The 258,620-nt window shown below is 58.6% G+C and overlaps 29 protein-coding genes, 1 long non-coding RNA gene and 4 other non-coding genes across 62 annotated transcripts in view; 26 read left to right on the plus strand and 8 right to left on the minus strand.

The window, feature by feature from the left end:
• Positions 1-780: 780 nt before the first annotated feature.
• On the minus strand, positions 781-4,784 carry LOC147573987 (uncharacterized). Its single transcript, XM_086685806.1, has 2 exons — positions 4,140-4,784; positions 781-3,484 (listed from the first exon to the last, which is right to left on the minus strand). Exons 1-2 carry the CDS (start codon positions 4,755-4,757, stop codon positions 3,194-3,196), a joined length of 909 nt encoding a protein of 302 aa, XP_086541932.1. The 5' UTR covers positions 4,758-4,784; the 3' UTR covers positions 781-3,193.
• Positions 4,458-10,444, plus strand: SLC2A4 (solute carrier family 2 member 4). The gene is made up of 11 exons (XM_086685800.1): positions 4,458-4,743; positions 6,119-6,235; positions 6,352-6,524; positions 6,612-6,736; positions 6,855-6,970; positions 7,079-7,241; positions 7,352-7,539; positions 7,712-7,816; positions 7,930-8,031; positions 8,740-8,943; positions 9,417-10,444. The coding sequence occupies exons 1-11, from the start codon at positions 4,711-4,713 to the stop codon at positions 9,621-9,623; spliced, it is 1,533 nt and encodes a 510-aa protein (XP_086541926.1). The 5' UTR covers positions 4,458-4,710; the 3' UTR covers positions 9,624-10,444.
• Positions 10,445-10,937: 493 nt separating this feature from the next.
• On the minus strand, positions 10,938-16,418 carry YBX2 (Y-box binding protein 2). Its single transcript, XM_086685804.1, has 9 exons — positions 16,120-16,418; positions 15,460-15,523; positions 14,032-14,065; positions 13,079-13,168; positions 12,523-12,807; positions 12,275-12,378; positions 11,802-11,979; positions 11,390-11,474; positions 10,938-11,306 (listed from the first exon to the last, which is right to left on the minus strand). Exons 1-8 carry the CDS (start codon positions 16,382-16,384, stop codon positions 11,424-11,426), a joined length of 1,071 nt encoding a protein of 356 aa, XP_086541930.1. The 5' UTR covers positions 16,385-16,418; the 3' UTR covers positions 10,938-11,306; positions 11,390-11,423.
• A 14,387-nt stretch (positions 16,419-30,805) lies between these two features.
• EIF5A (eukaryotic translation initiation factor 5A) lies at positions 30,806-36,098 on the plus strand. 4 transcript variants are annotated; one of them, XM_086685812.1, is made up of 5 exons: positions 30,806-30,874; positions 33,407-33,592; positions 34,696-34,800; positions 34,970-35,101; positions 35,195-36,098. In XM_086685812.1, exons 1-5 carry the CDS (start codon positions 30,806-30,808, stop codon positions 35,255-35,257), a joined length of 555 nt encoding a protein of 184 aa, XP_086541938.1. In that variant the 3' UTR covers positions 35,258-36,098. The 4 variants fall into 4 exon arrangements, with proteins under 4 accessions (XP_086541938.1, XP_086541939.1, XP_086541941.1 ...); XM_086685813.1 differs by lacking the exon at positions 30,806-30,874 and adding an exon at positions 31,352-31,510; XM_086685815.1 differs by lacking the exon at positions 30,806-30,874 and adding an exon at positions 31,703-31,831.
• A 189-nt stretch (positions 36,099-36,287) lies between these two features.
• Positions 36,288-38,977, minus strand: GPS2 (G protein pathway suppressor 2). The gene is made up of 11 exons (XM_086685805.1): positions 38,848-38,977; positions 38,525-38,687; positions 38,058-38,167; positions 37,867-37,979; positions 37,667-37,746; positions 37,492-37,574; positions 37,136-37,289; positions 36,954-37,043; positions 36,787-36,866; positions 36,595-36,690; positions 36,288-36,462 (listed from the first exon to the last, which is right to left on the minus strand). Exons 2-11 carry the CDS (start codon positions 38,616-38,618, stop codon positions 36,379-36,381), a joined length of 984 nt encoding a protein of 327 aa, XP_086541931.1. The 5' UTR covers positions 38,619-38,687; positions 38,848-38,977; the 3' UTR covers positions 36,288-36,378.
• A 126-nt stretch (positions 38,978-39,103) lies between these two features.
• NEURL4 (neuralized E3 ubiquitin protein ligase 4) lies at positions 39,104-52,427 on the minus strand. Its single transcript, XM_086685797.1, is given in 30 exon segments — positions 39,104-39,730; positions 40,109-40,274; positions 40,354-40,466; positions 40,627-40,771; positions 40,860-40,967; positions 41,053-41,140; positions 41,245-41,424; positions 41,828-41,986; positions 42,542-42,706; positions 42,900-43,061; positions 43,145-43,243; positions 43,348-43,572; positions 43,673-43,818; positions 44,207-44,338; positions 44,432-44,601; positions 45,173-45,251; positions 45,351-45,427; positions 45,518-45,716; positions 45,814-45,976; positions 46,098-46,183; positions 46,510-46,691; positions 46,941-47,205; positions 47,321-47,393; positions 48,418-48,506; positions 48,591-48,702; positions 48,870-49,109; positions 49,111-49,169; positions 49,321-49,386; positions 49,622-50,066; positions 50,995-52,427. Coding segments are annotated over 30 exon segments (4,683 nt in total). The 5' UTR covers positions 51,280-52,427; the 3' UTR covers positions 39,104-39,525.
• A 3-nt stretch (positions 52,428-52,430) lies between these two features.
• On the plus strand, positions 52,431-56,009 carry LOC147573991 (uncharacterized). Of its 2 annotated transcripts, XM_086685801.1 has the most exons (10): positions 52,431-52,953; positions 53,318-53,425; positions 53,560-53,631; positions 53,860-53,948; positions 54,046-54,300; positions 54,631-54,683; positions 54,937-55,090; positions 55,182-55,319; positions 55,567-55,723; positions 55,875-56,009. In XM_086685801.1, the coding sequence occupies exons 1-10, from the start codon at positions 52,463-52,465 to the stop codon at positions 55,876-55,878; spliced, it is 1,521 nt and encodes a 506-aa protein (XP_086541927.1). In that variant the 5' UTR covers positions 52,431-52,462; the 3' UTR covers positions 55,879-56,009. The 2 variants fall into 2 exon arrangements, with proteins under 2 accessions (XP_086541927.1, XP_086541928.1); XM_086685802.1 differs by lacking the exon at positions 55,567-55,723 and having other exon boundaries at positions 52,432-52,953.
• A 143-nt stretch (positions 56,010-56,152) lies between these two features.
• Positions 56,153-69,185, plus strand: ACAP1 (ArfGAP with coiled-coil, ankyrin repeat and PH domains 1). The gene is made up of 22 exons (XM_086685798.1): positions 56,153-56,787; positions 57,351-57,408; positions 61,322-61,441; positions 61,625-61,678; positions 61,782-61,840; positions 62,104-62,287; positions 62,401-62,445; positions 62,566-62,661; positions 62,777-62,851; positions 62,942-63,051; positions 64,821-64,872; positions 64,964-65,064; positions 65,422-65,545; positions 65,645-65,856; positions 66,399-66,468; positions 66,630-66,724; positions 66,809-66,978; positions 67,416-67,588; positions 68,031-68,140; positions 68,223-68,333; positions 68,658-68,707; positions 69,001-69,185. Exons 1-22 carry the CDS (start codon positions 56,735-56,737, stop codon positions 69,099-69,101), a joined length of 2,223 nt encoding a protein of 740 aa, XP_086541924.1. The 5' UTR covers positions 56,153-56,734; the 3' UTR covers positions 69,102-69,185.
• Positions 69,186-70,629: 1,444 nt separating this feature from the next.
• Positions 70,630-72,681, plus strand: KCTD11 (potassium channel tetramerization domain containing 11). The gene has a single exon (XM_025920277.2). The coding sequence runs from the start codon at positions 70,667-70,669 to the stop codon at positions 71,363-71,365; it is 699 nt and encodes a 232-aa protein (XP_025776062.2). The 5' UTR covers positions 70,630-70,666; the 3' UTR covers positions 71,366-72,681.
• Positions 72,682-72,726: 45 nt separating this feature from the next.
• TMEM95 (transmembrane protein 95) lies at positions 72,727-74,841 on the plus strand. 2 transcript variants are annotated; one of them, XM_086685810.1, is made up of 7 exons: positions 72,727-73,137; positions 73,266-73,322; positions 73,528-73,608; positions 73,709-73,729; positions 73,869-73,949; positions 74,076-74,163; positions 74,287-74,841. In XM_086685810.1, exons 1-7 carry the CDS (start codon positions 72,930-72,932, stop codon positions 74,318-74,320), a joined length of 570 nt encoding a protein of 189 aa, XP_086541936.1. In that variant the 5' UTR covers positions 72,727-72,929; the 3' UTR covers positions 74,321-74,841. The 2 variants fall into 2 exon arrangements, with proteins under 2 accessions (XP_086541936.1, XP_086541937.1); XM_086685811.1 differs by lacking the exon at positions 73,869-73,949.
• Positions 74,842-82,780: 7,939 nt separating this feature from the next.
• On the plus strand, positions 82,781-89,669 carry TNK1 (tyrosine kinase non receptor 1). Of its 6 annotated transcripts, XR_015243810.1 has the most exons (14): positions 82,791-82,910; positions 84,152-84,378; positions 84,520-84,590; positions 84,705-84,899; positions 85,035-85,190; positions 85,283-85,566; positions 85,750-86,023; positions 87,114-87,208; positions 87,542-87,706; positions 87,918-87,997; positions 88,304-88,602; positions 88,684-88,779; positions 88,872-89,104; positions 89,200-89,669. XR_015243810.1 is itself a non-coding variant. In XM_086685817.1 (13 exons), the coding sequence occupies exons 2-13, from the start codon at positions 84,216-84,218 to the stop codon at positions 88,983-88,985; spliced, it is 1,992 nt and encodes a 663-aa protein (XP_086541943.1). In that variant the 5' UTR covers positions 82,781-82,848; positions 84,152-84,215; the 3' UTR covers positions 88,986-89,669. The 6 variants fall into 6 exon arrangements, 4 of the variants coding, with proteins under 4 accessions (XP_086541943.1, XP_086541945.1, XP_086541942.1 ...); XM_086685817.1 differs by having other exon boundaries at positions 82,781-82,848; positions 88,872-89,669; XM_086685819.1 differs by having other exon boundaries at positions 82,790-82,848; positions 84,214-84,378; positions 88,872-89,669.
• PLSCR3 (phospholipid scramblase 3) lies at positions 89,626-94,466 on the minus strand. 2 transcript variants are annotated; one of them, XM_086685820.1, is made up of 8 exons: positions 93,947-94,466; positions 93,551-93,727; positions 93,057-93,292; positions 92,894-92,936; positions 92,574-92,794; positions 92,167-92,328; positions 90,466-90,627; positions 89,626-90,276 (listed from the first exon to the last, which is right to left on the minus strand). In XM_086685820.1, exons 2-8 carry the CDS (start codon positions 93,555-93,557, stop codon positions 90,220-90,222), a joined length of 888 nt encoding a protein of 295 aa, XP_086541946.1. In that variant the 5' UTR covers positions 93,558-93,727; positions 93,947-94,466; the 3' UTR covers positions 89,626-90,219. The 2 variants fall into 2 exon arrangements, with proteins under 2 accessions (XP_086541946.1, XP_086541947.1); XM_086685821.1 differs by having other exon boundaries at positions 93,551-93,731.
• Positions 94,467-101,016: 6,550 nt separating this feature from the next.
• On the minus strand, positions 101,017-102,085 carry TMEM256 (transmembrane protein 256). The gene is made up of 4 exons (XM_025920413.2): positions 101,949-102,085; positions 101,676-101,707; positions 101,345-101,425; positions 101,017-101,250 (listed from the first exon to the last, which is right to left on the minus strand). Exons 1-4 carry the CDS (start codon positions 102,031-102,033, stop codon positions 101,107-101,109), a joined length of 342 nt encoding a protein of 113 aa, XP_025776198.1. The 5' UTR covers positions 102,034-102,085; the 3' UTR covers positions 101,017-101,106.
• Positions 102,086-106,232: 4,147 nt separating this feature from the next.
• On the plus strand, positions 106,233-115,355 carry NLGN2 (neuroligin 2). 2 transcript variants are annotated; one of them, XM_086685822.1, is made up of 7 exons: positions 106,233-106,701; positions 109,551-109,601; positions 111,736-111,885; positions 112,059-112,244; positions 112,381-112,573; positions 112,925-113,521; positions 114,413-115,354. In XM_086685822.1, the coding sequence occupies exons 1-7, from the start codon at positions 106,248-106,250 to the stop codon at positions 115,284-115,286; spliced, it is 2,505 nt and encodes an 834-aa protein (XP_086541948.1). In that variant the 5' UTR covers positions 106,233-106,247; the 3' UTR covers positions 115,287-115,354. The 2 variants fall into 2 exon arrangements, with proteins under 2 accessions (XP_086541948.1, XP_086541950.1); XM_086685824.1 differs by lacking the exon at positions 109,551-109,601 and having other exon boundaries at positions 114,413-115,355.
• A 2,540-nt stretch (positions 115,356-117,895) lies between these two features.
• On the plus strand, positions 117,896-119,214 carry SPEM1 (spermatid maturation 1). Of its 3 annotated transcripts, none has more exons than XM_086685828.1 (3): positions 117,896-118,089; positions 118,187-118,244; positions 118,468-119,214. In XM_086685828.1, the coding sequence occupies exons 1-3, from the start codon at positions 117,946-117,948 to the stop codon at positions 119,184-119,186; spliced, it is 921 nt and encodes a 306-aa protein (XP_086541954.1). In that variant the 5' UTR covers positions 117,896-117,945; the 3' UTR covers positions 119,187-119,214. The 3 variants fall into 3 exon arrangements, with proteins under 3 accessions (XP_086541954.1, XP_086541955.1, XP_086541956.1); XM_086685829.1 differs by having other exon boundaries at positions 117,896-118,080; XM_086685830.1 differs by having other exon boundaries at positions 118,046-118,089; positions 118,443-119,214.
• A 111-nt stretch (positions 119,215-119,325) lies between these two features.
• SPEM2 (SPEM family member 2) lies at positions 119,326-122,875 on the plus strand. 4 transcript variants are annotated; one of them, XM_086685826.1, is made up of 4 exons: positions 119,326-120,985; positions 121,105-121,216; positions 121,313-121,370; positions 121,660-122,875. In XM_086685826.1, the coding sequence occupies exons 1-4, from the start codon at positions 120,950-120,952 to the stop codon at positions 122,807-122,809; spliced, it is 1,356 nt and encodes a 451-aa protein (XP_086541952.1). In that variant the 5' UTR covers positions 119,326-120,949; the 3' UTR covers positions 122,810-122,875. The 4 variants fall into 4 exon arrangements, with proteins under 4 accessions (XP_086541952.1, XP_086541953.1, XP_086541951.1 ...); XM_086685827.1 differs by having other exon boundaries at positions 121,798-122,875; XM_086685825.1 differs by lacking the exon at positions 121,313-121,370 and having other exon boundaries at positions 121,512-122,875.
• Positions 122,876-123,523: 648 nt separating this feature from the next.
• On the plus strand, positions 123,524-127,361 carry SPEM3 (SPEM family member 3). Its single transcript, XM_025920278.2, has 3 exons — positions 123,524-123,730; positions 123,853-123,910; positions 124,011-127,361. Exons 1-3 carry the CDS (start codon positions 123,593-123,595, stop codon positions 127,343-127,345), a joined length of 3,531 nt encoding a protein of 1,176 aa, XP_025776063.2. The 5' UTR covers positions 123,524-123,592; the 3' UTR covers positions 127,346-127,361.
• A 1,685-nt stretch (positions 127,362-129,046) lies between these two features.
• On the plus strand, positions 129,047-131,518 carry TMEM102 (transmembrane protein 102). The gene is made up of 3 exons (XM_086685832.1): positions 129,047-129,501; positions 129,817-130,049; positions 130,186-131,518. The coding sequence occupies exons 2-3, from the start codon at positions 129,836-129,838 to the stop codon at positions 131,502-131,504; spliced, it is 1,533 nt and encodes a 510-aa protein (XP_086541958.1). The 5' UTR covers positions 129,047-129,501; positions 129,817-129,835; the 3' UTR covers positions 131,505-131,518.
• A 1,891-nt stretch (positions 131,519-133,409) lies between these two features.
• Positions 133,410-138,438, plus strand: FGF11 (fibroblast growth factor 11). 2 transcript variants are annotated; one of them, XM_086685834.1, is made up of 5 exons: positions 133,410-133,690; positions 135,443-135,509; positions 135,717-135,820; positions 136,121-136,319; positions 136,603-138,438. In XM_086685834.1, exons 1-5 carry the CDS (start codon positions 133,544-133,546, stop codon positions 136,671-136,673), a joined length of 588 nt encoding a protein of 195 aa, XP_086541960.1. In that variant the 5' UTR covers positions 133,410-133,543; the 3' UTR covers positions 136,674-138,438. The 2 variants fall into 2 exon arrangements, with proteins under 2 accessions (XP_086541960.1, XP_086541959.1); XM_086685833.1 differs by having other exon boundaries at positions 133,420-133,736; positions 135,399-135,509.
• A 124-nt stretch (positions 138,439-138,562) lies between these two features.
• Positions 138,563-146,636, plus strand: CHRNB1 (cholinergic receptor nicotinic beta 1 subunit). Its single transcript, XM_086685843.1, has 11 exons — positions 138,563-138,684; positions 138,770-138,909; positions 139,501-139,545; positions 140,091-140,200; positions 140,306-140,414; positions 140,971-141,118; positions 141,452-141,661; positions 144,356-144,579; positions 145,083-145,264; positions 145,587-145,734; positions 146,025-146,636. The coding sequence occupies exons 1-11, from the start codon at positions 138,624-138,626 to the stop codon at positions 146,163-146,165; spliced, it is 1,518 nt and encodes a 505-aa protein (XP_086541969.1). The 5' UTR covers positions 138,563-138,623; the 3' UTR covers positions 146,166-146,636.
• A 1,053-nt stretch (positions 146,637-147,689) lies between these two features.
• Positions 147,690-162,783, minus strand: ZBTB4 (zinc finger and BTB domain containing 4). 5 transcript variants are annotated; one of them, XM_086685839.1, is made up of 6 exons: positions 162,627-162,772; positions 160,317-160,348; positions 154,830-154,925; positions 154,492-154,562; positions 152,999-154,095; positions 147,690-152,301 (listed from the first exon to the last, which is right to left on the minus strand). In XM_086685839.1, the coding sequence occupies exons 5-6, from the start codon at positions 154,084-154,086 to the stop codon at positions 150,333-150,335; spliced, it is 3,057 nt and encodes a 1,018-aa protein (XP_086541965.1). In that variant the 5' UTR covers positions 154,087-154,095; positions 154,492-154,562; positions 154,830-154,925; positions 160,317-160,348; positions 162,627-162,772; the 3' UTR covers positions 147,690-150,332. The 5 variants fall into 5 exon arrangements, with proteins under 5 accessions (XP_086541965.1, XP_086541963.1, XP_086541967.1 ...); XM_086685837.1 differs by lacking the exon at positions 160,317-160,348 and having other exon boundaries at positions 162,627-162,783; XM_086685841.1 differs by lacking the exon at positions 160,317-160,348 and having other exon boundaries at positions 154,830-154,917; positions 162,627-162,780.
• Positions 162,784-163,848: 1,065 nt separating this feature from the next.
• SLC35G6 (solute carrier family 35 member G6) lies at positions 163,849-165,484 on the plus strand. The gene is made up of 2 exons (XM_086685845.1): positions 163,849-163,963; positions 164,456-165,484. The coding sequence occupies exons 1-2, from the start codon at positions 163,961-163,963 to the stop codon at positions 165,467-165,469; spliced, it is 1,017 nt and encodes a 338-aa protein (XP_086541971.1). The 5' UTR covers positions 163,849-163,960; the 3' UTR covers positions 165,470-165,484.
• A 1,456-nt stretch (positions 165,485-166,940) lies between these two features.
• Positions 166,941-189,214, plus strand: POLR2A (RNA polymerase II subunit A). 2 transcript variants are annotated; one of them, XM_086685835.1, is made up of 29 exons: positions 166,941-167,447; positions 175,573-175,705; positions 175,822-175,958; positions 176,081-176,254; positions 176,372-176,653; positions 176,904-177,065; positions 177,164-177,384; positions 177,521-177,653; positions 178,134-178,258; positions 178,357-178,567; positions 179,376-179,585; positions 179,722-179,890; positions 180,060-180,154; positions 180,265-180,468; positions 180,594-180,816; positions 181,302-181,485; positions 181,865-182,036; positions 182,129-182,234; positions 182,331-182,536; positions 184,220-184,444; positions 184,582-184,828; positions 185,077-185,177; positions 185,894-185,998; positions 186,086-186,268; positions 186,457-186,660; positions 186,840-187,026; positions 187,116-187,229; positions 187,381-187,530; positions 187,636-189,214. In XM_086685835.1, the coding sequence occupies exons 1-29, from the start codon at positions 167,355-167,357 to the stop codon at positions 188,790-188,792; spliced, it is 5,913 nt and encodes a 1,970-aa protein (XP_086541961.1). In that variant the 5' UTR covers positions 166,941-167,354; the 3' UTR covers positions 188,793-189,214. The 2 variants fall into 2 exon arrangements, with proteins under 2 accessions (XP_086541961.1, XP_086541962.1); XM_086685836.1 differs by lacking the exon at positions 166,941-167,447 and adding an exon at positions 167,644-167,779.
• A 36,205-nt stretch (positions 189,215-225,419) lies between these two features.
• On the plus strand, positions 225,420-233,241 carry TNFSF12 (TNF superfamily member 12). Of its 2 annotated transcripts, none has more exons than XM_086685851.1 (7): positions 225,420-225,742; positions 225,901-225,951; positions 226,337-226,412; positions 227,112-227,165; positions 227,251-227,286; positions 232,206-232,330; positions 232,514-233,241. In XM_086685851.1, the coding sequence occupies exons 1-7, from the start codon at positions 225,584-225,586 to the stop codon at positions 232,763-232,765; spliced, it is 753 nt and encodes a 250-aa protein (XP_086541977.1). In that variant the 5' UTR covers positions 225,420-225,583; the 3' UTR covers positions 232,766-233,241. The 2 variants fall into 2 exon arrangements, with proteins under 2 accessions (XP_086541977.1, XP_086541978.1); XM_086685852.1 differs by having other exon boundaries at positions 225,422-225,742; positions 225,904-225,951.
• A 441-nt stretch (positions 233,242-233,682) lies between these two features.
• TNFSF13 (TNF superfamily member 13) lies at positions 233,683-236,693 on the plus strand. 4 transcript variants are annotated; one of them, XM_086685848.1, is made up of 7 exons: positions 233,683-233,786; positions 234,630-234,899; positions 235,249-235,327; positions 235,478-235,525; positions 235,671-235,789; positions 235,992-236,130; positions 236,371-236,693. In XM_086685848.1, the coding sequence occupies exons 2-7, from the start codon at positions 234,642-234,644 to the stop codon at positions 236,478-236,480; spliced, it is 753 nt and encodes a 250-aa protein (XP_086541974.1). In that variant the 5' UTR covers positions 233,683-233,786; positions 234,630-234,641; the 3' UTR covers positions 236,481-236,693. The 4 variants fall into 4 exon arrangements, with proteins under 4 accessions (XP_086541974.1, XP_086541975.1, XP_086541976.1 ...); XM_086685849.1 differs by having other exon boundaries at positions 233,685-233,786; positions 234,670-234,899; XM_086685850.1 differs by lacking the exon at positions 233,683-233,786 and adding an exon at positions 235,091-235,135 and having other exon boundaries at positions 233,865-234,899.
• Positions 236,694-237,673: 980 nt separating this feature from the next.
• Positions 237,674-245,272, plus strand: SENP3 (SUMO specific peptidase 3). The gene is made up of 11 exons (XM_086685846.1): positions 237,674-237,918; positions 238,746-239,471; positions 240,511-240,750; positions 240,846-240,957; positions 241,334-241,481; positions 241,610-241,657; positions 242,056-242,133; positions 243,710-243,847; positions 244,030-244,113; positions 244,231-244,281; positions 244,721-245,272. The coding sequence occupies exons 2-11, from the start codon at positions 238,757-238,759 to the stop codon at positions 244,829-244,831; spliced, it is 1,725 nt and encodes a 574-aa protein (XP_086541972.1). The 5' UTR covers positions 237,674-237,918; positions 238,746-238,756; the 3' UTR covers positions 244,832-245,272.
• A 777-nt stretch (positions 245,273-246,049) lies between these two features.
• EIF4A1 (eukaryotic translation initiation factor 4A1) lies at positions 246,050-252,050 on the plus strand. The gene is made up of 11 exons (XM_086685855.1): positions 246,050-246,157; positions 247,437-247,485; positions 247,870-248,002; positions 248,466-248,605; positions 249,582-249,750; positions 250,075-250,184; positions 250,363-250,506; positions 250,596-250,733; positions 250,826-250,915; positions 251,194-251,273; positions 251,384-252,050. The coding sequence occupies exons 1-11, from the start codon at positions 246,135-246,137 to the stop codon at positions 251,526-251,528; spliced, it is 1,221 nt and encodes a 406-aa protein (XP_086541981.1). The 5' UTR covers positions 246,050-246,134; the 3' UTR covers positions 251,529-252,050.
• Positions 248,042-248,176, plus strand: LOC112857169 (small nucleolar RNA SNORA48). The gene has a single exon (XR_003223307.1). It is a non-coding gene; the product is annotated as a small nucleolar RNA SNORA48 (small nucleolar RNA).
• Positions 248,901-249,042, plus strand: LOC112857170 (small nucleolar RNA SNORA48). Its single transcript, XR_003223308.1, has one exon. It is a non-coding gene; the product is annotated as a small nucleolar RNA SNORA48 (small nucleolar RNA).
• LOC112857174 (small nucleolar RNA SNORD10) lies at positions 249,844-249,988 on the plus strand. The gene has a single exon (XR_003223311.1). It is a non-coding gene; the product is annotated as a small nucleolar RNA SNORD10 (small nucleolar RNA).
• LOC112857178 (small nucleolar RNA SNORA67) lies at positions 250,962-251,102 on the plus strand. Its single transcript, XR_003223315.1, has one exon. It is a non-coding gene; the product is annotated as a small nucleolar RNA SNORA67 (small nucleolar RNA).
• Positions 252,051-252,194: 144 nt separating the features above from the next.
• CD68 (CD68 molecule) lies at positions 252,195-254,633 on the plus strand. Of its 2 annotated transcripts, XM_086685856.1 has the most exons (7): positions 252,195-252,411; positions 252,603-252,728; positions 252,811-253,223; positions 253,375-253,494; positions 253,620-253,692; positions 253,815-253,985; positions 254,305-254,633. In XM_086685856.1, the coding sequence occupies exons 2-7, from the start codon at positions 252,680-252,682 to the stop codon at positions 254,436-254,438; spliced, it is 960 nt and encodes a 319-aa protein (XP_086541982.1). In that variant the 5' UTR covers positions 252,195-252,411; positions 252,603-252,679; the 3' UTR covers positions 254,439-254,633. The 2 variants fall into 2 exon arrangements, with proteins under 2 accessions (XP_086541982.1, XP_086541983.1); XM_086685857.1 differs by lacking the exon at positions 252,195-252,411 and having other exon boundaries at positions 252,432-252,755; positions 252,892-253,223.
• LOC147574004 (uncharacterized) lies at positions 254,548-257,624 on the minus strand. Its single transcript, XR_015243813.1, has 2 exons — positions 256,331-257,624; positions 254,548-254,742 (listed from the first exon to the last, which is right to left on the minus strand). It is a non-coding gene; the product is annotated as an uncharacterized LOC147574004 (long non-coding RNA).
• MPDU1 (mannose-P-dolichol utilization defect 1) overlaps positions 256,240-258,620 on the plus strand; it is a 3,145-nt gene continuing 764 nt past the window's right edge. The window contains exons 1-6 of the mRNA XM_086685858.1: positions 256,240-256,378; positions 257,338-257,403; positions 257,588-257,720; positions 258,046-258,131; positions 258,256-258,374; positions 258,464-258,574. Coding sequence (XP_086541984.1) covers positions 256,276-256,378; positions 257,338-257,403; positions 257,588-257,720; positions 258,046-258,131; positions 258,256-258,374; positions 258,464-258,574 — 618 coding nt within the window. The 5' untranslated portion in view covers positions 256,240-256,275. The remainder of the gene's footprint in view (positions 256,379-257,337; positions 257,404-257,587; positions 257,721-258,045; positions 258,132-258,255; positions 258,375-258,463; positions 258,575-258,620) is intronic.

Below are 258,620 nucleotides of genomic sequence, written 5' to 3' on the forward strand. Positions count from 1 at the left end.
CCACTCTGGAAAACAGCATGGAGGTTCCTCAAAAAGCTAAAAATAGAACTACCCTACCACCCGCGATTGCACTACTAGGCATTTATCCACGGGGTACAGGTGTGCTGTTTCGAAGGGACACGTGCACCCCCCCTGTTTATAGCAGCCCTATCGACAAGAGCCAAAGTCTGGAAAGAGCCCAAATGTCCATCGATGGATGAATGGATAAAGAAGATGAGGTATATACATGCAATGGAGTATTACTCGGCAATCAAAAAGAAGGAAATGTTGCCATTTGCAACTACGTGGATGGAACTGGAGGGTCTTATGCTAAGTGAAATTAGAGAAAGACAAAAATCATATGACTTCACTCATATGAGGACTTTAAGACACAGAACAGATGAACACAGGGAAGGGAAGCAAAAATAATATAAAAACAGGGAGAGGGGCAAAACAGAAGAGACTCAGAAATATGGAGAACAAACTGAGGGTTGCTGGAGGGGGTGTGGGGGGGGGAATGGGCTAAGTGGGGGAGGGGCATTAGGGAATCTACTCTTTTTTTTTTTTTCAACGTTTATTTATTTTTGGGACAGAGAGAGACAGAGCATGAACGGGGGAGGGGCAGAGAGAGAGGGAGACACAGAATCGGAAACAGGCTCCAGGCTCCGAGCCATCAGCCCAGAGCCCGACGCGGGGCTCGAACTCACGGACCGCGAGATCGTGACCTGGCTGAAGTCGGAAGCTTAACCGACTGCGCCACCCAGGCGCCCCTGGGAATCTACTCTTGAAATCATCGCTGCACCATATGCTAACTACTTTGGATGTAAGTTTAAGAAAATAAAATTAATAAAATAGGATTTGTCAAAAAATAAAAGTAAAAATAAAGAAATGTTTGCACAGAAAACAACTGATGTTTTGCAAGAGCACAAACACAAGTGAGCATGAAATGCATTGGAATGGCTGCCTTTTGAGGGAGGACAAAGGGAAATGGGTTGTGAATCCAAAAAAAGTTTTGTTTTCCTTTTTTTTTTTTAAGTAAGCTCTATGCCCAACGTGGGGCTTGAACTCACAACCCTGAGATCAAGAGTCACATACTGTACCAACTGAGCCAGCCAGACGCCCCAAAAGAGAATAGCTTTTAAAATGAAAACAAGACGTATGGGGCGTCTGGGTGGCTCAGTGGGTTGAGCATCCAACTTGGGCTCAGGTCATGATCTCACAGTTCGTGAGTTCGAGCCCCGCGTCAGGCTCTGTGCTGACAGCTCGGAGCCTGGAGCCTGCTTCAGATCCTCTGTTCCCCTCTCTCTCTGCCCCTCCCCTGCTCGAACGCGCGCTCTCTCTCTCTCAAAAGTAAAGATAAACATTTCAAAATAAAATAAAAACAAGACATCAATCAACACAGATAATGCACCAAGAACTGTGTCATTAATTCAATCCTCTGCACCTCAGACCCTGATCTATGGACAAAATGCAGCGAAGGAGCGAACAGGGGAGACGGCATTGCTGAAGCTCGGGAATCCAGGTTGCCTTCCAGAAACTGGAAGCCAAATGGTCCTGTGAAGTAGGAGCAGAAGGTAGTGTGTGTGTGTGTGTGTGTGTGTGTGTGGCGGGGGCATCCTGGCTTTCTCCTGCCCCCTCCCACCTCCATCGCTTACCCATCACGGGCTGAACCCAGCCAGAAGGCAGTGGTCACAGGAGCTTTGGAAACAAAAGCCTGCAGGGATGAACTCCCCGTGGCAGAGGGCAGAGTTTGGGAAGGGCTACAGCTGTCTATCAAGAAGCAAGACACACACACACACACACACACACACACACACACACACACGCATGCACGCTAGCACGTGCGCTCCGATGTAAAGCCCCCCCCCCCAATGTCACGTGTCTCTCCTCTCCTTCCATCTTCTATCAACAACCCCTTGCTCACCTTCCAGGCCACCTTTCTTTCTCCCTCCCAGCTCTCCTGCCTTCTCTCTTGTCTAGAAGCGTCGCTGAGAAGCATCGGAAACACAGCATCTGAATGAGAGCAGGAATGTGCCCTCGTAGAACGGAGCCCAGAACCTCACCTGCTACACTGACTTTCCATCTGCCCCCAGTCTGCGCCCCCCTTTAACCCCTCTGTTCTAGGCACCTTGCTTGGCTTTTCCCCTCCTCCCCTTGTAGCATCCCCGAGTCCTTGGTTCCTCGTTGGCCCTTCCCTGCTTCTATCAATGGCCTCCGCTCCTTTCGGCTCCTAAAGGATTGGTACTCCTCAATGTTGACACTTTAGTTCTTCATCTATGCCCCCTTGGCCAGATAGGTGGAGCCAATCCCCTGATAGTTCCCTCTTTTGTGCAGGCTCTCCAGCCTGTGCTCTTGGTCATAGGGCCAGACCTTCATTCATCCATCCATTCATTCATTCATTCATTCATTCATCCATCCATTCATCCAACATGTACTGAGTGCCCGCCACTAAGGCTGGGTGCTGGGAGCACAGAGGGAAACAAGGTGAACTTCTATGCTCAAGGCTTAAGTACAGAGGGAAGAAAACAAATGACAATCTACTACACTGGGGACACGGGGCTTTCTTTCTCTACCCCGCCCCCCAGAGGAAGGCCAAGAAAGGTTTCAGAGAGGAGGTGGGCAGTTTTTGAAGGGTGAACAGAAGTCTTCTGGTTTTCCAGATTGAGAGATTCGTACAGCAAAGGCACTCAGGATAGAAATGACACCATGTGTTCTGGGTACAAGGGGTCAGGTATCGGGCCCCTGGGTGGCTCAGTGGGTTAAGCGTCCAATTTTGGCTCAGGTCATGATCTCCCGGTCTGTGAGTTCCAGCCCCCCTATGGGCTCTGCACTGACAATTCAGAGCCTGCTTGGGATTCTCTCTCTGCCTCTCTTTCTCTGCCCCTGCCCCACTTGTGCTCACTCTCTCAAAATAAATCAGTAAGCTTAAAAACAACAACCACCACCAAGGGGTTAGGTATTGCCTAGAACACGAGGGAAAAGAAGGGAAGGTGAGGCAGAGATAAGAAAAGCAGGAGTTTTCACTCTGAAAAGGGGTTTGAATGTGACGTGGGGGCAACAAGGAACCAGAGAGTTTGGGGGCAGGAGTGATGAGGTTGAACTTTTTGCCTTGAACGCCGTCCTCCGCCTCAGGGAAAGTAAGGAGCAGGAGGTTAATGGTGGTCTGGACCAAGGCGGCGGCAAGGCAGGTGGAGAAAATCTGATGAATGTGAATTTAGGAGGTCAGCGCACCAAGGCTGGTAACGCACTGGATAAAGGCGGGAGGCGGGAAGGGGAGGAGGGGAAGGGGCAAGGGAGGAGGAAGCAAGCAGGACCTCCGGGATTCCCCCAGGAGTGACAGGGTGGCCAACGGGACCATCCACTGGGATGAAGAGGTCAGACGGAAGAGCGGGTGTGGGCATGCTGACGATGTGAGCCGCCCGGCGCAGGCGGTAGCTGAATACTGGGGTCCGGAGCTCCCGAAGGAGGCCTGGGCTGGATGTAACGAAGCCTTTCCGAGGCGGACCTGCGAGGGACAGGGGGCCAGAGACGACTGTGCCCGGATCCGCTGCGGATCCTCGCTCGCCCCGCAGGTGGTGCTACAGCCCCGCGCTTCGGGGACCCGAGGGCTGCGCCGCGCGTTCCGCGGAACGCGCGGCGCGCCAACACTAGGTCGCGTCCTCCTGGCTGGGGGTTCAGACCCGGAGCGGCCTCTGGAGAGAGTGTCCAAGTCGTCCACGCGGCCGGCACACTGGTGGCGGCTCGGGAACCTCAGGCTGGTGGCGTGACTGGTGTGAACAGCTGTCCCTCAGGCCGCCTCCAGGAGCCAGTGTGCGGAACGGGTGTAGGGGGAGGGCCAGATAGGTGCAGGGGTGCACGGAAGGAGGACCTCCAGGCCCACACACGCCACCCTCTAGGAGCGGAATTTCCTGTCCCCCTCCTCCCACCCGGGCCGTCCCCGCGTGGGAAGCGCGCCTCGGACCCTTTAAGGCTCCATCTCCCTGCCCTCCCCCGCCCGGGACAGGCCGGGACACCCGGGACCTGACATTTGGCATCTCCCAACGTGGGAGCTAAAAATAGCCGCGGGGGGGTTACTCCAGGCCATTGCTCGCCAGCCACCCCGCGCGCCACCTCGCGCGCGCTGCGTCGGGCCGCCAGACTTCTCTCCCGGGCCAGCCTACCTGCCGCATCCCCTCCTCCCGGACCCCGCGGTCCCAACCCGCGGCGCAGGGCACCCAAGTTGCCTCTTCGGCCCCAACCCCGGCTGCGGGGCGGAGTCTCCGCACGCGGCGGGGCGGGGCCGCTGTGTCCTGGGACCCGGTCTCCAAACTTGCCCGCGGGAGGCGGGCGGGAACCCGCGGGGCGTGTCCCGTCGGGCACGTCGGGGAGGCGTGGTCTCGCCGGCCCCACCCGCTCCCCAGTGCCAAATCGTGAACACGAGGCTTAGGGAGGGGCGTGGCCTTCTGGGGTGTGCGGGCTCCTGGCCAATGGGTGCTGCGAAGGGCGTGGCCCGTGGGGGCTGCGGGGGATCTTCGGGTCTCTCCCCCCAGCCCCGCTGCGCCAGATCCCGGGGAGCCCTGCCGCTCTCTGCGTCCTTGGCTCGCGGCAGTGGGTCCCGCCAGGCTCGCCCTCCGCGCGGTCGCTCCGGGACGCCCGTCGCCCCGCGCCCTCGGCCCGCCAGGCCGGGACCGCCGACCCCCCAGTCGCCTCCCCGTTAACTGCTGCTCCTGCGCCTCGGGTTCTTGAGACAAGATGCCGTCGGGTTTCCAACAGATCGGCTCCGAAGTACGGTTCAGCATGAGGGGGCGGGACGGGGGCACAGGGCCCTCTTTCTCGGGCTGGGGTCGCCTTTGGGGTCAGCTAGGGGGCGGTCCCTGCGCAGGCGCAGGGGGGAGGGTGGGGGTGGGGGTGGGGGCCTGGCTATTTATACCCCTGCGGGGCAACCCGTGACTGTCGGATTCCAGTCCTTCCAAGAGGCTGAGTGGGTCTCGGGGACAGTTCGGGGACACGGGCCACCACTGGATTTCCCGAGTCCAGGGTTCGCTCCCTTCTCCAGTACGAGGCGCGCTGCGCCGGGATCGGGGACACCCTGCCCCCTCGATCCATCTTGAGAAAACAGATCCAGGCGAGCCGTGCCCTCCTGGAGCTGTCCGTCTGTCCCGGCTCTCTCGGGAAGTTTTTCGAGGACCGGAGGCTCTCCGTGGGCCCCCACCCCCACCCCTGGCCGTCCTCCAGGACGCTGAACTTTCCCTCAGCCCCACGGTTGGTGGAGGGGCTGAGGGGAGTGTCAGCCCCCCCCTCCCCCAGCTCAGGTTTCCGCTTAGAGACAGTCCGTACCGCCAGCGAGCGGCCACCACCGCCACCGCCCCTCACACCACCTTCCCACCCCCATCCCCTGGGCCTGGCTCCCCCAGGCAGAAGCCGGGCACGGCCCCCCGCCCTTCGTCGGAGCCTGGAGGGGGAAGGGAGGCCGGGGCGGGGACAGAGAAGGCCACCCCAAGGGCCATATGCGGGGAGGAATGACCGCGATGTCCTTTTTGGAATTGTCTTTTGTTGAGCCTGTTGGGCGCCTCCGGGAGCCCGCTGAGGGAGCCCCAGAGGGGGAGAGGAAAGAGGGCAGAGGCGGATGATAAGGCCCGCTTTGCTTTATCAACCCAGCAGTGTCCGGAATACTGTTAACACTTGACTTTGACTTTCTGACTTTTACTGACAGGTAGGCAAAGCAGGCAACATCACCCCTACCCGCCCCCCCCCCCCCAACCCAGTGGAAACCTAGGCTCAGAGTGGGGAAGGGACTCACCCAAGGTCACCCAAATTCCAACTCAAGTCTTAAGGCCAAGCCTGTCCCAAGGTCACAGAGGAATGGTGAGGCCCGAGGTCCTCAAACATTTCTCAGCTTGCTGGACCCAAAGACTCAGTTTTGGTTTTTTGTTTTTTGTTTTTTTTTTTTTTCTTTTTCATGGCTGATCACTGTTGGGTTCTTCCTAGTACTGTTTACACTGAGATCTTTGCTCTATTCCTAATATGGCCCAGTTTCCCTCACCCAACATGTTGGATAGAACCCAGCATCTTAAAGCTCCGGCTGGGCCCGGGCCCCTGGAGGAAAGAAAGGAAGCATGATTCTGTGTGACATGCCTCGTCTCTTCTTCTGCCTACCCAGGACGGGGAGCCCCCACGGCAGCGAGTAACTGGGACCCTGGTCCTCGCCGTGTTCTCTGCTGTGCTTGGCTCCCTCCAGTTTGGCTATAACATTGGGGTCATCAATGCCCCGCAGAAGGTGAGGGGTCTGTGGCTGGCAGGGTGTGGACTGTCTAAGCAAAGAGGGCAGGGGACAGCAAGGGACAGCAGAGGGAGCCGCCTCTGCAGGCAGTCACTCTTACGCTGTCCCCCCAGGTGATTGAACAGAGCTACAATGAGACGTGGCTGGGGAGGCAGGGGCCGGAGGGACCCAGCTCCATCCCGCCAGGCACCCTCACCACCCTCTGGGCTCTGTCCGTGGCCATCTTTTCTGTGGGCGGCATGATCTCCTCTTTCCTCATTGGTGTCGTCTCTCAGTGGCTGGGAAGGTATGGGCCTGGAGGGCAGGGGTGAGGGACAGGACCAGGGGTCACAGCATGGCACCCTAACTTCCAGCCCCACTCTTTGCCCGTCAGGAAGAGGGCCATGCTGGTCAACAACATCCTGGCGGTGCTGGGGGGCACCCTCATGGGCCTGGCCAATGCTGCTGCGTCCTACGAGATGCTCATTCTCGGGCGGTTCCTCATTGGCGCCTACTCAGGTACCGATGGGCGCCATGGCCCTGCCCAGTGCCCTGCTATCTTGTCCGTTCACCATCACTGGACCTGCAGGGGGGAGTGGCCAGCTGCCCTCAGCCCTCTCTTCTTCCCTCTGCCCAGGGCTCACGTCGGGGCTGGTGCCCATGTACGTGGGGGAGATCGCCCCCACTCACTTGCGGGGCGCCTTGGGGACGCTCAACCAACTGGCCATCGTCATTGGCATTCTGATCGCCCAGGTGACCGGGCCAGGCCTTATGAGTGGCTAGGCGGGGGGCGGGGGGGCGGGGGGCTGGGTGGGGCTCCGGGCTGAATGGCCTGTCCTGTTTCCCACCCTCGTTCCTCAGGTGCTGGGCTTGGAGTCCATGCTGGGCACGGCCACCCTGTGGCCACTACTGCTGGGCATCACGGTGCTGCCTGCCCTCCTGCAGCTGGTCCTGCTGCCCCTGTGCCCGGAAAGCCCCCGCTACCTCTACATCAGCCGGAACCTGGAGGGGCCGGCCAGAAAGAGTGAGCCTGCGCCCCGCCTTGCTCGCCGCCCTCCCAGGCCCCCCCCCCCACCCTCCCAGACCCCCTCCCCGCCAGCCCTCCCTCTCAGGCCCCACCCTCCTCGCCCCCAGGCCTGAAGCGCCTCACGGGCTGGGCTGACGTGTCTGGAGCGCTGGCTGAGCTGAAGGAGGAGAAGCGGAAGCTGGAGCGTGAGCGGCCGCTGTCCCTGCTCCAGCTCCTGGGCAGCCGCACCCACCGGCAGCCCCTGGCCATCGCTGTCGTGCTGCAGCTGAGTCAGCAGCTCTCGGGCATCAACGCTGTACGCGAGCCGCAGCCTCCGGGAAGGGCGGGGGTCGGGGCCCGGCCCGAGAGGAGGGGAGAAGAAGGGCGCAGGCTCCCTGTGTTCAAACTCGGGTCGGTCGGGCTTGGTGTGGCCACCGGGGGGGAGAGGGTCACCCCTGCCATCCCCTTCTCTTCTCCCCCGCTCCTAGGTGTTCTACTATTCAACCAGCATCTTCGAGACAGCAGGGGTAGGACGGCCAGCCTACGCCACCATAGGGGCCGGCGTAGTCAACACGGTCTTCACCTTGGTCTCGGTAACTGTGGGCGCCCACCGTCGCCTTCGTGTCCCCCACTAGCCCCCACCCGCCCAGTCCCTCCCACTCCCGTGCCCGGAGGCCCCCTGCCAAGCCGTGACTCCTCCTCACAGGTGTTCTTGGTAGAGCGCGCGGGGCGTCGGACCCTCCACCTCCTGGGCCTGGCGGGGATGTGTGGCTGTGCCATCTTGATGACCATAGCTTTGCTGCTGCTGGTGAGGCCTGGGGAGGGGGAGGGAGCCAGCGGCCCAGCCCGAGGGCACCGCCCCGAGGAGCTCTGGGGCCAGCCTCGGGCCAGGACCATGGTCCGCGTTCCCCTATGTTCCTGCACCTCTTCCTGCTCTGGGAGGAAGCTCGGGCAGAACCCTGGCAGCCAGGGAGGAGAGCCACTGTCTAGTTTTAGGAACAACAATTCCTAAGGACCCAGTTTGAGAACCAAGAGAGAACCAACTAGCTTTTCTTCTTTTTTTTTTTTTTGTTTTTTTTTTGTTTTTTGAGAGAGAGAAGGAGAGAGAGCGCAAGCAGGGGAAGGGCAGAGCGAGAGGGAGAGAGAGAATCCCCAGCAGGTTCCACGCTGTCCGTGCAGAGCCCAGTGCGGGGCTCGAACCCACAGAACCATGAGATCACGACCTGGGTCGAAATCAAGTCAGACACTTAACGGACTGAGCCACTCAGGCGCCCGGAGAAGCGACCACCTTGATAGCTCAGAACGTAGAACATTCTCTCTGCCCTGAATGGAGTAGCAGTTGGGCAGCCAGCTGGATGTCAGTGGTCAGAAATGCTCCAAGACCTGTTCTAACTTAGGGTGGCAGGCTCTTCCGTGAGCTGCTGGGAGGGGTAGATGTCAGTTCTCTGCACTGAGAGCAAAGGAAGATCCAGAAAGACGGGACCTGAATTCCTTCCTCTCCTTGCCCGTCCCCCAGGAGCGGGTTCCAGCCATGAGCTACGTCTCCATCGTGGCCATCTTTGGCTTTGTGGCATTCTTTGAGATTGGCCCCGGGCCCATCCCCTGGTTCATCGTGGCTGAGCTGTTCAGCCAGGGCCCCCGCCCGGCGGCCATGGCCGTGGCTGGTTTCTCCAACTGGACGTGCAACTTCATCATCGGCATGGGTTTCCAGTACATAGCGGTAGGTGCCCTGCCCCCGTCCCACCTCCTACCCGGTAGGCCAGGGTGGGGCAGGTCCCCGCCAGCCCCCTCGCTTCCTCCAGCCCCACCCCCATCCCCGACCCCAGGGTCGCTCTGGTGGACCACGTGGGCCCTGAAGACCACCTGCTCCACTAGAGTCGAAGGGGACAAGGGAGCTGAAGGGGTAACGACAGAAGGGCCTCCGAGCTGTGGTGTAACTGCAGAGTAACGCGCCCAGCTTCACGTCCACACTGCAGGTGGCTGGGGACCCAAGCTGAGCGGAAACGCTCTGGCCCTCACCATGGTAAAGACGGCGAAAAATTACGAGAGGCTGGGGAACGGAGAATCCTTTCCTCCCTCCATTCTCATTCCTGGTTGTTCCCCCTGCCCCACGAAGGAACCACCTGCTGTATGTGTAGCACCCCCCCCCCCCCGCCCTCCCCTCCATCAACACCTCTTCCTCCGCCTGTCCAGGAGGCGATGGGTCCATACGTCTTCCTTCTGTTCGCGGTCCTTCTGCTCTGCTTTTTCACCTTCACCTTCCTAAGAGTGCCTGAGACCCGAGGCCGGACATTTGACCAGATCTCTGCCGACTTCCGCCGGACGCCCTCTCTCTTAGAGCAGGAGGTGAAGCCCAGCACGGAACTGGAGTACTTGGGGCCGGACGATGAGAATGACTGAGGGGCCTGGCAGGGGCGGGAGGGCCGTGCTCTCGCCCACCCCCACCCCCACCCAGACCCCCTCCTCACCTGTGCACTTTAACCCTCTCTTCCCTGTTACTTCCAGGGCAGAGGAGCCCCTGCAGCCTGGGGGGGGGGGGGGGTCGGGAAGCTGGAGGGAAGGGCGGTCTTGGCAACGCCTCGTTCCCCTCGTGTGACTCGTGGGTTATTGGTGTGGTGTGATTAGGCTGTGGCCGTCAGGGTGGGCCGTTCTCCCGTCTCGCCCCCTCCTTCCTCCGTGGCCCACCCCACCCACCCCCCACCCTCAGTTCCAGAAGACGTGGCTCCCTTGCTAGAGAAGGAGGGCTGCAGGGAGGGGAGGCCCGGGGACCGTTTAGTGGGCAGACTGAAGCAGAGAGGACCGGAGCCGTGGCCCCTGCCACCTCGGACTCGCCCTCCTCCTCTGGCACTTTGCTCTGAGTTCTTGCCTCATAGACTCTGGGCCAAGCGGGTCCGGTTTCGACCCCTCCTAGGGCCTACGCCCCCCTCTCCTGGCAGGCTCGGCCCTCTGGGCCCAACCTTCTGGGGCAAGAGGGGAGCACGGGCCAACGCGCGGGGAGAGGGGGCCCTGCTCTGGTCTCTTCTGCCGACCCGAAGGGTGTTGTACCCACAAGCTTTTGACCAACTAAGGGAAAGAGGAATTTGAAGGGCGGCCTGTAAACGGGGTGGGAGGAGCCTTTCGATATTTTTGTATGTGTTTGCAAAAGGGGCAGGGAGAAGGAACCAAAGGTCTGTTGTACGACGTGTATATAGGAGATGCAGACATAAAGTCGCCGTACGAGACGCGCGTCCTGTCGTGGGGGCGCCCAAGGACCGGCTGGACGGCGAGCACAGCTCCCCTTCCCCCCGCTGTCTCTCTCACCCTGCCTTAGCTCAAGGCCAAAGAATCCTCCATAGGCAGCCACTCCGCCCCCACTGGTTTCTAGTCATGGGTTTAAAAAACACAAAACACACACCCGACACGGGGACTGAACCCATGGCCCTGAGATCAAGAGTCACAGGCTCTACACCGAGCCTGCCGGGCGCCCCCAGTCGTTGCTCTTATCGACGGCGAACGAGCAGTAAGTTGGAGCCGAAAGTGCCAGAGCTGCTCTCAGGACTTTCCAGACCATTCATCCTGCAGGAGAGACACCAGCCCCAGGTTACGGATGGGGAAGGGACTCTCACGGGCCAGAGACGCCAGGAGGAGGGCTCAAGGCCTGGCCCTGCCTCCCCTTCCACGGGGCCCCAGCAGTGATTCTCCACAGAAAAGAGGCAGAGACGAGACCACAGAAAAGCCTGTTTTCGTTTTTACTGGAGGCTCAGGTGGTACATGACGGTTCATAAAATGGCTTCAGAGGGACGGGCTGGAAGGGAGACGAAAAATAAACTGGGTGGGAAAGAAAACAACCAGGAGGAGGGAAGGGCCGGCCGGTTCCTTCTCAGGCTGATTCAGGGGAGGGCGGTGGGGCCTCTGAACAAGAAGGCTGGGTCCCCCTTCCCTCCACCCACGGTGGGAGGGAGAGAAACCAAAAGGCGGTTGTTTGGGCCCTCCTGAGTCTCAAGGAAAAGGGGAAAGCCGCTGTTTCCATGTCAGGAACTGGGGGAAGGGGGGAGGGGGTGCGGGGGGGGGGGTACAGAGCAGTTGGAAAAGCTGGCAGATAACCTGAGAGAGAGAAACGGATAAATCGTGAGTGGGGACTCCTCAGGCACAGCGACCCACTGCCCGGCACCGGGGCCGCCGCTCACCAGATGATAGCTCTACGTGTCCTTTGAGTTGGGGTCACTCCAGTATGGTGGTGGGGGGCTCCCCACTGTTGATGGGGGCTGAGGTCTAGAGAGAACAGGGGCGGTCAGCCCCCAACCCCAGCCTTCTCGCAGGCACCCTTTTTCTTTCCGCTCCTCCCCAGCTCACACCCACGAGCGAGCGGCCGCAGTGGCTCCAAGCAGCGCAAGAGAGGGGTCTGCAGGGGCTTGGGGTCGGGGGGGTGGGGAGGGGTCTCCTGGGCTGCGTGGCCTGGAGGATGGGGGGGGCTTGCAGTCTGGGCCCTCTGGTTCAGGTGGGGGGCGGAGCTGGGTGAGGGGGAAGGGCAAGAGGGCGAGTGGGCCCCAGCCTCTCCTCTTACCTGCCCCCCACCCCCCAAGCGGCCCAGGTGCTCACCTCCGGGGCTGCGGGCTGCCTGGGTCCGGACGGCTGCTGCCGCCGCCGCTGGAAGTAGGGCCGGTTTCGTGGGCGCTGGGGCTCGGGCCGAGACCCATCCGCGGGGCCCTGGCTGGGCTTGGTCTCACCATCCCCACCTTCTGTGGTAGGCTGCTGGGGCGGCCTGGGGCGGAAAGGCCTGGGGAGAGGAGCAGGGGGCCCGTGGGGGGAGCAGGGACCCAGTGTGCCCCACCTCCCTCCCTCCCGGGGCTCCCCCAGCAGAGGGGGACCGTGGTGCCTCCCCATCCGGCGCCCCCCGCCCCAGGAGCCAGGCTTCCAACGCCCTCCCCCACCGGGCCCCTTATCAGCCATCACGGAGCTGCCAGCCCCTCACCGCCAGCTCCAGATTCTCCTAGAGCTTGGCTCTTCCCCCTTCCCGGGAGGGCCCAATGCCGGACAGCAGAGGGAAGACAGCCCCAGAGAGGGACTCTCACCTTCGGTACCTAGGCCGGAATCTGGGTGGGGGGACCCGCTCGTCTCCCTGCTGTTGATCCCCCTCCAATGGGGCTGTCTCTTTGGGCTCCACCCCATCGGTGCCCTAGGAACACACGAAGGCCTGGGGGAGCCTGGGGAACGAGGTCGCCCGGCGCCGGCGGCCCTTCCCAGCCCTCCGGGGGGTCTCTGTTCTCGCGGGCGCCCTTCCCGGGGCGGTAGCGGCTCCCGCGTCCCCAGGCCCCCTCACCTCTATAGGCTGCTGCTGGTTGGGGGGCCGAGGGCCTCTCACAAAGCGCCGTCGGTAGAAGAAGGGGGGCGGGCGCCGCCGCCTGGGCCTCTGCCCGGAGTCCTCGGCGCGCTCCCCTTCGCTGCCTGGCTCCGTCCCGCCCGACGGGGCCTCGGCCACCACGGGCGGCGGGGCGGCCGGGCGCGGCCGGGGGATGAAGCGGCGGAACCGGCGTCGGTTGGGGGCGTAGCGGCTGCCCTTGACTGGCACGCCCCCCGGCCCAGTTACGTTCGCAGCTTCGGCGCCCTGGGGAGGGGGCGGGGAGCGCGCCGTGAGACCCTGGCCCAGCCACACGCGGTCCCGAACCTCCTTCCCCGCGTCCCGCTTCCCTCCGGCTCCTGCCTCCCCCGGGGAAGGAAAGAGCGGCTCCCGGACCCTCGGGGGGTGGGGGCCGGACGACAGACGCCGGCAAGTGCTGGGTGCAGGACGGAGAAGCCCGGAGGTCACCGGGTGCGGGGCAGGGATGCGGTCTGGAGGCCCCGGGCTCACGGGCCCCGTCCCCCGCCGCCGCCCGAACCTTCTCTCCCTCCACGACATCGAACTCCACCGTCTCCCCGTCGCCCACGCTGCGCAGGAACTTCCTGGGGTTGTTTCTTTTAATGGCCGTCTGGGAGGGGAAAGGCCACGGGAAGGTGAGGGCAGCGGGCCCGCGGCCTCCCTCCCCCCTCCCCCCACCCCCGCCGGGTCCGCCACCCCGTTTCTCGGTCTTCAGCACCTTCCTTCCTCGTGGCCGGGCCGCAGGGTGAGCGCGGAGGCGGGCCCAGCTTAGCGGGGGAGAAGCCGCGAACTAGGGCCTCCCGGCAGCCTGTGCCCTCAGCACCGCCCCAGGGCGCACTCCCTCCTCCCTTCGCCCCGCAGGGGTTTCCGAAAGGGCGGCCAGAGACTAGAACTCAAGGCAGAACACACAGCGGAGGCGTCCGAAGTGGCAAAGTGGGTAAAACGCGCCGCGCCTCTTACCTGGGAGCTCCGGCCGCCACGGCAGCGGTTCTCAAACTGGGGCCGCATCAGCATCACCTGGAGAGCTCGTTACAACAGGTGGGCGGGCTCCTCCCCCGAGCCTGACTGATTCGGCACGTCTGGGGTGGGGCCCGAGAATCTGGCCGCCAGGTGATGCTGCTGCCGCGGGGCCCGCACTTTGAGAACCAGCGCACCCAAGTATCGCTAGCCCGTGTCCTTTGCCTCTGAACACTGCCTAGGATTCCTTCTTGTGTCAGCGCGTCCCGATGTAGGTAGTGAGCATGCCGTGACCAGAGGGCAACAAGTGGCTTCTCACAAAGACACCCTGACACAAGTGGGGCCCATGGTGGTTAACACAGGCACCTGAGGCGGGTGGAGGGGGACCATTTCCTGCGGGGCACGCTGTGCGAGGGGAAGTCAGGAGAAACGCTGTGTGCGGCTAAGGGTTATGAGACAGGCCTTCCAGGAGAGGGTAGGTTCTCCCCCCCCACCCAAAGATGACCCAGCACTTACCTGGTGAACAAAGACGTCCTCCTTGGTGTCATTCCTGCAGAACAGGAGGGGTTGTTAGGGGGGGTGACCTTGGTGAGGCCTCCCCAGCTGCCTGTTCCTCAAAGCAGCAGGCCAGCATCCCCTGGCTTCTTGGGGGTACACAGGACGCATGGGGGGACAGGAGCTGGAAGCTCCAAAAACCTCCCTGAAAAGGCTGGGCTTTGTAAGGGCGGGGGGAGGGGTGCAAAGTCACCTTGAAGAAGCTGGGCCAGCTCTTACCTGCTGAGGACACAACCCTCCACCCCAGGGGCACCGTAGGACCTGGCAGGACTGGGTGCAACTGTCCCTGGCCAGCACCCCCTCCGTTCCAACCCCCATCCCGGCTGGAAAATCCCCGTGTCTTCCCTCCTACAGTCAAGGAGGAAGGTGGGGTGCGGGAGGAGGAGCAGAATATGTCTGAGAAGGGGACAACTTGTCAAGAGCCTGCTCTGAACATCCCCAAAACTTTATTCTCGCCCTCAGCCCAGAGGGGAACCCCAGGGTCAGGCCCCCACTCAACACACCCAGGGACCAAGGATGAGAAACAAGATCATACTCGATCCTTCTCTCTGCCTGCTCGCCCGTTACCCCAGTTTAGCTTAGCATCCCACGGCGGGGAGGGGAGAACGCAAAGGTTTTCCTTCAGAACCTCCCGGGAGTCCTCAGTTTCCAGAATTAGGGAGGGATCCTTCCCTAGATCAAATGTTCTAGCTTTAAAGCACTTGGATCTGTACAAAGGTCAGCCTGCTAAGAGGGAACTGGGGCCTCCCAGGAGGGCTGGGCTGGGCAGGGTGCCCGGGCTGGGGAAGGGCCCGCTGGGGGAGACCTGGCTCTGCTCACAATCAGCCACCACAGTCGCTCCCAGCAGCCCAACCGAAGAGAAGCAGCAGCAGCCGCCTCTGTCTGCGGGGGCTGGCTTCCTGCCTCGGCCCCAGCCCCCAGCCGGCACCGGCCTCCGGCCCGGCCCGTCAGGTGGGGGATTCAAATGAGCCAGCAGCCCTTTCTAAGGGCGGTGAGTCAGGGGACCGTGCTGGGAGCCGCCCTGCACGGGAAACGAGTGAGGACTCCAGCCCCGAGCCCCGAGGCGCAGACAGCAGGTACATTCGGCCCCAGAGGTGAAGCAAACCAAAGCACAAGGTGAGACAGACGAGCAGCGGGAGGCCCGGAGCCAGGTTGGCCAAGTTCCTAGATCATTAACTCTCTGCTGCCCTTGAAGATTCCGAGGCGGCTCCATCCCGCCCACGTTTGTGCTGTGGTTAAAGACTTTCAATCAGCGTCAGCTGGACACTGCAACCACGTGCCTCGGCAGGGGTAGAGATGGGGCTGGGAAGGTGTCCAGCCCCACAGGCCAGTCTGGAAAACACCCGTTCCCCCCCCCACCCCCCCCATACACCTGGGGTTCTCAGATACCTGTTGATGAATCCGTAACCGTTCCGGACGTTGAACCACTTGACGGTGCCCAGGACCTGGATCGCTGCCAGGCAGAAGCGCAGTGGGGACAAGAAGATGGGGGGAAGAGAGAGAGTCGGACTCAGTTTGGAGGCACTCCAGATCCAACCTACCTCCCCATGACCTATGAAGCGCCACTTGAAGCCACCAGTTTCGCCCAGTGGCTTCAAGGCAATCCTGACCCGGTTCCCCCAAATTGAAGCGCCCGTACAGCAGGGCTCAGGCTTTCATGACCTTTCCATCCCTACGCCCTGTTCCTCGTGAGCTACAAATCCGGGTCCTTCACCTAGAACTAGGTACTCACCAGGCCCACCAAGTCCTGCCCTAGGGGTTCCTAGCGCACCTGCTGCCCGGGCTGAGTCAACCAGGCCAAGTCTCCCGCCGCGGGGACGTGCCCCGGACCCTAGCTGGACCTACCCACCGCGCCCTTGCTGCCAGGGAGGCGCGGCAGGACTTCCCACCAGGGGAACACGCTTAGGTCAGCTCTCCCCAGCCCAGCTAGTCCTTCGAGCCTCCGGGGCCAGGCCCGCCTTCGGCTTTCTGGGTTCTGTGGGCTCCACGACACTCCTCCCCCAGCCCGTCGACACCCTCAGAGCCGCTCTGGCACGCGCCCCCCCTCACCCAGCACCGGCTTGTCCGCCTGACTCCGGGCCGGGGGCGCGGGGGTCCCCGAGGCTGCCGTCGCCGGGTTGCCCGGGGTGCGGGGACCCTGCGCCGAGGGGGTCCCGGCAGCGGGGCCCGAGGCGGCTCCGACCCCGCCGCCTGCCCCGCCGCCTGCTTTCTGTGGCTCCCCCGCGGGCACCGGCACCACCACCGCTACCACCCCTGCCGCCGTCGCGGGCACCGTCGCCGCGGTCGCCACCGCTGCCGCCTCCGCCTCGCTCATCCCGCCGGGTCCAGTACCGGCCCCCGCCGCCGCCACCGCCTCCTCCGCCGCCGCCACCGCCCCGGCCCCTCCCCCCGGCTCGCAAACCCGTCGCCCCGCTCAGTCCTCGCGCCCCGAGCCTCGCCCGCACGCCGGCAGCGGGCCCCGGGACGAGGCCAATCGCAGCCCGCAGCCGCGGCGCGCGCAGGCCCCGCCTGCCGCCCCCGGGCCAATCCCAGCGGAGCAAGCCCCCCGCCCCGGCCCGCACGCCGGCCACGCCTCCCGGGCTTCGCCAGGAGGCCGAGACCCGGGCTCGCCACCTCGTAAGTACACCTGGGCCCCGCCCCGAGGCCGTCACGTGACCTCCCCGCCCCAGCCCATTGGCCGACGGCCCCTTTCCCCTCCCCCTCCGCCCCTTTCCACCGGCCGCGGGAAATCAAACGGGCTGGTCGCGCCCCAACCGCCACCTGGCCTGTGCGCGCAGGGCGGGGCGGGGGGCGCAGCTTCGGGGTTGCCCCTGACGACCCGGGTGCGCGGCCGGCGCCCGCAGCCTCCGCTCTGGCTGCGCGCCGCACCGCTCATCTCCGCCCTCGAGACGGCACGTGCCCGCACACCGCCTCCTCCCGGCCCGGGGGATGCCCCGCACGCCCCGGGCCGGGGTCCCCGCCCGCCGAGCGAGCCTCCAGGCGCCGCGGAAGAACCACTCTCCCAGCTCGCAATTGCTCCCACTTTTATTTTTGAGGTGGGACGCACGGAGAGCGGAATGCACGACTCCGTTGTCCGCGCAGTCAGCGCCCTAAAGGAGAGAGCTCCCCCCGAGCCCTTTCCAGGCCTCCCCGGCCTCCCCAAGGACCGTCGCCGCCGTGATGTCCGGCTCCCCGCAGCTTCTCCCGCCTTCCTTCTTTGCCTGCACCTGCGCTTGCCGCCACCTAGAACGCACCTCCGTGATTTGCAGAGCAACCTTTTCAAGTACCGGCTGACCTATCACTCCTCACCATCACGTCATCCTTTCCTTTTCTCGGGGCGTTTTTGAAAATATAAGCGTATCTCGCCCTGTGCCCCCGCTGCGCTGGACGGAGCTGGTGGGCGTGCCTGACGCCTGCAGCACTGCCTGGCACAACGTGGACGCTCACTTGTTTCTTGAGTAATCGGATGGTCCCCATTGCACAGGTGGGACGACTGAGGCCCCGGCGCGAAGCTTGCCCCAGGTTTCCCCGGAGCCCGGGTGCTCGGCCCGGAGCTGCGATCTCCCTCCCGGAGTGGTGCGGCTCCAGAGTCGCTCCTCCCGAGGGCCGCCGCCCCGCCCCCGCTGCCGGACCCGGGCAGCGCGTATTTTTAGCCGGGACGGTGCGCGTGGACCAGCCTTCGTGCCCCTACGCGCCGCGGGCCCCAAGCGCGCCTCTCCAGCCCCGGGGTCCGCGCCAGGCTCGGCGGCGGCTCTCCGGCGGCCGTGCTCCAATCCCGGTCCCGGCGCGCCCTCTGCCGGCCGCTCCCGGAGGCGCCGGTGCCCCCTTCCTCGCGGTCCTGCCACCTGCGGCTTACTCCGCCCGCCCCACCCCTCCGGCCCTGTCCGAGGCGACAGTTCTGTGTCCCCGCGCAGCCGGCACCGCGGATAGAAAAAGAGAAAAAAGCGGGAGAGCAATTAAATCAAGAGGCAAGGCCGCGAAGGATGCAGAAATGACCACTCTCCCTCGGACTGTTAAGGATCCGTGTACCTGTGTCCAGCCCCGAGATCGAGGCATGCAGAAGAGGGCAGGGCTGGGGTAAGGCGAGCAGGAGACCTCCCAGTGCGGCCCCGGCAGCAGAGGAAGCACGCAAAAGGTACAGAGAGAGGGCAGGTGTGGGCTGGTTAAACCGTGACAGGAGAGGAAGCTCATAGGAAAGATGAGCCCTGTTTGCGGTAAGAGTTTTTAAGAAAAGATGTCAGGAGACCCCTGGGTGAGGGCGCTGAGGGGCAGGCGCCTGGCGACAGGAAACGACGCTTGCTCCTACAACAGTAACATCCTCCCTATCTCCACGGTCAGGAATTAGCTGCCACCGAGAGAAGCAATTAATTTCCCTGTTGCGTTGAAGGGTCTGCACGGGTGATTTTCTGGGGATTTACAGATGTTTAGGGGCTTGAGGTAGCCAGGGCTCTGGGCATCCCGGCAAAAAGGGTCCTCCTTTGTCGCTCTCTTTCCGTTTGCTCCCGTCCACTTGAAGTTCGCGGTCTCGCCCGTCTCGTTCACGGGTTTAAAACCAAACAAAACGCGAAAAACAACGCCTCCTTCACTGTGGCCCTTCGCGGCTCCTGCAGAGAAGATGTGCGATGTCAAACGGAGACGCTGTTTGAAAGATTTAAGAGCCTGTGCCAAATCCTCCTGGCGACACACGTCTCCTCGCAGCCCAAACCAGAGCTTCCGCCCTCTCCCCTCTAACACCTGCTCGCTCGCTCTTTCTCTCTCTCTCTCTCTCTCTCTCTCTCTCTCTCTCTCTCCTCGGCTGCTCCAGAAAGTGCCACAGACCCTGCGGCCTTCTCTTCTCCCGTCGACTCTTCCGCGGCCTTTGCCTCCGTCTTCCTCTCCTTCCAAGCTCTGCTAGGACTGCCAGATCCTTGACCTTTTCTCCGCCCTCTGTCCGTCTCCTTGTCCCATCTGCTGCATGGGATATTATTTACACGTCCTTCTTGAAACTTCCTCCTTGTCTTGTTGGTGTTTTTGGTTTTGGGGTTTTTTTTTTTTACCCGAGAGCAGTAAGAGTTGAGATTTTTTTTTTAGCACCTAACTATGTGCCACACACTGTGCTAAGCAGCCTAGGGGACTTCGGTCATTAATTCCTCACGGCAACCCTGGGGAGTGGGTACTATTATCGTTATACCCACTCTTCAGATAAGGAGACTGAGGCAGAGTGGAGGTAAGCCAGCAGCCCAAGACCACACAGCTCTGGAGCCGGCCAAGCGGGGGGTTCAGATGCAGAGCAGCCTGACTCCAGGACCTTTCTTCTGAGTCACCAGCCTCCTGCCACCGCGCTGGGACTACCCTTTTCCACCTTCCTCCTCCCCTCTAGTACTTTCCACATGTCAGGCTCTTCCTTCCCAACCAAGTGTCTTGAGAGGCCGCCTGCATTACGCAGGCTCTGCTTCTCCCCCAGGCCCGGCATCCGGGACCGGCGTTGATGTCGGTCGCACTACCTTGTTCGACGGACCCTTGCTTGCCCCCGTTCCTCCGCCTCCGTCCACGTGGCAGATGCCCACGGAGACCGTTTGGCTCTCAGATTTCTTCAGGGACTCCTCAGCCTCTCCCTCGCCCCTTCCTGGAGGTCAGAGCCCCCCAGTTCTTCTCTTCTTCTGGCTCTGTGACCCCTCCCGTGGAGGCCCCTCCACCCCCACTGCTTCAAATATGACCTGTTAGGGGTCTACCTTCTTAAGCACCGAGCTTGTGGCATTTCGTTAATGCCAGCCCTGGGGAGGCAAAGACAACCTGAACCCAGTGACCCCCCAGCCCGGACCACCTGAGCCCCAGACCCACAATGACCAGCTGCCAGCGGGAAATCTCCAGGGCCCCCTGTCCGGGGAAAAGGTCCCACCATATCGGGGCGCAGAGATGTGAACCCCACCGCCCCCACCTGGTTCACACCGTCGGCATCTCTCACCCGCATCAGCTCAGTGGCCTCCCCCCTGCGTGGTTTCCTCACCCTCAGAACTGCCCTCTCCAGCCCATTTTGCACAATGGACCTCACAGCAGCTTAGCCTGTCCCACCGCCGTCCCGCTGCCCTGCTTGATTTCCACCGTAGTATTTAGTCGTACCTGACATTTGCTTGTTTGTAATTTGTAAGCTTGGGATCTTGTCTGTCTTGTCCACTGCTATATTCTCAGTGCCTCAAACTGTACCCAACACATAGTAGGTGACCGGTAACTACTTGACTGGATAAATGAAGGCAGCCAGAAACATCTTTTATTATTATTATTTTAAGTTTTTTTTTTTCACGTTTATTTATTTTTGAGACAGAGAGAGACAGAGCATGAACGGGGGAGGGTCAGAGAGAGAGGAGACGCAGAATTGGAAGCAGGCTCCAGGCTCCGAGCCATCAGCCCAGAGCCCGACGCGGGGCTGGAACTCAGGGACCTCGAGAGCGTGACCTGAGCTGAAGTCAGACACTTAACCGACTGAGCCACCCAGGCATCCCTTAAGTTTATTTTATTTTGAGAGAGAGCACCAGCAAGGAAGGGGCAGAGAGAGGAGGAGAGAGAGAACCCCAAGCCGGCTCTGCTCTGTCCGCACAGAGCCCGATGCGGGGCTCGAACCCACCAACCGGAAGATCGTGCGTGACCTGAGCGGAAGCCGAGAGGCGGACGCTTAACTGACTGAGCCACCCCGGCGCCCTCCGAAACATCTTTCTGAAATGCATTTTGGTTTTCGCGATACTCAGGCACCTTCCACGTGCACATTGTCTATGGCCAGCAACTCATCCGCGGGGCACACGACACAAAGAGATTCCTTTCACAGATGTGCACGTAGACGTGCCTGGGAACGGGGAGGCCACCCGGGCGTCCATCGCTGGGCGCGTGCTGGGTAAAACGTGGTAGGTGTCCACCCAGAGTGTCATGCAGCACTTAGAAGTGACCCCGTGACAGGCCCCGTGCTCTGTGACAACACGGATGGACCCTCACAACACGGCCCTTAGAGAAAAAAGAATAGGAAACCAAACGAGAAAGACCGCAGTCTCACTTACTTAAAAAAAACACAGCCCCACAAACAACAAGTCACATCTGGTCAGAATACGTCAAAACCAGAAGGGAGGGGCGCCTCGGTGGCTCAGTCGGTTGAGCGTCTGCCTCTCGATTTCGGCTCAGGTCATGATCTCCCGGTTCGCGGGACCGAGCCCCACATCAGGCTCTGCACTGACAGCGTGGAGCCTGCCTGGGAGTCTCTCTCTCTCTGCTTCTCCCCTGCTTGCGCCCTCTCTCTCTTATAATAAACTTTAAAGAGATACACAACGGCACGATTCCCTACAGAAAGGCAGGGTAGAAGGGGGTGAGAGGTTAACAAAATAACCAAGCAAACTTATGAATGAATGAATGAAATACTCTATTCTGCCGTGACTTCTCATTAAAGGCTCACGGGTGACAGTCAAAGACCCAAGGTGAACTTAGCTCTAAAGACCCACCATCCAGCCCTCTCTCTTCCTGTTGCCAATGAGTCTCTACTCACCCTGGCACCTCACTCCCTCCTGACAGGTCCTCCCATTGTCTGAATGGGCCGATACAGCAGTCACTAGCGACCTGTGGCCATTTGAGTCCAGTTAAAATGAAATGAAATACGGAATCCACATTTGGCTCGGGGACAGGGATGGAACACGGCTGCGGAACACTTCTGTGGTCACGGAGAGTTCTAGCAGGCAACGTGGCTACACGTGCGTCTCTGTACATCGCAGCTTCCGTGACGCTAAATCTGTCCCCAAAGCCCAGGGATTCCTGCCTTGCCTTAATTTCACGGACACTTACGGACTACCTTCCTCTGGCCGCATAGCGAGGGAGGCCAGGGCACTAGCAGCTGTAACGGCCCCTGCAGTGCTTGTGGACCACTCTGCAAATCTCCTAAAGACGTCAGGTGGTTTTCGGTCAAATGTGCCTCTTCGTTTACGTCTCCCAAACAAACGTTTGTGGCGCACCTACTGTGTGCCAGGCGCTATAAAAAAAATAAATAGAAGGTGCTGCGGATACAGTAGTGAATAAGACACGCGCGTTCCCTGCCCCCAGACAGCTCACGTTCTAGAAGGCCCCACGATGAAATAAGGAAATGGATGCACACGATAATTACAGATATGATCACAAGCCATGAAGGAAAGGCACAGACTGGTGTGATAGAGAGTAAGATGTGGGGGGGCGAATCTAGAATCGGGCCACCAGGCCCCCCCCGCCAGGGGAGGTGTCACAGTCTATGCGGTGACCTGAAGCATGGGAAGAAGAGAGCCGAAGGAAAGGATGAGGAAAAGAGGGTTCCGGGCGCTTGAAGCCGCTGGTGCAAAAGCCCTGAGGCAGAAAAGCTTGAGCCCATTGGAGGAAAAGTTTAATGGACAAAGAGGAGGGCGAGAAAGGCAAAGCCTGAGAAATGAAAACTTTGGAATCTGGATTTTATTCCACAAGTGATAGGAAGCGTTTGAGGGCTTTAAAAGGGGGAGTGAGTCATATGGCCTGATTTATTTATATATTTTTTAAATAGGGGCACCTGGGTGGCTTAGTCGGTTAAGCATCTGACTCTCGATTTCGGCTCAGGTCATGATCTCCCCATTCGTGAGTTCGAGCCCCACGTCAGGCTCTGCGCTAACAGCATGGTGCCTGCTTGGGAATCTCTGTCTCCCTCTCTTCGTGCCTCTCCCCTGCTTATGATCTCTCTCTCTCTCTCTCTCTCTCAAAAATGAACAAACGTTAAATTTTTTTTAATTAACAAATTTATTTTTTAAAGATTTTATTTATTGTTTGCTTGTTTTTATTTATTTTTGAGAGAGAGAGAAAGACACAGAAGGTGAGCGGGGAAGGGGCAAAGAGAGGGAGACAGAATCCAAAGCAGGCTCCAGGCTGTGAGCTGTCAGCACAGAGCCTGATGCGGGGCTCGAACTCACGAAGCCTGAGATCATGACCTGAGCTGAAGTCCGACACTCAGCCGACTGAGCCCCCCCGGGGGGGGGGTGGCCCTACTCCATCTGTTTTTAAAACATCGTCTGGCTGCCCTGTGGGACATAGAGCGGCCAGAGGCAGAGGTGATGGGGGTGCGGATTCGAGAGGCGGCAGCGAGGGGGGAAGAACGGGGGCCGGTATGAGATACGTTTTGGAAACAGGGTCTGCAGGACTTGATGGAGGGCTGGATGTGGGGGTGAGGGGAAAGGAATCAAGAAATCTGGGTTTTTCGCTCCCCCCACTCCCACCGTGGGTGACGATGCTGATTTCACTGAGCAGCCCCCGGGAGGCGCAGACAGGCAGGGGCTTGGTGTGGGGCTTGTTGGACACCCGGGCCAGGAGAGCAGGGGCGGGTGGTTGGAGGAGAGTCGAGTCAGGTTGGGGACAATCCCAGCCAGAGGCATCCACCTGGGAATCTGCCCACACACGCGGGCAGGGTCACGTGAGCTCTCTAGGAGGTAGAGGGTTCCTCTCTCTATTGTCATAGCTGAGGAAGCCGCCCCCACAGTGAGTGACCCAGGAGCAGGGAAGGTGTGACGCGGGCTGTGGGGGGTGCAGGGGGCCTGCACGCGCCCTGTAGGGAAGCGGTGGGCTGGGTAGGGCCTGAATCCAGGCGGGAACTTGTCCTCCACCGACCGAGCCGGCCCCTGAATAGTGATCTAAAGCCCTTCATTGGGCTCTTGGTTGAATCGAATGGTCCCAGAGGACTGACACCACTGATGGGGATGTAGGCCTCGCCGCCAGGCTCCAGGCTCCGGAAGGCACCGAGGTAGAGCAAACTCTGACATTACACCTCGGGCTGGGAGGCCAGGGGAGCCCCGAAGACCGGCTGCTTGGATGCACCGAGGGTTGGTGGGAAGAGAGACTCCCTCCTCTCTAAAGGGGCAGGAGACTTGGGCCCCAAGCGGGGAAGTCCCCTTGCTTGTCCGAGTCCCGTCCGGTATTCTTTTTTTTTTTTAATAAAAATTTATTTATTTTGACAGAGAGAGAAGAGAGGGAGGGAGAGAGAGGGGGAGAGAGAGAATCCCAAGCAGGTTCCGCACCGTCAGCACAGAGCCCGATGTGGAGCTCGAACCCACGAACCCTGAGCTGAAATCAAGAGTCGGATGCTCAAGCAACTGAGCTCCCCAGGCGCCCCAAGAATCTGGTATTCTAGGCTGGGTCGCACATCCTGAACAGGAGAGGAGGCAGCCCGGGAGGGAGAAGGGATTCACAACCCACCACATGCCAGACCCGGCTGTCGCAGTCCGGCGGGCTAGACGGCCACGCGCTCTGTGGGACAGGTGCTGGGCAGAGGTGAGCACGGGGGTGGTGAAGCAGGCGAGATGCCGATGCCGTCGAAGTCAGCCCGGCAGGGGCAGGAGGCGGAGCCAGATCCCGGCTCTGGCCAGGAGGCGAGAGGGTAGCCGGGAACGGGATTGGCATCGGGGTTGGGGGCAGGTGAACAGGCCTGGGACGCGAGCTCAGCGCGCGAGTCCCTGTCGGAGGTGAGGCCCCCGTCTGCCCTTGGACCTTTCTTCTCTGAACACGGATGTCATCGCCCGCTCACCTCCTCTCTCACATCTTGAGATATCCTTTTCATGGGTCTAGACCAGCCAAGAAGCTGGTCTATCGACGCCAAGAAGCGTGGGTACCCAGCTAAGCTTTCTTTATCCGCTGTCCCCAGAACTTGTAGACCTTCCCTCATCCTGCTGAGGGCCGGCTTCCCTCACGTTCCTCGGCTCTGGCTTCTCCGTTGCCAAAAGACCGGCTTCTGGGCTGGGTTCGGCCCGGTCCTGGCGCTCACTCAGCCCCCACGTTCCCCGCATTTGGTCCCACGTCTACGACATTTTCCAACTTCTCTCTCTGGCACCCAGGTTCAGCAAGGCCTCTGAGAATGGGGGATGAGGAGGGCTTTTGGGTAGGGCTTCTCCTCTGGGCCCAGAACCAGTCCTGCCTCCGTCTTCCGCACCTCCACTCTCTCCTTCTCAGCTTCCAAAGAGGCGAGGTCAAAGTCACAAAGATCCCTGTGGTATCTTCTTCTGAGGAGCTCCTCTGACTCTCGTAACTGCCGTTCATAAGCCCATCACTCACTGGTGGTAGACAGGTGGCCTGAACGCTCCTTACGTGTTATATATTTTGTTGACGATCGATTGTTTTCCCCCCTCCCAGCTGTGGGGAAGGGGCCATACGGCTAAGGTCACCACCCCTGTGTCTCCAGTATCTGGCACCTAACAGACGCAGATATGTAAAAAAAAATTTTGTTTATGTTTCTTTATTTTTGAGAGAGAGAGAGAGGGGGAGACAGAGCGCAAGGCGGGGAGGGTTCGAGAGAGAGGGAAACACAGAATCCAAAGCAGGCTCCAGGCTCCGAGCCATCAGCCCAGAGCCTGATGGCGGGGCTCGAACTCACAGACCACGAAATCGTGACCTGAAGGCCCCCCCCCTCAGATGTATCTTTTTTTTTTTTCCCCCAGTATTGTGTTTCAGATGTATCTTTTAAAAGGCATAGAAAAAAGTTTGCAGGCAAATACGGTAAAACATTAATAGTTGCTGCCTCTGGGTCCTGGGGGTTATGTTTTTGTTTTTCTTTCTTTTCTGATTTTCCCAAATGTTTCCACAAAGACTTGTATTTTCATGATAAAGAAAACTTGACAGAATCTTTGTTATCATGTAAAACCATTCCTCTTGATATGCCTGGAGCCCCTTTCCTGTCTGTGAGGGTCAGTGCTACTAAAAACAGCGGCCTTGTCCTCAACCCCAGTCCTACCCACCTTCCGAAGTCCAGCTCTGCTTCTGACTGGCTTGCACACCCCATCGCTCTGACGGCTTCCCAAGACTCTCAGAATCCTGGAATCCTTTATTTTTTAAAAAAATTTATTTATTTATTTTTTTGAGAGACAGAGCACCAGCAGGGGAGGTGCACCAAATCCGAAGCAGGCCTGACACCGGGCTCGAACTCACCAACCGTGAGATCACGACCTGAGCCGAAGTCAGACGCTTAACCGACTGAGCCACCCAAGCGCCCCTAGTGTTAGACTAGCTTGACCTAACACTACTTTCTATATGTCAGAACCTCCTTCCCAATCAGTGCGTGCTGCTAAATGTTACCAACCAGCTCTGGGAGATGGAAAACAACATCTGCCATAAACACTTCCACTGTGGTCAATTTCAAGCTTCCAGGAAGACATTATTGAATGTGCTGTTAGGAAGAGGTGTGCACAATTGCTTCTTACAAACCTACACATGCAGCCTCCACCGCTCTGTTGGTTCCCATCCAAAGCCTCACTGCTGCTGCGGTGCCCGGGGGGCCCAGTGGGTTAAGCGTCCGACTTCCGCTCAGGTCATGATCTCACAGTTTGTGAGTTTGAGAGCCCGTGTCAGGCTCTGTGCTAACAGCCCGGAGCCTGGAGCCTGCTTCAAATTCTGTGTCTCCCTCTCTCTGTCTGCCTCAGACCCACTCGCCGTCTGCCTCTGTCTCTCAATAATAAACATTAAAAATAAATAAATAAGCATTTAAAAACTTCAAACAAACAAACAAAAAAACCACACAAAACCTCACTGGTATTCCTTAAAGTATTTTTCATACCACTGTTGCGACTCTTCTGCATAGCAAAAGCTATTCCAAAATAGAAGGTTTGGAAAGTGTACCAGAAGAGATACAAACTTATTGGCAAACTTCTTTCTCAGCAGAACGCTAAACTCTTACCCTCTGAGAAAGAAATGAGGAAATAATGAATCCGATGGATTGCCAGGACAGTATCCAAAGGCATTGAAAATCTATAGATGGGTAGCTGGAGAGTTCTCCCCGAATATCTGAATTTTAATCTTGGTGAGTGGGTGTAACCACAGAAGGTGGGAAAGAAATGCCATCTTAAGATAGAATCTGATCAAGTGCATTCAAATCAGTTCTCAAGAGAGAAATTTCTATGTGACCTAAAGGGGGTTGCTTGGTATGTAAATCATAAAAAAAAAAAAAGAAGACAGAGAGGTTCTCCAATGATTTTCAGGGGAGTTCTGATCCAAGATCATCACTATTCCAGGATTCTTTTTTTTTTTTTAAAGGATTTTTAAAAATATTTATTTATTTTGAGAGAGACAGTGAGCTGAGGAGGGACAGAGACAGACAGACGGACAGATGCAAAGCAGGTTCTAGACTCTGAGCTGTCAACACAGAGCCCAACGCAGGGCTCGAACCCACGATCTGTGAGATCATGACCTGAGCCAAAGTTGGATGCCTAACTGAGCCACCCGGGCTCCCTTTCCAGGATTCTTTTTGAAGGGGAGACAGACTGGCCTTTTCACAATGAGGACAGAGGCACTGTGTTCTTCTGTTCTTAGAGCTGTGTGGTACCAAACGTTGGAGGACACGTAGCTAATTCCCTTGTCCAATGTCAAGGTTCCTTGACTAGATTTTGTCTTTCCACTTACATTTCCTTATAGACGAGAACGGAGAATGGGACCAGCCAACATAGACGTTCTGTTGCTCTTCCCCATTTCAGTTCATTTATAGAGAAGCTGATATTCCCACTTTTTGGCCAATCTGTCGTGAGTCTGATTAGCCAGAGCCTTTCCTCAACGGTACCTTTCCTCAACGGTAAATTAGGATCGATAGCGTACCGTACCGTGTATTTGCCAGGCACCATTCTAGTTGCTGGGAACACAATAACGAACCAGACAGGTTCCCAACCCTACACAGGTTATATTCCAGTGGAGAAAGCCAGACATGAGTAGAGCAATTGCACACATAAATGGATGTCACCAGTATGTGACGGGCTCTATGTCAGCTGTGCGGGCACATAACATGAGAAGCCCACTTAGTCTTGTAGCTCAGGAAAGGTGTCCCTCAAGAAGTGATTTGACTGGCCACGTAAACTGGGAGGGCTCCCAAAGCTGAGGACTCTGCCCTGGGCTGTGGGGACCCCACACAGGCAATGCTGTGGTGCTTCGGCCGGGTACCAGGTACCTCATCACCCTACAATACTGAACAGTATTTTGCCCTTTTCTTCCTCTGAGTATGTAGAACTCCGTCTTTTGTCAAGGTTATCTGTGCCTTTTGGGGTGCCCAGATGGCTCAGTTTGTTAAGCGTCTACCTCTTGGTTCCTGCTCCGGTCATGATCTCATGGTTTGAGAAGTTTGAGCCCTGCATCAGGCTCTGCCCTGGCAGCACAGAGCCTGCTTGGGATTCTCTCTCTCTCTCTCTCTCTCTGTGTCTCTGCGCACCCCCACCCCCCACCTGCACAGTGTCTTATCTCTCTCAAAATAAACTTAAAAAACAAAATTTGTTTTATTCATTTTTTTTTTTTACATTTATTTCTGAGAGACAGAGACAGAGCACGAGCAGGGGAGGGGCAGAGAGAGAGGGAGACACAGAATCCGAAGCAGACTCCAGGCTCTGAGCTGTCAGCACAGAGCCGGACACGGGGCTCGAACTCACAAACTGTGAGATCGTGACAACCAAAGTCAGACACTTAACCGACTGAGCCACCCAGGCGCCCCCAGAAAACAAATTTAAGATTATCTGTGCCTTTTTTGAGTTTTGGATGGAAGTTGGCAAGGGTTGTTATCACTCAGTGCCCTTGTCATATCATGGAGCCTGTGCCTTAGGTCAGTGAGGACACTTCACCAGTGTCTCAGGGAAATGAATCAATTAAGACAGGCACATGACACACAGGAGGTACAGTCACACAAAGACGACAGCACTTTTTTTTAAGGAATAACTTGATTGAGATATAATTCACATATCATCCAATTCAATTATTTAAAGTGTACAATTCAGTGTTTTTTAATATCTGAAGAATGGGACCATAGCTCCAATCAGTGTTAGAACATTTTCTTCAGCACAAAAGCCATACTCTGCCCCTCCCTCTACTCTTTAGCAGTCCCTCTCTGGGTCCCCATTTCCCTTTAACTTCTCAACACTAGGTGTCTACTGATCTATTTTGTGTCTCCATGGATTTACCTATTGTGGACATGTCATGTAAGTGGAACTCTATACTATGTGGTCTTTTGTGACCGACTTTCATTTAACACGTTTCAAGGTTAATCCATGTTGTAGCATTTACCCGGTACTCCATCCTTTTTTATTGCCCTGTAATATTTCGTTGTATGGATACACCATACTCTATTTATCTATTCATCAGTTGATGGGCTCCAGGAGTTTCTGCTTTTTGGGCTATGATGAATAACGCTGCTTTGAACATTCCTGTACAAGTGTTGGTAATTGAAGTGAAATTCACATGGCATGACACTAACCGTTTTTATTTTTGTTTTGTTTTGTTTTTTAACGTTTATTTATTTTTGAGACAGAGAGAGAGCATGAACGGGAGAGGGTCAGAGAGAGGGAGACACAGAACCTGAAACAGGCTCCAGGCTCTGAGCTGTCAGCACAGAGCCCCACGCGGGGCTTGAACGCACGGACCGCGAGATCGTGACCTGAGCCTATGTCAGCCGCTTAACCAATGAGCCACCCAGGCGCCCCAACACTAACCATTTTTAGATCAATGAAGTGCCAGTTAGAGCATTGGGTGTTGTGCAACCCCCACCTTCACCTAATTCTGAAACGCTTCATCATTCCAAACTAAAACCCCCTGCCCATTAACCCCACTCCCTGGTCCCCTCATCCCCCAGCACCTGGCAACCCCCAATCTACTTTCTGCTTCTAGGATTTACCTATTCTGGATAGTTCTTGCCATTCAAATCATAGGGTATGTGACCTTTTTTGTCTGACTTCTTTTACTTAGCATAATATTTTTGAAGTTCATCTAGTGGAAGCAGGTATTAGTACTTCATTCCTGTTTTGTGACTGAATAATATTCCATTGGACACCCCCCCCCCCTTTATCCATTCCTCTGTTGATGGATACTTGGGTTGTTCCTACCTTCTGACTACTGTGAATAACGCTGTTGTGAATATTTTCCTGCAAAGATTTATGTTTTTTTGTTTTTTGTTTTTTTTTTTGATGATTTGGGGCATACACCTAGGAGAGTTGTTGGGTCATATGGACAAACACATCTTTGAGAAGAGCAGGTAGGGGCTTTAAACAATGCGCCCAGACCCTTACGGGGGGAGGAGGGGAGTGGTGGTTTTGCGTTTTACAAAGGAAAACGCGGAAACTTCAGAAAGCTGAGTGGAAGGAACGGGGAGTGATAGTGGACCACGCCGCATAAACGTATTAATTCAAGCCGGTGTTTGCGGTACGCATCTACCAGGTCACGGGATTCTAAAACAAAACAAGAACCAGATCCAGGGTTGGGGACTCCCAGCCCAGGTATGTGGCTGCTCGTCTTCTCTACAGGACTGCTGCCCGCCTGGTTTGCGGAAGCAAAGCAGGTGGCCACGAGGGTAGTGCCGGAAACCTGGAAACTGGAAGAAGAGCACAGAGTTGCGGGAAAAGCGGCAGCTTTCTTCCCTAGGAGGAGGGCCAGAGAAATAAACCGCGAGAGACGGGTTGTCCCCTGCTTCGTGGTCGCCTTCCACGACCTGGAGAGCGTCAGCGGACCGTAACACGCCAGTCTGCTTTAGAGTTTTCCCAGGGTGCTCGCAGACAACTGCTGTGGAGCAGCCGGGGGACCGGGATCGGGGAGAAATAAATGCCTTACAAGCTCCCTAGAGCTCAGCCGTACGGCAGCCGCCCCGGCGGCCCCGCATCCAGGGAATCGACAAGATGGTGGCCGCGACCCGGGCGCTCTAGCTCCCGGGCGAAACTCTATGGCAGGCCTGAGGCCGGGAGGTGAAGCTGAGATGGGCGGTAACCCGACCACACTAGCGCGCTAGGAAGCGTGAGCGGAAAGAGCTCTTGCGCGCATGCGTGGACGGGGGGGGATGGGCTTTGAGACGAGGGGCCCACCCCGCAATGCAAGTTTTCTGAAACGTGTGAGTCGTTTAAGTCCAGTTAAAGCCGAGGTGGGGCGTTCCCAAGACGCATGCGTCCTAGCCGAGCCCAGCGCTACAGTGGCGTGGTCTTTTCAACGCCCGGCGTACAGACGACGTCTGAGGTGGAAGGGGCGGTCAGGATTCCCAACACGCATGCGCTCTGAGGCCGAGGCGTTCCCTTCGGAGGGTGTGGAGTGCAGGGCTCCTGATTGCGCAGGCGCGAGTCCCGTCCGGTAGGGGTAGTGGTCTATCACGGGAAGGGAAGAGGAGGTTGAAGGGCTTAAAAAACCGGGTGCGCCTGCGCACTGCCTACTGGTGGGAAGCGCTATGGGTTGGGGAGGGGCGGGGTCACGCGTACGCGTCATTGGATGGGAAGGTGGGAGGGAGGGTGGAGATCGGGGAGGGTCTGTGCGCTTGCGCAGTGCGGGGGTGGAGGGCGGAGGGGATAGATAGCACGCTTGCGCGGCTGTCACAGGGCTGCTTGGTTGGTCAGTGGGGAGTCGGCGCCTGCGTACTAAGACCCGTGTGCAGCAGCGGCGGCGGCGGTAGAGGCGGCGGCGGCGGCGGCAGCGGGCTCCGAGGCAGCGGTTGGGCTCGCGGCGGGCGGACCGGGTCGAGTCAGTGCGTTCGCGCGAGGTGAGAGCGGGCAGGGCGCGCGTGCGCGGAACCTCGGCTGGGGCTTGGGAGCGGAGATGGAACTGCTCGAGGGTCGGGGAGGGGGCAAAGGGGAGCGGCGGCGGCCGCCGCACAGGGTTCGGTCCGCGAGCGGCGCGAGGTGCGGAGAGGCGCGGGAGCGCGCCCCGGTTGGCGCGCGGGGTGACGGTTGGGGCCGGCCGGGTGACGTTGGAGCGACGCAGGGCGGGGGACGGCGAGCCGCGAGGCCGCCACGCGGGAGAGGCCGCCGGGCGGCCACGCCGGGGCGAGGGCCGGGGGCCAGATCGGCCCGGAAGGGCCAAGGTACCTGGGCCGTTGAGAACCGGGCGCCGCGCGGCCACGTGAGGTGGGGGAGGGGGCTATTCGGTGAGAGGGCAAGTGGGGGGGGGGCTGGCGGCCGGCCGGAGAGGGGGGGGAGGGGAGGCGGCGTGGCTCCGGCCTGGCGCGGCCTTTGAGGAGGGGGTGGCGGCGGCACCGGAAGTGTCCCCCCTACCGGAGGCTGCCCTCTGGGTCGGAGGCCGCATGGCCGAACGTGGACGGGGGCCGCATGGCAGCGCGGGGACCCCTCCCCCCAGATCCCGGCCACCGGAAGCCCCGGGAGGCCACATGGTGGGCGGGAGCCGGCAACCCCCAGCGCGGAGAGAGGTGGTCGGTCCTCGCGGGCGCCCAGGGTAGCTTGGAATTTTGGGGAGGAGGCGAAGGCTGAGGCCCGCACCTGATCTCCCGGGAGAGCCCGCTGCGGACATATGTTAGCGTGCCCCCGCCCCATGGGCCCCTGGCGCGCTACCCCCCCGCCCCGACTCCCCTGGGAAGTGAGGCGGCCAGCCAGGTGCGAGCAGCGCTCTCCCGTGCTGGGTGGCCGGAGAGACGGGGAGACTGAGGGCGATTGGACGGGAGCCCAGCTCTTTTCGGCCGCGCCGACAGCGCCTTAAAGTCCCGAGCAGAGGAGCTCCCCGCTGTGATCGGTGCTCTTCACCTTGTCACGGTCTTCCTCCTTGTGTCTGATTTGCGGGCTCCTGCTTTCAGAGCCCCACCTCTGCCGGCCTAACAGAACTTCTGCTACTCACTACTCCCAGCGTTTTGCTTTCATTTTATTGTCATTCACGCTGCCCACTCCTCCACTTTCCACTGAGAGCACAGGCCCGGCCTGAAAAGCCGACAGGACCGGTGCATCCTGGGAAAAGGGGGAGGGCCCTCGAGGAGAGGCCGGGTTCCCGGGTTCCCTTTGGGAAACGAGATGGAGGTGTTTGGCAGGGGGAGAAGTTAGAGAACAGCTTTACTTTCTCTCCCTCGGCTGTGTCGGAAAAGGCCTGTTGGAGAGGCGGGAATCCCCCAAAGAGGCCTTGTGGTTTCCTGTACCAGTGACTGGCGCGCGTGGATCGGGTGGGGGGTGTAACAGACGGGTGGGGCCCTGTCCTCCGGTCTCCACCCTCCCCTCTCCCCGCTACGGTAGCCCCGCCCTTTTGCTGGCTCGCGGCTGCTCACCTAATTATAGCCCTGTTCTGTGTGGGGAAGAGGGGTGGTTGGTTTCAGCGGCCAGTAACACCTGAGTCTCCCCCCGCCTCCCAGGAATTAGGCGTTTGCCCATCTTGGAGATTTGGCATCCTAACTCCCCAGAGCCTTCTGTTCCCGGGCCACCCCTTTAGCTCTCAGTTGGGCTAGGGGTCCGGCTTGTGTTCCCACCACTTCATACACACGCCCCATCTTAAGGTTTGTGGTCCCAACTCCGTGTTTAACCTGGGCACTTTGACTTTCATTTAGGCGGGTGATGGAACGGAGGGCTGGGGAAACCTGAAGCCTGTTTCCAGAGAGCAGTGGGGCAGATGGAGAGCTCTGTCGACCTCCACCTCTACTGACTCCGCTTCTCTTTGACTCTAGTTGGGATCGAAGCCTCTTAAAATGGCAGATGATTTGGACTTCGAGACAGGAGATGCAGGGGCCTCAGCCACCTTCCCGATGCAGTGCTCAGCATTACGTAAGAATGGCTTTGTGGTGCTCAAAGGCCGGCCCTGTAAGATCGTGGAGATGTCTACCTCCAAGACTGGCAAGCACGGCCATGCCAAGGTTAGAATTGGATCTCTCCATCTCTCGCCTTCCCCACACTTCCCTCATCCGTGGGGCTCCCGGCAGCAAGCTGCCCTCAGTCCTAGCCCTCTCCATTCCCGGAGCTCTCTTTTTACCCCCCAGTTCCTTGTGTAGTGCTCAGCCCTGGCTACCTTCCACCTTCCCCCGGCCTTCAGCCTTTCGTTACCTCCTGTGCCCCGTCATTGCCTTGTGCCCGGTCCTCTTCCCCACTGGTGAGTCTCTAACTTTGCCAGGTGGTCTGGTTAGCAGCTCCTTCCTTCTTGGCTTTCACTTGTGGTTTTTCTTGCCTGGGGTTCTAGTTCCCAGGCTTTCTCTAGTCCCACTACAGAGCAGCTTTCCCTGGAGGGGGCCAGCGTACCTTGAGCTTCCAGATCCCCTCCTGCCCCACGCCCCCGATCTCCGATGCAGCGTCACACCGTGTCTCCGCCTGCCCCTCTCCCGGAGTTTCCTGAGCCTCCACCTCGCTCTCTTGGATCTGGACATTGTTGCTAGTGCTTGTCAGTTTTTCCTGCCCTCCCAAAACTGGACCTGACTCATCCTTGCTGGGGTTCTTGTGGTTTTGTTCCCTGGTTGGTTTGTCTTCTGTTGGCTCGGGGTTCACCCTGGGTCACCCCCAACGTCTACGTCCTTGTCCGTGTTCTTTTGTGGCGTTTATTCCCTTTGCATAATTTTCTGTCCCCAAAGCCTTTTCTTCTCAGCGCTCTTCCTTTCTTGTTGCTTCCTGTTTTCCCAAGTTCACCTTTTATGCTGACGTCCAGATGCTTTTCCAAATGTGCGTAGAGTCCTCCCAGTCCCCTGGGCACATCGGTCCGTGTTCTGGTAGCTCAGGGTAACTGGCTGCTTGGAGCCTGACCTCCTGTTTTCTTTGTGCTGTCAACCCCAAAGTCAAGGGCAGTCTTTCTGCCTCCCTTTCTTAAAGGCTTTAGTGCTTCTTTGGGCTGATTGGTTTAGTTCCAGCTCCCCTGGTCTTTTCCCTGACAACCTCGTCGGACTTCCCTCACCAGTCAGGAGCACCTCGAGCCTTTCTCTTTTCCATCCTAGAGCTTGGTCGGGTTTCTCTTTCATGTGATGCACACATACAGGTCCACCTGGTTGGTATTGACATCTTTACTGGCAAGAAATACGAAGATATCTGCCCGTCGACTCATAATATGGATGTCCCCAACATCAAAAGGAATGACTTCCAGGTATGTAGGTGGGTTAGTGGTTTGTCGGTGGCCATAGACTGACCGGGAGAGAGGGGAACGGCCGGAGAAGGGGTTTGGTGCTAGAGGTTTGCCACCAGTTTGTCCTCAGACCCTTTATCGTCCCCCCTACCTGGGCCAACCTGCAGCTTCCTTCCTCCTCTGCCCCCAGCTGATTGGCATCCAGGATGGGTATCTATCGCTGCTCCAGGACAGCGGGGAGGTGCGAGAGGACCTTCGTCTGCCCGAGGGAGACCTCGGCAAGGAGATTGAGCAGAAGTATGACTGCGGAGAAGAGATCCTGGTACGCACCCCCGCCCCCGGCCTTGTGCCCAGCTCCTCTCCTCGCACTGCTTCCTCTGACCTCATGTCTGACCTCTCCTCCCCCCCCCCCCAGATCACGGTGCTGTCTGCCATGACAGAGGAGGCAGCAGTTGCAATCAAGGCCATGGCGAAATAACTGCTCCCAGGTGAGTGTGCCGGCTGCCCGTCCCCAGCCCCTGCACGTGCTCCGCGTCCCAGACAAAACCTGCCTCAGTCCTGTTCCAGGTTTCCCTTCCTGCCCCAGCAGGGTCGCCCCCCACCATGGACAGGACAGTCCAGTCTCACCAGGTGTCTCTCCTCCCCAGGGTGGCGGTGGCGGAAGCAGTGATCCTCCAGCCTGCAGAGGCCCCCTTCCCCAGCCTGGCCCAGCTCCGGCCCGGCCCCGGGCTGGACGACTCCTACACAATTTATTTGACGTTTTATTTTGGTTTCCCCCACACCCCCTCAATCTGTCGGGGAGCCCCTGCCCTTCATCCTGCTCCCTTGGCCAGGAGTGAGTGACCCATGGCCTTGGCGAAGTTGTCCTCCTCTTCTCCCCTCGCACTACAGTCCTGGTCGGGGAGAGGGGGCGGGTGCTGCTTGTGGTTTAGTGGGTTTTGTTTGGTTTTTGTTTTCTTTCTTTTTTTCTTTTTTTTTTTTTTTAAATTCAATCTGGAATCAGAAAGCTGTGGATTCTGGCAAATGGTCCTTGTGCCCTCCCCCCCTCATCCCTGCTCTGGTCCCTTGTTCCCCTTGGCCCTTTACCCCAAGCACCACCCCACAGACTGGGGACCAGCCCCCTCTCCTGCCTGTGTCTCTCCCCAAATCCCTTTAGCTGGGGAGGGAAGAGGAGGAGAGGGGAGGGGACCTGCCCCCTCCTCAGGCATCTGGGAGGGCCCTGCCCCCACGGGCTTCACCCTTTCCTGTGGGCTCTCTCCCCGACACATTTGTTAAAATCAAACCTGAATAAAACTACAAGTTTAATATGAAGGCCCCAATTCAGTTGCTTCTTTGAATTGAATGGGCGTTTGCGGACTGGAGGGGAGATGAGAACTCCTGTCCACCAAACTCGGCCATCCGTTCCCGGCCAGCGTTCACTTGCTGTGCATCTGCCGGCCACCCCGCCCCTCCAGAGAGCCCTGGCCGCCTCCGGGTGAGGCCACACAAACAGCAGCAGCAGCCAGGGGCACTGGCAGGTAGATTTTATTGGACCGGGACACACCGGGGACCCTCACCCACAGCAGGGGGTGGGGGGAGGCTGAAGATAAAATCTGACGGTCACTTGTGGTAGAATCGCGGGTTCTGGCTGTGCTGGATGAAGGGGAGCCGAGGGCCAGGTTGGCTGGTAGCCGCAAAGCCCGACTGGCGGCAGTGACGAGAGGGGGGTTCGGTCAGGGAGCACCCTCTCCCTCCAAGCCCTTGAGCCTGGCACCCCCCCCCCCCCGCCGAGAGTGGGAAGGTGGGGGTCTGGGTGCACCTGGCTCCCGACCTTACCTTTCCCGCCGGTTGCATCTGCACAGGGAGCTGGGGAGAGGCCAGCAGTCCAGGGGCTGGATGCAGAGCTTGGGGATGCATGGGGCGCAGGGAGGACTGCGGAGAGGAGAGTCAGGACCGGAGGCAGCCGGGGGCTCCCCGGAGCACAGCGCTTCCCCTGAACTCCCAAGACCCCATACTCTCCATACTCACAGAGTCCGAGAAGGCGGTCTGCTGGTTGGCGTGCTCCATCGGCTTCTGTAAGGACAGGGCGCCACCCGGCTGCAGGAATCCTAGGGAGGGAAGGAGGGGGGTGTGACGCAGCCGCCGGGGGCGGGGGAGGCGGGGAGGGCAGGGTGCTCGCACAGGGGTGTCGTCACCTGTCTGGGTGGGCTGGAAGTGGCCGTGCACCGCGTAGGGCTGTGGCTGCGGCTGCGACAGGTACTGCACTGCGGGGAACGCCGAAGGTGCTGAGGAAGGGACGACGCACGGCCATCAGAGCCTCCTCATCTGGGTCTTGCCAGAGTCCCGTCCCCCCCCCCCCCCCGGGCCCACCACTCACCTCTGAGCTGCTGGCTAGGGCTATAGGCTGGCTGCGTGGGGCCATAGTGCGGCGGGGGCTGAGCGGTCCCATAGGCACCGCCGGGGCTGCCTTGGAATTGACCGTGCTCTGGGGTCCCTGCGAAAGCCGCCGCTGAGCCCACGTAATGCCGAGTCTGAGGAGGAAGGACGAGAGCTGGCCGCTGTAAACTCCGAGGCGGGACCTCAGGGGCCCACCGTGCCCGGCTTTCCCCCACACCATGAAGGGTCCGACGCCAGTAACGCCCATCGTTTGAGTGCTGGGTCACTAAGGGCGCCTGGGTGTGGGTGGGACAGGTCGGGGGAGAACAGGGCCGGACGCCCCATCCTACTCCTTACTGTAAGCACTTGGGGCCCGAACATCTGTTTGGCCCTGTCAGCCGCCATGAGGGTGCCTGGGCGATTGTGTCCTCCAGGGCTCCCTAGGGAGGGACAGGGGCTTCATGAGGCCGGAAGGGGTGGCTGTGACCCCCTAGGAGGGCCCGTTTGGACACGCGGTCTCTCCACTCCTCACCCTGCATGCTGAGGAGGTGCGTTCCCGTGTGGACGGTCAGGCTCTGCTGGTACGCAGCTGATGTCAGAGTGGTCAGGTCACTGGGGCGAAAGGCGGGCGCGTCAGAGTCAAGCGCCCCCTTTTGCCACTAGACGCCGGTCGTTGTCACCCGATCCCAGTTACACCCTGCCCCGATTTTATTTTTAGCTCTCCAGTCCCACCTCTGCTCCTTTCGCCTCCGTTTCTCCTCCTCGTGTAAAACTTTCTTGAGCTGCAAGAAAAGCTGGTGCTTCTCCTCTTGTAAGGCCAAAAGCTTCTCCTGCAATTTCAGGATCTGAGAAGCGAGGGGAGCAGAGATGAAGGCAAGAGGGCCAGAGGGAAAGCGCTGTGAGAGATCAGGGGACTCGCTCACTTGCTCCTTGGTCTCCTCCAGAGACATTCTCTCTTCCATCTCCTTTTTCTTTCTCCTCTCCTGCTCCTCCTTCATCTTCTGTTCCATCATCTTGTCCACCTCTTCCTCTTCTGGAGAGAGAGTCGGGCAGAATGGGAAAACGGCAGGGTGGTTAACAAAGCGGCCTGTTGCGCACCGCGGGCCAGCGAGGCCCGGTCACCACGATGCCCCTCGTGCCTATCTCGGCAATGGCTCTTTCCCCGCGGAGGGGGCAGGCGGGTGGGTCTAGCAGGTGCTCTCCAAGGTCCTTCCCGACCCAAGGGTTCTGGAGCGGAGACCCGGCCTCCGGCTTCCACCACCCGCGGGCCTGTCTCATCCTTCCTGCGGCGCGGCCGCGGCGGCGCGCTGCACGGCCCGGGGTGGAGGCCTGCTCCGGGGAAGCGGCGCCGCCCCGGGGCCCTGTGTCCTCCCGCTCGGGCCCGGCTCACCTTGCCGCTTGCGCTCCCGCTCCATCATGATGTGCCGGTGCAACGCCCGGGCCATGGCGTTGGAAAGCTTGGGGCGCTCCAGGAGCGCGGGCATGATGCCGCCGGGGGCGCTCGGGCCGTGGGCGCCCGGCTCTGTCACTGACTGCCAGACCTCGGACCGGGCCTACCGGGAGGCGGGCGCTCAGGGCGGATCGCGCCCGGCCAGCAGAGGCGGAAGCCCTCCCGCCGCCCCCCTCCGCCCGGCCGGCCCCGGGGGCCCCCGCGTGCGCCGGCGGGCCGGGGTCTCCAGCCTCGGCGCTGCCCGCCCCCCGGCCCCTCCCTACCCGCCTGCTCTGCGCTTTCTCCGCGGCTCCTGCGCGCCTCGGCCGCGCGTCACATCCGGCCGCCGGGCCGACTCCTTCCGGAGCCGGGGCGGCCGCCGGCCTCGCGGGTCGGGCGCAGGGAAGGGCGGAAGCGGCCGCGACGGGTGCCGGCGGCGGTCAAACCCCGTCGCCGCGGCCCGCGCCCCCGGCGGGGCGGGCCCGGGGCTCGCGGGGGCGGTGCGCGCGCGCGCGCGCGAGAAACAGGCCGAGGCGCGCGCTCCGGGACGGCGTTTATTGGCTGCTTGGAAACCCGCGTCCGTAACAACTGTACAGAGGCCCGCCTTCCCCGCGAGCGCCCTCCCACCGCCCGGCGGCCCGGGAAGCGGCGGCCCGGAGGGGGATCCGGGCTGCTCGGGATTCACAGTAACAGGAACGAAAACGGAAATAAATTAAGTGGTACGGGGGAGGGAGTCCGGGGAGTCGTGCTCCCCAAGTCAGTGCATGAAAGGGGGGCTGCCGGGCCCGGCTCCCGCTCGCCCGCCGCGCGGTCGGGGATGGCTCTGCTGCCGCGGGCGCGGGAGGCAGGACTCGAGCTCCAGGGCCCCCTGCCTGTCCGGCCCCGCGCGCGCGTGCCGGGGCGATCGTCGTCGGAGTCCCGGGCCCAGGGCCCCGCTGTGCTTGTCATCGCCAGGCGGCCCCTCATTCCACCCGCACCAGCAGGGCATAGAGGAGCGTGGCCCCCTTCTCCTTGGTCACCCACTCGAGTTCAGCTGGGCTGAAGTGAGGGTCCGGAGGTTCTCTGAGGGCGGCCGAGGGGGGCCCGGGGGTGTAGGAGCCGGGGCGCACGCACACCTGGAACGCCACCTGGGCCTGGTGCGTCCGCTGGGATTTGGGGTCCCGGAATCTGTCGAGGGGAGAAGAAATCCGGCCGTGAGGCCTCTGGTCCCTCTCCTCCCCTTGCTAACTGCAGGGCCACACAGGCCCCGCGGGGGCACCCCCACCTTGCAGGGGCCTTGCCCTCCCCCCACTCCCCTCCCTACCGCCTTCCCCAACGACTGCTCAGCCGGCTCCCCGCTTCCGAGTGCAGGCCGCTGCCCACCCTGCTCCCCGTGCCCGCTCCACTCGCACTTCTGACCCACTGCACCCCCCTTTTGGTCACCTTTAAAAATAGAAAATGCTTCTTCTATAACAATGTTCTAGAGCAAGAGAAGACCCAAGTGGCACAGGTGAGAGAAGGGAAGGCAAAACGTGGAGACCCCGGGCGTGTCCCCCGGGTACTCACTGCACTTTGGATGCCAGGGTCTCGGCCCCAGCGTACTGCAGGGACGGGGACAGCAGCACGGGAGGGGGCTGCTCCTCCCGGGGAGGGGCGCAGTTCTCGCCGGGCTCCTCAAACCCCACCCCGGGCTCGCCCTTCAGCGGCCGGCAGCTCAGGATAGAGGCAGCGCCTAGGACGAGAGCTGCGTCAGGGCCGCCCTCCAGGGGGCCGGGCCCACCCGCCCCACCCTGCCCCTGCCGCCCCGGTACCTGCTCCCAGCTCCCCTCGGTCCAGCACCCTCCGCACAGCTGCCACGTGGCTCCCGTGATATGCCATGTGCCACTTCTTGGTTAGCGTCCCAGCTTCCAGACGGGGATTCACCCTAGAATGTAGACAGGGCAGACCGGACAAAGGTCGCTGGCTCCCCAACACTGTCTCCTCTACAGGAAGTTCTGCCTCGTCTTCATGCACCCCCTGGGGAACCTCCTTCCTCTAGGGGAAAAGAACAGTAAGGGAGCCGCGTGACCCTGCCCTGCGCACACCTGAGGTTGAACCTGCACCAGCCGAAGGGCAGGGCATATTCCCGAGGAGGCTCTCCCCGGCGCCTGTGGGCCTCGTCCCCTCGAAGCTTCCGGCAAGACTCACAGTAGCACAGGCTTCGCTTGGGTGGAGGCATAAAGTAATCCTCTGCGGGAAAGCGAGGGGCAGGCTGGGTGCCGAGGTGCCCAGCACTGCCCCGGGGAACGAGGAGGGTCCCGGGGGACCGGGGACTCACCGGGAAGCAACAGCAGTTCTTGGAAGCGGGAGCACAGGGCGTGATACTCGCAGCTCTTGAGAGGGCTGCCGGCAGGCAGCGGCCCCCAGCACACGCTCTCCTTCATACCTGCGCGGGCAGGAAGGGGCACAGGTCACAGGAGCCGGGGCGGCGCGGCACGGTGGGCGGGGCGGGGCTCTGCGGGCTGGCTCACCGTCTACCATGTCCGCCTTCTCCATGTCCCCTTGGGTTCCCGCACTCTTGCCACTGGCAGCCCCTGGTTCAGGACTCACGATGGTCACCTGCAGGGGAGGGGGGCGGGAAATCAGCCTGGGCGTGCCCCAGCCCCCGGGGCCTGCCCGTGCCCTCACCGGTCGCCCCCCCCCCTTCCTCCGTTACAGCCGACCTGCTCGCACTGGCCGTAGAGGTCCACCACCGCGTGGCAGGGCTGGGGCACGTCCGGTACGGCCACCCCCTGGTCCAGCCCATTGACGTGGAGGTGCAGCCCCCCAGAGCTGTCTAGCCGCAGTCCCAGGACGGTGCCTTCAGGACACGTGTCCAGGTTCGGCCCAAACTTCTCACAGATCTAGGAGGAAAGACCTACTGTCTTCCCAGAGATCAGACGCCCACAGGCAACAGCCAGGCTCGCCCTTCACTCTGCTTCCGGTTGCCAGGCCCCAGGCTTGGCCTCCACGCCAGCCTGCTGCCCGGGCTCCACCCCCCTCCTCAAACATCTGGAGTCCACGTCCCCGCCAACCCTCCCACTCCCCTCCCCCCCACAACATGCTCAGTGGCAGGAACCCAGGACAACGTGACAGCCTGAGCGTCCAGACAAGGCCCCCCACACTCTCGCTCACCCACCACGGGGTCTACCCCACTATGGGGCCCCTTTACGCCCGCAGTCCTACTGCCGGAGCCGGGGACCCTTTTGGCCAGACCCTCCCGACTCAAGGCCCCAGCCCTCCCTCTTCTCTCTGCCCCCTACTCACCTTGAGACCATTGTGGAAGATGCCACGGCCCCGCAGCAGCCAGGCCGCCCGCTTGAGGGCACAGGCAGAAGCGGGGAAGTTGAGCCTCTCGGGCGGGCAGGTGATGACGCCCAGGACCAGGGAGGACGTCCACTGCCGGTTCAGGAAGTCTATCCGCACCTGGGAAAAGGCAACTACTCCCCAGTCACGGCCTGCTGGGAAGAGGCCGCGCCCCAGCAGAACCAGGCTCCTCACCCCTGCCGGGTGGGAGGGAGGGAGCGACAGGACCTCCCACGGCGTGGCCTGGGATGCTGCCCTTCCCTCGCCCGGAGGGACCGCCAACTACAAACCGCTTGTTTCCTTCCCCACGTGAGCCTCGGCGCCGTCGGGACAGTAAGGGTCCCCATGCCCCGGCTTCCTAACTAAATCTCTCCGTTTGTGGCAAGCAGCAGAAAGGCCTCCTCCTCGGCAAAGCCGTCCACGCACCCACGCGTAGGGCCGGCGTCTCTCTTGGCCTCCCCCAGCCCCTGCCCGCTGCCGCCGCCCCCACCGGTCGGCAAGTAAGGCTTCCTGATAAGCGACCTACGAACCCCACCGCGGGCACGAGCCCAAGCCCGGGAAGCTCATCCGAGGGGCTCGCCTTCCACCTCGTCCTCAGCTGGGAAGGGGTTCCTCCAGGAGGGCTGGCCCTGGGTCACCCCGAGCCAGAGGAGCGGCGGAGAAGGTGAGGCCCACCTGGACCAGCAGCTGGGGCACCAGGGGCTGGTTGATGACAACGATGCCCTGGTTGTAGCTGGCCACCCGCGTGGCGGTGCGGTTCCCGTTGGACAAGAGGATGTTCTTCCCGTGGTTCTCCAGGAACTCGAGGGCTGTGGGCATAATGGCCACTTGATTCTGGCCCTGGTGTGGAGGAGAGACCGAGCTGCTGGGTTGCCAGTACAGCCACCCCCTGCGGGCGTTTACACGGGGCTCGCGCACAGGCGACCGGCTACCCGGGGTTGGGTCAGAGAGCCCCAGGACAGCCTGGTGTCCCGCGGACCACCGACCCCAGCCGCCCGTTCACAGGCCCCGCCTGCCCCGCGTGGCCTCTTACCCTCGGGCTGTGCTCCTCCCCGTCATCATCTTCCTCGCCCTCGCTGCCAGTGTCCGAGCTGGGGGAGGGAGGCTGGGTGCCTTCCGACTCCTCCAGCCTCGTGGAGCTGACCACAGACACGCTCCGTACGGGCCCGTAGAGGTCCAGCACGGCCCACACGTTCTGTGGGCACACACGACACAGGAGTCAGGGGTCCGCGGGAGGCCTCAAGCCCGCTCCCCAAGCCCAAGGTTCCCTGGGTCTACCTTGGCGACGCCGGTGGCCGCAGGCCCCATGTCCTCTCCGTCTACCAGGATGTGCATCGTGTCGTCCGCCCCCCGGCGGATGCCCACGCGGCTGCCCACCTGGCGCCAAGGTGAGACGGGCTCGAGTGCCTGGCCTCCCTCCCCGCCCCCCCGCCCCCGCCCCCGCTGCACCTCCACCCCGACCCCGGAGCCGGCTGCCTCACCCCCAGCCTCTCCAGGTTCCGGCCGTAGTTCATCCTCTGGAGCTGGCCGTCGCGCCTCACTTCGCAGCTGGACACCATCCAGGTGGTCTTTGTCCGGAGCTCCGGCAGGGAGGGCGGCAGCGCCGGGCCCCCGCCCGTGCCGGGCCCCATGTCCCCGGGCACCAGCGTGGTCAGTCCCAGGCGCAGGGAGCCCGCCCACTTCTCATCCAGCTCGTCCACTTTGACCTGAGGGAGACAGAAGGCGGCGGCCGGCGCTAGCCAGGGACAGGGGGACAGCGGGGGGGGGGGGGGCAGCCCGCCTCGCTGCGAGGGGCCCGCCGCCCACCTCGAACACCTCCTCCGTCTTGAGCTCCTTGGTGCTGAAGACCAGGCCGTGAGCGTAGCCGGCCGCGCGTACCGCCCTCGTGCCGTCCTCCTCCAGAGTGACGTTCTTGCCACACGTGCTGTGAAAGCGGTGAGCCACGCCAGCCACTGTGGGGAACAGGCGCAGCGGGAGGGGACAGTGGGACAGCAGGCTTCAGAAAGGACACGGAGCAGAGCTCTCGGGGGAAGCGGGAAGTTGCCGGAAAGGCCCCGTTTGCCATCAGTCCTCTGTTTGCCATCGGAGAGCCTCCGGCGCCTCTTTCCCCACGAGAGACCCGTTCCTAAAGCGGGCGTGCCCGGCTCCCGGCCTCCTGGTGGCCGAGAAGCGCCTCGGTCGTTCCAGCCAGCCGTGACCTCCTCCCCTCTTCTTGGCCGCCGCCTACCCTGGGCTCATCCCTCCCTTCAGGGGCGAGCCTGTCCTGACCCAGCTCCCTGAGCTGGAAGCGGCCCCCTCAGGCCCACGGTGAGGAAGCAGAGCCCGCCCCGCCGGCCGCACCTGGGGAGTGCAGGGGGAAGGACTTCTCAGTGGCCGTGTTGCTGGTCGCCAGGCTGTTGTCCATGGGGCCGGTGGCGTTGGTGATGGAGACTTGGACACACTGGCCGTAGAGATCCACGACCGCGTACACTTCTGGGTGGCAAAGGAAGGGGTCAGAAGTCCGAGAGCCCGCGGGGCACCGGCAAGAGGCGGGCAGGCCGAAAGCCACAGCGCAGTCACCTTTACCCGGAGGCAAGCCTGAGCAGGCGGCGCCTTGGTCCTGGCCGTTGATAAAGTAGTGCAGGTCGCCCTTGGCCGTTCGCATCATGCCGATGCGCGCGCCTGTGCCCAGCGCATCGAGGTCGCACCCGTAGTTGTTGCGCATCGTGTTTCCATCTTGCATGATGGCCGTGCCACTGGAGGGGCGACAGAAGGGGCCGGTGAGTCTCCCGGCTCTTTCCCACACAGGCCCCTGCTCGGTGTCTGCTCGTCAGAACCTTCCAGCGATGGGGCGCCTGGGTGGTTCAGTCGGTTGAGCGTCCGACTTCGGCTCAGGTCACGATCTTGCAGCTCGTGAGTTCGAGCCCCGCGTCAGGCTCTGTGCTGACAGCTCAGAGCCTGGAGCCTGCTTCCGATTCTGTGTCTCCCTCTCTCTCTGACCCTCCCCCATTCATGCTCTGTCTCTGTCTCAAAAATAAATAAACATTAAAAAAAAATTTTTTTTTTAAAAAAGAACCTTCCAGCGCCTTGGATCGGGATCTCGATCTGGGGTCTGGGACCCAATCCCGTTTCCTATGCCTCCGGGACAGAGAAAAGCGGGAGCTTTCCCGAGAGGAGAGGGGGCTGAGCTGCTGCAGGGTGCGGGGCGATGTGGGAAGGCTGCCCAGAAGCCCTCCGGTCTGTCACTGCCCAGGGCCACCGCGGGCCCCAAACCTCGCTTCCCTCATCCCTAGCCGGCCGCACGGCCCGCAAAGCAGGCAATCTGACCTCAGCATCCACGTGTCATAGTCGATATCCGTCATGGTGTTGGGGAATTCAAGGTCCTCTGGCCGAATAGCGGTCACTCCTAGGAGGCAGGGGTAGGTCAGAGCCAAGCCCCCAGCAGCAGGCAGCCAGCAGCCACCACCCCCGCCCCCGGTGCGCGCACACACACGGGTGCCCTCACCGGCCTCGATGGAGCCTGACCAGCGGTCCACCATCTTCTGAATGACGATTTCAAACAGCTCCCCATCCCGCAGGGCCCTGCCAGGGACAGCGGCAATCAGACAGGCCCTGCTCGGTGGCCGAGGCCGGGCAGCGGGAAGCTGGGAGCACGAAGGCCCAGGCACTGACCGATTGGAGATGACGATGGCGTCGTTGAACTCGCTGCGGCAGTTATGGCGGAGCGCGGTGCGGCCCCCGTTGGTGATCACTGCGTTACTGCCGTGTAGCTGGTGGAAACGCAGGTCGGAGCCCCCGGCCCCCGATGACGGGGAGCTCGGGGACACCTGGTTGTTCCCTTCGGGGAGTGGCTCGGGGACTGGGGGCACCTCTGCATGAGCGGTCATCACCCATTAGGCTCACGGGGGTCTCTGAGGCCCCCCCCAAGGCCACCCCGACCCCCTGCCCCTGCCCACTCCGGCCCTCACCCACGTCGTCCACGATGGTGGCCTGGGCCGCCTGGCCGTAGAGGTCCACGACTGCGTAGACACCCGGGGGCACGTTCCAGGCCGCGGGGCCCTGAGTCATCCCGTTGACAAAGAAGTGCAGGGTCCCGTCCTCCCGCCGCACCACGCCCACCGTGTCCCCTGCCTTGGAAGAAGGGGGGCTGGAGTGAGGAGTCAGGCAGAGCTCCCGCCTGGGCTGGCCCTACGGCAGCCCCGCCTTGCCCGCCTCCCGCCGCCGGGGCCCGGCCGGACGCACGCTCTCCCACCTTGAGGCGGTCCAGGTTGTGCCCGTACTCGTCCAGGATGGTCGTCCCGTTGTGCATCACCCCGTTCCCGGTCATCATCCAGGTCCCTAGGGGGACGAGGGGGGACAGAGGACGTGAGCGGGGATCAGGGCTCCTGTCGTGCAGCGGTGCCCGCGTCCGCCCCGCAAAGCCGCTGGCCCGGCCCGCCTTTTCTGGCGGTCGGCTCTCTTCCCAGAGCTGAACAAGAAAACCCTGCACGTCCCAAGCCAGCCGCAAGCCCCGTCCACGTGACAGGCAGGCCTCAGCCGCCGGATGCGTCGTCACAAGTGTGACAAGCGGAAAAGGGGCCAGAGCACGAGCATCCAGGCTCCGGGGGGTGGCTTCCTCCCGAGGACCCCGTCCCGGCCCCGCCCCGCTGGGGGGGGGGGCTCACCCGAGCGCAGGTTGGTCATGGTGGAGGGCAACTGGAGGTAGGCAGGGTTGTGGGTGGTGACACCGATCTCGATGGAGCCAGCCCACTTGTCCACCATCTTGTCGATGCGCACCTGGAACACCTCTCCGTCCCGCAGGGCTCTGCTGCTCAGCACTACGCCGTGATTGAAGTCATCGGTGGCACTGAGGGCACAGCACGTGGGGCCTCAGGCACGAGCGCGCGCTCTGAGCACGCCGCACCCCGGCCCGGTCGGTGCCTGCCTGACTCCTGCTGCCCCCAATCCACCTGCTGACCTTCGCCGTCCCGGAGGCTCCCCCCCTTCTCTGTCACGACGGTCCCGCTCAGAATCCCGCCGCCCCCCGCGTCCACGCCCCTCCCGCAAGCCCGTTAGAGCCCCTTCTGCGGGCTTCTCCCCACCCCCTGGGCCATACTGGGGCCTCAAGGCGGTGCGTCCCTCGTGGGTGATAGCCGCCTTCTGCCCGCAGTTCGGGTGGAAGAGCAGGCGCTCGGGCTCGGCCTGAGCGGCGGGGGCGGCGCGGCGGAGGGCGCCCTCGGGAGACAGGGCCCGCAGGATGGCGTTGTTCCGGCGCAGACGGTCGCTGTGGTTGTTATTATGGACGATGGTCACCTTCACCGCCATCCCGTACAAGTCCACCACTCCATACACCACCGGGGGCGTCAGCGGGGTGGCCACGCCTGTGGGGGTGGAAGGCAAAGGAAGGGGTCAGACACAGGGACACCAGCCTCAAAGAGAGGCAGGAGTGCGAGGACCAGACCCCTGCACCGAGCGCCCTGGCCGCGCGGCCCCTACCCTGATCGATGCCGTTAATGAAGAAATGCAGGGCAGAGTTGGACTTCCTCGTGAGACCGATGTGGTCGCCCTCCTGGTCAAAGCAGAAAAGACGAAAGTCTGGAATCTATCCCCGGTCGGGCTCCAGACTTGTCCTGGGGACCCTGGAACAACGCGGTCCTAAAGCCTGCCCGCCAGCCCAGGCCGCAGGGGAACTGCTCCCAAGGTGCCGGAGTCACAGAGCCGCCCCGAACGCTCACTCCGAGGCCAGCGCTGCATTGAGCCATCTCATAAACATCACCCCATCTACCTCCCAAAGGAGTCTAGAAAATACTAACAGGCTCATTTTATTTTTTTTCTTTAATTTTTTTTTTTTTTTCAACGTTTATTTATTTTTGGGACAGAGAGAGACAGAGCATGAACGGGGGAGGGGCAGAGAGAGAGGGAGACACAGAATCGGAAACAGGCTCCAGGCTCCGAGCCATCAGCCCAGAGCCCGACGCGGGGCTCAAACTCACGGACTGCGAGATCGTGACCTGGCTGAAGTCGGACGCTTAACCGACTGCGCCACCCAGGCGCCCCTAACAGGCTCATTTTAAACGTTAAAAGGAAAAAAAAAAAAAAAACCACCAAACTACCAAAGAAAACGAGTTTGTTGCCTCTGGTCACCACCACAAATGGCCAAACGATCAAGAAAAAGTAAAACTCTGACTTGGAAACCCGAGTGCCTTACTGGGCAGCCCTGCCTTCTCAGAAGGAACCTCTAGGCAAAAGCTAACAGGCCTTGGGGCGCCTGGGTGGCTCAGTCGGTGGAGCGTCCGACTTCGGCTCAGGTCATGATCTCACGGTCCGTGAGTTCGAGCCCCACATCGGGCTCTGTGCTGACAGCTCAGAGCCTGGAGCCTGCCTCGGGTTCTGTGTCTCCCTCTCTCTGCCCCTTACCCACTCACGCTCTGCCTCTCTCTAACGTTTAAAGTAAATAAGCATTAAAAAAAAAAGACTTTAAAAAAGCTAACAGGCCTTGCTCTGGGTCACAGGGGAGACCGTGGTGCACAGGCAGGGGCACAGGGAAACGGGGCTGCCCCACAGAGGGGCCCAGGCTCCACGCCCACCCTCACCTGTAGCTCATCCAGACTGAAGTCACAGTACTCCCGGCGGGTGCCCTTGCCGTTGGTCAGGATCCCACAGCCACTCATCATGATGGTGCCTGGGGGGGAAGAGGACACCCCGCTCAGGACACGGGCTTCCTCCGCCTTAGGAAGGTGCCCCCCGCCCTGCCCGGGGCTGGTACCTGACTGCAGGTTGGTCATGGTGGCTGGGTACTCCAGGCTGTTGGGGTTGTGGGTGGTGACACCGATCTCGATGGAGCCAGACCACTTATCCACGAGCTTGTCGATGCGGATCTTGGGAGGGGTGACGACAGAAGGGAGAGACGGGGAACGTGAGCACAGAACAGGGCCCCTCAGTCCCCGGCTCTTTCTTGGGCCCCACCCTTCTAACGTCAAGGGTCAAGCCCCGTCTCGAGCCCCCGGAGAGTGACGTGCCAACCAGAGCCTGGGATCTCGCACACCTCAAACATCTCGTTGTCCCGGAGCGGACGGTTGGTCATGACCACGCCGTTGTTGAACTCATCCAGGGGCCGGCGGCGCTCGGCCGTCTTGTTATTGTTGCTGAGTTTGATGAGGGTTCCGCACTTCTCGTGAAAGAGCAGGGCGTCGTTGGAAGTGAGGACAGGCGAGGTGGCAGCGCCGCTGGGCCCCGGTCCTTCCCCGGCCGGGGGGGAGCTCAGGTTCACATTTAGGAGCCCCCCCGTTGTAGGCAGACAGGATGGCGTTGCCCACCACCTCCGAGAGCTCCATGCTGGCAAAATCTGCAGCGGCGGGGCGGGGGAGGGAAGCTGGAATGAGGCCGTACGCCCTCTGGCTCGCCACTCGCCCCCTGGCCCTCTCCTGAGGTCCCTCCCCTCGCCTGGGCCACCTCACTTCCCACTGCCCTTCCCAGAGCCTCCCGGAAGCCCTCACCATTATGCGACTCAAGGCTGTTAGGAAACGTCTCCGGCCGGGCCTGCGCTGGGGACACCATGAAGGCTGGGGACCAGGCGGGATGGGAGGGGAATGAGGGTTCGGCCCCTGCTGCAGGGGCCCACAGCCAGGAGACCCCCTCCTCTAGCCCCTGCTTTCCCCTTCAACAGACTCGGGTGGGGGGGAGAGGGGTCGGAGCGGCCCTGCCCACACCCAGCCTCACGTGTCACTACACGTCACCCACTCCTTCAGCCGGTCCCCCTGCCCCGCCCCTCCACCGCTGCCCGAGCTGTATTCTCACCTTCGTCCCCCGGGGTCCCCTGTTCAGTCAAGGCAGAATCTTCAGGGGGCGCGGAGGGCTCGAGGGGGGGTGTAGGGATGGGAGCAGGGGGGCTGAAACCTGGCTCAGGGGGTAGCACGGTGATCTGCGTGCACTTGCCATAAAGGTCCACAACGGCCCAGACACGCGCGGGGAGGCCCGTGGCGGCCACCCCGCAGTCCCGCCCGTTCACCCAGAGCCGCAGCTCCCCGGCAACTGTGCGCTCCACGCCCACACGGTCCCCTTCACCGAGCTGGTCCAGGTCCTGACCATACTCCTCCAGCACAGAACGTCCATCCCTCAGCACTGAGCAGCCCGACACCACCCATGAGCCCCCCTTCAGCCCCGTGGCGCTGCTTGGGAAGTCCAGCACACTGGGGTCCAGTGCCGTCACCCCAATCTCAATGGAGCCACTCCAGGAGTTGACCTGCGATGAGAGTGGTGGACAGGGACTCAGGAAGGGCCCCCACGGGTCTCCCACCACTAGGAAACCACACTTCACAGACCACCGTGTCCCCCCCTCTTGCCACGTCTCAGCCAGCTGGCTCTTCTCTCTTGAGACGCGGGACACTAACCCAGAGGTGCGGTCCTACAAGCAACTTCCTGGACTCTGTCTCAGGGACCGTGGGCACCGCTGTCCCCTAGCAACTCTGCTCCCTACTCTGGCGGCTCGGTGTCTCTGACACCATGCCTGTCCCCACCGTCTGGGCTAAATTCCCTGGCTGCAGCCCCCTGCCTCCTCTAAGTGCCCGGTGTCTGTGACTTCTCAGCCACCCAGATGCACAGCTCTCCGAGTCCGTTCTCCCTGCTCTTGTACACCGCTCTCCTCCTCCCCTGGCCCATTTCTCTTCTAGGCCCTGGCTCCACTCAGATTCACTCACTTCCCAAATTCCACCTCTGTGCCCCCGGCCTCCTCACCAAACGACACACAAGAGGCACACCTCCCTCTCCCTGAGTGTCCCTCCCCACCCATCGTTCCGGCCTGAGTTTATCCTCCGATGGTTGTACTTCGCCTGGTTCTCTCTCCTCCTGTCAGGTCCCTGACATCTCTCCGTCCTCCGCCTGCCACAAGCCATTCCAGGAGACCTGTTCCCCAGCCATTCTAGTGGCTGAAGCCCGTGTCCCTTCCCTGCTCCTGGGTCCGGAGGAAATCAAGCTCTCCTTACCCGTTTCCCCTCCAGACTCAATGTTTCTACTTCCCGCTCCCCTCCTGCCCGTCACCGGGTGCCCATAAGGTCCGTCGGTTCCCTCTCGGTGCCCGGCGATGGGGCTGCCCCGGTTGTCCCCCATCCCGCCTCTCGCTCTCCCCCTCCCACCACCCTCCACATCTCGGTTCCGCGGACCCAGCTCCGCACCTTGCGGTCGATGCGGACGGTGAAGACGCGGCCGTCGCGCAAAGGCTCCCGGCTCAACACCAGCCCGTGGTTGAACTCCTGGCCCGGCTGCTGCCGCCGCGCTGTACGCCCACAGGCCGACAGGCTCACCAAGCGCCCGGTGCGCGGGTGCAGCTCCCCGCCGCTGCCCAGACCCCCGCCGGACCCCGGCCCTGGGCCGCTCCCGCCGGGGCCCCCCCCACCCCCACCCGGCCCCGGCCCGGGGCCTCCCCCAGAGGCCCCGCTCCCACCCGACCCCGCCGCCATCGCCGCTGACACCGGGGCCGCGCGACAGCCGCGCTTGGCGGCACCGTGGCAACCGCGGTGCACACACACCCGGAGGGAATAGGGCTCGGGGCTGGGGCCAGGTATGCTTTACGGCACTGCCGGGCAACGAAGCATCCCGGGCTAGGGAACTAATGACCACCGCGGTGGGAACAGAAGGACGACGGGGTCGGGCAGGCCTGCTTTACGGCACGGCCAGGTGACGGAGTGGCTCAGAGTGGGGTGCAGACTTGGGCAGCGAGCTTTTGCGACAGTAGAAGAAACGACCGCCTCAGGCATCTTTACGACGCAGGGGGTGCGGGCCCCCACCTTCAGCTTTGCGACAGCCGCCCCAACGACCCCGCCCCCGCCGAGGCAGGCGACGCCTTGAAGTTTTCGCTTTACGGCAACAGGAGGAGGTGTCTTGCCTTCGCGCTACACCCTTCGACGCCGTAAGAGCGGCGTCTGGAGCATCCAGAGAAGGGAACCGGTAGCTTTATAAATAAAAACCTCTGCCCTCGCACCGAGACTGGATATATTTTGCGACACTGTCGCAGTCCCTCCACTGTGTAGCGCACTTCTCGTGAGAGGCAAAGCGCGTCGACTTGGGGGGGGGGGGGGCCAGGGAAGGGGCTCGTGATATTCCTAAACAAGCCCACTTGAACTCCAATCTAGCCAAACCCTTAAATTTTAAAGCCACGGATGAAGAGTCCAATGAAACCCTGGCAGGCAGATTCAAGCAATGGCACTGACGGTCCTGCCCCCAAAACCCCGAGCTATCAAGGCCCCCAGCCCAGCGGTCCGAGCTCGCGCTGAGGTTGGAGGACTATGACGTCACAATGAAGGCTTCCGCCCCATGACCGGGACCCCTGACTATGATTGGATAATTCGGATGAAGGCGGTGATGGGGAAGAAGGGCGGGAACAAATCCCAGAGACAAAGAAAGAAGGCCTTTGGGTGGGGCAGCCGGAGGGGCCCCTCGCCCGAGGTCCCTATATAAAGTCTCGATGCCGGGGCCGCGTTTCCAGGTAGCTGAGCGGGAGGGGACCCGGGCCTCAGCCCGAGCCCCCGACCTCCACGCCCCTCCGCCCAACGCCACGGTGGGGGCGGGGCCTCGGGGCGGGGCTATGAGGAACAAGTAGGCGGAGCGGGGCGGGGCAGCTAAGAGAGGTCCCCGGATGGGGCCATGGAGAAGCCCGAGGCTCTGGGGGCTGCCGGCGGCCGCAGTGGGGAATCCCCGGGAGAGGCGACCATGGGTGTGTCCGGAGGAATCACGGTCGAGGCAGACGCCGGGCCGCCCTCCAGCGTAGTCCCGTTTCACGGTTCTGGGCCCTCCCTGCACCCCGGGGGAATCGTAACTCGCAGTCCTGAATCTAGCCGGCCCTCCGGGGGCGTAGCAGTCCTCGGTTCCGGACCCAACCAGCACCCTGGGGAGGTTGCGAACCTCGGCACTGGGTCTGGCCCGTACCCAAGCGGATTACATGGCCCCTTCCCTGAAACTAGAGTATCCGGGACCTACAGGTTCGGGTCCGAGGGGTCTGGGGCGTACAACTCCGGACGCAGTCCGCGCTCCAAGTCAACTTGCTTGCACTCCCACAAACCTTGTGAGGACCGGCCCCGGAGCATCCTAAAAAGCAACGGCTCCGTCTTGATGCAGAAATCCCCCATTGCGGAGAAGTAAAGAGTTCAGCTCGGCTGCCACCCGGGATCGGAGCCCGGAGGGAGGGGTTTCGGACACTGGAGGGGGCGGGGCTAGGAGGAAGGGGCGGGGTCCTGAGAACTAGAAGAGAGAGTAGCTGAGGACTGGGGGGGGGGGGGGGGGGGGGTGGAATCTGAGCTTCCAGGCCTACGGGAGAGCAGGTACAGGGTAAACGCTGGCTACACCGTGTGTGATTATCATTAGGCGTGACCCCCGCCCTCACTGCTACGCCTCTGAGACTAGGAGCGGTACAAGAAGTTTCTGAATGAAAGAAAGTGGGAGGGCTGTGAGGAGGAGGTCGCTGGAAGTTTTCCTACACCTTTCTGTGTCCTCCTACGCCAGGAACAAGTCTCAGCGGTGGGACGAAATGCATATCCTAGTCACCTACCACCCTGCTGACAAGGACTATGGATTTATGAAGGTGAATGAACCCAGCACTCCCTACCACAGGTGCTGAGCCCTCAGCCCTAACCTTTTAGCCCAGACCCTTCCCTATTCAAAGGCAGTGGGGGAGGCAGAGAGGCCCAGGGATTGGATACTTCCAGATGCTTGCCCCTCACCATTGCTTACTCCCTCGTCTGCAGGCTGCAGGAGAGTGATAAGGACCTGCCTGGGGCATCCTCTCCCTCAGTGACTCCGGAGGTGCTGGCCAAGAGGTGAGAGTCCTGCCAGAGGTCAGTAGGGATGTGGGGCTTCTTTCTCCCTCCACCCCTGAGCTCTGAGGTCTGAGCCAGCTCTGCTTTTTGGCCACCAAAATGGGAGGCACTACAATTCCCATCTGGACTGACCAAGGCCAAGGTGGGGGAATTAGCCAGCTACATCTACCACCTGCCCCTCCTCATTCTCTCTGTTTGGTGCCCGCAACCAGTCTCCCTCCTCTTCAGGTTGGCAAAAATGGACAATCTCTATCCCAAGGTCCTCCAGTATGGTGATACCAGAAGTTTGGGAGCTCCAGACCACTTTTCCAAGACACGTGAGATGAGGGGTGGGGATTGAGCGGAAAGGGGAGGCAGAGTGAACCGTCAGCGAGAGCCTGGCCGGAAAGCCAAGCTGTTTACAATGGCCCACAGACTCCAGTGACTTCATAAACCGCCGAAAGACACGTTACGGTGAAGGAAAGGTCTCCGAGACTCAGAAAAGTTTTTCCTTCAATGATAATAAGCACGACAACAAAGCAGGCCGTGCCAATACGGGCAGTGGCGGTCGGGGCGTGATGCTGGACCCAGAGCCCAGGCCTGTGGAGAGAGGCTGGACAGGAGGACTGGCCAGAGGAGTCAACGATGAGATTGGCCTGGTCACCGGGAACCACATCCGAGAAGCCAAGGGTTAGCTGTGGTGGAGCCCCAGGGATTTGTGGGACTTGTAGTCCAGAGTCTTTGCCATACCCTATCTTTCTCAGTGGCCATTGGCCCAGGGCCTTGCTACCTGGGAGGGAGGTAATGGCAGGTGACCCCCAGGGAAGACGGAAGGCGGGTGGGGTGGGGGCCTCATCAGAATAGTCCTCAGGAAGCCCAAGAGAACCATGGGGGATGGAGAGGTCACTGGGATTTTCTAATACGGGAAGAGGCCAGAGAAGTGAGATGAAAACCCAGGGCTGGAACTTCTCCCCTGTGGAGGGGGCCATAATGGACACCTGGGGGTCCTGGATACCCTAGGTGGCCATAAGACCCAGATGGACTTGGATGGTTCGGCAGATCCCCCTGCCTTCAGAAATCAGTGCCGAGGGGCGCCTGGGTGGCGCAGTCGGTTAAGCGTCCGACTTCGACTCAGGTCACGATCTCGCGGTCCGTGGGTTCGAGCCCCGCGTCGGGCTCTGGGCTGATGGCTCGGAGCCTGGAGCCTGTTTCCCGATTCTGTGTCTCCCTCTCTCTCTGCCCCTACCCCATTCATGCTCTGTCTCTCTCTGTCCCAAAAATAAAAATAAACGTTGAAAAAAAAAAAAAGAAAAAAAAAAAAAAAAAAGAAATCAGTGCCGAGCTTCAGCCACCATCAGGTCAGGCCAGGAAAGTGGTCTGCAACAACGAAAGGAGTATTACATCAAAGGAAGATACCTGAGGAGCTCCCCCCACCCCGAGCTCGAGGAGGACACAGAAGATGAGCATGAGGAGCAGGACAGTGAGAGCTGGGCCGCGTCAGCCTGGGGCGGGGGGGTGCTGACAACCCCAGACTGATGGGTGCCCCAGCCTTGACCCTGTGGTGTTTCCAGGCTCTGCAGACTTGAGCTGGGTGATTGAGAATCCCATAAGCACTGAGGTCCGTCTGCTGGGCCACCCAGGAAGCCCCATTCAGGATCACAAGGCCACCAAGGACCGCCTGAAAGTGACAGTGACAAAATCGCAACCTGGTGAGGGCACCAGGCCCCAATAGCTGGCTCTTGACAAGCTCCCATCCCCCCACCCCCCCCCTTCTTTGCATACCAGTATACCTTCAACAGATGCTAAGAGCGGCCTTGGGCATCCTGGTGTGCAGGGCCCACGTTGTACAGAGAGGAACGAGGGAGGCTCAGAAGGGGTTGGGACCGCCTCCAGCTTGGCACTAGCTGTTGGTCCCGCGCCTCCCCCTGATTCCCCTTTGCCCCCACCCCCCTCCAGGTACCGCCCTGTCCTCCAAAGACAACGGGTCCAGATCAGAGTCAGGCTGGTGTCGGTCAGTGCCTGGTATCCAAGGGGCTCACCTGGCAAAGGCCAGAAAGCTTGGAGAGGCAGCCTGGCAGCCACCGGAAGTCCCCACACCAAAACCAAAGCAGACGTGAGCCTGGGCGGGTGGGGGGCAAGGGGGCCGCCTGAACCAGCCCCGGAGAGAGGGCCTGAATGGGTGGGTTCCAGGGAGTTTCGGGGTCACGTGGGCCAGATCTCCTGCCTCCTGCAAGGAAGCCAGTAACCCAGTCATTTCTCCCCAGATGAAACCCTGCGTCTTCAATGGACACAAGAGGGGGAAGCCAAACAATGGAAAATGTAGCCAGCTGGGGATGGGGTGGGGCCCAGCCTCCCCCTGCCCACTGTCCTCAAGGTGGACAATAAAGAAAAGTGCGGGAGTCTGGGTGCTCCGAGTCGTTGGCCCTGCATGGGCCTGCTCAGCCACAGAGGAGAGGGGCGGAGGGAAGGACGTCTGCATACAGGAAACCACAGCAGGCAGAGGAGCGGAGAAGAAAGCTTGGAACAGCCTGGGGCACTGGACTCAGGGAGGGCCTGGGAGGCCCAGAAGGCCCCCCCACTGCAGCAGGGGGACGGTGGTTGGTGGGACCCCAAAACCACGAATGTACCAATGTCCTCTTTAATTCCTACGACATCTCTGGGCGGGGCGGTGGGGGGGGGGGGGGGAGGTTGTCGTGCCCATCTTCCAGATGAGGAAACTGAGGAATCAGAGAGCTTGCCCAGGGTCACACAGTCTCTGAGTGACAGAATCAGGACTGGAGCCTGTATCTGCCAGTCACCCCCAGCCCCCAGCACGGCTAAAGGAGAAAAGATCGGGGAAGGGGACTCTGGTAAGAAGGGGACTGCAGATAGTCTGTGTGGGTGGGGCTGTGGCTTTTCCTCCTGGCCCCGCCTCTGCCCCTCCCAGTACTGCCTGCAAGTGTGAGGTGAGAGCTCCTCCTTGCACACCCCTAACCCTTAGGGAAGGGATTGAGCCCCCTCCCCCACCCCCAGGCTCTCCCCAGGAGAGGACCCCCCCCCCTCCTCCTCACCAACCCCTCCTGGGGCAGGGAGCGCTTCCCCCTGCAGCCCCTGCCCGTCTGACCCCCCCGTGCAGCGGAGCAAGATGACGGTCAAGCTGGATTTCGAGGAGTGTCTCAAAGACTCACCCCGCTTCCGGTAAGTGTGCGCAGGTCTGGGTGGCAGAGGGGGTGAGGTCCGACCCCCATCCCCAATGGACACGCACGCACACACACACACACACACAGGCCCTTCCCCAGGCCAGATGTCCTTCCCCGGGAATGACTCTCAAGCGGGACAAGATGGAGCTTCTAGGCCACTCGGAGGACTTAGTAGCACCTCTACTATGAACCCCCCGGACTCTGATGCTCTCTGCCCCCTTCACATGCAGAGGGGGCCTCTCTAGCCCCTCTTACCCCCAGAGCGGACACTACCTCCTCGGCTCCTGGTACCCCCGCCCCTCCCCCAGCACCTGCTGGGGCGGTTAGCAACTTCCTGCCCTCGCCACATCCACCCTCCTCCTGCCCTTCCTGCTCTGGCCTGGGCCCTACTAGCTCTCAGACTGCGCGGAGTGAGGGAGGCGGCCAGGGCTTGCGGACAGGTCCCCGACCCCATCAGCCTTTCCTGTCTACGCCCTTACCCCCTCACCCCAGCCCCAGCCCTTCGGGGGCGCACAGACCAGACGGACCCAAGCTCTGTTCCCGTGACCCCTCTTTTCCCAGAGCCTCTATCGAGCTGGTGGAAGCCGAGGTGTCAGAACTGGAGACCCGGCTGGAAAAGGTGACATGGGCAGGGGACCCAGGATGGGGTAAAGATGAGAGAGGCGAGGCCAGGGAGAAAATTGGAGACCACGAAGGAGTTCCAGGGGTTTTTGAATGCTAACCGTGCGGGGTAAATACTTTGGGGGCCATAGAGAAGCAGATGGAAGTTCTGCACCCTCAAAGAGCTCGAGGTCCTGGAAGACAGGACTCACTTGTGGGCTTTACCGGGTCAGCTGTGAGCCCGGGCCTCAGGACCGCAAGACCGCTCTGCCCCCAGGGAGCTCACAGCAGCTTTTGGGAGACAAAGCAGTGGGACACTTAAACACGGGACAGTAGGGCCCTCCGTGGCTACTCTTGATAAGATGGGCACACGCACGTGTGAACACTCCCCGCCCCCTTAGCCCCTTAGCGGGTTTGGTTTTTCTCTATAGCATTTACCCCAGTCTCACGTGTTACATACGTATTGGTGCGTGAGCTTTCTACCGCCTGTGTAACAAGTTATGCCGAATTTAGTGACTTAAAACAACACACATTTGTTGGCATAGTTTCTGTAGGTCAGGAGTTGGGCGCGGCTCAGGGTCCCACGGGCTGCAGTCCATCTGAGGCTCAGGGTTTCCTTCCAAGCTCGCGTGGTTGTTGGCCGACTTCAGCTCTTTGCTGCTGCGGGACTGAGACCTTCACCTCCTCGGAGCTGCCCGGTGCCCTGTCATGTGGCCCTGCCCCTAGACAGCTTGCTTCCTCAAGGCCAGCTGGAGGAGCTTTCTAACTTTTTTTTTCATTTTCTTTATTTGACAGAGAGAGAGAGAGAGAGCACAAGTGGGAGAGAGGGGCAGAGGGAGGGAGAGAGACAAACTCAAGCAGGCTCCACACTCAGTCCAGAGCCCGTGGAGGGGCTTGATCCCATGACACTGGGATCATGACCTGAGCTGAAATCAAGAGTCAGAAGCTTAACCGACCGAGCCACCCAGGCGCCCCGATGACAAATTAACATATTTTTTAATTAAACTGTTGTCCTTTGAGTTAATTGCAGACTCACAAGAAGTCACAAAGACAGTAGAGGTCCCATGGACCCATCGCCCAGCTTCCCCCAATGGTGGCATTTGGGGTAATGCTAGTACTTTACCAAAAGCAGGAAATTGACGTCGTCATGGTACAATGACTGTCTGTGGACCTTACATGGATTTTACCTGTTTTGCATATACAGTTGACTTTTGAACAACATGAACATTAGGGGCACTGACTCCCCCCAGCACAGTCGAAAATTTACATATAATTCTTAAATCCCCAAAAACTTCACTGATAGCCTGCCACTGACCAGAAGCCTTACCGATAACGTAAACAGTTAATTCACACGTATTTTATGTGATATGTGTATCGTATGCTGTCTATACAATAAAGGGAGCTAGAAGAAAGAAAGTGTTATTAAGAAAATCATAAGGGGGCTCCTGGGTGGCTCAGTCAGTTAAGCGTCTGACTTGGGCTCAGGTCATGATCTCACAGTTCATGAGTTCGATCCCCACGTCGGGCCCTGTGCTGACAGCTCAGAGCCTGGAGCCTGCTTCAGATTCTGTGTCTCCCTCCTTCTCTCTCTCTCTCTCTCTCTCTCTCTGCCCCTCCTCCACTCACACTCTGTCTCTCTCTTTCTCTCAAAAATAAATAAACATTAAAAAAAAATACTCATAAGGAAGAGGGACACCTGGCTGGCTCAGTCATTGGAGTACGTGACTCTTAATCTCAGGGTCATGAGTTCAAGCTCCACGTTGGGTGTAGAGTTAAATACATACATACATACATACATACATAATTAAATTTTTAAAAAATCAGGGGTGCCTGGATGGCTCAGTTAGATAAGTGTCCAACCCTGAATTTGGCTCAGGTCATGATCCCAGGGTCATGGGATCGAGCCCCCATGCCGGGCTCAGACCTAAGTGTGGAGCCTGCTTGAGATTCTCTCTCTCCGTCTCCGCCCCTCCCTCCGTCACTCACACACCCGGACACGCACGCACTCTCTGTGTCTAAAAGAAAGAAAAAAAGCACAAGCAAGAGAAGATAACATTTACTGTATTTATCACAAAAAGTCCACTTCTACATGGACCAACGCGGTTCAAACCCCTGCTGTGCGAGGGTCGACTGTCCTTTTTTTTCAAAACAAAACAAAACAAAGTCTGTGTGTACCATTCAACGGCGCTCTGTCACATGCCAGCATCTCGTTCAAGCCCTTAAACTCACCGCAAGGAGCTCTTGAGATACCCTCCCCTGCCTGCTCTGATCCGCTCATCCGTTCTTCTCCGGACGTTTGTCATTGCTACACTGTTACTTAAGTGAAGCCATACGCTGTGTGACCTCTCAAGATTAGCCTTTTTTGTCCTTGTTCTCTCTCGGAATAACGCCCCCCCCCCCAAAGTTCGTTCGGTTTGCTACACATTAGTACAAGTAGTTCACGTGTGGATAGTTCCTTCCCTTGCGCGGCTCAGTGCTGCTCCATTGCATGGACCCCCGAAGAGGCTGAGTTGTGGTTAGTTCCCTGATTGTGACTGACCCTGTCAGTCACCTTCAGGTGAAGCCATACCTCCCTGCAGCCTTCGTGAGCCCTAGGAAGTGTTTTTCAGTTTTCAAAAATCCACTGAGAACCCACGTGGCCCAAGTTCTCTTGAGCCCCCTCTGCCCAGGATTTTTCCACAGAGGTTCCCTGGTGGTCTCCTGTCCCCGGGGCCTGACCTGAGGGGCTCCACAGACACTTGTTCCATCCCTGTTGGGGTGACTCGGGCCAGAGCCAAGTCGTGTCACCTCAGGATGTAATGTGGTGACTGGTGACCGAAGATAACAAGGGCCAGAGGTCAGGAGATCTCACTTTGGTTTCTGACTCAGCCACCTGGCCCTACCAGAGGGACCCTGCTCAGGCCTGTCAGCTGTCCCCTTGTTTATTTTATTTATGTATTTAATTAATTGATTAATTTTAACATTTGTTTATTTTGGGGAGAGAGAGCAGGAGCGGGGGAGGGGCAGAGAGGGACAGAGACACAGAATCTGAAGCAGGCTCTGGGCTCTGAGCCACCAGCACAGAGCCCGATGCTCAAACTTGTGAACCACGAGATCATGACCTGAGTGGAAGTCAGAGGCTCAACTGACTGAGCCCCCAGGCGTCCCGACTGTCCCTTGTTTCTCAAGCCTCCTCAGTTGTCAGTCAAAGGCGCCAGACAAAATGGGCCCTGGGAACACCCCAACATGCTATCCTTGTCCTGGTCTGTTCCTGTTCGTGAGGAAATTGCTCAGTGAGCCCAGAATGGGAAAACTCCTCACAGTAAAGACTGCTAGAATTTATTTATTTATTTAAAAAAAATTTTTTTTTTTTTTAATGATTACTTATTTTTGACAGACAGAGCATGAGCTGGGGAGGGGCAGAGAGAGAGGGAGACACAGAATCCGAAGCAGCCTCCAGGCTCCCAGCTGTCGGCACAGAGCCCGACACGGGGCCCGAACCCACAAACCGCGAGATCATGGCCTGAGCTGAAGTCGGACGCTTAACCGACTGAGCCACCCAGGCGCCCTTAGACTGCTAGAATTTAAGGCCACCCAGGCAGCACATCCATCCTGTGAGGCAGACAGTTGCGTGAGCAACTGGAGTTTCTGGGAAGTTCTGGATCCAGGCAGCCAGGGCAGGGCAGGGAGGGACACATGGAAGTGGGCGCAGAAAGACGGGCTGGAGCCAGCTGACACTGGCTTCGGTGACAGGCCGGGAGGACTTTTCTTCCAGGCACAGAGCAGTGCGAGCAAAGCAGCAGAGATGAGAAAGCTCCAGCTGTGTGTTCGCAACTGGGAGTACTGGGCTGGGCCGCAGAGTTGCTTGGGCGAGGCTGGGAAGGAAGGGAGAGGGAGGGGGGGCTGCTGTGAGGGGGTCACACAACTCCCTGCTCCCCCCTGTTGCTTCTTAGCTCCTCAAGCTGGGTAACGGCCTCCTGGAAAGTGGCCGCCATTACCTTGCGGCCGGCCGCACCTTCATTGCTGGCATTTGTGACCTGGCCCGTCTGGGTCCTCCCGAGCCCATGATGGCGGTATGTAGGGCTCCCCCCCGCACCCCGAGCAGGCTGGGTGGGGGGCCTGGAATGCAGAGATCCTCTGGGATGGGAGGGAGGGTCGGCCTGGGGTCTGCAGGGCCCAGGCCAGAGCGGGGCTGGGTCCGGAGACGGCGGCCCAGCTGCCCCACGCCTGCTCTCTCTCTGACTCTCCGTGCCCAGGAGTGTCTGGACAAATTCACCGAGAGCCTCAACCACAAGCTGGACAGCCATGCGGTGAGCGGAAGCGGGTGGGGCTGGGGCTGGGGCTGGGCTGGGGGAGCCCTGGGCTGTCTGCGGCCTGACCCTCACCTGCCAGTGTCTGCTCCCCTCCCCGCAGGAGCTGTTGGATGCTACCCAGCACACCCTGCAGCAGCAAATCCAAACCCTGGTCAAGGAGTGAGTGTGTGGGGGGGGGACCCGGTCCTCCGTCCCTCGTCCCGTTACCACGGGGGCCTCCTTCGAGGCAGGAGCCGTGCGGTTGGGGGTTTCGGGTGGCCTGACAGCTGTCCCCCATCCCGACACCACCTCGGAGGCCCGTCCGGAAGGCCGCGAGCGGGCCTCCACCGGGAACCACTCCGCCGGGGACCATTTTGCTGGGCCGGGGTTGGGGGGGTACAGGAGGGGTACCTGTGGTTGTGTGTTGTCCTTCCACCCCGCAGGGGTCTCCGGGCTTTCCGAGAGGCTCGCCGGGATTTCTGGAAGGGGGCTGAGAGCCTGGAGGCTGCTCTCATCCACAATGCCGAGGTCCCCCGGCGCCGGGCCCAGGAGGCCGAAGAGGCCGGAGCCGCTTTGAAGACTGCGCGGGCCGGGTACCGGGGACGAGCACTGGACTACGCACTGCAGGTGACCGCCCAGCCTGTCCCCCAGGACCCCTCGGGGCTGGAGAGGCCCCGGCGTGCGGTGGGCGGGGGCGCTATGTTTTCGAGACTCACCTGACGTCTTTCGGGGGCCCTCAGATCAACGTGATCGAGGACAAGAGGAAGTTTGACATCATGGAGTTTGTGAGTTGGGGGGGGGGGGGCGGCGAGTGCCACGCGATGAGGGGCCTGCTGGGCGGAGGGAAGAGGGAAAGACAGGAGGGTCCCTCGTCACCTCTGCCCCCTGCCCACCCTGTCACCCAGGTGCTGCGTCTGGTGGAGGCCCAGGCTACCCATTTCCAGCAGGGCCACGAGGAGCTGGGCAGGCTGGCCCAGTATCGCAGGGACCTGGGTGCCCAGGTGGGGCTCCGGAGAGCGGGCGGTGGTGGAGGGAGGGGGGCGCTCCAAGATGCCTCTCCTGGCCCGGTTCAGGAGAGGGGGCTGGGGACATCTGAAACGCCCCTCCCGTGCCCAGTTGCACCAGCTGGTCCTGAATTCGGCTCGCGAGAGGAGGGACATGGAACAGAGGCACGTGCTGCTGAAGCAGAAGGTGAGGGTCTCCCCGCCCGCAGGAGGGTGCGCGGGGCCCCGCGCCCCGGCCTCTGCCTGTCAGCTGCCCAGGACCCTCCTGTGCCCCCAGGAGCTGGGCGGGGAGGAGCCAGAACCCAGCCTAAAGGAGGGGCCTGGCGGCCTGGTCATGGAAGGACACCTCTTCAAACGGGCCAGCAACGCATTTAAGACGTGGAGCAGGTGAGGAGAGGACCCCCAGTCACCCACACCCGCTCAGGTAAATGTTTCTTGAGTGGTTTTGTGTGCTAAGCGCAGTGAGAAAACAGACAAAACCCGCCGCCTTCGGGGAATTTCTGTTCCATCAGCAAAGACACACGGTAAACACGACAGTGAGCTATGTTACGTTACAAGGGAAGAGTGGCATCGGAGAAAAATAATAAAGCAGGGGATGCAGAGAGCTGCGGGAGGTTGCCGTTTTAAATTAAAAAAAAAAATTTTTTTGATGTTTGTATTTGAGGGAGACGGAGCGTGAGTGGGGGAGGGGCAGAGAGAGAGGGAGACACAGAATCCCAAGCAGGCTCCAGGCTCCGAGCTGTCGGCACAGAGCCCGACGCGGGGCTCGAACTCACAGACCGCGAGATCGTGCCCTGAGCCGAAGTCGGAAGCTTAACCGACTGAGCCACCCAGGCGCCCCGGGGTTGCAGTTTTAAAGAGGGTGGTCAGGAAAGGCTTCATGAGAAGGTGACTTCTGAGTGAAGACTTGAAAGATATCTGGGGGGAGAACGTTCTAGGCAGAAGGAGGAGCCAGTGCCAAGGCCCTTGAAAAGCCCAGGGCATTGGAGAAACAGAGAGGGCACTTGGGTGCGGACGCGGGAGGGAGGAAGAAGCGGTCGGAGGTGCAGTCGGAGCTCACAGAGACGTGAGCCACGATAGGGCCTTGTCGGCTTCCGGCTTCCGTAGGGACTTAGGAGCCGCGACAGGTGTGGGGCAGGGGTGTCACCTGCTCTGACTCCGCTCCTTCCCTTTCCAGGGCCACTGCCAGCCCGTGCAGGATATTTGTGCAAAGTAGAAAATTGCGCCCCTTCCATAAGAAACTTCCATCTGTCAAAAAGTTGTGGCAATAGACTTGGGGCGCCTGGCTGGCTCAGTCAGTAGAGCGCGCAACCCTTGGTCTCTGGGGTTGTGAGTTCCAGCCCCATGCCGGGTGTAGCGACTATTTAAAAATATACTGCAGAGGAGCCCGGGGGGGCTCAGTCGGTTAAGCATCCGGGTTCGGCTCAGGTCATGATCTCACGGTTCAGGAGTTCAAGCCCCACGTCAGGCTCTGTGCTGACGGCTCAGAGCCTGGAGCCTGCTTTGGATTCCGTGTCTCCCTCTCTCTCTGCCCCTCCCCTGCTCACTCTCTTTCTCTCTCTCAAAATAAAGAAGCTTAAAAATATATATAGAAGGGGCGCCTGGGTGGCGCAGTCGGTTAAGCGTCCGACTTCAGCCAGGTCACGATCTCGCGGTCCGTGAGTTTGAGCCCCGCGTCGGGCTCTGGGCTGATGGCTCGGAGCCTGGAGCCTGCTTCCGATTCTGTGTCTCCCTCTCTCTCTGCCCCTCCCCCGTTCATGCTCTGTCTCTCTCTGTCCCAAAAAGAAAATAAAAAACGTTGAAAAAAAAAATTAAAAAAAAAAATATATATATAGAAATATATGTACTGTACACATTTTAAAAATTGGAGCCGTAGACCAGTTTTATCGGAAAAGCATTTTAGTGCCATCTGCTGGAGAGTTGTCTTCCCAAATGTATCCAATCTGGGTTGTTGGAGATGTGAACAGCACCGCCTTCCGGGTCCTGGCCTGCACGGCTCCGCGGCCCTGTTCTGGAGCATCTGACTGGACGGGACGGTCAGCCCAACCCTCCCAGCAAGATCCTTACGGGGCAGAGGGCGCAGCCTCTGTGCTGTTTCTGTCTCCAGCTCATCCCAGAGCTGCCCGTGTCGACAACTCTCTTTCCACCTCCTTCAGACGCTGGTTCACTATTCAGAGCAACCAACTGGTTTATCAGAAGAAGTACAAGGTACGGAGACGCGTCCTGGCTGCCCCGGGCCCAGGGACGCTCCGCCCTGGCTGCAGCCGGCCGGCTGGCCCTCACCACCGTCCCGTTCCAGGACCCTGTGACTGTGGTGGTAGACGACCTTCGTCTCTGCACCGTGAAGCTCTGCCCTGACTCGGAAAGGCGGTTTTGCTTTGAGGTGGTGTCCCCCAGCAAGTGAGTGCAGATGTGGGGGGCGATGCCCTGATGCAGCTAAACCTTTACCGACAGGAAGGCAGGCCAATCGCAGGGGCGTCTTGGGGGCCCCTGTGTAGCACCAGGCATTAACGCTTTGGTGGCTGGATTGGGGGGCAGCGTGGGGGGGGAGGGTGCCTTTAGGGGCAGGGGATGGGGTGACGGGGGATACTTAGAAAGATGGGACCAACTGGTGCCAAATTTCTATCCGGCTGGTATCTCGTTATCTCTTTACGGCGGGTACCAGTTGAATGGCAGGTGAGTGTCAGCCCGCCTATCCCCCCACGTGGCTCCCCCGGCCTCAGAAGCCTCCCCGCCCCACTGTCCCCTCCTGCCCAGGTCCTGCTTCCTGCAGGCCGACTCGGAGCGCCTCCTGCAGCTGTGGATCAACGCCGTGCAGAGCAGTATAGCCACGGCCTTCAGCCAGGCCCGTCTCGACGACGGCCCCTGGGGGCCAGGCCAGGTGCCTTAACAGGAGGGTGCGGGGCCCCGGCTGCCCAGGGAGACGAGGCACCCCTTCCCCAGGCCCCATGGCCACTCTGTCTCCCCCCGTCTCCCCCAGGGCTCAGGACCCCTGGCCGTGGGCTCCTCCGCCACGCTGGGCTGTGGCGGAACCGCTAGGGGACGGGAATCCGGCGGTGCTGGGCACGTGGCAGCCCAGGTGCAGAGTGTGGACGGCAACGCCCAGTGCTGTGACTGCCGAGAGCCAGCCCCCGAGTGGGCCAGCATCAACCTTGGTGTCACCCTCTGCATCCAGTGCTCCGGGATCCACAGGTCACCACCCATGACCCGAGCGCCGGGGGCTGCTCTCCTTCTGGCTGCGGGGGGGGGGGGGGGGGGTTGGAAGGGGGGGGTTGGGAGGGGGCGGGATTGAGCCCATCACACAGACCCCTCCCTCCCACCCTGTCCTGGCTTCCTTTCTTAGATCCCGGCCGGCCCTGGGCACAGGGTCCTGGTCTGGCCAGAGATGCTTAGTGGCTTGACCGTGGGGTCAGAGGTCTTGAGGGTAGGGGAGCCGATGGAGAGCAGAGAGAGAAGAGGTCACTAGGCCCCAGCAAGTCTATGAGGCCCTCCGCCCGGGTCAGCCTGGCAGAAGGAGGGGAGCGGCAGGGCGAGAGGAGGGAAACTGAAGGCCCTGAACGTGAAATGTAGGAGGGTGAAGCGGGACGGTGAGCAGAGCAAGGCCACGTGGCCCGCTGCCCTGCCCCCACCTGGCCAGCACCTCTGCTGCAGGGGGGCCCTGCCTCCAAGTCCTCCTGGGGAGCCGCGGCTGCTGCCACCCCACAAGGGGCCTGACCCCCGCTCTGGCCCTCCAGGAGCCTTGGAGTTCATTTCTCCAAAGTCCGGTCCCTGACCCTTGACTCGTGGGAACCAGAGCTGGTGAAGGTGACTGGCGGGGGGGGGGTGGGGGGGGTGGGGGGGGAGGTCTCCTGATGGGAAGGGGGACTGGGGGGGGGGGCTGAGTCCAGGGGCTGCAGAGCCCTGAGGACTCAGACACTCACCTCTCCCCTCCACCTGTCTCCGCGTCTGCCTGGGCCCACCCGAAGCTCATGTGCGAGCTGGGGAACGTAGTCATCAACCGGATCTATGAGGCCCGGGTGGAGGCCATGGCCGTGAAGAAACCTGGGCCCAGCTGCTCCCGGTGAGGTTGGGGTGTGTGTGGGGGGCTGCCCGCTGTGGGGAAGGAGGGAAGACGGTCCCCTCCTTCCCCACCACACTCTCACAGGCAGGAGAAGGAGGCCTGGATTCATGCCAAATACGTGGAAAAGAAGTTCCTGACCAAGCTTCCGGAGATTCGAGGGCGGAGAGGGGGCCGGGGGCCCCCCAGGGGGCAGCCTCCCGTGCCCCCAAAGCCTTCCGTCCGGCCCCAGCCCGGGAGCTTCAGATCCAGGCCAGGTAGAGGGCTGCTGGGGCATCGACTGAGCCCGGCCGTGTGCCCCGTGAGGAGGGCAGAGTACGGAGGCCCGAGCCTTCCCCTCGCCAGTACTGGGGGGTGGGGGAGGGGGCAGACCACGGCAACACTGGTTTTCCCAGGCGAGAGTTTGGGGGTTAGGGGGAGAATGGGAAGGAGTGTAGGGCTGGGAGCAGGCTGCTGAGGGTGAGTGACGTTTGAGTTGGAGAAGGTGGTTGGACAGGGAGAGGTGAGGGACGCTGTCTATCCCCCCCCGCTCTAGGGTCCCCACACACACATGCACCTCCCAGCCCGCACCATCCCGCCTGCACCTCCTACCGAAGTCCCCAGCGTCCTGAAGTCCCTCCCAAAACTGAGAAACGACCTGTCCCATTAGAGCATCCGCGAACTGTGCTGAGGGTCTCTTCCCACCCCCTAACAGAGCCCCCCTCTGATGACCTGGGCGCCCTCCACCCTGGGGCCCTGCTGTTTCGAGCTGCTGGGCATCCTCCCTCCCTGCCCACCATGGCTGATGCCCTTGCCCACGGAGCTGACGTCAACTGGGTCAACGGGGGTCAGGAGAATGCCACTCCGCTGATCCAGGCCACGGCTGCTGTGAGTCCTGCCCACTGCCCCGCCCCCACCGTTAGGCTCCTTCTCTCCCATTCCCACGGGGAGTCTGAGCCCTGCTCCTACCCCTCCTCCCACCCTGGAGAGAGTGATAATGATAACCCACAGACACTGGGTTGCGAAGGGTGTGTGATTTGGGGGCAGACAACCTGGGTTTGAATCCAAGCTCCCACCGCTTACAGTTGTGAACCTCTCTGTGCCTCAGTTTGCCCACCTGCGAAATAGGGACAGCATACCTCATGTGAGGCTGGACTGTGGCTTTAACGCATGACCTACTGTCAAAAGCTAGTGCAGAGCCTGACCCAGCCGAACCCTTACACTCCTGGCTCCCCTACCCCACCCTCTCAAGCTGATCCCATCCGAAAGTATCTTTGGCCTGCTTCTGAAGATGTCACCCTCTCTCCCCGCTTGCAACTTCTCGCTGCAGAATTCTCTTCTGGCCTGTGAGTTTCTCCTCCAGAACGGGGCGAACGTGAACCAAACGGACAACCACGGCCGGGGGCCGCTTCACCATGCGACCATTCTCGGCCACACGGGGTAGGGGCCGCGGGGATGACGGCTGTGGGAAAGAAGGCTCGGGTGGGCCGAGTGGCCGGCTGACCCTCGCTGTCATTTCTAGGCTGGCCTGCCTGTTCCTGAAACGGGGGGCCGACCTGGGAGCCCTGGACTCAGAAGGCAAGGACCCGCTGACCATCGCCATGGAAACAGCCAACGCTGACATCGTCACCCTGTGAGGAGGCCTGCGGGGCGGGGCTAGAGCTTGCCCTGCCCCCTTGGGGCGGGGCTAACGCCCAGGCTGCCTGGGCCAGCTCCGGGACTCGGCTGGAGAAGTGCAGTCCCCAGCGTAGATTGGGGCGTGGAGTAGGAAGGGGGCCGGGTAGGGTCCAGGGATGGTGAGTTCGTCCTGAGTGAGGGACGTCGATGTTGTTGAACGCCTTTAAGCACTGGACCCCGGGGGAGCGGATGAATTAAACCACCCAGCTTACAGGATGGGAAGTCCGAGTGGGGGGAGTGAAGCCAAAAGTCATTCATACGTTCATTGCTTCCCCTTCAGGCTACGACTGGCAAAGATGAGGGAGGCCGAAGCGGCTCAGGGCCAGGCAGGTAACGTACCCCCCGCCCCCGCCCCACACTGTAATTCTGGGCCTCTGGCCCCCGAAGCCCGGTCCCCGTCGCGCCCAGCTGCACTGATTAATGTCATACTTTTGCAACAAATCTGTGTGGGGCGCAGCTGGTGCGCCGGGTCCTCGGAACAAAACGGAGAACCCGCGAGGGCGGTGCGCGTCGGCGCTGCTGTCCCTCCGGCCACTCCTCCAGCGCGCCCGCGGGCCGCGGGTCCCCCCACCCCCACCCCGCGCTCGGCCGCGCCCGCCCAGCCCTCCCTCTCCCCCACCCAGGAGACGAGACGTATCTGGACATCTTCCGCGACTTCTCCCTCATGGCGTCGGACGACCCGGAGAAGCTGAGCCGGCGTAGCCACGACCTCCACACTCTTTGATCCCAGGCCTTCGTGGGCCCGCAGCCCCCAGTCCCCTCTCTCCGGCCGCCGGCCCCTCGGTCAATAAAGCCGCCGTGCTTTGCGCTTCCCGTCGTGGTTCTCTGGCAGGGCGCCGCCTTCGGGCCGGGCCGGGGACTGGGCGCCGCGGCTGCCAGGGTGCGCGGGCGGTTGGGGTTTGCGAGCTCGAGTCACGCGAGGGGCGCCTTCCGGACAAACTAGGTGGTAGCTTCGGCCGCAGCCCTGGCGCCGGGCGGCCCCGAGGCGGGGCTCTCGGGCTCGGGCGACGTGGCCAGACGAGTCCGGCCGGGGAGAGGCCGCCCGCGTGGGCTGGGGGCCGGCCTTCCGTAGGGGAGGGTAGCTGGCGTCGGGCCGGGACGGAGAGGCTGGCTTCGGCCACCCCGGCCAGGAGGCATCCCCGGAATGCGGCGGCTCAGCACCCGCCCCCTCGGGAATTCCCTGCGTGAGCGAGCGGGGAGGGCACCGCCTCCAAGCCGGGGACCGCCGGGCCTGGGGGCCCTCGTCGAGCTGCGGACGTGAGGCCCGGCACACCTGCGGGGCCTGCGGGGCGGACGCGGCCGCATCCGGAGCGACGCACCTGAGTCACCCTGCGGACCCCACCCCCGCCCGCGTCCGCCCGTGTCCGCTCGTCCAGCCCGTCCGCCCCGTCTCTCCGGTTCCAGACTCTCGGCTCCCACCTCCGCCCGGGCCGCGCGAGCCGGGCGGGGGCGGGGGCGGGGCGCCAAGGGGGCGGGGCTGTCTCTTAAAGGGCTCCCAGCCGCTGCCCTTAGGCCACTTCCTGGGGGCGGAGAGGACTTCGGCGGCTGCGGCGACACCCGTGCAGGCGGCGGCGCCCGGGTCCCGAGAACCCCGGGCGGCTTCCCTCAGAGTCCTCCGGCGCGCCCGGCTCGCTCTGAGCGTGCGCCCTCGCTCCCCAGCGGATCCGGAGCCGCTCCGCCGCCAGCTGCGCTCAGCCCCGCCTCCGTCGCCAGAGACCCGCGCCGAAGCCAGGCCCTGCCGGGCCTCCGACTGGCCCCCGGCGCCGTGCGCGGACTCGCCCGCGGCGACAGCCATCGACCCGAGAACTCGGAGGCTGGGTCCTTCCGAGGGTCGGCCTGTGCTCGCCACCGTCACCTGCTGGCTGGACTCCGGAAACCCGCTGTCTGAAGACCGCAGAAGAGACTTGCTGACCCACCGCCCTGCATCGAATGCGTCTGGGCCGAAAGCTCCCTTCCCTCTCTGGCTTCTGTTCTTTTCGGCCGGCCGTGTCTGTGCCCGGAAACCATCCCCCGCTACCAACGTAGCTGGGGTGAGCCCTAAATCTTCCTGCCTTGTGTTCCGACCTGTGCATCCAACCCCGAGAGAGTCTGAACGAACCTTAGGACCCAGTTCTGCCCACGCCCGCGGAGTTTGCGTTTTCTTCTCTGTCGGTGTCTCCTGTACTCCCCAAAATTTCGCCTCCTCCTGTGCCCTCTTCGCCCCCCTCTTTTGGGGGCCCTGTGACCCTGAATGTGGGGGGCACGCTCTATTCCACCACTTTGGAGACCCTGACTCGCTTCCCAGACTCCATGCTGGGGGCCATGTTTAGGGCGGGCACCCCCATCCCCCCCAACCTCAACCCCCAGGGAGGTGGCCACTACTTCATCGACAGAGATGGCAAGGCCTTCCGGCACATCCTCAATTTCCTGCGGCTGGGCCGCCTGGACCTGCCCCGTGGCTATGGGGAGACGGCCCTGCTCAGGGCAGAGGCGGACTTCTACCAGATCCAGCCCCTCCTGGATGCCCTGCGGGAACTGGAGGCCTCTCGGGGGACCCCCGTGCCCACAGCTGCCCTGCTCCATGCAGATGTAGACGCCAGCCCCCGCCTGGTGCACTTCTCCGCTCGCCGGGGCCCACACCACTATGAGCTGAGCTCTGTGCAGGTGGATACGTTCCGAGCCAACATCTTCTGCACCGACCCCGAGTGCCTGGGCGCCATGCGGGCCCGATTCGGTGTGGCCAGTGAGGACAGGGCAGAGGGAGGCCCTCACTTTCGTCTGGAGTGGGCCCCCTGTCCCGCAGAGCTCCCTGAGGTGGAGTATAGGAGACTGGGGCTACAGCCTCTGTGGACTGGGGGGCCGGGGGAGCTGCGGGAGGTGGTGGGCACGCCGGGCTTCCTGGAGGAGGTGCTGCGGGTGGCTCTGGAGCACGGCTTCCGCCTAGACTCCGTCTTCCCTGACCCCGAGGACCTGCTCAACTCCCGATCTCTGCGCTTTGTGAGGCACTGAAAACGCGGCCCTCCCGTCTGCCTGGGAGGGGGAGAGAACGGACAGCAAAGAATGAGAGAATGAGACTCCCCCCCCCCCCACCACCTCCGAAGCCTCTTCTTAGCTCTGCCTCTGGAGCTGTGAGGGTCAGGGCTGCACCTTGACTGGAGCCCAGATGTGGGCAGGAGCTCCCGAACCTGAGCCGTGCAAAGGGTCTGGCTCGGTGCTAATCCTGGGAGGGGCGGGGAAGATCCCCTGGCTTGCTCTTGCGTGAGGCTGGGGGCCTGCAGTGTCTCCCCGTTGGAGCTCAGTATTTCAAGGGTCTAGAGAAATAGGGACACCTCTCTGCCCAGGCTAGGCCTCGCAGAACCCTGGGGGGGGACACCGAAGTGTGGGAGAAAGGAGGACTTTGAACTGCTCTGATGTGGTCTCCTGGACCGTGGCTTCTCCTGTGGCTGGATGGCCTGGCCAGGCCTGACAGAAGACAGACCAGAACATTCTGGAATATGGGAAGGGGGATCCTTTGCTCTGTCTCAAGTCACCTCCTGAGGGAGACAGAGAGGCCACACCCCACCCCACGGTGGCCTAAGGGAGCTAGGAGAATCCCCATTTACTATGGGGCTGGAGCCCCACACTCTAGAAAGCCAAGTTTTTAAAGGACCCTCCATTGATGGTGGAGCTGGCCTTTGGGAAGAGGGTGGCATCTTCTTGGGCCTTGGCCTTACTGCCTTCATGTGTGCACGCGTGTCAGCCAGAGCGTCTGAGCGACGTCTGGGCCTCTCACATCCAGGCTCCCGTCCGTGTGACAGTCTCTCCGTGGTCTCTGCCTGTGCAGGCCTGTTTGGGGTTGCCCAGCAACTGCTTTGGCGCTGGGTATGTCTGCCGTATGGGTGTGAGTAGATTGAGAATTAGTAGTTGAATCACGAGGGGTTGTCTGTGTGTGTGTGCACACATGTGTGTTCGCCTCCCCGCGTAGGCACGAGGGGCCTGTGGAAGCCTGGGTCGCCAGGGGCTTCCTGGTGAAAGGTAAGAGAAGTCACTGGGCCCCGCCGGCCCTTGGAGGCCTGTGTAGAACTCTTGGTTGCTAAGGCAACCGTGGGCAGGTTGCTAGGAGAGAGCTGGGAAGGCCCAAGGCGGCCCAGGGCAGAGGGGAGATGAACAGAGGAGGCCGGGAGGGTTGGGGGAGGATGTGGTTTCTGGGTCCCCGAGGGATGGGATCCTCACGCACGAGTTCTTCACGGTGGGAGGCGGGGGGGGGGGGGGCGGACTCACTCGCTGTTTATCGCGGGTCACGAACTTACAAGAAGAAAAATAAAATTGCTTTTTGGAACCTCAAACTTGTAAAGGCTGCTGCTGAGGGCCAGGGTGGGGGTGGGGGGCACTGCCCCCTTTGCAGCAGAAGCCCTGCGTTCTCTGCCCAGTCTTCTTCTGGCCCCCAGTTCCTTGGGCCCCTGCTTTGCCCTAGCCAGAGATGGAGCGGTGGTGCTGTTCCAGAATGCTCTAGAACCCCGAACACCGGCTGTTCCGGAACAGTCTAGAACCTCCGGGCAAAGGGTTGGATCCAGGATCGACCTTCCCAGCCTACATGGGGCCAGCCTCCCTGTGCCACCCCCTAGCGGGCCTCATGTGGACGCTGGCACTAGGTGGGGTCTTCCTGGCAACCGCCCAGGCCTGTGTCCTCTGTCACCTCTCAGACCGTGACCTGTCGGGCCGCCTGGCTCGACTCTGCAACCAGGTGAAGGCTCGGTGGGAGACCTGTGAGGCCTCCTGGACCTTCCCGGCCTTTGCCTTAGGTAGGATCAGACATCCAGGGCCCGGCCCGGCAGCATGTGGCTCCCCAGCTGAGCCCCTCGGCCACCACCTGAGTCCCCAGCCCTGGGAAAGTCAGGAAAGAGTCACAGGTCCTTGCCTGTCTCCACAGATGAGGTGTCCACGAACAAAGTCATAGAGAAGACTCACAGAGTCCTGAGGGTCATGGGTGAGATCAAGGGCGAAGGCATGACCTAGGGGCGTGGATGGGCACCAGGGAGGGGGTTGGGAGGAGGGACCTGGGGAGGCAGGGAAGGGTGCAAGGCAGGTGGAGACGACGGGAAGGTGTAACCGGGGAGGTGCTGGGTGAAGCGTGGGAGGTGCGCCTGCCCTGGGGAGGCCCTGGGCAATACAGCTGCCCTCTGTCTCCCCAGAGATCAAAGGGTCTCCCTCCTCACTCTCTTTATATTGGCAATGGCTGCAAAAGGTCAAGTTTCCCGAGTACACCAGGGAAGGTACTGACGGGCAGGGACCTGGGGCACCCGGGCTGTCCGGTGAAGGGGTGTGTGGCTGAGTGTCTCCTCTCTCCCCACCCCTCCTTGTCTCTGGTTTCAGCATTCTGTGCTCCCGCCTGCCGTGAGTAGAAAAGGGAAGGGGTAGGTGAGGACGGGGGACCCGAGGAGGGCCTGGCGGAGGTCCCGGAGGGAGTGGGGTACTCTGGAAGGTGGGAGCCGGGACTCCCCCGCCCCAGCTCCGGCCCCGCTGTCTCCTGCAGGGGGCAGCACCGTCCTGTACAACTGTTCCACCTGCCAGAGCTTTGCCGTGCGCTGCTGGCCTCTAAAGCGCTGCCTCCCAGGTTCCGCTCCCCGCCCTCGCCTCACCCCTGCTCAGATCTCTGAGCTCGGGCTCCCCCCGACCCTGCCCCGCCACAAGGACAAGCGAGGTCCCCAGGATCACTCACTCCTTCCTGGGTTCCCTGCAGGAAGTCACGATCTTCGGGAAGCCAGGATTCTGCTCCTCTCTGTGTTCATAACTGTCCTGCTCCTGGGCGTTCTGAGCCTCGTGGTGGAGTGAGTGGGCAGATGGCGGGTGTGGCCTCGCCACCCTTGACCCCCCAGCACCGTCCCTGTGCCCTCTCCTCCCGGCTGCCTGCCCTGCCCCTCTCAGGCCCCCCATTCTCTGTGTCCCCTCAGGTCCAGACACTTCAAAGCAAAAAGTGACATGTGAAGACAGCCTCCCAGCCCCCACGTCCTTTGGAAGGGACCCGCCAGCCCCTCACTTCCAATCCCAAAGGCTCGGCCTTCCAGACCCTAAACCCAGCCGCCTCCGTGATCCCAGTGTCAGATGGCCTCCAGGGGCCCAGGCACCCACAGCTGGAAAGTTCCTCCCCTCCGGCCCTCAACTAATCAGCCAGAAGCAGTCACTGATTCCAGGAAAATGTCTACAGGAGGAAAGAACCCCCTCCACACACACACACACACACACACACACACACCGCCACCCCCACACCCCCTTCTGCCTGTTCTCGGAAAGCGGGGGCTGTTTGCCCCAGAAGCTGCTCTTGGCCCTCCTCTGACTGATTGGGAATCCGGGAACGAGGGTTCTGGAAAACTCCCTCCCTTCACAGTGGCGACCACATCAGTCAGCCTGCTGGCATGCTATCCCTCCATTTAACATTGTGAAGCCTTGGCCTCCCACAGAGGCCTCCCTCCTGCCAAGATCAAGTAAACCTGCTTTTCAGTGGCCTCCGCCCAGGCGTGGCCTCTGTCTACAACTGGGGAGGGCGGAGGGGGGACGGGAGACTCGGTGTAGCACAACGGTCCTCAACTGGGTGGGGGGTGGATTTCACACCCCAAGAGGCGTTCGGCAACATCTGGAGACATTTTTTATTGCTTCGATCGGGGGATGTGCTACTGACATTTAGGGGGTACACACGAGCAATGCCGCTGGCACCTTATGATGAACGTGGGCGTCCTCTGCGACACAGAGTTGATCTGCCCGACACCTCCGTCGTGTGTGGTTCAGAGACCCTGGTGTTTAGTCCGCTGGCCATCAGGAGCTTTGGGTTGGGTAGATGGACGAGGAAACGTAAAAAGAGAGGCCTGTCGCCAACCCCAAGTCTCCGTCGGAGGGGCTGGGCCTGGAAGGGATCCTGACACACACCTAGCCCGGTGGTTTTCAAACTGGGTACCTAGAGGCTCCAGGGCAAAGGTTCTCATCCGGCTGCACATCGAAGTCACCTGGGCCTTAGGTCCAGAGATTCTGAATTTAGTGGTGTGAGGTGGGGCCTCAGTGAATCTAACTTACAACCAGCCAGGGCTAGCACCGTTGTTTTTGGGGTGTCCATAAGGGTCCTGGGGATGGGGAGGGTGCCTACTCCTTCTAGGAAAGTACATTCGATATTATTGTACACATTCTGGTCCAATCCCTTCATTTTATACCAAAAGGAGGGAAGGAAAGAAGGAGGAAGGAAGGAAGGAAGGAAGGACAAAGGAAGGAAGGAGGAAGGAAGGAAGGAAGGATGAAGGAAGGAAAGAAGGAAGGAAGCAAGGAAGGAAGGAAGGAAGCAAGACCCGAAGATCATATGCCAAGTTCTTACAACCTGCCCAAGATCATAGAACAAGTCACGTCCATTCATCTGACGGACGCTTAGCGAATACGCGTCGGGCGCCAGGCAGCGTCACTGCCCAGCCTGGGGTGAGAAGCCACGACTGCCGACCGCCCGGGCACCACGGCCCCCTCGGGTCTGCAGCAGCCCTTCCCTAGCCCTTCTTGCCTGTGGAATACAATAGGCCTGGCCCTTGACCCTGACTTTCAAGACTCTCCATCAGCAGCTCCCCACGTCTTACTTGGTCCTCGTGCCAGAGCTCACCCATCTTGGCCCTAAGTGGAATCTCCACCCGAACGCCCCACAAGCCTGTCGGAGTCACGAGTCCAAACCCACCTTCCTCCCAGACCCCGCCTCCTCCTCGTGATCTCCCTCTGGGCTAATGGCGGTGCCAAGACCAAGGGACATCCCCTTCCTCTCCCGCCGCATGCCTGCTTCTCATCAGTAAGCCGTCCACCTTCGTAATCCTTTTTGGAATCTGGCCCCCATGTGTCCCCGGAGCTTTATCTCAGCTCCGCCCGCCCCACAGCCCCGCTGAATCACTTGCCCACTTTGTTTTCTCATGGCTCCTTGCCTCTGCCCAGGCTTGTTCCTGTGCCCTTCTCCTTTGGCTCCGACATCACCTCTTCTGAGAAGCCTTCTCGGAGCTCCTGAGGCAGAGTAGAATGTCCCTTCTCCAGACATCTGTCATGGGGCGCCAACGTCAGGTGGGGGGGGTTCCTTAAAAATCTTCCCTCTCGACCATGTGCTACCCTATAAAGCTGCTACCTGAGGTTTTGTCTCTGCTTCCCCAGAACCGGGCCCGCGGTGACAGCAGGAAGCATCTCTAGCCATCTTGATCCCTCCTCTTCTGAACCTTGGTGACACCCCCCCCCCCCCCGCACATGAGTTTTTCATGAACTTGTGACACAGGAGCCCGGCGGGGCTGGTGTTTTCTGTGCAGGGAAGGCCGACGGCCTGCCAGGGCAAGGCTGGCTCTTCTGAGCCCCTCACAAAATAAGAGGGGCCACGAGGGCTCTGGCAGTTTTAAACCATGGACCCTAAAGCCTTTGACATGGCTCCTCCATCAAGAGGTAGGGTCTCTGTAGCCTTCCCTTGAACGTGGGCTCTACGACGGGTTGACCAACCGAATGAGGCAAAGTGAACTGGGCCACTCCCTGGGCCAAGGCCTTGAGAAACTGGCAACTTCTGCCCTCTGCCTCTGAGGACATTCACTCTGAAACCCAGTGACCATGCTGTGACGATGTGCAGGCTACAGGGAGAGTCCACCCTGCGGCGGAGGGGGGGGGTGGGTTTCAGTCAAAAGGCAATATCTTCTGCTACCACGGGAGCGATAATACAGCCCCCAGCTGTCAGGTCACCTGCAGACTTTGCGTTTTTCCAACGATGGCCCCAGACCCAGTAGGGCAGAGAACTTGTCCCCACCTTGTCCTCTTGGAGTTCCAGACTCTCAGAGCCCAGGAGCGTGATCAAGTGGTTGGTTTAGGCCACTAGATATCACTACTCGGCAGTCGAGGACAGTGGGGACAGAAGAAAGGAGCCTGGGACTGGGCACCTAAGGGCCTCACTACACAACTGGCTGTGTCACCATCTAGCTACGTGCAGGAGAAACATCACTCGCCAGCTTCAGCCTTAGTCTTCCTACCAGTGCAGAGCCCGATGCGGGGCTTGAACTCATGAACTGTGAGTTCATGACCCGAGTGGAAACCAAGAGTCGGCTGCTTAACTCTTGAGCCACCTGGGCGCCCCCCTACCTGCAAAGTCAATGTTAATGGTGGCTAATGTACAGAGACGATGTGTCAGACACAGCCAGTTAGCTAAAGCTGTGTAACAAATGATGCCAAAGGTTAATTGCCTAAGGCAATAAACATCACCTCATAGTTTCTGTGGGTCAGAAATTCGGGAGAAGCTTCCCCGGGTGGTTCTGGCTCATGGTTTCCCATGAGGGTGCTTCAAGACGTCCATCAGGGTTGCGGAAGTCTAGGGTTTGACCGGGGCCGGGGGATCATCTCTCAAGACGTCTCACTCACGTGCCTGGCAGGTTGGCGTTGGCTTGTTGGCAAGAGGCCTCAGTCCTTTGACTCGCGGAGCCCCTCCACAGGACTGCTTGAGCATCCTCATGACCTGGTGCCTCGGTTCCCCCGGAGCGAGGGGTCCAAGAGAGCGGGGCAGAATCCTCGCGGTCTCGTACGAGCTCACTCGGAAGTCACACACCATCCTTTCTGCGACATCCCTCTGATGACACAGAGGAGCCCTCGTCACTGTGGGAAGGCACCACATTCAACAGTGCTGGTGCCAGGAAGGAGTTTCATCGGCAGCCACTTGGCTACCGGCTGGCGACCACCCAGCTGTGTAGACACAGCTAATTCTCCAATGACACTGAAGGTACGTACTGCAAACAGATGCATCTCGAAGAGGGGGACACAGAGGCCCAGAAATGGGAAGTAACTTGCTCAGATTCACAGGGGGGTAAGTGATAGAGTCACAAGATGCCAACTCGGGTGGTCAGGCTCCCAAGGCGGGGTCTAAGCTACCATGGCCCTGAAGACAGACCTTCAGCTCCTCTGTGGCCCGGAAGGAACAGGGTGGATTCAGGACCGCTTCCACTCCGGAAAGCCAACCGACAGACGCGTACAGGGTGGTGGGCTGGTGACTCCAAAAACTAGCAAGACAAATGCAGCCTGGGAAGGATGGGACCTGGGGATGGGGTGATGGAACGGGAGGGTTTCACCCAAGGGTCTAGGGAGAGCCAAACTTGGGGGCCCAAACAGTGAGGAAGCAGGGACGGTTGACCAGACGGTGAGGTCTGGGCACTCCTGTCCCCATCACTGCCAGCAAAGGAGCTCTTGGCGTCAAAAAGTCTCCTTGGCCTCACCCTACCCAGATGGCATTGTCTCACCCGCTTGTTCAACAAAGGTTACTGAGCACTTATTGTACGAGCCAGGCACAGGACTGGGCAAGAGGGACGCGGCAATACCCAGGCGAGATAAAGTCCTTTTCTACCTGGAGCTTGGAATCTAGCAAGGGAGACAGACAAGTTACCGGCAAATTCTACAAGAATGAGTATGATGATGGGAAGGCGCAGGGATCTTGGGGTTTGGGGGAAGGGAGCAGATCAGGGAGGGACAGGCTTCCTGCGCTCAGCCAGAATGGGATAAGGGTGGGAGGACTTCCAAGCAGAGGGAAGAGCCACACAAAGGCTCTGAAGAGAGGTGATTTCCCTCGTTGAGAGGTTGGCGTGGGTAAGGCGGAAGGGGAGAGCCCAGTGACTTCAAAGATCAGGGCAGGAAAGCGGGAGGTAAGGGGGAACGAACGTGGTTCCCCAAAGGAGAGGGGAGTTTTCCGCAGAGGGATGGGCCCTACCCCCGACCCGAACCCAAGGCAGTAGATGGGGACGACCCCAGCAGGCCTCTCCCTTCTGGTTCCCTGGCCTGTGGGGAAAGACTTGGCCAGTGGTGCCAACGTGCTCATCCTTCCCGGATACAGAGCCCACAGGGCAGGGCAGAGGTTGGGGAAAAGCAGACGAAGCGGGAGCGATGCCAGATCTGGGCCTCCAGGTTTCAGGGTGAGCAGGACGCCCCCATCGTGGCTTAGAAGGGGCGCCCCTGAGGGTGGCCAGACAGTGCTTCCCCACACAGGTGGGGATGACAGAAGCTTAACTCCAAAAGTAAGAGATGAATAGGGACAAGGGGAGGAATAAAGAGGCCTCTCCGATTCCCTGGGTTTTGTCCAAGCCCCAGATGAAGGTGGGGCTGAGCCTCTGTGTCTGGTTTCCTGCTGGGGCAGAGGACCTGGGCCGGGAGTCCAGTCAATAATGCCCCCTCTCTTCACCGCCTCTCCATCCCGTCGCCAAGGCCGAAGCAGGGCCAGTCTCTGTCTCCGGAACCAATGGGAAGAGCCCCTTCCCTGAACTCCCCGCTCCTTCTCCCTCACCTTTTCCCAGCCCCTTCCTGCAGCAGGGTGGTTCTGTCACTCCTCTGTTCAAACCTTTCAGTGGTTATCAGGGCCCTCAGGCAAGGCCCAAGCTCCTGACCATGTTCTCCAAAGCGTTGCAGAAATCCAACCAGGGCCACGGTCATGGCTGCTTGTTCACTCGGGTCCCCAAAACCTGGCATGGTGCAAGCTTGCTGAGGGGTGAACTGGTGCCCGGTCTGGCTTCCACCAACCTCTCTGGCTGCACCTGCCTTCATATACCCCCAAGCACGCTTCACGCACACGTTCAACTCCCAGAGGACCCCTCCAGTGCACCCGGATCTGTGAAGACACCGGACTCAGAGAAAACTCAGGCGTTGCACGCTCTTCCTCGAAGAAGCTCATGGAGCCACGTGTTTCCCACCAAGAACTTGGGCGACATCAAGACGAATCTCAAAAACGCGCTGAGTCAAAGCAGCCAAGTGCAATTATAAACAGTATGTGGCTCCGTGGATAAGAAGGTTGGGAGCAAGCAACAGTGATCTTTGCGCTATAGAAATCAGAATAGTAGTTGACTCTGGAAAGTGGAATTGGCAAAAAATGGGCACAACGCAAGTTTCTGGGATCGTTGAAACGTTCCGAGTCTTTTTGTACATTGGCTGACGTGCATTGAGCCACGTGGTTACATCTGGGCATGTTACTGAATGTGAGTTATACCTCAGTAAAGTACTGTCAGTATACAAAATAGAGTAACGTTCGCATGAATATAACAATAACGAAAGACCCTCAGTGTCTGGATTAAAGAGCACATCAGATGTAAGCAAAGAGAGAACAATGAGCTGGAAGATGGACCCAAGGAGATTATCTAGATGGCATCACAGTGACACAAAGATTGAAAGATATAGAAGGGAGGCAGATTACACGGAGGACGGGTTGAAAAGGTCTAGCATACTTTTTTTTAATTTATTTTGAGAGAGAGAGACAGACAGAGAGCGAGTGGAGGAGGGGCAGAGAGAGAGAGAGAGGGAGAGAGAGAATCCCAAGCAGACTCCATGCTGTCAGCACGGAGCCCAGCATGGGGCTTGAACTCACAAACTATGAGATCATGACCTGAACCGAAATCAAGAGTTGGCCGCTTACCCGAGAGTCACCCAGGCGCCCCTAAAAGGTCTAGCATACTTCTAGCCATAGTCCCCAAAGGAGCAAAGAATGGACGAAAAAGAATATTTGAGGAGATACTAGCTGAGAATTTCTCCAAACTGATGAAAGGTATGAATTCACAGATACAGGAAATACAAAATACTAAGAGAATAAATTAAAAAAGAATCTCTTCCTGGATACTTTGTAAAGAACTACAAAATACCAATGAATACCAATGATAGCTCTTTTTTCTTTTTTAGAAATGTTGACACTTTTTAAAAAAAAGTTTATTTATTTATTTCGAGAGAGAGAGAGAGAGAGAGCACAAGCCGGGTAGGGGCAGAGAGAGGGAGAGAGAGAGAATCCCCAAGCAGGCTCTGCACAGTGTGGAGCCTGACGTGGGGCTCAAACTCACGAGCTGTGAGATCATGACCGGAGCCAAAACCAAGAGTCGGACGCTTAACTCCCTGAGACACCCAGGTGCGCCACCAATGGTATCTCAAAAGCAGGGAGAAAAAGGCAGATCACCCACAAAGGAATGACAATGTGACTGAGCAGGCGTCTTCCCCAACAATATGCACCTGTTATATGCCTACACTGTCCCAGGTGCTAAGAACGCTAGGGTGAACAAGACAGCCCTGGCCCCTACCACGCGGAGCCCACGGTCTATCAGGAACAACAGACGTGGAGGAAGCAATTATATCGTGATGAGCTGGCCTGGCTGGAGGGCACGAGAATTGGGAAAAACATCAAACGGGTAGATCTGTGAACTGGGAAAAATTTCTCATCGGTGCCGCAATACCCTGTGTGTTTACCGAGATGGGGTCGGTTTTTTCCTCCACTGGACTCTGGGGGCAGCTCACACATCCTTCCGAAGACTTGGTGACCTCCTCCCTGGACCCCTGGAGGAAAGGGAGAGGGATGGTCCTCTTCAGACCCTTCTTCAAAGTCCTAGACTTTCTCCTGTGGCCACAGTCGAGGTAGCAGTGCGCAGAGGCTACGTGGGGGGAAGGAGGGTTATGCCAGAACGAGGCCACTTAAATGCCAGTGATGGGGAGGGGTGTCCCATGGGACGGGGCTTAGGAGCCCACTCCCAACTTCTCCCCACCCTGCACCCACACACAAGACCTTCCACATGCTCCCCAAAACGTCCCTTTCAGGGGCAGCACACTGGACCCAGGTTCAGAGCTGGGAAACGGACAATCCTCCAATTTTAGACTCTGTCTAGGCTGGGGGTTGACTTCCTGCACCATCAGCACCTCTCTGCCCTGGCTCCATTTGTTTTTTTAAAAAACTTTTAATGTTTATTTATTTTTGAGAGAGAGAGAGAGAGAGAGAGAGAGAGAGAGAGAGAGAGCGCGGGCGCAACTGGGGGAGGGACAGAGAGAGAGGGAGACACAGAATCCGAAGCAGGCTCCAGGCTCTGAGCAGTCAGCACAGAGCCTGACGCGGGTCTCGAACCCGCAAACCGTGATCATGGCCTGAGCCAAAGTCGGATGCTTAACGGACTGAGCCCCCCCACACACACCCCGCCGCCCCCCAGGCGCCCCTGCCCTGGCTCCATTTCAAAGCACTTGTGCACCTTGCCTTTCTCCACGTGGGGGCTAGGAAGCTCTCTCCCCTGATGGGACCCGGGGACTTTGTCCTGTTTAGCCTTATACTCCCAGCGCCCGGGCCCGTTATGTCCATCTGAGGCTGATTCCTTCGAGGGGTGGGACTCTGGCTGAGAGAGGTGATCTGGGGAGAGGGGAGCATGGGGGACAGGACACCGAGGACGAAGTCTGGGAGGGGCGAAAGGTTCTTTGAAAGAGGCTGGAAAGAGGGTGTGCAGCAGGGGAGAGGGAAAGGACGGAGAAGGGCTTCTCGGGGTCTGGCCTGGCCGAGGAGGGGCCCCCAGCCCGCGGTCGCGGGGCTCCAGGAGTCGGGCCCGGGGACCCGGGCATGGCGTGGGCTGGCCGGGACCCGCGCCAGGCCCCGCCCCTCGGTCCCAGGCCCCGCCCCATAGGCCCCGCCCCGCCGCCTCGGCCCCGCCCTCCCCGGGATTTAGCGCTGGCGGCCTGGGCGGCTCCGCAGCCGCCGTTTCCGCTTTCTCCAGGTGAGGGTCCGGAGGAGCCGGGACGCCCCGCGCAGGGGCTGGCGGAGCCGCAGTCACTTGGGGTGCGTCCGCGGGTGCCCTGTTCGCCTTCCCTCCTTCCCTCCTCCCCCTCTCCTTCCCCACACCGCGGCCGCGTTTCCCCCGGCCCCCCTTCCCGTGCTTTCTCCCTCTCACCTGGCAGGTGGTCCCGGGTCTCTCAGTGTCGTGGCCTCTCCCCCCCCCCCCGCCCCTCCTCGCGCCCAGTTCCTCGTTCAACCCTTCCTCCAGGTCTCCCTCGCGTGGGGGGACGGAGAGGTCCCGGCGTGTGTCAGGCAGAGCGCTGTGCAGGCAGCGGGCGCCCGGAGCACCGGGCCTTAGCGAGCAAAGATTGGTGGAGTTAGGTTGGTGACGCTCAAGGTGGCTTGAGTGACTCAGGGGTGCGGGCCGGGCGCTACCTGGAGCTGAGCTCAGGTGGGTGTGGAAGGGACTGTGCACCTGGCAGCACCTGCCTCTGTAGGCAGCGCCCGAGCTCAGCTGGCCTGCACTTGACCGCCAATCACAGACGCCCAGCGCGATTTCAAGCTTTGCCGCCTCCGGTGTAGGAAAGGCAGTGACCCTGGGCTTCTGTGGGCGGAGGCGGGGGGCGGGGGGGGGGGGTGATGCCTGAATGATTCAGGCCTGCGCGCCCAGCGTGCCCTGGCGTCCCCATGGGTTGTGGCTTTACGGGGACCTTCACGTCTCGGACACGTGGACGGCCGTATCTCCCAGGCGGTGAGCTGCCGGGTCACAAGTAGGCACAGGAGGGAGGGTATGTGGCAGTGTGAGCTGCGTTTCATGGCAGCGTCCCGAAGTGTCTCAGATCCGCGAGGCCACCTACCTGGGTGGCTCAGACACCCTCTGCAGCATGTTGTAGATCTCTGTGCGTGTGGCAGTGTTTTGAGCGTGGGAGGCATTGTACCTGTGTGTGTGTGGTTAGCATATCTGGGCATGCCTGGTAGGTCCCTGGTCCCTGGGCGTCTGGTCTGGGTGCGCTAAGCATACACAGGCTGCGTGCCTTCACAGCTCAGGAGTGAGCAAAGGAACGTCCCTGGGGTCTCCCGGGTGCTCAGCTCTCAGGTGTGAGGAGGGCGGGTTTCTCACTGCTGAGGCGGGTAGGGTAGTGGGTCTCAGGCATGGGGGGCGCTCTCCCTGGGGCTTGTGGGAGCGGCAGGATTCCTGGCTGCTCCGGGTGTGTCCCTCCCTCTGCCCCCCCCCCCCCCAAGCGTTTCTGATGGGTGGAAGGTGGAGGCGGCTGGCGAGCGTGTTTCTGGGGTCTCGGTCTCAGGTGCCTTCCTTGGGCTATGTGTCTGGAGGTGACTGCATCATCCTGAGGGATTCCTTCTCCAGACATGCTCCCTGAGGCCAGCTCGCTGTGGCTGCTGCGCCTGCTCCGGGACATCCAGCTGGCCCAGTTCTACCGACCCATCCTCGAGGAACTTAATGTTACTCGGCCGGAGCATTTCGACTTTGTAAAGCCTGAAGACCTGGACGGCATCGGCATGGGCCGGCCCGGTAAGGGGCCCCTGCGCAGAACCCCCTCTGCCCACCCCCCGACACACCAGCCCTCTTCTTTGCCTATAAATCCTTCTGCAACCTCCATCCCCACCCCCACCCCCACGTACCACCAAGTCCTCTGATTCTGACCTTCCCCAGCCCAGCGCAGACTGGCCGAAGCCCTGAAGAGACACCGTTCCGGGCTTAAGTCTAAGAACTGGGTCTACAAGGTGTGCATTTCCCGGTGGGGGCCGTGGACTTAAAGGGCCAGCTTAGGCCCGGGAATGGGGTGGGTTGAGTGTCAGGGAGGAGGGCACCCACTTAATTTCCCACCCCTGCTTCAGATCCTTGGAGGCTTTGTACCTGAGCAGAAGGAGACCACCCCCCCTTCAGACAGCCCCCTGTTGTCCCTCCCTGAGCCCGAGGGGGGACTCAAGTGTCTGATCCCGGATGGTGCTGTGTGCAGAGGGGAGCTGCTGGGCTCTGGCTGCTTTGGAGTGGTGCACCGAGGGTTATGGACACTGCCCAGCGGTCAGAGTGTGAGTACCCAGGGAACCCAGTGCATTCTGGGTGCTGGGGCGGGCTGCCCGTCTCTTCTGCGTGCCCTCTGTGCTCTGGCCCCCACAGTAGCTGTTCCCTAAGCGTCCTTCCCGCCCCCCCCCCACTCCTCCCAGGTCCCAGTGGCTGTCAAGTCCCTCCGCGTGGGTCCTGAAGGCCCCGTGGGCACCGAGCTGGGGGACTTCCTTCGAGAGGTGTCCATCATGATGAGCCTGGAGCACCCACACGTGCTGCGTCTGCACGGCCTCGTCCTGGGCCAGCCTCTGCAGATGGTGAGCAGACCCGGACAGCGGCTCCCAGGGCAGGTGGGCGGCAGGGTCCCCTGGGCCCGGACCTCTGCTCACGCGGCGCCGTGCTCCCGCAGGTGATGGAGCTGGCGCCCCTGGGCTCCCTGCACGCGCGCCTGGCCGCCCCGGCCCCCACGCCCCCGCTGCCCGTGGCCCTGCTCTGCCTTTTCCTGCGGCAGCTGGCGGGGGCCATGGCGTACCTGGGGGCCCGGGGGCTGGTGCACCGAGACCTCGCCACGCGCAACCTGCTGCTGGCCTCCCCGCGCACGATCAAGGTGGCCGACTTCGGGCTGGTGCGGCCGCTGCGCGGCGCCCGGGGCCGCTACGTCATGGGCGGACCCCGCCCCATCCCCTATGCCTGGTGAGGGCGCGGAGCCGGGATCCCCGGGCACTAGAGGGCTCTAGAGGGCTGGGGCGGTGTGGACGGCTCCCTCCGGGGGAGGCTGGGACGAGGATTCTGGGAGGGCCCCCGGAAGTCCTCGAGAAGATCACCCAGCTCCTCCGGGGAGGGACCCGTGCGGCCCGTTCAGCTGCGTTTCCACAGGTGCGCCCCAGAGAGCCTGCGCCACGGGGCCTTCTCTTCTGCGTCTGACGTGTGGATGTTTGGGGTGACGCTGTGGGAGATGTTCTCCGGGGGCGAGGAGCCCTGGGCCCGCGTCCCGCCGTACCTCATCCTGCAGCGGCTGGAGAAGGACCGAGCCCGGCTGCCTCGGCCTCCCCTCTGCCCCAGGGCTCTCTACGCCCTCGCCTTGCGCTGCTGGGCCCCCCACCCTGCCGACCGGCCCAGCTTTCCCCACCTGGAGGGGCTGCTCCAAGAGGTGGGAGCCCCCACCTCCCCAGATGCACCCAGTCTCTGGTTTCTCCCAGAGCTCCGCGCACAGGAGTGACAGATACTCCTGGGCTGGGGTCAGGGACCGGCTCTGGATAACCCGGATTCAGTGTCTACCTGCAGCGGGGCCCAGAGCCCTGGGGAGACAGCTTAGGGCTGCGGAGACGGATGCTGAGGGCTGGGGGACGGAGCACGGAACAGAGAGCAGTAGGTTTGACAGGCAGAGGGAAGAAAGGTCTGCATGCGACTGGGAAATACAGCTAAGGCGGCCCCAGCATCTCAGGTGCCCCGTGGAGGGCTATGCGAGGAATGATACGTAACCAGGGCCAGCCCTGGGAGACACCGTGCTAAGTGCTTCACATGTCTCCTTCTTGCACGTTGGCCCGCTTCATCCTCACAACAACCCCGTAAGGCCATTATTATCTGGAGTTTACAGATGGGGGCAGTTAAGGCAGTGACAGTTTAAGTGGAGGAGTTGGGATTTGAAGCAGTCAATTGACCCAAGAGCGCCGTCCCCTAAATCGGTAAACTGCGTTGTTGAAGACTCTGTCTTTACCCTGAAGGCACCTGGGAGCCATGGAGGGATTTTGAGCAGGGGAGTTCCCAGTCACTTTACGTGTTCTCTCACCCTGGCTTGGAGCAAGGAGGGATGAGAGGAAGGAGACTGAACAAGGGAATAGCAGGTGGCTGACAAGGATCATGAAGCAGAAATGAAAGGATGTCTGCGGTCAGGGTCAAGGCAGCGGGGCTGGGAAGAAAAGGAAAATATTTCCAGAGACACTGGGAGGCAGAGCGGTGCGTGGGAGGACCCTCCCTTGGTTCTCCTAGGCAGAGACAGCCCCCCCCCCTTTGTTGCTTCCTGACCCCTGGGGTACGTCCGGCTTGGTGTGGAACCCAGATCTGCCACCCCCTACTGGGGGATAGGGACAGTCCCCCCTGGGCCCGGGACAGAGGACATACCTGGTATGGGTTTGATGGGTGGGTGCGTAAACGGGAGTCTCCTTCCTCTCCTGCTCACGTGATCTTGTCCTTCTGACTCAGGCCACAAGCCCTGCCACCCTTTCTTCCTGTCTCTGCAGGCGTGGCCTCCTGAGGCACATTGTGTGAGGGAGGTCACAGAGCCAGGCGCCCTAAGGATGGAGACTGGTGACCCCATCACCGTCATCGAGGGCAGGTGACAGCCTCGGGCCTCCCACACGTCCCCAAGGAGGAGGACTCCCACCCGACCTGCCCGACCCTGGTCCCAATCTGCTGCCCGCCCCCCCGCCCAGCTCCCTGAACCCTGACCCTCTGCCTCCTCCCTTCCCCACTGGGCCCCGGGAGCGCCACTAAAGTCGTGGCTCCCACTGGAGCCACCAAGCCCGTAGAGCCCTTTTGTGTTAGGGAGAAAAGAGCCTCTCTTCTTCTAGGCAGCTGCCGCTGCAGGCACACAGCTTGCGAGCTGAATGTGGGCCGGAGCCCAGCCCCCCTCCCCCTCCGTCCCTTCTAACAGTGCCTCTTCCCACAGCCCGGACTCCACGACCTGGAAGGGCCAGAATGGCCGCACATTCAAAGTGGGCAGCTTCCCAGCCTCAGCAGTGACACTGGCAGACTCGGGGGGCTCGCCAGCCACCCGTCCGGTCCACAGAGTGTCCCCTGCCCGGGGCGAGCTGCACCAGGGAAGCACGGATGGGTGAGTGGGGGACACGAGCCCAGCAATGCCTCTGGAAGGGAAGCTTGGGGAGGGGGTCTGGGGGGGGGGTGGGCAGCTGGATGGAAGGCTGGACTTGCCTCCCAGCCGGGGCTTCCACTCTGGGGCTCAGCCTGCCTGGGAGCTTCTGGTGGGGGGGGGGGGCACACTGATGTGCCAGGTGGGGAGAATGAACCGGATTGCTCTCCAACAGGGATAGAGGGAAGGCCAAGCTTCGGGATTTGCCTCCGGCACGGGGCCAGAGAAGGAACGTGCCCCTGCAGAGGGCGAGAGGTGGGTGTGGTGCCGGGGACCCGGCTTCTCGCAATTCTGCCCCCCCGCTCTGAGTCCTGACCTTGGTGTCGGCGATGTGGCGGTCCCCCATCTGCCCTCTCTAGCGCTGTGCGTCTCCCCCTGCAGCGCCCGCCCTCTCCGTTCTCTGGGGCCTCAGCTGCCTGGGCTGGGGTGTCTGTTCCGCACACCCGTCTTCCTGTCCCCCTAACCAAGGGCCCCCCACGAGCACGGCACAGACACAACGGGGAGAAGGCAGGGCCCAGCATCTGGGCCTCCTCTCAGGTTGATTATTTCTCAACTGTGCAGTCATTTCCAAGAGCCTGGAGTCTGTTCTGTCCCTGGGCCCCCGCCCCACAGGGGGTGGTTCCAGCCCCCCCGAACTTCGCCATGCCAGAGCCGTGACCCGGGGACCCCCTGGCCTGCCATCCTGCCCTCCCTTTGCCTCCAGTCCTTCTCAGCCCAGCCAGCCCCCCAGGGAGCGGCCTCCGTGGCCCAGAAGAGAACCCCTCCCCAGCCACCCCCCGGGAAAACCTGGAGCCGGCAAAGCCACCGTTCCCTCCGGAGGCCTCTTGCCCGACCCCGAGTTGCAGAGGAGGATTATGGAGGTGAGAACTCCCTGAGGTGGCCTGGTGTCCCGAGGGGCTACAGGCGGGACCGTGGCCTAAGCCGGACTTCGTGCCCCGTAGGTGGAGCTGAGCGTTCACGGAGTCACCCACCAGGAGTGCCAGGCGGCGCTAAGGGCCACTGGGGGAGACGTGGTTTCCGCCATCCGGAATCTCAAGGTAAAGCCAGACCCTTCTCTCGGGTTCCCACCCCTCCCGCCTCTCCCGCGCCTGCCCTGTGGCAGCCACTGCCCTCTCTCCTGCCTCCACAGGTGGACCAGCTCTTCCATCTGAGCAGCCGGTCCAGGGCCGACTGCCGACGCATCCTGGAGCATTACCAGTGGGACCTCTCGGCCGCCAGCCGCTACGTCCTGGCCCGGCCCTGAGGTCTGCTCCCTTGGGTGTGGATACTAGCCTGGGTCAAGGGCCTGGCCACGTGGGACCAAGCAGAACCCGGACAGGTCCCATCAGGGCAGAATTTCCCACCTGGGGAGATCGTTGGCAGGTACGGGAGGAGCCCGGGGTCGCGCACTGCTGAATGTCTCCTCCCGCCCTGCCCCTTGGCCTCTGAGGGCTCATGCTCCCTCGGCTGGTTCATAGAAGGATCTCCTCCGCTCTGCCTCCCACATTGCCAACCACGAGGAGAACTCGGAGGGACACAGCTGCCACACGTCGCACCCACAGGAAGCTTCCACTTGCTACAGAGAGCGATCCAATGGCCATCCTGGGCCTCGGGGACAGCCATCCCGAACTGCCGTCAGCTGCCACACGGGTCTCTGTGGGAGCAGTCATCTCGGACGACGGAAGCGATCCCGCTGACTTGGGCTACGTGGCCCAGACTGCCTTGGCTTGGTCCGGGGCCATAATGGACGATGAAGTCGCCCTCTTGAACTCAGAGACGCTGGATCTTGGCAGCACGGATTATGAAACGGGCCAGCCCCCACCCAGCCCGGCTGTCCTACTTCCCATCGTGTCTTCCCATACCAACTCCCTTCTCCTCTCTCCCGTCACATACATCTTCCGAAATCCAAAAAGTTACAAAGTTTATATGAATATAACATACAAAGATACAGCCTCCTTCCTAAGGCAAAGGGCAGGATGGGGTGCTTAAGGCTCCGGAGGAAGCTGCACGAAGCACCGGCTGTGGGCAGGGCCTGGGGGAGGCGGGGATCCCCTCAGAGCGCCACGGTCTGAGGTTGAACCGATTGGCCAAGCTGATGCGGGGCGAGAGCGGTCACGCCAGCCATCTTTGGTGCTGCAAACCCTTGCCCACCCCGGCTCCTGCCAGAAAGCCCGAGGGCCCTGGATTCCCAAGGCCGGATCTGGAGCACAGGCCCCGGAAGGGGGCCGGGGGAAGGGAGGGTAAAGCTGATATGCCTGTGTGCCAAGGGATCGGAGAGACAGCGGTGCGAGGGAGAAGGGTTCTCATACATACCCTTCCCCAGGGGCCAAGGCGAAGGAGGCCAGGGGATCGGGGCAGGGGTAGGGCGCCGTGGCCCCTAGACTCTCAGGCATCCCCGTCTGTCCGCTGCGGCAAACGTCGCGGAAAGCGGCCGCCTCTGACAGGTGGCCATCCTGGATTCTGGTTGAGGTGGTGGTCTCCTCGCCCTGAGGTGGCCTCTAACTGGTGACGGCAGAGGGCCCAGCGCCTCCTCGCTTCTCGAAGAACATGTAGTCCTGACGGGAGGGCACGGTCAACGGGGCTGGCGGGGCTGGCCTAGCTCAGCTCTCACAACCCGGGTCCGGAACCTGTACCCGCCCCCCGCCCCCACAGAGCGTGTCTCTAATCTAGCAGGAGGCCAAGATGCGCACAGAGCCTTGATGGAGAGCGGGGTGGTGGGAGGGGAGGCGGGGCAGCCAACTCACAATGAGGAACGTGGCTCCCAGCAGCACCGCCTTCACCCTCACGTCCAGATCCAGCGGGAACTGCAGGCCGAAGTCATCTGCATCGGTGAGGGCTTCTTGGAGCAGCCCCCCCCACTGCTTGCTGATCCGGCCCACGCTGCGTGATTCATCCGGAGTCTTCACCTGTCGGGAAGGCAGGAGCCTACTGGGGGGGACGTGGCTGACCTCCCCTGCCGCCAGGCCCCCCCCTCCCACCGTCGCCGCGTATGAGCGGCGCCGGCTCTGTCCTGAGCGAATCCTTCCGGCGGTTTTCCCGGTGGCATCCGGGGAAACCAAGTCACCCTCGGTCATGCTGCGTGTGTATAGTGCAGATCTGAGTTCAGACTCACATCTGTTGCTCCTGAAAGGCCATACGCGAAAACCGAACATAAGTAGCGGCAGGAACGTTAGCACCGAGTACTCATCTCCGTGTAGGGCTGCTTCCCAGGTTTGTTTTGGTCACGAAAGTACCTGCTGCCCGTAGCTGGTGAAGTCAGCGCCCTGAACAGAGTGGCCTGGTCCAAGAGGGCTAGGGGGCTGTGCTCGGCCAGCCAGCCAGGTGCCTAGAAGGCTGTGCCTGCCCAAAGAGGTGCCTTTACCCCGCAAAGTAGCAAGGGCCCTGTCCAAGCTTCATCCAGAGGGGATCCAAGCCCGTCTGGTGGGGGAGGGGCAGCAGTAAGTGGCCTCTAAGGACCAGGATTTCCACTGGCCTCTCCGGGCCCAAGAACAACAGGCCCTGGTGACGGACGAGGTAATTCACTGTGATTTCCTGATCGTTTCCTATGCTTATTTGCAGGGGCTAGAACTGAAGTGATTGCCTTCTGTGCCCTCCCAGTCCCCTTCCCCCACTGACAGCTCTGCGGCACTTCCTGCAGACCAGTCTCCGGCTGGGCAGGGCCTCTCCCAGCCAGCCCTGCCATCCCCAGTGCAGCCCCAGAGAAGGGCTGCTCATAACTACGTAAAAGGGAGCCTGGGTCTCCCAGGGCCCCACGGGCTGCACGTTCCCATGCAGAGGTCACCCAGTCATCTTTCTATCACAGAGCCTCCACCCAGCTCCCGAGGTGACTCGATTTGTAAAAGTAGGCTTAGGTAGGACACCTCATCGGAAGCCTTGGAAAGTCTACGGGCTTCTCCCTGTGATTTGTCCCTTATCTGCCCTGGTGATTATCCCTTAAAGAACCACAGTGTCGGGGAGGTGCCTCTGTCTTCTGGAAACGAAAGCGCTTCCCAGGCCTCACCCCTGGCACTGTCACCACTTGGGTTCTGATGACGAGGACGTAGATCACCCGTGGGGTGGGGGCAAGCCGCAGGATGCTGACAAGTTACACTGGTGCTGGCTCCAGGGCCCGGGCTCACACACTCATGCATAGCAGCTAGCCCGCAGCAGACCCAGTGGTCATCCTGTGCCCCAAACCAAGCCTGGCCTTAGCTGGTTTCCCCCTCAACACGGGGCGGCAGGTGACAATCAGCATTGGTCCTTCAGAGGAAAGCCTCCCTGCCAAGCTTTCAGAAGGCCACCGGGCCACCCCCTTCTGAATGGAGAACACTGGAGATGTGCTAGGAGCCTCCGTGGATTTGGATCAGTGAGCTCAGGGTCTTGCCCTTAGTGTTGGCCATCGCGCCTCACAGAAGCTGCCATCTTGGTTTGTGAAGTTCCCAGGAATCTCCCCTTCTTCCTGGTACCTCAAAGTTGGTGTCTGTGCCACAGCCACAGGTCCAGCAGGGCCCCACCACGCGCAGGAGGGTCCGGCGATCGGCATCCTGGATGGACAACTTGGGGATGAAGGGATGCCAGGTCTGTAGCACGTGGCCAATGGTGGTGCCGGGAGGGGCCTGTACTTCCATCTGGAGCCAGGGGCAGGCAGGGTCACTGCCGAGCCAGGGCACCCTGGCCCGAGCTCTCAGCTTCCGGGTCTACCATCCGCCCCGCTCCCCCCTAGATCTCCCATCCCGCCTGCCACCCCCACCCGAGCTGAGCTTCATCCCAGGCCTCATCACGAGCGGACCACGTTCCATCCTTGGTCCTCCGCATTCCGGCCTGCCCCTCCCCCCACCCAACCCCGTCCCTGGCCCCAGCCCTCCCAGCCCACCTCCTGGAGGCCACATGGGCAGCAGCTGCAGCCACAGTGCAGGGGGCGGAGCAGACGCAGCACCTCTCGATCACTGGGGTCCACCACGCGGACACGCAGGGGCCGGCGGGCGCCACAGCACAGGCGCGCGCAGCAGTGGCTCTCTTCGGCCGCCTGCCCCAGGGGCTGTCCGGCCCCCGAGCGCAGTTCATACCGGTTACACGTCTCCCAGCCCAGGAGCGCTGCCAAGGGGGACACGCTGAGGCTCAGGCCCCGCCACCTGCCCAAGAGCCCCCTGTCTCTGCCCTCGTCACGAGACCCAACCTACTCCTTCCACTCACTTTCCACTCGCTCGGCCTTCTGGTGAATCAAGATCTGATCAATCTGGAAAGGCAGGAAGGTCCGCGCCCGATGTCAGCTGGCTGGTCTGGACGCCAGGGTCCCCTCCTCGTCACTCTCCCCGCCCCCCCCCCCCACCCACCCACCCCGCGCCCTCCCGCTCACCTGCACCAGGAATTCGAGGCCGGAAGGCACCCCGGGCAGTGGCAAGAACGGGGCAGCAGGCCCTGGGGCCCCGGGGCTGGGCGAAGGGAAAAGAGAGAAGCCAGGCGCAGGGGCAGGCATGTGGGGGGGCACTGGTGCCTGCCCGGGCCCGGGGTGCAGCGCCGGCTCCGGGTACCCAGCCGTCACAGGGTAGGGAGGAGGGGGTGAAGGGGCGTGGCCCTTGGGGGGCAAGTAGCCTGTTGGTGGGGGGACAGGGGTAGATTAGACGGGGACCCGCGGCCACATCCCCTCTCCCCTCGGGCCGCGAGGCTGCAGGGCGATGAGATGGGAAGAGACTGAGGACGACGGGGCGGGGGAGCAGGGCGGCGGCTCCCCGGGAGGAAGGGAGGGGCCCCACACGGCCAGTCGGAGCACATTCCCGCAGGGTGTGCTCGACGCCCAGCTCCCGAGTCCGTGGGGGGATAACGGAGACCCTCAGCCTCGCGCCCACTTACCTGCCATGGGAAAGGGGCGATGGTTCGCCGGTGTCAGTGTCCGGGAGGCTTAGTTTTGGAGGTGGTGGCAAGTTCGGACACAGCCAGACAGACACAGAGACAGACACAAAGACGGACAGGCAAACGCGGAGAGGCGGCCGCGCGCGGCGCGGGCCCAGGGTCTCTTGGGCGGCGCCTCTGACTCAGGGAGAAACCGAAAGTGTCAGCGGGCAGGGCGGGTACCTGGGACCCTGGATTCCCTCGGGGGCCCCAGAACCGCCCCCTCCCTTTGTTCTCCCATTCTCCGCGGAGGCGGCTGCTGGCAGACGGCCGGAAGGATGGACCCGCGGTCCGAGCGACGGCCTGGCCTCGAGGGAGGCCTCCCGGCCCCCCTGCGCCCCAGTCCCCCCCGCTCACCTGAAGCCCCTAGAAGAGCTGGCGTGCCCAGCGCTCGGCGGCTCGCAGGAGCTCGGGGAGGCGGGCCCGGGCCCCGACCCCGCCCCTCGACCCGTCCAGGCCCCGCCCCTCCCGGCCCGGGCGGCGCGCGTGCGCACAAAGGGAGCCGGCTCTCCTGCGGGGCCGCGAGCGGTGCGCAGGGGAGCTCGCTGGCGTGGCAGGCGTCCCCGTCCGCTCCGCCCCGCCGCTCGACACCAGAGGAGGCCCGCCTGGGGAGGGCCGCCGGCCCAGACCTAGCCCGGCGACCCCCGCCGGGTCTGCGGGCGCAGGGCGCTCGGTGTCCCCGGGTGGGAAGCCAGGGCGGCTGGCGCGGCGCTGGACCCCAGGCTCCTCCTCCCGAGGGCGGTTCGGGCCTCGCTGACGCAGCGGAACACCCTCCAAACTCCTTCTTTGGCTTCTAGGACTGGCCCCCCGGCTCCCTTTCCACCTCCCCGGGGGGCTGCCTCCGCGGCTGCTCGCCGTGACGCTGCGGTCATCCACACAGACACCTTGCTACGACAGTACGTCTTCCAGGAGCCCCTGGCCACGTGGGTGACAGGCCGCCAAACGGTGGCAACAGTGAGCGTGCGCGCAGTGAGGTCCGGGGGTGACCAGAGGACGCGGCGCGGTTAGCAGGAAAGCCTCCCCCCGTCCCCACTGCCAGAGGAGTCGCTTCTTCTGGGTCCTGAGCAGAGAGGCCCGCAGGTGTAAGGAGGTGCTGAGCCTGGGGCCCTATAGGCAGAGCAACGAGAGAAGAGTTGAGAGAGGGAGGCCACCCGCCTACCTGCACGGAAGGCCTGGTGGCAGCTGGGACTTGGCCCCAGGGGCAGCGGGGGGCCCACCGAAAGATGTTAAGACCCAAAGAGAAGGCCGAATTTGGGTTTTAGAAAGACACATCTAAACCACAAGGTGGAGAACCACGAAGGCGCCCGGGGCTGGGTGGTGGACGGCGGCCGGAGGAGCGGGTGCTGTGCTAGGTGCACACAGGAGTGGTAGATGGGGAGATGCTTACACAGCAAACCTAGAGCTTGTTTGAGGGGTGACATGTGCAGGTGAGGCGTTCCGGATGACCCCAGGTCCCTGTCTGGTGACCACGCAGGTGGAGGGGTCACCCACCAAGATGAACATACAGGGAGGGGCGGCGGCTGGGTGGCTCAGTCGGTTGAGCGTCTGTCTTTGGCTCAGGTCACCATCTCCCGGTTTGTGAGTTCAAGCCCCGAATTGGGGTGTCTGCTGTTAGAGCCCACTTCCGATCCTCTGTCGCCCTCTCAGTGTCCCTCCCCTGCTTGTGTGCGCGCTCTCTCTCTCAAAAATAAATCAATATTTAAAAAAAAAAAAAAAAAGATGAACATAGAAGCAGGTTTTCAGAGATGGGTCCAAGTCCTTTCTTCTGGGCTGGTCAGCTGCTCCCACAGCTTCAGCCATCATCAGCTTCGGACCCAACTGCCTGACCTCTCCCCCCGGGGGTGCTTAAGTACCCCAGATTCTACGTGGCCCAGACCATGCACCGGCATCCACCAAAATATCAACATACAGAAACTCGGTTACTCAACAAAGATTGAGTGAGCGCCTACTATATGTCAGACAGCTTTTGAGAGGAATATACAGCAGTTTTTTTAAAAAATTAACCAAAATTGCTGATCTCCTGGGGCTTACGTTCTAGCAGAGAAGAGACAGATAAGGTAAAATATACTAGAAGTCAGAAGGTATGTCAAGTGCTATGGAGAAAAATTGAGCAAGATGAGGAGGACAGAGAGTGGTGGGCAAGGGTTGCAATTTTGCAGAGGGTGAACTTGGAAGGTATCACCCAGAAGGTGGTAGGTGAGCCAAGACCTGACTGTAGGAGGTCAAGGACGGAACCAGGCCGGCCTCTGGCATAAAAAAAAAAAAAAAGTTTCAGACAGCGCGAACAAGAAACGCAAAGCGTGCCTTAGTCATTCAGTGAACAAGTGACACCAGTGTGGCTGGAATGGAACGAACCAGGCAGAAGGAATGGAGATCCCAGGAGCCCAGATCACATACAGCCTTGCAGACCATTGGATTATACTGAGCGAGACAGGAAGTGTTGCAAGGTTCGGATAGAGGTCCTCAGCTCTGGCCACAAGATAGAATCATCTGGGTGCTTCACAAAATACCTCTGCACGGGCCCCATGTCGTATCAACAATTTAATTAGAGTATTTGGGGTAAGGTGCAGATATCAGAACTTTCTGGGAATTTCTCCAAAGACTTTAATGTGCAGCTAAGGCTGAATAGCACTGTTACAGGGTCTCTCTCTCTCTCTCAGGCTGCTTTGTCTAGAGCAGGCTATAGTTAGGCAAGGGCAGAAGGACATTCTTGCAAAAAGCGAGGAGGGATGTGATGGTGACTTGGACCAGGGGCTGGAGCGGTAACAATGGAGGTGGTGGGAAATGGTCAGATTCTGGTTATGCATTCAGCCAATGACGTGTTGACTTGATAATGGCTTGGATACAGGATGTGAGGAAAAGGGCAAAGTTGACTCAGGCTTGGCCCAGGAGGCCATTCCCAGTGGGCCCTGCTCTTCCTGTTTGGTCATTTCCTGTCTGCCCACTCCATCCTGAGCTCCAGACACTTCTGCTGTCTCTCTCGTCTCGTCACCAGTATGGTGTGTCCCTTTTCTTCTGGCGAACGAGTCACGCTGAAAGCTGGCATATGGACAGAAGTCTGTACCAGGCTCCAAAAACCAAAGGAGCCCACCTGGGCCGTACCAAACTATCTCTTGAAAGGATCGGTCTTCGCTGCGGAAGATTGGAGTTTCTTGGTGCTCACGGGAAGGAAAGAGCTTAGCTCTGGGAATTGGGCAGAGGAGAGTTTGAACCCCAGGCCACGCTGGTCCCAACTACGATACAGAACAAGTTACTTCACCTCCGTGAGCTTTAGTTCCCACGCCGGACTATCGAGAAGATTGGACACAGTGCGCAGTAATAATAGAGACCGATTATCAAGCAGGCCTTCTTTATCCTGGTTCCTCAAGAGCCCCGCTCACGGGCAGGGTCAAAGCTAAGGGATCACATTACATGGAGGGCCATTCCAGATGTTGGCGCCTCCCCCACCTGGAGGTTTCCTCTGAGGCTGTATTTCAGCCATCACTAAAATGAAATATTGTGATCTTCTACTAATATACCTCAAATCATGCCTCCTCCCTGGATATAAATGTTTCAGTGGCTCCCCATTGCCCTCAGAAGAGAGTCCAACATCTCAGCCCAAGGCCCTCCATCATTTGCCCCTGCTGCCATCTTTCCCTACGACCCTCTCAAGGTCTTTCAAGCCAGCCACCAGGAATTTTTTGACGTCTCAAATGCCCCGGGCTCTCTTTGGCTTCAGGGCTGCCCGGATAGCTCTTGCCTGGGGTCTGGAACACACCCCTTCCCCTTCTGCATCACCGAACTCCTTCAAGGTCCCCACTGAACATTCTGGCACCCAGCAGCTGCTCCGAAGCTCTGGAGCTCAGTAGGGACTAGTTGGAGGGGAGACAGAAATTCTAGTATCCCTCTCATTTACAGAAATGGTCCATTTTTTTGTTTATTTATTTCTGAGACAGAGAGAGACAGAGCATGAGTGGGGGAGGGGCAGAGAGAGAGGGAGGCACAGAGTCCGAAGCAGGCTCCGGGCTCTGAGCTGTCAGCACAGAGCCCGACGCGGGGCTCAAACTCACAGACCGCAAGATCATGACCTGAGCCAAAGCTGGACGCTCAACCGACTGAGCCACCCAGGCGCCCCTGGTCCGTGCTTTTTTGAATGCAACTTTCTGAAAAGTTAAGCATGCACCTTTGATATATCACACAGATATGAACTTTATGAGGCGTACACAAAAATGGAAAGTAAAAAGACGGAAGTTAAAATTTGTGTACATAGGGGCGCCTGGGTGGCTCAGTTGGTTGAGCATCTGACCTCGGCTCAGGTCACGATCTCATAGTTTGTGGGTTCGAGCCCCACGTCGGGCTCTGTGCTGACAGCTCGGAGTCTGGAACCTACTTCGGATACTGTGTCTCCCTCTCTCTGCCCCTCCCCTTTCTCAAAAATAAATAAACATTAAAAAAAAAAATTGTGTACTGGGGCGCCTGGGTGGCTCAGTCGGTTGAGCGTCTGACTTCACTCAGGTCATGATCTCACAGTTCATGGGTTCGAGCCCCCACATCAGGCTCTGTGCTGACAGCTCAGAGCCTGGAATCTGCTTCAGATTCTGTCTCCCTCTCTCTGCCCCTCCCCCGCTCACACACACTCTCTCTCTCTCAAAAATACACATTAAAATTTTTTACAAAAATTTGTGTACTTAGGAGCTCTAACTTTTTTCCATTAAAATTTGAAAACCATTGATTTAAAGTGGATAGAGAAGCCAAGCCAGGCAGTCACAGCCAGAGGGAAAACCAGGAGGGGTGTCCTAGAAACAACAGGATGTATTTTAAGGACAGTGTGGCCAACTGTGTCAAATGCTGCAGAGGCTAAAGACAAGATTAAGTCAACCATTGAGGGCACCAGCCTGGCTCAGTCGGTACAGTGTGGGATGCTTGATCTCAGGGTTGTGAGTTCAAGCCCCACATTGAGCATGGAACCTACTTAAAAAAAAAAAAAAAAAAAAAGGGAGGTGCCTGGATGGCTCAGTTGATTGGGGTCCGATTCTTGATTTCAGCTCAGGTCTTGATCTTGGGGTCCTGTAATCAAGCCCCCTGTTGGGTTTCACGCCCAGCGTGGAGCCTAATTTAAAAAAAGAAAAGAAAGAAAATCATCCGTTGGATCAGGCAACCAAGACCTCTAAGCGATCCATGGATCCTTCTGAGGGCATTTGTGGGGAAGAGAGGGGATGGGAGACCGGCCAGAAGAGGGGTGCTGAGTAAACCTGAGTCCAGATCTTTCCCAAGCCCCCACACTTCCCCGAGCTCCCCAACAACCTACTTGGATGTGTCCCAGGCATTTCAGAAGCAACCTGCCCCAAACTGACTGCCTCCCCCTCATCTTCCCCCTCCTTCCGTTCTTCTCATCTGAGTAACAGCACCTCCAACCACTAGGTGTATAAACAGGAAGCCTCCTGCTCATTTCACCCTTACATCCAGTCCATTAGCAGTTCCTATCGGTACGACCCTCAAAATACATCCTGGATCGGACCCTTTCCACCACCTCTTCCACCCTAAGCCGAGCCACCACCATCATCTCATCCCTGGCCTTCCTGACTGGCCTGTGGCCACCCTGGCTTCCTCCAGATCTTTTAAGCATACGAATCACGGGCGCCTGGGTTAAGTGGGTTGAGCATCCAACTCTTGGTTTTGGCTCAGATCATGATCTCATGGTTTCATGAGTTCGAGCCCCAAGTCAGGATTCTCTCTCTCTCTCTGCCCCTCCTCCTGTCTCTCTCTAAAGAGATAAATCCATAAAAGTTACGTGTATAAGAGAGCCTAGCCTTCTCTTACTTGAAACCTTTCAACAACTCACTGTTGCTCTACAGACAGATTTCAAGCGCTTTACTCCTCCCTGCAAGGCCTGCACGGAGTACCTGGGGGCCCTCATCACTACCCATCAGCCACATGGTTTTTGCTATTTCTCCAACCACCCTCCCCCCTGCCTGATTTTCTCCTGCCTCAATGATTTGGGACTGCTCCTTTCTAGCCCGTCTCGCCAGCTTGTCTTTCCACCAAGGACATGCTTCCCCTCCAACTCTGTACCTGGTTAGCTCCAGCTTCAATGGGACCTCCTCTGTGAGGCCTTCCCATCGGAGGGGGGGACACACCCTCCACGACCCCACTGTCCCGCTGCCTCCCTGCTCTTTTCCTGCGCGTTCAGAGCACAACTCACAACCGTCCATTTGTATGCTGAGCTGTTAAAGCCCGTTTTTACTACTTTGAAACTCGGCCCACACAGATCGTGGAGCCCCACTCTGCCCCCCCTTCCCCACCTCTGTCTCTGTTCATGGTCTCCTCCACAACAGAGTCTTCTTTTTAAGTTTATTTATTTAAAACAATTTTTGTTAATATTTTTGAGAGAGAGAGTGCACGAGCGCGAGCAGGGGAGGGGCAGAGGGAGAGGAAGTGACAGAATCAGAAGCAGGCTATTGGCTCTGAGCTGTTAGCACAGAGCCTGACGTGGGGCTCGAACTCACGGACCGCGAGATCATGCCCTGAGCTGAGACAGGACACTTAACCAACCGAGCCACCCAGGTTCCCCTAAGTTTGCTTGATTTTTTTTTTTTTAATTTTTTAAAAAATGTTTATTTATTTTTGAGACAGAGAGAGACAGAGCATGAATGGGGGTGGGTCAGAGAGAGGGAGACACAGAATCTGAAGCAGGCTCCAGGCTCCGAGCTGTCAGCACAGAGCCCGACGCGGGGCTCGAGCCCACAGACTGTGAGATCATGACCTGAGCTGAAGTCGGACGCCTAACCGACTGAGCCACCCAGGCGCCCCCCCCCCCAAGTTTGTTTTTGAGCGAGAGGAAGAGAGAGTGCAGAGAGTGCAAGAGGGAGACAGAATCCCAACCCTGCTCAGGGCTGTCAGTGCAGAGACCGACGCAGGGCTCGGACCCATGAACCGTGAGATCATGACCTGATCTGAGATCAAGAGTCGGGCGCTTAATGGACTGAGCCACCCAGGCGGCCCCACAACAGAGCTCTTTTAAGGATCATCTCAAGCACTGAAGCCTTTTATGCGCCCCCCATGCATGATGATCTGTCCCTGCGTTGAACCCCAAAGAATTTTGTAACTAATGGCACCACTCCTGAGCTGCCTTGCCTTAACTCTGACTTCCAGAGTGAATGTTCAATAAATGTGTGGCCTGGCAGGCCTGAAAACTTTACCCTACAGGAACCTTCAGTTCTAGTGGGCAGCAGAACCGCACGGTGACTTGGGCCCAAAGAGTGCTTCCGAAAGATTCTGCAGTATTTCCAACATTCTTTAGGACTCTGACGCCCACCGGTTTCAGGACCTCCTAACAAGCTAACCTCGAATGAACAGAATCCCCAGACCCAAGATTCCGTCTCAGGAAAGGGAAGGAGTCCAGAGGCGGACAATGCTTACCCCTCTTTCTCCAAGAGGTTAGACGAACAAAGACTCGAGTTCTTTATTTGCCTTTCCCTTTTAATCTCCTCCCTGCTCCAACTCTTAAAGAAGTACCCAGCAATCAATTACAAAGAAGTTCAAAGGGCCAAGGCAAGCCAGCCCAAGATTAACAGGCTCCCTCCCACGGGGGCCAAAGTCTGGATGCTGGGGTCTCCACTCAGAGCCTGGAAGTAAAAGCTGGTGCAGAATAAGGTGGTTCCAGAGGCTAGCAGTAACCCGGCCTGGAGGAGATACAAGAATACAGGCCAGTAAGAACAGGGCGGACGGAGGGAGCTGGTGGGGCATGGTCAGGGTTGGGCATGGGGGCAGGATTACCCAGAGGGGCTTTCTGCAATGGGGCACCCCTAACAGAGCCAGGCTGTGGAAGAAGTGGTGTTTGTTGGCCTTGTCGAAGAGCTGTAAGAAAAAGAGAAATGGAAGGCGGGGTGGGGGAAGACACTTCCTAAGCAACGCTGGTGCCTGCATCCCGTGGGGGCACATCGGAAAAAGTTCGTCCCCCCGCTAAAGTCCCGGCTCGCCTGTCCCACCAGCACCCACGGCACATGCTCGCCGCCCTCGGTGCTCCGCCCCTCCCCTACTTCCCTCAGCGACCCCAGACTTGGGGCGCTCCTAGACCCGGAAGCTGGGCAGCCCCAAGTCCCTTCACCTCCTTCCCGTAGGCATCCGGGAACTGGGCGCCTGTGGAAGGAGAGGCAAAGGTTACCAGTCCGAGCACCTGCCTCCACCGCCCCGACTCCCGGGTGGAGGGAGGGCCCAGTTGGATGCCCCCAGAAGGCGTCTCATTGGTGGAAACGCACATGGGCGCTTCTGGGGACCAAACTGGACCAGGCAGAGGGCTGTCCGGTGGAGGGGAAAGCCGGCACTTCCCATAGACCCCGCCCCTGCACTAGACCCCGAAGGTCGACCCCAGCCCCCTGACCGTGCGCCCCGTAGGAGGCCAAGCCTAAGGCCCCGGCTCCGGACAAGGCGCCCAAGCGGCGGAAAGCAGCCCCCGGCCCGGCCATGGCAGTGGATGGTCACGCGCCGCAGGAACACCGCCCAGGCCACCCAAGAGGCCAGCCAATCCCAATCTCCCATGCAAATAATGTCCAAAAGTGCCCAATCCGGGACGTGTTCATTCCGGCGTCCAGGTCCTCACCCGGGTACTTGCGCCTTTGTAAAAGCTCTGCTGAGTGGCGAAGCCGCGTGGCGGGCGGAGAAACAAGAACCAATCAGGGTCGGAGGAGCGGAGCAGTGAGGGGCGGGGCGCGGAGGCGGGACTAGAGGATTTGCGTCACGGATTGGCCCACTTTCAAAGTTGATCGCTCCTTCCGATACCTACCCCCTCCCACCTCCGGCCAATTTCCAAAGATCCCGGTCCCCACGCGGAGTTCCGCCCCTTTCCCCACTGGCTCCTCCTTTTCAGCTTTAAACCAGGCCTACTCTCACAAGGAGGCGGCCGCTCGGGTAACCAAGCCCCACCCACCGCCGTCAAAACCCCGCCCACTGTCGAGATGGCCCCTCCCACGGGCCCAAGGCCCCGCCTTCTTCGTGTGATGCCCCGCCCCCTTGAGTTCACCCTCCCCCTCCCCCCCCCCGCCCCCAACCCACCAACCGCGGGAGCCCGGAGGGTGGGAGACCCGGTGGGGGCGATGTCTCCACCCTGCCCCGGCCTGCTCCGTCCATCCGTCGGTCTGTCCGCTCCCGCCCCCTTCTCCCGTCTCCAATCCCCCCACACTCTGGAGGGCGGGCGGGCAGGCGGGTACGAGCGAGGGGTGTGCGCCGCTCTCTCCGCAGGGGGCGGGGGAGGCGGCCGCGCGGTGACGCGCGGGGCTGCTGCGGCTGCTCCGCCGGCGGATCATCACTCTCGGGCTGGGATGGACGCGGGGCGGGCGGGCCCTGGCGCGCGGAGCCAGGAGTCCGGGCCTCCTGGCTGCTGAGCGTCTCCCGAAGCCTCCCCTTTACCCCCGCTGCCCCTCCTAGGAGCCCTGCCGACCCCCACCCCGGGGCTCCAGACCCGGCTCCCGCCCTCCTCTGACTCTCTGGACCTCCCCCTCCCGCCCGCCCTCGGGATCGACTAGATCCCTCCCCCTCCCCGAGGATTCCGGCTGGATCCCTGCCCCTGCGCCGCGGATCCTGCGCTCCCGGGCTCTGGGCCCCTGGGGATTGCCGTGGACACCTCTTCCCGCACCCGATCCCTTAGGATCTTCCGCCTGTACCACCTTCTGGTCCCTCGAAGCCGGCCCACGGAGCCAGTGGATCCCCAATCCAGTCCTGTCTCGTTGCCCCCTCTTCGCTCCGCCGGCCCCACTGCGGGGTTCCCTGTTCTCGGGTTCCTCCTGACCCCATCCCCTACCTCTCCTTTCCCCGGGGATCGACTGGATCCCGGCCCCGCCCCCCGGGGCTGGGGCGATCCCCCTCCCCCGCCCGGTGAGGCGCTGCGGGCGGGGGCTGGGCCTGCGGGGCCGCGGGGGCTCAGAGGCCGCCGCCCCCCTCCCGAAGCCCATCCGCCCCCTACTCGGAGCCCTGGATGGAGGCACCACGGCCCCAGGGCTGAGCCAGGTAGGAGCTAAGCCAGGCCGGGTGGAGGGGGGTGCGTGGCGGTCCACTGGGGTCTCCTTTTCCCCATCTCTCTCCCTGCGCCTGGTTTCCCCCCAGCCTGCTCTGTCTGCGTGTCTCCGCCTAGGGATGCTCTCGCCGTGTCTCTGCGTCTCGGTCTCTTTGTCTCTGCCTCTCTCCAGCCCATGAATGATCCTTTGAATGGGCCCACAGACCCCGTGTGTTCCCATCTCCCCCTCCCCCTCCTTCTCCCCTTCCCGGCCAAGCCATTTTCCCCACTGCAGGAAGAGGGGGGGGGGCCTGCGGCCTGAGCCCCCCTCCCTCAATTCTCCCCGGCTGGGGGAGTCAGGCCTGGGCAGGAATGGAGAGAGCAAGGCAGAGGGATAGGGAGAAGGAGGGGGAGAAAGATGTGGCAGACAGAGATGGGGCGAGAAAATGGGGGAGACAGAGGGAAAGAGGGGAGAGAGAGAGAGAAGTAGAAGGGGCTTAAGGGAGAAATTTGGGGAAGAGGTTTGAAGGAGAGAGAAAGATGAGCCACGGCGAGGAGGGAGATGTGGAAAGATTCGTAGAAGAGAGAAGGGGAAAGGACTGGAGGCAGAACCGAGAGCAAGCTGGAAGAGGCCGGGAAAGACGCTCCGAGGGAGCATCATGGAGAGGAGAGAGGGGAGGGGAGGGAAGGGAGAGAAGCTGGCAGTGAGGAGGCCAGGGGCCCAAAGTACCTTAAAGGGGGGGGGGGTGGCAGAAACAGACCATGTTAGTAGGAGGGGGAGGGGGAGGCAGGGCCATGGAAGCAGAACCCAGCCTGGCTTGGACAGAGGAGATCCTGAGGGAGCCAGCCCCAAGCCCCCTCCTGGTGATGGGGGAACAGGAGCTTAAGAGGACCTGAAGAGGGGGAGGGCACGATTGGGTGTGTGTGGTAAGGATTCCTGTGTCCTCAGCTCTGGAATAAATTGACACCTGCAGAGAGCCACCCGCGGGCTGGCGCCTGGCTCCGAAAACCCCGCGTCAGCAAACAGCTCTGGCGGCTGTTGGGGGGGGGGGGGGACAGGGGGCGCTTGCTGGAATGACCTGGGTGTCTGCCCCTTTGGTCTGATCTTGTCTCTTGTCCTGTCCCTGCTGTCCTGAGCATCCAGGCATCAGAGCAGCAACTGTGGGGGGGCTGGCAAGGGGAAGGGGACATCAGTAGCTGAGATGGGGTGAGCAGAAAGCCGAGGTTTGACCCCCCCCCCCCAGGACGGAGGTCAAAATGCCACGCATGGAAGAGGCGTCTGGGGTGCAAGGCTGTTGGAGACTGTGGGAGGGGGGCAGTGGGTGGACGCATGTGATGCCCTCCAAACCCACCTCAGCACCCCTTCTCCCCAGCCAGAGGCCTGGTCACTAGGGCTAGGCTCTGATTGGCCCACAAGGGGCAAGAGGCGGATCTTTTAGGGTTCTCCAGGCCCCAATCTCCCGCTCCCCTCAACATATACACTTCTTTCTCTATGCTAAGGTTGGGGAAAACTCACGCCTCTGCCCTCATGCCCTGAATGTACCCCGCGACCAAGCCAGCCCCTTCCCCTCTTCCTCCAGACCCCCCTCTAGGGTTAAAGCTGCAGCCGGTTGCCGAGGTAACATTGCGGGGCAGCATCCCGTCGCCCGGCAACCGGCCGCAGGATCACGCATCTGTCCCCGGATTTGCCCCTCCAACATCCCCTGCCTACTCGAGGCCCTGCCTCAAGGCACCTTAACTCCTGATGGAAGGAATGAGGAACACCTGGGGCAAAGGGGATCCCCCCCCCCCCCGACCCTGCTGCACAGATTCTTAGGGGATGGGCTGTGGAAGGAAGGAAAAGGTGCTGGGCTCCTGTGGTCCCAAGAAGGGCCCGAGCCTGGCCGGGGTCGGGGTTCAGTGCCTGGAAATTACAGCTGAGGAGTAATTAACACGTATAAACAAACCCGCCACTTCCTGCTAATTAATGGCTTGGTATTTTTATTTTCTCTTCCTTGTCTCTCTCATCCCTCCCAGGGAGGTGGGAACTGGGACTCCTGAGTCCCCCAGCAACGCCTGCCTAGGAGGGACAAAGCAGCTGGAAGGGTGGGGGGCAGGCTGGTTCTGGGGAGCTGGCCTGCTTCTCCTCTGGCTCTGTCCTGGACCTGTGCTGCATCTTGACCCTACCCTAGCCTTAGACTTTTCTATCTGGGTCCCTGCTTTGGGGGTGGGGTGCTGGGGTGGGAGGGGGAGGCGCTAGGGGGCCGGACGGTGGAAGAAGGGGGGCAACTTGGTGTGGATTCCAAGTCACTAACCACTTGTCTCTTGTTTTCCCCATTCCCTTCTGTCTGCCCTGTCCAATTTCCCTTCCCTTCTTCCACTTCTCCGTATTGTTCTGTCTGTCTGTCTGTCTGTCTGTCTGTCTCTTGCATACCCCGTCCCTCCTCCCCCCCCCCCCCCCCCGCAGGTCGGGCCTGCCTTCACCTTCTCCCATTTCTTTCCCCTTCCCCACCCCTCGCCCCCTCCATGGAGAGGAACAGACCCCTTCTCTGTCCAGTCTAACCCAGGTCCCTCCCCACCCCCCTCCTCCCTCCTTTCCCCCACCCCCTTCCCCCCTCCTGGGGCAAGGGGGGCCTCCCTCCCTCTCCCCCCCCTTCTCTCTCTCTCCGAGGGGGGGGGTCCCGGGGAGGGAGGGGGGGTCCCCCGATCAGCATGTGGCTCCTGGCGCTGTGTCTGGTGGGGCTGGCAGGGGCTCAACGGGGGGGAGGGGGTCCTGGCGGCTCCCCGGGTGGCCCGGGTCTGGGCCTCAGCAGCCTCGGGGAGGAGCGCTTCCCAGTGGTGAACACGGCCTATGGGCGAGTGCGCGGCGTGCGCCGTGAGCTCAACAACGAGATCCTGGGCCCCGTCGTGCAGTTTTTGGGCGTACCCTACGCCACGCCACCCCTGGGCGCCCGCCGCTTCCAGCCGCCCGAGGCCCCCGCCTCGTGGCCCGGCGTGCGCAACGCCACCACCCTGCCGCCCGCCTGCCCGCAGAACCTGCACGGGGCGCTGCCCGCAATCATGCTGCCTGTGTGGTTCACCGACAACTTGGAGGCGGCCGCCACCTACGTGCAGAACCAGAGCGAGGACTGCCTGTATCTGAACCTCTACGTGCCCACCGAGGACGGTAAGGGCGCGGGCACCAGGCGGGGCACCCCGTGGACGCAGGCCACCAACGCGCATGCGGACCCTCGGGCGCCGGCCCCTGCTGGCCTTTGGGGGGGGCCGTGAGAGGCGCTGTGTGCCTGCAGGCGCCAAGTGCCCTCCGAGGGTGGCCCCGGGCGCCTGGCGGGCAGTCCCAGGAACGCATCCCTCAGACAGCCACCCCGGACGTTCTCTGGGGGGCTTAGCGACCCCATCCCCGCAAAGGCGCGCACAGAGTGGCCCCTGAGGGTGACCAGGCATCGGAAGCACCTGTTACCCGCCTAGACGCCCACTCCAGCTCTGTGCCACCTCCCACGCCCAGGCCTGGGCTCCTCCCGAGGAATACCCACTTTAGTGACTTCTGCCCCTCAAGACAGACAGAGACTCCCTTTCCTCCAGGTGTGCTTGGACAGACTGCCACCTCCCACATCGCATCCAGAGGGCCTCACCCGAGCTCAGCGTCTCCTCTTCAGACAGCTCTGTCCCCTGACCCCTGTGCACCCCTGAAGGATCAGGGACCCCCCCCTCCCCCGCCTCGCCAGGGGCCCCTCCATTCAGAGCCCAGCACACCCATCCCCATCAGAACATCTTTCCCTCAGGGCTCTGGAGCGGGCTGCCCTCGTGAGGTGCGCCCCGGCAGGGCACACGGCCCCCAGCACACTGCCCGGAAAGTTCTCCCCGGGCCAGCCTTCAGCACACGGGGTATCTCTCAGGGTACCTTCCAGCTGTCCTTATATGATATCCTTGTATCACTGCTTCCGTCTATGTCCACGAACACCCCCATATCATTACTCCAGAACACCCCCACACCGCCACCTATGGATCACGTGACCTAGCGAGAGCGCTTACCCGAGTAACCCCGTACGTGGCCATTCACACCACAGTCCCCAGCACCCTCAACACTTCCCAGGCGTCGGTTACCCCAACCCTTCCTAGTCCCAGGAAGGGACTTGCATCACGACTCAGGCTGTGACAGTGCGCCCAATGGCCCTTTCCCCTACCCACAGATCCAGTGCTCGGACACCTCACGCCCAACACATTCCGTTCCAGCCACCCTGTGTTCCTTGTACCAGCCATGCACCCCAACACCGTAACCACCCTTCCCATAGAAACCATGCCTCCTAGCAACCCATGCCCACGACGCTCAGAAGTCTCATCTACTGCAATCCTACCCAGATTCCAAGCACCTCAATGCACCCCACACCTCCTCCCCAATACCGCGACCCCCTCCACGTGAGGGCCGTCCACCCCCTGCCCCCCTGCCCTCTCACGGGCCTCCCACCCCGACAGCCTACCTACCCCTAACGATGGCCTGTGAGTCGTCCACCCGGTACTTCCCACCAATGGGCTGTCCACCCTGCCCCCACGCCACCCACACCCACACCTTCGGTATTTTTAACCGTCTCTTATCACAGACCTGCTTGGGGCCTGACACATTCAGGTGATCTCACTGAATCCTCACATCAGCTCTGGGAGGAAGAGGTTGACTCAGGCAGGCGCGCCCTCGCGCTCGCGCACGCGCGGGCACGGACGCACTACATTCTCACGCCCACACGTGCCCTGCTGACTTCATCCCCAGTCGCTTCCTGATCCTACTGGGTCCCTATGGGGCCATCACCGCCAGCTGGGAGAAGCCTTCCACAGACTGGCTTAGGCCTTGCGGACCCATCCCTCCCCGCGCTGGTCCTTATGTCAATGCAGAGAGATCAATCAGCTGGGGGGGGGGGGACCCCTCCGATTCCTGGGCTCTAGCTCTCCCCTGACCATTCCCCAGTCTGGAAGAAACCTGAAACCAAACTGCGAGCCCAGTCTGGGGCCTTTCCTTGACAAGGGGCACACTTTGTGCCTCCCGGCACGTTCTGGCTGGCACCTTATGTGTCAGGGCACTGTGTTTCCTGTTCCCTATGTGGGGACCGAACCCCGAACTGGGGAGGGGGCGCTTTCTGGCGTTAGAGCAGTGGCGGGGTGGGGTGGGGGGAGGTGCTCATGACCCTGGTGGGAAGTTTATCGTTCTGGACCCGGGTGGGGGAGAGTAGGCCTGGGTAAGGGGGGAGGTTGGGGGGTGCAGAGGGAAGAGGTGGAATGGAGGGCAAGACCTGATGACCCCTTTCCCTGCTTCGCCCCACACTTGGGGAGGTGGGGTGAGAAGCCAGGCCCGTGAGTGCGGAAGGGAGAGGCGTGCTGGCGGGTGAGAGGCTGGGCAGGCGGGCGGGAGGCCCGACTGACCTACCCCCAGCCCTCCGGTGGGCAGCTGAGGGCCTCCAGGGGCTGCGAGCTCGGGAGTGGGGGGTCTCTGCTCTGCCCCCCGGATCGGTCCTTTCCGCTGCAGCCCCTGTCTCTCAGTCTGGGGGAGCAGGCAGGTGCCGCTCGGGCCCTGAAGAGGGCCTGTGCGAGTGGTGGCCCCGTGGTACAGCTGGCCTTGGTGACCCGGGCTCGGGTGGGCCTCCCCTCCCCTCCCCACCCCCACCTCTAACACCGCTTAATTTCCAGCGATTAGCAAACACTTCGACAAGCCAAGTCAATGTCTTTAAAACAGGCTTCAGCCCACTCAGGCCCCGCCCCCCCCCCCCCCCCCACCTCCAAAACCAGCCTTTTCTTTGGGGCATGACTTTTTCCGGGAAGGGGAACAAAATCGGGTTGTAGAAACGTTTTTCTCTTTTCTTGGTTTCTTTTTCTTGCGACCAAATTTTGCTTTTTTCGGCTTATTTTTTCTGCCCCCACCCTCCCCTTTTCTGCTTTCTGCCCTCCCCTCCCCATCCACCACCTCCCCCCGACCCCCATCTTTCCCCACAAAATTGTCCTTTTTTCTCTGTTTTGTGTTCCCGGTCTTAGGTCCGCTCACAAAAAAACGTGACGAGGCGACGCTCAATCCGCCGGACACAGGTAGATTTAAAAATCCGGCTGCTGCATGTGGTTGCTGATAAGAGGACGGTCACGGCCCTGCCCCTAACTAAATGCCCCCGCAGCCCTCCAGGCCCCTAAGTCGTTGTCCCCAACTAAACACGAAAAAGAAAAGAAAAGAAAAATTTGTAATAATTGGAAACGAGAATTGTGAAAACTGCAAACGCAATCTGAACCATGTTGGACCCACTAGCGAACCTGCAAGAAAAGCTAAACGCAGCAAAAATGAAAGTGAAAATACAATTGGATGTTTAGCGTTTGACAGAAATTTGGGCTGGCTTGCCACTCGTGACGAGTAACAGTTGAGGGAGAAAACAAAAAAGCCACACAAACTTTAATTTGGAGCAAGACTCCATTTGAAACAGACACAAATCTAAAGTTGGCAAATTGGTGGCCCAGTTGAAACGGCAGAACCAAAAGCCTGCTACGATTTCCAAAAGCCTAGCAGATGCAGGAAACGCAAACATTCGAAGCAAATTAAAGAATTTGGAAATTTTTGAAAGCAGGGCCCAATATCTTGGAGTTTCACCGCAAAATTTTGAAAAGAAAAAAAAATGCAAAGAACTTTTTTCTTTTTTTCTTTTTTTCCGGAAAAAAAAAAAATGGATCTTTTTGGTTTTTGGGTTTTTTTTTTTTCTTTTCTTGTCGAATCTGCCCCCCGAGAGCTTCTTGTTTTTTGGTTGTTGTTTTTTTCTTTCTTTCTTCTTTCTTGATCCTGTTTTTTGTTGTTGGTTTTGAATTCTTGTCGCCCCCCAGCTCCCCTCCCTGCTCCTTCCCTTTCTGACCCCCCCCTCCTCCCACACTGGGAGTGGAGGTGCCGGGTGGGGAGGAGGGGGAGAACTGAGGACTTTAAGAGAGAGCCTTGCAGGGCGGACTCCAGCCCGAGTCTGGAGCAAGGGGAAGAACAAGGTTTGGAGAGGGCGCAGACAGGGCAGAGCCCATCAGGCATGGGGAGGTGGCAGAGAAGGTCCTGAGAGACTGGAGGCTGGAAAGCTGTCCGTAGGGGTGGAGGGGAGGGTCTCAGTGGCCTGCGGGCTGACCTCGTGGCAGGAGCAAAGTTTCCAGCAGGAGGGAGGTGAGCAGAGGCCCTGGGGATGGGCTGTGGAGGCCCAGGCCCGGCTCTCTCGTTTGTTGAATGCCCAGGCTAGTCAGACATGGCAGGTGTCAAGAAGGAGGAGGGCCCGTGGGGCCACGGGTGACCCCAGCCTGGCGCTGTGGCTGAATCGTGTGGGAGGGGCTGCAAGGGAGGGTACTTGCCATAGCCCTGGGGACCACTGTGGCGGGCCCTCCCAGGCTCCCACCCTCTTTTGGAATCTGTCACTCCTCGGTGTGGTCTTGAGGGCCTCAAGGGCCTACCGCACGTGGCAGTGATTGACGGGATCCTTTAGGGACATGGCAAGAGGGATGTCCGGTGCAGAACCCAGGGTCAGGCCAGTTTGTTGCGGGGGGGGGGGGGGTGGGGGGGGGGGTCTGAGAGTACAGAGCCGGGCCCTGGCTTTATCAGGCAGGCTCCCTCCCACCCTGCCTCCTCCTGCACAGTAATTAGGCTGGGGGTTGCCATGGTAACTGGGGAGGTGACCTAGAAAGGAATTAGGGCGGGGAGGAGACCAAGCCCCCAGGGACCCTAGGCTGGCACCCCCTCACCCACAGACCAGGCTACCACGTGGATGTAAGGCCCAAGGCCTGAGTCTGAGGAGCGGCCAGGACCCTCCCAGCATCCCTAGCGCCAGACTTGGGAGTCTGGTCTCCCTAGGAGCGGGAAGGCGATTTGCTGCGTGTGTGTGTGTGGGTTGGGGGGTCCCCCGGGTCCAGCAGATGCCCTGGGGAGGGTCCCCCGCTCACCCCGGCCTCTTAGGCTTCTCGGAAGGTCTGTGTGGCATTGGGAGACGTGCCGTGGGGCAGACTGGCAGGAGGTGAGGAGGGACCTTCGGCCAGGGCTAGACGGGGAGGGGGGGGAGGGGAATCCGGTCTTGCCCCCCCAGGGATGGGAGCGACACGTCCCCTGAGCTCCGGGCCCCGGTCCTCCGTAGCCCCGGGAGCTGGGCGGTGCTGCTTCTGGTCTGACTGTGCTCTTGTCCCCCGACCCTGGCCCACCGCCCGCCCCCTCCCCACGCAGATATCCGGGACTCTGGGAAGAAGCCTGTGATGCTGTTTCTGCACGGCGGCTCCTACATGGAGGGCACCGGCAACATGTTCGACGGCTCCGTCCTGGCCGCCTATGGGAACGTCATTGTAGCCACGCTCAACTACCGACTTGGGGTGCTCGGTGAGGGTGGACGGCCAACTCTAGGGGCTGGAGTCTGGGAGGGGGCCCTGGCGGGCGGTGTTCCCCTCTACGCGGCAGAAGCGGAAGGGCTTCTGGGCTAGACTGGGCTGCCCAGAGAGGGGGCCGGGGTGCTGCGACACCCCCAGGAAGGCCCTCTCCTCCTCTCCTCCCAGGTTTTCTCAGCACCGGGGACCAGGCTGCGAAAGGGAACTACGGCCTCCTGGACCAGATCCAGGCCCTGCGCTGGCTCAGCGAAAACGTTGCCCACTTTGGGGGTGACCCCGAGCGCATCACCATCTTTGGATCTGGAGCGGGGGCCTCCTGTGTCAACCTTCTGATCCTCTCTCACCATTCGGAAGGTACCGGTGACCCCGCCGCCTGCCCCCTCTCCCCGTCCGCTTTGCCACACTCGGATGCTCCCGGCCCCCCCTCCCCCCCCCACCTTCCCGCCTTGGGCTAACACAGCCCAGCCTGAGGTCTGCCTGTCCCTGCCAGGGTTGTTCCAGAAGGCCATCGCCCAGAGCGGCACCGCCATCTCCAGCTGGTCGGTCAACTACCAGCCGCTCAAGTACACGCGGCTGCTGGCAGCCAAGGTGGGCTGCGACCGCGAGGACAGCGCCGAGGCCGTGGAGTGTCTGCGCCGGAAGCCTTCCCGGGAGCTGGTGGACCAGGATGTGCAGCCCGCCCGGTATGGGGGTGGGAGAGGGCCCGGGCCAGGCCTTCACTTGCCTTGTTGGTTCCAAGGAGGTTGAGGGTGAGAGGTGCCCGCAGGCAAGGAGAGGTGGGCTTCGGGCCCCCCCTACCGGCCCCGCCTTCTTCTCTCGCAAGCCGTCCCTAAGTGGAGGTGCCCAAATAGAGTGAGGGGGCGCACGGTGCCATGAGGTGCTTCAGGGACGACTTCCCGAGAGGCCAAGCGCCCTGAAGGACTCAGGAGATTTTTAAGTAGGGGAGAAGGGTCTTGTGAGCACAGGGCTCAGCGGGCTATGAGCTGAGAGGAGGCCAGGGGGCAGGTGATGAGACCCTGACCCCTTCTCCCCAGCTACCACATCGCCTTCGGGCCCGTGGTGGACGGTGACGTCGTCCCCGATGACCCTGAGATCCTCATGCAGCAGGGAGAATTCCTCAACTATGACATGCTCATTGGTGTCAACCAAGGAGAAGGCCTCAAGTTCGTAGAGGACTCGGCGGAGAGCGAGGACGGCGTCTCCGCCAGCGCCTTCGACTTCACCGTCTCCAACTTCGTGGACAACCTGTATGGCTATCCGGAGGGCAAGGATGTGCTTCGAGAGACCATCAAGTTCATGTACACGGACTGGGCCGACCGGGACAATGGCGAGATGCGCCGAAAGACGCTGCTTGCGCTCTTTACAGACCACCAGTGGGTGGCGCCGGCCGTGGCCACCGCCAAGCTGCACGCTGACTACCAGTCCCCGGTCTACTTTTATACCTTCTACCACCACTGCCAGGCGGAGGGCCGGCCCGAGTGGGCGGACGCAGCGCACGGGGACGAACTACCCTACGTCTTCGGCGTGCCCATGGTGGGCGCCACCGACCTCTTCCCCTGCAACTTCTCCAAGAATGACGTCATGCTCAGCGCCGTGGTCATGACCTACTGGACCAACTTCGCCAAGACCGGGTGAGGGCCGGCGGGGCCGGGTGGGGCGCCCCCTGCAGGCCAAGGCGCACACACCCTCCATCCTCCGCGCGGTCTCCCTCGCTCCCCCCACACAGTCATCATTCCGGCATCTAACCCTGACCCTTCTCCGCCCAGGCACGTGCTGGTCGCCTCCTCAGTGCCACGCACTGACCGTCCGCGGGGTCCGACAGAGAGGGCCCTGTCCTTCGCGGGGTGGGGCGGCTCGCTTGGCGGCTTTGGCTCCGGGTCTGTCTCTCCCGCCCTCCTCCCTCTCTCCGGACACTCTGCTCTCGGTCTGATGCTCTGGGCTGTGTATGTGAGCGCGTGTGGGGAGTTGTGTCTGTCCGGCTCTCTCTCACCGTCTCTTCGAATCCGCGGATGCCTCTCCCTCTCTCTCTTCTGTTTACCTTTTGCCTGCTGGTTTCTCTCCTGTGTCTTCGACTCTCGGTTTCTGACGTTTTTATTTATTTTTGAGAGCTACAGACAGAGCGCGAGCAGGGGAGGGGCAGAGAGACAGACGGAGAGAGAGGGGGATGGAGACACAGAATCCGAAGCAGGCTCCAGGCTCTGAGCTGTCAGCCCAGAGCCCGATGCAGGGCTCGAACCCAGGAGATGTGAGATCACGACCTGAGCCGAGTCCGACGCTTAACCTACTGAGCCACCCGGGCGCCCCTCTAAAATGTGTGCATCTCAGTCGCAACTGCTGCCCCTCTCACTGGCTGTCTCTCCTCCTGTCTCGTGTTCTCTGGCTTTCCTTCCATGTCCCGGGCTCTCCGCATCTCTGTGGGGCGCGCGCGCGCACACACACACACACACACACACCGTCCCCCACCCCCTCCCCCTCGGGGCCTCCCCCTCACTCCCCCTCTCCCTGCCCTCCTGTGCCCACAGCGACCCCAACCAGCCCGTGCCGCAGGACACCAAGTTCATCCACACCAAGCCCAACCGCTTCGAGGAGGTCGTGTGGAGCAAGTTCAACAGCAAGGAGAAGCAGTACCTGCACATCGGCCTGAAGCCGCGCGTGCGCGACAACTACCGCGCCAACAAGGTGGCCTTCTGGCTGGAGCTCGTGCCGCACCTGCACAACCTGCACACGGAGCTCTTCACCACCACCACGCGCCTGCCGCCCTACGCCACGCGCTGGCCGCCGCGCCCCCCGCCCGGCGCCCCGGGCACCCGCCGGCCCCCGCCGCCCGCCACGCTGCCGCCCGAGCCCGAGCCCGAGCCGGGGCCCCGGGCCTACGACCGCTTCCCCGGGGACTCCCGAGACTACTCCACGGAGCTCAGCGTCACGGTGGCCGTGGGCGCCTCGCTCCTCTTCCTCAACATCCTCGCCTTCGCCGCGCTCTACTACAAGCGGGACCGGCGGCAGGAGCTGCGGTGCCGGCGGCTCAGCCCCCCGGGCGGCTCGGGCTCCGGCGTGCCGGGAGGGGGCGCCCTGCTGCCCGCCGCCGGCCGCGAGCTGCCGCCCGAGGAGGAGCTCGTGTCGCTGCAGCTGAAGCGGGCGGGCGGCGTCGGGGCGGACCCCGCCGAGGCCCTGCGCCCCGCCTGCCCGCCCGACTACACCCTGGCCCTGCGCCGGGCGCCGGACGACGTGCCTCTGCTGGCCCCCGGGGCCCTGACCCTGCTGCCCAGCGGCCTGGGGCCCCCGCCGCCGCCGCCGCCTCCCTCCCTCCACCCCTTCGGGCCCTTCCCCCCGCCGCCCCCCACCGCTACCAGCCACAACAACACGCTACCGCACCCCCACTCCACCACTCGGGTATAGGGGGCGGCGGGGGGAGGCCCTCCTCCTCCCCAGCCGTCCCCCCACCCCCACCAACCCCCCACCCCCCACCCCCCGCCGGCGGGCAGTGCCGCTCGGGAGGCAGGGAGGACCGCTCGGCGACAGGCTTTTCCTGCGCGGGGAGTGGCGGGGGCGGGGGGAGGGGGGCGTCACGCGCGGAGGAGCATGAGGTGGACACGGGTTTTCCTCGCCAGGATGCCGAGAGGCCCTTTCTCTTCTCTGGACCTGGGCCTCGGAACAACTCGGGGGGGGCGTTTCGTCCCCTCCATTGGGACACCAGTCTTAGGTGTGCGGAAACGTGGAAGTATTTTCCCACGTGGAGGTGTGCTTTCTCACGAGGGGGTGCGTTTTGCCATGTGCAGGGTGAGGTTTTTTTTTTTGCCGCCCTGGACACATGTTGGCCCCCTCGAAGAGTTTCTGCGGGGATTTGTACCCCAGAATCCCGTTCCCTCCTGCCTTCTCCCACCTCCTCCCCTCCCCCACCCCATGGAGACCCTGGAAATGGCGTGTTCACGGACCCGTGACCCTTGGCCACCAGACAGACACAGCAGGGTGGTGCCTGGGAAGCAGCGAGGAAATCACAGTCCCCCCGCCCACCCCCACCCCGGCTCCCTGCCCCACCGCCCCACCCCCCTCTGCCCCAGCCAAGCATGTTTATTCCCCCCACCCCTGGCATATGTCAGATGAAGCACGTTCTCTGGGTGGGCCTGGCCTTCGCAGACGACAGACACAGATTCCCTGCCAGGGGAGGGAGGGAGGAGATCCGTGCACCCCCGTGCTCCCCGGGGAACTTGTTTCCCCACGGGTCCGGGACACATTTCTCTGGGTGGAAACGCCTTCTTGCATGTGGATGTGTGTGTTCCCATGCGGACGGCCCCCCCGGCTCTCCGGCGCTCCTCGGCCTCCCCGCCAGGTCCAAGAAGGCCTAGCGCCCCGTTCCTCCCCACCCGGCAGGTGGGGACAGACTCCCGACAGACAGAAGCTGGGGGGGGGGGGGGATGTACAACTCCTGGGGGCAGAGCTCTGCCCCTCTCCAAGAGATGCTAAGTTGGGGGGGCATGGCGTGCCACCCACAGAGGCCATGCATGTTTGACCAAAGCCCTCACTGGGGTCTGAGGACAGCCTTTCCCTCAGTCCTCAGATCATTGCTCATCCGTGCCAAACTGCGTAGGTGGGTTTGAGGGGTGGGGTGGGGGGAAGACCCTCAAAACGTGCCAAGGATTCCCCAGCCCTGGGCCAGGGCAGGTAACTGTGGAGACAGGGGGGGACACGGGGTGGGGGGGGGGGAAGCGGCAGCTACAAGGGTCCCGCCTGTGTCTCCGCTCTTCACTGTGTCTCATCCCCTCCCTCGGTGCCTCGGTGTCCTAATCCCCCAACCCTGTCTCCCTCTTTGAAGCCATCCCGTCTCGATGTCAGACCACCTTCTCCCCTTGGATGTCCTCCCCTTCTCTGACCTGGCCCCCCCTTCCCTCAGCCGGCCAGGGCTCAAGGAAAGGCGCGGGGGAGAGCAGGGGGGCGAGGCTTCGAGGGACAGGTTGGAGAGAGAATGAGGTCAGCCGTGCCCAGGAACAGATGGAGGGGCAGTGGGGGGCGGGGCCTGGGCAGACAGCAGCAGGGAGAATCTGAAAGGACATGTGTGAGGTGACTGCCCGGGAAGGAGGTGCCCCAGGACAAAGGGCTTGGGCCTCTGGGGACAGGAACGTCGTCAGGAAGGGTTTGAAGGGACACCAGCAGGAGGAGCATCCTCGCCTGCTGGCATTTTGCGGGTTTGTGCCAAACTTGAGTAGGGGGTGGGGTGCTGTCTTCCACACCCGGGTCCAGAACCCCTGGCCTTGGCTCCCCAAAGCCCTTGCCTCCTGACTGTCCCTTCTCCCACCTCCCCCCATGGAGACTTAGTTCTTTTCTGCCCCCTTCCCTTGCCTGGTCTAGCTCCTCTCCAAACAGCCACGTCCTCTAAATGCTAGGGACCTGGGCCCCGAACCCTGTAGACAGATGCCCCCCCAAGCTGGGGCACGGGAGGGGGGCTGGGGGACCCCATGATTCAGCCACGGACTCCAAATGCCCAGCCCCTCTCCCCAGAACAACCCCCTGACAATCCCATGTCCCTGCCCCAACCCTTCGCGGCTCTGTACACATTTTTAAACCTGGCAAAAGATGAAGAGAATATTGTAAATATAAAAATTTAACTGTTGTTCGTGCGTGCTCTGATGGGGGTGGGGGCCCGAGGAAACGAGCCGTCGGGAGGCCCCCCTGCCCGCGCCGGGGAGGCAGTCGGAGCCCACAGCCCATCTCGGCTGATGGCTTCGAAGGCTGAGAGAAAGGGGGAGAGGGTGCTGGGGTGAGGCTGCTATGGTGGCAGGGTTGTTTGGGGAGTTCCGTTTGGGGCCCAGGTGTGGGCAGGGGCTGAGCCTGGTGTAGAGGAGGAGCGGGCAGGGGCTGATGGGGGCGGGCAGCAGACAGGCCAGAGGGTCAGCCACGGGCCCAAGACTCTCCCTCTTGGCACATTGTGAGGGAGAGCCCCGGCATCATTGTGACCCGCTTACCCCCAGGAGCTTCTGGGACAGGCGGGTGGGCGGGCGGGCAGACGCTGTGGGCACAGTGGGCTGGGGGCCTAGGGGCCCCGGTGGCCCTAGGGACCCCCATGGCCATGGCTGAGCGGCCACGGCCTGGGTGGGCCTCATATCCCAGCTCCAGCACCAACAGCTGTCAGGACCTGGGCAACTCCATCCTGTTGCTGCTGGGTCTCATCATCTGCATTAACATTGGCATCAATATGGTGACGCTGGTCAGGGCGGTTCTGGCGGGAGGGGGACGGCAGGAGGGCTGGGGGAGGGCCTGGTGGCTGGGGCCTGCCTGGGGTCATTGTGTTCTCCATCGCCTAGCTCTGGCGCAGACTCCGCGCCTTCTTACATCGGATGTTCCATGTCGTTTATGAGAAAGGTAAGCGGAGGCTGCTGGGGGCATAGGAGAGGCAGGACCCAGGGGTCTCCAGGCCTGACCCTGAGCCGGCCCCTTCCTCTTTCCCCTCTCAGACCCAGCTTTCCCCTCTCAGACCCCACGGCGGTGCCCCCTCTCCCCCCACCCTGCACCCTGCCCTCCCCATCCCTGGAGGAACCAGCCTCCTCACCCCCCCCCCAGCCTCTCACCTCCCCTCGATCCACAGAAGCTTCTAAGCCATCCTCACCTGAGAAGCAGACCCAGCCTCCGAAACAGAGCGCCCCTGCGGTCCACCTTCGATGCACCATGGACCCCGTGAAAATGACCGTGACTCCCCCACCCACTCGCCGCCATCGCCACAGGGGCTCCTCGAGGCGCCGGGGGCACCACCCGGTCGCCTGGGCCCCCGACACCTACGACGAGGAGAAGCCCCCACATCGGCACCCAGCAGTCTGCTCCCACAACTGGGATCACTGCGCAGACTGGGAAAGCTTCCAATCCACCCAGGGGCTCTGGGCTCCCCACACCATTCGCTTCCAGCAGACCGTAGAAGGAAAGCCCCTCAAAGGAGAGATGCGGTCGGAGCTGGGCCTGGAGGCCTACGTGTACCCGGTGAACCCCCCACCCCCGAGCCCAAAGGCCCTGAGCCACGACAACTGTGGGGCGGGGGCGGGGGCAGGGGCGGGGACCCAGGCCGAGCAGGAGCAGGGCGCCCCTGCCCCTCCGGCCCCGCCTCCTGCCCGGGGCCCCGCAATCGTCCCAGACCTCCCCGGGCGCCCCTCCTCGCGCCGCGTATTGTATGACGCCCGAGAAGTGAGGCGGCGCCTCCGGGAGCTGACCCGCGAGGTAGAGGCCCTGTCCCACTGCTACCCGCTGATCTCCAAGTCCAGCAATGCCGAGGGGACGGGCAAGGACTGGGTATACCGTTCCCTGGCAGAGAGGTGACCGGGAGACAAATAAAAGGAAGAGAGGAGGTGGTTTGTGATGGTGTGGTGGGGAGGGGGGTGCCAGGGCCCCCACGGCACCCAAAAGCCCTGGTCGCTAAGACAACGCTCTCCCTGGCAACAGGGCCTAGAGAGCCCTAAGGACCCTCATCCACCTCTTGGCTGCCCTGGGCCCTGCCCACAGCTCTTTTTTCCTTCCAACGTTCCCACCTGTAGCTCCCCTGTTTCCCTTGGTGCCCAGAGCAGGTCCCCCAAATCCCTCCCCAGATCCTCAGGCAGACCTGCACTAGAGGGGGACCCCATCCCCATGGCCCTAGCCCTCGAGCGGCCTGGTTTCCGCCAGAGGTAGGCTGCAGCCACAGGGCGCGGTGTGGTTGCCTCTTAAGCCCTGGTTTCTTGGAGGGTGGCCGGCCGACCGAGAGATCCAGGCCTTCAGAATTTCCCGGCCGGGACCTGAGGTTCTCGTACCCCAGAGCAGGCTCAGAGCAGAGGATGAAATCCTGGGGACATTCTCTGTGACTTCGCTCCTCTGATTAGCACCTGCCTGTCACAATGAGGAGAGCGAGGCTCAGAGAGGATAAGGGACTTATTCGCGGTCACACAGACACCAGGGATCAACCTCGCGTCCCCTGAGGCTCCGGGCACTGCTCCCGCGGGTAGATTTCACGGCCACCGAGTCAGCCTGGCCCACCAGAATCTCCCACCTTCCTCAGCTTGCCGTGTGAACTCATCAGAATATTCCATCCACAGAGAGCAGGGAAACCCGGGCCCTACCCCACTCCTAGACAGTTGGGGTCACAGGCATGCACCCACGTACACGTGCACAGGCACGACCTTAGGGAAGGGAAGCCACGTGAGGGCAGGCGCCCAGGCGGAAGCAGCTTGGACCTCACCTTCCGGAGCAGGTGGAGTCCTGGAAGGCCCTTTGTGAATCAGCCTGCTTTAAGCTGATTCCCTTCAGTGAGCATGTCCCTACTAGGCGTTTGGAGGTTGGAGGGGAAACGCCCTGCCCGTCGGTTCTTCCTTTATTTTTGCTGAGTTGTTCCTCGAGCCAACAAAAGACTAGAGGTCCCCGGGGCACCACTTGCACAGACCCCCAGCGACGAACCTGGTTTAAAAGAAGACTCCTTCTGGCACATCGACAATTACATCTGTGCTGTGCTTTGTGTATTTCATGAGTTTTTTTTCTTAAGGTGGGAGCCAAGAGTGTTTCAACTTGGAGGGATGGGCCAGTGGGAGGGCAGTTGGTTAGGAAGGGGAGAGACCACGGTTGGCGGTGGTCCCTGGCCGAGCGACCCCGGCAAGGCGGTGGTCAGTCTTGCTCTGAAGCGAAGCGGTCGCTGGGTTCAGTGACCACCACGCCTATGGCTGCAGCCACTGGCAGGACAGGGAGCGAAAACTGCAACCCTAGAGGGGACTCTCGCTGTCACCTTAGCTGCTGGCCCCAAGTGGGCGCGGGTGGAGAGTTCCATCAGGCTACTAAGCTGCCCTAAGGTCTCGAAAGAACAATGCACTGGAGGAAATCCTTTCTGGCTGATTCGGTCCCTATGAAGACTGTCTTGTGCCCACAGCTACCATATTTTGCAAATCCGCAATCAGGTGTTGACTTAAGCAAAGCCCTATGGAGACAGAGAGACAAAGGGAGCTCTGGGGTATCTGGGGACTGGACTCCCATCAGGTCGCAGCCAAGGTCAGAGACGGCCATGTAAAGAGCAAGCCAAGTGGATAAAGGAGCTGCCAGACGCTCATTGTGACTCCCCTGCCATGTGCCTCATTGTGACCCAACAGCCTCACCAGCTGGTAGGTGTCCCCAGGTCCTGGCATGAGCACAGTGTGGTCGGGGCGGGTGGGGGGGGGGCGCGGTGGCCCAGGTGGCCCTAGGACCCCCCCACCATGGAAAACCAGCTCTATTATGACAGCCTGGGGTCCTGCAGTCTATACCAAGAAGCTCCCCAGGGTGCCAACGACTTACTGCTCCTGCTGCTGGGTCTCGTCATTCTTGTCAACATTGGGATCAACGTGGTAACTGCGGTCAGTGACAGCATGGCTGTGGGCCACCCCGTCCCCCCGGGGTGGAGAGGGCTGGGGGCGGGCGTGGTCTTCACTCCCACCCCACCGTACCCCCAGATGTGGCATGGACTCCAGAATGCCTTAGACAAGATGATACATTGGATTCATCTGAAAAGTGAGTATGGCAGCAAGAGAGGTAGGGGACACCCCTCCCCCCGATGCCACCGTCACCACCCTAGAAACCCAGGCCGCACTGTTCCCAACCCCGAGCTCTTCTGACATTCACCCTGTCCTCACGGACTCTCGTCACCCCCAGATGAAATCTTCCAGGCTTCCGAAGGTTCCCCCAAAGACGCCCCGGCCAAGACCCAAGACGTTCACATCCACTGTGCCCTGGACCCTGTAGAAGTGAAGATGGCCCGGCCCACCTGCCATCGCTCTTCCTCCTACCGCTGTCTCCGCAGCCCCCGCTGCAGCTGTCGCCGCCACCGCCGCTGCAGCCACCGCCGTGGCCGGCACCCCGGCCACCACCGCCCCTGCAGCCACCAGTGGGGACTGAGGAACCATAGGCATTTCCCCCCCAACCGCTCCGTCTTCCACAGTCACTGTCACAGCCCCAAGATGTCACAGCTGCGGCCAGTGCCCTCCTTTGATGAGGACAACCTAGACTCCTGCCTGGAGGAGGATGACCTATCCTTCCCGCACCCCAAGTACCCATGGCGGGGCTGGGGAGGGCTCTACCAGCCGGTGGGCCTGCCCTCCAACTTGGGGCCGTGGGGCCGCCAGGGTGGGATCCTGGCCAGCCTGCCACCACCTTCTCTGTACCTGTCACCTGAGCCGCGCCGCATGCCCAAGCGCGTGGAGGCCAAGTCGGAGCTGAGGCTGCAGTCCTACGGGCCCCACTGCCCCCAGTCCCGAATCTGGGGCAATCTGGAGGCTGAGCAGCGGACCCTGTCTCCACCACCTGTCCGCCGGCTGCCCCCCGGCCCCTCCCGGGTCCCCGCGGGACACAGCCCTTACCCCTCAGGGGCCCAGCTACTCCATGACTCCCGGGATCAGCGGTGGCGTGGTCTGGAGGGCTCCGGACCCCCCTGTGCCCTGGTGCCCTGGGGGTCCCGGCCCGAGGCCCGGGAGCCCTGCTCCCCCCAGGCCCACCGGCAGAGCCTCCCTGGCCACGCTCACAGCCAGTCCAACCGCAGCCCCCACCCATCCACGGGGCACTTGGGCTACGGCGCCCGGGACCCCCACGAGGTTCGGCGCCGGACGGGCGAATGCACCGAGGCAACGCCCGCCCGGCACCCTCTGACCACCGCATCCCTCACCGTGCTGGACGAGACCTCCCACCGACGGGCCCCGGCTCCCGGCTCAGCCCTGCTGCCCCGCTCCTCCCAGCCCCTGCCCGAAGTCCAGGCTCCGGAGCCGCCCCCAGCCCAGCCCACCTTCAGGCCACTCAGCCGGACCCCGGGGGCCAATGGCAGCTACCAGGTATACGACAGCCTGGAGCTGAAGCGGCAGGTCCAGGAGAGCAGAGCGCGGGCCAGCTCCCTGCCGCCCCCCTGCACCTCGGCCTCCAGGCCCTCCCTGCACAGGAGCCCGAACGGGAAACTCCACTGACCGGCGGGGAACACGGGCGGTGGGGGGGGCGTGGAGAGAGGAATAAAGAGCAACAAAGTCCAGGAAGCGCTGTGATGTTCTGTGGCTTGGAATCGCCCCCTCCTCCTGCCAGCCCGGGGCCCTGCTCTTGGCTTCCTGACACGAGAAGCCAGTGTCCCCTTATCCGCGTGAGGCTCCCCTGGGCGGTGGCCACGCCCCCCCCCCGCCCCCGCAGGCCCCACGGTCCCGTGCCACGCACTAAGGACATCTTGCAGCGGCAGACTCCAAACCACGGGTCCCTGAGCACCTACGCTGGGTCCCTGTCGCCCTGATCCCAAAGTGGGCTCAGAGGCACAGCCCCACGCGAGACCGTGAGGTCAGATTCCAGACCCGTGGGTTCCACGTGTGGGCAGAGCCGGGACCACGGCCCGGCGAAGGGCAGGAAGCATGCCAGGGCTCTGGGGTCCAGCCGGGCCTTCCCCAGGGCTCTGAGGCCAAGGTCTCCCCGGCCTCAGGAGCCGCCAAGGGGATGGAATGTGCGTGTTTGATGGAGTGAGGCAGCGGGCAGTGGGGGACCCAGCCAGGGCCGCGGGGCAGGCACGCCGGCTTCCAGGCCCCACCTGACCGTCCGGGCTCAGGTGACCTAGTTACCAGGGCACACTGTCCCCAGCCCTCCCTCATTGTGACCCCAGCCGCCCGGCCCCATTATGACCCAGTCCTTCTCCCCCTCCCCCGCCAGAGGAGCCTGGCTCCTAGCGAGTATGTGGGGGCCAGGGGGCCCAAGCAGTCCTGGGGCCCCCGGCCATGGGACAGCGAGCCCACCCCGGAGCGCCGGGGTGCTCTGGCACCCACCCCAGGAAGTGCCAGGACCTCGGAGACTCAATTCTTCTGATTCTGGGCAGCTTCATCTTGCTCAACGTGGGGATCAACGTGGTGACTCTGGTCAGGGCAGGGCTGGGCACCAGGGGCGGGGGGCGGGGGCCTCAAAGGGGCCGAGGCGGGAGGGCAGCGGGCCTTCGGGGCTCACCGCGCTTCCGGACTCCCCCTTTCCCCGCGTCCCTCAGCTCTGGAGGCATCTGAAGAGCAACCTGCGGCTCCTCTTCCGTCACCTCTTCCCCAAAGGTGAGCTGGCCCCAGCGTGGCCTCAAGGGGATGTGGGCCTGTCCCCCTTTCTCGGGCCCCTCAGGAAGCCGGGCCTCATCCCATCCCGATTTCCCTGCAGACAAGCAAGCCAGAGGCGTGGGCAACCGTCCCACGTGCGCGTGCTGCTCCGAGGACCCCAAGAACCTGTGCTCGAGAGTCTCTTCCGGCTACCATCGTCGCTTCCTGCCGGGGCGCTCCGACCACCTGGACTCCTGGAGAGTAGACACAAAAGACGAGAAGTCCTCCGGGTGCCGCTGGATGCCGCCTCGGGGTGGACACGCAGGGGGTCCTGTGGACGCACCATGGGGACTGTGGAAGGAAGGGGTGATGGGAGCCGGGGAGGCCCCTCAGGTCACAGCCTCAGAGGCCCGGGCGCCCTTCCTCTCCGGGCATGAGACACCTTCCCAGTTCCCCTGGATGAGCAAGGCAGACATGGCTCCTCTCCACTTGCCCGAGACCAAGACTAAGACCCCAGAGTACGACTCGGCCCAGGCCCCGGCCCCGGCCCAGATCTCCCCGCCAGCCCACACCCCTGAGCACAACCCCCTCCAGGCCCAGACCCAGACCCAGATCTCCCCCCCAGCCCACACCCCTGAGCACAACCCCCTCCAGGCCCAGACCCAGACCCAGATCTCCCCCCCAGCCCACACCCCTGAGCACAACCCCCTCCAGGCCCAGACCCAGACCCAGATCTCCCCCCCAGCCCACACCCCTGAGCACAACCCCCTCCAGGCCCAGCCCTCCTCCCCGGCCCTCACTCCTGAGCACCCCGACCCCCAAGCCCAGATCCTCTCCCCAGCCCCTGCCCCCGAGCATGCCTCAGCCCAGGCCCCTCCACGTCCCCCAGGCCTCACCCCTGAGCACACCCAGCACACTGCTGCCCAGGCCCATGACCCTGAGCACCCCTCAGCCCATTCCCTGGGTCACAGTCCCGGGCACACAATAGCCCATGCCCCAGCCTTCCCTCCGGCCCATGCTCGTGTGACCTATACCCCCACCCCTCACACTCTGCTCCCTGCTCCCGCCTCTGCCCCAGTGCCTCCCCCAACTGCTACCCCAGCCCCTGGCTCAATCTCTGTCCCAACCTCAGCTCTGGTCATGACCCTGACTACCGCTCCTGTCCCTATTCCTATCTCTGTCTCTGCCACCATACCTACCCCCATCCTAACTCCTATTCCCTCTACCCCGACTGCCTTCAGCCAAGGCCTCTCCACTGGCCAGGTGGTCTACGATGCCCGCAGGGCAAAGCAGAACTTATGCCACGTGTGCCCGCCCCAGAACTCTGGGTATTCCAGAAAGGACTTGGGCACCCTCCCCAGGGCCCAAGAGGGGCAGGGTCTGGGCAGTTCTGGGGCAGCGGAGCAAACACCGAAGCCACATAGTGGGGACAGTGCCAAGCCCTCCGCAGGGTCCATACTGGGTTACCTGGAGTTGGGGAATATGGAATGGAAGATCTCAAATGACGCCAAAGACAAGTTCCTACAGCCCAAGACCTTCCCTTACTGCAGCTTCCACCCTTGCAGCTCTGAGAGGAAACACACAGACTCCCAGACTCCAGTCTACCCCAAGTGCGTGGTCTACTCCAAGGATGCCATACCTTCACAACTTTGCGTTCATTCTCCAACCGGTGGCCAGAGCGTGCTGGGCACTATTCCTCCACCATGCACTCTATCTCTGCCTCTTATGCCTCCCAAATCCTTTGTCCTCCGTCAACTCTCCAACCATCAAAATCCCCCAACCTCCAAGTCTTCTCCATCCACCCCCTCTTCCCAGTTTCCCATCCCTCCCCAGCTCTCCGAGACGTTGCAACCCCCAATCCAACCCCAGGCCCCTGAACTTCACGAGAGTCCGGGCCTCAACCAAAACTCTGACCTCCAAAGGACTCCAAACCTTTCAAGAGACTCAAGAGTTCCTAGGAACCCAGGCCTTGCCCCAAATCCAGGCCCCTACAAGAACCCAGGCCTTGTTCAAGATCTTGGCCTGAACAAGCCCCCAGGCCTTCCCCAAGACCCCTATCTTTACAAGAGTCCAAGCCCTTCCCAAGACTCTGGACTTCCCAAGAATCTAGTCCTTACCCAAGATTCTGGCCCCCAGAAGAATCTAGGTCCTATTCAAGATGGAGGTATCTCTAGGAGCCCATGTCTCACCCAACCTTCTGACCTCCACAAAATCACACCATTTCCCCAAACTTCTGACATTCAGAGGAGCTCAGGCTTTATGCAAAACTCTGGAGTCTATAGGAATCTAGAACAAAACCAAGAGACTATACTCTATAAAAGTCAAGATTGCTCCCAAACAACTGGTCTCCATAACAGCCCAGGCCCTTCTCAAGATTCTGGAGGTTATAAGAGTACAGGTAATGCCAACGAGTCGGGAGTCTCTAGGAGTCTAGACCTTCCCCAAGATTCTTGCCCACGTAAGAGCCCATACCTTGCCCAAGACTCTGGAGTCAACAAAAGCCCAGGCTTGGTCCAAACCTCTGGCCTTCTTAAGGGCTCAGGCCTTACCCAAGACTCAGGAGACTACAAGAACCCAGGCCTTCCCCAAGATTCTGGAGTCTACAGAAGCGTAGGCCTTACTCAAGATTCTGATCTCCATAAGAATCCAGGCCTTACACAAGCCACTGAAGTCGAAAGGAGATGCGGCCATATACAAGATGTTGGAATTCACAGGAGCCCAGAACGCACCCAAGACCCTAACTTCCACAAGTACCCAGGAATCAATCAAGATCCTGGCCCCCACAAGGGCCCAGCCCTTACCCAAGACCATGGCCTCCCCAGGACTCAAGGCCTTACTGGGGGATCGGGCCTCTGCAAGGATTCGTGCCTTACCCCAAGTCCCCACCACCACAAGAACCCAGGCCTTGTCCTAGGTACTGACACTGTCCAGGTCTCGGGCCTACCTCAGACCCCAAAGGCAACACAAATGACAAAGTCATTTGTACCCGAGGAGGCTCCTCGGAAGGAGGGTCCAGAGCAGCACCTATCATGGATTTCTGTTCCACTGAGTCAGAACTACTCCTCCAAACCCCAGGTGGTCTACAGTGACCTGCACACCTTCTCAGAGGTACCCGTGCTGATCGAGCTGCAGCCATCCCCCCGGCGAGCAGGCAGCCAAGACTGGGTGTATCGTCCCGTGAACACCATCCCTTCAGCCTGCCAGAACCATCGCCAGAAGTCTATGCCTCCCCAAAACAACTGGAAGCCCTACTGTCCTGGGTCGGGCACCCGGGTAGGGCACGTGGTCTTTGACGCCCGCCAAAGACAGCTGGGCAGGGACAAGTGCGAAGCTCTGTCTCCCAGGCGCGTTCGCCAAGAGGCACCCAGCAACTCACCGGAGACCATCAGGGAGTGGGGACATCAGTGTGTGGTGAGGACCCTGGAAAAAGAGGGGACAAAGGTGCATTGGGAATAAAGAGACAAGAGAAGTGTTCTGTGGCTGATTGAGGACATCCACCCCAGCCCCATTCCCGACGCTGGCCAGCCACGGGGCCTCAGGAAGACTGGTGCTAGCCTTGTCCCTGCTCCTGCATTGCCACGTAGCGAAACCCATTGTCCCCAAGGCCCTCGAGCTGCATTGTCCGATACAGTAGCCACTGGCCACATATGGCGATTAAAACGTAATTTAACGAAAAGTAAACAAACTTCAGGGGCGCCCGGCACAGTTAGGTGGGGCGCGTAATTCTTGATCTCGGGCTCATGAGTTCAAGCCCCCCACTTTAAAAAAATGAAAGCAAAACAAAAGCAAAAAGAGTAAAATCCTGTTCCTCAGTCTCAGCATCTACATTTCAAGGGCCCAATAGGCACGGGTGGCTACTATATTGGACGGCACAGATTCAGAACATTTCCATCGTCGCAGAAAATCCTGATGGACGGCAGTGCTTTATTTAGAGTTTAGAGAAACTTTTCCTTTCCCTAGTCACCCAAACCCACCATCGTCAAAGCTCCCACAGAACCCGGAGAACTTCGGGTTGTTTTTAGTGTGAGTGAGAGGTCACCCTCTAGGGAGGAGGGAAGATGTAGGGGTACCCTTTGCCTGATCACCCCAAAACTGTGAGATAGAGCCTCATCCTCGGTTTTCTCAATCAGGTCTCTTGGGTCACAGCCAGATATATGGGAACCTGCCTCCCCAGTTCTGGGCTGTGTTTTGGGGCTCGAGGTGGCCGAGGGAGAAGGGTTCCCTCTGTCAATGACTAGGAACCCCTGATTTCTGGGCTCCCCAAATTGAGCTCTGGATTCTGAGAGGTCCCCTCCACAGGCCACTATAATTTTTCTCGGTGTCTCTGCTTCATTCTCTTGCCATTGACTCAGGCTTATCTCACTTCAGACTCAGTCCCCAGGGTGGGAGGAGAGGGGAGGGCACCTGGTCCAGCCAGGGGTCGCTCTGAGCTGTGAGCCTGTCCCTGGTTTCCTGTGGCTCTGTCTTCTCATTCTGGCTCTTAGTCTCATCCCCGACTTCAGCTGTGCCTCTGATAGCCGTGGTAACTGAAAGTCATTTTTTCTCTTGATAATTTCCCCTTGCCCTGCCCCAGCCCAGCTGGGATTTTCCTCTGGACTTGATTTTTTGGTCCTGATAACTCTTCCATGTACATACACGAGCTGGCAGATGTCAAAGTGGTTTTTTGTTTTTTGGTTTTTTTTTTCCTGCCCTCACTCGTGTCTGAGGTGGGCATCATTAATATGCAGGTCCCTTCCCTGAGCCAGATGTGTATTCCTGGGTCACCTCCTGTGTGTTCTTGCTTACCCCTGACTCCAAAGAGATGCCTCCCCACCCAGCTGCGAGCCGCTTTCCGACACCCCTCTGGCTCAGCTCTATCATGGGCAACCTTTGTAGGCTGCAGTCTTTTCTCTAAAACGCAGTTATGGGGGGCACCTGGGTAGCTCAGTCGGCTAAGCACGCCAATCCACTCAGGTCACGATCTCGAGGTTTGTGAGTTCCGGTCCCATATTGAGGGGTCTTCACCGACAATGCTTGGGATTCTCTCTCTCTCAAAATAAACTTAAAAAATAAAATAAAATGCAGTTAGGATCGCATGGACGAACCCTCCTAGGTCTAAGCGATTAGGGCTCCTCCACTCACACAGGGATGCGGAGACCCCTATTTCTCCCCGGGCTCTGGGGTGTGTCCCCCACTATTATCTGCTGTTCAGATCCATCCTCTGTCCCAACCCCACGGGATCTTTTTGTGCCTGGCTGACCTGGGCTCGAAAGTCACGAACAGTTCATCTCCATAGAAACTACAACTTCCATCAGGCACTACTTCAGCGGAACAGGAAAGGATGTGGGGGCGTGGCCCCAACGCCCTGGTAGCTCGGAAGACAAACTACAACCCCCAGGACAGCGCGAGATCTCAGCAGAGGGAAGAGTGACTGAGCTCTGGCTGGAGGCGAGGCCGGCCCGGAACCACCAGGCCGGCCGCCAGAAGGGGGCGTGGTCGCAATGGGGGGCGTGGCCCTAGGAGCTACAGGAAGAAGACACCTGTTGAACCTTTCCGTCCGTTCCCTTCCCAGCCCTTGCAGCTGCCCCTGAGAGGGAAGCCGCAGGCCACAAGCCTCTTCCCTTCCCAAATAGGTGAGTGGAGGTAGACAAGGGGCGGCGGCGGAGACTATTTCATCCCGCAGGAGGGGCCTAACGGCTACTTTTTACCTGCTGAGTCAGGTGAGCCGCTCCACGGGGGCGGGGACCAGCGTGTGAGAAAAGGGCAACGCCGGAGGAGGTATTTACTGGTTCGTTTTCAAGACTAAATTTAGAGCCCTCCATCTGCAGACCCATTGACGAACTGTGCTTGGGCTCGCTCCGCCTGGGGAAGCGAGAAGAACGCGGGCGACTTTTTGGCAGCAAAGGAACGGCCCGTCTAAGCTTCCTCCCGTCCGTGTTTTCCCCTAGCCCCAAACGATTGAGCTGCATGGCTTCCGCGGTCTGGGGGAGTGCGCCCTGGTGGGGCCCGCCGCCCCCAGCCCCCGCCCGGCCGCTCACGGACATCGACTTTTGCTCTGGGGCGCAGCTGCAGGAATTAACCCAGCTGATCCAGGAGCTGGGTGTGCAGGAAAGCTGGAGTGACGCGCCCAAGCCGGGGCCAGACCTCCTCCGGGCCAAGGACTTTGTCTTCTCTTTGCTGGGTAAGTAACTCTCCCTGCCTTCGGGTGCTCGCGGCTCTCAGTCCCGCCCCGTCCAGTCCCGCCCCGCCCCGCCCCGCCCCGCCCCGCCCCGTCCCGGCTTTGGGTCGTGCCCTCCTGATCCTGTCTTTTCTTGTAGGTCTTATTCACCGCCGGGACCCCCGCTTTCCTCCCCAAGCGGAGCTCTTGCTGCTTCGTGGCGGGATTCGCGAGGGCTCCCTGGATCTGGGACCTGCACCCTTAGGTCCCTACGTCCGGGGACCTCATTACGACGCCGGCTTTACACTCCTAGTGCCCGTGTTTTCGCTAGACGGCACCGGGCAGGAGCTGCGACTGGACGTGGACTCCTCTTACGCGTGGCTGTGCCTCCCAGAGCGCATACGAGGAACCTCGGTTCGGGAGGCATGGCAGGATTGCCTAGGACCTCCAGTCCCAGGAGGACGTGATTCCACCCACCGAACCGAAAGTGAAGGAAGTCCCAAGAGCCGGCAAAGCTCCGTGGACCAGCCGCACGGTTCTGTCACTGAGGCTGATCCAAACGTGGCTTTGGAAAAATCACCTCCTAACGTTTCCGGGCAAGAGCCGCCTGGGCAAGGCATCATGGATCTTGGCTTTCCCACCCCGCTGGAAAACCTGAATGGTGACGTCACGAAAGCAGCCGTCGTTAGCCCAGGCCTGCAGCAGACGGAGGGGTGGGAGGCATGGCCCACACTTTGCCCCGCCCAGGTGGCCGCGTGGTTCTTTGCCTCACTGGCCGCGGTCGCCGAGTCCCTGTTCCCGGTCCCGGGTGCCCCGCGCTTGGTCCACGCAGCCCGCCACGCGGGGTTCACCACCGTCCTCCTGGCTACGCCGGAGCCCCCGCGCCACCTCCTGCTCTTCGACCTGATTCCCGTGGTGTCGGTGGCCGGCTGGCCCGAGGGCGCTCGGAGCCACTCGTGGGCCGGCCCGCTGGCCTCCGAGTCGTCATCCTTCTACCTGGTGCCCGGCGGCCACGGCGAGCAGCCAGGCGCCTCCGGCTGGCAGCTCTGCTTCGCCCGCCAGGAGCTGGCGCTCAAGGCGCGCATACCCGCTCCGCTGCTGCAAGCGCACGCGGCGGCCCAGGCGCTGCTGCGCCCGCTGGTGGCCGGGACCCGGGCCGCGGCGCCCTACCTCCTGCGGACGTTGCTCTACTGGGCGTGCGAGCGGCTGCCCGCGCTCTATCTCGCGCGGCCGGAGAACGCGGGCGCCTGCTGCCTCGGGCTGCTGGATGAGCTGGGCCGTGTGCTCGAGGCCGGGACGCTGCCCCACTATTTCCTGAGCGGCCGAAAGCTCCGTGCGGGGGATGGCGCCGCTGGGCTGCTCGGGGCGTTGGCCGGGCTCCGCGGGGACCCTGCCCGGGCCCTGCGCGCCGCGGTGGAGGAGGCCAAGGCTGCGCGCAAGGGGGGCGGCTTAGCCGGCGTGGGAGGCGGGGCCCATTAAAGACGCTGCTCCTACCCGCGTGGAAAGTGCTTCTGTTGGCTGGCGGGGTGTGGTGGGGGGCCGCCGGCCCCTCGCCTGGAAGGCAGGCTGAGCGTCCTGGGCCCGAAGATCAGTCTAGAAGGCTTCCTCGCGAGTCGTTCCCCACCCTCCTGCCCCGTCCCCGGGCCCTGACCTGTGGTCGTCCCACTTCTGGCCTCTCTGCTCCTCAGATCTGTGGCGGCCAGCACCCCTCCCCGCCCGGTGCTTCCTCAGGCAACCATCTTCCCCAGTTCTTATGGGCTTTTCTCTTAGGAGTCAATAGGGAAGGGGGAGGGGGGCATATTGCTGACAAAACGCAGAAAGAAGGCACGGAGACCAGGGACTGACCAATCTGGCTCCCACAAAATCGGAGATTAAGAAGGCCGGATTCGGCCCCAGGCTAGACCTCACCACCACCTCTACCTACTCTACCCCACTTTCCCCCTTCAGTTCTGCCCTCCCATCCGGGGCAGTAGGGTCCCCTTCTCCATTCTCCCAGCGTCCGCCATTCCATCCATCTTAAGCCCAACCTCTCCTCCCATCCAGGGATCCGCTCAGTGGAGTCGCCTCCTTGCCCCTCCTCCTCTGAACCCCAAGACGTGCGGCCTTGCCTCGGCTCCGCCTGCCTCTGAGACCGTCCCCACTCCCTGCCTCCGAGGAACCCCGGGGTTCCTCCCGCCCGGCTTCACCCCCCCCCTCCTCCTTCCCGGCGTCTCCGCCCCCTGCCCCGCCCCCGGGCCGGCTCTCGGAGGAGGGGGAGCCGCTGTCGCCGCCGCTGCCTAGCTCCCCACTGCCGCTGCCGCTGCCGCCGCCGCCGCCGCCGCTCTGCTGGGTCCAGCCGCCAGGCCCGGGGCTCTGACTTCGCCGGACCAGGGCGCTCTGCGGAGACACCCTCCCTCCTTCCTGGGGGTCCGGGGCGCCTAGCCCGGCGTGGAGGGAGGCTCCGCTCGCGAGGGACAGGGAGGGAGGAGCCTGGAGCCGGAGCCAGAGCCACCGGTCGCCGGATCAACAAGACAGGACAGGTTGAGGGGCGTCGGGGAAGGAAGAGGGTGCTATAGGCTGTCCCGGGGAAGCCCTGTCGCAGAAAGCTCTGACGCGCCCTGACTTGTAGGGAGCCTGTTCACATTCGGGGACTGGTGATAACGTGGGTGCACGCCTCTCGGGGGGCTGGTTGGATTGGAGGGCGTGGGATCTAAACAAGCACCAGCTGTCCCCGAGGAAATTAAGGGGCAACCCGGGGGGGGGGGCGGGAAACAACGGATGCTCCTTGTCGCGAGGTGACAGAGGCCCTCCAGACAACCACCTACCTGGTGAACCCACTAGGAAGGGTGGATTTGGAGGTGACTTCAAAAGGAGTGGGGGGTAACAAGGTGAGGAAGGGGGTTCAGCAGCTGGGAACCATGTGAAAAAAGGTATTGCCCAGAGACAGGGTCGGGGAACCCCTAATCGCTGAGCGGGGGACAGCCTGGGCTTTCCCAGACATAGTTTTGGGGGACTTCAGTGGAAAAAAGTGGGGGACCCACTTAGAAGGTGGCAAAGACACCAAGGTTGGGTTCCTCCCTGACATTGGCAGTGCCCCAGTAGGGATGAGTCAAAGCTAAGGACCCACACCCTTTAGATTACAAGGGTGGTTTTGGCAGGAGTGCGGGTCCCCCAAATAGGGTGGAAAGGTGCTTCAGGGTATTGCAACCACATCTTGGAAATTTTGAGGGTCTTGACTTTGGGATAAGGGAAGAGGGGACAGGGACACCGGAGAACAGGGAAAGGGGGTCGTTTTCAGTAGGGGGCAAAAGTCGAGGGTGGGGTCAACAGAGATACATAGGCTGCTGGGTCCAGTGGGGCTAGCGCGGGGCCCAAGGGTGGGAGCTGGCGGCCGAGGGGCGGCGGGGGGCAGGGGCCCTGGGGCTTATCCTCAGCTCCAGTGGGTGGGGCGGTGAGTTGGGACCCCAGCGTCAAGAGCATGCCCCGGTGAGCGCGCTGGGGGCGCCTGCCGGTTCGGGGGTGTCTCCTCCCGGGGCGCCATGGCGGCGCTGGCCAGTAGCCTGATCCGGCAGAAGCGGGAGGTCCGCGAGCCCGGGGGCAGCCGGCCGGTGTCGGCGCAGCGGCGCGTGTGTCCCCGCGGCACCAAGTCCCTTTGCCAGAAGCAGCTCGTCATCCTTCTGTCCAAGGTGCGACTGTGCGGGGGGCGGCCCGCGCGGCCGGACCGCGGCCCTGGTGAGTGGCTGCAGCGGGGTCTCCGGGTGTGGGAGGTTGAGGCCAGGGACGCCGAAGGATGGGGCCCGACTGAGGGGGGCTCCCCGAAAGTGAGAGGTGGGGTGGGCCAGGACGACACAGCTCCTGCCAGATCGTGCCTCAGTTTCCCTTCTCTTTTGCCCATACCCCCGAGTCTCCTTGCTGTCGAGGGCAAGGGGAAGGCTTGAGGGGCTGGGTCTGGCGCTCCGAAGCCTCGCGGCTCCGGCTCGGCCCCCCACTCCTCCCCCCCCCAACACAGGAGTCCCCACCCCCACCCCCACCGTCCGCCGCCTACGTGCCGGCTCTCGCGATTCTTTCAATCCCGAGCGCAGGGGCCTGGGGGTTCCGGACGCCTGGGTCACCCCGAGGGTTTCTGCAGCTCTGGCAGCCCCGCCCCCGCCCCGGTTCTCCCGCCCCTCCACGCCTTGGCTCGGTTCCCGCTGGCCGAGCCTGCCTGGCGCGGCGCCAATCTCCCCAGCTCTCCCCCGGGTGTCCTTGCAGCTACCTCGCCAGCCCGCCCCTCTGTGCGCCCGCCTCTGTGACCTGCGCTTCGAGAGGGGAGCCGGCCACCCCCCCCCCCCATCACCCCCTACGCGACTCCGAAGGGGGCTCCCACACGATCGGGGGACCCTCCGGCGCGAGCAGCTCCGACCCAGTACAGGGCTGGAGACCCGCTGGGAGACTGGGGGGTCGTACCACCTACAAGGGGGTACAAGGAAGTCGGCCGAGCGCAAGCGACGGGGGAAGGAGAGTTGTGAGGGTTAGCGCGTGGTCCCCGTCCAGGCTCCGCTGGCAGGAGGCCCTCTGGCCCCGCTCCCGCCGGCTCCCAGCTCCCCCGGGGGCAGCCCCCTCGTGCCCTCCTCCCCCCGCCGCCGGCCCTCCGCTTGGTACGGTCCGCAGCCCACCCTCTGAGTGGGACCCGGCCCCCACGTGACTCAGCCTGCCTCGCCAGCTCCCGGGCCCCCTTCTCCGCTTTCCTCGCTTTGGTACCGCACGTCCCCCACCTCAGGCGGGTTACCTGGCTGAAAGGGAGAGGCTGAGCCTCGGGGAGGGCTGGGCCCCCCGCGAGCCAGCAGACTGACAGACAGACAGACAGACAGATGGGTCAGTGTCAGACAGGCCGGCACTGGGCCAAGGCAAGGCCCGCGCCAAGCGAGCGGCAGCCGCAGCAGCAGGTGCTGAGTCAGCGTCAGCCCCAGCCCCACCCCCACTCTCGAGGGGGCGCCCCTACCCCGTGGTCACCTGGCCGCCCCCCACGGCCGCAAGCACACTGCCCCTTCAGCGGTCCAGCCTGGCTCCCTCCGCCCTCTGCCTTTGGATGGACCTCCCCTTCCTTTTCCAACTCTTCTCCCCTCCCCCACTGGTGGTTGAGCTGTAGGGTAGGAATTAAGCCATTTCAATAAATTTCAATAAATTAAACAGAAAGCTGGGGGTTAGAGGAAGCAGAAGGGCCCCACCCCCCAGCTTCCTCCCGAGTCAAAGAGAGGTGGCTGAGAGCGTGCTTAGAGGGGCTGAGGGCTGGGGCCCTGGGACCTGCGTCCTCCCCTCCATTCTCCCCTGGTTCTCTCCTCTGATCCCGCCAAGTGTAGGAATGTTTCTGGGAACAGAGATGTCATTTTCAAAGATGAATGTCTCTCTCTCCAGAGCCTCAGCTCAAAGGCATCGTCACCAAATTGTTCTGCCGCCAGGGTTTCTACCTCCAGGCGAATCCTGACGGGACCATCCAGGGCACCCCAGAGGACACCAGCTCTTTCAGTGAGAGAGGAAGCCAGCTGCTGGGGGGGAGGGGAGGGGAGAGCGGGGCTAGGAGGTGGCCATCCTGTGCCTGCTTCAAGTGCTGTCATTCTCCGTCTGGCTCTTTGACACCCCCCACCACCACCACCACCACCACCAAGGGAAGCAGGGGAGCCAGGATGGGGGTCTGAGGCTCGGGACACTGACGCCCCCTCTCTCCACCCCCAGCCCACTTCAACCTGATCCCCGTGGGGCTCCGTGTGGTCACCATCCAGAGTGCCAAGCTGGGTCACTACATGGCCATGAACGCCGAGGGGCTGCTCTACAGCTCGGTGAGACACTGAGGCCGAGTGGCCAGGGGATCGCCGGCCCTGCCAGGGCTCCCCAGCTACAGCCTTAACTACCGCTAGGATTCCCTCTCCCTCCAGCTCTTGCTGAGCTGTCTGCACAGAGCCCGACGCGGGGCTCGAAATCTCGAGCTGTGAGATCATGACCTGAGCCGAAGCGGGACGCTCGACCGACCGAGCCACCCAGGCGCCCCCTGGCTGCTTCTTCTCGGGGCTCCCTTCTGTCCAGTGATAAGTCTTTTCGTCTCTGTCTCTGTGTGCCTTTCTGGCTCTTTGTCTCGTCAGCCGCATTTCACAGCTGAGTGTCGCTTTAAGGAATGCGTCTTCGAGAATTACTACGTCCTGTACGCCTCTGCTCTCTATCGCCAGCGCCGCTCTGGCCGGGCCTGGTACCTGGGCCTGGACAAGGAGGGCCGAGTCATGAAGGGAAATCGAGTCAAGAAGACCAAGGCAGCGGCCCACTTTGTGCCCAAGCTCCTGGAAGGTGAGTATGGATGGACTCAAGGAAAGGACGTCGGGGGGAGGGTGCTGGCCTCGATGTGAACATTGAGTGACACACAGCTAAGGTACTAAAGAGGACACCTGTTATGAGGGGTCAAACCAGGAAGGCTCCGGCCCCTGGCCCCTGGGACTTTGGGGAGCCCTTCTCCTGTGGGTTGGGATTCCCAGAGGAGGGGTGTTGGGGATGGGAGCCCTTTCAAAGCTGATTCTTCCCACGTCTCTCCGTGCCTAATTCTCCTTCCTGCTCCTCTCTCTCCCCTTCACAGTGGCCATGTACCGGGAGCCATCTCTCCACAGTGTCCCTGAGACCTCCCCTTCCAGTCCCCCTGCCCCCTGAAATGTAGTCCGTGGACTGGAGGCTCCTGGCACTTGCACGGAGCCAGCCACAGCCACAGCCTGTCTCCCAGCCCTGCTCCCGGCCCCGCCCCCACCCGTGCCGCCACACTCATGCCCTGAGCAGCCAGGTCCCACCAGGTGCTCGATCCTGAGGGAGCCAAGGGGCTGGTTGTGACTCCCCAGGCTTCCCTGCTCCTCGGGCCTGGAAGTTCAGAGAGGGGGAGGCTGACAGTGGTCCTCGCTGATCCCTTCTTTCCTTCCACACTCACAGCCCCGCAAAGCCTTTTCCCAAGAAGGCGCCCGGGTTCCCAAAATGACAGAACCAGGACATAAATATTCCCCACCCCGGGGCTCAGCCAGTTCCTGGAGCCCTATGCCCTTTTCATTGCCACTGAACCATAGATTTATAGGTCTACTGGAGCTCAGGATCAGTTTCCTTTTTTCCCTCCTCCACCTTCTGCCTTGTTCTGGACAGGTTCTGGAACACCAGGCACCCTAGCCAGGGCCCTTTTTGCACTCAGGCTCTGGGCTGGAATGCTGGCATGCTGCCAGGCTCTGTTCTGGATCCATCAGGCTTCTGTCCTTGACCCAGATGGACCCCCTGGTTTCCAGGTAGAGAGGGGCTGGGTATGAGCCCTGTCCAGCTGCTGGCCTTGGCCTGAACTAGGACCGGTCCCGGAACACCACAGTTTTAACTTTCTTATCCCAAAGACACCCACTGCTAGAGCATGGTGTTCTAGACACATATGGAGCCATACTTCCTCCTGAATCTCGGCTCTAGGACGTAGACCAGGACTCAGCCCTTTCCTCCAGGATGGAAACGAGGCCTGAATAGCCATATTAATGCTCATACAGAGGAAGCTCTAGACCCATCCTCCTACCTTCTCTAGTAATGCGTTTCTTGGTGAATCAAGAAACACTTCTTGTTTTTCCTAGGTTTTCTAAAAATCTGATTCTTCCTATAGAATGCTAACCTTATTTATACATGCAGTTTCTAGCTCCTGCAACTCAGCTGGGGTCCCGCCGGGGAAACAGAGTCTGAGGAAGGGCAGAGGAGTTTGGGCAGGAATCCTTGGCTCATAGTAGGGAGGTTGGGATGGGCAGGGGGCCACAACCATGGCTTGTTTCGGCTGTGCTTGGGGGGGGGGGGGACATGAACACTTAGCTACCTCAGCAGGAATTCCTCCCAGGTCCCCTTTAAAGCTGAGGTCTTTAGGGTAATGAGTCTAGAATAAAAAGGATAAGAGGAGGGACACAACCTTGATCCCCCAGTGCAGAGACCCCAGTTCAGCAATAAGTTCCACCCCACTCCCCTACCAATCAGGCCAAGGAGGGCGAGGGCCTCTCGGGGCTCTAGACCTCATATACCCCCAGAGCTTCTAACTGACTAGAACTTGCTTAACTTACAGCTTATAACCTCAGCTAAGTTTTAGGTACCCAAAAAGGACCTGACTAGATTTTCCCAAAAAAGCGTGGAGAGCTTGGGGCAGGCCTGGAAAAGACCAGGAAGCCACCAGTGACTAGGAGGGACACTCTGAGTAGCCTCAGACCTGGGCAGGGTAGAGGAGAGGGCCCTAAAGGGAGGGGCTGGAGCTCAGAGGCTGGTCACTTTTCCTCAGGCTCTATTTCTGGCTTGTTGCAAGAGGGGTGCATATTCCCCTCACCCACACAGACCCCGCTCAGGCTCCACCCGGCTCCTGGCTCTGCTCCCAGGGGACAGGGTCTCCACTCCATGCTTTCTCAATTAAAGACGATTTGTACAACGATTTACACGTTGTCTGTCATCTGTGGGTGGCGGGCATTGGCAGTTGCTTGGGGCGGGACCAAGTCCCAGGGGCGGGGCGGGTGGGCTGGCGGCTGCCCCCCAACAACAGGTGCACATTCCTGGGCGCCTCGTCACTTCCCCTGCGCTGGCGAACGGAGCGAAGTCACTGAGCTACGCGGCCGGGCTATGACCTCTGGGGCGCTGCTGCTGCTGCTGCTGGGGGCGCTGGGGGCGCCGCTCGCCCCGGGTAAGTGCGGGCCTCAGAGGAGCAGTGACAGGACCAGGGGTCGTGGCAGGGCACGGTGGCTTCACTCAGTGCCCTCCTCTTCCAGGCGCCCATGGCTCGGAGGCGGAGGGCCGGCTCCTCGAGAAGCTTTTCTCGGGCTACGATAGCTCGGTGCGGCCGGCGCGGGAGGTGGGAGACCGTGTCGGGGTCAGCATTGGCCTCAGCCTGGCGCAGCTCATCAGCCTGGTGAGGGCGCACGCCGGGGTTTGAGGTCCGACTTGCGGAACGGCTGGGGGCGTGGCCTGGGGCGTGGCGTGGCCGTCTGGGGGCGTGGCCAGGCCGGGAGATAGGCCGTGAGCCGAGATTGGGTCGAAATCGGGCCAATGGACAAGCTGTGGGCGTAGCCGCCGGACAGGCCAGGGGTGGGGCGGGCTAGGGCGGCGAGCCGGACTGAGGGCGGATCCTGAAGTGAAGCCGGGACTCCAAGGCGCGCTGGGGGGCGGGTCTTGAGGCGGGGTCGCAGGCTGGGGCGGAGCTTGGTGCGGGACCGGGTCAAGAGACCACAGCGGCCGGAGATGCAGGGTTGGGTGAACTGCAGGCTGTGGGCGGGGCCGGGGGTGGGCCGACTGGTAGATGAATTGGCTGGCCGGGTAGACGGCCGGAAGTTTCTGAGATAGAGGCGGGGCTCAAACCAGGGCAGCATCTTGGAGGCAGGGCTTGGACCCGAGAGAGTGGGACTCCGGAAAAAGAGGGGTTTCCAGAGGGAGCTTGACCCTCCGAGCCCCTTCATTGCTCTCTATTCACGTCACCTCTACCCTTGAAATTTTTCCCTTCTAGAACGAGAAGGATGAAGAGATGAGCACAAAGGTGTACTTAGACCTGGTACGGAGACCCCGTGGGGTGGGAAAGGGCGTCCCGCTGCCTTTACAATTTCCTCCAACGTCCCGCTCAGTAAGAGTATTATTTCTAAGAATCACGACCTCGGAGCACATGACCCAAAGGGAAGCTTCAGGAAACAATACGTATATTTACTATGAGAGTTGCATTCCATATTCTAATTTTTTTTCACACTTTGGGTACACCAAGTTTTTTATTTATTTTTGAGAGTGTGTGTGCACAAGCAGGGGAGGGGCAGAGAGACAGAGGGAGACACAGAAGCGGAAGCAGGCTCCAGGCTCTGAGAGGTCAGCCCAGAGCCTGACGCGGGGCTGGAACTCACGAACTGTGAGATCATGACCTGAGCCAAAGATTGACGTTTAACTAAGCCCCCAGGGGGTGCAGCCGGGATCAGAACCCCGACTTCCAGAACCCTAGTCCCTGCCTGCCGGCTTCCCTCCCTGGCACTCCCTTCCCGGGCTTCCTTCGGCCATCCCCAGTCCCCTCCCAGCCTCCAGCCCCGGACAGCCCCTCGGCCTCTGCTTCCACAGGGGTGGACTGACTACAGGCTGAGCTGGGACCCCGCGGAGCACGAGGGCATCGATTCACTGCGCATCGCGGCTGCATCCGTGTGGCTACCGGACGTGGTGCTCCTAAACAAGTAGGGTCTTCCCAAAGACCGGGAGGTGGGCGGGGTCTCCGGGGGGCGGGGTCTCCGGGGGGCGGGGTCCTGATCCCGGCAGCTGAGAAGACCCTTCACCCGCAGCAACGACGGAAATTTTGGCGTTGCTCTGGACTTGAACGTGGTTGTGTCCTCCGACGGCTCCGTGCGCTGGCAGCCTCCAGGCCTCTACCGCAGCAGCTGCAGCATCGAGGTGGCCGGGCTCCCCCTGGGAAGCTCAGGGCTCACAGAAACCTTGCTTCTCCCCAGAGGCTGACGCCCCTCCCTCCTCCCATATGCCCTCAACCTCACATCTCTCCCGCCCTCCTGATTTTCCGTTGTTGTGTGTGGTTTTTTTTTAATGTTTGTTTATTCTTGAGAGAGAGCCAGAGCGTGAGCGGGGGAGGGGCAGAGAGAGAGGGAGACACAGAATCTAAGCAGGCCCCAGGCTCTGAGCTGTCAGCACAGAGCCTGCCGCAGGGCTGGAACCCACAAACCACGTGATCGTGACCTGAGCTGAAGTCAGACACCTAACCGACTGAGCCACCCAGGTGGCCCGATTTTCCGTTGTTTCTTCTCCTCCCGTCACTGTCCCTGACTTCCAGTCTTTCTCAGTGATCCCGCTTCCGTTGGCCAAGGCCACCCCTAATAACCTTCCAATTCGTCTGTGACCTTCCAACTCCCCCAGCACCCCCCCCCCGCAACAGTTCTCTGGCAGCCCTGGTGACACCCCCCCCACCCCACATCACTCCCCCCCCCCCCCCATCCAGGTCACCTACTTCCCCTTCGACTGGCAGAACTGCACCATGGTGTTCAGTTCTTACAGCTATGACAGCTCAGAGGTCAGCCTGCAGACCGCGTTGGGTCCTGACGAGCAGAAACGGCAGGAAGTGTACATTCATGAAGGGACCTTCATTGGTGAGCGGGCATGGCTCCCACGTCCATGGGCTTTATGCTTTCTGGTTTCTAACAGGCTGATAAATACCGCCCCCTCTCCACCCCCCCACCCCCCATCAGCAACGCCCGGGACAGCCCTGTGGGGTCAGCAAGACAAGTTTCGCAGATATGGAAAACTGAGACTTGTTCACGTTTATCAGAGATGGGCTGCCCAGCCTGATGTCCACAGCTAGCCCTTATCACATCAGCCACCTGAGGGTTAGGATGTGGCAGATCAAGCCGTATCTGGCACCGGTAAGGTCAGGTCCTACATCTGTGTCCTGTTCTTCTCTCTTCCCCTCTCCTTCCTCCCAGAGAATGGCCAATGGGAAATTATCCACAAGCCTTCTCGGCTAATCCAGCCTCCGGCGGATCTGAGGGGAGGCGGGGAAGGACAGCGGGAAGAAGTCACCTTCTACCTCATCATTCGTCGGAAGCCTCTCTTCTACCTGGTCAATGTCATTGCCCCGTGCATCCTCATCACTCTCCTGGCCATCTTCGTCTTCTACCTGCCTCCAGATGCAGGTAAGGGAGGGAAGGGCCCTGCCAACCTCCCCACTTCTCTCCATCCAGTAACTTCTGCCTCTTCCCTTTCAGAATCCTAGGATCTCCTTCTTGGGACCAACAAGCTCCTGGGATTAGACAATTCTCCTTTATCCTTCTCCCATTCCTGGTATCCTCCCCAGCTCACTCCCCTCTTTTCCAGACACCTACTAGTCCCTTGGCCTCCTATCCCCCTTCGAAACAATAGTGACATTTCTCTAGGAGGCAGCAGAGTAACCTTGGGCAAATTCTTTCCTCTCTCTGTGTCTCAATTTCCTGATCTGGAAATGGGGACAATTGTTGTCTCGACCTGATAGGATTATTCTGAGGATGAATTGAGTTAATAGAACCGTGCCCGGCACCAAGTAAGTTCTGTGTAAGCATTAGTATTATTTTTACTATTTTTGAGCCTTGCTAGAAGTAGTATAATGAACACGTTGCATATATTAACTCAATTCTAATCTTTACAACTCCGTGAGATAAGTACTGAACTGTCTTCCCATTTTACGGAGGAAGACAAAGAGGCTGAGAGAGTTTAAGGCATTTGCCCGACATTAGGCAGTCAGAGAGAGTTGGTGCCAGCCTGATTCACAGACAGAAATCCTCAACTCTGGTATTTAAAGCATTCTTTCCTTCTCTCTGGCATTGAGTTCTCCGTCTAGAGAAGGAGAATGATCCAGCTCTAGAACACACTTCCAAATGTAACTTCTACTTCCTCCCTGAGCAGGGCAAATCTTGGAACCCAATATTATAGGACTAAAGTAGAACAGACCATAACAGTTATTTATTTCCATACCTTCCTTGAAGTTTGAGGTGCCTGTTGTATGCCCCGAGAATAATCAGCCACCTGGCACATCCTTATATACTTTGTTTCATTTTTAGATCCTTCAAATTGCTATTTCGTTCCTTAAAAAAGCTACAAGGGTTGGTCTATTCATTCGTGCAATGATATTTGTTGAGCATCTATAACGTGCGAGGCACTGGGGCTACCTCAGTGAATAAAAGAGACAAAAATCTCTGCCCTCCTGGAGTTTATGGTCTAGTGGGGGAAACAGCCAACAACCAAAATAAATAAATCTATTAGGGTGTGTACTGGGAGAGGACAAGTCCTAAAGAGGAAAATAAAGTAGGAAAAGCGGTTAGGGAGGATGAGAATAGGGGCAGGGGTTGTAATTTAAACTAGAATGGTCAGGGGTGCCTGGCTGGCTCGGTCGGTATAGCACGTGACTCTTGATCTCAGGGTTGTGAGTTCAAACCCCATGGGGGGTGTAGAGATTACTTAAAATCTTAAGGGGCGCCTTGGTGGCTCAGTCAGATGAGGGACTACCTCTTGATTTCAGCTCAGGTCATGATCCCAGGGTCATGGGATCAAGCCCCATGGCGGGCTCTTGGTGCTGAGCATGGAGCCTGCTTACGATTTTCTCCCTCCCTCTCTCTCTCTCCCTCTCCCTCTCTCTCTGTCTCTCTCTGTCTCTGTCTCTGTCTCTGTCTCTTCCCTGCTCGTGCTATCTCTATCTCTCTGTCTAAAAAATAAATAAAATAAAATCTTAAGGAATAGAACGGTCAGCCAGTGCCTCACTAAAAAGGAAATATTGGATCAGTATTTGAACAAAGAGTGAAGGGGTTGAGAGAATGTTCCCTGGCAGATATCTGGGGGGAAGAATGTATCAGGTGCAGTTAGCAGTGAATGCGGACTCTGGAGTGGGAGTGAGCCTTGCGTATTCGAGAAGTAGCCAGGATGACTGAATGAAGTAAGCGAGAAGGAAAACAGTAGGAGATAAAGTCAGAGAGTTAGCAGAAGGCCTTGTCAACCATACTAAACACTTTGGCTTTTATGCCGAAGAAGATGAGAAGCCACTGAAAGGTTCTGAGAAGGAAAGGGATGTATCTGATTTCCATTTTAACAGGATCAGTCTGGCTGCTCTGTTGAGAACAGTCAGCAGGGGTAAAGACAATGAAGCAGAGAGGAAGCGTTCTATTTTTTTAAAATTTCTTTATTTTTTAATGTTTATTTATTTTTGAGGAGAGAGAAACAGTGCGTGTGAGTGGGGGAGGAGCAGAGATCGGGGGGGGGGGGGCGGCGGGTACAGAGGATCTGAAGCGGGCTCTGGGCTGACAGCAGAGAGCCCCAGGTGGGGCTCGAACCCACCAACCGTAAGATCATGACCTGAGCAGAAGTCGCACGCTTAACCAACTGAGCCACCCAGGCGCCCCGAGGAGGTCTTTATAATAACTCAGACCTGAGGTAATGGTACTTTGTATGGTTATATTTTGAAAGGAAAACCAGTAGGGTTTGCTATGGATTGGGTATGGGTTAAGAGAGAGGGAGGAGAGTTGAGCAGGACTGAGAGCCACAGAAATGATGGATTTGTCACTTCTGAAGTGAGAAAGGCTGTGGGAGGGGTTGGTGGTCGAGGGATTAGGTTTTGGACAGGTTAATTTTGAGATGTCTCTTGGACATCCAGGTGGAGAAGTTAAATCGGCAGGTGGCTATAAATCTGGAGTGTTAGGAGAGTAAGTCCGAGCTGGAGGTTATCGTTGTAGGACTCATCTGCCTGCAGTTGGCCCTTCCAAAAGCCTGTCCTTGAGTGGCCTGGAGACATGGTCACTGATTATGCCATGGAAATCGCCTTCTGGCAAAGCCTAATCCTTCCACCTTCCTCTCTGCCCCGCAAGGAGAGAAGATGGGGCTCTCGATCTTTGCCCTGCTGACCCTGACTGTGTTCCTGCTGCTGCTGGCAGACAAAGTTCCTGAGACCTCCCTGTCTGTCCCCATCATTATCAAGTACCTCATGTTCACCATGGTGCTCGTCACTTTCTCAGTCATCCTTAGCGTCGTAGTCCTCAACCTGCACCATCGCTCACCCCACACCCACCAAATGCCCATTTGGGTCCGTCAGGTAAGATGTCCCTCTCCAACCAGTGTTAACTCTCAGTCCTAGCATTCGTCTTTTTGTGCAGGTGCCACTCCTCTCTCCTACCAACTTCACAGACCTGAGCGATAACTACAACCCCTGGTAGAGTGTTCCAAGTGCCAAGGCCAGTTGGGTGTTGAAAGGTTGCACAGTCAACTTTACCCTCCTGACATTATCATGTCCTAGATCCCCTTATTGGCTTCATCAATACTGCCCATCCCTGGGTCGCAGGGAAACATCCTCGGGCTCAGGTCCTGTCAGGGTGGAAGCCTTCGGAACTTTGTTTTCGGGACAGGATGCCTCCAACCCACTTAAGTTAAGGCCGTGTGGTTGCACTTCCTCGCTGTGCAGCTGGGGGACGCGCGCACGCATGCGCAGGGATGGGCAGGTGGTTGGGGACGGTGAGCTACTTCCCTTCCCGTCTGAAAGCATGAGAGCCCCCCCCCCCCCCCAGCCCCCCACGACCAATATGCCTTTCTACTCAGCAGATCTTCATCCACAAACTCCCTCCATACCTGGGTCTGAAGAGACCCAAACCTGAGAGAGACCTGATGCCGGAGCCACCTCCTGTAGCCCTCAGGGACTCTCCAGCAAGTGGCTGGGGTCGAGGAACAGATGAATATTTCATCCGGAAGCCACCGAACGATTTTCTCTTCCCCAAACCCAACAGGTAGTACCTACTCTCCGTCGCCTACAAGGAAGGGAGAGCGTGAACTACCGTTCCCAGAAGGCTGTGCAGAGGCAGGCGGCTTAAGGTCCCGGAAGATGCCCTTGAGCATCATGGGAAGTGTAGTACCCCTTCTGCCGCCTACTTTGCGGAAAGGCGGAAACTAAAGCGTAGAGGGATGGGAGGAATTGCGGAAGACTGGAGAGGTCGTCGCTGACGGGGAGAGCCTAGAGGGCCCTCTCACGTTTCGAAAACTGACAAGAATGTTGGAGGAGGGAATTGGGATGGAGCCTAGAGCGTGGCCAAACTGTCCCGCCTCTTCCAGGTTCCAGCCTGAACTGTCTGCCCCGGACCTGCGGCGATTTATCGATGGCCCAAACCGGGCTGTGGGCCTGCCTCCCGAGCTGCGGGAGGTCGTTTCCTCGATCAGCTACATCGCTCGACAGCTGCAGGAACAGGAGGACCACGACGCGGTAAGTCCAATGAGGGTGGAGCAGGGCAGGGCCTGGGTGGCCTTGGCTCCACCCGCCAATCCAGGCTCCGCCCCTAGCACTCGGTTTGGTTTCTGATTGGAAGCTTGCCTCCTTTGGTTCCGCCCCCTGTTTTCCGACTGGCTCTTCACTCCATCCATCTCCCGCAGTTTCGCTTTCCTCTGTCCCACGGCCCGCCCCTGTCTCAGAGCTCGTAGGACAGGGTAAGGGTAGCGGGCAGACCTTCCCTGGGGGTCTGCAGCTCAGGAACAGTTTACTCTGCCTACCCCCAGCTGAAGGAAGACTGGCAATTTGTGGCCATGGTAGTGGATCGCCTTTTCCTCTGGACCTTCATCATCTTCACGAGCGTTGGGACCCTCGTCATCTTCCTGGATGCCTCGTACCACTTGCCCCCTGCCGACCCCTTTCCTTGAGGACAGAGGGCCAAGACCCAGGTCCTCTGCGGGCTGCATTGAGAGTCCGGCGGTACTCTCGAGTCCTATCCCTTTCTGCCTCTCGACTCCACTAGGAATCCGGCCCTCCCAGGTCATTGCCTTTATGGGGAGCGAGCCGAAGTGGGACGGGGCCGACTGAAGCCTTGGGCCCCAATAGACATGCACTATCAGTTTATTTAGTCTTTGGTTTCTTGTAGAAGTTCCTTTGGATAGCAACACTAGCTTCCCAGTATAATGGAACAAAGAACAAGAACTAGACTGTAAGCCTTTTGAGGGCAGGAACTGTGCCTCGTTCACTGTAATATCCCCAGCTCCTAGCACAGGTCCTGACCTATAGGATTGTAGGTGCTTAACGTCTGTTGAGTGAATAGGGGTTTTGTTGTTGTTGTTGTTGTTGTTGTTGTTTTTTCCTGGAAGGAAATGCACCAAATAATAGTGCTTATGTTTGCATGTTGAGACTAGTGATCTTTGTTTTCACCTTTCTGTAATTTATTTTTTTGTAATAAGTATTATCTTTAGGATAAAAAAAAAAAGGTTATGTCTAAAAGGATGCATTTGTAATAAGGGGGGGAGAAAGAGCCCTTTAAAATCCTTCCTTCAGGTTTCAGCTTCGGTGCTCAAACTTTGGATAAGCTAAGCTATTGAACTGCTCTGGGCCTAAGTTTCCACATCTGTAAAATGAGGCGAATGACAGGACCTACTCCCTTAGTCTGAGGGTCATGTGACAAGATGGGAGCAAACGCACGATACAGCAGACATCAGAGGTTGCCAACTGGTGTGTTTTGTCTGACCTGTGTTGTTGACCTCACAGGTTTCAGTGTGAGTTCACTACTTTAAAAGTTTGGATAGCGCACAGAGAAATTTGGATGTCCGGCTTCCCTTGGGGGAGGGAAATTAAAAATACGGTGACACCAGGCCTGACTCCCCTGTTGGCAGCGACCTGAGGGGTAGTGGCTGCCTGGTCTGGTCAAGGTTATTTGTACCAGAATTCTTCAAAGCCCCCACCCACCTGACCCACGACTTCCCTCATTTTACTTGCCTGTCCCATTAGACAAAGTAAAGGGGAGGGGGGGGGGGGATGAGGAGCTGAAGGTAGTGGGGGGCTAGGAGTGGAAAAAGAAAGCTTGCCGTATCCCATGACTGTCACTTGTTTTGTGCGTCGGTTTCCTTTCAATTTGGAGACAGGGTTGCACCTGGTTTAAGGCGCATGGGCCACTAGGATCTTGTGCCCAGCAGGCTGTGTGAACTGGACTGAGTTCATGTTTCTTTCTGCCTGGAGGTCAGACCAAAGTCAGCTTGAGCCTGGTGGCTGCGGCCATTATGGTGAAGCATGTAGGGTCGCCAGGCCCTCACGCCTCCTCGGTTGCTGGAAGCTGTGGCCCCAAGAGGGATGCTACAGCTGCAGCTCCCAGGATCCCTGTGGGACAGGGCAAGCGTGTCCCTGTCCGGCCGACCCACCAGCCACGAAAACAAGTGCGCTTGGCGTACTACTGAGGAGGACAGTTTGTTTGTCTTGTTGGTTTATTGGCCTAGAGAGTTGGACACACACACAGATGCGGAGATAAATATTGGTCAGTTTCTCTAAATCTGGGTCCTCACTACATATAGAGCTATAGTCTGTAGAATTCTAAACCTTGCGTGCTGTGGCACAGAACCAGTGGCCTTCCCATTCCTCCGTCACCCCTCTTCCCAGGGAGCATGGGGAAAGAGGGCACAAACTGACAAGACCCGAATGATTTTCAAAAGACGAGATTGCAAAATCCCAAATTTCCAACCTCTGAAATTCACAATATTCAGGTTCCCCAGCTCAGATACATATTTTTAATCTCCGATTTTGCCACAATCTCATTGATTGCCCAGAACGACCACATTCTGGAAACTATTTTCCTAAATCGTCATTTAAAAAAAAAAAAAAAAAAAAAAGTCTACAATCTCAGTTCTCCCAAAATGTCCACAGTTTTGGAATTTTGACCTGTTCTGAAATTCGAATTGCCCGGTCCACCCTCAACCCCTTCCATTTCCTGTGCCTTTTTGCCTCAGAGGAGTGCAGGTTAAGGATCTAGGGGAAGTAATTGTAGCATCTGCTCCCTGCCTCCAAGGCCTTTCTGTCTCTCTTGTGGTTCCGCTGTGTGTATGTGTGTGTGTGTGTGTGTGTGTGTGTGTGTGTGTAGGTGTATATATATATGTGTGTGTAGATATATATATAAAATTTGTGTGTAGATATATATATGTATTTTTTATTATGTTCTTTTTTCGCAGTTTTTCTAAAGTGCCAGAAACAAGATTTGTGGGAATTTTTTAGTGATTTTTTTTTTTTTTGCATTTTCCCATTTTAAGCATTTTTCCCCCTTAAAAATTGGAACTTGGTACATTCAGTAGGAAACTCTTCACTCGGACTGTGGCCAAGACCAAGAAAAGTGCAAAGAGACAGAGGAGGAGTGGAGGAGTGATACTCCTCCATGGTTAACATTCAGGAGCCTGTCAGAAACCTCCCCCTTCCTATATGCTAGGAGGGTCAGATGCTCCTGGTCCTTCCCTCGAGCTCACCTCCCTCCAAAAGCCATGGTCTTGCCCTTTCAGCATCGTTGAGAGGGCGGCCATCTTGGCCCCAGAAAACAGTAGCTGGGAAAAAGCTGCCATTTAGGTGACGGCAGCCTTTCCCCTTTTTAAACTGCACTCCTGTAATTCCCATTTGTCAAATTTCCTCCCCCAAACTGGCTCTCCCCTTGTGAGCTGTTTTTATTTGGGGGGGGGGGGGAGGAGGTGGGTGGGATGGGAAATGTTCATCCAATCACAGAGTGGGGACGCCCGGTCATCAAAGAGAATTAGGAGCAAACGTTTCTTCAACTCCCCCGCTGGAAGGAAACATACGGACCCCTGACCAGGGTTAACTAGTGCAAATTAGGGATTAGGGACTGTTTCGGGTCCCTGCACCCCATCCCTAGGCTGGGATCTTTGGGTGTGGGGAACTGAGTCAAAGATGGGGTATAAGGTGCTATTTTGGAGGAAAAATTGGTGGGGATACCCCAGAGCCCACCAAGGGAGTAGGATGGTTCCCCAAAAACCACCTGGAGTGAATGGTGAGGGAAGCGACACTGGGGAACATGGAGGTAAAAGTAAGGACGGGAGGTCATGTGCAAATCTTGGGCTTACCCACCCATCCAACCCCCATCACTTTTCTGGCTATTTGGTCTAGTCTGGGAGAAACCATCAGGAAAAAAAAACAAAAAACCAGGGAGAAAGTAGATTCTCTTCCCCATCCCATAGGGAGCTCCTCCCTCCTGGCCCCCAAATCTGATTTAGCCCAGAAGAGGCCATAGGTAGAGGCAGGAAGAGGTGTGATCTACTCACCTCTTTGCCTTGGAAGAAGAATCTGGGGCTCACTGGATTTGAGGGTCAAGATAGGGCTGAGATTAGTGCTGCCCTGGGCTGGGGAAGTGCTCAGCCGTGGAACAGATGGGTAGCCCTCCCCCCAACACCTCCTTGACCTGGATGGGAAGAGGCCATCTCCAGAGTCTAGGAGAATGAGGAGGAATGTGGAAGATCCAAAGGCATGGAAGCCAAAGAAGGCATGGCGTCTTAACGTGAAGGGAACAGGGACACAGAACCCCACCCCTGGGAAGAATGGAACCTGGAGCCAAGCTCCCAGATGGGTGGGTGTCGGGTATCACAATGGTCTGGTCCAGGCCCTGGGCCACAGAGAATGGAATGTGCTAGGAAGCATCTAGGCAGGGTCTTGGAGAAAGCTGCACAACGAGGGGAGGTCACTAGGCGAGAGAGATGGTTCCCCCCCTCCCCCGGGTTTACGAATCAGGAGGGTGGGTTAGACATTCAGAGCTGGTGGGGGCCGTGAGTAGAGATTCCTAGAAGTATATTGCTCAGTTGCCCCAAGGGCTGAAGAAGGGATGGGGGCTGGCCCTGCCCCTCGCGGAGGCCATTCCTGGAGGAGAACAAAGATCCCTCCCCAGGAGACGGGAAAACTACAATCTCACACAAAGCAGCCTGACCCCTGAGCTCCAGGGGCCCCCAAGTCCCTGCACAAGAGTGTGGAGGGGCTCCCAAGGGGCAGGGAAGCCAGGGAGCTGGTAGTGGCAGGGGGTTCAGGGAGGGTGGCATCTGGTGAAAGGGGGGAGGTGGGCCCAGAGCTCACCCCACATCTCCCTTCTGGGTTCTCTCAAGCCCCGCCCTTTCCCCCTCTCCCTTAGGGGGGACTGGGGGAGGAAGAGTCGGGGGAGGTGGAGTCGGGGGCGTAGGGGGTGCTGCTTGAGGATTGACTGCGTAGCCAAAGACCCCTGGAAGGAAGGGGAGGGCGCCCCCACCCTTCTCGTCAGGTAGGACCATGTTGAGAGCAACCGGGAGTGCGGTCAAGTTGCTGAAGTTATAAGGATAGGCGGCAAGGAGCTGGGGGCCGTAGACCAGTGGGTAGGGCTCGGGGTAGAAGGTGACTTTGGCGGCCCCCATCCCCTCCACGCGGTCCCCCTCCCCGGCCCCCACCGGCCCCTCGCTCCCCGCTTTGCCCCTCCCACCACTAGGTTCCCTGCCGCTCCCGATCAGAGCCAGTGGAAATTCCTGCACGGGCGGATAGGCATAGGTGCCCCCTCCTGCCACCAGCGGGGGCTCCTCACCCCCGGAGATGACAGGGTCCTGGAGAGACGCGGTCTCGGAAGCTTCCTCCGCGGCCGCGCCCCCGCCCCCTGCCTCCCCGCTGGAAGAGGAGACTTGCATCTCCTGGGGGGCCTCCTCCTTGACATCCCCGGGTCTGGTGGCAGCGCTGCCCTTGGAGTAGGCAATGACGGGCGTGGGGGTGCCCCCGGGCCGCTCGGCGGCGTGCCTCTGCGCGTGGCGGCTCAGGGCGGCCGCCGTCTTGCACACCTTGGCGCAGTGAGGGCAGGCGAAGCGGGTGGAGGGCCGCCGGCCGGCCCGGGAGCCGTGCGCGCCGCCGCCGTGCGCCTCCTGGTGCTTGCGCAGCTTCCGCAGGGTGGCGAAGGTCTGGGCGCAGTCCCCGCAGCGGTGCCTCCGCTCGCCCCGGGCGCGCCCCGCGGGGCCCTCGGCCGCCGCCGCCGCCGGGGTGTCCTCCCAGCTCCGGCGCTCCGACTTCTGTCTCCAGCGGGGCTGCCGGCGGCCTCTGGGCAGCGCGCTGCCCCCGGTGCTGCCCGCGCCCGCGGCTCCGGCCTTGCGCTTGGGCTTGTAGGAGTAGTAGGGCCTCCAGAGCTGGTCCTCCCCGCCGGCGCTCGCTTCCTCGTCGTCGTCGTCGTCGTCGTCGTCCTCGTCGTCGTCGTCGTCCTCGTCGTCGTCGTCGTCCTCGCTCTCCTCCACCTCCTCTCCGCTCAGCTCCCCGGGACGCAGGTCAGTCTCTGAGATGCGGCGCTTGACAATGGCCTCCTCCCCGATTCGCACAGTGATCTGACACAGTGGAGGTGGAGCCTGTAGCTGAGAGGGGCCCCGGCCAGGCCCCGCGGGGGGACCCCCACCCCCGCCAATCCCGCCGGCTGGCTTGGCCGTGTAGGTCAGTGTCCTTCCGGCCCGTGGGTTCCGGCCCTTGGCCTCCTCCGTGGCTGTGGCCGGCCCCGCGGCTGTGGCTGGGCTGCCCGCCGTGGCGGGGCTGGTCGGTGTGGCTGCAGGCTGAGGGGGAGGAGGCGGGTACTCACGTTTTTTGGGGGGCCTCGGGGGAGCGGTGTAAGTGATGACCGAGGCAGCCTGGGCTCCCCCGGTGCTGGCCGGGCCCCCCCCTGCTCCACCACCGCTCCCGCCCCCGTGCACAATGACCGAGGGAGCTGGGTGGGCAAAAGTGATAACAGAGGGTGGGGGGCCGGGCTGGGGGGCGGGTGGGGGGCCGGGTGGTGGGCTGGCAGGCATTGCTACAGGGGCCGGCGTGTTGAGGCTTGGAGAAAGGGGGGCCTCGGGGGCTCCCTGGCTGTAGGTCTTATAGGGCCGCTTGGCTGCCCGCATGGGGAGCAGGCGGTACAGCTTGAGGGTATTGAGCTTGGGCTTGTAGCCTCCATTGGGTGTCTTCTCACTGGCTAAGAGGCCGGGGCTAATGCCATGGAAGGCTCGCTGGTGGGTCTTCAGGTTATAATAAGTGACAAAGGTCTCCCAGCAGAAGATGCACTGGTACCTGGGCCGGGACAGCAGGGAACAGGGCAGGGACAGAGACGCTGGAGTCAGGGGCCCGGCAGCCAGGGCCTCAGCTTCCCACGTCCTCCGCTCAGACCTAGAACTCCCCCAGCCATTCCCTCGCCCTCCTTTCATGCTGCCTGTCCTATCCTGCCAGCTTCCGGGGAGGAACACCCCCCCTCGTCCTAGCTCAGGGCCCCCCCGGGTGGCTGGGAGTCACCAGGCCCCAGCTGCTCCATCTGTGAACCGGGAAGAAGCACCCACCTCGCCTAACTCACAGCTCCGGGGACAGAACGGGGACACGTCTTATGAACGGGGACGTATTACGGAGACACGTGTCACAACTACTGGACAGGCCCGCGCTCCCCACAGTCTTGTCCTGGGAGGACAGCTTCTTCTGCCCTCCTCGGCCTCGGCCTCGGGCACAGCACCAGGCCCCACCCCACCCGGAGCATCTGGGGGCGCTGGTGAGCGTTCACGGAGGGAGCGGAGGCAGGGGGGAGGCAGGTGCGTGAGCGACCACGAGCAGGCGAGCAGGGGCGAGTGGGTGAGCAGGCCAGCCTCTCGATGACTCTCTCGGCCCCCCTCCTTCCCTTGTCAGTGGTCCCCGCGCGCGTGCGCGCGCGCGCGCGCGCGCGCGCGGCCTCCTGACCCTGCGCCGCCACCCGCACCCCGATCTCCAGGACCCCCGCGCTCACCTGCGCTCCCCAGTGTGCCACACCTCGTGCTTGGTTCGGTACTCAGCCAGGGCGAACACCTTCTCACAGTAGCGGCAGGGGTACTTCCTCCGCCAGGAGTGCACGTTGCTGTGCCGCTTCAGGCTGGACAGGGTCACGTAGGAACGCTCGCAGGCCGCGCACACGTACAGCACGTGGCCACCCACCACCTTCACCACGTGCTCAGGGCCACCTCGGAAGCCCACCGGCGGGGGCAGGGCTGAGGCATCCACTCCCGCAGGACCACTGGGGCCGGAGCCCCCGGAGCCCAGCCCCGCAGGCCCTCGAGGGCCGGCCCCCCTTCGGCACTGAGCCTCATGCGTCTGCAGCCGCTTGGGATGGATGAAGCTCTTCCCACATCGGGGGCAGGGGAGGGGACGCCGGGACAGCGGGGGCTGGGAGTCAGAGGCCTGGGCCTCGGCCCTGTCGCCCTCCCAGTCCCCTGCCGGCCTAGGCCCGGGCCCGAAGCTGTCGTCTTCAGGCTGCGAGCTGGCCATGGGGACTGGGGCAGGAGGTACCCAGGCATCGCCTCCCTCCCCCAGGCCCTGCAGGCGGGAGATGCCCAGACGCCGCCCCAGAGCCCCGATCTCTGCCACCGCTGCCCCGTCCCCTCCGCCGCCTGGGAGTGCGAGCCGGGCGCTATAGATGAAGTTGAGGACATCAGAGAAGGCGGCGGCCGGGACCCCCGGCAGCTCCAGGACCCGGGGTGGGGAGGAAGTGGGGGGTGAGGCCGGAGGGGGAGAAGACGAGGAAGAGGAAGAAGACGAGGAGGAAGAGGAAGAAGAGGAGGACGAGGAGGACGAGGAGGAGGAGGAAGAGGCAGCTGTGGTGGTGGCCGGGTTGGGGGCAGGGCCCCCAGTCACTGGTGGGAGGGGCAGCGGAGCCGAAGCAAGCAGGGCCTCTCTGAAGAAAGGACTAGACGCGGCCAGGACACTGCGGTGCGCGGGGAACTTGGTGTCTCCAGCTATGAGGGTGACGTCACAGAAGAGGCCACGGAGCCGCTGCTCGTTGAGCTGGCGCAAGACGGCGGGGGCATGGGACGGGTCCGTCACCTCTGCTGGGGGGGGCATGGCGCCAGCCTAGACAGACGAGAACAGGAAGGGGGGGGGCGGTGAGCGGGGAGGGCAGCGGAGGCTGTTGGTCAGAGACCAGTGGGAGACTGACAACCTTCCGGTCACAGAAGGCAGGGGTTAATCTTAGCCACGCGACTCTGGCAGGCATCCGACAGTAGTACGTCGAACCTCTGGGGCTGGAAGAGGCTAGGAGTGGCTCAGGTCACGATGAAGGTCAAGGGTGAAAGCCTCCAAAGCCACAGACAGAGAGGAAAGCAGTGGCCACTTCTCTCCTGGCGGGAGGAAGAGGGAGCCCCCACGGGGACTGGTGACCCCTTCACAGGACGCCCGCGTCTAGAGAAACATGACTGCCCTTGCCTCCCGTCCGACTTCTCCCAGCCTCAGACTCTCGCAACGTCTCACCTGAGGGCACAGTCAACATGGAGCAGAGCAGGGGCTGGCTCAGCGAGTCCCTTCTGTGGGGCCTCTTCCTTCTGCGGAGACACAGAAACCGTGTTCTCAGGAAGGGAGCCGGGAAGGAAAGGACCCCGGCCGGGGGGGGGGGGGGGGGCGGCCACAGCCCTTGGGGTCAAAGAGGACGCCCGGAGCTGCTCTGGAGACCCTGACCCTTCCGGGGACCTGTCAGGTTATTTGTCTAGCTGCATCCGATTGGACCTAGGAGGTCACACGCAGATAATTGCAGACCCCTGCCTGCCGGCCCAGAGTATAGGCACAAGGCAATTTGCATAGTCCCAATTCACCTCAAAACAACACGACGGCGGTGGCGTAGTTCAGTCCCATAGGTCCAGGGGAGCCTCTCGGATCAGTCTCAAGTCCCTTTGGCCCAATCTTCGGGGCTCAAAGAAAATCAAAGATTTGCATGTTGTCTTTCATTATAAGAGTCTCATTTCCACATCAAAATAGATTTGCTAGAGCTTTTTTTTCCATTGGACCAAACTGCTAGATATTCCACTTAGGAGAGGACTGCACACACGCACACACACACACACACACACACACACACACACACACACACACACCAGGCCCACAAATCTTAGAGGGGGTTTCTGGTGCCAGGTGACCACCAAAGACCATGGGTTCATACATACGTGCCAGCTCGCTGCCGTCTCTGGAGGGCACTGGAAAAAGGCCGCCAGACCGAGAGTGAGGAGGCTTGGGTCCCACTCCTTACTCTGAAAGCTGGTGGCTTTGGGACTTTGGCTTAAAAGGGGGGGGGGAGAGAAAGACACCCCCTACCTCACCTCTTGCTAGAACGCTCATCCGAAAGGAATAGCAGGCACCCCAAATTTGAGCCGTTGTGGTCACCGCACAGAAAGCACCTCACAGCCACTGTGGGCACAGTCAGGGCTTTGGGGTCCCATTTTTCAGTTGAAGATCCAAGTTCCAGAGCCGTACGGTGACATAGCCAAAGTCACACACAGCTGATAATAACAACCGGGGCGGGGGGGGGGGGCGCTGATCACAGAGCCAGACCTACAGACCCGAGCTCTGGGCCCCTCATCCACCCTGCATGAAACCCAGGAACACTCTCCTTCCAAATGCCCTGGGTCACACACGTCCTCTGAGATATACCGCATCTGGGGTTCCTCATTACCCGCCCCCAAAGGCTCTTTAGCATCTGGGCTGAAAGGCCTCCCTGCCACAGCCCACTTCATGCTCTGATTCCTCCTGGAGGAGGAAGGTGGCAATGGGGGGGGGGGGTGATATTCAAAAGTTCTAACAGCCCCCAAGTGCTAGGCACACAGCAGTACCGGGCCAGGTGTTTCCCGTAACATTGCCACATTGCACAGGGGTCGGGAATCCTGCAGAAGCGCCCCTGCCCCCTCCAGCCGCCCTGCATGTGGCCTGGGGTCCAGTTCTGGCTGTAAAGTGACAAGAGAGAAAGGCTTCCCACTCCCTTCCAAGGTAGCCGCTGGCCCCCTGGGACCCTTAAGATCCAGCACCTTCCTTGTATTACCTCCTCTGCTCCTCATCACTATCCTACAAGGTAGTGCTTAGCTTCCCCATTTTAAGGATTTTAAGTAACCCCTACACCCAACGTGGGGCTCAAACTCACAACTCTGAGGTCAAGCGTTGCATCGACTGAGCCAGCCAGGCGCCCTGGCTTCCCCATTTTTAATGGACAGACTTGAGCTAGAGATGTGTGGCCAGTTAGTAGGAGGGCTGAAATCTGATACCAGAAAAGTGTGGTGATAAAGTCTGTATTCTGGGGGCGCCTGGGTGGTTCAGTTGGCTAAGTGTCTGACTTCAGCTCAGGTCATGATCTCACGGTTCATGGGTTCGAGCCCCACATCGGGCTCTGTGCTGAGCGCTCAGAGCCCGGAGCCTGCTTTGGATTCTGTCTCTCTCTCTCTCTCTGCCCTTGCCCCTGCTCACGCTCTCTCTCTCAAAAATCAATAAACATTAACAACAACAACAACAACCCCAAAAAACAAAGCCGGTATTCTGGACTATAGCCCCTCACGATGAAGGACCAGTTTATAGCTGTGATATTTATGATACAATAAAAAATACGTACATAATTGGTCTTCATCCCCATTCCTGACACAGAGCTCCTCAAACTCCTCTAATTTCCCAAGTGATAAGGGTGCTGGGAGCATCTTTGTTGCTAACATTTGGTGGTTGACCCTGAGCCCTGACACAGGGCTCCTCAATCCCTTGGAATTTCCTGGGTGACAGGAGCGTCTTTTGTTCTAATGAGGTGACCTTGGTAGTCTCCTGGAAAGCTTCGGGATGGGGGCCGGTCACCAGAAATACCAAACCATGAGTGGAAGCTTGAAACGTTCAGCCCACATCCCTCCGCCACGGAGGAGAGAGGGGCTGGAGACTGAGTTAATCACGGATCGTGACTACGTGCTGAGGCTTCCGTGAAAATCTCTAGCCTGTGGGGTTCAGAGAGCTTCTAGGTCGGTGAACATGCATGGGACAGAAGGGTGGTGAACCCCAACCCGGGGAGATGGCAGGTCCTGTGCTCAGGGCCTCTCCAGATTTCACCCTATGTATCTCCTTCATTTGGCCGTTCGCCTGTATTACCGTATCCTTTATTATACAATAAACCGGTAAACCCTAAGTAAGCGTCTCCCTCCATTCCATGAGCCACCCTGGCAAATTGTCAAGGCTAAAGAGGGGGGGGGCATGGGGAACCCCGATTTACAGCTGGTCAGAGGCCCAGGCTTGTGGGTGACTGACATCCGAAGCGGGCGGTCTCACGGGACTGAGTCCTTAACCTGTGGGATCTGACGGTACCTCCAGGGAGACAGGGTCAGAATTGAGCTGAGCTGCAGGACGCCCAGCTGGCGTCAGAGCCTTGGTCGGTGTGGGAAAACCCCACGCATTTGCTGTCGCCAGTGTTGTGAGGAGAGTGGATAGAAAAACAGCACCCGCTAGGGCCCCCGCCGGCCCACCTAGTACCTTTGTGAAAATGAGAGGAAGGGAAAAAAATTCAAGGAGGGGCCCCTTCCTCCGGAGGTAGCAGGCCTGTCTGTACAGGCAAGCATGACAGAAGTTCAGTTCCAGCCCCCCCGGCCCCCCTCGGCCAGGCCTGGCCACCTGCACGGGCACGCGGGCTTGGTGCCTCCTGAGGCGTGGCTGTGTGCCGACTGCCAAAATGCTTGGACGAGGCCCGTGAGGGCTTCTTAGAACCACGGAGGTCCCAAGCTGGCCTGGCCCTCGGCGACCGGCCGGACGCATCATCATCATCATCATGGAACTTGTAGCTGCTGTGTGTGACATCCTTATGCGAGGAGCACAGTGCGAAGCATTTTATCTGCACTCAAGTGTCATTTCGACACTTGCAAGGCCCCCAGATGGCTGCAGCGGGGGCTATCGTCAACCCTGCTGTACAGAGGAGGAAACTGAGGCTTGAAATACGCCAACCCCCTCACCTGGGAGTGGAGAGAACGCGGTGCTGGGGGCGACCTGCCCCTGGTCTCGGGGTTTGGACCCAGCTCCCCGGAGTTCAACCGCTACCCTACAAGGTTTGACGGGAGGTGAAGACGGCAGTCACGTGACCCGGGGTCGGTCGCTTCACCCCTCCGTATCTCAGTTTCCTTGTCTGTAAGGCAGGGATAAGGAGCGGTTCCCACTTGGCAGGGTCGTGAGGACGAACGCGCTCCTGGCCGGCAGGACCCAGGGCAGTACTTTCAGTACGTGCTGAAAGTTCAGTTAATGCAGGTTCTTATTATCTCGGAACTCAGTCCCGGAAAATGGGGGGGCGGGGGCAGGGGGAAGCCGTAGAGAAGAAATTCAGCTTCATGGGAAGTTTGGCGGCTCTGTGGTTTTTTAGTTTCTTGTTTGTTTTCACGGGTCCCTCCACTCTTGACCAGCTGTGTGATCTGGGCGGCGTGACTGACGTGGGGCTCTGTGCACCGCCACCAGACGTGCTCTGTCTCTTGCTGTCCCCCCTGCCCAGAATGTTCTTCCCTCGGGCAGCCCCGGGCCTCGCCGCCCCACCTCCTTGAAGCCTTGACTCAAGTCACCATCTCCTGGAGGCCTTGGTGGCCACCCCCACCTCCCCAGACGTCCTACCCCCTCCCTTCCCCCTTCTCCTTGGCACTTAGCAAGGCGTACTATTCATGTATTTCTAGAACGTAAGCTCCAAGGGAGAGAGATCCTTACTGCTGTTTTCACTACTGTCACCGGTGCTTAGACCAGTGCCTGGTACAAGGGGAGATTTAAAATTGGTGAATGAATGAATCTGCCTTCTTCAGGGTCTTCCTGGGGTCTGTCCACCCTCAGGAAAGGAGCCATCCCTCAGTGCCAGACTGAGCTGGCCAGCAGCCGGGATGACGCATATAACTCGACCCCTTCTGGGGCCCTCACGCTTTGTCTGACATACTTCCAGTGCTTTCCGTGGGCTGTCTCACGGAACGACTTCCTCAAAACAGCCACCCAGAGTCAGTATTTATATGATCCCAGTTTGACAGATGAGGAAACCGAGGCTCGTGGAGGGGCACGTCCTGCTCAAGGTCACACAGCTTGTGAGCACCAGAGTCAGAATTCAAATCTGGGCTTATGTGAACCCAGATGCTAAATCTTTTCCCCCTGCCACGGCCCTGATCCTGCTCTGGAGGGGCCTACGGCCGGCCGGCGGGTTACAGAAATCACAGAAGGGCTCACGTGCTGAGTGCTAACTGTGTCACGACTGACCCCGCCCTTTCCTCCACTCCCCGCATCCAGCCGTCACCAGGCCGGGTGGGATCTGCGGCCCAGCTCGGGAATGGCTCTGGAAACCTTCCCTTCAACCCGCCTCTGGCCCCCGAGCAAGCTCAGGCCCCAGTTAACACTTGCGTGGCCCAAGGCTCTTCTCCCGCCTCCAGGCCTCCTCTCACTGACGGTCCGCGTCCCCAGAAACCTCCGCTGGTCTCCACTCACTCGGGAATGAGGTTCAGATTCCTCAGCCAGACACTCAAGGGTCCAATTCCAATCTTCCTTTCCAATCTTGCCCGGTGTTGGACTCCCCTCGAGCACCCAGGGCGCTCCCCCCGCCCCCCCAACGCGCCCCACAGCCCCCTGCCTTTACCCTCCTGGCATAAATGCAACCTTCCCTAACCTCTTCCAAAATGTGCAGATGTAACTCAAATGCCACCTCCCTCTCGGCCCTCCCTGACCCACAGGGCAAGGACAATCCCTCCTGTGCCTGGCTTATCAACATTCTGTGCCCCCATGGCCGGCACCCAGCAGCAGATATTAGATTAGGTTCTCACTCCCAAGGCCAGGACTGTCCGAGTCACTGTCTCAGCACACTGGTCTTCCGACACGACACCGACTGGTACAGGTGCTAAATTCTGGAGAAACTGGGGAGAAGTGTGTGTGTGTGTGTGTGTGTGTGTGTGTGTGTGTGTGTAGGTGGGGGGTGCACAGAGAGGCCCGCAGAAAGCTTCAGAAAGGCAGCAGAAAAAACAGTGTATAAGCACACAGGATCTAGAAGCTGACTGCCAGGGTTCAAATCCAGCTTTACCTCTTAGCAGCTAAGTGACTTTGAGCAAATTACTTAACTTCTCTGGGCCTCAGCTGTCCCATCTGAAAAAGGGGGGTAATCAGGACACCTACCTCCATGGGGGTTTGCAGAGAGTAAATGAACGATCATATGTGAAAGCACAGAGGACAGCGTCCTGGTACCCAGCGAGCGCCAAATACGGGCTTACTACTATTGTCATCAGCCAAGCCCCGAGGAGGGGACCCCCAGCGGCTGGCACAGGCGTAGCCCCCAAACCGTAGCTACTTACCAGGTACATCTCCCATAGTGCCACTTACGCCCCTGTTGGAAGATAGGCAGGGCAGGTAATTAGCCCCATTTTACAGATGAGGACCTGAGGCTCACTCGGGGAAAGTGCCGGTGAGGTCGAGGCAGGGCCAGAACTCCTCACTCCCAGGCCTCCTTCCCCCCCACCAGGCCACGGTGCACCTGTTGTTCAGGCCTCACACAGCAGACAGCAGCCCCCACTCCCATCTGACAAGAGGGCCCCCGCTGTGGTGCCCTCCCCACCCACCCCCTGCACAATCACCCTCCCCCCAGCCAGGCCAGGCACAGCACACACACACACACACACACACACACACACACACACACACACATCTACAGAAGGGCCCAGGCACCAAAGGTGAGGAAAACCTGTTCTGAGCAATCTGCCTAGCGAGCGAATTCCATTCCCAGACCCCTCCACAGTGGCGGGAGCGGCCCAGTGTGCGTCACAGAGAGCAGGAAAAGCAGAGATCCCCGCCAGGGGGGCAGAGAGAGGGTGAAGCAGGAGGAGGGGACTGCAAACTTCGTGTTTCTTTTTCCTTTCAGTGACAAGAGTCACACCCGGCCTTTACGTAAACACGGCCAAGAAGGCGCTGCGTCCCAGCTTGGTTTCCTTGCGGCCGCCAGGCCTCTCCTCCCGGTGACCCTGACACGCCAGGCGGGCCGTTGAGGGGCCAAGCGCTCAGACCCCGCACGGGGACCAGCTGGGCCACCCGACAGCTCCCAGGCCTGCCCTTGTCTGCCCCGTATTTATCTCCCGGCCTTCCTCCTCCCGTATCCCCACAGCAGCCTCACGCGGCCACTCCAGCGCGGAAGGCAGGCTGCACACAAGGCTGGCGGCTGATCTCTCCAGTCTGAGGCCCACATTGCCCTTGTCACGCCACCTCCCTCCCCACAAGTGTTTTCTGACCAGCTCGCCTCCTGGTCCAACAGCACGGACGGGCTCCCACAAACAACGTCACAAAAGAATCCCATAGAGAACGTTATAAACACACAGCCTTCCCCTCGCTCAGCTGCCCACGATCCCATAAACACAACCTGCACTTTCCACACACACCCCCCCCCAGCCCCTCGCACACCGGTGCCTGCTGCCCCACAAGTACCTGGGACACACCCTGGGGGCCCCCACTCCCCACAGATCCTCGGGACCTGAGTTCTAGACCTGCTCTCCACATACAACTCACTGCACACACAGACACACAAACCCAACCTGCGGGGGGGGGGGGGGGGCGACCTCGCTGACACCGGACCACACCTCAGCAGGGCCACAGAAAGGGGACCCGGACGTGACGCCTTCTGACTCAAAGGTACACAACCGCCCCCTCCAAAGGGGCGCGCGTGCACGCTGCACTCTGGTGCCCTCCACAAGCACGCACACTAACCACGACAGCTATGCAGAAAACAACAGTTCAGAAATAGTTCATGTGTACAGCAAAAGACACATACGTGCAAGAAAACACACGCGGGTCTCAAATCTACAGAAAACCACCCATCTGACAAACTCCGCATGTACCATTGCCCCGCTCCCCAATGCGGACCTGTCACCCAAAGCCACCGGGCCGCATCTTGTAATTCTGCCCCCCACACCATCGGACGCCCCTCCACGAGGCTTCCTGTCCCCGTGGCCCACGGAGGGCCCTACCCGGACCTCTGGCTGCCGGACCAGCAAACAGTGGTGCCCAGGACAGGTTTACCTTGCCCCACAACACAGCGGGAGATACACAATCTCCAGGACTCACAGCCACGACCCTGCCCCGACGGCACGATGGCTCCGGGGCCCCTGCCCGCCCCGCGCACCCCGCACACCCCAACTCTGGGGCGCTGGGCGGCCCACCCCTCCCCCTCTCCGCCTGGCTCCTACGCCATCGCCCTCCCGGCAGCTTGCAGCGCCGGCCCGGGCTCACACCCGCCCCACCCCACCCCCAACCTGCCCCACGGGGGGGAGGGGGGCACCGGGCTGCAGAATTAACCCTTCCGAAGGGGAGGGCGCGGGGCCCCCCTCCCCGGCCCCGGGCGATCGCGCCCCCCCCTCCACCGGCCGCCGCCGCCGCCGCCGCCGCCGCCGCCGGACCGGCCGCCGCACCGGGGCCCCCTTAGCCGCCCCCCAGCGCCGCGCGCGCCTGGAGGCGGGGCTAGGCTCAGCCCCCGACCCCGGAGCCCCCAGGTCAACCCCAAAGGGAGCGGTCGCGGCGCGGGGCGCGGCCCGGGCCCCCGCGGCGCCGGGCAGCGGGGAGGGGGCCCGGCTGTTGGCTCCGGTCCGCCCTGGCCCTGCCCGGTTCGCCCCGGGGCCCACCTGACTGCGATGGCGCCGAGTCCGCCAGGCCCGGCTCATCCCCGTGGCCGCCCCCGGCCGCTCCGCTCTCGCCCGCCTCCAGCTCCGGCTCCGGCTCCGGCTCCGGCCCCGGCCCCCCCAGCGCCCGGCCCCGGCCCGGCCCCGCCGCCGCCGCCGCCGCCGCCGCTGACATCATCGGCTCCCCCCGCCCCGGTCCTACCCCCACCCCCACCCCCGGAAACAGTACCCCCCCAGCGCCGCCGCCGCCGCCGAGAGGAGGCCGGCGCAGCGCAGCCGACACCGACGCAGGGCTCCGGGCTCGGGCTCCGGGCGAGCGCGCCCGACGGCCTCGGCCCGGACCGATCGCGGGACGGGACCCGCGCGGCGCAGGGCCGCCGGACGGGCGGGCACCGAACGGGCGCGGGGCTGGCTCCGGCACCCCCGCCGGGCCGCACGACCACCCGCTGCCTAGCGAGGGACGCCCCCCTCCCTCCCGCCCCCTGCACGCCCTTCACTCGGCGGGGCACAGCGCCCGGAGCACGCACACCCTCTCCGCGGACACACAACATGGCAGGCTCGCGATCCGGCCGGGTGGGTCCCTCAGACCCGGCCTCAGCACACGCACAGGGGCAGCCCCGGACACACGCACGTGCCCACCCACCCTTCCCAGAAACGCGCAGGGACCCCCACCAGGCCGCGGCCCGGGCAGGCCCCAGCCCTAAGGAGCAGACACACGTAAATGACTACCAGTGCAGATGACCACGCAGCTTGGTATTTTGTCCCCACCGGCAGAAATATCCACATCTATATACTTCTGCGTAAATGCAGAGGCCCTGGTGTGCGCCTCCTGGGGCGGCACCGACAAAACACCAGGTGAAAAGCACACACAAGAAACACATTCCTGAAACTCCAGAGGGACAGTCCCAGAGACTCCTCCCTGGTGTTCAAAAATCCACAACTCGGGGGAGACAGAGCGGTCGGCCCTCAGCTCCCTCCCGCAAAACCTTTCTTTGGAAACAAGGTGAGACATAAAGGAGTTCATTTAAAACCAAACAAGTCTCATCACAGAGCTACTCCTCCAGAGAAAAAGAGAAGGAGACCCACTTCGGAGGCGCAGAGACAGACACAAAGCAAGCAGGGCTGGAAATCACGAGAGAAACTAGGCCCACCCCCACCCCACCCCTACCCCACCCCCACCCCTGCCTCAGGAAGGTTCCAGGGGAGAACCTCCCGCCCCCACCTCAGGAAGGTTCCAGAGAAGAACCCCGCTCCCACTCCATCCAGGTCACAAGGGCTGGAGCTCCGAAGGGCCCAGGCCCCCTGAGCCAGGCATAGAGGAGGAGGTCCGAGGAAAGATGGTGAGTGCGGGGGTCAGGGAGACAGAGCCCCCTTCCCTGTAGCTCCTGGCTGCTCCCTTTGGTCTCTTCCCCCCAAACTTCCCAGCTGTGCTAGAGACACCCCCAAATGAAACTCACAATGGCGTACCCAGATGTCCCTGGAACCTGTGACATCACACAGACGCACGGCATCTGAGGCTGCCTCCCCTTCCCCAGACCAACAGGGCACCCCCCCGGGTCCTCCTTCTTCTCCCAGGAATTTACCCAGAGAAACACGATGCCCCTGGACCGCTCACCCCCTGCTTCCTGCTTTAGAGGCCCAAGGCCCACGCTGTATCACCTCATCCACGTTCAGGCCCTTTCTAGCTCCCAAGAGCTCCTCAGCGAGACGGCCCGCCCCTCTACTGTCCCGAGAGACGGGTCCCACAGCCCAGCCTGGCGTTCGCCCTGCCCCCGCCCCGGGTCCCCTGGGCTATGGCTGCCCTAATGCCCGAGCTCCTTTCTCCCTAACAGGCCGGCAGTCACCCCTACTTCAACCTGCCCGATTTCACCCAGCCATCGCCGCCCTCCACTCCGCCCAGCCTCCCCTCGCACCAGCGCTGCCGGCCCTCCGATGCCACCAAGGGCCTGCTTGTGGCCCTGCTGGGTGGGGGCCTGCCCGCTGGCTTCGTGGGCCCCTTCTCTCGTATGGCTTACCAGGCTTCCCACTTCCCCTCGCTGGAGCTGCTCATCTGTCGATGTCTCTTCCACCTCCCCATTGCGCTACTACTTAAACTGCGCGGCGACCCTCTGTTGGGACCTCCCGACGTCCGGGCCCGGGCCTGCCTCCACGCCCTGCTCAACGTCCTCAGCATCGGATGCGCCTACAGTGCGGTTCAGGTGGTGCCGGCCGGCAACGCTGCCACGGTCCGCAAGGGCTCTTCCACAATGTGCTCTGCCCTCCTCGCCCTCTGCCTCGAGAGCCAGGGTCTCAGCGGCTACGACTGGTGTGGCCTGTTGGGCAGCACCCTGGGACTCATCATCATTGTGGGACCGGGACTAGGGACGCTGCAGGAGGGGACCACGGGCCTCTACACCGCCCTGGGCTACGTGCTCGCCTTCCTGGGCGGCCTGGCGCTGTCGCTGGGGCTGCTGGTGTACCGCTCTCTGGACTTCCCCTCTTGCCTCCCGACGGTGGCCTTCCTGTTTGGCTTGGTGGGGCTGGTGGGCTCTGTGCCAGGCCTCTTTGTACTGCAGACCCCTGTGCTGCCCAACGACCCTCTGAGCTGGAGCTGCGTGGGGGCGGTGGGGATCCTGGCCCTGGTCTCCTTTGTGTGCGTGAGCTACGCAGTCACCAAGGTCCACCCCGCCCTGGTGTGCGCCGTCCTGCACTCCGAGGTGGTGGTGGCCCTGATGCTGCAGTACTACGTGCTCTATGAGACAGTGGCACCTTCTGACATCATGGGGGCAGGGGTGGTGTTGGGTAGCATTGCCATCATCACCGCCCAGAACCTCAGCTGTGAGAAGGAAGGGCAGGTGGAGGAGTGACATCGAACTTGAGAGCCTGGGGGTTGGGGGTGGGGGGGGGCAGGGGGAAATAGAAGGAGAAGGAGAGACTGGCAGGCAAGCAGGGGAGGGCACGTGACCGGGAAAGAACTGGAGATGGGAGAGGGGCACCCCTTGGGAGTCAAGGGTGACCTGGGGACTCAGTGGAGAAGGGACTGTCTGGAAGAGCTGGGACGAGGGTGGGGATCAAGAGATGTGGAGTCTAGGCTGGGGCTTGGGGATCAGGACGTGACTGTGGGGTAAGTAAGGTCTGAGGAGCACATCAAAGGGGTAAGGCAGGTCGGCCGTGAACCACGGGGAGGATTTTCCCCTCAGTAGCAGACAGAAGAGCACTGGGGCTGGGCTGTTTGGGGCTTTCAGGCCAGCGGACAGAGCCAGCGGCCGGCGTGAGGGAGTGTGCCTTTTTCCCTGAGAGACAGTTTCCTTTCCTCATGGTTATGCTCCCCCCACCCCCGGGGTGGTGACGTGACATTGACATCAAACAAGGATCACTCTGAATGTGGCTGTGCCGTTGGTGTCATCTCTGCTTTGGAAGGAGAGCGAGGGCCCTACTCGGCTCTCATTGGAGAATCCCTTGGGATCCTTGCCCCCTCTCCCCCCTCTCCCCCCGCCAGTCTTATTTCTGAAATATTCTGGAAGGGGGAGGATGTCCTAACGTTCAGATGCCTTGACCCCGAATCCCGCAGGACTTCTGTGTCCCGCCCCGTGGCTAATCTGCTTTTCCTGGATTGTGGCGGTCCCGTGATCTCTCCCGGACAGTGGCCAGCCTCCTTCCGGAGAAGGCTCCCCGAGCCCAGAGTCCAGGCCTCTTCGAGCGGCTCAGAGCCGGGGGGAGGGGGGGGGCGACCCAGGACCCGAGTTCCGGGCGGCTCTCCATTTGAGGCCCGGAGGTGCCCACCCGTCCCAGGAGGCCGCTCCACAAACATCAGCTACTTCCGGACAGGCGATTGGCTTCGCCATCTTGATCGGTTCATGCATATTCAGCGTGGTTACTGCATATTCATGACCAAGGACGGTCCCAGCGCTCTCCCCGCCGCCCCCCCCCCCCCCCCCCCAGGAACCCTCTTGGGAGGACGCGACTGGCCCCGCCTCCTTCATTACCGATTCGCCGAACAGACCATTTTCCAGCGGGAGGGGGGGGAGACTTTTGCTGAAGACGAAAGCACAGTCCAAACTAGAATAAAAGCGGCCTATATTTCCCCTAGATCCTTCACACCTTAAATCTCGGCCGGGAGGGAAGCAGAAAGGGGAGGCGGCGGGGTAAAAAAAAAAAAAAGTCCCCCTCCCCCTTGTCGCTTCAAAAGGCCGCCCAACCCGGGTGCCGGGGACGGAGGACCAACGACTCGAGCGCGCGCTCCGTGCAGGCCGGCGCAGGCGACCCCGTAGCGCAAGGGAGGGCGGGAAAGGAAGGGGCGGGGATGCAGGGGCGAATCTATAAAGGGCGTCATTCGGCCAGTTCGCTCCTCAGAAGCGCCGAGAGCGCGGCCGGGACGGTTGGAGAAGAAGGCGGCTCCCGGAAGGGGGAGAGACAAACTGCCGTAACCTCTGCCGTTCAGGAGCCTGGTTACTTATTTATTCGTTACCCTTTTTCTTCTTCCTCCCCCCGAAACCTTTTCCTTTCCCCCTCCCTCTTTTTTTTCCTTTTTGGGAGACGAAAAATCTCCGGAAAGGGGGAGGAGAGCTCTTTTCGCTCCTTTTCACTTCCCCGCCTTCTTCCCTCCCCCACCTTTCCCTCCTCCGGCTTTTTCCTCCCAACTCGGGGAGGTCCTTCCCGGTGGCCGCCCCGACGGGGTCTGAGCACCTAGGCGGAGGCGGCGCAGGGTTTTTGTAGAGAGGTTTGCGCCTGCGCAGCGCGCCCGCCTCCGCGATGCACGGGGGTGGCCCCCCCTCCGGGGACAGCGCATGCCCGCTGCGCACCATCAAGCGAGTGCAGTTCGGAGTCCTCAGTCCGGATGAACTGGTAAGCGGCCTGCCCTCCCTCTGCGTTCTGCCGCGCCGCGGGCGGGGCTCCACGGTGGCCTAGGGGACGGGCCTGGAGCACGGGCCGCCGGGGCGGACTGGTCGCAGCCGGGAGGGAGTAGATGCAGAAGGACTTCTGGGGGGGGGGGTGGGGGGGGGGGAGGCTTTTCAAGTTTGGATACGAAGCCGGACCCCAGATCTTTTTCTCCTCTCCCCTTCTGCAAGTATGAATTGAACGCCTGTCGTGGGATAGACGCAGAGCAGACACTAAACACATAAATGAATGAACGAGGGGATTCCGTTAATGGCGAGTACTTTGAATGGAGTGAAGCGGTGCGTGCTGCCACGAGGTGTGAAGTTCCTGTAGATGGGGTAGTGTCAGGGTCCACAGGCCCTGCCTGGGGAGGTGACATTACCTGGATGAGGAGAAGCAGCCAGTAGTCTAGGCCACAAATTGGGGGACAAGAGCTCTTCAGACAGAGGAAACAGCAGGTGCAAAGGGCCTGAGGGAGGCATGAATTTGGTGTGGCCCCAGGGGCTTCAAAGAATTGTGTGTGTGTGACTGGGGTTCAGCTGAGTGAGGACAGTTGTGGAAATGGGCTGGAGAAGCATGAGACCGGGCAAGCCAGGTGAGATGTTGGAAATCATGGTAAGGAATCCTGGGGTTTAATTCTATTTTTCATAGGAAGCCATTGGAGAATTAGAAGTAGGAGAGGGACATCAAGTTTACGTTAAAAAAAAAAAAAAACGGACTACTCCTACTTCGGTTGCCCTGTGAAGAACCCATTGCCGAGGAAGAGGAGGGCTAAGAAGGGAAGCAGGAGAGATCAGGGAGGAGGGGAGTTCTGGGGGAGAACTGTTGGTGACTTGGACTCCTTTGTGGAGGGAACTGGAGGGAGCCAGTGGGCTGGAGAGAATGGAGTTGAATGGCTGTGTTTGTGGATGGAGATCGTTTTGCTGGAGGACAGGGCTCAGCCACGTGAATTGAAAGTTGTGTCAGGAGTCAGGACCTCGTAAACGCACCGTTCCAAAGAAATTCCAGGTGGAGTTAAGGTTTAAGTCTAGAAAGATAAACTAGGAAGCCCTAGAGACATACAGAAGCCTTGTGGGGGCCGATTCCGGGGACAGAACCCCTCAATAGGAATGAATGAATTATAGGCGGGGCACATGATAGGCACTGAGCTAAGCATTTTATGTACAGGGAAGAGCCGGGCACGTTTCACTACTTGAAAATAAGAGGTGCTTCTCTTTATCGGAGGCACCGGGGACAGCTGAAAAGCAGATTGGGAAACAGTATTTGCACGGTGATAGACCAGGTCAGATTTCTTAATACACAAGGAACGTTTATAAACCAGTAAGGAAAGCACACACCTGTTAGGCAAGCAGAAAAAGGATACAGACAGTTCACAGAAGTAGTGCAAGTGGCCAATAAAAAATATTCAGCTTACTAATAAAAACATGCAAATTTAAGTGAAGTGTTTTTTCTTTATCTGCTTGTTCTCTGCTGGCCCAAATCCTGGGAAGTGAGCACGCTTAGCCGCTGTTGGTAGGAGGCTAATAAACTGGTGTCGCCTTTTTGGAGGACCGTCTGACAAGTTGATGTTGTTTAATATGCACAGACCTTGCTCCGGCCCTACCGCTTCTAAAAACGTATCCTGAAATGAAAACCTCTTTAATTTCTCCTCTTGAGCGTGCCCCTCCCCGGGTCTTGCCCGGTTCGCCAAGCGCTTCTACCATTCACCCACTTCCTCGGGCCAGAAACCCAAAAGCCGTCTTTGATTCCTCGCCTTCTCACAACTTCCACTTGGTCCATCTGCCAGTCTGTCGGCTCTGCCTTCCAAAATAGGCCTGGAATCCAGCCATTTGTGACCATCTCCATCTGGACCGGCAGGGTCCGCGCCGCCCTCGTCTTTCCGGGCAGTAGCCCCGGCTGCTAGCTGTTCCCTCTGCGGTGCGCAGAGCGGCTAGAGTGCTCTTTTTTCCCCGGGCTCTTCCTGCGCCCAGTCCTCTCCGAAGGGTCTGAGCGGCTTACTCTGACCCGCGGGGTCCTGCATTACCTGCCCCCTGCCTGCCTCTCCAGCTCCTCACCAGACTCCTCTTTCGTTCTTTAACCACACCCATGTGCCCATTCTTCCAACAGTATGAGTTCATTCCTGCCTCGGGGACTTTATTATTCACCGCTCCTGCTGCTTAGGGCATTGCCCGCAGCTCCCCAGGCTTCTGCGTTTCTGTCCGTGTGTTCTCCGCTCAGATAGCCTATTGTTACGGGGTGCTTTCATGACCTGTGCGTTCTCTAACCCCTGGCTCTTGGCTTTCTCATTTTTTTTTATTTTTAAATAATCTCGACACCCAATGTGGGGCCCGAATTTACAACCCCGAGATCAAGAGTTATGTGCTCCACCGACTGAGCCAGCCAGGCACCCCTCTAACCCTTGGTCTTGACCTTATTTTACCTCATAGCCTGTCACAACCTGAAAGGATTAGTTTTTCTGTTCCTCGCTCCCTCAGGAGGATATAAATTTTGTGAGGGACCTTGTATTCACCTCTGTAACGTCAGCCTCTCAAATCGTGCCCAGCACATAATCCTGGTGTGTAATTAGAGCCCGTTAAATGAATGAGAGAATGAAATAATTGCCAAGTTCACAAAGATATGTGTGGGAGGATTTTTATCACAACGTTGTTTGACAAGGATATTGTTTGAAATTATAAATTGCCTAGATACTTACTGATAGGAATCTTAGGGAGTAACTCCGGGCGTGTATTCCTAGAAGAGAAAAGATCTTCCCGTTAGGCTGAGTTCCCTGTTCCCCAAACTGTGCTGAGCCACCTCGGCGAACTCTCAGGGGCCCAGTGAGGGGTTTTAAATTTTCAGGAGAAGCGCCAGAGCTCAGCTCCATGTGTCTGATGTCTTGGGAATTTGGAGTTCCTGGTAGCTGCCTTTCAGCGTTAGATGGCGCCAGATCCCTTTCAGTGACGTCATATCTTTGGGAAGCTGGGTTTTCAGCAGCTGCTAATAGATACAGGGGGAAAAAATCAGTCTAGAGCAAGAAATCGGGGTGGTGCTGACCAATCTGGTTCCAAGATCTGCCAAGTAGTACCGTGCCCAACAGGTGTCGTAAGTAATTGTGGTCATCTAGGAAATAAAAATATTTTTCTTTCTAAAATATTGGAATCTTTTTCTTAATTTATGTGTATTGTTTCAAATGGCTATTGAGTCGGTAGGATATAGATGTTTAGTGAGTTGTTTGGATTTAGGTACTTAGTAAGTGGATCTCTCTTGGCCCAGGGAGTGCTGTGAAAATTACTGAGACACCAAGGGCACGAGGAACCAATAAAGTTTAGGAATCGGATAAACGTTACTGAACAGTGTGCAGAATGAGACCCTGTTTATGTAAAAATAGGAACATGGTTGCATTTTATTTTTTTTATTTTAAAAAAATGTTAAGGTTTATTCATTTTAGAGAGACAGAGCGTGACTGGGGGATGGGCAGAGAGAGAGAGAGAGAGACACACACACACACACACACACACACACACACACACACACACACTCACACACAGAATCCGAAGCAGCTCCAGGCTCTGAGCTGTCAGCCCAGAGCCAGATGCACGAACCTGAGAGATCGTGACCTGAGCCATCCAGGTGCCCCGGAACATACTTGCATTTTAAAAAGTGTGTGGCAGGCCAGCTGCTCGCAAAACTGGACGGGGGTCGGGGGGTCATCTCTGGTGGGCAGGCTTATGGGAAAGTGATTTTACCCTGCATGGCTTGCAGTTTATATAGTGCTCTTGTAGTTTGAGGGAATAACAGCTCCACTTTGGGTAGGAGGACCGGCGGGCAAGGGACCTCTTATGGAACAGTAGGGCTGTGTGTCGAGGTACTGAGGACTCTTAGAATTGGCTGTAAGACGGGGCGCCTGGGTCGCTCAGTCGGTTAAGCGTCCGACTCTCGGTTTCAGCTCAGGTCGTGATCTCGCGGTTTTGTGAGTTCGAGCCCCACATCAGGCTGTGTGCTGACGGTGCGGAGCCTGCTTAGGATTCTCTCTCCCCCTCCTCTTGCTCCTCCCCTACTCACGCTGTCTCTGTCTCAAAATAAATAAATAACCTTAAAAAAAAAAATGACCGTAAGATAGAGCTGCTCTCTCGGCCATTGTGGCGGGTTTGGATGTTGCAGAGTGAGGGCGAGGACGCAAGGAGGGCTGGCGCTGGGACTCTCCTGCAGAGCCGGTACCAAGTCAGGGGAGACGGGTGCTCCGTTACATGTGACGAGATTGGCTCCTTTTCATTAAAAGCAGCCATCTGCCAGGAAGAGTATAACTTTATTTATTTACACCCCAACTTACTCCAAGAAGGATTTAAAACGATAATAGATTCTGATACGTGTGGGTTATGTCGGCGGATCGGAAGCTTATTCTCGTCCTCACGTTATTTATAATCTAAGGAAGGACTTCTGTACTTGCAGCAGCTGCTTGCTGAGCCCTATCACATGCTGGCCACTGTGCAACATGATCCTTGCCCTCAAGGACCGCGGGCCGGTGCGAGAGACGGGAGGAAACAAGGAAAGACGGCGGCCGAGCACCTCTCGGGGTGCGGATGAGGCCAGGGACAGCTCAGTGACCGTTACGGAGAGGGGGCGTTGGATTGGATCTTAAAGAACGGAAAGAAGTGTACCGGGAAGGGGGCACGTGAAGGAAAGGAATTTTGAGAGATCTCTGTGGTTGGAGCATAGATGTCGCGGGGGCAGGGCGGGTACCGCATCTGTACAAGTGGCCCAAAGCCCAGTTCCAAGGACAAGTGTTTCCTTCCTTCCTTCCTTCCTTCCTTCCTTCCTTCCTTCCTTCCTTCCCTCCCTCCCTCCCTCCCTCCCTCCCTCCCTCCCTTTCTTTCTTTCTTTCTTTCTTTCTTTCTTTCTTTCTTTCTTTCTTTCTTTCTTTCTTTCTTTCTTTCTTTCTTTCTTTCATGTTTATCTATTCTGAGAGAGCACACAGGCAGGTTGGGGAGGGGCAGAGAGAGAGAATCCCAAGCAGGCTCTGCACTGTCAGCTCAGAGCCTGATGCGGGGCTCAATCTCACAAACCATGAGATCGTGACCTGAGCCAAGATCAAGAGACAGATGCCTAACCGACTGAGCCACGCAGGCGCCCCTCCAAGTGTGTTTCTCTAAAGGCAGAGAAAAGAGAATGAGTGTTTCCTGAGACTCTGTGGCAGGCTTCTGTTCTGTGACCTCAGGGCCACCCTCTGGGACCAGCCACCCCCTCAGGAGCCTACCCCTTACGTAGGTCGTGAGAACCAGGGTTTGGACGAAAGGCTGCGGGCTGATGTCATGTATATATATAATCCGAAATGAAGTGTGTTACCTTCTGGGAGAGAGATATTCCAGAACGTTCCAGGACAGCCCCCAGCTGCTTCCCAATACCTGCAGGCAGAATAGTCCGTGCCGTGCAGGTGGGTGGCTTGGCGGGCTTGGGCTCGGAGCAGAGAAAGCCACAAAGTCTTGAGCTTGATCGCCCTGAGCGCTCTAGTGACCCTGGTGGCAGCCCGAGTCAGGCCCGCTTCTGCTTTCCTGTGTTTCCTTCAAGGTGAGCAGAGCCTTTCGTTTTCTCACAAGACACGATGCAGCTGAAGGGGTTCCAGCTCTGGGAATCCAGTCACCCCAGCCTTGTCTTCCTGATGAACGTTGTGGGTGCTCAGAGCCTTCTCAGCCTCACATCAATAGGCCGTTAGGTTTCTGCTCAGCATGGCTGGTCAGACCCGTTATGAGGGGTTGGCGGGCTTGGCTGGCAGGGGCCAGTCTTTTTTCCAAGTTCTTTGAACACACTTCCCTGTACCGGAGGGTCCTGAGCGGTGGAGTTCCGTCTCACAAACATTCATTAGGGGCTGTGGGATCCAGGACGAGAGAGAAATGCTGTCTGCCGAGTGATGCTTATAATCTGTGGGAAAACAGACCCCCCCCCCCCCAGTAGGTAATTTGATTGCATTAGGAGAGGTGCAGTGGGAGAGGGGTTATGGAAGCCTAGAGGAGGGGTGCCGGGGTGCCGGTCTGTCTTGGGGAAGCTCTGGAAAGGCTTTCTGGAAGAAGCGGTGCCTGAGCTGGGTCTTTAAATAGCAATTTGCCTTGTGGGGAAGGGCCTTCCAGAAGACAATGAGGAGGGCAGCACACGTGCTGGCGGATGGGGAGACCGCAGGGGAGTCTGTTACCCAGGTGGGAAAAGAAAGGAAGGTAGAAACATCATAAAACCCATTTTGTAAGCTCTGCTTATTCCTACCGAGCTTGGATGTCATTCCGAGGACAGGAGGGTACAAAGATCAGATTTCCATTTTAAGAGGAGCACCCCACGTGTGTGGACGGATTGACGAGAGGCAGGCTGGCCACTGAAGGAATGCTCTGATGTAGACGGCAAAGGAAAGGCCTGACCTGAGGCAGGGCTTGTGGGGTTGGAGGAGAGGGGTGAGATTCAGAACCCGTTTAGGAGGTGAAAGTGACCAGAGCTTGCTGAGTGATTAGATCACGAGCGCTGTCATTTACTGAGCACCTGTCACATGCTGGGTTTAAGCAGGTAAATGAAGTTGCATAGTTGGTGAATGGTGGAGCCAGGATTGCAAACCAGAGGTCTCTGGCCCCAGCCCGTGCTCTCTCAACCATTTTGCGCCTGAGGGTGAGGAAGGGCAGGTACTGGCTTCTGACGTGAGTGCCCCCTCTTAGGTGGGAAGGATATGAAGCTTGGTGAAGTGGCCCACCTGCCGAGTGTCACGGGCCCACAAGCTCAGACCGGCCGGCTCCGCTGGCTTGGGCAGAGTGCAGCTCCTTGGTCCGTCTGGCGTGGTTTCGGGACCTTGGTGGTGGCCGTAGTGGAAGGAGGTGGAGTCGCCACGTTGTGCCAGTTAGAACCCACTGTCCGTTTCCTCGGCATGATGCACTAGAAAGGACGCACAGGTGATCCTGGCCCCGTTCCTTTCTAGCCCCGTGTCCTTGGGCCCCTCGGTGTTGTAATCTGTAAAATGGGACTGTGGTGCCTATCGGTCAGCTGTGAAGAGAAGACCAGTCAGCCAGTGCTGTGCTTGCCACCGAGAAGCTGTACCCCAGAGCTTAGGCGCTTACCGGGCTGCGGGACGGACTGTGATTGGCCCACAGAAGCTTGGGTCCGACTTCCAGTGGCTCCTGGAAGTAGAGGCCTTGGACAAGTCCCTTCACGCGGCCTCAGGTTTCTCCTGTCTAAGGACAGGATCTCATTCCTGGAAGGTGAGCAGTTAGGGTTAGACAGACAAGGTGCACTGAGCGTGGTTGGTGGCGGCCTGAAGTTGACGTGCTGATCAAAGATTTTATTAGGTTTAAGTTTGCTCTGGAAGTCGAGTGGGCCAAACCCAGCTCGTTGCCAAGCCCTTGGTTTTCAGGGTGTGAAAAGTAAAGGTTTCCTTAGCCCGCCTCTCGCCCAGGGCAGAGATCTCTTCTCTAACACACACAGGCCTCTGAACTCCTGTACCCCGCTCCCGCCCCTGTCAGCATCCCACCCCGGGTTCTGCCTCCCTCTCCTGGGGCGCCTGGGTACACTTCGCCGGATCATTCTCACCGACCTTCCACTCCCACACCTGCCTTTCCCGTCTTACCACGAGCTCTCCATCTGAAGAAGAAGGGTTCTGAAGAGCTGGCCCGGCCCTCGTTGGGGAGGAGGAGGCGACAAGGATGAGGCCGGTTACTCGGCAGGCCGCATCTTGGGGCAGGACACGTGCGCCATCACGGCGGGGCGCCGCACAGAGGGGTTCCTGCCAGGGGCTCGGGTTCTGGGCTTGTTTTCAGCTTTGGGGCTGCATCCTGTGGATGCTAGAGACCAGGAATTCGGTCTGGAGGGGTGTCTGGAGCTCGAGTCCAAGAGCTAGCCAGCTTCTCTGGGGGCTGGGGTCCGCGGCCCGCTAGTGTGAGCGCCCCCTCCCACTCAGGCAGTGGCTGGGACCCCGATACTCTGGCTCTGTCACTCGCAGAGGAGCACACACACTGATGCCCTGTTCCCCTCACCCCGGGCTGTACTCGGCTCTCTCTGCTCTGGGTAGTTGGGGTTCTTCGAGGCCTTAGCATATGAAAGCTGGAAAGTAGGAATCCTATTTAGTTGTTATTGGTCTTTTTCTCTGTAGAAACGAATGTCCGTGACCGAGGGGGGTATCAAATACCCCGAGACGACTGAGGGAGGCCGCCCCAAGCTTGGGGGGCTGATGGATCCAAGGCAGGGGGTGATCGAGCGGACTGGCCGCTGCCAGACCTGTGCAGGTGAGTGCTGGGGGGCTGGGGCGGCACCCCAAAGGGAGCAGGAGGCCGGGCTCCTTGGGCCCCGGCCCGAGGGTGGACACCTGGGGACCTGGTCTCTGAGGTGTGTGTCCCCACAGGAAACATGACAGAGTGCCCTGGCCACTTTGGCCACATTGAGCTGGCCAAACCTGTGTTTCACGTGGGCTTCCTGGTGAAGACGATGAAAGTTCTGCGCTGTGTCTGCTTCTTCTGCTCCAAACTTCTCGTGGACTCTGTGAGTGGGGGCGGGGGGGGGGGGGCGGCCCTGGCCCTGGCCCTGGCCCCGGCCCCGGGGGAGGGGATGCCTGGGGGGGCCGAGGAGCAGGCCCAACCGACCCTGCTCTGCCGTGTCCCCAGAACAACCCGAAGATCAAGGACATTCTGGCCAAGTCCAAGGGGCAACCCAAGAAGAGGCTCACACACGTGTACGACCTGTGCAAGGGCAAGAACATCTGCGAGGGCGGAGAGGAGATGGACAATAAGTTCGGTGTGGAGCAGCCGGAGGGCGACGAGGACCTGGCCAAGGAGAAGGTAGCGGCCGTCGGGGACGCCGCGCGGGGTGGGGGGGGGGGGGGCGGTAGAAGACACCAGGAGGGCACAGAGGCGCCGGCATCTCCCGGCTCTGACGGCCCCCCCGCTGTCTGGAAGGGCCATGGTGGCTGCGGGCGGTACCAGCCCAGGATCCGGCGCTCCGGCCTCGAGCTGTATGCCGAGTGGAAGCACGTCAACGAGGACTCGCAGGAGAAGAAGATCCTGCTGAGTCCCGAGCGTGTGCACGAGATCTTCAAGCGCATCTCCGACGAGGAGTGTTTCGTGCTGGGCATGGAGCCCCGCTTCGCGCGGCCCGAGTGGATGATCGTTACGGTGCTGCCCGTGCCCCCGCTGTCCGTGCGGCCCGCCGTCGTGATGCAGGGCTCCGCCCGCAACCAGGTCGGTGGCCCGGGGACCCTGCCTGTCCGGGGGGATGGGGGGGGGGGGGGGACAGGGAACAGCGCGGGCGCGGGCGTGCAGGGGTGACCGCCGCTTGCTAGCCGTGCGCCTTTCAACGACGCCCTTAATGCAGTGACGGTCACAGAGGTTCCTCTGTACCTGGGAGAGGAGGGATGGGCAGGGCCCGCCCGCCCGGGGGTGAGGGAGACCCCGAGCGCCTGGCGGTGAGGACGCCGACTTTCCGCCGCAGGACGACCTGACGCACAAGCTGGCCGACATCGTGAAGATCAACAACCAGCTGCGGCGGAACGAGCAGAACGGCGCGGCAGCACATGTCATCGCCGAGGACGTGAAGCTCCTCCAGTTCCACGTGGCCACCATGGTGGACAACGAGCTGCCCGGCCTGCCCCGCGTGAGTCCGCACGCCCCCCGCCTGCCCTGCGCCCCTGCGTCCCTGCCCCGGAGGAGGGGCCGTGCTGACTGCGGCCACCTCCCCGTATGTCCTCACAGGCCATGCAGAAGTCCGGACGCCCCCTCAAGTCCCTGAAGCAGCGGTTGAAGGGCAAGGAAGGCCGGGTCCGGGGGAACCTAATGGGCAAGCGAGTGGACTTCTCGGCCCGCACCGTCATCACCCCCGACCCCAACCTCTCCATCGACCAGGTCGGCGTGCCCCGCTCCATCGCTGCCAACATGACTTTTGCGGAGATCGTCACGCCCTTCAACATCGACAGGTGGGCTCTGCGTTGGGACCCTGCCGGGGGGGCTGTGGACACACGAGGGGAGTGGGTCTGCACCGAGAGCTCCGGTTGAGTGAGGCAGCGGGGGCTCCTGGGAGGTGTGGGTTCATCGTGCCTCTGTCCTCCTTAGACTTCAGGAGCTGGTGCGCAGGGGGAACAGCCAGTACCCGGGCGCCAAGTACATCATCCGGGACAACGGCGATCGTATCGACCTGCGTTTCCACCCCAAGCCCAGTGACCTTCACCTGCAGACCGGCTACAAGGCACGTGACAGGCCAGGGCCTCTGTCCCCTGAGCAGGAAGCTCTCTGGCAGGGGGCCCTGGGGGTGGGGGGATCCTGTCCTCTTGGTTAGGATCCAGGTGCGTGGAGACTCTGAGACTGCCGCCTCCTAGTGGAGCCAGAGCTGCTGGCCGTGGGCATCTGGGGTGGGGGTCCCATAAACCCAAGTGCAGTGCGAGGGGTGTATGTGGCAGGGAAGGGAGATCCAGGGGAGGAACAGAACAGGAGGCTTCGTGTCCAGGGTCTCTGGGCTTTCTCTCACAGCTGAGTTCCCTGAGGCTGGTGGATAACTGTGCCTTGTCATCGCTGATAACCCGGCCCGAAGCCTGTGGTTGACACGTGTTCCACGTGAAATTAACCCCACAGTGCCGTCTGTTTCCACGTGTAGAGCGTTTCAGGCCCACGGTCCTGTCCTCCTACTCATAGCGCCTTCCCTAAGACCTGTCCACACTTCCTCCGACAGGTGGAGCGGCACATGTGTGACGGAGACATTGTTATCTTCAACCGTCAGCCGACTTTGCACAAAATGTCCATGATGGGGCATCGGGTCCGCATCCTGCCCTGGTCGACTTTCCGCTTGAATCTGAGGTCAGCGTCCTGGCTGAGGGAGGCAGGCGGGGCCGGGCTGCTCCCTGACGCCTCCCTGCAGGCGTCTTCCTGACCCCGGCTTCCGTCTGTCACCGCAGCGTGACCACTCCATACAATGCTGATTTTGACGGGGACGAGATGAACTTGCACCTGCCACAGTCTCTGGAGACCCGGGCGGAGATCCAGGAGCTCGCCATGGTGCCACGCATGATTGTCACCCCCCAGAGCAATCGCCCCGTCATGGGCATCGTGCAGGACACGCTCACTGCAGTGCGCAAATTCACAAAGAGAGACGTCTTCTTGGAGCGGGTGTGTGCCCCTGGGGAGGGAGCCTGACTTGGGACGGGCAGAGGGGCCCCAGGGCGGCGAGGGGATGATTGGGAGGGAGAGTCAGGACTCTTGCCTTGACTCGCGTCAGGCGGATCACGGGCCGAAACGTTTACCACTTTAGCTCGCTGTTCAATTCGTTTTTTGCTCGTTTATTTTTGAGAGCGAGAGAGCATGAGTGGGGAGGGGCAGAGAGAGAAGGAGCCGGAGGAGCCGAGGCAGGGCTCCACCCTGACAGCATCGAGCCCAACACGGGGCTCAAACTCATGAACCGCGAGGTCATGACCTGAGCCGAAGTTGGACACAACTGACAGCCACCCGGGCGCCCCGGTTACTTCCTAATTATTTAAAGTAACTTGTACTTACTGTTTAAAAGAAGAAAAACCCAAAATCTAGCGATTGTATTTTCTTTTTTTTTTTTAAATTTTTTTTTTTTTTCTTCAACGTTTATTTATTTTTGGGACAGAGAGAGACAGAGCATGAACGGGGGAGGGGCAGAGAGAGAGGGAGACACAGAATCGGAAACCGGCTCCAGGCTCTGAGCCATCAGCCCAGAGCCTGACGCGGGGCTCGAACTCACGGACCGTGAGGTCGTGACCTGGTTGAAGTCGGACGCTTAACCGACTGCGCCACCCAGGCGCCCCAGCGATTGTATTTTCAATTAAAATTTTGGAAAACACTTCCTGGCATCTCTCTGCCTCCAGAATCTGGCTGTCACCCTTGGGCAGGTGACATTCCCAAGGGCGGGGCCTGCAATTCTGAAGTCTGTTGGCCTGCTCTTCCCTCCCAGGGTGAGGTGATGAACCTCCTGATGTTCCTGTCCACGTGGGACGGGAAGGTCCCACAGCCAGCCATTCTGAAGCCCCGTCCCCTGTGGACGGGCAAGCAGATCTTCTCCCTCATCATACCGGGCCACATCAACTGCATCCGCACCCACAGCACCCATCCCGACGATGAGGACAGTGGTCCCTACAAGCACATCTCTCCCGGGGACACCAAGGTAGGACCTGGTTTCTGCGCGTGTGGGAACAGCATTCGGACCTGGCCGCCACCTTGCCTCTTGGCCTTCTGGCTGAAATCCATGGGATTTCCAGGGGAGCCACTGCAGGGGCCTTGAGAGGGTGCTTTGTGCACAGGTGGTGGTGGAGAACGGGGAGCTGATCATGGGCATCTTGTGTAAGAAGTCCCTGGGCACGTCTGCCGGCTCGCTGGTCCACATCTCGTACCTGGAGATGGGTCACGACATCACTCGCCTCTTCTACTCCAACATTCAGACCGTCATTAACAACTGGCTGCTCATCGAGGGTGAGTAGAAGGTTCTAGCAAACCTGCTTTGAATCCTTACTCCGTCTCTTTACTGCTCTTCTCCAGCCTTTTCTCTTCCCTGCTTGGGTTTGGCACTCTCTTGGCTGTGATTCCATCCCAGGTCTTTGGGGAGCCCTCAGAGGGTGTTGATGCTTCTCCTTCTGCCTAGGTCATACCATTGGCATCGGGGACTCCATTGCGGACTCTAAAACTTACCAGGACATTCAGAACACGATTAAGAAGGCCAAGCAGGATGTGATAGAGGTGGGCAGAACACTCAGAGACTTTGAACGTGATGTCCGCGAGAGCCCAGCGGGTGTGAGGGAAGGGGAGTAGGACACGGGCACTGAGGTCTGCCCCCGCCCACTACCCAGGTCATCGAGAAGGCTCATAACAACGAGCTGGAGCCCACCCCGGGGAATACTCTGCGGCAGACGTTTGAGAACCAGGTGAACCGCATTCTCAACGACGCCCGAGACAAGACCGGCTCCTCCGCCCAGAAGTCCCTGTCTGAATACAACAACTTCAAGTCTATGGTCGTGTCTGGGGCCAAAGGTTCCAAGATCAACATCTCCCAGGTGGGGAGCCCTGTCTTTCCAGACCTGGGCCGCAGAGGAGGCTGGGAGCGGCGGAGGGGGTAGTGCTGGGAGCCCCCGCTCCTGGTGCAGAGGGCGCCGGGTGCACCCCGCCTCTCACTTCCCAGGTCATCGCCGTCGTCGGGCAGCAGAACGTAGAGGGCAAGCGGATCCCGTTCGGCTTCAAGCACCGGACCCTGCCCCACTTCATCAAGGACGACTACGGGCCCGAGAGCCGAGGCTTCGTGGAGAACTCCTACCTGGCCGGCCTCACGCCCACCGAGTTCTTCTTCCATGCCATGGGGGGTCGCGAGGGGCTCATCGACACTGCTGTCAAGACAGCTGAGACTGGTGAGGCCTTCGGGCCCGTGCGTATCGGCCGGGGCGGGGGCGGGGGGGGGGGGGGAGCGGGTGCAGGGCGTGGAGGGAGGGGTAGGCGTTCTCCTGGACATGTGGTTTGTCCCTCGTGGGGGGAACGACAGCCACAGCCAGGGAGCCGCCCCCGTGTGACGGCCCTGCAGCCTTCCATGTGCAGGGGAGGAGCTCGGGGTCTCTGTCGTGCACTGTGACGCAGGGGCTCCTAGGGCACTCTTCTGTGCCCCGTCCAGTGGCTGGTTCCTAAGGGACTCTTCTGGGCCCGGTTCCGGTCGGTGGTAGGCTCGGCTTTCACGGAGAGGCCTCGGGGACCAGGGGGCTACCGGCTGCCCCCTCTGAGGTTCGGGTGGGCTAAGGCCCTCGGGCCGCCGGCAGGGCTCGCTCTGAGAGAGGCTCTTCGGGCCACGTGTTCGCCTCGTTGCCCTGCGGCCCGTGGTGAGGCCCCGGTGACCTCCTCGCAGGGTACATCCAGCGGCGGCTCATCAAGTCCATGGAGTCGGTGATGGTGAAGTACGACGCCACCGTGCGCAACTCCATCAACCAGGTGGTGCAGCTCCGTTACGGCGAGGACGGCCTGGCCGGCGAGAGCGTCGAGTTCCAGAACCTGGCCACCCTCAAGCCGTCCAACAAGGCTTTTGAGAAGAAGTGAGGAGGAGGCAGGGGGTGGTTCTCGCCTCCTGGGGGCCCCCCCTCCCTGCACACAGACTGCTCGCCTGGACTGTGCCTCGCAGGCAGCTCGATCCCCCAGAGCCCCGCGCCCACCTGGGTGACGGACGCCGCGTGGTGGGAGTGGGTGGGTGGGGAACAGAGCTGAGACCCGTCCCCGGCCCGTGCCCGATGACCCGACAAAGCAAACCCAGACGGGCTGCCCCGCCCCAGGTCCTTTTTGCAGTTTCCCTGCCCGAGAGTCTCGCCTCCACAGCCCCGTTGTGCAGACCTTGCCCCTTCGGGAGCCTCGGTGCCCCGGGCAGGGGTCAGGCCCTGGGCCCGCCTGCCCCTTGACTCCACCTCCTGCCGCATGCAGGTTCCGCTTCGATTACACCAACGAGAGGGCCCTGCGGCGGACTCTGCAGGAGGACCTGGTGAAGGATGTGCTGAGCAACGCGCACATTCAGAACGAGCTGGAGCGCGAATTTGAGCGGATGCGTGAGGATCGGGAGGTGCTCAGGGTCATCTTCCCAACCGGCGACAGCAAGGTACGCGTGGGCGGGAAGGCTGGGCTGGCGAGCTGCCGCCCCCGAGAGACTGTGCCCACTCGCGATCCTCGCTCCCTCTCGTCCTCCCACAGGTGGTCCTCCCCTGCAACCTGCTGCGCATGATCTGGAACGCTCAGAAGATCTTCCACATCAACCCTCGCCTCCCCTCCGACCTGCACCCCATCAAGGTCGTAGAGGGTGAGTAGCTGCTCTGGGGTCTCCGGGCCGGGCGGGGAGGACAGGAGGGAGCTGGGCCCCGGTCTGCAACTTCTTTACCTCCTTTGGCCGTCCCAGGAGTCAAGGAATTGAGCAAGAAGCTGGTGATCGTGAATGGGGACGACCCCCTGAGCCGGCAAGCCCAGGAGAACGCCACGCTTCTCTTCAATATCCACCTGCGCTCCACGCTGTGCTCCCGCCGCATGGCCGAGGAGTTCCGGCTCAGCGGGGAGGCCTTCGACTGGCTGCTCGGAGAGATCGAGTCCAAGTTCAACCAAGCCATTGTGAGTGGTGTTCTCAGCCTTGCTCTTCTCCTTTGACCTGCTGACGCGTCTGGGCTCTGAGAGCAGCCCCCCCACCCCCCGCCGATGATGGCCCTTGTTCACGGAGGGGCTGCTTCAGTTCTTAGCGGTCTCGAGACCACCCGGCAACTTGGGAGCCCCATGTTTCAGACACGAAAACTGGGCCTTGGAGGGACAGAGTGACCACTCTAGGACAGGCAGTTGTACAGGAAAAAAGCTGCGTGGTTGCGCTACAAAATGGGAGGATTGTTCTTTATTTTCTTCGAGTGCCTGCCGTGTGCCGAATTCCAGTTTAGGTGGAGGTAGGGGATCGGGGAGAGTGAGCAGGACAGCAACTAGGTATACTACCAGTGGTTTTGTTTTGTTTTTTTTTAACTTTATTTATTTAGAGAGCATGAGTGGGAGAGGGGCAGAGAGAGGAAGAGACAGAATCCCAAGCAGACCCCGCGTTGTCAGCACAGAGCCCCCACATGAGGCTCAAACTCATGGTTGTGAGATCATGACCTGAGCAGAAATGAAGAGTCAGACGCCTGACTGACTGAGCCAGCCAGGTGCCACACCATCACTGTCTTTAAGGTTTGTAGGGAGTAGTGGGAAGAGAGAAGCGTTATAATTATAGGCGTACTTCCGAATACATTTGACGTAAATCCAGTATCCAAGGATACCAGGAAGAAAATGAGAAGACAATCCAGAACAGGAGGAAACATTTGCAAATCGCATGCGTGACAAGGTTGTGTATGAAAAATACACGAAGGACTATTGAGAGTCAGCAACAAAAAGAAAAATGTCAAAGGATTCGAGTAGACCTTTCCCCCGAAGAGTTCACGTAAGCGAGCGGTAAACACGTGAAGAGATGCTCGACGTCCTCAGCCGTCAAGGAACTGTGGGTGAAAGCCACGGTGAGCTACCGGTTCACGCCCCACGAGTTTAGGATGGCTACGGTGGGGAATAAAGGGACGGCGGGCGCGGATGTGGAGGAGTCAGAAGTCTCCTGGACCGCTGCTGGGGATCAGGGCCCGCTGCTCCTCTCCAGGTGGGACACAGAGTTCCCGTTTGAACCAGCAGTCCCACTAGGAGTGTCCCCAAGAGACGGCGGAGCGTGTGTCCACAAGACCCACTACAAGTGTTCAGGGCCCCATCATTCCTAATAGCCAGGCGGTGGAAACAGGCCGAAAGTCCATCCACTGACGAATGGGTAAACCAAACTGCTAAACCCGTACAAAGGAATATTATTCTGTGACGAAAGCCGTGAGGGGCCCAGCCATCAGAAGACGACACGGTAACTTGTACCTAAGCGAAAGAAATCGGTCTGAAAAGGCTACGTACCGTATGATTCGCGTTGAAAGGTTAAATTTTATGTGCTCATAACCTCGATGACAATTGGGAGCTTCCTATTCGGAAAACTGCTATAGAGTGAACATTTAGCCTGTAATGTTGGCGTACTTTAGAAATGGGGGTTTTGGATGGGAGAGCCTTTTGCTGGGTGTGCACCCCCTGGGGGCAAACGTGTGTCACTTGAGGCACTGAGGAAGGGAGGGGTACACGGGACTCCACTTTAAGTCTCTGTCTCGTGCAGACGCCTCTGTCCCCGTCCTGACTGCATCTCATTCTCAGCCAGAAGGGAGGGGTTTGCTGATTCTGATGCTGGCCTTTCTTACTCCGCAGGCCCATCCCGGGGAGATGGTGGGGGCCCTGGCTGCACAGTCCCTTGGAGAACCCGCCACCCAGATGACCTTGAACACCTTCCACTACGCCGGTGTGTCTGCCAAGAACGTGACCCTGGGCGTGCCGCGACTCAAGGAGCTGATCAACATTTCCAAGAAGCCAAAGACCCCGTCACTCACGGTCTTCCTGCTGGGCCAGTCTGCTCGGGACGCCGAGAGGGCCAAGGTAGGGGGTGGGTCGATGGACTTCCTGGCAGGATGAAAAGGAGAACTCTCACCCTGGAATAACTCCTCCCTGCAGAGGGTTTGGAGGGGCCTTTGGAGCCACCCACGTGCCGTGTCATCAATCCCTCTTTGTCCCAGGACATTCTGTGCCGCCTGGAGCATACGACGTTGAGGAAGGTGACCGCCAACACAGCCATCTACTACGACCCCAACCCCCAGAGCACAGTGGTGGCCGAGGACCAGGAGTGGGTGAACGTCTACTATGAGATGCCTGACTTTGACGTGGCCCGAATCTCCCCCTGGCTTTTGCGGGTGGAGCTGGACCGGAAGCACATGACTGACCGGAAGCTGACCATGGAGCAGATTGCCGAAAAGATCAATGCTGGTGAGGCGGCGGGGGCAGGCCCGGCTCGGGGTGCTGCCTGGGCTCCCTGTCTGTCACGTCACCGCCCGCCCATCCCCAGCGAGCCACCCTCCCTCTCTGCCTTCTGTGCTCAGTGTTTCCCCACTTCTAGACGGTTCTGTGAGAGGGAGGAGAAGCCAGAAGGAGCCCCATCTGGGAGAGCTGTGGATGAACAGTGACTGCGAGGTGTGGTCGCGGCCGTCTTTCTCACAGTTCTTGCTCCCCACCAGGTTTTGGCGATGACTTGAATTGCATCTTTAACGATGATAACGCGGAGAAGCTGGTGCTGCGGATCCGCATCATGAACAGCGACGAGAACAAGATGCAGGAGGTAACGGACGCCCTAGGGGATCGGCAGCGTCGGATGTGGAAGGCTGCGAAGCCTCGTTCGGGCCAGAGAAGTCCCGATGGAAGCGTTGAGGGACGAGGCACGCCAGCTGCCATAGGGATGGGGGAGTAGCAGGGATTCCCAGACTTTTAGCCGCAGGAGCCTTGGCAAACCGGGGCAGCGGCCCTGTCGAAAAAACAGATGGTGTCGAAGCAGGGGAGTCACTGGGCTTTCCTCCCGGGAGGCTCCTGCATGAGGGCAGAGCCAGAGGCAGGTTGACAGCAAAATTGCCATGTCCCGTGAAAAGTGGCACGCCAGCGGGTATCGCAAGACCCAAGGAAACGTTGGGCCGGTGACTTCCCTCCTGAGCACCGCTCCGAAAATACTGTTCAGCATGTGGGGTGCCTGGTGTATTAATAACAAAAACTCAGAACTTACTGTCGAACTATCGGAGAGTAGGCTCCAGGATTTTGACGTGTCTCGACATCTTATGCTCTAGATCTCCATGAACGAGCTCATTTGTCCAGGAAGTAGCGGCCTGGGCAAGTAGCGAGTGCCATTAAGGCAGGGGGTGGTGCTGCTTGTGCAGTTACAGTCCTGGGGCCGTGTGTGCACAGATGCGCATCGACTTGTGGGTTCCCTGGGGGCGCCGAGGTGGGGCGTGCGGGAGCCCAGGACGCGATGAGGGTTCCGAGACTCTGGCTTCGCTCTTGGCACAGGAAGAAGAGGTGGTGGACAAGATGGACGACGACGTTTTCCTGCGCTGCATCGAGTCCAACATGCTGACGGACATGACCCTGCAGGGCATTGAGCAGATCAGCAAGGTCGGCCCTCCCGCCCCGTCCCGCCCCCAGTGAGCTCCCGCCCCGCCCCCCGCCCCTGCCCCCAGTGAGCTCACGCCGTCCGCACAGGTGTACATGCACCTGCCGCAGACGGACAACAAGAAGAAGATCATCATCACGGAGGACGGAGAATTCAAGGCCCTGCAGGAGTGGATCCTGGAGACCGACGGTGTGAGCCTGATGCGGGTGCTGAGTGAGAAGGACGTGGACCCCGTGCGCACCACGTCCAACGACATCGTGGAGATCTTCACGGTGAGCCGCTCGAGCCCGGAAGCTCCCGCACCGCATCTCCTCGCTCAGGGTTATCCGTGCCCGAGTCCACTGTCGAGTCTGGGCCGCACCGACTCCCGACCGTCCCTCCGGATGGGGAGTGGGGGGCGGGTGGCAAGAGGAGAGCACGGTCACTCGGTCCTGACCCTTCACCCCCAACCCCGTGCCAGGTGCTGGGCATCGAAGCCGTGCGGAAGGCCTTGGAGCGAGAGCTCTACCACGTCATCTCCTTTGACGGTTCCTACGTCAATTACCGCCACTTGGCTCTCCTGTGTGATACCATGACCTGTCGTGGCCACTTGATGGCCATCACGCGACACGGGGTTAACCGCCAGGATACGGGACCTCTCATGAAATGCTCCTTTGAGGAAACGGTAATGGCGGAACGGAGCAGGGGCGGACAGAGGGGGCAGGAGGAGGGAGCGCCGTGGGAAGAGGGGAGGCGCTGCCGCTGCCCTTGCCCCGTCGGGCGGGTGTGTGCACCGGGGGCGGAGCGGCCCCGGAGCACTGGGAGTGGCGGGTCTCACGGGGGCCCCGTCGTCCGGCCGTTCAGGTGGATGTGCTCATGGAAGCGGCCGCGCACGGAGAGAGCGACCCCATGAAGGGGGTGTCTGAGAACATCATGCTGGGCCAGCTCGCTCCGGCCGGCACCGGCTGCTTCGACCTCCTGCTCGACGCGGAGAAGTGCAAGTACGGCATGGAGATCCCCACCAACATCCCCGGCCTGGGGGCCGCCGGACGTGAGTAGGAGGGCTCGGGGGGCGGGGGGGGGGACAGGCCGGTCCCCAGACGCCGTGCTCACCAGTCCCTGTGCATCCTCCTCGCGCAGCCACTGGCATGTTCTTCGGCTCAGCGCCCAGTCCCATGGGAGGGATTTCTCCGGCCATGACTCCCTGGAACCAGGGTGCCACTCCGGCCTATGGCGCCTGGTCTCCCAGTGTCGGTGAGTGACCCCGGCTGGCAGAGGGGCCCCCTGGGGGGTCACAGGAGGGCGAGGAGTCTCCGTGTCGGAAGGCGTGGGGTGGGGCAAGTTGGGGGGGGGGGGGCTCCAGCTCAGGTTTTAATGCCTGTTTCCTCTGTCTGTCACTCCACAGGAAGTGGGATGACCCCAGGGGCAGCTGGCTTCTCCCCTAGTGCTGCTTCGGATGCCAGCGGCTTCAGTCCAGGCTACTCCCCTGCGTGGTCCCCCACGCCAGGCTCGCCGGGCTCCCCGGGCCCCTCGAGCCCCTACATCCCCTCACCAGGTGAGCAGGCCCTGTCCGTCTGTGGGGGCCAAGTTCATTTCGTCCCGGTCCTTCCCTCCGGGTGACTCTCCCTCACGTGGCTCCTCTCGGCTTTTCCCCCTCCAGGTGGTGCCATGTCTCCTAGCTACTCGCCCACGTCTCCTGCCTACGAGCCTCGCTCCCCCGGGGGCTACACACCCCAGAGCCCCTCCTACTCCCCGACCTCGCCCTCCTACTCCCCCACCTCTCCGTCCTACTCTCCCACCAGTCCTAACTACAGCCCCACGTCCCCCAGCTACTCCCCAACCTCCCCCAGCTACTCCCCGACGTCCCCCAGCTACTCCCCGACTTCTCCCAGCTACTCCCCGACCTCTCCCAGCTACTCTCCAACGTCCCCGAGCTACTCTCCCACCTCCCCCAGCTACTCCCCCACCTCTCCCAGCTACTCCCCCACTTCTCCCAGCTACTCCCCGACCTCTCCCAGCTACTCCCCGACCTCTCCCAGCTACTCCCCCACATCCCCCAGCTACTCCCCCACATCCCCCAGCTATTCTCCCACATCCCCCAGCTACTCCCCAACATCCCCGAGCTACTCCCCGACCAGCCCTAACTACTCTCCGACCAGTCCCAATTACACCCCAACGTCCCCCAGCTATAGCCCAACGTCACCCAGCTACTCCCCGACGAGCCCCAACTACACGCCGACAAGCCCTAACTACAGCCCAACCTCTCCCAGCTACTCTCCGACTTCACCCAGCTACTCCCCGACCTCGCCAAGCTACTCCCCGTCAAGCCCACGGTACACACCGCAGTCTCCGACCTACACCCCGAGCTCCCCCAGCTACAGCCCCAGCTCCCCCAGCTACAGCCCCACCTCGCCGAAGTATACCCCCACCAGTCCCTCTTACAGCCCCAGTTCCCCGGAGTACACCCCCACCTCCCCCAAGTACTCCCCCACCAGCCCCAAGTACTCCCCCACCTCCCCCAAGTACTCCCCCACCAGCCCCACCTACTCACCTACCACCCCAAAATATTCCCCAACGTCTCCTACTTACTCGCCAACCTCTCCGGTCTACACCCCAACCTCCCCCAAGTACTCGCCCACCAGCCCCACCTACTCGCCCACCTCCCCCAAGTACTCGCCCACCAGCCCCACCTACTCGCCCACCTCCCCCAAAGGCTCCACCTACTCGCCCACCTCCCCCGGCTACTCGCCCACCAGCCCCACCTACAGCCTCACCAGCCCGGCCATCAGCCCAGACGACAGTGATGAGGAGAACTGAGGGTGAGCGGGGCGCAGCGGCCATCGGCCAGGGCCAAGGGCAGCCCGGGGGGTGCCCTCACGAGGCGCAGGCCCCCGGCCCGCCTCCCTTGTACATAGTTCTTGTGACAAAGTTCCTCGTTGACGTTCTGGTTCTGTTTCCGCTGGGGCTTCTTGTCTCGTTCTCCACTTGTGCTGTCTCAGAATCCACTCGCCTGGCTCTGGTGGTCTTCCTACCCCACCCACCCCGGGCCCGTCCCCGAATTGAGGATCCCTCCTTGCCTGTGGCTTGATTGGGGGTAAAGGGTATTTTAACTTCTTAGGGGTAGTTCCTGCTTTGGGTCATTCTATCTGATCCTATGGAAGAACAAAGCTAAAGCTGCCTTTCGTCTGTTATTTTATTTTTTTGAAGTTCAAATAAAGTTTACTAATTTTGGCCAAAAACGTGACGTTGAGTGCTTTACTGGGAGGCAGCTGTGTCTGGCCCACTCGCCTGGGCTGCTGCTGAGTGTGGGGACCCCTGCCCAGGCCGGGAAGAGGCGGGAGACGCCCCCCCGAGGGTACACGTATTCTCTGAACAAATACCTACCACGTGCTCCGTGGTGCTTTTTACCAGCTTGCTGGGCGAGCAGGTCAGGCCCTTGCCTTAGCTTAAAGCGTGTTCCACATGACAGCTTTTTAACCCGTCTGCCTCTCCCGGTCCGGAGTTTGGACAAGTGCGGCAACGTATGCGCCACAGAAGCAGAAAACGTCTTGCCCTTCAAGCCGCCACCAGGAGGCACGTTTTCTTTTGGTATTTTTCCTACACGTTTCTCAAGTCACTACTGACCAGTTTTTGTTTTGGCCTCCAACCAACAATGAGAAGGTTCTGGATGCTGTAATACGTTTGAAAACTAAAATTAAAAGATTTGGGAATAATTTATTGTTTTTGGCCACTTCATATTTTTTTCATTAGTTTCTTGTTCATTTGGAGATCAACATTCCTCTGTCCTCTGCAGGTTATTTCCGCTTCACTTTGAATGTTTTAAATTCATCTTTTAAATTGAAGTATTTCAAAGAACGGTATCGAAAGTATTATGACCAAGATCTATTAACATCACCAAGATTATGTAGATGCCATTTGGGTATATTTAACCCCAATCTTAAGTTGTTTTGAAAGAAATGACTTCTTTTTTTAAAGTTTTTTTTAACATTCATATTTGAGAGAGAGAGAGGGAGACACAGAATCCGAAGCAGGCTCCAGGCTCCGAGCCGTCAGCACAGAGCCCGTCGCGGGGCTCGAACCCACAAACTGTGAGATCATGACCTGAGCCGAAGTCGGACACTCAACCGACTGAGCCGCCCAAGCGCCCCAGAAATGACTAATTTTTATAAAAAGGGTATACGTTTATTATAAAAGATCGAAACACTGTAGAAAGAAATGCCAAATCTTCCCAAATCCCACCACCAAAAACTGAGCGCCAGCACTTGGTGAATGTAAGTGCAGATGTCTCTCGGGTTGTGTAGGAAGAGAGGAGGTTACACAGAAGTCATGTAAGAATAGGATTGTTTGCATACTGTCTGGATCTGGGCCGCTACAACCATACCGTAGACTGGCTTATAAGCAACAGCGATTTCTCGAAACAGCTCTGGAGGCTGGGGAATCCAAGATCAAGGCAACTGACAGATTTGGTACCCAAGGAGGGTTCATACATGGCCATCTTCTCACTGCGTCCTCACGCTCAGAAGGGGCAGGGAGCCCTTGGGGGTCTTTTATGAGACACCCCTCCCAAGAGGGCTTCACCCTCGTGACCTAAGCACCTCCCCAAAGCGCCACCTCCAAATAACGTTAGGGATTTTTCAATGTGGGCATTTGGGGGAGACCAACATTCAGGACATGGCACATACTATTTAATAAACTCAATCATGTTTAAGAAGAAAACGCTTTGGCGAATTCATAAATCTCCACGAGAAATCTTCCTAAAAGGTCCCTCTCCATTAACCTACGTGTGAAAACAAAACGAATGAATAAACGAAAGGCAGAATCAGACCCATAAATAGAATAAACATGGTGGCCAGAGGGGGTGAGGAAGGGGATGGTGGGTGGAGGGGAGGTGAGAGGCCCATCCAGGCTTCCAGTTCTGGAATGAAGAAGTCCTGGGGGATGAAAAGCAGCGTGGGAATTCTAGCCCCCGGTATCCTGCGGGGGCAGGAAGCAGCCACACTTGCGGAGAAGGCAACATAATGTATAGACACGTCCACTCACTACTGTGCACCTGACTTCAGTGGAACACTGCCAACTATGCTTCAGTTTAAAAAAGTAAACGGGGGGCGTCTGGGTGGCTCAGTCGGTTGAGCGTCCGACTCCGGCTCAGGTCAATGATCTCACGGTTCGTGGGTTCGAGCCTCACGTCAGGCTCTGTGCTGACAGCTCAGAGCCTGGAGCCTGCTTCGGATTCTGTGTCTCCCTGTCTCTCTTGCCCTTCCCCTGCTCATACTCTGTCTCTTTCTCTTTCAAAAATACATAAACATTTAAAATAAAGTTTCATGGGGCGCCTGGGTGGCGCAGTCAGTTAAGCGTCCGGCTTCAGCCAGGTCACGATCTCAAGGTCCGTGAGTTCGAGCCCCGCGTCAGGCTCTGGGCTGATGGCTCGGAGCCTGGAGCCTGTTTCCGATTCTGTGTCTCCCTCTCTCTCTGCCCCTCCCCCGTTCATGCTCTGTCTCTCTCTGTCCCCAAAATAAATAAAAACATTGAAAAAAATTAAAAAAAAATAATAAAGTTTCATTAAATCTATAGCTCATGTAATTAATGTATTTATATATAGTTAATATATCATAGTTTATGTGTATTAATTGTTTTTATTTGAGAGGGAGAGAGATCATGCATGTAAGTAGGGGAGAGGAGCAGAGGAGAGAGAGAATCTCAAGCAGGCTCCTTGCTCAGCACAGAGCCCCACGCATAGCTCGATCCTACAACCCTGGGATCATGACCTGAGCCGAAATCAAGAGTCAGACTCTCCCCTTTATATTCTCTCTAGTCTTATATTTTTTATATTTCTGATTCTTTATATTTTTTAGAGATATAATACAGTATCTTTTTTCATACCTCATTTTCTCACATCTTGGTGTACAGAAACGAAATAATTTCTGTATATTGATTTTATATCCAGCAAACTCCATAATCTCTCAATAATCTCTTAATTTATATGTAGTACTTTTGCTCCGTACATAAAGAGTCATGTCATATACACATGATGCCGATTCTGTTTCTACCTTCCCAGTTATCCAAACCTTTATTCCTGGGGCACTTGGCTGGCTCAGTCAGTGGAGCATGCAAATTTTGATCTCAGGGTCATGAGTTCAAGCCCCCTGTAGGGTATAGAGCTCACTTAGAAAGAAACAAACAAGGAAAACAACAAAAAAAAACCCTTGACTCCCTGTGTTACTCTATGTACTCTGATGAATCTGCACAAGTTGTTTACTAGAATGACTCACCTTCCTGAGCTCTTGATCTTAAAAAAGAATGCTTTCATTATTTCACCATGAGTATGGTGTACATTATAGTTTTATTTTATTTTTTATTAAAAATATTTTAAATATTTAAAAAAAATTTTGTTTTAATATTTATTTATTTTTGAGACAGAGAGAGAGAGAGAGAGAGAGAGAGCATGAACAGGGGAGGGTCAGAGGAAGAGGGAGACACAGATTCCGAAACAGGCTCCAGGCTCTGAGCCGTCAGCACAGAGCCTGACGCGGGGCTCGAACCCACAGACCGCGAGATCATGACCTGAGCCGAAGCCGGACGCTTAACCGACTGAGCCACCCAGGCGCCCTAAATGTTTTTAAATTTATTTTTGAGAGAAAGAGAGAGAAAGACAGAGTGCAAGTGGGGAAGAAGCAGAGAGAAAGGGAGACCCAGAATCGGAAGCAGGCTCCAGGCTCCGAGCCGTCAGCCCAGAGCCCGATGTGGGGGTCGAACCCACGAGCTGTGAGATCGTGACCTGAGCTGAAGTCGGACGCTCAACCGATGGAGCCACCCAGGGGCCCCTAGTTTTATTTTTCTTTAAATAAACATTTATCAAGTTAAGGATGTATCCTTCTACATCTAGTTTGCCGTAAGATCTAACTATGAATAAATATCAAATTTTATGAAACATACGTTTTTTCTTTTTAAAAATTTTCTAAGTTTATTTCTCTTTTTTAGTAATCTCTACACCCAAGGTGAGGCTAAAACTCACGACCCTGAGGTCAAGAGTTGCACACTCTTCTGACTGAACAAGCCAAGCACTCCTATGAAACTTATTTTGTCCAAGGCTTTCCTAGCCTCAAAAGTGTTTGGGATTATTTCCTCACTTCCTGACCTTTCAGAATAATACAAGACTACCTGTCCTGTATTTGGCAACACTGTCCTTAAATAGGGCCAACTGCGATGTGTTTTCCTTGTGGGAAGACAGATATATATCCATTCAGTCTCCTTATCAATAGGACTAGTCATCTTTTCTGTTTCTTCTTGACTTAGTTTTTTTTTTAAGTACATATATGTATATATAAAGATTTTATTTTAAGTAATCTCTACACCTAACATAGGACTCGAACTCATAATCCCAAGATCAGGCATTGCACACTCCATTAACTGAGCCAGCCAGGTGCCCCTCTTCTTGACTTAGCTTTAGTAAATGGCATATTGCCCTAGGAACATGTTATCAAATAAAGTTATTTCTATCTTATTTCCATCATCTTTATTTATTATTATTATCTGCTTAATTTCTTCTGTTTCTGGAGTTCTACCATTTTGTGCCTTGTACTGTTTATTTATTCTTCGTTTAGCCATCTTGCCATAGGGTTGTCTCTTTACTTCTAAACAATGAATTTTTGGCCATGTTGACTTTTACATGTTTGAATTCTTTTTTTTTTTTTTTTATTAAAATTTTTTTTTTCAACGTTTATTTATTTTTGGGACAGAGAGAGACAGAGCATGAACGGGGGAGGGGCAGAGAGAGAGGGAGACACAGAATCGGAAACAGGCTCCAGGCTCTGAGCCATCAGCCCAGAGCCCGACGCGGGGCTCGAACTCCCGGACCGCGAGATCGTGACCTGGCTGAAGTCGGACGCTTAACCGACTGCGCCACCCAGGCGCCCCTTACATGTTTGAATTCTAATTAATTTCTCTGTTTAGTTATTGTTTCCTACTTTCTTTGGATTCATTCCACTATTTTCATGGTTTCGTTAATTTGGGGTTTGTTTTGTTTTGTTTTTGTTTTTGCTGTCAACAGTCATGTCGTATTTCAAAGAAATGAACAGAAAAACAAGAGTCTTGTATTTACTTAGAGATTGATTGATTGATCGATTGATCGATTGATTTTTATGCCTGGAGATTTAGCATTTCCCAAGCTCTCATTCCTTCCCCCAAAGTGTGAGTTTCCTTCTGGTATCTTCCCTTCAGCCGAAACAACTTCCTTCAGTATTTGTTAAAGAGTCAGGCTGTTGTCGACGAGTGACCTTTGTTTTCTTTTATCCGCAAATGCCTATTTCATTTTTTTAAAAATTTTTTTTTAATGTTTTATTTATTTTTGAGACAGAGAGAGACAGAGCATGAACGGGGGAGGGGCAGAGAGAGAGGGAGACACAGAATCGGAAGCAGGCTCCAGGCTCCGAGCCGTCAGCCCAGAGCCCGACGCGGGGCTCGAACTCACGGACCGCGAGATCGTGACCTGAGCTGAAGTCGGCCGCTTAACTGACTGAGCCACCCAGGCGCCCCTGCCTATTTCATTTTAATTCCTCAAGGATATCTTCACTGGATATTACATTCTGGTGTGAGGTTTATTTTTTAATTTTAGCCCTTTTTTTTCTTTGCTCCCATTCTCCCCACCCCCACCCCCACCCCCGAGTTTTACTGAGATACAATCGACATATAGAAGTGTAAAGCATGAAGACCTGACTTACACATATTGGGAAGTGATCACCACAGTACGTTAGCTCAACATCCATAATCTCATAGATTTTTTTTTTTCAAGTTTTTTCCTGGTGATGAGAACTCGTAGGATTTACTCTCTTCACAACATTCAAATATACCATACAGTGGTAACTATAGTCATCGATACATTACAGCCCCAGTACGTATTTGTCTTATAACTGGAGGTTTGTATCCTTAATCCACCCTCATCCAATCCCCCACCCCACCCTCCTCCTCTGGTAACCACAAATCTGATCTCTTTTTCTATGAGTCTGGACTTTGGTTTATTTAGATTCAATATACAAGTGAGATTGTACAGTTTCTACTCTCTCTGATTTATTTCACTTAGCAGAATGCCCTCAAAATGCACCCATCTTGGGGCATCTGGGTGGCTCAGTTCATTACGTGTCTGACTTCGGTTCAGGTCAGTATCTCGCTGTTCATGGGCGGGAGCCCCACGCCGGGCTCTGTGCTGATGGCTGGGAGCCTGGAGCCTGCTTGGGATTCTGTGTCTCCCTCTCTCTCCGCCCCTCCCCTACTTGTGCTCTGTATCTTTCTCTCTAAAAAATAAATAACATTAAAAAAAATTTTTTTTAATGCACCCATCTTGTTGCACATGGAAGGATTTTCTCCTTTTTCTGGCTGAATAATATTCCATTATATATAGATCTATATTTATCTATATTTATCTATCTATCTCTATATCCCGACAACTTCTTTATCTGTCTTCCATTCATCTGCCAATGGACCCTTGGGTCATTTCCATGTCTTGGTCATTGCAAATAATGAGGCAATGAACACGGGGGTGCAGACACCTCTTCTACATAGTGTTTTGGTTTCCGTTGGGTATGTTCCCGGAAGTGGAACTACGTAGCTCTATTCGTAATTTTTTGAAGAAACTTCATGGCGTTTTCCACAGTGGGTGCACCAATTCACAATCCCACCAACAATGTGTGAGGATCCCCTTTTCTCTGCATCCTCGCCAACATTTGTTATTTCTTGTCTTTTTGTTGATAGCCACTCCGATACGCCTGACAGGCAATTTCACTGCGGTTTGGATTTGCATCTCCCTTCAACCAGTGATCTTGATCAAGCGTCTTTCCATGTACCTGTTGGCCAGTCATATATCTTCTTCAGGAAAATGTCTATTTGGGTCTTTGCTCATTTTTTACTTGGATTATTTGGGTTTTATTTTGTTTGCTATCGAGATGTATGCGTTCTTTATGTATTTTGGATACGAACCCCTTATCAGAGTGTGATTGGCAAATACTTTTTCCAGTCTGTAGGCTGTCTTTTCATGTTGCTGATTGCTTCTTTATTTTATTTATTTTTATTTATTTACTTTGAGAGAGAGAGAGAGAGCAGGGAAGGGGCAGAGAGAGAGGGAGAGGATCCCAAGGAGGCCCCACCCTCAGACAGAGCCCTATGTGGGGCTCGATTCCACGTCGGTGAGATCATGACCTGAGCCGAAGTCAAGACTAGGGCGCTTCACCGAATGAGCCCCCGAGGCGCCCCTCGTTGCGTGGATGGTTTCTTTTGCCATGCGGAAGCTTTTTGGTTTGATGTGGTTCTGCTTGTTTTTTATTATGTTGCTTGTGCTTTGGGGCTCATCTTTCAGCACTTTGAAGATGTCCTAGATTTCTGGCTTGCATAGCTTGTGATAAATTTGCAGAATTATTGCTTCCTCGTGTTATTTCCCTCTGGGTGCTTTCAAGCCTTTTTTTTTTTTTTTTTTTTTCTAAATCTGTGATTTTTCGGCCATTTGACGCTGGTGTGCCTAAGCATAGTTTTAAAATGTATCCTGTTTGGCATTCCCTGAGAAAAGTGTGATCTTGTGAATGTGTGTCTTTCACCATATTTGGAACTTTTCAGACATTATTCTTTCAAATATTTTTTTTTCTGTTCCACTCTTTTCTCTCCTTCTGGTAGTCACTAATATTAGACTTTTTGATTCTCCCCATATGTCTCTGAGGCTCTTACTAATGTTTTGGGTTTTTAAAAATTTTTTGGGGGGCGCCTGGGTGGCGCAGTCGGTTAAGCGTCCGACTTCATCCAGGTCACGATCTCGCGGTCCGTGAGCTCGAGCCCCGCGTCAGGCTCTGGGCTGATGGCTCAGAGCCTGGAGCCTGTTTCCGATTCTGTGTCTCCCTCTCTCTCTGCCCCTCCCCCGTTCATGCTCTGTCTCTCTCTGTCCCAAAAATAAATAAACGTTGAAAAAAAAATAAAAAAAAAAAAATTTTTTTTTTGAATGTTTATTTATTTTTGAGAGAGAGACAGAGAGACAGAGAATGAGCTGAGGAGGAGCAGAGAGAGAGACTCTGAAGCAGGCTCCAGGATCTGAGCTGTCAGCACAGAGCCCAACATGGGGCTCGAACTCACAAGCTACAGGATCATGACCAGAGCCGAAGTCGGATGCTTAACCAACGGAGCCACGCAGGTGCCCCAATATTTTTATTGTTTAAATGTTTATTTTTGAGAGAGAAAGAGAGAGAGCACACATGAATAGGGAAGGAGCAGAGAGAGGGGGAGACAGAGAATCCCAAGCAGTCTCCATACTGCCTGTGCAAAGCCCAATTCAGGGCTCAAACCCACAAACCGTAAGATCATGACCCGAGCCCGAATCAAGAATCAGACGGTCAACCAACTGAGCCACCCAGGTGCCCCGGATAATTATGTTTTATGAAGTCACCATGGACACTGAATTAGCAAATGTTGAACTTTTACTCATATGAGAAAAGCAGGGTTAGATTCCTAAAAGCTTCTGGTCACAACATTTTCATCCACTGATCAATATATAACCTGGGTTTTTATGTGTGTCTGTTTAAAGACACCGAAAGAGGGGCGCCTGGGTGGCGCAGTCGGTTAAGCGTCCGACTTCAACCAGGTCACGATCTCACGGTCTGTGAGTTCGAGCCCCGCGTCAGGCTCTGGGCTGATGGCTCAGAGCCTGGAGCCTGTTTCCGATTCTGTGTCTCCCTCTCTCTCTGCCCCTCGCCCGTTCATGCTCTGTCTCTCTCTGTCCCAAAAATAAATAAACGTTGAAAAAAAAAAAAATAAAGACACCGAAAGTGACCATAGATTGTATGGATGATATAAAACATAGGTTTCTTTCTGGACTCTCAGTTCTATTCCTGAATACACACTTTCCTGGAGAAGATATATGATTGGCCAACGGGTATATGTAAAAGGTGGTCAACATCACAAGTTGAAGGGAAATGCAAATCAAAACCAGTTCAGTTCTGTCCCGTTGGTTTGCAGGAGTATCTTTTTTTTTTTTTATTATTATTTTTAATGTTTATTATTTTTGAGAGAGAGACAGAGAGCAAGCAAGGGAGGGGCAGAGAGACAGGGAGACACAGAATCCGAAGCGGGGGCTCCAGGCTCCGAGCTGTCAGCACAGAGCCCGACGTGGGGCTCGAGCTCATGAATCATGAGATCATGAGCTGAGCAGAAATCGGACACTCAACCAGTCGGTTGAGCCACCCAGGTACCCCTCGTTTATTTATTTGTTTATTTTTAAGTCATCTCTACACCCAACGTGGGGCCCAAACTCACAACCCTGAGGTTAAAAGATACATGCCCTTACAACTGAGCCAGACGTCCCTTATTTCTATATTTTTGAAGTCCAATAATGTAACCAGAGTGTATTATATTATCTATTGCTGTGTAACAAATTACCCCCAAATCTAATGGCTTAAAAGCATTTATTATATCACAGTTTCTGTGGATCAGGAATCCATGTGTTTTTGTTTTTGTTTTTAATTGAGGCGAAATTCACAAAGCTTAAAATGAACTAAAGTGTACAAGTCGGGCACGTGCAGTATGTTCACGGGGTGGCACGGCCACCACCTCCATCTCGTTCCAAAATACGTTCGTCACTCAAAAGAAAACACTGTACCTTTTAGCCGTCCTTCCTTGCTCTCCATTCTCCCAACCCCGGACACCCACCGGGTGGAGGAGTAAGAAAGGGGAACCTTCCCAAAGAACAAGATTTATTTCTATTCTATTCTATTCTATTCTATTCTATTCTATTGTAAATAAAATGGCTTAGTACCCTCAGAGAGTTAGACGTACTGGAGTAGAATTAAGAGCCTACTTAATTGACCTACACGTGCACAGATTATGACACACGATAGCAATGGAATGGCAGATCAGTGGGGAGAAGAGGCACTATTCCATTAACGAGGGGAAAAAACTGGCCAAATGGGGAAAAAAGATGATATTGGATCCTACCTCCAAAACCCAATCCCAGGGGCACCTGAGTGGCTCAGGTGGTTAAGCATCAGACTCCCGATTTCCGCTCAGGTCACGATCTCACGATTCATGAGTTCGAGCCCCACATCGTGCTCTGTGCTGTCGGCACCGAACCTGCTTGGGGTTCTCTGTCTTCCTCTCTCTCTGCTCCTCCTCCTGCAAATAACTAAATGAACTTTAAAAAAAAAACAAAAACAAAAACAAAAACAAAACAATCCCAGATGGATGGAAAACTGAAATGTCAAAAGAAAAAGTTTAAATTTGTGGGGCGCCTGGGTGGCGCAGTCGGTTAAGCGTCCGACTTCAGCCAGGTCACGATCTCGCGGTCCGTGGGTTCGAGCCCCGCATCGGGCTCTGGGCTGATGGCTCAGAGCCTGGAGCCTGTTTCCGATTCTGTGTCTCCCTCTCTCTCTGCCCCTCCCCCATTCATGCTCTGTCTCTCTCTGTCCCAAAAATAAAAATAAAACGTTGAAAAAAAAAATTAAAAAAAAAAAAAAAAAAGAAAAAGTTTAAATTTGTAGTTAAAATAGACTATGTTTTTCTGAGGTTGGGCTAGGGAAAATTTTATTAAATATGACACACAAAAAGTGCAAACTAATAAAAAAATACATTTGAAGAAATTGAAATTAAGGGGGCACTTGGCTGGATCAGTCAGTAGAGCATGCACCTCTCGATCTCAGCCTGTGGGTTTGAGCCCCATGTTGGGTGCAGAGATCACTTTTAGAAAAATTAGAATTAAGAATATCTGTTCATCAAAAGACGCCATGAGGAAAGTGAATAAATAAGTTGCAAAGCTGGGGAAAGAGGTTTGCAACCCATACAACTGACAAAGTATACATTAGAAACTTCTAAAAATGGGGTGCCTGGGTGCCTCAGTTGGTTAAGCGTCCGACTTCAGCTGAGGTCATGATCTCATGGTTCGTGGGTTCCAGCCCCGCGTCAGGCTCGGTGCTGACAGCTCGGATAAAAATTACTCACGTTTAGAAGTGAATATGGAAAGAATTAATCACCCGATAGAAACAATGGACAAAAACACAGAACTCAGCACTTCAGAGATAAGCCACAAACAATGAGATGTTCGGCTTTCTCTGTAAGTAGGGAATTCAAATCAAAATTGTAGTTAGATACTATTTTACATCCAACTGACTGGCAGAATAAGGAATTTTGCAAAATAGCGAGTATCGAGGGGATAAGGATCAAGAGGGTGGGTCCCGCTCAAGGGAGGAAGTGTAAATTTGTTTGGAAAAGTTTGACGTCACTTCGCAAAGTTGGACGTTATCCACCCCCGGACCTCGAATTCCAATCCTAACTCTGTGCTCAGAGTTCATCTGAGCACCAGGAAGCATGTATAAACACGTTCACGACAGCAGCGTTTATAATGGCAAACACATGAGAACAACTCAAGTGTCTACAGGCAGGAGAATGAATATGTACATCATGGCGTAATCGCCAAATGGAATATTATACAGTCATTTGAACCACGACAACATGGTTGAATCTTAGACATCGAATATTAAACGAAAAAAAAAATCTCAGAAGATACTGCTTTTATTTCTTTTTATTTTTTTTGATAGCGTTTTTATAAAGCTAATAGTTAACTAAAATTAAGCAATATTTTAGCACCACGCACGTATGTGACACACGCAAGAGACAGCCATGCCAAGTGATGTCAACGAGTTGGCAGAAGAGGGGTTACCTACATCATCCCGGCACAGAATATTGAATTTGGAAACCAGCCAGGGATGAGAGTATCTTTGTGGGAGTCCAGGAGTCCAGGAGTCCAGCGAAGTTCCAGCACCCTGTTGGAAGAAAACATTTGAGACACGCTGAAATGGATAAGATAATCAGTTTCACGTTCCCTCATGGCGCCTTCCCGAAGGCAGCACAGCCCAGCGCGGAGAGAGACCCTCCCACCCCAGCCCGCGATGTCTCCCAGGGGTTAAGGCGAACGCATGGTGAGCGGGTACCCAGCTCCCTCAGCGGTGCAGGACACTGCCCAAGGGACACTCTACTTCCCCACCCCTCCCACAATCCTGAGGTATTGGCAGGAGAAGTGGGGGAGAGGCCGGGAGCACAGCAACCGAGGCTCAGAAGTCAGCAAAGGGCTGCCAACCTCAGAGTGTTCAAGGCATCCGTCGGGAAGCCTGTCCCCACGCCGCTTAGAACAGGTGTACGAAAAGATGCTCAACGTCACTGAACCTGAGGGAGATGCTGACCGAAGCTACGACGAGGCATCATTTCACACTTGTTAGGATGGCTACTATCAAAACCGCAAAAGGTATGAAGTGCGGACAACGGTGTGGAGAAAGGCCGACCTGGTGCGCGTTTGGCGGGAAGGTAAATTGCTTACAGCTGCCGTGGAAAACAGTCTAGCGTTTCCTCAAAAACTTCAAAATAGAACCACTATATGATCCGGCACTCGCGATTCTGGGTATATACCCAAAGGAAATGAAATCACACTCTCGAGAAGGTAGCTGCACCCCCATCTTTACGGCGGCATTATTCACAATAGCCAAGGCGGGGAAGTGAACCAAATGTCCATTGGTGGATGAATGGATAAAGGAAATGGGGTGCGTACATACAATGGCGTATTCTTCAGCCTCACAAAGGAAGGAAACCCTGCCATTTGCAACAGTGTGGATGAGACTAGAGGACACAATGCTAAGAGAAGCCAGACGCAGAAAGGTAAAAAAGACACGATCTCACCCCTATGTGGCATCTTAAAAAGGTGAATGGTGGTGGCCAGGGGCTGGGGGAAGGGGGAAATGGGAACAGGTTGGTCACCTACAGTTATGAGATGAACAAATTCTGGAGACCTGATATACAACACGGGGACTAGAGTTGATAACGATGTGTTGTGCGCTTGAAATTTGCCAAGGGAACAGATTTCGCCTGTTGTCACCACACACATGTGAGGTGATGGATCTGTTAATTAGCTTGATGGGGTAATCATTTCGCAGCCTATACATATATCAAATTATTGTGTTGTGCACATTAAAAATTTTGTTTTGTTTATTTATTTAAGTACCTCCATACTCAACGTGGGGCTCAAACTCATGACCTCTGAGATCAAAAGCCCCATGCTCTTCTGACTGAGCCAGCCCGGTGCCCCCATGTTGTATATCTTCAATATATATAATTTAATCTGTCGATCATACTTTAATAAAGGCGGGGGAGCAAGAAAGAGTTAATGCAAGATTCAGGATGGTGATCACTGTATGTTGGGGCTGTCAGGGAAGCTGGTTGGTGAGAGGCACATAGGTAGACACGAGTTATAATCAGTGTTTTCTTATTTTTTATTTATTTTTAATTTTTTTAATTTTTATTTTTTTAAATTATTTATTTATTTATTTTTTTTTTTTTCAACGTTTATTTATTTTTGGGACAGAGAGAGACAGAGCATGAACGGGCGAGGGGCAGAGAGAGAGGGAGACACAGAATCGGAAACAGGCTCCAGGCTCTGAGCCATCAGCCCAGAGCCTGACGCGGGGCTCGAACTCATGGACTGCGAGATTGTGACCTGGCTGAAGTCGGACGCTTAACCGACTGCGCCACCCAGGCGCCCCTTAAATTTTTTTTTTAACATTTATTTATTTTTGAGACAGAGAGAGACAGAGCATGAATGGGGGAGGGGCAGAGAGAGAGGGAGACACAGAATCGGAAGCAGGCTCCAGGCTCTGAGCCGTCAGCCCAGAGCCTGATGCGGGGCTCGAACTCACAGACCGTGAGATCATGACCTGAGCCGAAGTCGGACGCTCAACCGACTGAGCCACCCAGGCGCCCCTATTTTTAATTTTTTAAATGTGTATTTATTTAATTATTGTTTTGAGAGCGACAGAGTGCGAGTGGGGGAGGGGCAGAGAGCGAGGGAGAGAGAGAATCCCAAGCAGGTTGTGAGCTGTCAGCACAAAGCCAACACGGGGCTCGAACCCACAAACTGTTGAGATCATGACCCGAGCCAAAGTCAGGCACTCAACCGACTGAGCCACTCAGGCTTCCCTTAAAAAGAAAAGCTTTAAAAAAAAAAAAAAAGAGACTGGAGAGACATTCTTTTTAAGATCTGGAATGAGACAAGTGTGGCCTCTGTTGCCTTCATTCTCCAAGAAAAAAGCCTGCTCAGACTCCTTCGTGACCTTTATGTGAATTGCGCGACAGAGACACCAGAATGCCAGACTCCCACAAACTCTAAATGCCTCCTCTGCTGGCAAGTTCTGAAAAAGCTCCCATTTGTGAAAGGCAGGAAAGGACATTGGGAACTTGAGAAGCAGAAGGGTGACTTCGGGAAGAAGCCACGCCCCCTGCCAAGCAGGCCTCTGCCGGGTTCCCACGGAAGGCACCAAAAATGTGATCTTGTCTACTCTGTGTCCAAATTTCCAAAATTGCAACATCAGACGTGAATCCTTTTTGGAAGCTTAGAAAGAGAGCCAGGGTTCCGAGTGGAGGCCGCAGTTTTACATTTTCCTCTCTGCCGTATCTGAGTCTATCTTCATACTGTGTTTTGACTTTTAGTACGGCTTGTAAATTTTTGTCCACAAGCCAGACAGCAGGCACGGGGTGAAAGAGACGGCTATAAATAGACCTTTAGTGATGCGCCCGCCAGGGGTGGGGGAGGGGAGCCCTGTTAGGGAGCCTGGGTTCCCTGGGCTGTAAGCTTCACAGGTGCTTCTCAGTTACTGTTTTTAACTGGAGTTTCGTTTGTTCGTTGATTACTTTTTAAGTTTTATTTATTGAAATAATCTCTACGCTCAGCATGAGGCTCCAACTGACTGCCTCAAATTCAAGAGTCAGATGCTCTACCCCCTGAGCCAACCGGGCGCCCCAAGTTTGTTTGTTCAAAAAATTGTTTCAATGTTTATTTTTGAGAGACAGAGCACGAGTGGGGGAGGGGCAGAGAGAGAGAGGGAGACACAGAATCCGAAGCAGGCTCCAGGCCCTGAAGCACGGGGCTTGAACTCACGACCTGGAGATTAAGAGTCGCATACTCTAGCCACCCTGGAGCCTAGTTGACCCACATGTATTACACACATTAGTTTCAGGTGCAGCAAGCTTCCAGTTCTTTCTCCCCCTTGGGAGGGCCAGAACCACTAGGGAGGGCTGGGAGTGGGTATTTCCCTTCTGCCTGGTGAGTTAGGTTGTGATTACATTTCAGTAGGTTAGGCTCTGGTAAAATAGCTTCTCTGGAGGCCAGGCCTTGGCAAGAAGGACAGAATGTTCCAGATGAATTTCAAAACGGCTACTTTTCCCTCCCCTGCGAGGCGCAGAGGGGGATTTCCTCCCCATCTTCACTGTAAGAACCTAGTGGGGCTCTTGGAGGTGGGGCTCTTGGAGGGGGGGCTCGAACTCGCAATCCCGAGATCGAGAGTTGAGTTCTCTTCCCACTGAGCCAGCCGGGCGCCCCTCTCCCTGGGGTATTTAACTCTCGGACTTGTCTACACTGAGCCCCCAGCAATTCCTCAAGAGCCACTCAGTTGTCCCCCCAACCTGATGGAGGTTTCTGCTCTGGTAAGTTGTAATTCTTAAAAAAAAATTTTTTTTAATGTTTATTAGAAAGAGAGAGAGCGAGGGAGGGGCAGAGAGAGAGGGAAACACAGAATCCGAAGCAGATTCCAGTCTCCGAGCTGTCAGCGCAGAGCCCGAGTCCGGGCTCGAACTCACACACCATGAGATCGTGACCTGAGAGCGGAAGTCAGACGCAAGTTGTAATTCTTTGTATCTGCCCGTCCGTCTCTCCATTTCGAGGTGACAGCAGCTTGCTGCCGTGACCTCAGTTCTCAGATGAGTCTAAGAGTTGTCGATGTTTGCTCTGTTCAGCTTTCTACCTGTTAGGCTGGAGTGACAACCCCCAAGCTCCTTAACACGCAGGACGGGAAACTGGAAGTCTCTCTCTCTCTCTTTGAATGTTAGCTTTACCGACACGTAACCCGTATCCCATCAACTCTGCCCTTTTGGGGTGTTAAGACTTGGTGGTTTTCAGGATATTCACAACGTTGTGCGACCGTCACCACCAGCCAATTTCAGAACATTTTTATCACCCCAGGAAGAAACTCCAGGGGCAATCGATTCCCTATTCCCCCTTCTCCCCGCCCTAGGCAACCGCTCTTCCTGTCTCTATGGATTTGCCTGTTCCAGAAGTGTGATATAAGTGGAATCGTAATATGCGGTCTTTTGGGTCTGGTTTCTTTCACGATGTTCTCAAGGCTCGTCTATGTTGTAGCCCACATGAGGACTTCGTCCCTTTTTACGCTCAAATCATACTCCGTTGTAGGGCCCCACCGCGTGTTACGTATCCTTTCGTCAGTTGATGGACATTTGGGTTGCTTCTACTTTTTGGCGGTTGTGAATAATGCTGCTTTGAACATTCCACGTGCAGACTTTTGTGTAAACATGTTTTTAATTTCCTCGGATAGACACCGGGGTGTGGAATTGCTGGGTCGTACGGAAGCCTGTAGTTAACATTTTGAGGAACTGTGTTCATTGGCCGTTTTCACATCTTCTCTAGAGAAATGCCTGTGAAAATCTTTTGCCCATTTTTTCTCCTTTCCATCTTTTTTAATGTTTGTTTATTTTGAGAAAGAGAGTGAGACAGCGTGCGAGCAGGGGAGGGGGAGAGAGAGAGGGAGATGGAGAATCTCAAGCAGGCTCCGCACAGAGCCCCATGTGGGGCTCGATCCCACAAGTCATGAGATCATGACTTGAGCCAAATCAAGAGTTGGTCGCTTAACCGACTGAGCCTCCCAGGCACCCCAAATTTTTTTGTGTTTTGATTTTTCCCTAAGTAGCCTCTACGCCCAATGTGGGGCTTGAACTCACAACCCCAAGATCAAGAGTTGTGAGTTCAAGCCAGCCCCACACTGGACATACAGCTTACTTAAAAAAAAAAAAAAAAAATCACATGCTGTACCCACTGATCCAGCCATGTGTCCCTGATTTGAAAGAGGAGGACGCCAGGTGGGTGTCTAGGGAAAGCTTGCCCCAGGCCAGTGCTTCTCAGCCAGTGGTGATTCTGCCCTTTTACCCCAAAGGGGTGATTTTTGCCAATGTCTGAAGACATGTTTGCTTGTCACTACTGAGGCTGGAGGAGAGTCTAGTAGGGAGGGGCCCTTGACATCCTACAATGCACAGGACGGCCCCCACAACAAGGAATCATCTGGCCCAAAGAGTCAGTAGTGCCCAGGTTGAGAGACTCTGGCCTAGTGCAGGGAACAGCCAGTGCAAGGGGCCTGTGGCTCACGTACCTGGTGCTTGCAAAACTGCTGAGAGCCCGCAGGGCTGGAGGGAGACAACAGCAGCCAAGTTGGGAGAGGATGGGCCACCCGACCTAGGGCAGGGAGGCCCTGTGAGGACTTTTACGGCGGCGCTCTTTGTGACAAGAGGAAGGATCTGAAGTCGGGGAGTGATGTCATCTCACGGAATGTTTTAGAGGCTTAGCTGGCTGCTGGGTCGGGAACAGGCGGGGAGACAGGGCTGTGTCAGTGGCGGGACAGGAGCCACAGGAGGCCAATGCTGGGACCCCAGGAGCCAGCCGGCCGCCTGTTTGGAGTCTTCTCTCCCCTGAGGACCTCACCTCGGGCTCCAGAGTTTGAAAAACGGCAGCCGTCAGCTTGGACTTAGCCTTCCCCCCCCTCCAGACCTCCAATCCTGCAGGCCCTCGCCTTCAACACACAGCCGGGCTCTGATCCCTCCCACGTAAGCTCCCAACAGCCCAAATACACAAAACTGCGCTTCAACCCCGGAAACTCCGGATGGGGTCCCCTCTCAGTGCAAACCTTCTGCGCCCTTGAATTCCTCTATGATGAAGGGCCCTAGGATTCCCGCCATCTCCCAGAAGCATGCGGCCCTTTTGCAAGTAAAACAGAAGGGGAGAATTTTAAATATTTGACCAAAAAACCCAAACAACAACAACAAACTGATCAGATCTAGATAACACCCTCCCACCGGCCCCGGGGCTGGGGGGCCTTTGGCTACCCCCTGCCCCCAATATCTGCCACCTTCTCCCCTTGGGGTCCAACCGCTGCTTCCCCACCTGCGCCCAGGCTGTCCTAACCGGCCTGTGAGATCTGCACGGCGGACCCCTCCCCCTCCCTGCCTCCCTCTGCTGGTGGGGGTGGGGGTACTGCTCCCCTTCCAGGCTTTCAGAGCTCCCGGGGGTGCAGGGAGCTCAGCCTGACTCTCCCCGCCCCCCTTGATCCTCTCCCTGGGCTTTAAATGCCATGTATTTAAAATATCGCTTCTACCCTCAGCCTGGCTGCAGCCCGGAACACCCGGGGTGCCAGCCAGATCTCGCAGGGGACAGCGCCTTTGTCTGCAATGCCTTCCTCCCCCGGGGTCCGCGGCTCCCCGTCCGTGCGGCACCCACGTCCACCCAGAGGCCTGAGCCGCCAGAGCCCGCCTCCGCCTCCGCCTCCGGGACGGCGTCCAGGTCGTGCGCTGTGCCGGTTCAGGCCCAATGCGCCTCCAGGCAGCCCACACCCTCCGTTCCCACCGCCTCCCACTTTGCCTAAACTGCCAGCATTCCCCGCCCGGCCAGCTGCGGGGCCTCTAACCCGGCTGCTTCGCGTGATCTTTGTCGGATCAAGTCTCCTCCCTCCCGGGCTCCGGGCCGGTTTAATGGTTTCCCTCTGTCCTCAGGGTAAACTCCGAGCTGTTGAGGACGGTCTGAAGGCGGGCAGTTCCCTCATCGGGACCCCAGGGGGGGGCCTTCATCTGCCATCTGGGGATGCTCTTCCCCACCCCACCCCGTATATTATCTAGGTTAACATATTTCTTACTGGTTGTTAAATTTTTTTTAATTGTAGGGGGCGCATGGGTGGCTGGGTCGGTTGAGTGCCGGACTGGCTTACAGCTCAGGTCACGATCTCACAGTTGGGGAGTTGGGGAGTTCGAGCCCTGCATGGGGCTCCGTGATGAGCATGGAACCTGCTTGGGATTCTCTCTCTCTCTCAAAATAAATTTATAAAATATTTTAAATTGTGGTAAGAGATGCATAACATAAAATTTATCATTGTACCCATTTTTTATCTCAACCATTTAAAATTTTTTTTATTTTTTTTATTTTTTTATTTTTTTGAGAGAGAGAGAGAGAGAGAGAGAGAGACAGTACAAGCAGGGGAGGGAGACACAGAATCCGAAGCAGGCTCTAGGCTCCGAGCTGGCAGCACAGGGCCCGACGTGGGGCTCGAACCCGTGAACCCCGAGATCATGACCTGAGCCGGAGTTGGATGCTCAACCAACTGAGCCACCCAGGCGCCCCCGCCATGCTGTTTTCTATAGCAGCTGCGCCCTTTTATGTTCCCACCATCAGGGCACAAAGGTCCCACCTTCCCTGCCTCCCTGCCAACACTTTTATCTCGTGGGTCTTTTGTAGGTTTCCAATGGGTGTGAGGCGGTATCTCACTGTGGTTTTGATTTGCATTTTCCTAATGACTAGAAATCATTGCCAAGCTTTTTCCCTGGTGTGTTTTCTTCCAAGAGTTTTAGAGTCGTAGCTGGGAATGTTCACAAACTTCTCTCTCCCTGGCTAATTCCAATTCCAGTTTTGCTGCGTGACGAATTTCCTTCCCGGGAGGCCATGTTGCCACTTGCCCTGTGACATTTTCTCATGGCCCACACAGTACATCCTTCCCTTCGTGGCCCTTTGCACGGGTGTGCTGAGGGTTTTTAATTGGCGGGCATTTATGGTCTTGAAGATAGGAGTCTCTTGTTCTCGACAACCAACACCCAGTACGGCACCTGCTACCTCCCGGGTACATTTTTGTTGAGTGAATGGACGGCTGAATGAATGCATGAGTCAAGTCAATGGGACAGACAACCACAGGGGGAGGGTAAAGTCTGTGGTCAGAAAAAGGAGAAATCTGAGCCGAGCCTTGAAGACCAGGAAAGGTTTGGAAAGAAAAGAAGTTTGGGAAGGGCTTCTGGCCGGAGGGAACAGCACAGCCACGGAGATGACAATGAGCAAGGCCATCTGACATCAATAGGTGGCCAGCCTGGCAGGAGCAGGGCAAAGGGGGCGGGGCGGTCCCGCCTGCCCTGGGCACATGAGTCTGACCAGAGGGATGAGGGGAGCCAGGGAGGGGTCAGAACCACCCTGTGACAGACTAAGATGCTGCTTCTTGGGGCGCCTGGGTGGCTCAGTCAGTTGAGCCTCGGACTTCCGCTCAGGTCCTGATCTCACAGTTCATGAGTTCGAGCCCCGCCTCGGGCTCTGTGCTGATGGCTCAGAGCCTGGAGCCTGCTTCGGATTCTGTGTCTCCCTCTCTCTCTGCCCCTCTCCTACTCATGCTCTGTCTCACTCGCTCTCAAAAATAAATAAATAAGCCAACAAATTTTTGTAAAATGCTGCTTCTGGAAGATTCTCTGGCAGCAGGGTGCAGGATGGCTGTGAGTGGGGGAGGAGCTGGAGATACAGAGGCCAGCATGGAAACCTCTGCTCCTTTGAAACCTTTTCCACACTGAGAACCAAGCTCGTTTCTCTTTCTTTTTTCTTTTCTTTTCCTTGCCTTTCTTTTCTCTTTTCTTTCCTTTTCCCTTTCCTTTCCTTTTCTCTCTTAATGTTTATATTTGAGAGAGAGAGAGAAAGGCAGTGCATGAGTGGAGGGGTGGGGGGAGAGAGAGACACGGAATCCGAAGCAGCTCCAGGCTCTGAGCCATCAGCACAGAGCCTGACGTGGGGCTTGAACCCTCGAACCCACGAGCCCTGAGATGACCTGAGCCGAAGTCGCCCAACCGACTGAGCCCCCCAGGCACCCCCCAAACCTGTTCCTTCAGCGCTGTGGCCTTTCAAGCTTTTGCAGAGCTCTTTGCTGATTCAGCTCTTTGCTGGTTCTGTCCCTGTCGCCTGCCGCCCCCCCCCCCCCCGCCCCCTCCAATGGGATGTGTTACGGGCCCGGAATGACAGGTCAGGGGGATGGATGCTTTAACACAGGGGTTTTTTCAGCTCCCTGCAAAACGGGGCCTGTCCTCCTGTGGTACTTTAAGAGAGAAGCCTGAAAGGTTTCCTCAGAATGAAGCCTGGCCGGGCAGGACACCGGATACGTTCTTGTATCCAGCTACCATTTCCTGTGTGTGAAAACCGTACGAGCAAATTGCCTCTTACAGCTCCTTGCATGCGAGTGAGGGCTCAGCAAATGACTGTTAGCGGGAACAGCGCCTCACGAATTGGCTGACTAGCCCAAGCATGACTCAAGAACATAAGAATAGAAGCAAACCTCAGCATCCAGCAAAAGCCCGGGGACAGCGCTGCCATCGGTGTGGACATTTGGTGTTCAATGGCGGCCCAACGTCTAATCACCACGTCTGGGGCATTAGGAGATGGAGCTTTGCACCCTCGCTGGAGGCCTCAAAGCCAGAGATTTGCTTTCCCAGCATCCCTTGCAGCTGACCAGGGGTGGGGGGGCGGCACATGGCATCATCTGTCTTGGGGCCAGTGGCGCCCTCCAGAGTCTGGGGCCAGCGGTGCTGGCCTTCCTGACTGTGTGTTTGTCCTGCCGGGCCTGTGGTAGGTGTGTCCTCATCAGGGCAGATCGGCAGTGAGCTTTGGCCCCTGTCCATGCTGCAGGTTTCTTATCCAGCCTTTCTGGTGGTTCCAGAAGCTACCTCTGGCCTTCCAGTAAACTCCTTTCCTCCTGAAGATTACCGGGGTGCTTTTGAATTGTAAAAACTCTCATGGTTCCAGCACAGACAAGAACTTGAACTTGAAAAAAAAAACAAAAAACTTGAACTCGAGCTGGAGGCTTTTAGTCCTGCTGGTCTGAGGGCCATGCATCGGTTTAGGGCCTAGACTCCATCCAGGGGCCCCCTCCAGTGGAGCGTGAGCAGGACCCCGAAGCTGCAGGGACAGGCAGAGAAAGCCTCACCAGCAGCGTCTCCTGAAACGTGAATTCTCCTTCCAGCCACGCAGAATCAGAAACCCTGGGGAGAAGGCCCGGCAGCTGGTGTTTTCACAGGCCCTCTAGTGATGCACATGCCCCCCAAAACGTGCCCTAGTGTCTCAAGGAGGAGCCGCGTGCTCCAGAAAAAGCAACAGACACAAATCAGAGACCCTCGGGGCGCCTGGTGGCTCAGTGGTTAAGCATCAGATCCTGGCTCAGATCATGATCTCGTGGTTCATGGGTTCGAGCTCCCGATAGAGTTCGGCACTGACAGTGCAGAGCCTGCTTGGGATTCTCCCTCGGCCTCTCCCCCACTGGCAGGCCCTCTCTCTCTCTCAAAATAAATAAACTTAAAAAAAAAAATCAGGGACCCATTTCTAGCCCTTGACTCATTGGCCTTGTACACGTTTGCCTTACCTCTGAATCTACTCTTCCATCTGTACAATGGGCATCATTGTATCACCAGAGAAGTTTTTCTAAGGATTAAATTAAATAATACTGGGGCACCTGGGTGGCTCAGTCGGTTGAGTGACCAGTTCAGGTCGTGATCTCGCAGTTCGTGGGTTCGAGCCCTGCATCGGGATCTGTGCTGATGGCTCAGTGTCTCCCTCTCTCTCTGCGCCTCCCCTCCTCTGTCTCTGTCTTTCAAAAATAAATAAATATTAAAAAAATTTTTTTTAATTAAATAATACTGTATCCATACAGTGCCCGGCACTCGGCAGAGGCCCAGTAAATGTCAGCCGTCGCCGTTAAGACTGCTTGGAATCCATCCCCTTCGTACACAGCCGTGCAGATTTGGGCCAGGCCTCCAGCTTTTCAGCCTCATTTTATTTTTTATTCTGTAACATGCAGATAACAGCCCTCACCTCCCAGCCCTGTTTGGAAGGCTCAAGGAAGATAAAATAAGAAAGCAGTGTTTTATCTAAGCTAAAATGTACAACTGTGGAACAGGAAGTAAAACACGAAAGTTAAAAAATATCCAGCCTATGCGTGCCCGGCCGGCTCGGTCAGGACAGCGTGTGACTCTTGATCTCAAGGTTGTGTGTTTGAGCCCCACGCTGGTGTGGAGCCTACTTCAAAAGAAAAAAAAAGGGGGGGAAAGCAAAAAAGGAAAAGAAATATCCCACGTACTAGACACGAGCACAAGATGAGGTGGGGCTCACTGTGGGCTTGCTGTTTAGCAGCCCCTGGGCTCCTCCCAAGCACGGGAACCGTGCATTAGACACTGGGGACCAGCAGTGACCTGGCAGATATGTTCTCTGCCCTTGAGGCTGCTTGTAATTTCACTTTCAACTCCTTCAGACCTGACTAGACCGCTTATATTTCTACAATGGAACATTTATATATAGGTATGTACATAAATATGCTTATATACATTTATAACTACAAAACTCTCTTTCTCCATTATATATATACATTTGTCTCTCTCTGTGTTAAATATGTATATGTGTAGGGGCGCCTGGGTGGCTCAGTCGGTTAAGCGTCCAACTCTTTTTTTTTTTTTTTTTTATGTTTTATTTATTTTTGAGACAGAGAGAGACAGAGCACGAGCAGGGGAGGGGCAGAGAGAGAGAGGGAGACACAGAATCCAAAGCAGCTCCAGGCTCTGAGCTGTCAGTACAGAGCCCGACGTGGGGCTCGAACGCACAGACCGAGAGATCATGACCTGAGCCAAAGTCGGATGCTTAACCGACTGAGCCACCCAGGCACTACTCTTTTTTTTTTTCTAAATGTTTATTTATTTATTTTGAGCGAGAGAGTAAACACGCATGTGTGCAAGTGGGAGAGGGACAGAAAGAGAGAGGGAGAGAGAGATAGAACCCTAAGCAGGCTCCATGCTCCATGCATGAGCCTGACAAAGGGCTCGATCCCACAACCCTGGGACCACGACCGGAACCAAAATCAGGAGTCGGACACTCAACCGACCGAGCCACCCAGGCACCCCCCTCCCACCCCCCCCACCCCCCAATTCCTTTTCTACCGAAGAAGCTGTTGGTAGCAGTTTCTTGTGTCTCCTTCCAGACGCACAGGCTGTGCACGCACAAGAGTGCAAGACGTGTGTGCGTTCCGCGTTTTTGTTTTCCACTTTGCTGTGTACGTGAGAGCTTGTTTCTAAAATGGTGCACGTGTACGTTAGGTTTTGTCCGGTTTCTCTACCACAAACAGTCGTACAATGAAAAAACACACTGTTTTAGAGTGGGCCGCGAGGGGACCCCAACTCTCCGCTCCCGCAGAGTGCTGCCCCCACCCAGGTCGGATTTCTTTCCAGTTCGTTTTCCCTTCTGAGACCCAAAGGGCTGGGTGGTCCACCCAAGGCCTTGCCAAAGTCCAGAAGCCAGTGGAGCCCGGAATCCAGGTTCCTCGTTTCCGAGCTCACCTCTGGCCACGAGGTGAATGGCTGTTGGCCATACAGGCTTTTGATTTTTTTTTTTTTTTAATTTTTTTTTTTCAACGTTTATTTTATTTTTGGGACAGAGAGAGACAGAGCATGAACGGGGGAGGGGCAGAGAGAGAGGGAGACACAGAATCGGAAACAGGCTCCAGGCTCTGAGCCGTCAGCCCAGAGCCTGACGCGGGGCTCGAACTCCCGGACCGCGAGATCGTGACCTGGCTGAAGTCGGACGCTTAACCGACTGCGCCACCCAGGCGCCCCTGATTTTTTTTTTTTTTTTTTAACTAATTTCTGCATTTACATTTGACTTCCCTAAATGGTTTGAGGCAGCTGCCATTGAGGTATCGGGAGGTATGTTTGCTTTTGCCACATTCTCTCCTGCATACAGGGGGGCCGGATGGTCTGGCCCATCAGAGCCAAGCTAGGACGGAGCGAAGCTGTCAGCTCGGGGCCAAGGCTACGGCAGGTGCCAAGGGCCAGGGGCCGACACGGCCAAGTCTGAGCTTCAGGCCAGAAGGCCAGAGGGTAGACTCACCTCCTGGCCCCCTCCTGACACCCAGTTCTTGTCTGGGCTCAATCTTCCTTACTTTGCGACACGTATGTGACGGATGGAGAGCTGGGACAAAAGTTAAACCACGTGACCCAGGAATCTCTGAAACAGAGAAGGTGCAAAGGCCAAAGAAGCCGATGAAAGGCAGGCGACTGCCCACCGGGCCTTGAAATGCTGACCCCGCCTCCTTGCTCACGACCTCCTCCCTCGTCTTCAAAGCTGGGTCCTCTTTCCCCTGTGGAAAGGAATGGAAGCTTCGAGGAGAGAAGAGGTCTGAATTCTGGTGCCTTCACTTCCAGCTTGTGGCATCTGAGCAAAATCACTCGTCTAATGCAGCAAATGTCCACGGGATATACCTGCCGTGGGTAAGGCACTTGGCCGGGTTCGGGGACACAAAGGCAAATAGGTCACAGTTCCCGCACCTGGGAAGCTGACAGTAGGACGGCAGGGTGAGTGACATGATGGGGGTGGCAAGGGTCGGGCTGAGCGCGGGCAGCACAAGGCAGGGGGAGGCCCTAACCAGGGAGAGCACGGGCAGAGCCCCTGAAAAGGTCCCTTGGGGCACTCCTTGGGACCAGCCGAGGAAAAGCAGCCATTCATCCAACAAATACACAAAGTGCCTACCGCGCACCAAGCAAGGCGCTCGAGACACAAGGGTGCTCAAGGCAGACATGTCCCCCGCGCTCAGGGAACTTGACATTCAAGTGAGGGAGACGGGCAGCAAATATAAACTGTGGTAAACAGTGGTAGAAACACAGTGTCGTGAATAGGCATACAGGGGAGGGGATGCGAACACGGGGCAGGTGATGAGGAGGAACCTGGAGGTGTCGGACCAGGATCACGGGTGACATTACACTTTTATTATATAATATTTACATATCCTACCTCTGTCTGACAAAGGAGCCTACAGTCAGTGACACTTCCAGGAGAACTGAGTTCTTCTGTGACCTTGGCTTCTCAATAACCTTGTCCGTGACAGGAAACAGAGTTCCTCGAAGAAATGGCTGCTGATCCCAGAGCTGGTGCTGCAGAAGGACGAAGCGTGCCTAGAACATCGTATGGTGACAGAAGAGAGAAGGCAGAGACAGAGGGGGGAGGGAGGAGGAGGACGAAGGCAGGAGGCGGGGAAGGAAGCGCTCAGAAACTGTAGAGGACCTAGGAACCAGATGGAAAAATTGGGAACAATATAAATATTAAAATGATAATAATTTAATGGGTTACAATACATTAAAAAATACAGGGGCGCCTGGGCGGCTCAGTCGTTTGAACTTCGACTCTTGGTTTCCCCTCAGGTCATGATCTCCCGGTTCTTGCGTTGGTGGTGCAGAGCCTGCTTGGGTTTCTCTCTCTCCCTCGCCCCCCCACTTGCGCACACGCTCTCTCTCTCTCAAAATAAAGCAATACGATTTAAAAAATAATAAAATACAAATTTAAAAATACCCGAGTAAGGAGTGCATGGTTGTGCTAAAAATAAAAACAAATAGATGGGGGAGAAGGGCGATTACTGTCGAATGTATTTAATACGTGTAGAGGGAGAAGTAAGAAATCTGATCTCAAACCAACAGAGTCATCGTTGATTCAGGCAAGAATCACTTACAGATGCTAAAATCTTTAGGTAGAAGTTTGATGGAGAACAGGATCCTGGAGAACAGTCTCAAATGTCTTTCCGCAGACTATTTGTTCATTGAAAAGACGATGGTGGGGCGCCTGGGTGGCGCAGTCGGTTGAGCGTCCGACTTCAGCCAGGTCACGATCTCGCGGTCCGGGAGTTCGAGCCCCGCGTCGGGCTCTGGGCTGATGGCTCAGAGCCTGGAGCCTGTTTCCGATTCTGTGTCTCCCTCTCTCTGCCCCTCCCCCGTTCATGCTCTGTCTCTCTCTGTCCCAAAAATAAATAAACGTTGAAAAGACGATGGTAACTTTAGGGTAGAGAAGCCTGGTACACGTGACCTTGAGCAAGGGCATCAAAGTTAGCATCACCAGTAATGGACTGAATTGATGTCCTGGGCTAGGACATCAATTTTTTTTTTTTAATCTTGATTTCTTTTTGAGAGAGAAAAAGCAGCAGCGGGGAGGGGCAGAGAGAGAGGGACCCAGAATCCGAAGCAGGTTCCGGGCTCCGAGCTGACAGCGCAGAGCCCGATGCGGGGTTCGAACCCATGAACCGTGAGATCACAACCTGAGCCAAAGTCGGACCCTTAACTGAGCCACCCAGGCGCCCCAGAGATGAATAAATATTTAAAAATAAAATACAAATGCGCAACCTGAATTTAACCGTAAGAGAAAAATGAGGGGACGTTCTGCGCTCTTGTGATTTATAATAAATACAGAATTTCACTCTTGTCCTGATCTCTGGCACAGACCTCCTAAAACCCTTGGAACAATAAGGACAACGGGAGCATCTGTTGGGCTCTTTGGGTTTGTCATCCGGGTTCCGGGGAAATCGCTCCCGAACCAAGAGAGGTGAAAGGCGTGTCGGGTGTCCTAACAGCCCCTGTCAACCGCACCCGACTTTATGTTAATGAATTAGATTAATAGAAGCTCTTAAAGGTGGGCTGGTTGCCAGAAGAATCCTGGCCATGATAGGGTTGGGACTTTCTCCCCCGCCTCCCACCTCCGGGGAGGGAAGAGGGACCAGAAGACTGAGTCCGGTCACCAAGGACTGGGGATTTAACCCACGGGGCCTCTTGTGATGAAGCCTCCATAAAACCCCCAGAGCCCCTGGGCTGGTGAACACGGGGAGGTGTGGGGAGGGGGGCGCCCCCCCTACACGCACCTCGCCCGCTGCACCTCTCCCTCTGCCTGTCCCGGAGTTGTGCCCTCCGGTAATAAAACCTTGGTAAGTGAACTGCGTTCTTGAGTTCTGTGAGCTGCTGGAACAGATTAATCAAACCCGAGGAGGAAGTCTTGGGAACCTCCGATAGCCCGTCAGCCAGAAGCACAGGGGCCAACTTGGACTTGTTGACTGTGTCTGGAGTGTGTGGGGGCGGGGAGAGCCCCTCCTTCACCTGCAGGCCTCTCAGAATGTCTCTCAGAATGGAGTTGGTCATCTGATGAGGGAGCCGAGGGCCAGCCGAGGGCCAAGTGCAAGCTAGCCCCGCCCAGCCCCCCAGATGGATGTGTGTGACATTCCTCAGGCACTCCCGGCCACCCGAGAAGAAAGGAGGGGAAAGAAAACCGAATGGTTAACTGACAGAGATTACAGTAATGGTGCGGGCCCTGAGTCTCCTCCCATCAGTTTACAAATACCGTAGTAAATACAAGAAAAAGGCAATCTTATCGATAGCCTCATCTCCAGACACCTGTAGACTCAGTTTCCCGGAGCCCCAGCATCACCCTCCCCTCCACAGTGATGTGGGGAACAGAGGCAGAAAAAATGGCAGTGACGTTAAATGTCCTGATAACCGGCAGCCCATTGAGGCAAATCCAGAGAACATTTCTCCAGGAAGCCCCTACCGTCCTCCTGTCGATGCCTCACTGGAGGGGAAAACAGCCTTAGCCTGACCATGGCTGGGCCTTGGGTATCTTAGGAGTCCTCTTTGGCGTATCAAAGTCCTTCTGGAAACCTCCCCGACTCCTTAGTATATAAGCAGCCTTCACAGCCCCAGGGCAGGTCTTTCTCCCCAGGGGTGCTTTAATAAAATCACCGTTTTTGCACCAAAGACTTCTCAAGAATTCTTCCTTGGGTCAGCTCAGCTCCGAACCCCCATCTCTCCAAAAACCCATCACATGGGTCGCTCGGTCGGTGTCACAGAATTGGTCGATGGGTGGGAAACCCACGTACCTGCCGTCGGAGGTAAAGCCGTGTAGCACGGAGAGTAGAGGAGACACACGCAGAAGTGAGTGGGTCCTTTACACAGTCTAGAAAACAACAGACCTGTATTCAAAAATGTCAATGTCACAGGGGCCGGCTGACTCAGTCGGTTAAGCATCCAACTCTCGGTTTCAGTTCAGGACATGATCTCACGGTTCGTGAGATCGAGCTGCACGTCAGGCTCTGGGCTGAGAGCGTGAGCCTGCTTGGGATTCGCTCTCTCACTCTCTTTGCCCCTCCCCTGCTTGTGCTCCCTCTCTCTCTCCCTCCCTCAAAATAAATAAATAAACCAAAAAAAAAAAAAAATCAATGTCACAGGGGCACCTGGCTGGCTCAAGCTGGCAGAATACGGAGTTCTTGATCTTGGGGTTGTGTTGGGAGTTCGAGCCCCATGTTGGGTGTAGAGGTCACTAAAAATAAAAGATAAACTTAAAAAACATTTTAGGGGTGCCTGGGTGACTCAGTGGGTTAAGTGTCTGACTTTTGCTCACGTCGTGATCTCATTGTTCACGGGTTCAAGCCCCGCGTCGGGCTCCGTGCTGACAGCTGAGAGCCTGGAGCCTGCTTCGGATTCTGTGTCTCCCTCTCTCTCTCTCTGCCCCTCCCCTACTTGTGTGCATGCAAGCACTCCCTCCCTCTCTCTCTTAAAATAAATAAATTAAAAATGTTTTCTTTTAGAGCATTGCCAGTGGAAAATACTCTAGGGTGAATTCAGCGATCGATTATGGAATGTGTATGTAAACTCTTGTTAAAAAACAAATTGCGCGGCCGGGAAGAAACAAAAACAAAAACAAATTGCAACCAAGTAGATTTGAAGAGCTCATTGGCATTATTACTTTTTATTTATTTATTTGTTTATTTATTTATTTAATGTTTTATTTATTTTTGAGAGAGAGAGAGAGAGAGACAGAGTGCAAGCGGGGGAGGGGCAGAGAGTGAGGGACACAGAATCTGAAGCAGGCTCCAGGCTCGGAGCCATCAGCACAGAGCCTGATGCAGGGCTCGAACCTGCAAACTACGAGATCGTGACCTGAGCCGAAGTCAGACGCTTAACCGACTGAGCCAACCAGGCACCCCCACTTTGTTTTTTCTTTTTATGTAATCTCTTAGCTCCACGTGGGGCTCGAACCCAGGACTCAGAGATCAAGAGTCACAGCCAGGGGTCCCTCTCACTGGTTTCATTAAAGAGAAACCATTCACGAATGGGGCAGCAGGACGGGATCCAGCAAGGAGAGAGACACGGGGAAGGGTTGTACAAAATAGGAGGCTTTTATAGGAGGAGGGTGGGGCCAGAAAGTTATTGGCAAAAGAAAGGATTGTTCCAGGCAGGCCTGCTTTCTCGGGTGGCGGGGGAGTGGGGAGCAAGGTGTCTCACTGTGCACAGGGCCTCATCCTTCCCTGAACGACAGGGATGAGGAAGGGGGGTGGTGGCCCTCTCCTGCCAGACCCCAAATCCCTGGATGACGTTAGCACTACATTTCTGGGGGAGCTTAAAAGAAATGGTGTACAGAACACTGCTTTGGGGACTCTGAGGGATACCATTTGGGGCCTGCGATGTCTTTTTTAACACGTTCAACAAACTTTTGCTGGCACGGAAAATACGAGGCCAGCGGAACGTTCCCAGCCCCCACCCTTACAGACCGTGGGAAATTCCTTCTCTGCACATAAGCGATATCAATCAAACTGGGCCTCTAAAAACAAAACAAAACAAAACAAAAAAGCAAAACAAACAACAACAAAAACCCCCAAACCCCCAAAGCCTTATTTTCTCTCGTGATAATGGTAGAAAATTTGAGAAGAAAAGCGTAAAAAGCCAGAGGAAAACAAATCACAGTGACGGATTTCCTTTCGGTATTTTTCCTACGCTTCCCTCTTTTCCCCAGTCGCTTCCACTTGGTGTCCAAAAAAATGCAAGTTAATTCTCGCATTGGCCACAAACCAAGAGCAAAAAGGTTAAACGTACTGAATGAATTTTTCAAGCCAAAGTTAAAGGCTCAGAGGGTGATGTGCGGTCTCCAAGGCTCCAATCCCTGTTTTTTTCCATTAGCAGGTGTGACCCCAGGCCTGGTGGAGGCCACATGGCTCTCCCCCGCTCAGCAAGATTCCTGCTTTCTTTTGCAATTTTTTTTTTCTTTCTACCAACTGAAATGCTGCGTTCACTTGATAGCAAATCCAGCAGAACAGAGATTTCCATGGAAAACAACACTGCCTCACGCCTTCCCATCCAGTCTCACCCCGCCCCACCCCTTCGACCTAGACACAAGCACCGTTAAAGGTTCCTGTTCCTGCTTCTTCTGGAAGTTATTTCCGAAACCCTAGCTAAAACAAGCGTACTTGGATTTGTTTTCTATATTGCCTTTAGCGAATATTGACTTTCCGACACACAACGTGAGGCCTTTAACTCACCCCTACTTCTTCATCCCCTTTTTCCAGCGATCACTACTTGTATAAATATTTTTGTTTTTGTATTACTCATTTCTCTTAAAGAGGTGAGCCTCTGTTCTAATTTTATCAGTGTCTTTGGCGAGAGAAGCCAGCTCGTAACTCCTCTTTCTCCACTTCCACAGGCAACCTCTTCTTGCCTCACAGTTACAAAGTTAAGATTTTGAGTATCAACAGTCTTTCCTGCAACCATAACCAAGTGTTCTGGAATTTTCTACAGGTTGACTCTAAAACACAAGCCGTACGTGTCCTACTTCCTGCATGCAATCCTACAGTCCAGGAGAACGTTTCAAGCATTCAAGGTCATTCATTAAAAGTGTATCAGTTAGGGGCACCTGAGTGGCTCAGTCAGTTAAGCTCCTAACTCTTGATCTCAGCGTCCTGAGTTCAGGCCCTGCATTCGGCTCTGTGCTGGGCATAAAGCCTACTTTAAAAAAAAAAAAAAAAAAAAAGCATATCAATATTACGTAAGGATTTTCTTTTCCTTTTTTTTCTTTTCTTTTTTTTTCTTTTCTTTTCTTTTCTTTTCTTTTCTTTTCTTTTCTTTTCTCTTCTCTTCTCTTCTCTTCTCTTCTCTTCTCTTCTCTTCTCTTCTCTTCTTTTCTTCTCTTCTCTTCTTTTCTTTTCTTTTCAGGTAGGCTCCACACCCCACGTGGATCCCTATCTTATTTTTCATTTAAATGAAGAGTTTCTTGGGGCACCCAGCTCGCTCAGTCAATGTGACTCTTGATCTCTGGGTGGTGAGTTCAAACCTCACATTGGGAGTAGAGATTACTTAAAAATAAAATCTTAGCAGCACTCAGCTGGCTCAGTCAGAAGAACAATTCTTGATCTTGGAGTCGTGAGTTCGAGTCCCATGCTGGGTGTGGAGATTACTAAAAAAATAAATTAAGAAAGAGTTTCTTCTTCAGTTTTGGAATTTTTCTACTAGAGATTCTAATTGTTTTTCTTTCTTCTTGTACTCTTTACCTATATAATATCTTTTTTTGTTTGTTTTTTTAAAGTTTATGGGGTGCCTGGGTGGCTCAGTTGGTTAAGTGTCTGACTTTGGCTTGGGTCGTGATCTCACAGTTTGTGGATTCGAGCCCCGTGTCAGGCTCTGTGCTGACAGCTGGGAGCCTGGATCCTGCTTCGGATTCTGTGTCTCCCTCCCTCTCTGCCCCTCCACCACTCATGCTCTGTCTCTCAAAAATGAATAAATATTTTTAAAAAATTAAAACAAAATAAAGATAAAGTTTATTTAAAACCTCAGGGCACCTGGGTGACCAGTTGGTTGGGCATAGGACTCTTGATCTCGGCTCAGGTCATGATCTCACAGTTCATGAGTTCGAGCCCCACACTGGGCTTTGCGCTGACAGTGCTGAGCCTGTTTGAGATTCTCTCTCTCCCTCTTTCTCTGTCCCTCCCATGCACATGTGTGCGCGCTCTCTCTCTAAATAAAAACAAACATTTTTAAAAAATAAATAAAGCGGCGCCTGGGTGGCTTGGTCGGTTAAGCATCCGACTTCGGCTCAGGTCATGATCTCACGGTCCGTGAGTTCTAGCCCCGCGTCGGGCTCTGTGCTGACAGCTCGGAGCCTGGAGCCTGTTTTGGATTCTGTGTCTCCCTCTCTCTCTGACCCTCCCCTGTTCATGCTCTGTCTCTGTCTCAAAAATAAACATTAAAAAAAAAAAAAAGAAACTTTTAACATCTTCCCTTTATTCCTGATGTTGTGAAATTTCACGAGGAAGTATCTACACATGGATAATTTTTCATTCATTAGCTTGAGCACACAACAGACCCATCCAGAATGAAGACAAGCCTTTCAGTTCTGGAAATTATCTCTGATCGTTTCCTAAGATATTTTTCTTCCCTCCCTTTTATTCAAATTCATTTTCTAGGATTCCTAATAACCGTATAGTCCTCCTGGATTGGTCCTCTGTGTTTGCTATCTTCTCTCCCTGATTTCCCGCTTTTCATCTTTTTTGCTCTATACAGTTGTTTTCCTCAACTCTGGTTTTGTTTTTTTTTTTTTTAAGATTTTAATTTTAAGTTCTCTCTATGCCCAATGTGGGGCTCAAACTTACAACAGCAAAAACAAAACAAAAAAACAAACAAAAAAAACCCTTACAACCACGAGATCAAGAGTCACGTGCTAACTAACTGAGCCAGCCAGGTCTCTGTTTTTAATCTTTCTATGAAACATTTTATTTTTATGGTGCCGCCTGGCTCGCTTAGTTGGAAGAGTGTGCAACTCTTGATCTTGGGGTGTGGGTTTGAGCCCCAGGTTGAGTGTAGAGATTACTAAAAAAAAAATAAAAATTGTAAACAATTAAAAAGAGGCACCTGGTGGCTCAGTCGATTGAGTCCAACTCTTGGTCTCAGCTCAGGTCTTGATTTCAGGGTTGTGAGTTCAAGCCCTGCATTGGGCTCTGCACTGGCATGAAACCTACTTAAAATTATTTTATTTTATTTTGCAACCATATTTTTAGCCACTGGGAAATATTGCTTTCTGATTGTTCCTTTTTCATGTAGTATCTACCTCTTATGTTATGAATGTTTTGTCTTCTTCAATCTCTTTAAGGGACGCCTGGGGGGCTCAGTCGGTTAAGCATCTAACTTCCGTTCTGGCTCTCTCTCTCTGCCCCTCCCCTGCTCGTGCTCTGTCTCTCTCTCTCTCTCTCAAAAATAAATTTAAAAAAAATAATAAAAAACATTAAAAACAACAAAAAAAAAACAATCAGGGGCACCTGGCTGGCTCGTCGGGTAGAGCGTGTAACTCCTGACCTCAAGGACATGAGTTTGAGCCCCATTTTGGGTGTAGAGATTACCTTAAAAAAAAAAAAGGGCTAAAACAAATCAGCTGATTATCAATAGAAATATCAACTGACCGTTTACACTTTAAGACTATTTGAGCCTCTCACCTTGTTGTGTAAATTCTCCATGATTCCACCCTAACCCTTACCTACCTTAATCAACAACCCCTGTTCCTGCCCCTGCATGGGAACACCTGCTTGAAACCAGACTTCAAGGTCTCAATAAATGTCATGGGCTTGCCCATTTCCCTATGAGGTGTCAGACCTTTGAGGGGCAAGCAATAAAGTCTAATTTGTCTTCTCAACAGTTTGTTCTAGTGACGTTTGGGGAACCAGCATTTGACAAGGTGCTGGGAACACAGTGAATAAAGTCCTCATAGAATTTACCTTCTAGAAATAGACGCTTCTTCTAGAAGCAGAAGCCAGAAAATATATAATTTTATACTTTACAATGTAGATGGGGAGATAGTAGCCAATCTATCATTATAAATTGTGAGAGCTGAGAAACCGATAAGGGGTACCAGAACAGAGAATGAGGGAAGTTTGGATCCTGTTTAGAAAAGATGATCTGGAAAACCCTCCAAAATGACTTTGAGCTGGGGTGGTCTGAGTGTCCCAAGTATGGGGAATAAAAGTGATGACACCCTGAAGGAGGAAGGTAGGTCAGCAGGTTCCAGAACAAAAGGGCAGGACGACACAGAGCCTCAAGGCAGAAGGTTCTCCATACACTTCCCTTAGAATCACTGCTTTACCCTTTTTAATTATTCCTCTTGCAACGGAATTGTTTGCTAATCCTTTTTCACTGCAAATGTGCTGAAGTGAATGTTAACAGGTGAAATGCATTCTTTTTAGTTTTTTTTTAACTTATTTTGAGAGCGAGGGAGAGAGACAGTCCTAGTGAGGGGAGGAAAGAGAGAGGAAGAGAGAGAATCCCAAGCAGGCTTTGCATGCTCACCGAGGAGCCCGGCGAGGGGCTCGAACGTAGGAAACCGTGAGATCATGACAGGAGCTGAACCAAGAATCCGAGGAGCCACCCAGGCGCCCCAGTGTTAAATGCATTCTTGAGGGTCCGGCTTTTACCAAATTCATTTATAGGGCTCTTGTAGCTCTCCTTGAGCTCATTTAGGCCCTGTGATTACCGGAAGCAGCCCGTGTGTTTCCAGACACTTGCATTTGGGGAACACTAACGGGGCGGAGGATGACGCAACCCACCGCCAGATGCTCACGTTTTTTAACTGACCACCAACTGATCTGCCCAGAGTAGTGACAACAGGACCCGCGTTAACCATGTCCTCAGGTTCTTTTCCAGTTCCTCGTGATGGGATTTTGAAGAGGGAAGGGGGTTCAGAGCTGAGCTGACAGCCAAGAAAGAATTCTTGAGACATCATTGGTGCAAAACAAGATGATTTTATTTAAAGCATGGGGACAGGACCCCTGGGTAGAAAGAGTTGCCCCGGGGGGTTGTGAAGGCTGCTTATATACTAAGGCGTTGGGGAGGTGAGGACCAAAGGGAGGTTTCCAGAAGGACTTTGATACGCCAAAGAGGACTCCTAAGATACCCAAGGCCCAGCCATGGTCAGGCTAAGGCTGTTTTCCCCTCCAGTGAGGCATCGACAGGAGGACGGTAGGGGCTTCCTGGAGAAATGTTCTCTGGATTTGCCTCAATGGGCTGCCGATTATCAGGACATTTAATGTCACCTGCCATTTCCTTCTTTTTTTTTTTAATTTTTAATGTTTTATTTTACACTTGAGACAGAGAGAGAGAGAGCAGGGGAGGGGAGGGGCAGAGAGACGCAGACAGAATCTGAAGCAGGCTCCGGGCTCGAGCTGTCAGCACAGAGTTCTAAGCAAGGCTTGAACTCACAGTGAGTTCATGACCTGACCCCAAGTCGGAGGCTTAATCCACGGAGCCACCCAGGCGCCCCATACCTATTTCCTTCTCGCCTGTGTTCCCCACATCACTAGGCAGGGGAGGGTGATGCTGGGGCTCCAGGAAACTGAGTCTACGGGTGTCTGGAGATGAGGCTATCGATAAGATTGCCTTTTTCTTGTATTTTACTAAAATATTTACAGGCTGATGGGAGACTCAGGTCCTGCACGACTGTGATCTCTATCAGTTAACCATTCGTTTTTCTTTCCTCTCCTTTGTTCTCGGGCGGCCGGGAGTGCCTGAGGAATAGCACACACATCCCATCTCGGGGGTGGGGGCAGGGGAGGGCGGGGAGGGGGGGGATCGTGCTGGCTTGCGCTTGGCCCTCAATGGGCCTTAGGCTCTCTCATCACTTGCACGGAAGTACCGGCCTGCGGTGCAGCCGATAAAGTCCAAACTTGCTCTGGCCCCTACCACACCGCGCGGTGACCTCGGGCAGGAGCCCGAAATCAACTAGACCCGTCGGAGGCGCGGGGGTCCCGCCGCCGCCGCCGCCAACGCCGCCGCCGCCCCCGGGCCGGGTGGAGGCCCCGCGCGCCGCGCCCCCGCCGCCCGCGCCGCCCCCCCTTCCACCCCCGGGCCGGGGCCCCTCCCGCCAACCCCGGCCCCGCGGGCGCACGGGGCCGACGGCGCGGGGCTCCTCCCGGGGTCTGCGCGGTGCACGCGCCCGGCCGCCCGCGCCCCGGCGCACGAGCAGCGTCCGGCTTCCTGAGCGCTCCCCTCCCCGGGCGCGTCCGTCGCCCCTCCCTCTCCGCCGCCCGCTCCGCCCGCTCCCCCTCCCTCGCCCCCGCGGGTCCCGGGAGGGGGGGGCGGCGCGGCAGGCACAGCCCCCCGCCCCCATGGCCGGCCGTCGGAGCCAGAGGCGGAGGGGGCTCCTGGGGGAGCCGGGCACCGCCCTGCTGGCCCCGCTCGCGCTGGGCCTGGGCCTGGCGCTCGCCTGCCTCGGCCTCCTGCTGGCCGCGGTCAGCCTGGGGCGCCGGCCCCCGCCGCCCGCCCAGGTGAGGCCCCTGCGGCGCAGCCCTCCCGGGGCCGGCCCGGAGCCGCGTCTGCGGAGCGGCGGGCGCGGCCGGGTGGGCCGAGGGCTCGGGGCCAGGAAGATGGGTGGAGGGTGAGATGTCAGGTGGAGGAGGGCTGGGTGACGCTGCCTCCTTCCCAGCAGGAGCCTTCCCAGGGGGAGCTGGTGGCAGAGGAGGACCCGGACCCGCCGGTGAGTGGCCGTGGGCGGCGGGCGCGCGCGTCTGGGCGTGGGGAGCGTGTGCGAGCGGAGGGTGCGGGGTGTGCCCTGGCGGCGCCGGCCGCGCGTGTGCGCGGGGGTGTGCACCGCCGTGCACGGGTAAGCGAGGGGGAGAGAGGGTGACGGCTGCGTGCAAGGGGTCTGGGTCACCTGAGTACGGAGTGTTTATTGGCCGCGGGTGAAGGGGGGGTATGAGACGGGGGGGGGGAACCTTGCCTCCCCTTGGACCCCCCCCCAAGGCTTCTGTGCCTGCTGCTGGCTGGTGCCTCTCCTGACGGGGCCCCCTGTCGGTCTCAGTTTACGTCTCTGCTGGTCCCCAGGCAAGACCCTGGTTTAGCCCTGACCTTAATTCCCTTAGGAACTGAATCTCCAGATAGAGGAAAGCCGAGATGCCGGGCCTTTCCTGAAGCGGCTGGCGCGGCCTCGCAGAAGCGGTGAGCACCCCTTATCCACCTTCCAGAATAGGAACAGTGACGGGTCTGCCGTGGCTTCTGCACTCATTATTGCGTGTGTTTGCCCTAATAGCCCCACAAAGCGGGCGGAGCCGAAACCACGAACCTCGCTGACAGGCGGGATGGAGAAACTGAGGCACAGACAGTGTTGGGCGGGGCGGGGGGGGGCGGCGGTTCACAGTCATGCAGCTAACCAGTTGAGGCACGCTCAAACCTAGAATTCTGGCCCTCTCTCTGAAGCCTGTTCCATCACTTGGACCTGCTTCTCATTTCAAACCCTATGCCAAATGGAAGGAGGGATGGTCTGGGGTTAGGAGAGCCCCTGGGGTCCTGATGGAGACACAGAGCGGCGTTGGGGAGTCAGGGGCCGGGGCCCAAATAAGCTAAGAAACTTCTGAATGGGATGATCGTATGACTACAGGCCCAGGTTTGCACAGGACTGTCCCAGCTGACAAGTGTTTTGTCAGTGCGATTATTAATAGCAAGACTTTTGCTCTCAGAAACAACCCAGTTTGGATGAGAAATGATATAGTCGTTCTACTTGTGGAGGGGGATAAGGCCTGAGGTTCTGAGGACAGGAGCCTGGACCAGAAGGGGGATGCTGGGCTTCTGAGAGGGAGAAGGGGCTGGAGAGTGGCTTTTGGGCACTATTTTGCCCATCTGTCTTTCCTTCATTCTCAGCACCCAAAGGCCGGAAAGCAAGGGCTCGCAGAGCGATCGCAGCTCACTATGAAGGTGGGTGATGGGGGAGCTATGCCCAGGGAGGGCGGGTGGTGGAGGGGCAGGCCAGGTCTCACCCACCCTTTCCTGTGTCTTACAGTTCACCCACGACCGGGACAGGACGGAGCGCAGGCCGGTGAGACCCCATTCCCACCTGCCCCTGCTCTCCCCCTGCCCCCCACAGCACTGACCTCCTGGAGAAGGAGCCCCTCAAAACCTTTCCCTTCCCACCGTCCTCCCTGCCTTCAGCTGGGGAACCCCAGAAGCCAGTTCAAGAAAATCTTCAGGGGCTCGGTTCTCTCAGCCCCCACACCTGGACTTTGTCTGTGACCCAGGCGTGGGAACCCAGGCAGTCTGCCCCCACCCAAGCATTAGGCCTTGCTCTTGTGCAAGAAGCACATTGGATTCTTCCCTCCTCTCCCCCCGCCACCCCCCTCCCGTATTCTATGAATCTTCACCACTCTGATCACTTTTCTCAAAATGTTTCTACTGGGCTCTTCTTTTCCACCTTTACCCGACCTTCCAACTCAGCACTATGACCTGAGAACCTCAAACCCAGTCTCTGGCCCCTTCCCCTCCCAGACTCTCCTCCCCCCCCCCCCCCCCAACTACTCCATCCCACGTGCGTTGCCAAGGCCTCTAAGTGAAGTAGATAGATTCGGTATGTGGCTTGAAGCTAGCGGCTTGCTTATGAGTCGGCTGTGCGGGGGAAGGGGAAGGAAGGAATCACAAATGACTTCTAGGTTTTGAACTTGGGCATCTTTGGGAATTGTGATGCCATTTATTTTTTTTTTAACGTTTATTCATTATTGAGAGAGAGAGACACAGAGCGTAAGCAGGGGAGAGGCAGAGAGAGAGGGAGACACAGAATCCGAAGCAGGCTCCAGGCTCCGAGCTGTCAGCGCAGGGCCCGACGCGGGGCTCAAACTCACGGACCGCGAGATCATGACCTGAGCCGAAGTCAGACGCTTAACCGACTGAGCCACCCAGGAGCCCCTAATGATGCCATTTATTGAGGTGGCGTTAACCAGGGGAGAAATGGGTTGGGAGATACGTAAATTAATCATTAAGTGTTTAATAATCAGCCAGCGGCTTCCACAAATAGCTGGCTGGACATCGTGGGCCCGCTCAGGCTAGGTCAGGACGCGAATAGTCAGGCGTCACAGCCACAGACGTGGTATTGAGAGCTGTAGGACTGGATGAAACACCGCGAGGAAGAAGCACCCCCAGAGTGAGTTCCTGAGGCTCTCGGGACATCCAGAGGGGAGGCCAAAGACAGCCCAATGGACGCTGAGAAAAGCAGCCGGACAGAAGGGAAGAAACCGGGGAGGGGAGTGTCCTGTGATCTGGGAGAAGGCTCGATCTCACCCAGGAGGGTGTGGCCATCTGTGCCCCATGCAGCTGAGTGGTCACATGAGATGACTGCTGGGTTTGGTAACCTTAAAAGTCAGCTGGTGACCTGGACGTGGGCGGTTTCAGTGGCCCCGTTAGGAGGGACGCCAGTGTGGATTGGGTTAAGACAAAATGGGAACTAGGAATTGGAGACGGTGACAACCCTTTCTAGAAGTTTCTCTGTGACGAGCGGAGCAACAGGCCAGTAGCTGGAGGGAGCTGTGTATGGAGGAAGGGTGCAGTCCTTCTGGTGATGAGCAACCCTACAGGGGTCTTAGCCAACGGCTACTGAATGGAACATTCATCCAGTCTCTGCAATAGCCCTAAAAGGAAGCTGTCAGCACGGAGCCCGATGCGGGGCTCGATCTCACGAACTGCGAGATCATGACCTAAGCCAAAACCGAGAGGTGGGCGCTTAACCGACTGAGCCACCCAGGCGGCCCAGTAGATAGAGGCCACTTAACCTGTGTGAGGCCTCGAGGATACCCAGGGGTGGAGCCCGGGTTTGAACCCAGCCAGCGCCGGCTTGTGTCCCAGACATGCCTGGTGCGGGGGTGGGGGGAGCCTGCAGGGCAGCGTCCAGGAAGGGGGCCAGGGGTGGGTTCCAGAACAGAGAGAGGAACACATCACCCCCTGGAGAATGTGACGACAGGTCAGTTTTTAGTGCTGGTGGGGGGACGTGAGGGAGCCCTTGCGTGATGACTTCTAGGTCCTCGGGAGAATGAGGAGGGTGGGCAGGGGGTGAGCAGAGGTGGTACAAAACGCTTACCTTGAGGACTACAAGAGCGAGCTTCGTGGGGAGGAGCAGGAAGGCTGCCAGGCTATAAAGAATGTCCATTTGAGGTTTGTGGTGGTGACATTGGCGGACATCGTGGTCCCAGGGACCCCGTGCCCCCTGGCCACAACCAGCCTTCGCCCAGGCTGGTCCCATAGTGGGGCGCGCCCTCCCTCCTTCTCTCCCCCTCCTCTTCAGGCCCCAGGCCAGCCTTCCTCCCCTCCACATGGGCCATTTATTTTAGCAGCTACCCAGACATTCATTCGTCCCCTGACGGAACACACACGCACTGAGCACCTGCTGTTGGTAAGCACCGGGCCGGGCGCCCACGGGGGATGATACCCAGACCTGTCCGCGAGAAAAAGTCACTGTCTAGGAGAGGAGACAGGCATAGGGATTTGCAAGTTACGGTAGGCTGGGACAGGAACAAAAATGAAAGTAGCCAGAGGTAGGCGGTGGCGAAGAGGAAGACACCCAACTTTACAGTGGAGTCGGGATTCCTGTCTCAAAAAGGCGCGGACCCTGAAGCGCGAATGTAAGATGGACCACCAGGGGTCAAGGGCGTGCCAGGTGGAAGGAGCCGCTTGTGCCGAAGCCCGAGTCTGGCAAGAGGATGATGAGGCCGGGCGACCAGGAGAAGCCCAGCGTGGTCGGAGGGACTTGCTGCTGGAACAGCATGAGACTCAAGGTTGGACGAGAATATGGAGCCGGGCCACACAGGCGTTCTGGAAGTCATTCCAAGGTCAAAGCAAGTAGAGGCAGGCTCACATCTGCGTTTTTGAAACCTCACTCCCCGTGGCTGTGTGTAGGGAATATACTGGAGCCGGGGACCGGGGAGACCGGGGCGGGGGGGGGGGGCCCAAGGAGGAAGGAGGCTGGGAAGAATCCCGGTGAGAGTGGAGGAGACCACACTGTGGGGGCCAGAGAGGGGCCTGGGTACCCCGTGGGGGCAAGAACCCGGAGCCAGATGCGGGAACAGAGACAGAAAGTGAGGCCGGAGTGGAGGCGCCGCGCTCAGTTTGGGTCCGGATGGTATTACGGTCCGATGGTGACGGCACAGTGAGTGGGGTGGGGAGGCCCACATGGGAGTCTGCAGGGTGACGGGTATCTCGTAGGTGGGTGGAGAACGCCCGCCAGGCGTTACCACGTCCTTGCGAAAGTAGCAAGGACAGCGCCCCGGGGCTGGCAGAGGGGGAAGGCCGCCAGCGAGGCCCGGGACCGCAGCCGCCAGAGCCACACGAAGCCAGAGCCGGGGGGCCACGTTGGCCACCCCCCTCCTTCCTCCCACCAGTGTCCCCTGGGCGCCCACTCCGAGCAGGCCCAGCCCCGGGGGCCACGGCACAGTAGACAGTAAGGCCGGGTGGGACCCCACACTTCCTCCTGTGTAACTAAACCGGATGACTTCCTGCGACGGCGGCTGCTCTGAAGGGGGGGGGGGGGCCGTGGCGAGCAGGTGAAAGACAGGCCGGACTGGCCACGCCAGGGTGGCCGGGGAAGGGTTCCCAGCGGAGTCGGGATCTGGCCGAGGGAAGGTGCCAGGTGTGCGGCGGGAACAGGAAGGAGGTGGGAGTCCTGTGAGCTGGCGCAGCGAGAGGAGAGGTGACATTGGAGAAGTGGACTGGGGCGGGCCTGGGAGGACCCGGGAAGCCACTTGGGTTGTGCGCTGTCATTTTAGTATTCACCTTCTTTGCAATTTGTAACTGGTCCGGCTCTAGAGTGGTGTTTTTTTGTTTGTTTGTTTTGTTTTTCCGGTACATCTTTATGGAGCTGTGCTTCAGGGTCCATACAATTCGCCCATTTAAACTCTATTTTTAAAAGTTTACTTATTTTGGGGTGGGGGGGGCAGAGAGAGAGGGCAAGAGAGAGAATCCCAAGCAGGCTCCACGATCCCAGAGGAGCCCGACAAAGGGCTCAATCCCATGACCTGAGGCAAAATCAAAAGCTGGACGTTCAATTGGGTGAGCCAGCCAGGCGCCCCCATAGCATTTCTTTTTGTGGTTGAATAATTTCTCATTGTATGGATATACCACAATTTTCCTTACCCATTCATCGTCTGATGGACACTTGGGTACCACTTTTTTTTTAATGTTTATTTTTGAGAGAGAGAGAGAACACAAGCAGGGGAGGGGCAGAGAGAGAGGGAGACACAGAATCTGAAACGGGCTCCAGGCTCTGAGCTGCCAGCACAGAGCCCGATGCGGGGCCTGAACTCACGGACCTCGAGATCGTGACCTGAGCTGAAGCCGGATGCCCAACCGTCTGAGCCACCCAGGCGCCCCTTGTTATTTTCAATTTTAATAACCCCAGTAGTATACGATTCAAGTACCGTATATGGTCTCAAAGTAAAACAGACAAACAGTAGAGACAGGGGCTTCCGGGTGGCTCAGTTGGTCAAGCATGTGACCCTTGCTTTCAGCTCAGGTCATGATCTCAGGGTTCGTGGGATCAAGCCCCTCGACAGACTGTGCTGAACATGGAGCCTGCTTGGGATTCTCTCTCTCTCTCCCCCTCCCTCTGCTTTCCCCCCACTCATGCTCACTCCCCCCCAAAAAAATAAATATTTAAAAAAATATTTAAAAAACTAGAGACACAAAATATCAACTCCCCCCCCCCCCCACCACCTCTCCTTCTATCTGGCTCTTCTCCCCAGAAGTGGCTGGTGACGGGTTGCTCCCGACCCCTCTGGTCACACATACGTTGCATTTCTGCACGGAACTTCCTATTACACTACAGGCTCCGTGGGCCGTGACTCCACCCGGGGCCCGGGGCCACGTGTCTGTCTTCTGGGCCCAGCGGGCCCCCGAGTCTTCTGGACCCGATGGGTCTTTGGGGAGTGTGAGGAAGTCCTGGAAAGGGACTCTCCCCGATCTCTGAACACCCACATTCAGGTGTGGACGGGACGGTGAGTGGCTGGGAGGAGGCCAAAATCAACAGCTCCAACCCACTGCGCTATGACCGCCAGAGCGGGGAATTTACAGTCACTCGGGCTGGGCTCTACTACCTGTACAGTCAGGTAAGCCCCACCTGGCTCCGGGGGGGAAGCGGGAACCGGGGGACAAGGGTCCGGGGCACGGGGCGGGGGCAGCTCCAGGTGGGCGGGGAGCTCGGGCTTTGCGCTGGGGTTGGGGGGGGGTGGATCCCTGGGTCACCGAGGACAGGGGACACGGAGACCGTGTCGCCTCCCGCCTCCCCTTAGGTGCACTTTGACGAGGGGAAGGCCGTCTACCTGAAGCTCGATTTGCTGGTGGACGACGCGCTGGCCCTGCGCTGCCTGGAAGAATTCTCCGCCACGGCCGCCAGCTCCCCGGGGTCCCAGGTCCGCCTCTGCCACGTGTCTGGGCTGTTGCCCCTCCGGCCAGGGTCCTCCCTGCGGATCCGCACCCTCCCCTGGGCCCATCTCAAGGCCGCCCCCTTCCTCACCTACTTCGGACTCTTCCAGGTTCACTGAGGGGCCCCGGTGGCGCCCCGGGCCCCACCCTCCGCTGCTCCTCGCCCCAGACCTGCCCCCCCTCTGCAGGCTGCTTGGGCTGTTCACGTGTTGCCACGCCACATAGATAACCCCCTTCTCCTCTGACACCCACTCCCCCCTGCACCTCACTAGCTCCTGAACCCCTGGTCTTTTGACGCCCCCCCCCCCATTTATCTCCTGACTCCCCGCCCTGGCCACAACCTCCCCACCCTGCCCCCGGACACTGTGTCTACTCTACTCTGGGTGAGGGTGGGTCCCCACCGCCTGTTCAGGCACTAAGAGGGGCTGGACGCCAGGGAGACTGAGACGGGGCCAGGAGTTCCCAAACGTGAGGGCTAAGAGCAAGACGAGATCCTTCCCGATAATTCCCTGTGGATTTTTAAAACAGATATTATTTTTATTATTATTGTGACAAAATGTTGATAAGTGAATATTAAAGAGAATAAGCCACGGTCTCTCTCTCTCTTTTTTTTTTTTTAATGTTTTTGAGAGAGGGAGAGAGAGAGAGACAATGCACGAGTAGGGGAGGGGCAGAGAGAGAGAGAGAGAGAGAGACACAGAATGTGAAGCAGGCTGCAGGCTCCGAGCTGTCAGCACAGAGCCACACGCGGGGCCCGAACCCATGAACCGTGAGATCGTGACCTGAGCCGAAGTCGGACGCTCAACTGACTGAGCCCCCCAGGCGCCCCCACGGTCTCTCTATTGGGACTTAGGGAACAGTTCTCAGGGTAGCCGAGGGACATGGCAAGGGGGGCTGGGCATCGAAGGGTGGGGTGTGGGACGGCTGGGACTCCAGGGCAATGTACAGGCTCGGGAATGGGGACCCACATGCTTCTGACCCCTGAGGCATGAACAGAGAGTCAAAAGGCAAACTGCCAGGAAAAAAAATCAATCCTCTGCCCAAGGTCCAGCAGAAGCCGCCTCATTTACCTAGGAGGCGGGCTTCCTCCCCAGGGTGATCCCTGGCTGGGAGGAGCGGGAGCCTCTGGACATTCAGCAGGTGCGGGCCCAAGCCCTGGCCTGGATGTGGGGTGGGGAGCAGGCTCGCAGGGGAGCTCGGGGTCAGGAAGCAGGATGCGGCCGGCCAGGGGAGTGGGGGGGCCTGGGTCCAGGGGAGGAACCTTCCAGCGGTAGGGTGCTCGGGGCTGTCTCTTTCTCTCTTTGACCAGAGCCTTATGTAAGAGCTTTTCTCGGGAAACAGGAAGTCCTGCTTGCCAAGTTCAGCACAGGGAGTAGTGCAGGCCTTATTCCAACACACCCGGCCTGGCCCTAACCCCAGAACCCGGCCAGTTTCTGGCTTCCGCGACCCTGGTTCTCCTCCCCATCCGCCCCCTCCCCTCCTTTTGCACGTTCAGTCGTTCCCAGCCAACTTGCCCAGAGACCTCTCCCGTGGCTCAGCCAGAGGGTCTCCCACCCTCACCCCTTGACCCCCAAGCTGCCCAGCTTGTGCCTCCATCCCTGCTCTTGGCACTGTGCCCCGGGGCAGCCGACCTTCCCTCCCCCACTCCTGGGGCCCTCCCAGGGTTCCCGTGCTCGGGCTGCTTCCTGGGTGTCACTGGCAGTCCCGTCCTTCCTAGACAGATTGTCACCGAATTCTCCTGAGGCTGGAGAAGGGTGTGGGGGGGAGGGGGGCGGGGGAGCGTGTCTCAAGACGCCACCGGCCCCGCAGTGGGGTGCCAGGAGCTCCAGCAGTGCCCCTAGCCGGTTTTCCTCCTCCTTCCTTTTTATTCTCAAGTTCCTTTTTATTTCTCCCTTGCGTAACACTCTTCTTCTTCCCTTCTGCACCCCCACCCTCCCCACCACCTCCTCGCCACCCCACTCCTGAGGCCACTGCTCTCTGCAGGGTCCCCAGCTCATGCCGGCCTCGGCTCCTTCCTTGCCAGCCCCCAGAGGGCCACCGGGAGACATGGGGGGCCCGGCCCGAGAGCCGGCGCTCTCAGTCGCCCTCTGGTTGAGTTGGGGGGCCGCTCTCGGGGCTGTGGCGTGTGCCATGGCCCTGCTGACCCAGCAAACAGAGCTGCAAAATCTAAGGAGAGAGGTGACTCGGCTGCAGAGGACTGGAGGGCCCTGCGAGGAGGAAGAAGGGCATCCGTGGCCGAGCCTCCGGGAGCAGGTGAGTGAGGGGAGAAGGGCGTGGGGGAGAAAGGGATGGATGGCGGGGCCACCTCCGGACCTCTTGGTTCTAGCCTCTCGGTCTGTAAAGTTTTGAGTAGGTGCAAGAGAGGGTCCCAGGTTTGGAGGTCAAGGGAGCAGCCATTCCAGGAAAGGAAATTGTTAAAGATTAATGCTTCTCGTACCTAACAGATCCTGGAGGAGAGCCAGCACCGAGACTCAGGTTGCTGGGGAAAAGTGCATGAGAGATGTGAGGCACTCCTGGGGCGGAGGGAGGGGGCGGGCTGGGAAGAGAGGCTGCCTGGGACCCTTGCATCTCAGCCTAACCCCGACCCTCTTTCCGTAAGCAGAGCCCTGACGCCCTGGAAGCCTGGGAGAATGGGGAGAGGTCCCGGAGAAAGAGAGCAGTGCTCACCCATAAACAGAAGAGTGAGGCCTCCGGGGTGCAGCCGGGGTGGGAGGTGATCCAGCCGCATGGGGATCTGGGGACGGTTATCTGCAGCCAGGGTGAGGGTGGAGGGGCTGAGCACAGGGCGGCTGGGGCAGGAGGGCACTGCTCAGATTCCCCTCTCTCCTCAGAGAAGCACTCCGTTCTGCACCTTGTCCCCATCAACATCACCTCTAAGGGTGAGCAGTTTTCTTCGATAACGGCTTTTGGGGAGGGGCCGGGTTGGGGAACTGGGGGGCTGGCACCTGGGCCCAAGGGACTCCTGCGGGCGAAGAGTGTCTGAGAACGCAGGGAGATCCTGACTGCCCCACTCCTCACCCCCAGAGGACTCTGATGTGACAGAGGTGATCTGGCAACCAGCTCTTAAGCGTGGGAGAAGCCTGGAGGCCCAAGGATACGTTGTTCGAGTCTGGGACACTGGAGTTTATCTGCTGTATAGCCAGGTAATCCCAAACATACCCTACGCCTCACGTGGGGGGCCGGAGGTCTGTTCTCCCAGGGCCGGTAAGTCCTGCTACTGAGAATTCCCGACCCTTCTGTTCATACCAAACTTAGAAGACCCTCCTTCCTTCCTTGGCTCTCTTGTCCAGGCTCCCGAGGCCTCCCAGCACTGAGCCATCTCGTTTCTCCTCCGTTCCCTGCCAGGTCCTGTTCCACGATGTGACTTTCACCATGGGTCAGGTGGTGTCCCGGGAGGGCCGGGGAAGGCAGGAGACGCTATTCCGTTGTATACGAAGTATGCCTTCCAATCCGGACTGGGCCTACAATAGTTGCTACAGTGCAGGTGGGAGCCCTGTGGGCGGTGGAGGGGGGAGGGGTCGTGAGAAGAGCAGGGTCTCTCTGACCCCGTGGGGGGGGGGGGGGGTGGTGACGAGGAAGCTCCGGCAGGGGGTTGGAAGCCTGGGTGGAGAGGTGGCTCTGGAATGAAGGACAGAAAGCGCAAAAGAGGTTGAGCTGGAGAAGGGAGGGGAGACGTCATTCTGCGTGACCGTGACCTCACTGAGCATCTCTTCTCTCCTCTCAGGTGTCTTCCACCTACACCAAGGGGATATTCTGAGTGTCACAATCCCCCGGGGAAGGGCGAAGCTTAGCCTCTCGCCATCTGGAACCTTCCTGGGCTTTGTGAAACTGTGATTTTGAGGTGGTCTCAAGCTCGGAAGACTGGGGTGGGGACATACTGGAGGCAGCCAAAAGCTAACAGGAACAGAGGCCTCTTCTAGGGTTGACTGGAACCCTGGGTTTGAGGACTCACGAATCTCCGTGCCTCCCTTTTCCCTTTCCGCCCCCATCCCCTGGACTTCGACTTCACGGTTATTAAAGAAGTGTAATTCTTGCTCTCGTCCCCCATCCAGCCCCACATTCTTGGGGGGTGGGGGGAGAAAAGGGGGGCAGTGCCAGGCCTTGGTGGAGACCTACTTTAAGTCCCACTGGAATGCTTCCAGAACAGCACCACCATCTAGCGGCAGCTTGAGAGAAGCAGCCTGCCTGTTGGCAGAAGTCCACGAAGCCTCCCTCCACTCGGGAAACTCCTGGTTCCCCACGCCACACCTCTCCAGGTACCCGCTGCCTCCTCCCTCCACAAGAAGCCCCGCCCTCACCTCCCTCTCCACCAACGGGGCCCCGGCTCGGCTCCCATCACTATCTCCAGGGGTGTGTTTATTGTGCGCCCGTCTGTGGGGGGGGGAGGGGGTGTCCGACGACGACGACGACAGTCCCTTTGCAGACACACCACCCTACGGGTGCCAAGTTCCGCCTTTCCTGCCCTCCGCTCCCCTAGCGTGACGGGCCCTCCAAGCCTCTCGGGGCTGGGACGGGTCGCCGGGCAGCCTCGGGTAAATCTTGGCCCGAATGCTGGTCTTCCTTCACTCCTCGAGCTTGCTTTCTGCTCAAGACCCGCTTAAACTTAAATAGGAGAGTAAACGACTTCCACTTCCCCCGCTGCCTTGCCTCAGCCCCGTCCCTGTACCGGGATCTCCCGGCCCTCCCGGCTGTCCTCCGGCGCGCCGCCGGGGACCGAGGTACCAAGGCCCCGGGGTTCGGGCCCCGCCAGCGCCGAGAAGCGCTACGCAGCGGGACACGCAGCGGTGGGGGACGCGCAGGCGCAAAAGGGAACGCGATGGGCTAGTCGCGCGCGGCCGGGAGCAGCCAGCGTGCGCAGGCGCAGCCCTGCACGGGGCTCGGGGGGCGGGACGGTCCCGTGGCGTCTACGTTCGGGGGTAGGCGGGACTAGGCGCGCGCTGGCCGCGCCGGCGCTGTTCGCCGGCTGTGACGTACTAATCGTGCGCCGCCAGCGCCGGTGGGCCTGGGGCTCGCGGGAGGGGAAGGAGGAGAAGGAGGAGGAGGAGGGGGAGGTGGTGGAGGTGGAGGCTGGAGCAGAGCAAGCGGCGGCCGCGGCGGGGCGGCTCGGCGGCGCGGCGCGCGGCCCAGAAGCGTTGGAATCCTGAATTGAGAGGGCTGCGCCTGAAGACAGCAGGAGTGGCGGGGCCGCCGCCGTCGCCGGAGAGATGAGCCGGGAAGCTTGAGGCCGGAGACGCCCGCCCTCGGGCCCGTCCGCCCGGCTTCCCCGCTCCCGGTGAGGACGCCCCCTACCCTTCCCCCAGCCCTGCCGCGGCCTCTCCCATTCCTGGATCTCATTCCCACCAAACCGGGGCCCAGGAGGCCCTCGAAGGGGCTTCTTCAGGCCCTCGGGCGCCGAACTGTCCAGGAACAAACCGGTGTGGGACGCATTCTGGCCCCCGGGAGCGGAGCAGGAGAGGGGGCTGGGCCAACCTGGCTCACGCGGCTCAGTTCTGTCCCAGCGGCTTGATCCGGCTGCCTGAGCACCGGTTGGGTTCTGTTTCAGTTTCCCTTAACATTCTTCCGTTTTCGTTAGATTTTACTACCTGAACCGTAGCCCTGGGATCCCCATTCCCTCCTGAGACGACCTGAGCATGCCCGTACCCTCCCCACCCCACCCCATTCATTCCGAGGTGGTAGAGCACTCTCTCCCCACTCTAGACCCCGGTTTCCCCGTGGAAGCTGTGTCCTCAGGTATCTCTGTATCCTGTCAGGAGTCTCCTGCTGAGCCATTGCCCTTACTAGGTTCTCAATTAGGGTACTCCTGGTGGCATTAAATACTGACAACAGTGGCTTTAACCTGGGGGTCCGAGAAATGAGATCCTGCTGCTTAGCCATTCTCCCTTGCTCCTCTGTGGTCGGGGGAGAGATGGGGGCATGGACTCTGAAGGGCCCCTGTGGATCTTGGTAACCGAAAAGATCGGAAATTCGTAGGGGTTTTGCGCTTTTTCCTCTTTTCTTAGGTTATTTGTATCTGATTCCAGAGGAGGCGTGCTGAGGAAGAGAGGCAGGATCTGGGGTGCGGGGTGTTTGCATTCTGACACTCTAACCATTGTTTTACAGGCTACCGGAAGATGAAAGAGACTATACAAGGGACCGGGTCTTGGGGGCCTGAGCCTCCTGGACCTGGCGTGGCCCCGGCTTACTCAAGTCCCAGGCGGGAGCGTCTTCGTTGGCCCCCACCCCCTAAACCCCGACTTAAATCAGGTGGAGGGTTTGGGCCAGATCCTGGGTCAGGGACCACAGTGCCAGCCAGACGCCTCCCTGTCCCTCGGCCCTCTTTTGATGCGTCAGCTAGTGAAGAGGAGGAGGAAGAAGAGGACGATGAGGATGAAGATGAGGAAGAGGAAGGGGCAGCTTGGAGGCTGCCCCCCAGATGGGGTCAGCTGGGAACCTCCCAGCGGCCTCACCCTCCTCGCCCTACTCATCGGAAAACCTGCTCCCAGCGCCGCCGCAGAGCCATGCGAGCCTTCCGGATGCTGCTGTACTCAAAAAGCACCTCGTTGACATTCCACTGGAAGCTTTGGGGGCGCCACCGGGGCCGGCGGCGGAGCCTCGCACACCCCAAGAACCATCTTTCACCCCAGGAAGGGGGTGCGACACCACAGCTGCCATCCCCCTGCTGTCGTTTTGACTCCCCTCGGGGGCCACCTCCGCCCCGGCTCGGTCTGCTAGGTGCTCTCATGGCTGAGGACGGGGTGAGAGGGTCTCCACCAATGTCCTCTGGGCCCCCAGTGGAGGAAGATGGATTGAGGTGGACTCCAAAGTCTCCTCTGGACCCTGACTCCGGTAAGGTGGGAATGGGGTGTGGGAAGGGTGGGGGCAGGGTTCAGATCCAGGAGGATTGGGAGCCTCTTGCTGTGGTGAGAGCCGGGCCTAAGGAAGGTGGGACGGCAGAGCGAGGGGGTCCAGAATAGCTGTGAAATGTCTTAAGCCCCCACTTTGAGCAAGATCTAAGTCTGGGGAGACGGTCAAGGCCGGGTGACAGAGTCCCCGAGCCGAGTAGGCGTCCTGTGTACAGATGAGAACGGGAGATTAGGTTTAGAAAAGTTAGTCTTATTATCCGCGCAAGCTCCCTTTTCGTTCGGCCTTTCCGAATAAAGGGGCCCTTGCCTGTGCATCTGCGAAGGGTGCCACTCTAGTGCTGGGATGGGATTTCTCTGCAGTTACCACCTGTATAGCCGTGTGTGACATTCGCACTCGGAATGTTTCTTTCGGGGACGCAAGCAGACCATGTCGGGCTGTGTTTTTATCAGTCCCTGGAGTATTTATCGAGCCTTCGGTGTGCACCGGGTGCCGTACTCGGTGCCAGGTATATACGGTGGTGGTAAATGTCTCGGACGTGTGCCTCTCTCCGAGTCTTAGTCTTTTTTTGCTTCTGTCCTGTGACGAGCACCTCTTCTCTTCAGTTCCTCTGTAACCTGTTAGACGTGCTTCTCTCACGCTTTACGGTTTCCATACCCTAGAGTTCCTATCGGGAGATTCCGTTTCGGTTCCTCCCCGTGGTCTTAGAATTTGTATCGTTTGATCTCACCATTGTTCCTTTTTTTAAAATTTTTTTTTTTTCAACGTTTTTTATTTTATTTTTGGGACAGAGAGAGACAGAGCATGAACGGGGGAGGGGCAGAGAGAGAGGGAGACACAGAATCGGAAACAGGCTCCAGGCTCTGAGCCATCAGCCCAGAGCCCGACGCGGGGCTCGAACTCACGGACCGCGAGATCGTGACCTGGCTGAAGTCGGACGCTTAACCGACTGCGCCACCCAGGCGCCCCTGTTCCTTGATCTTAGCCAATTTCTCATCCCCATCCTGTTTCCCCTGCGCTGTAGGCCTCCTCTCCTGTACTCTTCCCAATGGCTTTGGGGGACCGCCTGGGCCAGAAGGGGAGCGAGGCCTGGCACCCCCTGACGCCAGCATCCTCATCAGCAATGTGTGCAGCATCGGGGACCACGTGGCCCAGGAACTTTTTCAGGGCTCAGACCTGGGCACCGCAGAAGAGGCGGAGCGGCCCGGGGAGAAGGCCGGCCAGCACAGCCCCCTGCGAGAGGAGCATGTGACCTGCGTGCAGAGTAAGGGAGCCCAGACGGCCGGGCCTTCTCTTCTCTCAGCCAGCTCCTAAGTTGGAGTGTGGAGGCCTCACACGCTCCTCTCCCTCTCCGCTCAGGCATCTTGGATGAATTCCTTCAGACTTACGGCAGCCTCATTCCCCTCAGCACTGATGAGGTGGTGGAGAAACTGGAGGACATCTTTCAGCAGGAGTTCTCTACACCTTCCAGGTGAGGCAGGACAGGGGGGTCCTCAGGAGAGGGCCGGGGCCTGAGGGGCCCTAGGGGTCAGGGGTCGGGAGAGAATGCTGCCCAGAGGGACCGACTCAGGGGAGGAGGAGGGAGCAGGGACCGAGGGGGAGGAATCTGCAGGTGAAGCGCGAAGCCCCTGTAAGCAGATGGGGGCGGTCCTTCCCCGGGCCCCTGAAATATGCCCCGTGCTCACGTGCCTCCTTCCAAGGAGCGGGCCCTTCAGCAGGCCCTCGGAAGGCTACGCGAGCCCCGATGGGGACTAGTTGAGACAGATCCTGATTCTGGGCAGTAGAAGGTCCTTCTGTATGCCCTAGCCCCCTCGTCTCTTGTGTGACTCCACCCTTGGCCTACTCAGGAAGGGCCTGGTGCTGCAGCTCATCCAGTCGTACCAGCGCATGCCAGGCAACGCCATGGTGAGGGGCTTCCGAGTGGCCTATAAGCGGCACGTGCTGACGATGGACGACCTGGGGACTCTGTACGGACAGAACTGGCTCAATGACCAGGTGAGGAGGAGGGAGAAACGGGCCCCGAAGGGGATTTGGGGAGCAGGGTGTCTGGGGCCCTCTGCTCGGGGGAGCCCTGTGCCCATGCTGCACCCTCCATGGCAAGTTGCCGCCCGTCTTCTCCCCAGGTGATGAACATGTATGGAGACCTGGTCATGGACACGGTCCCTGAAAAGGTAGGCCTGACAGGGTACTTCAGTCCCCAGGAGAACTTCTGCAGATCCCAGCAGCTTTTGCACTCCCTTTGATCTCTTCCCTTTTCACGGAGGGAGGATCTTTGTTTGGGGGAGAGGTGGTAAAAGGCTGTCTGTTAAATTCAAACCTGTAACCTAGGTCCTGAACTTCTCTGTTCCTTTCCCCCCAGTCGGCAGTGGTTCTCCCTGTGGCTCACCCCACCAGTTGGGAGGGGCAGCAGGAAGAGAATTGGGTTTCTGCCCCCAGTGGATTGCAGTGGAGGTTGTTGAAACTGGCCCTCGGAGCCCCAGTGACATGGAGCGGACTGGGCGGAGGAGACTTGGCAGGGAGGCCTGAAGCTCTTTTAACTCCATCCAGCTCTTTTGTGTCATTGGCACAGGTGCATTTCTTCAACAGTTTCTTCTACGATAAACTCCGTACCAAGGGTTATGATGGGGTGAAAAGGTGGACCAAAAACGTGAGTTGCCAGTTCACGTGTATGTGGGTAACGCCTTGCCTGTAAAGGATTAGAGTTCCGCTTTCTAGGAGTCCCTTCCCCGAGGCTGCTCACTCAGTCTTTCAAGTAACATGGGTCTTCTGTGTGTTCGGTACTGTCGTGGGCAACAAGGACTCGGTGTTAAGTAAGGAAGACTTCTCGCCTTCGTGGAGTGTGAATAAGTAAGTTAAATTTCAGCTAGTGTTAGGCACCGTGAACAGATTAAAAGGGAGATGCAGTGGCGTGGAATGTGGGTGGCTCCGGGAAGGCCACTCTTCTCTGAGCCTGGAATGACGAGGGCCCGGTCACGTGTGGCTCGGGGGCAAGAGTGGTTTAGGCGAAGGGGACGGCGAGTACATGGGACACAAGGTGAGACTGTGGGGGGCCCAGAAGGCCCACAGGAGTGTCTGGTGTGGTTGGGGCAGGGTGAGCGGGGGGAATATGATCAGAAGCTTGGCCAGGGCTGATCGCGTGGGGCGTGGAGGCCGCTGTCACCGTGTGCGCTGAGGCGCCGTTGACGAGCCTTAAGCAGGCTGGGAAGAGCCTCCTGTTTTGACGGAGATTGGAAGTGGGGCAAGAGTGGGAGCAGGCGGACTAACTAGGAGGCGAGCAAAGAAGGCGAGACAGACGCTCGACCAGGATGCTGAGGGAGCAGCAGGAGCGCTCTCTAGGATGGGTTTTGCAGATAAAACCGAAGTACTTTCTGGCGGGTTGGACGAGGGAACGAAGAAAAGCTCGGAATCAGGGTGATGCCTGGGTTTGTAGCAGACGTTACTGGGGAAGACAGGAGAGAGCACGTTTGGCGAGGGGGAAAAGATAGTTCTCGTTAGTTTCCCTGCCCTGCAATTCCAAGGCCAGGAAATTTCTACAGTGAGGTAGGACCGTGGGCTGCAGCATTTCTTAGTTTCTGTCCCCAGGCTCAGGAGCTCACACCCTCCCCGACCTGGCAGGCCTACTGCTCCCGATAGAGGTGGGGGGACCTACAGTGAAAGAACTTGGCCTCTGCATACTGCATCTGAGTCCCACGTCTGCCCCTTCCGTGACCTTCAGCGAGTTGCCTAGTCTTCTAAGCTGCCGTTTCCTCCGTTAGATCGAGGGAGAGAACTTCCTCGGAGGATTGTTGTGGTAACTGACCGACCACTTGCCGGGGACCCAGCGTTGTCCTCGGTGTGACTTAATTCTCAGAACAAACAGAGGAGGTAGCGGCTGTCGTTTCCAGCCTTTTACAGTGAAGAGAACTGAGGCGTATAGAGTGGCTCGCCCATGGCCACGAGCTAGGAAAGGCAGGAGCTAGATCTAAACCCCCGCAGTCTGGCTCTAGAGTGCTGAGCCTCGGTTCTTCGCTCCTGAGCACTGGTACCTTCAATGTGTGGAAAGTACCCGGGCCATCCTGGGCTCTCAGGTGTGTGCTCTGACACCGCCCCTTCCGGTGGAGGGCTGGGCCTTGTGCCCTCCCATGCGGCTTCCTGCCAGCGCCTCCACTCGTCTCTAGACCCCTCATGACGGTAGGCAGGACTCTCGTGCCCTCTGACCAGACCCCTGGCACTGCCCCCCTTAGGTGGACATCTTCAATAAGGAGCTACTGCTGATCCCCATCCACCTGGAGGTGCATTGGTCCCTCATCTCGGTTGACGTGAGGCGACGCACCATCACCTACTTTGACTCGCAGCGCACCCTGAACCGCCGCTGCCCTAAGGTCTGAGTGGGAAGGAGGGAGGCGGGAAGAGTGGGGAGGCAATCCAGTGGCGGCACTCGCGGCGGAAGGGTGGGCCTGGGGCCTCTGAGGAGCAAACCTGGGCTTGGTGCCTGTGACCACCATACCCCGGGCTCCTGTGGGAGACACCGGGCATCGCTCCCTCCCTTTCTCCGTCTGCACAGCATATTGCCAAGTACCTACAGGCAGAGGCCGTGAAGAAAGACCGGCTGGATTTCCACCAGGGCTGGAAAGGTTACTTCAAAATGGTAAGTTTCTAGAGGGAGGAGTACGGGGTGGTGATAGAGGGAAGGCAGGAGGCAGAAGTTGAGGCCACACCCCTAGGAGCCTCCAAACGAAGGGCCTGCCTTCTTCTCCTTTTCTAGAATGTGGCCAGGCAGAATAATGACAGTGACTGCGGTGCCTTTGTGTTACAGGTAAGCAGATGGCAGTTGGGTTAAAGGGCTGGGCAAGAGGAGGGAGGCTGTTCTGCAACCCGCCCCCGCCCCGTTGCTCACAGCCCCTTGTGGAGCAGAGAGTAACCTTAGGTGTCAGAAAGCGCAAACGTGGATTTCGTCGGCTCTCCTGGCTTCCCCGTCCCACATCGGGACTGGGTCTCTTGCTCCTTGGTTTCTGGCCCTAAGAAGAGTGGCCTCCTAACCGCCAATGCAGAGTATTTTAACACCGGGTATTTCAGGTACCAAGAGCAGTGATTTTAGACTTTGAGCCCCAGGCTGGGGCACCTTGGCTCCCTTTGTGAAATGTGGATGTTCTCTGAAAGTTCCAGGGAGGTGGATCTCACTCACGCGAAGGGGCTAGCACAGGTCCTGACTTGGGGGGTGGGGGATGCTCACGGCCTGCTTTGTTAACACCCAGTACTGCAAGCACCTGGCGCTGGCCCAGCCGTTCAGCTTCACCCAGCAGGACATGCCCAAACTTCGTCGGCAGATCTACAAGGAGCTGTGTCACTGCAAACTCACTGTGTGAGCCTCGGATCCCAGGCCTCAAGCCCGTTTATGAATGGGCGTGGGGACATGGGGGACCCTTCCTTCCCAAGAAACTCCCATTCCTTTCCTCTCTTGCCTCTCCCCACCCAGTTCCCTTTTGGTTTTTCATATTTAAATGTTTTAATTGATTTCTGTATTTTTTTTTTTCCTTTTGAGAGAATACTTGTCGATTTCTGATGTTCAGGGGGTGGCCATGAAAAAGCCTCTTTTTTCTCTGTGCCCTGGGGGAGCGTGGCCTTGCGGCCTGGGTGGGGCAGCCATCCATCCCCCTTCTGTGTGCAGGGGCGGGGGCAGGAAAATCTGTGCTGGGGGTGGAGGGCGGGCAAAGGGATTCCGGCCTGCCAGATCTTCAAACTTTTTTTTATATATATATATAAATGCCACGGTCCTGCTCTGGTCAATAAAGGATCCTTTGGAGATACACAGTGGTGGTCGTCCTTAAGGGGCATCAAACTAGTGGATATGCTCGCTCTCAGGCTTTGATTCAGCAGCCCCTGTTAGCTCCCCTTTTCGTGGGCATGGAGACCTCAGCCTTCCACCCCTGGCTCGCTGGCCAGCACCCTGTCTTCATCATCCCTAACGAGTCCCGTAAGGGAGCTTGAGAGGTGCTGGAGCTGGGCAACAGGACACTTAAGAGAGCCAGACAAAGTTCATGACAGCGACCCCAAATGCCGGGGAAGCCAGGAAGTCGGCTGTCCCATCCCTGTCCCTCCCTGTGGGTGGGGGGCCCTGTCGCGGGGGCGTACCGCCTGATCCCATCATCCCCGGCACCCCCAGAACGGGGCGGGACGGTGTCCGATCTACCTTTGCTCCAGGAGAGAACGGAACAGAATGTAGGTCCAGGGCAGACTCAGAGCAGAGACGAAGGGAAGCGGCGGTCTCTGGAGCCCGGAAGTCCCTGGAGGCTGAAACCTCGCCCCTCTCGCGTGATAGGGCGCGCTGGGCCACATGACCAAGGCGCTCTCGCCTCCGCACGTGTAGGGGCGCTAGGCCCCAAGATGGCTGCCAGGCCTCGAGGCCCGACTCCCATATGTCACTTCCGTACCGGCGAGAAAGGCGGGCCCCAGAGCCAATGGGGCCGCGGGGCGGGTCTTCCCCTTGACAGATGGCCAGGCGATCCAATGGTGGCCGCGTGCCGGAGCTCCTGCGAGCTGACGTCACGCCGAGTCGCTGAACGCCGGCAGGCGGGGCCGAGGTGGCCAAGCCAATGCGATGGCTGGGGCGGGGTCGGGCGCTCTATAAGTTGTCGATAGGCGGGCACTCCGCCCTAGTTTCTAAGGATCATGTCTGCGAGTCAGGATTCCCGGTAAGAAACCCTTTTGCAAGAGGTCGAGGCTACTTGCCCAGCCGCTCCCTCCCGAGGGCCCCGCGGGGGGAGCTGAGGCCCACCGCCCTGGGCACCCCTCCCCCCACCCGGGGTTGCGGGGCAGCCACGCCGGGAGGCCCGGTCCTGGGGAGCGAGTAGGCGCGGCCCGCCGGGAGGCCGGCGCCGAGCGCCAGGCGAGGCCGCGGCCGGGCGTGGGAGGCGGAGGCGGCCGCCGCCGCGTGTGGCCCGAGCCGGCGGGTCCGGGCGCCTCTCTGCCTGAGGGAGGGCTCGCGCGCGCTCGGGATTCCGGAGGGTTCCGACGGGACCACTCGCCGGAGCGGGGACGCCCGGGTCCTGCGAGCCTCCGCGTCGTCGCGCGGAGCGATGGGTCGGGGCGGAAGAAGCCGGCCGTTCAGTGTGCTGGTTTTCTTGACGGCCAGGACCGAGCCTGACCCCGAGGAGCGGCCGCGTGAGGCACCGGGAGCCCACCCGGCGCCGGGCGGGCGGGTCCATTTTGCCGCACGAGCCGGGCAATTGGCAAACTGCGGATGGGCAGGTCCACTTTCCTTCGGGGGTGAGCGGCCTGAGGTATGGGAGGGCGACGCCATTTCGCGACGGGGGCGGGCGGGATGTGGATTGTGCCGTGGCGGGGGGCGGGGGGAGACGCCGCTGGGTGGTCGAGGGAGCGAGCACATGGCGGCCCGAGGGGCTCCCCTCCCCCAGCCCGCTTCGCTTCTCAGTGTTGTGCAATCTCCCCCTTCGCTAGCTCGGCTGGGGCTCATTGTGCGCGAGGCCGCCACCGCCCGCGGCCTCCCACATCCGGGCACCGCGAGGGGGGGAGACGGGCTGGAGGGGGTGGGGGAGGGCGCGGGCGGAGTGACGTGGGGGGAAGGGGATGTCCTACCCTCGCATCGGGGAGGTGCGGGGCGGGACTTCCGGCGCGCCGGGGCCGCGGTGGGAGGTGCACGCGCTCGGACTCGGAGCGGCCCGGCCCCGGACACGTGGGCCCGGCCGCGGGGACCACCTCCGGTCCCCCGGAAGCGCCGACGCCGTTCCTTCCAGCCTCCGGGCCTTCGGGGGTTGGGTCGTCCCCTCAGTGGCGGGGGCCAGAGGCCTGACTCGGTTGTAAATTGAGCACTGTGTCTCCTGGGGACCAGGATGGGGTCGGGTCGGGGAGCGTGGGCTGATGGCATCGTGCGAGGCCGGTTGCTGGTAGGAAGAGCCTGGCCGTCGGGATTTCTGGCGTCTCAGTCGGCCTACTTCTACTTTAAACCAACAGATCCAGAGACAATGGCCCCGATGGGATGGAGCCCGAAGGCGTCATCGAGGTGAGATTGCATTCCTGAGCCACTGTCTTTAGTCCCTGGGAAAGGCAGTGTCTCCTGGTTTCTGGAGAGCTGCTTGCCTAACTCCCAAGTAGATGACTTCTCCTACCCATCCTAAGTCCTTTCCAGTGATCTGTTCTAAATCGGTAGGTCTCTGAGTGTGTGTGAAACACGTCCTGTGTGTTGAGTCTCCTCTCTCCTATACTGTCCAGCCTCTCCTCTTACAAGCGGACCGGCCCCTTAGAGTGACTTCCCAGACCGCGTAGAGCCAACCAGCTTCCCAGGTGGGAGGAGAGGCTGTGGGCTCTGGAGCTTTGGTCCTGTTTGCTCCGCTTCTGGGACACCGCGTCGCCTCTTCTACCATTTGAATTGTTTTGTGCCCCACAGAGTAACTGGAACGAGATCGTTGACAGCTTTGACGACATGAACCTCTCCGAGTCCCTTCTCCGGGGCATCTATGCCTATGGTTTCGAGAAGCCTTCTGCCATCCAGCAGCGAGCCATTCTTCCTTGTATCAAGGGTAAGATAAGATCCCTCTGCCCCAGAATGAGTTCTGCGTGGTCCCTGACCTGGGTGGAGTGGCACCTGGTCAGTGGTGCCAGCCTCATATCAGTCTGGGGCAAAGCAATTCCTTGTTTATCCCAGCTTGGCTTTTGGTTTGTGCCGGTGCCTGGTTCATGCCCTGGACACATGGATGGCTGGTTGGATTTCAGTAAGGTGGTATTTTAGCCAGTTTTTCACTGCTATTGGTATTTTAGGTCAAAGGTCAATTCTGGGCAGTCCTAAATGAATGAATAATCTAACTTGGTTTCCAAATGTTCCCATTTGGGTACTAGGTTGTGGCGCGGTAAAGTCTGGGAGGCACTAAATGCTTGGCACTTCGCTCTTATCAATTGCTTGTTGATTGACCAGAGCCTTGAACACGTGTCTCCTGATAGCAACGTGTACGTACTCTCACGTCAAGTTTCTTCTACTCTGTTTAGGTTATGATGTGATCGCTCAAGCCCAGTCTGGGACTGGGAAAACAGCCACTTTTGCCATATCGATTCTGCAGCAGATTGAATTGGATCTCAAGGCCACACAGGCCTTGGTCCTGGCGCCCACTAGAGAGCTGGCTCAGCAGGTGAGCGTGTGGCTTCCCTCCCCTGGAGGGTGCTCTGGGAAGGAGCATAATCAAAAAGTCCGAGGTGTGCTCCCTAAGGGCCACCACCTCAAGATCTGAAGCGTTGGGGAAGAGACATCTAAAGAAAATGAGCCAAGGCCTGCTGGATCTCTGAAGGCTGGCTGGGGTTAATTATATGCCCTTTCCTACCGAACAATAAGCATCGTTTCCTCCGCCCATTTCCTGAGTCCAGGGAAAAGGCAGCTAGGTGGAGCCCGGCTGGCTGAGCAAGTTTGGTGGCTGTTGTGTGAACAAACCCCCTGGTGATGGGCAAAGAGACACCTCGGTGATGGTGCTGCTCTTATATCAGCCTGGGGCAGAGCAGACTCAGTCCTTTGTTCATCCTAGCTTGATGCCTGGGTTGGTGGCCAGAGCTGTTTCATGCCTGGGGCACATGAAATCCTAACGATAGACTTTTCTTGGGTCTCGGAGGAGAGAGAATGAGAAACGTTCGTTTCCTAATTATTTTTAAACCCTCGGTAGGGAAGTTAATGATTCTCTGCTAACTTGTAGATACAGGTGAAGTAAGTAAAGAAGTTGGGGAAGGATTCCTTAGGGCATTAATGGGCAGAACACACTTTTTTCAAGAGCGAACATGGCATCTAGCATCGATCGGTTCAGTGGCAGAAGGACGTAGGTAGAGGTCATTCCGTTCACTAAACTGGTCGCTTTGAGATCTAATGAATGGGTCGCTCTTGGCTTTTAGAAAGGGCTGTTACTGTGAATCCTTGTATTCTTCGGGACCAGACCAAGTTCAGATCCTGTGCCTGCCCCTTCTTGGCAGCGTGGTCTTAAATGAAGTTGTCTGCTTGTTTCTTGTCCGGGAAGTGAGTTTAACCGCACATGTGTGATCTGGAGAATGACACGAGAAGCCTTTCCGGTGGGGTCTGGCACGGTTGTAGCTAATCTACGGGTCCTTCTGTTTCTCTGGGTTCAGATACAGAAGGTGGTCATGGCGTTGGGAGATTACATGGGTGCCTCCTGCCATGCCTGCATCGGAGGGACCAATGTACGTGCCGAGGTGCAGAAGCTTCAGATGGAAGCACCCCATATCATTGTGGGGACCCCGGGACGTGTGTTCGACATGCTTAACCGGAGATACCTATGTGAGTGTCAGCTTTCTGCTTCCCCATCTTCCCTGTCCTCACCTGACTACAACCTCGTCCCCTAGGCCGTCTGTTTTCGCCAGTGGAAGAGTTGCTCTGTGATGAACCCATGCGTGTCATCTGAGCCTGGCTTGGCTCCCCTGTCTTCTCAGCCCGGGGAGTGTTCTACTTCCCAGGCCTGTCGCCTGGCCTGGCACGGGGGTCCCAGGCAAAGGATCAGCCTTTGTATTCTGAGAGCAGACCTCTCGTCCGTTCTTTCTCTGGAGGTTGAAGCCTGACTTCATAGTTCTCTAGTTTTGTTACCTGTTGTTTTTCCTGTCGTAGCTCCCAAATACATCAAGATGTTTGTGCTGGATGAAGCTGACGAAATGTTAAGCCGCGGGTTCAAGGACCAGATCTATGACATATTCCAGAAGCTCAACAGTAACACCCAGGTGAGCAAGCCGTTAGAGACTGGTGTGGTTGCGGGGGGATAGGACAGCGATGGCAAGTGCCAGAGAAACCACAGGAATTCTGGGTGTCTCGCTTCGGGCCTCTTTACACGCCGGCTTCTGTTCGAGGGGGCAGGCATCGTGGAGGAGCCCCTACCCCGAGGCTTCTCTTTTCCCTTAGGTGGTCTTGCTGTCTGCTACGATGCCTTCCGATGTGCTCGAGGTGACCAAGAAGTTCATGAGGGACCCCATTCGAATTCTGGTCAAGAAGGAGGAGTTGACCCTGGAGGGTATCCGCCAGTTCTACATCAATGTGGAACGAGAGGTGGGGCCCCGGGGCAGGGGGCGGGCCTGGTGGTGTGTCGTTGGTACAGCCCCTGACTGATCTCCCCGCCCCTGCCCCGCCCCCTCCAGGAGTGGAAGCTGGACACACTGTGCGACTTGTACGAGACCCTGACCATCACGCAGGCAGTCATCTTCATCAACACCCGAAGGAAGGTCGATTGGCTCACCGAGAAGATGCACGCCCGAGACTTCACCGTGTCCGCGATGGTGAGTTCTCTCCACCCGGCTACCGGCAGCGCGTGCGTCCGCGCCCTGCTCACCACCGGTCCTCAGGACGCACCCTCCGTTTCCTGTTCCAGCACGGAGACATGGACCAAAAGGAGCGAGACGTTATCATGAGGGAGTTCCGCTCTGGCTCTAGCAGAGTATTGATCACCACTGACCTACTGGTGAGTAGAGTGGACTCGGGAGAAGACTGGGAAGGAAGAAGGGAAAATCCAAGGTGATTCCCTCTCCAAGGGGCCTGCTCGTGCCCCTCTTCAGGAAAGTAGCAGCTTGGAACAGAACCTGGCAAGCCTCAGGCCATTGGGGGAGGGGAGGTTTGTTTCCTTTGCCTGCCTTCGGCTGCCTACACCACGCTCCAGTCCCTCCTGCACCGATACTGTGCTCCTCTTTTCCCTTGCTCACCTCTTGTTCACACGCTGACCCGTCCTCTCCTTTGCCCCAGGCCAGAGGCATTGACGTCCAGCAGGTTTCCTTAGTCATCAACTACGACCTTCCCACCAACAGGGAAAACTACATCCACAGGTAAGTGTGGCTCCGGAACGTGGCCTCCCCTCTCCCTGTGCTGCGGCTCCCCCCCCCGCCGGCCCCCCTTCTCTTCACCCTACCTACCGAGGCGCCCTGTTTTCCGCCAGAATTGGTCGCGGTGGACGATTTGGCCGTAAGGGTGTGGCTATCAACATGGTGACAGAAGAAGACAAGAGGACACTTCGAGACATCGAGACCTTCTACAACACCTCCATTGAGGAGATGCCCCTCAATGTTGCTGACCTCATCTGAGGGGCTGTCCTGCGCCCTGGCCCTACCCAGGCTTCAGTCCTTGGGGGGCTGAAGAGGAGCAGGAGGGGGGAGGGAAGGGAGCCAAGGGATGGACATCTTGTCATTTTTTTTCTTTTTCTTTTTTTTTTTTTTTTCTTTGAATAAATGTCACTTTTTGAGGCAAAAGGAGGAACCGTGAACATTTTAGACACCCTTTTCTTTGGGGCAGATTCCTGCCCCAGGCGCCGTCTCTTCTCCCAAAAACACTAATCCATGTCCGTAACCCACTCAGCCTCCAAACCCCAGAGGCTCTCCCCCACCCAGCTGCCCGCCTCTAAAGAGGATTCAAGGGGCTATAGTGTCACCCAACCTCATTTGCTGGACCAAATCTGGAGAACCCTTGAGCTAGGTGGCCCATGGGGTTGTCCCCAGGTGGGGGGAGCAGGGGAGAGAAAATGGTAGCCATTTTTACATTGTTTTGTATAGTATTTATTGATTCAGGAAACAAACAACGAAATTCTGAATAAAATGACTTGGAAACTGCCTGTTGGGCTTCTCATTTCTTGCCTCCCCTTCCCTCCCACCCGTTACTGGGTACATCTCTGGCTGGGTCCCCAGCTACTACCCTTCTAGATTTCCCTTGTGTCGCTGCTTCCCAACTATGTGACCGGGAAATGGTCACGATGACTGGGTAACATGACCCTCTGTACGAGGTTGGGCGCGGGCACCATCACAAGTGCCTCACGTGTCTCCAAGAGGAAGTAACAGATGGAGGGAAGAGGGAGTAAACCGCCCCCCCCACCCCTTCCTCCTAGAGAACAGGGAGGGAAGAGGCCATCCCCCCCCCCTCCCGTTCCCTAACAGCTTGGAACCCCTCCCCTCAGGGCTTTCCTAAAGCAGACAAGTGAGTCCCCATGGGACAGCTGCCCCCTAACTCCCTGTGGCTCATTCGTGCAGCCAAGGCCAATCCCCTAATTTGGTGATGACAGTTCAATGACTAAGCGGTGGCTGGGGCTGAGGTGCCTGAGTCAGGTTGGGGACAGGCACTGTCTCAGTTGCAGGAAGTCATAAGCTTAATTCCTCCTTTTCCAAAAGAGCGGAGGGAACAGGGTTGAGCAAGCAGCTGGGACTGACTGAACCTACCTGGACCGACTGGGTGAGGCTGTCCTGCCATGAGGCTGGTGGTGGTTTTCTCGGGGGCCTTGTTGGGGCTTCTAGTCGGTAAGGAGACAGGCCCAAAGGGGAGGGGCCCTGGGGGGAGCGCGCCCCTGGGCCGCTAACCAGGCTGTTCCTCTGCCCAAAGCCCAAGGGACAGTGAATAGCTGTCCTCACAAAAAATCGGCCACTCTGCTGCCATCCTTCACGGTGACACCCACAGCTACAGAAAGCACAGCAAGGCCCGCGACCACCAGCCACAGAACCACCACCACGGGCGCCACCAGCCACGAGCCCACAACGGCCACCCACCACACGGTCACCACCCCCAGTCACGGGAACGCCACGGTTCACCCGACGACAAACAACAGCACGCCCACCAGCCCGAGAGCCCCCACCACTGCCCCCCACCCGGGACCCCCTCCACCCCCTCCAAGCCCGAGCCCAGGCTCCAAGGGCGCCGTAGGGGACTACACATGGACTAATGGCTCCCAGCCCTGCGTCCGGCTCCAAGGCCAGATCCAGATCGGAATTCTGTACCCGACCCAGGGCGGAGGAAAGGTAAAGCTGGGGGACCGTGGACATGAGGGGAAGCCAGTGAGGCCACAGGCCGTGGCTCAGAAGGAAGAGTGGAGGAGGGCGCGGGGTGGGGACGAAGGAGACCTTGGATGGCACGGCTGCGTTGTCTTACAAAACTGCTGAACTTCTGCAGGCCTGGGGCATCTCTGTGCTGAACCCCAACAAAACCAAGGCGCAGGGGGACTGTGAGGGTGCCCACACCCACCTGCTTCTCTCGTTCCCCTACGGACAGCTCAGCTTTGGATTCAAGCAGGTACTTCGCCCTCAACCCTCACCCTCCACGCGCCCTTTCCCTCCGTCCCTCGCTGCGCCCCCGACCCCACGGACACGGACGCCACTCTCCCCAGCCACCCTGAGCCTTCCCGGTCCCCTTCCCAGGAGCCACAGCAGAGCGCTGTCTACCTGAGCTACATGGCTCTGGAGTACAACGTGTCCCTTCCACAGGCGGCACGTGAGTGACCTCCCCTCCCGGCGTCCCTTGCGCTGGCTGCCTGCGCTCCTGCGAGGGGGTGGGGGGGCTGAGCCGAGGGGTGGGGACACGGACACAGAGCTGACCCTTCCTCACTCTTCCAGAGTGGATGTTCTCCGTTGAGAACTCATCCCTTCACGCTCTCCAAGCCCCCCTGGGCCAGAGCTTCAGCTGCGGGAACGCAAGCCTCTCTCTCTCCCCAGCACTGCGCCTTGACCTGCTACACCTGAGGCTCCAGGCTGCCCAGCTGCCCCCCTCGGGGGCCTTTGGGCCAAGTAAGACCTACTCCTTGCCTTACCCGTCCCCCCAGCCCCCCCCCCCCCCCCCGTGTCCCTGTCCACCCCGCCCCACCCCAGGCCTCCCTGCTCCCACCCCGAAGTTGCCTTCCTCTCTCAGGCTGCTCGTAACTATAGAGCACGTGTTCTTCCTCCAGAAGACTCTGTCCCCTTCTCCCCTTTTATCTACTGCTCAGAGTCAGCTAGGAGAGCTCCTCCCCAGTCCCCCTACTTCCCTACAAGCGCCACCTCCCCTCCACCCTCTTCCCACCTGTCCCCAGCACCACCACCACGCCTCCCTGCCCTCCCCTTCGGCCAGGTTTCCCTTGTCCGACTGACCAGTTCCTCCTGCTGCCCCTCGTCATTGGCCTGGTCTCCCTGGGCCTCCTCGCCCTGGTGCTCGCTACGTTCTGCATCGTCCGGAGACGCCCGCCCACCTACCAGCCCCTCTGAGCTCGAGGCCCAGGGGCTGCCTTCACTCCTCACCACTCCGCTGACTCAGAAACAAAGCGGCCTTCCTTCCCTCTCAGTCTTTGAGAACAAAAGTACAGATAATGCAACCTGGGGGGGATGAGAGGAAAGAGGTTTATTGAATGTGATGAGTTTCTCCTCCCCCGTCCCCAGAAAAATAAAACTTGCTCCAACCTCTGTCCTTGCTTTCCCCCGTCCTTCTGGCTGGGATGAAAAGCCGTGAGTTTCTTGAAGAGTCCCGTGCCTTTCTGCGCCTTCCGCGGTTGGGTCTCAGGGAGCCAGACAGCTAGTGAGGGACGAAAACACTATGTATGACCACACGTCCTCATGGGTTCGCCCCCCCCACCGCCGCCAACCTGGCAGAGGCTGGTGGAGGGTCTGCCTCCACCCCTTCCCCCTCCTCTGGGGCCCCTGGCTGGCTGCTCTGGTTCCCCCACCCCTCCAATCCTGTTAGGCAAATACAGGTGAAGCAGATAGATCACACCTGTGCCATTTCCTTTCCCAAGGCCCCTTAGCAACGGAATGTTCTGCCTTGCCCGTGCTCCTCTCTCACCTGCAAAGGGTTTCATCAGCCCTGGCAGCAGCAGGTACCCTGCCCTGCACGTGCAATTCTCCTCTGTGCTCCTAGGAACAACATGCCTTCAGCCTGAGCCACCCACCAAGCCGACCCTGAAGTCCTCCCAGTGGCGGTCTCCCTGGTGGGAGTGGGTGGCACCCCGGGACAGCCAGTGTCCTGAATCTAGAAAGGGCCTCCCGTACAGCCACAGCCTGCACCACGACTGAGGGTCAAGGGGCAATGGCTGGGGGTCAAGATGCGACCGTTCCGGTCTCGTAGCCTAGTATAAGGTCCAACATCCACCCCGCGGGGGGCGGCCTGCTCGCGGCGCGTCTCCCCAGCAGCCCCACCACCGCGTCCCCGACGTCCCGTGTGACCCTGCTGAGTATGGCCAAGAACGGCTGCTCGACAGCGTGGTGGCTGCGGCGGCGCCCGGCCGCCAGGGTGTGACGGCCAGGCCCACCTCCACCAGGAGGGCTGAGAGCTGGGGTCCCAGCGCTGGGGGGGCGGAGGGCATCGTTCCCACCCGGCGGTCCGAGGGCCCCTTTCCCAAGAGGGGCTGCTGGGCCCAGCGGCCCCGCTGCTGTTCACGCCCAGCACGCGGCGGGGCCGACGGGGTGGGAGACAGCCCTCGGGCATGTGCCGAGCCTCGCGGGGCCTGGGATCGCCTTCCCCGCCGCCTCCTCTTCTGCTTCGCAGTCCCGGCCCGGCAGCTGCCCAAGCACCCAGCCTCGGAGGCCCGGGCGAACCGGGGGAGAGACACGGGCCCTGCGCGCAGCTTCGGCGCCGACCGTCCTGCTCCCGCCGGCGCCGTTCCTTCTGGAGACGCCGAGAGCACAGGAGACGGGGAGCCACGCCGCCCCCACCCAACGCCCTTTCGCAGACTCCTGCTCCTTTTCTCTCAACTTCGAACAAGGCGAGGTCTGCCGGGCGAAGACAAGATGGCGCCGCGCAGGAGGCGCCGAGAGGAGGCTAAATGTGGCCTCCGAATTGGATGCGTAAACAAAGGCGCGAAAGATGGAACTGCGCAGGCGCACAGCCTTAGCACGCCGCAAAACTCGAACAGGGAGGGCGCGTCCAAAACGTGGTCTCTGGACGAGACCTATTTCACGCTGCAGAAAGTGGGGAGGAGTAAGAAAAAGCGGGGAACAGGGGGCGGTACAGCTGAGCCGCGGGGAGGTAGGGGGCGGAGTGTCCAGAGCGCGCATGCGCACCGTACGTCAATGGCGGCCAGGAGAGACTGGCGGAAGCTAGTTTTGCAACATGGCGGCCGAGGCGGACGGCCCGCTCAAACGAGTGCTGGTGCCGCTTCTCTTACCTGAGAAATGCTACGACCAAATTTTCGTCCAGTGGGACTTGCTTCACGGTGAGTTTAATTCGGCATCCTATCAAAGTTCTGCTCGAGCGCCCTCGGCCGTAAGCGGGGCGTGACTGCGGGTTAGGTGGCCGCGACTGCCGCCCCGCAGCGCTGGGCGGAAGTCACTCCAGACCGGGCCGGAAGTGCCTCGGTCTCCTTAGAGGGAGCTCGCCATATTTGGGCGGGAGGAAGGCGGAACCACTCCTTTGTGAGGCTTGCGCTTTAGCGATGGTCCCGGACCGAGGGACTCAGATTTTACAAAACAAAGTTAAAATCTGACCAAATCGTTCCAGTCTTTAATAGGTCACAATTCTTTCAGGGGCCAAGTTACACTTGTTTCAAAGGCTCCTTCCACCCTCCGCTTCTGCTCTTGGTTTACTTTTGGAACAACCCGCCTTCTTACTCCGTCTGTCAGGCAGTTGCACACAAAGCCCACCTCAGGCACCAGACCCTTTAGGAGGCCTTCCCAGTCTGCTCTTGCCAGTTTCTGGTCCGCCACCGCGCTCCTGGGACACGATTTGGTCGAAGTCATGACTCCCACTTGGCTAACCAAGCTCCTTGGGCGGGTAGAGCTTCCAGGATCGGAAGATGCGGGCCAGGGACAGAGGGTTCAGGCATGAGGGACAGGGAGACCTGTCTTTGGAATGGATCCTAGTTGTTCAGGAGAATAAAGGCTTGGAGGACCCTTGGGCATCGCTCAGCTTTTCAGTGAAGCAATGGAGAGCCTTGGAAGTCAGAAGACCAAGAAGTTTAGCTGTAATCTGCACGGTATAAGCTGCTTTGGAAAGTCACCTGCCTGACAGTGATAGGATTTGAAGCAGGAAGGGCCATACAGCCCAGGGCTTCCTTGTGTGGGTAGGGCAGGGTCTAAAGGAGCAGCGACAAGCATAGGAGCATGAAAATCCTTTATTTACCCCTGGCCTGGGGGCCAGGGACCTCCTTCCATGTACCCCTTTTTCTCTTCTCAGTTCCCTGTCTCAAGATTCTCCTCAGCAAAGGCCTGGGTCTGGGCATTGTGGCTGGGTCTCTGCTGGGTATGTATCTTCTCTTCTCTTCCAGTTGTGGGGATGAGGGTGGAGGGCTGAGAGGCTGTGAACTGGGCAGGTCCCTTGACCAGAACCGGGGTTAACAGGCTTCCCAGGCCACTCTGTAGCTGTTGAGTTGCACTCCCACGGGATGTCGTCTCCTCATCCCTGCCCTTCTCATCCTTTCTCTTAGTAAAACTGCCCCAGGTGTTCAAAATTCTGAGAGCCAAGAGTGCCGAAGGGTTGAGCCTTCAGTCCGTGATGTTAGAACTGGTGGCGTTGACAGGCACCATGGTCTACAGCATCACCAACAACTTCCCCTTCAGGTGAGGGGGGCTGCCCTTTACCCCCCAGGCTGAATGCTGACAACTCTAGCGGGGCGTTGGGGAGAGGCAGATGCAGGGGCAGGAAGCCTTAAGATTTCCTCCTGGAAATCTGGCCATTGTTTGTGGCCGTGATGAGAGGGAGGTGAGCCTCCCAAGAATGCCCGGGATCTGGACTGAGTCAGTCGGGTGGGGGCTGTTTGGAAACCAGTAGGGCTGTGGAGGACAGGGAGCGATCAGAAGTGTGTCCCCAGATGGACGGGCCATGGAGGCTCTCCCTGCCTCTTTCCAGGCCCGCCTTTCTTCTTCCCAACTCTTGACTCCGCAGCTCTTGGGGTGAAGCCCTGTTCCTGATGCTCCAGACAGCCACCATCTGCTTCCTGGTCCTGCACTACAGAGGACAGACTGCGAAAGGTGCTGGGGATTTACCCAAGAGCAGAGTGTGGCTCTTGGGGGCCCTGCCGGGAACTCGCGCTTGGGGAAGGAAGCCGGAGCACTGGAGAGGTTGATTGGGACTCCTTATCTCCCCGACCCCCAGGTGTCACTTTCCTAGTGTGCTATGCACTGGTCCTGCTGGTCCTGCTGTCACCACTGACGCCCCTGTCCGTGGTCACCCTGCTCCAGGCCTCCAACGTGCCTGCTGTAGTAGGGGGGAGGGTGAGTACCGGGAGCAAGAGAAGGATATTGCATGGGGTGAGCATAGTAAGAGTTCAGATGACAGAACCGAGTCCCAATTTCCCCCCTAGCTGCTCCAGGCAGCCACTAACTACCGGAACGGGCACACAGGCCAGCTCTCCGCTGTCACGGTCTTTCTGCTCTTTGGGGGCTCCTTGGCCAGAATCTTCACCTCCGTTCAGGTGAGTGCACCTTCTGCCCTCTAGAGGGCACTAAAACCTGGTCTCC

The sequence above is a fragment of the Puma concolor genome, chromosome E1, assembly GCF_028749965.1.
Source record: "Puma concolor isolate L17-30 chromosome E1, mPumCon1.1.hap2, whole genome shotgun sequence".
In the NCBI taxonomy this organism is placed as follows: Eukaryota; Metazoa; Chordata; class Mammalia; order Carnivora; family Felidae; genus Puma; species Puma concolor.

What these genes read in the sequence shown, in the direction of transcription:
- ACAP1 (XM_086685798.1), top strand. Translation starts at nt 56,735, where the DNA reads ATGACGGTCAAGCTGGATTTCGAGGAGTGTCTCAAAGACTCACCCCGC. An exon ending in AAAGACTCACCCCGCTTCCG is followed by an intron (nt 56,788 to 57,350) that starts GTAAGTGTGCGC and finishes CTCTTTTCCCAG; the next exon opens with AGCCTCTATCGAGCTGGTGG. An exon ending in AACGCTGACATCGTCACCCT is followed by an intron (nt 68,334 to 68,657) that starts GTGAGGAGGCCT and finishes CTTCCCCTTCAG; the next exon opens with GCTACGACTGGCAAAGATGA.
- FGF11 (XM_086685833.1), top strand. Translation starts at nt 133,544, where the DNA reads ATGGCGGCGCTGGCCAGTAGCCTGATCCGGCAGAAGCGGGAGGTCCGC. An exon ending in GCGGCCGGACCGCGGCCCTG is followed by an intron (nt 133,737 to 135,398) that starts GTGAGTGGCTGC and finishes CTCTCTCTCCAG; the next exon opens with AGCCTCAGCTCAAAGGCATC. An exon ending in AGGGGCTGCTCTACAGCTCG is followed by an intron (nt 135,821 to 136,120) that starts GTGAGACACTGA and finishes TTGTCTCGTCAG; the next exon opens with CCGCATTTCACAGCTGAGTG.
- TMEM102 (XM_086685832.1), top strand. Translation starts at nt 129,836, where the DNA reads ATGGCTTCCGCGGTCTGGGGGAGTGCGCCCTGGTGGGGCCCGCCGCCC. An exon ending in CTTTGTCTTCTCTTTGCTGG is followed by an intron (nt 130,050 to 130,185) that starts GTAAGTAACTCT and finishes CTTTTCTTGTAG; the next exon opens with GTCTTATTCACCGCCGGGAC.
- EIF5A (XM_086685812.1), top strand. Translation starts at nt 30,806, where the DNA reads ATGCGTGGACGGGGGGGGATGGGCTTTGAGACGAGGGGCCCACCCCGC. An exon ending in GCAAGCACGGCCATGCCAAG is followed by an intron (nt 33,593 to 34,695) that starts GTTAGAATTGGA and finishes GCACACATACAG; the next exon opens with GTCCACCTGGTTGGTATTGA. An exon ending in TCAAAAGGAATGACTTCCAG is followed by an intron (nt 34,801 to 34,969) that starts GTATGTAGGTGG and finishes CTCTGCCCCCAG; the next exon opens with CTGATTGGCATCCAGGATGG.
- ZBTB4 (XM_086685837.1), bottom strand. Translation starts at nt 154,086, where the DNA reads ATGCCCCCCCCAGCAGAGGTGACGGACCCGTCCCATGCCCCCGCCGTC. An exon ending in TGGCACACTGGGGAGCGCAG is followed by an intron (nt 152,302 to 152,998) that starts GTGAGCGCGGGG and finishes GTCCCGGCCCAG; the next exon opens with GTACCAGTGCATCTTCTGCT.
- LOC147573991 (XM_086685801.1), top strand. Translation starts at nt 52,463, where the DNA reads ATGGAGAAGCCCGAGGCTCTGGGGGCTGCCGGCGGCCGCAGTGGGGAA. An exon ending in CGGCAGATCCCCCTGCCTTC is followed by an intron (nt 54,684 to 54,936) that starts AGAAATCAGTGC and finishes AAAAAAAAAAAA; the next exon opens with AGAAATCAGTGCCGAGCTTC. An exon ending in AGTGACAAAATCGCAACCTG is followed by an intron (nt 55,320 to 55,566) that starts GTGAGGGCACCA and finishes ACCCCCCTCCAG; the next exon opens with GTACCGCCCTGTCCTCCAAA.
- PLSCR3 (XM_086685820.1), bottom strand. An exon ending in GCCTCGAATTCCTGGTGCAG is followed by an intron (nt 92,937 to 93,056) that starts GTGAGCGGGAGG and finishes CTGCCTTTCCAG; the next exon opens with ATTGATCAGATCTTGATTCA. An exon ending in GCACAGACACCAACTTTGAG is followed by an intron (nt 90,628 to 92,166) that starts GTACCAGGAAGA and finishes CCTTCCCGACAG; the next exon opens with GTGAAGACTCCGGATGAATC.
- YBX2 (XM_086685804.1), bottom strand. Translation starts at nt 16,384, where the DNA reads ATGAGCGAGGCGGAGGCGGCAGCGGTGGCGACCGCGGCGACGGTGCCC. An exon ending in GGCGGACAAGCCGGTGCTGG is followed by an intron (nt 15,524 to 16,119) that starts GTGAGGGGGGGC and finishes TCTGCCTGGCAG; the next exon opens with CGATCCAGGTCCTGGGCACC. An exon ending in ACCAGCAGCAGCCTATAGAG is followed by an intron (nt 12,379 to 12,522) that starts GTGAGGGGGCCT and finishes GTGTGTTCCTAG; the next exon opens with GGCACCGATGGGGTGGAGCC.
- TNFSF13 (XM_086685850.1), top strand. Translation starts at nt 234,642, where the DNA reads ATGCCGGCCTCGGCTCCTTCCTTGCCAGCCCCCAGAGGGCCACCGGGA. An exon ending in ACTCAGGTTGCTGGGGAAAA is followed by an intron (nt 235,136 to 235,248) that starts GTGCATGAGAGA and finishes TTCCGTAAGCAG; the next exon opens with AGCCCTGACGCCCTGGAAGC. An exon ending in GCTCACCCATAAACAGAAGA is followed by an intron (nt 235,328 to 235,477) that starts GTGAGGCCTCCG and finishes CTCTCTCCTCAG; the next exon opens with AGAAGCACTCCGTTCTGCAC.
- SPEM1 (XM_086685828.1), top strand. Translation starts at nt 117,946, where the DNA reads ATGGCCATGGCTGAGCGGCCACGGCCTGGGTGGGCCTCATATCCCAGC. An exon ending in GCATCAATATGGTGACGCTG is followed by an intron (nt 118,090 to 118,186) that starts GTCAGGGCGGTT and finishes TCCATCGCCTAG; the next exon opens with CTCTGGCGCAGACTCCGCGC. An exon ending in CCATGTCGTTTATGAGAAAG is followed by an intron (nt 118,245 to 118,467) that starts GTAAGCGGAGGC and finishes CTCGATCCACAG; the next exon opens with AAGCTTCTAAGCCATCCTCA.
- SLC2A4 (XM_086685800.1), top strand. Translation starts at nt 4,711, where the DNA reads ATGCCGTCGGGTTTCCAACAGATCGGCTCCGAA. An exon ending in CCTCATTGGCGCCTACTCAG is followed by an intron (nt 6,737 to 6,854) that starts GTACCGATGGGC and finishes CCCTCTGCCCAG; the next exon opens with GGCTCACGTCGGGGCTGGTG. An exon ending in TGGGTTTCCAGTACATAGCG is followed by an intron (nt 8,944 to 9,416) that starts GTAGGTGCCCTG and finishes CCGCCTGTCCAG; the next exon opens with GAGGCGATGGGTCCATACGT.
- SPEM2 (XM_025920448.2), top strand. Translation starts at nt 121,079, where the DNA reads ATGGAAAACCAGCTCTATTATGACAGCCTGGGGTCCTGCAGTCTATAC. An exon ending in GGATCAACGTGGTAACTGCG is followed by an intron (nt 121,217 to 121,312) that starts GTCAGTGACAGC and finishes CCGTACCCCCAG; the next exon opens with ATGTGGCATGGACTCCAGAA. An exon ending in ACATTGGATTCATCTGAAAA is followed by an intron (nt 121,371 to 121,511) that starts GTGAGTATGGCA and finishes CGTCACCCCCAG; the next exon opens with ATGAAATCTTCCAGGCTTCC.
- TMEM256 (XM_025920413.2), bottom strand. Translation starts at nt 102,033, where the DNA reads ATGGCCGGGCCGGGGGCTGCTTTCCGCCGCTTGGGCGCCTTGTCCGGA. An exon ending in GGCCTCCTACGGGGCGCACG is followed by an intron (nt 101,708 to 101,948) that starts GTCAGGGGGCTG and finishes CTCCTTCCACAG; the next exon opens with GCGCCCAGTTCCCGGATGCC. An exon ending in CGGATGCCTACGGGAAGGAG is followed by an intron (nt 101,426 to 101,675) that starts GTGAAGGGACTT and finishes TTTTTCTTACAG; the next exon opens with CTCTTCGACAAGGCCAACAA.
- EIF4A1 (XM_086685855.1), top strand. Translation starts at nt 246,135, where the DNA reads ATGTCTGCGAGTCAGGATTCCCG. An exon ending in ACATCAATGTGGAACGAGAG is followed by an intron (nt 250,507 to 250,595) that starts GTGGGGCCCCGG and finishes CGCCCCCTCCAG; the next exon opens with GAGTGGAAGCTGGACACACT. An exon ending in TGATCACCACTGACCTACTG is followed by an intron (nt 250,916 to 251,193) that starts GTGAGTAGAGTG and finishes CCTTTGCCCCAG; the next exon opens with GCCAGAGGCATTGACGTCCA.
- CD68 (XM_086685856.1), top strand. Translation starts at nt 252,680, where the DNA reads ATGAGGCTGGTGGTGGTTTTCTCGGGGGCCTTGTTGGGGCTTCTAGTC. An exon ending in CTTGTTGGGGCTTCTAGTCG is followed by an intron (nt 252,729 to 252,810) that starts GTAAGGAGACAG and finishes CTCTGCCCAAAG; the next exon opens with CCCAAGGGACAGTGAATAGC. An exon ending in CGACCCAGGGCGGAGGAAAG is followed by an intron (nt 253,224 to 253,374) that starts GTAAAGCTGGGG and finishes GAACTTCTGCAG; the next exon opens with GCCTGGGGCATCTCTGTGCT.
- CHRNB1 (XM_086685843.1), top strand. Translation starts at nt 138,624, where the DNA reads ATGACCTCTGGGGCGCTGCTGCTGCTGCTGCTGGGGGCGCTGGGGGCG. An exon ending in CAAAGGTGTACTTAGACCTG is followed by an intron (nt 139,546 to 140,090) that starts GTACGGAGACCC and finishes CTGCTTCCACAG; the next exon opens with GGGTGGACTGACTACAGGCT. An exon ending in TGCCCATTTGGGTCCGTCAG is followed by an intron (nt 144,580 to 145,082) that starts GTAAGATGTCCC and finishes TCTACTCAGCAG; the next exon opens with ATCTTCATCCACAAACTCCC.
- TNK1 (XM_086685817.1), top strand. Translation starts at nt 84,216, where the DNA reads ATGCTCCCTGAGGCCAGCTCGCTGTGGCTGCTGCGCCTGCTCCGGGAC. An exon ending in CATCGGCATGGGCCGGCCCG is followed by an intron (nt 84,379 to 84,519) that starts GTAAGGGGCCCC and finishes GACCTTCCCCAG; the next exon opens with CCCAGCGCAGACTGGCCGAA. An exon ending in TGGGCCAGCCTCTGCAGATG is followed by an intron (nt 85,191 to 85,282) that starts GTGAGCAGACCC and finishes GTGCTCCCGCAG; the next exon opens with GTGATGGAGCTGGCGCCCCT.
- TNFSF12 (XM_086685851.1), top strand. Translation starts at nt 225,584, where the DNA reads ATGGCCGGCCGTCGGAGCCAGAGGCGGAGGGGGCTCCTGGGGGAGCCG. An exon ending in GGCGCGGCCTCGCAGAAGCG is followed by an intron (nt 226,413 to 227,111) that starts GTGAGCACCCCT and finishes CTTCATTCTCAG; the next exon opens with CACCCAAAGGCCGGAAAGCA. An exon ending in ACAGGACGGAGCGCAGGCCG is followed by an intron (nt 227,287 to 232,205) that starts GTGAGACCCCAT and finishes ACCCACATTCAG; the next exon opens with GTGTGGACGGGACGGTGAGT.
- NLGN2 (XM_086685822.1), top strand. Translation starts at nt 106,248, where the DNA reads ATGTGGCTCCTGGCGCTGTGTCTGGTGGGGCTGGCAGGGGCTCAACGG. An exon ending in GCTCAATCCGCCGGACACAG is followed by an intron (nt 109,602 to 111,735) that starts GTAGATTTAAAA and finishes CTCCCCACGCAG; the next exon opens with ATATCCGGGACTCTGGGAAG. An exon ending in CAGGATGTGCAGCCCGCCCG is followed by an intron (nt 112,574 to 112,924) that starts GTATGGGGGTGG and finishes CCTTCTCCCCAG; the next exon opens with CTACCACATCGCCTTCGGGC.
- KCTD11 (XM_025920277.2), top strand. Translation starts at nt 70,667, where the DNA reads ATGCTGGGGGCCATGTTTAGGGCGGGCACCCCCATCCCCCCCAACCTC.
- POLR2A (XM_086685835.1), top strand. Translation starts at nt 167,355, where the DNA reads ATGCACGGGGGTGGCCCCCCCTCCGGGGACAGCGCATGCCCGCTGCGC. An exon ending in TCCCAACCGGCGACAGCAAG is followed by an intron (nt 182,037 to 182,128) that starts GTACGCGTGGGC and finishes GTCCTCCCACAG; the next exon opens with GTGGTCCTCCCCTGCAACCT. An exon ending in CCCCATCAAGGTCGTAGAGG is followed by an intron (nt 182,235 to 182,330) that starts GTGAGTAGCTGC and finishes TGGCCGTCCCAG; the next exon opens with GAGTCAAGGAATTGAGCAAG.
- GPS2 (XM_086685805.1), bottom strand. Translation starts at nt 38,618, where the DNA reads ATGCCCGCGCTCCTGGAGCGCCCCAAGCTTTCCAACGCCATGGCCCGG. An exon ending in CGGAGGCGAAAGGAGCAGAG is followed by an intron (nt 37,747 to 37,866) that starts GTGGGACTGGAG and finishes CTTTCGCCCCAG; the next exon opens with TGACCTGACCACTCTGACAT. An exon ending in CCCTAGCCAGCAGCTCAGAG is followed by an intron (nt 37,044 to 37,135) that starts GTGAGTGGTGGG and finishes TCCCTTCCTCAG; the next exon opens with CACCTTCGGCGTTCCCCGCA.
- SPEM3 (XM_025920278.2), top strand. Translation starts at nt 123,593, where the DNA reads ATGGGACAGCGAGCCCACCCCGGAGCGCCGGGGTGCTCTGGCACCCAC. An exon ending in GGATCAACGTGGTGACTCTG is followed by an intron (nt 123,731 to 123,852) that starts GTCAGGGCAGGG and finishes CGCGTCCCTCAG; the next exon opens with CTCTGGAGGCATCTGAAGAG. An exon ending in CCGTCACCTCTTCCCCAAAG is followed by an intron (nt 123,911 to 124,010) that starts GTGAGCTGGCCC and finishes ATTTCCCTGCAG; the next exon opens with ACAAGCAAGCCAGAGGCGTG.
- TMEM95 (XM_086685810.1), top strand. Translation starts at nt 72,930, where the DNA reads ATGGGGCCAGCCTCCCTGTGCCACCCCCTAGCGGGCCTCATGTGGACG. An exon ending in CAGAGTCCTGAGGGTCATGG is followed by an intron (nt 73,323 to 73,527) that starts GTGAGATCAAGG and finishes CTGTCTCCCCAG; the next exon opens with AGATCAAAGGGTCTCCCTCC. An exon ending in TCTAAAGCGCTGCCTCCCAG is followed by an intron (nt 73,950 to 74,075) that starts GTTCCGCTCCCC and finishes GGTTCCCTGCAG; the next exon opens with GAAGTCACGATCTTCGGGAA.
- SENP3 (XM_086685846.1), top strand. Translation starts at nt 238,757, where the DNA reads ATGAAAGAGACTATACAAGGGACCGGGTCTTGGGGGCCTGAGCCTCCT. An exon ending in TCCTCTGGACCCTGACTCCG is followed by an intron (nt 239,472 to 240,510) that starts GTAAGGTGGGAA and finishes CCTGCGCTGTAG; the next exon opens with GCCTCCTCTCCTGTACTCTT. An exon ending in GAGTTCTCTACACCTTCCAG is followed by an intron (nt 240,958 to 241,333) that starts GTGAGGCAGGAC and finishes TGGCCTACTCAG; the next exon opens with GAAGGGCCTGGTGCTGCAGC.
- LOC147573987 (XM_086685806.1), bottom strand. Translation starts at nt 4,757, where the DNA reads ATGCTGAACCGTACTTCGGAGCCGATCTGTTGGAAACCCGACGGCATC. An exon ending in GGGAGGAGGGGATGCGGCAG is followed by an intron (nt 3,485 to 4,139) that starts GTAGGCTGGCCC and finishes TGTCCCTCGCAG; the next exon opens with GTCCGCCTCGGAAAGGCTTC.